Genomic DNA, 288,358 nt, shown 5'->3' on the forward strand with positions numbered 1-288,358 from the left:
GAGTTTATCATCTTAGTTGGGTGTAGTCTCACTGTGGGAAGTGATATTGGGAACATTGGGAACATTGGTTCCAGCTGTTGGAACTTATGTAGGGTGGAGTTTCTCTTACCATCTGCTCATGGGGCCCCCTCATCTATCTTTTTGGCACTCTGGCATCCTGCCTTGACAGATGGCTCTGGCTTAGTATCATAGATAGCTCTAGTATTTCTTTCAACACTCTCAACTCCTAACTTGCACTTAACATTTTTAGCTGACAACTTTCTCTACAATCATCTTAGGTATATTTTATATATATATATATATATATATATATATATGTACTGGAGTTGTGTTAAGAAAAATAGGTCTGGGTCAATAAAGTTGGAAAGCCACCAGTAAAAACCACAATAAGCAACGAGATCATTACAACACAGTGTGATAAATAGTATGCACAGAGAGGGCCCAACCCCACACGGGGAAAGGGGGTCAAGGATTGTTTTCTGAAGGAGGTTTCTTGAGCTGTATTTTAAAGGACAGACAAATTGCAGTAGATGTAGAGACAGATATTCCCAGCAAAGGAAATAGTACAAAGGCTCAACATCCTTGTGACTTAAGTAACAATTATAGTAGTAATAAGATACACGATGTAAGAGGAAGAAGGGACCAGTTCAGGAATCTTCCACTCATCACCATAGCGGGGAGTTTGGATTTTATGCTGAAGTCAGTGGAGAGCCACTGAAGCATGGGGAAGTGACAAAATTTAATTTTGGTTTTTAAATTTTTTTAATGTTTATTTATTTCCTTCCTTCCTTATTATGTAGATTACTGCAGGAGCCCTCTAACTGGCTTCCTTGCATCCATCCACCTACCCCCAGTCTATTCTTAACACAGGAGCCAGGGTGATCTTTTAAAAAAATAAGTCCAAATGCCTCACTCCTGTTTTTTTTTTTTTTTAAGATTTTATTTATTTATTTGAGAGAGAGAGAGAATGAAAGAGAGAGAGAGAGAGAGAGCACGTGAGGGGGGGAGGGTCAGAGGGAGAAGCAGACTCCCCGCTGAGCAGGGAGCCCGATGTGGGACTCGATCCAGGGATTCCAGGATCATGACCTGAGCCGAAGGCAGTCACTTAACGGACTGAGCCACCCAGGCGCCCCCTCACTCCTGTTTTTAAAACCATAGAATGGCTCCCCATTTCACATGGGGTAAAAGCCAAAGTCCTTAGAGATGCTCCATGTAGCCTTGTTCCATGATACCTCTGATCTCTTCTCCTAATACCCTCCCCTTGCTCGCTGTACTTCATCCAGCCAGTCTCTGGAATTCACCAAGCATACCACTTCTGCCTTAGGACATCTGCACGGGCTGTCCACTCTATCTGGAATATTCTTCCTCCCCCCAGTTATCCACCTGGCAAATGCCCTTGTCTCCTTCATGTCTTGGCTCAAATGTCATCTTCTCAATGAGAACATACTTAAAGTTGCACCTTCCCCGTAAAACATTCTTGATCCACCTTACCCTATTCTTTTTCTTTCTATGTAGTATTTTACAATGTCCTATGTAATCTATCTTTACTAATGTACACACAAGTATTCTGCATAATAATAAGCAATCAATTGCTTTGTCTTAAAAATACTATTTTACATTCCATTTTTCTTCTATAATGTCTTTTCATACAAATAATAATGTTACTTTATATCCATCAAGATGGGCCACAGTACTGTGGTTTCAAATAGTGTTTTTGTATCGAATTTCTTTTCTTCCTTTTTTACTTTTTAGATTCCACATATAAGAAAGATCATACATTATTTGTCCTTCTCTGTATTATTTCCCTAAGCATAATGTCTTTGACGTCCATCTATGTTGTCACAAAGCAAGATTTCGTTCCTCTTTTTATGGCTGAATAATATGTGTGTGTGGGTGTGCGTGCGTGTATGACAATTTCCTTATCCATTCACCCATCGATGTACACGTAGGTTGTTGACATATCTTGGCTATTATAAATAATGCTGCAGAGAACATGGGGGAGCAGATATCTTTTCCAGTTAGTGTTTTTGTTTTCTTTGGATAAATACCCAGAAGGGGAACAGCTGGATCATATGGTACTTCTATTATTAATTTTTAAAAGAAACCATACTGTTCTCCATACTGGCTGCACCAGTTTATGTTCCCAGCAACTGTGCACAAGGGTTCTCCACATCCTCCCACCAACACTTGTTATTTCTTGTCTTTTGATAATACCTATTCTGAAAACAAAAATAGCTATTCTGACAGGTGTAAGGTGATATCTCATTGTGGTTCTGAGATTTTATATACATATAAACAAAACCCTTCAGCATCATAATGCTCACCCATATGCTCAAAAGCAGATATCCACAGGACTCCCGCAGGAGAGGTGCAGACAAGTTATTGCCAGAATAAGAGGTGGCAAATGGTGGCATTTAACAAGGGTGTGTCCAGGGGAATATAATTCAGCTTTTTTTGAAGACTCAGAAGAGGTTTGAGAATTATTCAATGCTGCTGTTTTATCTGCATGATATCCATTCCTTGTTGTGTTTTCTCTGTGCACAAGTGCTAAGAAAGGAGATATATGGCCAATAAAATGCAGAACTGGAGAGAATACGGCTTCGAAGTCAATTAAAACGTAAACTACCAAAACAACTTTGAGTTCAAAAACAGAACTTTATTTTTTTAATTTTTATTGTTATGTTAATCACCATACATTACATCATTAGTTTTTGATGTCGTGTTCCATAATAATTCATTGTGCATAACACCCAGTGCTCCACGCAGAACGTGCCCTCTTTATTATCCATCACCAGGCTAACTCATCCCCCCTCAGAACCCTCAGTTTGTTTTTCAGAGTCCATCGTCTCTCATGGTTCGTCTCCCCCTCCGATTTACTCCCCTTCATTCTTCCCTTCCTGCTATCTTCTTCTTTTTTTTTTCTTCACATATATTGCATTTGTTTCAGAGGTACAGATCTGTGATTCAACAGTCTTGCACAATTCACAGCGCTCACCATAGCACATACCCTCCCCAATGTCTGTCACCCAGCCACCCCATCCCTCCCACCCCCCCACCACTCCAGCAACCCTCAGGTTGTTTCCCGAGATTAAGAATTCCTCATATCAGTGAGGTCATATGATACGTGTCTTTCTCTGATTGATTTATTTCACTCAGCATAACACCCTCCAGTTCCATCCACATCATTGCAAATGGCAAGATCTCATTCCTTTTGATGGCTGCATAATATTCCATTGTGTATATATACCACTTCTTTATCCATTCATCTGTTGATGGACATCTTGGCTCTTTCCACATTTTGGCTATTGTAGATATTGCTGCTATAAACATTGGGGTGCACGTACCCCTTTGGATCCCTACATTTGTATATTTGGGGTAAACACCTAGTAGTGCAATTGCTGGATCATATGGTTTTCCAGAGTAGCTGCACCAGCTTGCATTCTGACCAACAGTGTAGGAGGGTTCCCCTTTCTCCACATCCCTGCCAACATCTGTCGTTTCCTGACTTGTTAATTTTAGCCATTCTGACTGCTGTGAGGTGGTATCTCATGGAGGTTTTGATTTGGATTTCCCTGATTCCGAGCGATGTTGAGCACTTTTTCAGGTGTCTGTTGGCCATTTGGATGCCTTCTTTGGAAAAATGTCTGTTCATGTCTTCTGCCCATTTCTTGATTGGATTCTTTGTTCTTTGGGTGGTGAGTTTGATAAGTTATTTATAGATTTTGGATACTAGCCCTTTATCTGATATGTCATTTGCAAATATTTTCTCCCATTCTGTCGGTTGTCTTTGGTTTTGTAGACTGTTTCTTTGGCTGTGCAAACGCTTTTTATCTTGATGAAATCCCAGTAGTTCATTTTTGCCCTGGCTTCCCTTGCCTTTGGCGATGTTTCTAGGAAGAAGTTGCTGTGGCTGAGGTCGAAGAGGTTGCTGCCTGTGTTCTCCTTTAGGATTTTGATGGACTACTTTCTCACGGTTAGGTCTTTCAACAATTTGGAGTCTATTTTTGTGTGTGGTGTAAGGAAATGGTTCAGTTTCATTCTTCTGCATGTGGCTGTCTAATTTTCCCAACACCATTTGTTGACGAGCCTGTCTTTTTTCCATTGGACATTCTTTCCTGCTTTGTCAAAGATGAGTTGACCATAGAGTTGAGGGTCCATTTCTGGGCTCTCTATTCTGTTCCATTGATCTATGTGTCTGTTTTTGTGCCAGTACCATCCTGTCTTGAGGATGACAGCTTTGTAACAGAACTGGAAGTCCAGAATTGTGATGCCACGAGCTTTGCTTTTCTTTTTCAAGATTCCTCTGGCTATTCGGGGTCTCTTCTGGTTCCATACAAATTTTAGGATTATTTGTTCCATTTCTTTGAAAAAAGTGGATGGTATTTTGATGGGGATTGCATTGAATGTGTAGATTGCTCTAGGTAGCACTGACATCTTCACAATGTTTGTTCTTCCAATCCATGAGCATGGAACGTTTTTCCATTTCTTTGTGGCTTCCTCAATTTCTTTCATAAGTATTTGATAGTTTTCTGCGTACAGATCCTTTGCCTCTTTCGTTAAATTTATTCCTAGGTATCTTATGGTTTTGGGTGCAATTGTAAATGGGATTGACTCCTTGATTTGTCTCTCTTCTGTCTTGTTGTTGGTGTATAGGAATGCCACTGATTTCTGTGCATTGATTTTATATCCTGCCACTTTACTGAATTCCTGTATGAGTTCAAGCAGTTTTGGGGTGGAGTCTTTTGTGTTTTCCACATACAGTATCATATCATCTGCAAAGAGTGAGAGTTTGACTTCCTCCTTGCTGATTTGGGTGCCTTTGATTTCTTTTTGTTGTCTGATTGCTGTGGCTAGGACTTCTAATACTAGGTTTAATAGCAGTGGTGATAGTGGACATCGCTGCTGCGTTCCTCACTTTAGGGGGAAAGCTCTGAGCTTTTCCCCATTGAGAATGATATTCGCTGTAGGTTTTTCATAGATGGCTTTTATGATACTTAGGTATGTACCCTCTAGCCATATACTCTGAGGAGTTTTGATCAAGAAAGGATGCTGTACTTTGTCAAATGCTTTTTCTGTATCTATTGAGAGGATCTTATGATTCTTGTTCTTTCTTTTGTTAATGTATTGTATCACGTTGATTGACTTGTGGATGCTGAACCAACCTTGCAGCCCAGGGATAAATCCCACTTGGTCATGGTGAATAATCCTTTTAATGTACTGTTGGATCCTATTGGCTATTTCATTGGTGAGAATTTTTGCATCCATGTTCATCAAGGATATTGGTCTGTAATTCTCCTTTTTGATGGGGTCTTTGGTTTTGGGATCAAGGTAATGCTGGCCTCATAAAATGAGTTTGGAAGTTTTCCTTCCATTTCTATTTTCTGGAACAGTTTCAGGAGAATAGGTATTAATTCTTTTTAAAATGTTTGGTAGAATTCCCCTGGGAAGCCATCTGGCCCTTGGCTTTTGTTTGTTGGAGATTTTTGATGACTGCTTCAATTTCCTTAGTGGTTATAGGTCTGTTCAGGTTTTCTATTTTCCTGGTTCAATTTTGGTAGTTGATACATCTCTAGGAATGCATCCATTTCTTCCAGGTTATCTAATTTGCTGGCATAGAGTTGCTCATAATATGTTCTTATAATTGTTTGTATTTCTTTGGTGTTGGTTGTGATCTCTCCTCTTTCATTCATGATTTTGTTGATTTGGGTCATTTCTCTTTTCGTTTTGATCAGTCTGGCCAGGGGTTTATCAATCTTGTTAATTCTTGCAAAGAACCAGCTCCTAGTTTCGTGGATCTGTTCTACTGTTCTTTTGGTTTCTATGTCATTGATTTCTGCTCTGATCTTTATTATTTCTCTTCTCCTGCTGGGTTTAGGCTTTATTTGCTGTTTTTTCTCCAGCTCCTTTAGGTGTAGGGTTAGGTTGTGTATTTGAGACCTTTCTTGTTTCTTGAGAAAAGCTTGTATTGCTATATACTTTCCTCTTAGGACTGCCTTTGCTGTATCCCAAAGATTTTGAACAGTTGTGTTTTCATTTTCGTTGGTTTCCATGAATTGTTTTAATTCTTCTTTAATTTCCTGGTTGACCCATTCATTCTTTAGTAGGATGCTCTTTAGCCTCCATGTATTTGAGTTCTTTCCGACTTTCCCCTTGTGATTGAGTTCTAATTTCAAAGCATTGTGGTCTGAAAATATGCAGGGAATAATCCCAGTCTTTTGGTACCGGTTGAGACCTGATTTGTGACCTAGGATGTGATCTATTTTAGAGAATGTTCCATGGGCGCTAGAGAAGAATGTGTATTCCATTGCTTTGGGATGGAATGTTCTGAATATGTCTGTGAAGTCCATTTGGTCCAGTGTTTCATTTAAAGTCTTTATTTCCTTGTTGATCTTTTGCTTAGATGATCTGTCCATTTCAGTGAGGGGGGTGTTAAAGTCCCCCACTATTATTGTATTGTTGTCAATGTGTTTCTTTGCTTCTGTTATTAATTGCCTTATATAATTGGCTTCTCCCACGTTAGGGGCATAGATATTTACAATTGTTAGATCTTCTTGTTGGATAGACCCTTTAAGTAGGATATAGTGTCCTTCTTCATCTCCTATTACAGTCTTTGTTTTCAAATATAATTTGTCTGATATAAGGATTGCCACCCCACCTTTCTTTTGGTGTCCATTAGCACGGTAAATGGTTTTCCACCCCCTCACTTTCAATGTGGGGGTGTCTTTGGGTCTAAAATGAGTCTCTTGCAGACAGCATATCGATGGGTCTTGTTTTTTAATCCAATCTGATAGCCTGTCTCTTTTGATTGGGGTATTTAGCCCATTTACATTCAGGGTAACTATTGAAAGATATGAATTTAGTGCCATTGTATTGCCTGTAAGGTGACTGTTACTGTATATTGTCTGTGTTCCTTTCTGGTCTATGCTGCTTTTAGGCTCTCTCTTTGCTTAGAGGACCCCTTTTAATATTTCTTGTAGGGCTGGTTTCATGTTTGCAAATTCCTTTAGTTTTTGTTTGTCCTGGAAGCTTTTTATCTCTCCTTCTATTTTCAATGACAAGCTACCTGGATATAGTATTCCTGGCTGCATATTTTTCTCGTTTAGTGCTCTGAAGATATCATGCCAGTCCTTTCTGGCTTGCCAGGTCTCTGTGGATAGGTCTGTTGCCAATCTAATGTTTCTACCATTTGTAGGTTACATATCTCTTCCCCCGAGCTGCTTTCAAGATTTTCTCTTTGTCTCTGAGACTCGTAAGTTTTACTATTAGATGTCGGGGTGTTGACCTATTTTTATTGATTTTGAGAGGGGTTCTCTGTGCCCCCTCATTTTGATGCCCATTTCCTTCCCCACATTAGTGAAGTTCTCTGCTATTATTTGCTCCAATATACCTTCTGCCCCTCTCTCTCTCTTTCTTCTTCTTCTGGGATCCCAATTATTCTAATGTTTCATCTTATAGTATCGCTTATCTCTCGAATTCTGCCCCCGTGATCCAGTAGTTGTTTATCTCTCTTTTTCTCACCTTCTTTATTTTCCATCATTTGGTCTTCTATATCGCTGATTCTTTCTTCTGACTCATTTATCCTAGCCGTTAATGCCCCCATTTTTGATTGCACCTTGTTAATAGCCTTTTTGATTTTGACTTGGTTAGATTTTAGTTCCTTTATTTCTCCAAGAAGGGTGTCTCTAATAACTTCCATGCTTTTTTGAAGCCCAGCTAGTATCTTTAAAATCATGATTCTGAACTCTTGTTTGTATTTCTTTGGACATCGTACTAATGTCCATATTGAGTAGGTCCCTGGCAGACGGTACTACCTCTTGTTCTTTTTGCTGAGGTGATTTTTTTCGTCTTGTCATTTTGTCCAGAGGAGAACAGATGAATGAGAGAACAGAATGCTAACAGGTTAACAATGTCTCCAGCAAATATACTCTAAACAAATCAGAAAAGACCTGAAACCAGGGGAAAAGAAAGGGAAAGGAAGAAAAAAGAAAGAGAAAAAATAAAAGAAAAAGAAAGAGATAAAAACAAACAAAAACAGAATATGATCAAATATGATCAGGCTAGTGCATAGATCAGTGCCACACACTAGAGTTTGGGTGTATTTTGGTCTGTTAGAAGAAGGTGCCTCCTAAAATTTTAAGGAAAGAAAGACTTACATATGTACAAAATAAGGGTTGATACAATGAAGGGATGGAAGATGACTGTAAAGATGAAAATTATAAAAGATTTTATAAAAGGAATTGATAAGAAGTTGTTTGATAAAAGGAAGAAGATTTAAAAAAAGAAAAAAAAAAACGGGAGAGAATGTGATCAGGCAAGAGACTAGAACAAAGCCATACCCTAGTGATTTAGGGTATATTTTGATCTGTTAGAAGAAACTGTATCTCAAAATTTTAAAGAGAGAACTTATATATATATATATGCGCCAAAAATAAGGGTAACTACTATGAAGGGATAGAGTATGACTCTAAAAATGAAAAATAAAAACAAATTTTTTAAAAAATGGATTGATAAGATGTTGGTTGAAAAAGGGAAAAAGAAAAATTCAAAAAAAACCGTTAAAAAAATTAACTTTGAAAAACTAAAGAATCATGGTAAAAAAGCCATGAATTCTATGTGTTGTATTCCCCTAGCGCTGGAGTTCTGCCATTCTCATTGATCCGTAAACTTGGTCTTGGCTTGCTGGCTGTTCTTGCTGATCTGGGGGAGGGGCCTGTTGCCGTAGTTCCCAAAAGTCTTTGCCGGAGGCGGAATTGCCCTGCCATTGTGTGTCCGGGCTAAGCAATCTGCTCAGGTTTGCTCTCAGGAGCTTTTGTTCCTGCAAGCTCTCGGTACAGCTTTGGAGGACGAGAGTGAAAATGGTGGCCTCCCAATCTCCGCCTGGAGGAGCCGAGAACTCGGGGCCCCGCTCCTCAGTGCGCCCCCAGAGAAAAGCAGTCAATCATTCCCGTCTCCCTGGTCTCCGGCCGCACTCCGTGCTCACCCGGCCTGTGACCGAGCGTTTCTATGTCTGGCACCCGACCCCGTGTGGAGTCTCCAAACCCAGCAGATCCCTGCGGTGCGCTCCCGCGCCGCTCCTCCCGGGGGAGGAAGGGGAGTGTCCCCGAATCTGCCGCTTGTTGGGTCCCTGCTGGAGGAGCAGTGGCCCGACTGGGCCCCGGATCACAGTTTATGGCCACCCTGAGCTGAGAGCCCGCGCCTCGGCTCCGTCTCTGCAGCCGGCTTCCCCGCTCCAATCCCTGGGAACTCTGCCGCACTCAGGCACCCCGGGTCTTTCTGTGACCCCCGGGTCCTGAGACCACACTGTCCCGCGAGGGTTCCACCCCCCGCTTAGCCACTGGAGCGACGTCCCTCCGCGGAGCCGGCTTCTAAAAGGTCCGATTTTGTGCTCCGCGGCTCTAGCACTTGCCAGAAGCGGCCGACGGAGGCCCCCTCCCCCGCCGTCTATCCTCCCGAATATCGCCTCGGATTCACTTCTCCGCACGTCCTACCTTCCAGAAAGCTTTTCTGTTCAGAGTGTTGTTACTCTTCTTATCTTCGATCTCCTGTTGAGTTCGTAGGTGTTCAGAATGGTTTGATCCCTATTCAGCTGAATTCCTGAGACCAGACGAAATCCAGGTCTCCTACTCCTCCGCCATCTTGCTCCGCCCCCCAAAAACAGAACAACTTTAAATAGTTGTTAAACTGGCTCTACTGTGACATGCTTAAATATTTAAAATTCAAAATCCATTTCATAGCATAATTTTTTCAACTGCAAAAGTGATTATGTTATGGTTATGAGGCTCCAGATGAATATAACAGGGTGAGTTATGAAGAAATGAATTGACTTCTTGGGGATTTTTGCTCCCAAGAATCACAAGGAAGAAAGAAAGGAGTGATTTTCCCCAAGACCAGCAAACTTTAGTGTACTAGAATTTGGGGCTCTCCCTCCCAGGGGATGCAATTTCCTTGGTGTTTGTTTATTTGATTGGAGGGCTAATCCAAATAGGTCTGTTCTGGAGGAAGACCTAGGCTAATTGAGATAAGCACCCTAGACTGTCTGTGAGGATAGCTGGATGCACAAACAGCATTTTGGAGGGGTGGGGTGGACTATAGAGAAGGGAGTCAGGCAGATTTGCTAAGACAAGAAGCCAGAGGGTGGGTCTGGACAATGACCATCAGGAGTGACCAAGAACACATAGGTCACAGTCCTCTCCCTATTTCTCCGGGGTCCTGGTGAGACACAGGGGAAAGGAAAAGAACCATTTGCTATTTGGGTGAGGGGAAATTGGCAGATTGAGATCAGATTTTTGTTGATCTTGGCAGGCAGAAGCTCGGAGCCAGATATGATATGACTTACAAAAATAAGGAAATGTGATTGTTTTATATTTTGAGTACTGAGAAGCAATTCTTTCCTCTTACATCTTTTGTTTTTGTTTTCTGTTCTTGAGCAAAATTCCTTCTACGGGTAGAGTAGTTTTCTTTTATTCCCTTCACCTCATTGCCACGCACCTTGGTTTCCCCAGGGTAGCCACAGCAGCTGGATGCCCTTATGCTGGTCTGGTAGTTCCTAAGTCTGTGTCTCCCACAGTGCTGTACACCACCACCTGGTGAGCACCAGAAATGCATCAGCCCCCAGTCTGAGAATCTAGTGTGCCTACTGCCTAAATGGTTCCATGAGTCTTCTTCCTGTCCTTCAAGAATCTTTTTTTTTTTTAAGATTTTTAAAAATTTATTTACTTAGGGGCACCTGGGTGGCTCAGGTCATGGTCCCGGGATCCTGGGATCGAGCCCCTCATCAGGCTCCCTGCTCAGCGGGAAGCCTGCTTCTCCCTCCCCCATCCCCCCTGCTTGTGTTCCCTCTCTCACTGTGTCCCTCTCTGTGTCAAATAAATAAAATCTTTTTTAAAAAAATTATTTATTTGAGAGAGAGAGAGCATGAGCGGGGGCGGGGGGAGAGGGAGAAGCAGACTCCCCGCCGAGCAGGGAGCCTGATGCGGAACTCGATCCCAGGACCCCAGGATCATGACCTGAGCTGAAGGCAGACCCTTAACTGACTGAACCACCCAGGCGCCCAAGAATCGTTGAATTACCATATGACCCAATAATTCCACTCCCGGGCACACAACCCCCGCAAAATGAAAACATGTTTACACAAAAGCATGGATATGAATGTCCACATATAAGACAAACCTGCATAGAGCTAAACACACACACAAACAAATGAATGCATGGAAAAAAACCACAAAATTTGAATAAGGTCTATGCATCGCATTAACGGCCATTTTCACTACCATTTGGTTGCACTACCATACTTAGTTACTCATAATAGCCCCAAAATGAAAATAACTCAAATATCCACGAACTGATAAATGAATAAACAAAATATGTAATATCCATCTAATGGAGTATTTTTCAGTCATAATAAGGAATGAGATACTGATAACATGCTACAACATTGACAAAACCTGAAAACATTATGCTGAGAGAAACCAGACACAAAAGGACATATTTTATGATTACATTTATATGAATTATTTAGAACAGGCAATCCATAGAGATAGAAGCAGATTAGATGTTACCAGGGGCTAGGAGAACAGAAACTGGGAGTGACTACTAACACACTGGGTTTCTTTTTGAGGTGACAGAAATATTCTGGAATGAATTAGATAGTGGCGATGGTTGGGCAATATCGTGAATATCCTAAAAACCACTGAGTTATACACTAAAAAATGGTGAATTTCATGTTATGTGAATTTAAAAGTTTAAGATTCTAAAGCCGAAAGAAAGAAAGAAAGAGAGAGAGAGAGGGAAGACTCCATTAGCCTTGAGCCCCAGCTACCCCCTTCTTGGTGACACAATCTGACAGCTTGCCCTCCAGCTCCAAGGGTCCGCTGTCTACCCCCCCACAGAGGACTGTACACAGTTGAAGACCCCGCCCCCAGCCACTGTCCTTCCTGGCCCCACAGCAAGGTTCTCAACTCCAGCTCTCCTCTGAGTGATGGTTGCTGGCCAAGTTCGCCAGCCCTGTCTGGACATGCTGATTTGGAGCCCCCGAAGGAACTGCCACCTGCAGCACCCCTGAAGTGTAGACACTGTACCTCAGGAATCCAGCCATTCCTTTCAATTTCCTTTGGCCTGAGAAAACGGGTCTTGGACTCCGTTTTCAGAAAGAAGGATACCTTCTTGAAGTGTGTCAACCTCCAAAATTATGTTAAAGTCCTAACCCCCAGTACCTTACTGGATATAATGTCTTTACAGAGGTCATTATGTTAAAATGAGGTTATTTTAGGGTAGGTGAGTCCTAATCCAATACGACTGGTGTCCTTATAAAAAGGAGAAATTCAGACACGGACACACACAGAGAGAGATGATGTGGAGATACACAGGGAGAAGACTACCACGGAACTGGAGAGATGCATCTGCGAGCCCAGGAACCATGAGACTTGCCAGCAGACACCAGAGTCTGGAAGAGGCAAGGAGGGATCTGCCCCGAGAGCCTTCCAAGAGAGCAGGGCGTGGCCAACACTCCTGGCCTCGAGAACTGGGAGAGTCAATTCGTGTTGTGTGAAGCCACCTGGTTTGGGTACTTTGTTACAGCAGCTCTAGGAAACTTATGTGTGTATAAAAGTACAGGGTTGTTGCAGTGTGGACAGCAGAGATTCCTACATTAAAAAAAAAAAAAAAAGAAAGAAACCATCAGTGCTACTCATAAATGGAACAAACCACAGATAGTTTGGACAAATGGACAACCTGAAGGGATCTTGAGGGGATTACGCTGGGAGGAAAAAAAGCCCACATCTAAAGGTTACAAACTGCTGATTCCATTTATAAGCATTCTTCAAGGGACAAAATCCTAGGGATGGAGCATAGATCGGTGGTTGCCAGGGCTTCGAAAGAGGCTGAGAGAGGAAGGTGACTGTGGCTGTAACAGAGAAGGAGGAAGGATCCTTGCCACGGGTCCTGTGCCCTGTCCTCACAGTGTGGTCACAGACGGATCCGTGTGTGACAGACCTGCACTGAGCTAACTACCCCCGTGAATGCATGCATGGAAAACCGACAAAATCTGCTGAAGGCCTGTGGGTCTTCATGAAGGTCAGTTTCCTGGTTGTGATACTATATTAGAGTGATTCCAGATGTTACCACTGGGGGGAACAGACTGCAGCCCAGAGATGCCTTGTCTTGCCTAACTTCAGTCCTATAACCGGGAATTTCTGACTGTGCACCTGGAGCTTTCTCATTACAGACGGGTCTTTAATAACGTCAGGCTTCACTTGAGATCCCGAGAAAGGAAGGAAAAAACAAAAAACCCCACCCGCAAAAGAGCAAGACGGCAGAGAACTCGTCCGAAGAGAGGCACTAAGGCGCGGAGAGGAGTAACTGTCAGGCCCTTCGCCTTCTCCTCCCTCCCGCGCCCCCTTCAAGGGTCTGACATTTTCTTGGGGAAGAAATTCGCGACTGGATTAAGGCAAAGTGCTGTTGCCAGGGGTGCAGCAGGCGTGAGCAGGTGGCACAGGGGGCAGGACTCCCGACCAGCCACAGAGCGGCGACACCTCCGCGGCCACCCGGGCCGGAGGGACCAGTGGCGCACAGGGCCACTCGCCCGCCAGCCGGGCAGAGCACGGACACTTGGGACGTCGAAGTCCGAGTAACAGGCGGAGACAAGCGCAGGGAAGTGACCCGGCGCCGCAGAAGCAGGTGTGAACGCCCACCCGCCGTGCTCACTGGTAAGAGTTTGCTTCCCGATGGTGCCGACTCCCTCTGCGACGGGACACAGGACCAAATGGACTTACTTCTGGGGTCCCCAGGGCCGAGGAGAGAAGAGGAGGGGGAGGACCCCAGGCCTCTGCAGGAGACGGTCAGGGTCCCCGCTCCGCTCAGCCAGCGGCGCTCCGGGGACGCGGGTGGCTGCGCTGGGGGCACGGCGGCGGCCGGGGCTTTTTCGAGAGGAGGGGGTGGGAATGCTGAGTCACGGATCTGTCACTGCTTCTCACCTCTCCCCAGCCCTCCGGGGGCTAAAGCAAAAGCGAAAGCGAATGCGACTCGCGGGACAGCAAGTCCCGGGAGCTGCGCCCGCCACCTCCTCCGGCACTGTCGGGCATCTGCCCGCGCGGCCGGCGGGGCGTCCGGGCCGCTGCGAGCCCAGGGCCCGGCTCGGGCCATGGCCGGGTGGCGGCTGTCTGGCTGCAGGGTCAGCGCCCTCCCCGCGCTACTGTCGCTGCTGCAGCTGCTGCTGACTCTCGGGCCGGCGACGCCGGGTAGGGAGAGGCGTGCGTCCCTGGCGCGGCAGGGGGGCGCGGCGTGACGGGGGGCGGCCGGGGCGCCCCACCTACCGCGGCCGCGACTCGGCGCCCAGGAAAGGGCGCTGCGCCCGCGCTCGGGGACACGTGGAAGCAGCGGTGGGGAGCGCAGCGCCAGGAGCCGACCCACCGCAGCTTGCGGGGTCCCCCAGGGAAGGGAGACGTGTGGCCAGGCTTTGGGTTCCACGTCTTCGCGGTGTCCGAGGCGAAGGGAAGGTGCGGGGTTTGCAGTGGGGGTTCCGGGTGGGAGTTTCCCAGCAGTTGAGAGAAATGCGTGCAGGCGGTTCTGCGAGCCCCACGAGGAAAGCTGTGCAGACGCTGCACCGCGTGCAGTGCCCACAGGGGAAGGAAAGCGACCTGCTCTCTACCCTCAAACCAAAGAGAATAATACGAATGGGTGGCGGCGGGATGGGGTAGAGACTGCGTCTCTGAGGAGAAAAAACGTGTTGGGCAGGTTGCACTCGCGAGGGACCTGGAAACCACTCCAACTTCTTCAGCAGCAGGAAACCGTGGAAGGGCGTGGAAGGGCGCGGGAGTGGTGGGGCTGTCAGGCAAAGGGGGAAGAAATAAAGCCAGTGGTGGCTCGGTGTATTCCAGATGAACGTCGCATAATGTAATCTACGCAGGAAGAACCGAATGAGTGACTCATAGGTTTTCATTCCGGGGAGCTAGAGAGGAGGGAGGAGAAAGGGTAGATGGTCTGGCTTTATCCTTGTGGGCGCTTCTTACAGTCAGGGAGCAATCTGAGGGTCCGAGGAAAGCCAGGAACCCTCTCCCCAGAAAAATGCGTGAATGCACATGCATCTAGTTTCGGGGCCCGGGACCCACTAAAGCCCACTCATAGATTCTCCAAGAGTTAGTTAACCCCATGATCTCTCTCTCTCTCTCTCTCTCTCTCTCTCTCTCTCTCTCTCTCTCTCGTGTGTGTGTGTGTGTGTGTGTGTGTGTGTGTGTGTTTTAAGGCAGGACTCCCAATAGTTTACATCCAGTCGGGCCAATCTATCTACCGAGTACTTGATCAGAGGTACCCATCCACAGTAGCTGCTTGCTGGCTTGGTGTGAACCCTGTAGCTCTGCAGGGTTTCATGAAGTTTTATTTTCTTGAGACTATGGCTTCCCCCCCACCCCATCTGAGAATCTGACTTATGTTGGTGACCTGGTCGTTCCTCTCATCTCCCTAGCCAGTGGGCCCAGTAGCTAGACGACTGGGGCAACTTGACCAGCACAGTGTGAAAGTGAGATGCAGCTTTAGTCAGAGCCCAGCAAGTGCAGAGAACTCTGCAGGCAAGACCTCCAAAGCTCACCGCCCACAGTCTTGTTTTTGACCTCACAAAGGTACTGCTACTATTCTGCAGCTCCTGGTGTTTCTCAGTGTTTCTTGAACAGGTTTAGTGAGAGACAATAGATAATAAACTTCATACATTTAATTACATGATTTGATACGTTTAGAGGTAAATGTATACACTCATGAAACCATCACGATCATGAAGGTAAATATAATCATCACTACCAAAATTTCCTCTTGTCCTGAGTAACGCTTATCTCCCACCCAGCCCTATCCCCCAGGCCACTACCGTGGGATTTCAGTCACTTTTGACTTGCTGTCATTTCTAGAATGTTATATAAATGAAGTCATACAAAATGTACTCTTTCTTGTCTGGCTACTTTCAGTCATAGTAATTGCTCTGAGAATTCTGCCTCCATCTTGTAATCTGTATCAATAGTTCATTCCTTTTTATTGCTGAGAAGTATTTCATTGCATGGGTATCACACCATTTTGTTCATCCAACTCGGTTGTTACTGGACGTCTGGGTTGTTTCTGGTTTGGGGCTGTTACACTTAAAGCTGTTATGAACATTCACATGTCAGTTTTGTGTGGACACAGGCTTCCATTTCTTTTGGGTAGAGACAGTGGGAGCAGAATGGCTGAATCATATGACATGTGTGTGTTTAATTTTTACATTCTCACCAGTGGTGTGTGAGTTCCAATGCCTTCACATCCTTGTCAGCACTTGGTAGGGCCAGTCTTTCTTTTTTTTTCCTTGAAAATTTTTTTCCAGCTTTATTGAGATATAATTGACATATAACATTGTGTAAGCTTAAGGTGTACAACATGATGATTTAGTATATGTACATATTGTGAAATGACTGATTGCCACAATAAGGTTAACACATTCATCACCTCATATATTTACCAATCTGTGTGTGTGTGTGTGTGTGTGTGTGTGTGTGTGTGTGTGTGTGGTTGGTCAATCTCTTTATTTGTACCCATTCTAATAGGTGTGTAATGGACTCTTGTATTTTCTTCTCATAGTTTTTAATTTGCATTTTCCTAATAACCAGTGATGTTGAGCATCTTTTCATGTGCTTATTTGCCATCAAATACTCTTCTTTGCTAAAGCGTCTGGTTCCACCTTTTGCCCTTTTAAAAACTGAGCTGTTGAATTATTGAGTTTCAAGAGTTCTTTATATATTTGGGATACAAGACCTTTATCAGATACAATGTGCAAATATTTTCTCAGAGTCTGTGGCTTGTCTTTTCATTCTCTTAACAGTGTCTGATGAAGAAGAGAAAATTTTAACTTTAAGTTCAGTTTATTTCTTTTATGTATTACGGTTTCAGTGTCATCTCTAAGAAATCTTTGCCTAACTCAAGGTCACAAAGGTTTTCTTCTAGATGTTTTATAGCTTTAAGATTTTACATTTCTGTCTGTGAATCATTTTGAATTAATTTTTTATATAATATAAAGTGTGGATTGAAAGTTCCATGTTGGCTTGGTTTCAGGGTTTTTTGCATATGGATATCCAATTGTCCCAGCACTATTTGTTGAAAAGATGATCTCAGCGGAATTGCTCTTACACCTATTTTGAACATCAGATGTTCATATAAGTGTTGGTCACCGTAGACAAAACATCAGTCCATGAAAACCAATTATATTTCTATCCATTATCAATGAGCAATTGGTTGAAACTTAAAAATATATGCAACTTTTGCAATAGCATCAAAAAGTATGAACCACTTATGGATAAATCTGACAAAAGATGAGAAAGACCTGTACACTAAAAACCACAAACCACTGCTGAGAGAAATTAAAGCAGACCGAAACAAATGGAGACATATACAATGCTCATGGGCTGGACAAATCAGTATTGCTAAGGTAACCATATTCCGCCCCCAAGTCCAAATTCCACAAGCTTTCTTGCAAAAATTAACAAACTGATTCCAAAATTCTCATGGAAATGCATAAGACCCAGTATAGCCAAAACAACTTTGAAAAACAACTTTCTCTAAGTTGGAGAAGTAACATTCTGATTTTAAGAATTTTAAGGTTACAGTAATCAAGACAATGTAGTATTAGGGTAAAGATGACCAGAGGGCTAACAGAAGAGCCTGCACCTAATGTTTTTAAATGAGCTTGGAAGGGAAGTGGATACAAATTATTAAATTTGCTACTTGGTGCTATGATCCTGATCAGAAATTATAGAGAGAAGCCCATTCCTTATCACCAGTGAAACAAATAATATAGTTTCAGATATGTTTCTGCTAGTTTGCCATACTAACAGATGCAGCAAATTGCTGTTATCTGTCCTCAGTCAAAAGGCATTTTAGGAGGGGAAACCCGTCATCTTGGGCAAGAAGTAATTTACTTCTTAAAGATCCTCACAACCTGAAAGGCTGCAGATGATTTGCCAAAGGCAGCTAAAGATGAGGATTTGTTTGAAGATAAATATATCTCACCAACTTGAGTTCTGTTGTACAGGTATTAGCGTGCTTTGGGGTTTTACAACTTTTGTGTCTTTAAACATTTTTAAAACCATTTTTCAGAATTCTGGGCAGTTTTGCCCAAACCTTTCATTTTCTATTTCAGATCAATTTTATCTAGTTATTATTGTTTTGTGCTGCTACTCATAGCAAAAAAAGTCGTAAAAACTTAAATGCACAAAATATGGGATTTATTGAACTCAACCTAGATGTTCAACAGTGGAGGACTGCATAAATTAAATGCAGTTCTTTCAAATAATATGCATCATATTATTCAGTTTTTACTAGAAGATCTAGAAGTAGCTATCACTGAGTAGGGAGACACCATGGGTTGTATGCGTGTGCGCGCGCGTGCGCACGTGTGTGTGTGTGTGTGTAATTGTCTGCCTTTTCTTATTTTTCGGTCATAATTTAAATTGGCTTTGTAAAAAGAAAATAAAACTACAAAAGAAGTAGCTCAAAAAAAGTTATAGAATTTGGGTTTTTTTTTCAGAACCATTTTTATCTAATTACAGCAGATCTTGTTTGGCAATGTTTTCATGACTTTATAAATTTTGCAAATTGGAACCAATTTAGGGTTCTAGAACTATAAAGTCACCATATATAGCATTTGTGCATACATTTTACATTTTATAATATTTTACAATTTGTTTACAGTTTGGTGACTTATTGCTAGAGCTGTGTGTAGGCTGGATATTTAGGTTGTTTCAAAATGTTTGATGTTCTAAAAAGCACACAGTAGGAACAACTGGATGAAAATAAGCTATAGAGAACAAAAAGGGCAAGGGAAAACTCAAAGTCTAAAAAAAGGTGGCAGAAATGCTTCTGGGGATATTCTTTTTCAATCAAATCATCACTTCAACTAACTTGTTTTGGGCTAAAGCACTTTTGCCAAATTGATTTTACTAAATAGTGTGTAACTACATAAATAAATGTATAAAATCCCCTAGTGTATATACTCAGAGTCATATCCCTGCTACTCATTATGCATGGTTGATGTTATTTGAATGTTTTCTACTAGGAAAGACTTGATTTTCTTCTGAGCAGTAGGGAGCCACTGAAGGTCTCTGGGCAGGAGGGACATTACTGGACCAGCATGGTGGAAAGGTTACTCTTGTAAAGAATGTGAAGAGTAAACTGTAGGCAAAAGGGTCTGGAGGCAGGCAGCCAAGCTGGAGACTTTTGCAACAGTTCCTGTAAATGGTGATGAAATCTTGAACTGAGACAGTCTCAATAAGGAAGAGAGGAGGGGGCAGATTTCCTCTTGAGTCTTACAAGCATAGAGTGTATTTCACTCTTTCCCTTTTGTTTGCTCTTCAGCTTACAGCCACTCAACTGTTCCAAGCCCTTATAAAACAATACTTAAAGACCCCAACCAAGATGAATTCATCTACCACACAAAATGGGGGCTGGGAATTTCAGTTAGGGAGCCTGAGAGATAAAGAACAGAATTGATGAGTTAAAGATAATGACCTGGGTAGAGCGCGTATTTACAGTGAATGCCAAAGGAAATGAACGTGTTGGCTTGGTTGGCATTTCAGGTAGAAAAATAATGAAGGAAAGTGGATTGCTGTGATCCCAGAGGCCTTTATGTTTTCGATGCATCAGTGTCACGGTGAGCTTCTTGAAGGGGAAATTACACCTGATACTTCCTACCACACTTAGCATGCTGTAGACATATATATGGTAGAATAAGAGAAAAAAAATATTGAAATGGATTCTGACTCTCCTCAAAGAATGGGAGGGGCATGCTAACACGATACCTTTTGAACTCTGGATATGAGAGTAGGCCAAGGATACTTACTATATTAGACTGTGTAAGGTGATCTGATAAAGAAGTCTGATTCACAAGTTCTGCAAAGCAGAGAAAGGTGTGGCCCTACACACTATTTTGGTGACTTCATTTATGATCACTAGGACTTGTATATGGGTTTGTTTGTTTGTTTTGGCTACTTAAGAGTTTCTAAAATCCCGGAACCTTAGGTTTACAACTATTTACATTATTTCATCCATTCCTCTCTGTATATTCATAAGCCACTAACCCCAGAAGGTACCTATCACATACCAGGCTTAGCACTGTGGGAGTACCAGAGAACTTTGAGATATATTCACCACCTCCAAAGAGCTCACAATACTGTAAATAAGACAACACTTGCTTATGTGGAATATCTAAGGAATAATGTTATGAGAAAATATATAGAGAAGTTATAATTGAAGTGTCAAAAGATGTGATTGGGGTCTCTAGGAAGAAGCGTTATTGATACAAATGTATTATCTCCAGCGTCCTTATGAGAGAGTCCAGCTTTGTGGCGTAAATAATGGGCCATCAGGTGGCTGATAGGGCTGGCTTTAGTACATTGATATCCTTGTGCATTCAAGTATCAATTATTATCTTTCTTTGAGGTCTGTTCACAATCTACTTAGACCACTAGTAGATTTCCTTTTCCAGCAGAATGACAGAGTAGATATTCTGAAAAATCCTCTTGCTACAAAACACCCAGAAATGATGAATAATATAGAGCAAATATCTATTAAAATCTAGACCCAATAAAATACATATCAACTATTTAAAGCAAAAAAATAATCTATTTTGGTGTTTATAATATACGTAGAAGCAAAATGTATGACAACAATAGCACAAAGGCTGTGAGAAGAGAAATGGAAGGACAGTGCTTAAGGTTCTTATACTGTATATGTGAAGCGGTATAATGTCACTTGAAGGTGAACTGAGATGAGGTAAAGACATTTACCATGAGCCCTAAAGCAGCCACCAAAATCATACAATCAAAAGAATTATAGTTAGTAAGCCAACAAAGTGTATAAAATGAAATCATGAAATATACTCAATCTCATGACATGATTATCTCCATAGAAAATCCTACGAATCCACAAAAATGCTCTTAGAATAAGTGAGTTTGGCAAAATTGCAGAATACACAATTAACTTACAAATATCAATATATAAAATACTAGCAACAAGCAGTTAGAAATTGAAAAAATTGGAAAAATTTGAAAAAACACCATTTGTGTTGACATAAAGAAAGGAAATATTTAGGAATACATCTGACAAAAAAAGTACAAAATCAGTAACCAAAAATGATAAAACATTTCTCAGATAAATTACTGAAGATTTGAATAAATTGAGAGAGATACTGTGTTTATGGATATTGAGAAGATTCAATATTATTAAGATGTCACTTCTTCCCCAACTTGATCTGTAGATTTAATGCAATTTCAATCAAACTTTCAACAGGATTTTTTTTTTTTTGGTAGAAACTGATATACTGATTCTAAAATTCAGTAAAGGACCAAACTCAACTTTGGAATTGATTACCAAAGATTTATTAGAAAGCTACCATAACCAAGACAGTGCGGTATTCTGTCAAGATTAACAAGTAGACAAATATATCAATGGAACAGGATAGCAGGTTCAGAAATCAACCCACTCATACTTGGTCCTGGCTCAGGATCCTATACCAATACCACTGGAGGTCCACTACTATGGGATAAGGGGAAAGAAGCTTTTTCCTACACAAAACCTGTAAAGATACAGGGGAGAAGTTGACTGCAAGGAAGTAAGATGCAATATAACTGAAAGCTCCAACCCCGAGAGGCAGACACACAGGGCCTGCCGAAGACTGGCAAAATTAGGACAACAGAAAACTTCTCCTGACTCCAGGCAAGCAAGCACCAAGTAACAAGCACAGCAGTCAACCGCAGAGGGTGTGGTGGGCAAGAGTGTGGAGATTTCCTCTCGGGGTTTAGATACATAGAGAAGGACTGAAAGATGAGGGTGGATTAGGAACACAGAAAAACCCTCTGGCCCTCCAGCACCCACCCTAAGCACAAGATAACACCAGAGGAATCTGGAGCCAGTGGTGTTCTGAAGGCAAACTTAGCACAACAAAATCCAAACCCAATTCAACAACTGACTAGACCGACTCAATTCCCCCACTCTGTCAGTCTAGCCAGAGAAGTTTTCAGGCATAAATAGTATTTTACCTCAGTTCTACACACATAGTCCAGCATTCAGTCAAAAATTATGTGACACACAAAAACACACCACCACCACAATCCCATTATCAAGGGACAAAACAATAAGCAAGATTCAGAGATGACCCCAAAAATCAGAACTATGAGACTGCAAGTTAAAATAAATATCACTAACCTGTTAAAGGCTCTGGTGGAAAGGATGGATGGTATTTCTGAACAAATGGGGAATTTCAGCTGAGAGGTGGAAACCATAAGAAAGTGTCAAATGGAAATGTTAGAAATGAAAAAGAAACCAAACAAACCGTAATAGAGATGAAGAAAGGTTTCCACAGGCTTATCAAAACACTTGGTGCAGCCAAGGAAAGAATCAATAAACTTGATTATAGGTCAGTAGAAATTACTCTAATAGAAACACAAAGAGAAAAAGTGAGAGAGAAAATAATGTGAGACAAAGTATCCAAGAGCTATAGGACAACAGAAAATGGTCTACTATATGTGTAACCAGAATTCCAGAAACAAAAGAGAATGGAGCAGAAGAAATATTTGAAGAGATAATAGTTGAGAATGTCCCCAAATTTATAAAAGATATTAAGTCACAGATCCAGGAAGCTCAGAGGACATCAAACAGGATAAATGTCCACCCCTCTCCCATCCAAAACACCCCCACATCTAAACACATTGTATTCAAACCACTGAAAAGCAAAGATGAAGAAAAACTGTGATAAAGTGGACAAAGATATATTACACACAGAAGAATGAAGATAAGAATTAGAGCAGACTTCTTACCAGAAAGTATTCAAGCCATAAGAAAATGGATCATCTTTAAAATGCTAAAACAAAACAAAACAAAACAAACCTGTCAAGCCAGAATTCTATAATGAGGATAACCAGTTATCTTTCAAAAACTGAAAGCAAAATAAAGACTCTCTGACAAACAAAAAGTGAAAGGATTAATCACCAGCAGACTTAGGCTTTCAGAAACATTTAAAAAAAATTCTTTAGGCAAAAGGAATGTAATCCTAAACAGAAACTTGGATCTCTAAAAAGAAAAGCTCTGGAAATAGTTAAAATGGAAGTAAATAAAATATATTTGTTCTTTTAAATCACTCTAAAAATATTTGACTGTCTAAAGCAAAAATAGCGAAGTATTGTGTTTATAGAATATGTAAAAGTAAAATGTATGACAGCAAAAAAATGGGAGGGAGAAATTATAAGTATGCATTGGTAGAGTTCTTAACTATATGTGAGGTGCTGTAATATTATTTGAAGGTAGCCTTTGATAAAATAAAGATGTATACTGTGTACTTTAGTGAAACCACTAAAAATAATTTAAAGAGGTACATAAAATAAGCCAATGGTGAAGATAAAGTGGGATAATAAATAATAGTCAATCCAAAAACAGTCAGGAAAGAGGAAAAATGAACAATGATCAGATGGAACAAATAGAAAATAGCAAAATGATAGGCTTAAATCCAGCCACATCAATAATTACATTAAATACAAGTGATCTAACCAGACCAATTAAAAAATAGAGATTCTTCAATTAAATTAAAAAAATAAAAAAGCTCCACTATATGCTGACTACAAAATAACAACTCTGAATATACAGGCAAAGATAGGTCCAAAGAAAAAGGATGGGAAAAGATATACTGTGCAAACAATAATCAGAAGAAATCTGGAGTATTTGTATTAATAGCAAACAAAGTGACATCATAAGGAATATTACCAGGGATAAAGAGGGACATTACATAATAAAAGGGTTAATTCACCAAGAAGACATAGAAATCCTAATTGTGTTTGCACCTATACAATGTAGCTTCAAAATCCATAAGGCAAATCTGATAGAATTGAAGGAAGTGAAATACAAATCCAGGATTATAGTTAGAGACTTTAACACTATTCCTTCAGTAATAAAAAAAAAAACTAATAGAGAAAAAAAAAAAAAACCACCAGTAAATATATAGAAGATCAAAACTTTAATCTAAGTGGCATTTACAGAAGACCCCTATGACACATTCTTTTCAAATACATGTGGAATATTCACCAAGAGAGACCATATACTGTGGGCCATAAAGCAAACCTCAACAAATTCCAAATCACTGAAATTACATAGAATATGTAATGGAATTAAATTAGAATGCCTTAACAGAAAAATATCTGGAAAATCCTCAGGTATGTCAAAATTCAACAAAACACTTATAAATAACCTGTGGGAAAATAGAAAATATTTTTAGTTGAAAATGATAATAAAATACATTTAAATAAGTTACAATTTGTGGAACTCAGTTAAAAGATATCTTAGAAAGAAATTAATCATATTAAGTGCTTGTATTAGAAAAGAAGAAAAGTCTCAAGTCAGTGATCTAAGCTTCTACCTGAAGAAACCAGACAACAATGAACAAATTAACCTTAAGCAGAAGGAAGGAAATGATAATGATAAAAGCAGAAATCAATGAAATTGAATGCAGAAAAACAAAAGATAATATCAATTAAACTAAAGGCTGGTTATTTCAACAGATCAATAACAGTGTAAATCGCTAGCCAGACTGATCAAGAAGAAAAATGAATAAACATGAACTACATTGGGAATGAAACATTGTGAAGGAAAAGGAACATCACTGCAGGTTCTACAAATATCAGATGGGTCATAAAGTTTTATTTTGAATAACTTTATGGCTGTAAATATGACAACTTAGGTAAAATGGACAAAGTCATTGAAACTCAAATATGAAAGCCCATTAGGAATAACCTGAGTTGTCTTATATCTTAGAGAGTTAAAGTTGTAGTTTAAAACAACTCCAACAAAAAATTCCAGGCCCAGATGGCTTCACTGTCTAATTCTAAAAAAAAAAAAAAAAATCAACAAAGTCATGCAAATTTGAGCGATGGCTAAATCCTCAACAACAGCAGTGGAATATGGAAGGAAAGTATAACTACCTGCTAATGCAGAATTCTATGCTGCACAAAACTGTCATTTAAGAAAGATAGTGAAATAAAGACTCAAAGGAAGAGAAAATAATAACAGGTAATGGCATTAAAGCATCTCTAAGGTTCTTGTATTGCTGGGGAGAAGGCTGTGGCTATCAGTTAACTTCTCCACGTTATCAAGGATGCATGTTAAAGAGGTAGTATAATCGCCACATAGAGATAGGTCGCTTAACATGGAATGGTAACAATTCTAAAGCACAGCCTCAAAATATATGAGTCAAAAATGATCAGAACTATTATAATATATATATAATTATATATTAACAAGTATACAATCATAATGGAAATTTTTAACATACCTCTCTAAGTATTTGATGAATCAAATGTGCAAATAAATCAGTAAGAATACAAAAGTTGTGAAAACAATTAACAAGCTTGATCAAATTGTCTAACAACTGAATAACACAGATTCATTTCAAACACACAGAGAACATTTATAAAAACTGACTATGTGTTGCCAGGCCATAAAATCAGCCTCGATACATTTCAAATGATAGTTATCATATAGACCAACTTCTCTGACCACAAGGAATACAAGTCAGAAAAAAAAAATAACTAGAAAATTAACTGGGACAAAGCAAAACAAAAGCATGAAACACCATCTTCTGGAAACCTAGAGCAGTGAGTACCTACGTTAGAAAATAAGGAAAGCCACACATTATGAGCTAAGCATCCAACTACAGATATTATTAAAAAATACAATAGGGGTCGTGCCTGAGTGGCTCAGTTAGTAAGCGTCTGCCTTTGTCTCAGGTCATGATCCCAGAGTCCTGGGATCAAATCCTGCACTGGGCTCCTTGCTCAGTGGGAAGTCTGCTTCTCTCTCTCCCTCTGCCCCTCCTCCCCCACACTCGTGCTCTTTCTCTCTCTGTGTCAAATAAATAAATAAAATCTTTTTAAAAAAAGCAGAATAGGTCCAATAGAAGTAGGAGCAAAAAAATAAGGATAAAAACAGATATAAATAATACTGAAAACAGATGTACATTAGAGAGATGCAACAAATCCAAAAGTTGGTTCTTTGAAAAATCTACTAAAATGAACAAACCTCTAGGAGAATTAATCGAGAATAAAAGAGAATGCATAAACAAACAATATTAGGCATGTAAAAGAGGATATAAATAAAACATTTAAAATACTTTCATACTAATAAGTTTGAAAGTATAGATGACAAATCCTTATTTAAAAACAAACAAACAATTTACTGGGATGCCTGGGTGGTTAAGTGTCCAACTCTTGATTTCCACTCAGGTCATGATCAAATCTGCATTGGGCTCCACACCCAGCATGGAGCCTGCTTAAGATTCTCTTTCCCTCTCCCTCTGCCCCCCCCCAAAAATAAACAAACAAACAAAAAACAATTTACCAAAACTAACTCAAGAAGAAATAGCATAGATAAACTTGAAGATTCCCTTTCAAAACAGGAACAAGACAAAGTTTCACACTATAACCCCTCCTCTTCAACAAGAAGTCCCAACCAATATAGCAAGACAAAATAAACAAACATTATATATATTGGAAAAGAACTTTTCAAGCTCTCATTATTCTCAGACATATGATTGTTATTCTATCATAATAATTTGCAGATAAATTATTAAGGATTGAGCTAGATTGCTAAATTAAAAGTCAATATTCAAGAATCAATATTCTTTCTTTGTACCTGCAAAAAGCATTTCGATAATATATATTTTTTAAAAGATGACATTTACAAAGCACACCTTCCTGCCCCAAATTAATTACCTAGGAATAAATCAACAGATACATCACTCCCTTATGTAGAAAATCATAAATCTTTTTGAAAGAAACCTAAATAAGTAGAAAGATAAACAAAAAGAAACCCATACCAAGAACAACTGCAGAGCACCAAAACAGAGACGATCTTAAGTATCCTGAGAGAAAAGACAAATTGCTAATAAATTACTAACAAAGAAACAAGAATTAGACACACAGTGGGCTTTTTAGTAAAACACCAACATTAAAAGCTACAAAGTAGCAAAGTGCTGAGGACAAAAACCATCTGTGTAGAACTGTATACCCAAAGAAACATTTATTCAAAACAGTAGGGTGAAGTAGGATTCTGGGAAGATGGTAGAGTAGGAAGTATCAAGACTCTGTTTACTCACCTAGACAATAGTTGCATTGGCAGAATCTGTCTGATAGAACTATTTTGGAACTCTGGAATATATTGAAAGTTTGCAACTTCCAGGGGAGATTTGGAAGGTAAACCGTGGTCAGTTTCAGCTCCTTACACCCATGGGCCACCTGCAGCCACATGGCAGGCAGCTGTGCGTGTGTTCCTGGAGAAGCCTGCACACAGCTTGCAGGAGCCAGGGTAGGGCAAAAAGGACCCTGTCCTATAAATACCAGGGATCTATGCTGTATTGCTGATGGGTGCTTCTGATCACAGATGTGCTGCCAAAGAGGTGGGAAGCCATTTTGCTGCAACTCTCCCTGTTGCTGCAAGCCCCTCCCAAACCAGTTGAAGTGACTTCCAGGGGAATTTAGAGAGCCAGCACCCTCCCCAGCGCCCCCATTCTTTTTTCCTATCCCCTCCTTTTGGGAGCCAGACATTAAAGACTAAGACATTCATAAACAACTGCATATTCAGGGAAAAATAGAAAGTGACCATGCAAGCTCAGAGAAAAGTTTAGAAAGGACCTGAGAAGACCTTAAGATTACAACTCAGGCTGACCCCTGGCACAGTGACAGCCTGCAACAATCAAAAAAATAAACAAATAAATAACAGCAAACCCTGAGATATGGGCAAAACTGGTTTCCAGAGTTACCACACTATTAGATTCAAATGCTCAGTTTTCAATTAAAAAAAAAATCACAAGTCATAGAAAGAAACAGGAAAGTATGACCCAGTCAAAACAAAGAAAGAAATCAACAGAAATTGTCCCTGAAAAAGACCAGATGGCAGATATACTAGACCTTAAAGACTTAAAACACCTGTCTTAAAGATCCTCAAAGAGCTAAAGGAAGATGTGGAGAAAGTCAAGGAAAATGATGTATGAACAAAATGGAAATATTAATAAAGAAAGGGAAAACCTAACAAGAAACCAAAAACAAATTCTGGAGCTGAAAAGTACAATAACTCAAATGACAATTTCACTAGAGAGATTCAAAGGCAGATTTGAAGAGGTAGAAGAAAGAATTAACAAATATGAAGATGGAAACCACAGAAATGATCAAGTCTGAGAAACAGAAAGAAAAAAACTGAAAAAAGGTAAACAGAGCCTAAGAGGACTATGGGACACCATCAAGAGACCAACATTGTGTGAGTCATAAAAGAAGAAGTAAGACAGATAGGAGCAGAGAGAATATTTGAAGAAATAAAGGTGGTAAATTTCCCAAAATTGATAGAAGACATGAATACAAACCTCCAAGAAACTCAATTAACTTCAAGTGAGATGAACTCAGAGACCTTCACCAAGACACAATAGAATCAAACTTTCAGAAGCCAGAGCCAAAGAGAGAATCTTGAAAGCAGCAAGAGAGAAGCAAATCATCATATACAAGGAATTCCCCAGTAAGATTATCAGTATATTTCTCATCAGAAACTTTGGAGGCCAGAAGGCAGCAGGCCAATATATTCACAGTGCTAAAAGAAAAGAACTGCCAACTGAGAATCCTATATCCAGAAAAACTGTCCTTCAAAAGTCAGGGAGAAATTAGGACATTCTCAGATAAGCAAAAGCTGAGGGAGTCCACTACCACTGAACCTGACCTACAGTATATGCTCAGAGTCCTGAAAGGCAAAACAGAAGGATACTAGCACATAGCTTGAAGCGGAATGGAGAAATAAAAATCTCAATAGAGGTAAATTCATGGGCAATTATTGAAGCTGGTATTACTGAACAATGGTTTGTAACTGTAATTTTTGTTTTCTATATGATTTAAGAGACTAATATATTTAAAGAAAAAAATTAGCATAAAAGGTAACATTAGTGTAAGTTTGGTTTGTAACTCCAAATCTTGTTTTCTACATAATTTAAAAGACTAATGCATTTTGAAGAATTATTAGCTTATGTTTTGGGGCACACAATGTATAAAGATGTGATTTTGTGACAGAGCTATACATGAGCAGAATTTTTATGTCATTGAAGTTAAGTTGGTGTGAATCCAAATTAGAGCATGATAACTTTAGGATGTTAAATGTAATCCCCATGGTAACCACAGATAAAATAGCTATTGAATATACATAGAAGAAATTAAGAAATTTAAACATTTCATGACATCAAACTGACTAAACACACACACAAAAAGATAGTAATGCAGAAAATGAGGGGCAAAAAAAGCTCTAAGGCACGTAGAAAACAAAGAGCAAAATGACAGAAGTAAGTCCCTCCTTATCAGTAATTACTTTAAATGTAAATGGATTAAACTCTTTAATGGAAAAACAGAGACTGGCAAAGACACACACACACACACACACACACACACACACACACACACACATTGATCTGATTATATGCTGTCTATAAGAGACAAACTGAAGATCCTAAGACAAAAATAGATTAAAAGTGAAAAGATGCAAAATAGATATTCCATGAAAATAGTAACCAAAAGAGAGTAGGGATGGCTATACTAACTAATTTCAGACAAAACAGACTTTAAATCAATAAAGTTTAGAGACAAAAAACGACATTATATATATATTTGATATAGCAAGAAGATATAACATTTATAAACATTTATATATCTAATAACTGACCACCAAAATATATATTCTTCTTAATCCATGGGACATTTTCCAGGATGGACCATATGTTAGGCTACACATTAAGTCTCAATAGATTTAAAAAGACATACAAAGTATCTAATCTGATCACAGCAGGATGAAGTTAGAAGTCAATAACAGAAGGAAAACTAGGAAATTACAAAACTGGGGAGAAGAGCAAGATGGCGGAGGAGGAGGAGACCTAAATTTCTCCTGGTCCCAGGAATTCAGCTAGATAGTTAATCAAATCACTCAGAACACCTACAAACTCAATAGGAGAGCGAAGAAAAGAATAGCAGCAACTCCCTGAACAAAAAAGCAACCACTCTCTGGAAGGTAGGAAGTGTGTGCAGAGAAGTGAATCCGAGGCGATATTTGGGAAGATACACGGCAGGGGAGGGGGCCTCCATCAGCCGCTACCGGCAAGTGATAGAGCAGCGGAGCACAAAATCGGAACTTTTAGAAGTCTGCTCCACTGAGGGATGTTGCTCCAATGGCTAAGCGGGGGGTGGAACACTCGATAGGACAGTGTGGTCTCAGGACCCTGGGGGTCACAGGAAGACCGAGGTGCCTGAGTGCAGCAGAGCTCCCAGGTATTGGAGCAGGGAAGCTGGCTGCAGAGACGGAGTCGAGGCATGGGCTCTCAGCTCGGGGTTGTCATAAACCGTGATCTGCAGCACAGTCGGGCCACTGCTCCTCCAGCAGGGACCCAACAAGTGGCAGATCCAGGGAGACTCCCCTTCCTCCCCCAGGAGGAGCAGCTCGGGAGCGCACCACAGGGATCTGCTGGGTTTGGAGACTCCACACAGAGTCGGGTGCCAGAGATAGAAACGCTTGGTCACAGGCCGGGTGAGCACAGAGTGCAGCCAGAAACTGGGGAGATGGGAGTGATTGACTGCTTTTCTCTGGGTGCTCACTGAGGAGTGGGGCTCTGAGTTCTCGGCTCCTCCAGGGCAGAGATTGGGAGGCCGCCATTTTCACTCTGGTCCTCCAAAGCTGCACGGAAAGCTTGCAGGGAACAAAAGCTCCTGGGAGCAAACACAGCAGACCACTTAGCCCGGACTGACAAGGGTGGGGCAATTCTGCCTCCTGCAAAGACATTTGGGAACCATGGCAACAGGCCCCTCCCCCAGAAGATCAGCAAGAACAGCCAGCCAAGACCAAGTTTACCGACCAATGAGAACAGCAGAACCTCAGCGCTAGGGGACTATAGCACATAGAATTCATGGCTTTTTCCCCATGATTCTCTAGTCTTTCAAAGTTAATATTTTTAATTGTCTTTATTTTTCTTTTTCTATTTTTTTTAGTTGAATTTTTCTTCCTTTCTTTTTCAACCAACATCTTATCAATTCCTTTTTTAAAATCTTTTTTAATTTTTCATTTTTAAGTCATAGTCTATCCCTTCATTGTATTTAACCTTTTTTGTATATATATGTTTTTCTTTCTTTAAAATTTTGGCATACAGTTTCTTCTAACAGATCAAAATATACCCTAAATCTAGTGTAGGACGTTGTCCTAGTCTCCCACCTGATCACATTCTCTATTTTTTTTCTATATTTTTTTTCATTCTTTTTTCAACCAACTTCTTATCTTATCAATTCCTTTTTTAAAATCCTTTTTAATTTTCATCTTTACAGTCATATTCTATCCCTTCATATTTACCTTATTTTGTGTATATATATGTTTTAATTTCTTTAAAATATTGGGAGGCAATTTCTTTTAACAGACCAAAATACACCCAAAATCTAGTGTATGGCTCTATTATATTCAGCAGCCTGATCATATTCTTTTTTTTTTTTTCCCTTTCTTCCCCCTCCCCCTGCCAAGTTTTGGATCTCTTCTGATTTGTTTAGTGTATATTTTTCTCGGGGTCGTTGTTACCCTTTTAGCATTTTTTAACATTTTGTTCTCTCATTCATCTATTCTCTTCTGGATAAAATGACAAGACGGAAAAACTCACCTCAAAAAAAAAAAAAAAAAGAACAAGAGGCTGTACCAACTGCTGGGGACCTAATCAATACAGACATTAGTAAGATGTTGGCACTAGAGTTCAGAATGACGAGTATAAAGGTTCTAGCTGGACTTGAAAAAAGTATAGAGGATACTAGAGAATCCCTTTCTGAAGAAATAAAAGAACTAAAATCTAACCAAGTCAAAATCAAAAAGGTTATTAATGAGGTGCAATCAAAAATGGAGGCTCTAACTGCGAGGATAAACGAGGCAGAAGAGAGAATTAGTGATATAGAAGACCAAATGATTGATAATAAAGAAGCTGAGAAAAAAAGAGATAAACTACCGGATCACGAGGGGAGAATTCGAGAGATAAATGATACCATAAAGCAAAACAACATTAGAATAATTGGGATCCCAGAAGAAGAAGAAGAGGGGCGGGGAGAAGGTACACTGGAGTAAATTATAGCACAGAACTTCCCTAATATAGGAAGGAAACAGGCATCAAAATCCAGAAGGAACAGAGAAGCCCCTCAAAATCAATAAAAATAGGTCAACACCCGACATCTAATAGTAAAATTCACAAGTCTCAGAGACAAAGAGAAAATCCTGAAAGCAGCTTGGGACAAGAGGTCTGTAACCTACAACGGTAGAAACATTAGATTGGCAGCAGACCTATCCACAGAGACCTGGCAGGCCAGAAAGGATTGGCATGATATATTCAGAGCACTAAATGAGAAAAATATGCAGCCAAGAATGCTATATCCAGCTAGGCTGTCATGGAAATTGGAGAGATAAAAAGCTTCCAGAATAAACAAAAAGAATTTCTGAACACCAAACCAGCCCTACAAGAAATATTGAAAGGGGTCCTCTAAGCAAAGAAAGAGGCTAAAAGTAACATAGACCAGAAAGGAACAGAGACAAAATACAGTAACAGTCACGTTACAAGGAATACAATGGCACTAAATTCATATCTTTCAATAGTTACCCTGAATGTAAATGGGCTAAATGCCCCAATCAAAAGACACAGGCTATCAGATTGGATTAAAAAACAAGACCCATCGATATGCTGTCTGCAAGAGACTCATTTTAGACGCAAAGACACTTCCAGATTTAAAGTGAGGGGTGGAAAGCCATTTACCATGCTACTGGACACCAAAAGAAAGCTGGGGTGGCAATCCGTATATCAGACAAATTAGATTTTCAACCAAAGACTGTAATAAGAGATGAGGACGGACACTACATCATACTTAAAGGGTCTATCCAACAAGAAGATCTAACACTTTTAAATATCTATGCCCCTAATGTGGGAGCAGCCAATTATATAAGCCAGTTAATAACAAAATCAAAGAAACGCATTGACAACAATACAATAATAGTAGAGGACTCTAACCCCCCTCACTCAAATGGACAGATCATTTAAGCAAAAGATGAACAAGGAAATAAAGACTTTAAACGACATACTGGACCAGATGGACTTCACAGATATATTCAGAACATTCCATCCCAAAGCAACAGAATATACATTCTTTTCTAGTGCACATGGAACATTCTCCAGAATAGGTCACATCCTGGGTCACAAATCAGATCTCAACCGGTACCAAAAGATTGGGATCATTCCCTGCATATTTTCGGACCACAATGCTTTGAAACTAGAACTCAATCACAAAAGGAAAGTTGGAAAGAACTCAAATACATGGAGGCGAAAGAGCATCCTACTAAAGAATGAATGGGTCAACCAGGAAATTAAAGAAGAATTTAAAAAATTCATGGAAACAAATGAAAATGAAAACACAACTGTTCAAAATCCTTGGGATGCAGCAAAGGCAATCCGAAGAGGAAAGTATATAGCTATACAAGCCTTTCTCAAGAAACAAGAAAGGTTTCAAATACACAACCTAATCTACACCTAAAGGAGCTGGAGAAAGAACAGCAAATAAAGCCTAAACCCAGCAGGAGAGAGCAATAATAAAGATCAGAGCAGAAATCAATGAAATAGAAACCAAAAGAATAGTAGAAGAGATCAACAAAACTAGGAGCTGGTTCTTTGAAAGAATAAGATTGATAAGCCCCTGGCCAGACTTATCAAAAAGAAAAGAGAAAGGACCCAAATAAATAAAATCATGAATGAAAGAGGAGAGATCACAATGAACACCAAAGAAATACAAACAATTATAAGAACACATTATGAGAAACTATATGCCGGCAAATTAGACAATCTGAAAAAAATGGATGTATTCCCAGAGACATATAAACTACCAAAACTGAACCAGGAAGAAATAGAAAACCTCAACAGACCCATAACCAGTAAGGAAATTGAAGCCGTAATTACAAATCTCCCAACAAACGAGAGCCCAGGGTCAGATGGCTTCCCAGGGGAATTCTACCAAACATTTAAAGAAGAATTAATACCTATTCTTCAGAAGCTGTTTCAAAGAACAGAAATGGAAGGAAAACTTCCAAACTCATTTTATGAGGCCAGCATTACCTTGATCCCAAAGCCAGACAAAAACCCCATCAAAAAGGAGAACTACAGACCAATATCCCTGATGAACATGGGTGCAAAAATTCTCACCAAAATACTAGCCAATAGGATCCAACAGTACATTAAAAGGATTATTCGCCACGACCAAGTGGGATTTATTCCTGGGCTGCAAGGTTGGTTCAACATCTGCAAATCAATTAATGTGATACAATACATGAATAAAAGAAAGAACAAGAACCATATGATCCTCTCAATAGATGCAGAAAAAGCATTTGACAAAGTACAGCATCCTTTCTTGATTAAAACTCTTCACAGTGAAGGGATAGAGGGTACATACCTCAATATCATAAAAGCCATCCATGAAAAACCCACAGTGAATATCATACTCAATGGGGAAAAGCTGAGCTTTCCCCCTAAGGTCAGGAACACGGCAGGGATGTCCACCATCACCACTGCTGTTCAACATAGTACTAGAAGTCCTAGCCTCAGCAATCAGACAACAAAAAGAAATAAAAAGTATTGGAATTGGCACAGAAGTGAAACTTTCACTTTTTGCAGATGGTATGATACTTTATGTGAAAAACCCAAAAGAGTCCACCCCAAAATTGCTAGAACTCATACAGGAATTCAGTAAAGTGGCAGGATATAAAATCAATGCACAGAAATCAGTTGCATTTCTATACACCAACAACAAGACAGAAGAAAGAGAAATTAAGGAGTCAATCCCATTTACAATTGCACCTAAAACCATAAGTTACCTAGGAATAAATCTAACCAAAGAGGCAAAGGATCTGTACTCAGAAAACCATAGAATACTCATGAAAGAAATTGAGGAAGATACAAAGAAATAGGAAAACGTTCCATGCTCATGGATTGTAAAAATATCTATGCTACATAGAGCAATCTACACATTTAATGCAATCCCTATCAAAATACCATCAATTTTTTTCAAAGAAATGGAACAAATAATCCTAAAATTTGTATGGAACCAGAAAAGACCCCGAATAGCCAGAGGAATCTTGAAAAAGAAAAGCAAAGCTGGTGGCATCACAATTCCGGACTTCCAGCTCTATTACAAAGCTGTCATCATCAAGACAGTATGGTACTGGTACTGGCACAAAAACAGACACATAGATCAATGGAACAGAATAGAGAGCCCAGAAATGGACCCTCAACTCTATGGTCAACTAATCTTCGACAAAGGAGGAATGTCCAATGGAAAAAAGTCTCTTCAACAAATGGTGTTGGGAAAATTGGACAGCCACATGCAGAAGAATGAAACTGGACCATTTCCTTACACCACACACAAAAATAGACTCCAAATGGGTGAAAGACCTAAATGTGAGACAGGAGTCCATCAAAATCCTTGAGAAGAACACAGGCAACAACCTCTTCGACCTCAGCCACAGCAACTTCTTCCTAGAAACATCACCAAAGGCAAGGGAGGCAAGGGCAAAAATGAATTACTGGGACTTCATCAAGATAAAAAGCTTTTGCACAGCAAAGGAAACAGTCAACAAAACCAAAAGACAACCGACAGAATGGGAGAAGATATTTGCAAATGACATATCAGATAAAGGGCTAGTATCCAAAATCTATAAAGAACTTATCAAACTCAACACCCAAAGAACAAAGAATCCAATCAAGAAATGGGCAGAAGACATGAACAGACATTTCTGCAAAGAAGACATCCAAATGGCCAACAGACACATGAAAAAGTGCTCAACATTACTCGGCATCAGGGAAATACAAATCAAAACCTCAATGAGATACCACCTCACACCAGTGAGAATGGCTAAATTAACAAGTCAGGAAATGACAGATGTTGGCAAGAATGCGGAGAAAGGGGAACCCTCCTACACTGTTGGTGGGAATGCAAGCTGGTGCATCCACTCTGGAAAACAGTATGGAGGTTCCTCAAAAAGTTTAAAATAGCAATTGCACTACTGGGTATTTTGCCCAAAGATACAAATGTAGTGATCCGAAGGGGCACATGCACCCCAATGTTTATAGCAGCAATGTCCACAATAGCCAAACTATGGAAAGAGCCTAGATGTCCATCAGCAGATGAATGAATAAAGAAGATGTGATATACACACTCACACACACACACACACACACACACACACACACAATGGAATATTATGCAGCCATCAAAAAATAAAATCTTGCCATCTGCAACGATGTGGATAGAACTAGAGGGTATTATGCTAAGCGAAATAAGTCAATCAGAGAAAGACAAGTATCATATCTTACTGATACGAGGAATTTGAGAACCAAGACAGAGGATCATTGGGGAAGGGAGGGAAAAATGAAACAAGACGAAACCATAGAGGGAGACAAACCATAGGAGACTCTTAATCTCAGGAAACAAACTGAGCTTTGCTGGAGTGGATGGTGGTGGGAGGGATGGGTGGCTGGGTGATGGACACTGGGGAGAGTAAATACAATGTGGGCGCTGTGAATTGTGTAAGACTGAGGAATCACAGACCTGTACCCCTGAAACAAATAATACATTATATGTTAATTTTAAAAAATTTAAAAAAAGAAAAGAAAATTCACAAAATTGTGGAAATTAGACAACACACTTTTAAACAACCAAAGGATCAAAGAAGAAATTATAGGGAAATTAGAAAATACTTAGAGATGAATGAAAATGAAAACATACATAACAAAACTTATGGAATATAGTAAAAGTGGAGCCAAGGGGGAAATTTATAGCTATCCATGCTTACATTAAAAAATAAGAAAGATCTAAAGTCAACAACCTATCTTTATACCTCAGGGCACTAGAAAAAGAACAAATGAAAACCCAAAGTTAGCAAAAGGAAGGAAATAACAAAGATTAGAGCAGAGATAAATGAACTAGAGAATAGAAAAACAAGAAAATCAATGAAACCAAAAGTTGGTTCTTCAAAATGATCAACCAAATTGACTAACTTTTAGCTAGATGAACTAAGAAAAAAAGAGAGATGACAAATTACTAAAATCAGAAATGAAAGTGTGGACATTACTACCAATTCTATAGAACTGAAAAGAATTATAAGAGAGTACTATGGACAACTTTATACAAATAATTGGATAACCTAGATGAAACGAACAAATCCCTAGAGACACAAAACCTACCAAGAAGGTGGAAAAAATTAAAGAGGAGGGAACATTTCCTAACTCAGTCTGAGGCCAGCATTACCCTGATACCAAGGCCAGATAAAGAAACTGTAAGAAAAGAACATTACAGACCAATATCCTCTATGAATACTGATGCAAAAATCCTAAATAAAATATTAGCAAACTGAATTCAGCACCATGTTAAAAGGATCATACACCATGACCAAGTGGGATTTATTCCTGGAATGCAAAGATGGTTCAACCTATGAAAATTGATCACTTTAATACACCCCGTTAACAGAATGAAGGGGGAAAAACACATGAGCATCTCAACTGATGCAGAAAAAGCATCTGAGGAAAATTCAACACCCTTTCATGATAAAAAAAGAAAACACTCAAAATACTAGGAATAGAAGGAAACTTCATCAACATAATAAAAGCCACACATAAAAACCCACAGTGAACATTATATTCGGTGGTGAAAGACTGAAAACTTTTCCTCTAAGATCAGGTACAAGGCAAGGATGCCTGCTTTGACCACGTCTACTCAACATAACACTGAAAGTTCCACAGCAGTTAGGCAAGGAAAAGAAATAAAAGGCACCCAAATTGGAAAGGAAGAAATAATACTACCTCTGTTCATAGATGGTATGATCTTATATGTAGGAAACTTTAAAATTCCACAAAAAACTGTTAGAACTAATACATGAATTCAGTAAAGTAGCAGGATACAAAGTCAACATACAAAAACCAGTTGCATTTCTATACACTAACAGTGAACAATCTGAAAGAAGATTACAAAAACAATTCCATGTTCAATAGCATCAAAAATAATAAAATACTTACTACTAAGCACCCCTAAAAGAAATGAAAGAAGACACAAATAAATGGAAACACAGCCCATGGTCATGGACTGAAAGATTTCATGTTATTAAAATGTCAATACTACCCAAAGTGATCTACAGACTGAATGCAATTCCTATCAAAATCCCAATGATGTCTTTTGCATCCAAAAATTCATATGGAATCACAAGGTACCCCAAATAGCCAAAACAATCTTGAAAAACAAAACTGGAGGACTGACACCTGATTTCAAAACTTACTACAGAGCTACAGTAATCACAACAGTGTGGTATGGGCATCAAGACAGACATACAAATGAATGAAATAGAATAGAAAGCCCAGAAATAAACCACCACATATATGGCAAAATGATTCTTGACAAGGGTGTCAAGACCATTGAACTGAGAAAGGACAGTCTTTTTAACAACAGTGCTGGGGTAACTGGACATCCACATGCAAAATAGTGAAATTGGTACCTTACATAATACCAAATACAAAAATTAACACAAAATGGATAAAAGACCTAAATATAAGACCTAAAAAAAATAAAACTCTTAGAAGAAAACATAGGACTAAAGCTCCAATGCTCCAATCATTTGCAATGATTTCCTGGATATGACACCAAAGGCACAGGAAACAAAAGAAACAAACAGACAAATTGGACTTCGTGAAAATTTTAAAATTTTGTGCACCAAAAGACCCTATCCAGAGAATTAAAATCAAACCACAGAATGGGAGAAAATATCTGCAAATTGTATATCTGATAAAGGATTAACATCCAGAATGTATAGAAAACCCCTAAAACTCAACAACAATCAAAAACAAACAGCCCAATTCAAAAATGGGCAAAGAACTTGAATAGATATTTCCCCAAAGAAGACATAAAAGTGGCGGCAAGTACATGGAAAGATTCTAATCACTAGGGGGATGCAAATCAAAACTGTAATGAGATACATGTCATACCCATTAAGATGAGTACTGTCAACAACAACAAAAACAAGAGAATGTAGAGGAAAGGAGCCTTTGTACACTGTTGGTGGGAGTGCAAACTGGCACAGCCACTGTGGAAAACAGGATGGCAGTTCCTCAAAAAGTTAATAATAGAATTACCCTATGATCCAGCAATCCCATTTCAAACCAGAACGATTTGAAAGTAGAGTCTCAGAGAGGTATCTGTACATCCATGGTCATAGCAGCCTTATTCACAGTAGCTAAAGCACATTATCAGTCCAAGTGTCCATCAACAAATGAATGATGGATAATCAAAATATGGTATATACATAACAATGGAATATTATTCAGCCTTTGAAAGAAAGGAAATTATGTAATATTTGTAGCAATATATGGATTACGCTAAGGACAATATTCTAAAGTGAAATAGGTACAAAAAGACAAATATAGTTGTGTGCAAGATGTCTTTGCAATCCCCCCCCCAAAATGGACTGGTCTTGGAAGTAACTGTACATGTGGTGTTTGGGGTGAGGTAAGGGTTCTTAGATTCTCCCTCCCTTCCAAAGTTTCAGAATAACCCATGGTAGGGGCCTAGGCTGAGAGCTTGGACTCTGTGATCTCACAAGTTCCTCCAGGCCCAAGACAACGATGCTATCAGCATCAAAGAGCAAACTTGGTATAAGGAAGGAAAGGGGTGGGTAAGGAAAAAACCAGTTAAATACACTCATACCAGCTAAATCCAGTCTTTGCCTCTGAGGACTTCTTGTCTCTCCTGTCCTCTGGCGTCATTGATTTGTGGCTGAATGGAGACTGTCCAGTCACCAATGATGTAACATTACCTGAGAGATCCAAAGGTCCATGCTCAATCCAGGCTTCCTCAGAAGGAAGGAACATTTTATCATAGAGCAGAGTCTAGTATTTTTATGGGACTATGTGCTCTGGTCTACTGTTAAATATTTCTAGAGTGGAGTGTTTTATGATCATTCCTCCTCGTTCCACCTCACCCTCCATCTCTAAGTATTTTTCCATCCATGTTAACATACAGCAAAGCACCCCACAAACACAGATTTAAGATTTTGGTGTCATGGAGCTAAACCCATGGTACTACCAAGCTAACTACCCACACCCACAGACACACACACACACACACACACACACACGCACACATGTGCACAGTGGGTGAGTACATTTTTTAGATGGAGGTGGGGGAATTGGGTCCAATTAAAAACTATTAGACTAGAAATTCAGAAGAGCACATCAGGAGGAACCTGTAAAAGAAATCTTCATGGATGATATCAATACCATAGAAAGGTATGAACAAACAGTTGTTAATAACTTCAAGAGAAGCTTTAAATCCACACTAGAAAGTAACTTGACGCTGGGAGACTCTGCACCTGTGAATGCCATATAGTATGGTTCTATGTGGGATGGGGCATGCTTCCCACAACATCACTGGCACCTGGAAGTGGTCAGAAATGCAGATTCTCAGGCCCTGCCCCAGACCTATTGACTCAGGAGCTCTGGGAGGACGGCCCAGCCCTCTGAGTTTTAACAAACCCTCCAGGGGGTTCTACTGTACACTCACATTTAGGAATCGCTGACCTAGAGGGCCCAAGATGAAGATGAAGGCATAAGGAGCAGAGTTGATGCAGCAGAATGAGGACTCAAATATGGCAATGATGAACCCGCACACCAAACTAAAGCTGCAGTCAAAATACCAAATGTGGAGAGAGTGCAAACACTACTTTTAGACCCTGGAAATGGAAGGAGGAACTCTAAATGGTGTGAATTGGGGCAAGGATAGAGGGAAAGGCAGCACTCTGAAAACCACAAGTAGGGAGATAATTCAAGGACATTTTCCTGACTAAACTATAATCTTGGCCTGAGTTGTCAAAGGCTCTTAGGGTTTCCTTCAAGAGCAATCCTCAGTGCCTGGGTGGCTCCATCTTGCTTGTGTGCTCTCTCTGTGTCACATAAAGTCTTAAAAAAAAAAAGCAATCCTCAAAGAAAGGGACCCAAGTGACATTCACCAAGTGGTTTTTGTTTGGTCACTTACTTTATTTTTTAACTTATTCTGATGCAACCTCAAACTTAGAGTAAAACTGCAAAAACAGAAAAGACCTCCGAATACCCTTTACCCAGATTCACCAACTATTTACATTTTGCCCCAGTGCTTTATCATCCCCCATCTCTAACCAAATATATTTATTACACATGTGCTTTTTCCTCTAAAGCATTTGAAAGTAAGTTGGAGCCATTATGCCCCTTTATGCCTAAATACTCAGTATATATTTCCTAAGAATATGTTCTCTAACATACCTTCCTAAAACACAACACTCTCACATAACCACAGAACAATTATAAAAAATCAGGAAATTTAACCTTGACACAATATTATCATCTAATACTCAGGCTGTATTTAAATTCTGTCCGTTATCCCAATAATGGCCTTGTTCACCATTTTCTCCCTAATTCTGGATCTAATCCAGGGCCATATTTGGCATTTCGTTGCCATGTCTCTTTAGCCTCTTTCAGTCTGGAATATTTCCTCTGCCTTTCCTTTTCTTTCTTTCTTTCTTTCTCTTTCTTTCTTTCTCTTTCTTTCTCTTTCTTTCTTTCTTTCTTTCTTTCTTTCTTTCTTTCTTTCTTTCTTTCTTTCTTTTTCTTTCTTTCTTTCCTTCTTCTTTCTTTCTTTTTCTTTCTTTCTTTCTGTCTCTCTCTCTCTCTCTCTCTCTTTCTTTCTGAGAGAGAAGCTGTGTGCCCATGAGTGGGGGAAGGGAGGGGCAGAGGGAGAGGTAGAGAGAAAATCCCAAGCAGGCTCCACACCCAGTGTGCAGCCCGACATGGGGCTTAATCCTGCAACCCATGCCGAAATCAAGAGTCAGACACTTGGTGATTCTGGCAGTCCTTCTTGGACATCCAAACCTAAGATACAGTGTGGCAATCCAGGGACTGCTCTCTAGAGGAAAAGATGGTCAAGACCTGGCAGCGGAGGTCTGGGCCCTAGTCCCCAAAGCTAGGGTTTCTAGATAGAGACAGGCCAACCCACAGGGAGCAGGTGGGAAGGAAGGAGAAAGCTGCCACCAAATGGCCAGTCAAAGCTGACCCCATGGCCAGTCAAAGCTGACCCCAGATCCTGCCCAACCCAAAGAGGCTCAGATTGCTGGAAAGCACAGATACTATTTGGGTAAATCAAACAAGAGTGGCTTATTTGAGGGATACAGAAGGAAACCGGCCCCACTTAGAACACCCAGCTTAAGATCATTAAGACATGACATTTTCTAGGATGGATGGGGATTCATGTTCCAGAAGCCAGAATCCAGAATCTGTCCCCCTCAGACCTAGCACCAAGGTCTAATCTGGGTAGGTGACTGAGCTCACCTCATCCACTTGGGATTTGAACTGTTTACCGTACTCGCAGGTAGCTCAATCATCAGACTTTCAGAACAGAACTGTCTGCTCCTGGTACATTACAAAACTCAGACATGAGAGAGAACTTCACTAGGTGTCATTCCCAAAAGCCATTAGACCAGCTTATCCTGCAGATCTACTGAGCACCTATCTGTAGAAATGCCACAAAAATGAAATGAATGTACATGATGTGGCAGGTCCCAGGACATTGCTTTTAGCCAGGAAGTTTCATACTGAGGAAAATCATGGGCCCTAAGTCTTGCTCAAATCTTTCAGATTCTAATTAAAAGAAGAGGGACATTTTTAACACAGTTGTACAGGTCAGAGAAAACTTGAATCGTTCTAGCTCTGGCTCTTACCTTCTTTTGGTGACATTCGTCTGATAAAAGGTATCACTTTGGCATGCACTTTGTCACACTCAGTCTGCTGGGAGTGACTGGGGCGGGCGAGGAGGTGGGGGGCGGGCGAGGAGGTGGGGGAGCGGGCTGTCTCCCAAAAGGGTGTCCAGAATCCTCCCAGATGACCTTGCAAAACTTCTTGCCTTCAGTTTTTCCCCAAGTTGCCTTCACTTGCTCAGAGAAAGGCAAAAATTCCTAATTCCAGAATCTCCTGCATTTCTCACATTCCTGTAGCAGGCAACATATTACAGCCAAAGCACCGAACACCCGCCACTCAGCAGGATTTATCCCTCTCCTGCCCTAGGCTCAACCAAGATTTCTGAGTTCCTGTGGCAGGGTACTTTAAAATTCTCCCAGGGGCGCCTGGGTGGCTCAGTTGGTTAATCGACTGCCTTCGGCTCAGGTCATGATCCTGGAGTCCCGGGATCGAGTCCCACATCGGGCTTCCTGCTGAGCAGGGAGTCTGCTTCTCCCTCTGAACCTCTTGCCTCTCATGCTCTCTATCTCATTCTCTCTCTCTCTCAAATAAATAAATAAAATCTTTAAAAAAAATAAAATAAAAATAAAATTCTCCCATCCCCTACCTTTCTATTACGCAGCATGTCATATATTTAAAACAGTGTAACATATAGGCACAACTAATATTCTGCCAGTCCTCATCACTGTGGCCTTTCATCTGTGGCCAGTGGTCACCCCTCCCCCAGCCCCAAGTATTTCCAGCAGCTATTCTGATTGGTCAGCACCTGGCTGGCACTGCTTGTTAAATATGAGGGAGAGCGCAAGCAGGGGGGTGGGGGGGAGAGGGAGAGAGAGAAGCAGGCTCCCCGCTGAGCAGGGGGCCCGAGGCGGGTCCTGATCCCAGGACCCCGGGATCCTGACCTGAGCCGAAGGCAGATGCTTAACCAACTGAGCCACCCAGACACCCCTCAAAAGCATTTTTAACAGGTAAAACATCTGCACCACTAAAGATTCAGAAAGTATGAAAAGACAAAAAAAAAAAATGATGAAAGGGCATTCAGTAAAAAGTCTCTCCTAGTGCATCTCTCAGCTGCCTCATCTCCAGCGTTGATAGTCTCTCGCATCCTTTCAGGGATCTTATGTACAGACAGAATATTGTGGATAGGTACCATTTCTTCTTTTTTTATGGATGGTAGCATATAAAACATCTGGTTCTATTCCTTTTCTTCCTAACCTAACAGTGTGTCTTGGAGATCTTTCCAGTTCGGTGCACAAAGAGCTTCCTTCATCTACTGTAAGGAGCTGGGTGGTACTTCTTCGTAGGGTATCTGTATTGTAATTTACTAAATTAGTCTCCTGCTGACCACATACACGGTAATTTATAGGTACTGGCTATTATAACCAATAACTTTGTACATACTCACTCCATAAATATACCAGTGTTATCTGTAAGGTAAATTCTTAGAAGTGAAATTGCTGGGCTAAAGGGCATGTGCATAATAAGCATCATCCTCTGAACACTCTTTCTTGAACAGCTATTGTACAAGGCTCAGAGAACCCAGTGTTGGGCAAGACAGATGTGCCCCCCGCTGCCACCGCTCAAAGTGCAAATGATGAGATACAGCCCTTACATCATCTCATTGTCTTCGGTACAACCAGGAGAGTGGCTGGCCACACAGGGAGATATGGGACCTGGCTGACGGGCCGGGAGGGGAGGGAAGGCTTTCCTGAGAAAGTCATGTTCACGTTAGGAAGGATGGCAGGAGATGGGCTGGGGAGAGCAGTGGGCATGGTGAGTGGCCAGGCGGCGGGGGGACCAAAGGCCAGAGTGGCCGGGGGAAGAGTAGCTGGGGGGCTTGGGGGCAGTCTAGCAGAGCATTGAAGACTTCTTGAGGATTTTAGTTTTTATTCTAAGAGCAGCGGGCAACCAGGAAGGAGTGAAGTCATCCAACGCGCATTTCTGAAGATGACTGGCTGCATTACAGAAATGGATTAAAGGCTTTCAGGGAGAACAGGCAGGGAGACCAATTCAAAGGTTATTGCTGCTTTCAGGCCGGAGAGTGCAGAGGCCAGGCTGGGTGAGGCTAAGGAGATAGAGACGGTGAGAGAGTAATGGGGGGTGAAGGGAAGGGAGAGGGGTTTCCACGGATGACTCCCCAGTCCCTAGCCATGCTGGTTGGTGAGCACTTAAGACAAGGCTCCCGGAAGGCTTCTAAATGATGAGACCCTGAACATTTTCCACATGCTTAGAATCTGGGGTGTATCCTATGGGGCCCCTCGGAAAGCCAGACCCCAGCTACAGAGGCACCCTGGAGAACACCTCTGGACAAGCTGGAATGTGTTCATCTCTCCTGTCCCGTTTTACCTGCCCCCCTGCAGGCATCACGTGCCCTCCTCCCGCGTCGGTCGAACATGCGGACATCCAGGTCAAGAGTTACAAGGTGAGCTCCAGGGAGCGGTACACCTGTACCTCCGGCTTCAAGCGTAAAGCCGGGACATCCAGCCTGACCGAATGCGTGTTCAACAAGACCATGAACGTGGCCCACTGGACAACTCCCAATCTCAAGTGCATCAGTAAGTAGCTGTTCCCGCAAGTCTCTCCACCCCCCTTCCCAAAGCTGTACAGAGTGGAACGGTAGTGCGGGAAGCTGAATGAGCCCATCTCGGGGGGACAAGACATTTGTGTTGAGGTCTAAGGCTAAATAAGCCAATGGGCCTCTAAACAACGCCCCTGGGAGTTGAAAATACATAGGCTTCAGGGTCACAGTTTTGGGTTCCTTGAGCAAGGGTCTTACCATCTTGGAAGTCTTTGTTCCTCATCTAGAAAATGAACCCGATGTCAATGGTGTGGGCTATAGCAGTGTGCCGTGAAACCTGGTCAATATTAGCTGCAGCCATCCCTCACTCTGTTGCATTTTGCTTTATTGTACTTTACAGATAATTATGTTTTTTTTTACAAATTGAAGACTTGTGGCAATCCCGCTTCAAGCGAGTCTACTGTCGCCATTTTTCCAATAGTTATTTGCTCACTTTGTGTCTCTGTGTCACATTTTAGTAATTCTCGCAGCATTTCAAACTTTCTCATATTGGTTATGGGAGCTGGGACCAGTGATCTTTGATATTACTACTGGAATTCTCTTGGGGCACCACAAACTGCACCCATGTAAGACGGTTAACTTAATCAATGGATGTTGTATATGTCTTCTGACCGCTCCATGGACTGGCCATTCCCCTGTCTCTCACCCTCTCCTTGGTCCTCCCTACTCCCTGAAACAGAACAATATTGAAATTAGGCTACTTAACAGCCCTACAATAGCTTCTAAAGGTTCATATGAAAGGAAGAATCACATCTTTCTCTTCAAGTCAAAACTAGGAATGATTAGGTTAGTGAAAAAAGCATGTCAACTCAAGACAGGCCAAAAAATAGGCCTCTTGTGCCAAGTTATGAATACAAAGGAAAAGTCCTTGAAGGAAACTGAAGGTGCTACTCCAGAGAACACACAAAAGGTAAGTAAACAAAACAGACTTATTGGTGATATGGAGAAAGTTTTAGGGGTCCGAATAGAAGGTCAAACCAGCCACAACACTCCCTTAAGCCAAAGCCTCATCCAGAGCATGGCTCTCTCTTCAATTCCATGAAGGCTGGGAGAGGTGAAGAAGCTGCAGAAGAAATGCTTGAGGCGAGCACAGGTTGGTTCATGCGCTTCAAGGAAAGAAGCCGTCTCCATAACATGAGTGCAAAGTGAAGCAGCCAGTTATCCAGAAGATCTGGCTAAGATAATTAATGAAAGCTGCTACACTAAACAACAGATCCTCAATGTAGACAAAACAGCCTTAGTATGGAAGAGCCCATCTAGGACTTTCCCAGCTGGAGAGGAGAAGTCAATGTCTGGCTTCAGAGCTTCAAAGGACAGGCTGACTCTCTTTTTAGGGGCTAATGCAGCTGATGACTTTAAATTGAAGCCAGTGCTCACTGACCATTCTGAAAATCCCAGGAACCTTAAGAATGATGCTAAATCTATTCTGCCTGTGCTCTATAAAGGGAACAACAAAACCTGGAGGACAGCACATCTGCTTACAACATGGTTTACTGAATATTTTAAGCCCACTGTTGAGACCTACTGCTCAAGAAGTTTCCTTTCAAAATATGACTACTCATTGACAATGCACCTGGTCACCCAAGAACTCTGATTGAGATGAAAATGAAACTAATATTGTTTTCATGCCCGCTAAAAAAAATATCCATTCTGCAGTTCCCAGATCAAGGAGTCATTTCCACTTTCAAGTCTTAGTATTTAAGGAATACATCCCATAAGGTTATGGTTGCCAGAGATAGTGATTCTTTTGATGGATCTGAGCAAAGTAAATTAAAAACCTTCTGGAAAGGAGTCACCATTCTAGATGCTTTTAAGAACATTCATGATTCACAGGAAGAGGTCAAAATATACACATTCACAGGAGTTTTGGAGAAGTTGATTCCAGCCCTCACGGATGACTTTGAGGGGCTCAAGACTTCAGTGGAGGAAGTCACTGCAAATGAGGTGGAAACAGCCAGAGAACCAGAATTAGAAGTGGAGCCTGAAGATGGGACTGAATTGCTGCAATCTCATGATCAAACTTGAACAAATGAGGAGTTGCTTCTTATGGATGAGCAAAGGAAGTGGTTTCTGGAGATGGAATCTACTCCTGGTTAAGATGACAACAAAGGTTTTAGGATATTACATAAACTCAGTTGATACAGCAGTGGCGGGGTTTGAGAGAACTGACTCCAATTTTGAAAGAAGCTCTACTGTGGGTAAAATGCTATCAAACAGCACCACCTGCTACAGAGAAATTGTTCATGAAAGGAAGAGTCAGTCACTGTGGCAAACTTCATCAGTGTCTTATTTTAAAGAACTGCCACACCCACCCACCCCTTCAGCAACCACCACCCTCATCAGTCAGCAGCCATCAACATCGAGGCAAGACCCCCCCACCAGCAAAGATTATGACTCACTGAAAGCTCAAATGATGGTTAGCATTTTTCAGCAGTATTTTTAAATTAAGGTATATATATTGATTTTTTTTTTAGACACTACGCTATTGCCCACTTCATAGACTATAGTATAGGGCAAACATAACTTTTCTTTGCACTGAGAAACAAAAGATCCATTTGACTTGCTTTATTGCCACATTTACTTTATTGTGATGGTCTGGAACAGAACCCACAATGTCTCTGACATATGCCTTTAGGATTATGGTAGCAAGAATTTGGCATGCTTGCTTCCCAGAGAGCTTCCCCAATTTTTCCCTAGAAGGCAACCTGTAGGGAAGTCATTAGGGTTCTTTGTTGTTACTCACCCAGAAGGATGGGGGCTACCCAAGGAGCAGAGACTCCCTTAGCTTGGTCACCCATGCCTGGTGTCCAGCCAGCACTCCAGAGTCCATGTGAGGGATGGTTGTCAGAATCTATTTTTTTATGAACCATCCACAACTGGATAACTATGTCAGAAGCCAACAATCTTGGAGTGGAAGTCAATAGTGCTATTTCCAGGAATACTAAGGCCCTTCCTTACTCTAGAAAAATAAAGATTAACTCATGGTTTATTGCATATTTGATACATGTCCAACTGCAAGCTAGAGACTTTCTCATATATATGAAAATTCTCAACTCCTCTCTGGGGAAGTGGACAAAAGGGGTTGTTCTAGAGCAAACTCACTCTGCTGTAGGATTCCTTGAAAAGCCAGACTTTCTCATTGATTTTGTGCACCTGCCCCCTCCCCCTGCGTGACATCATACAGACATCAGAGGCAGGGCAAGGAAGAAGCCTTCTATTTATTGTAAAGGAATCGCTCAGCTGGGGGACATAGTGCCACATGGCCTCAAGTGCAACTGAAGTGCTGAACTAGCTGGGTGACGACAGGTATGAGCAACAACACTATGGCAAAGACACAGAGTGGACATCTTATTCTGTCCAGTCTGGGCACCTGCTGGTACCTGTAATCCAGGGGCAAAAATAAGGGCTTTCCAGCACAGGCAAAGTGACTGTTTCTTCAAAGTGCCAATTCCTTTGGGTGAATGAATCTAAGATGGGGAAAAGTTGTAGGCTCTGAACTGATTGGTGGGGGGTGGGGGTAGAGGAAGCAAGGGGATGAGACCTGGGATCATAGACTTTTAGAACCTAAAGACTGGAGGATCTTTAGGTTTCACGTAGCCCAAAGAATCCTCACCTTTTACCACTAACAACTCCCTCCATTACTTTTCCTAACCTCCTACGCTTGGAATGCTTTCTTTTTTCCTTACAAAACAACTGAATCTACTGAGTAATCATTTGTTTTCCCATGTAAAAGACAGTATTATAAAACTGAGTTGATCTCATTGACATCCGTCTAACTGAAAATAACAAGACATTTGATATGTGTGCAGTCTTTCTGAAAGGCTAGAAAAAGAGTTTGGGTCTGTTTACGTTTGCCTGGGAATTGCAGATTAGGAAACATTGTTGCGTATTTCTCGGGCTTCTAACCTATCCTGGGAAGCCAGATATCTCTATTTTAAATCGATATATTTATTTTTTTATTTCTGCGTGGTTGTGGAGCACTCCAGGTTCCACCCTCAGGCTCATGAATGCCATGTGGTTATCCTCTCTCTAGGAGACCCCTCCCTGACTCACCTAAGGCCATCCTCCACAGAAGCGCCAGCAGGAGTGACCCCAGAGCCAGAGAGCACCTCCCTTTCTGGAAAAGGTAGGGATGTTGGAAACTTTTTAAGGACTCCCATTCCCTGCGACCACGCAGGTCCCTGTGAGCCCTTCAGATTCTTGGACCACCGCTGGAGTTCCACGGCCAACTTAGACAACAGGACACACTTTTTATTAACGTCAACGTTATATTAGCTTCATTTTCTCTTTTAAATCAAAGTGGCTTGATAGCTAGGTTTCGGCTGCACATAATTAATGATGGTTCGAAACCCACTCTTACAATGCCAGATCAGACTTAGCTGTGGACGCACTTCCTCATCAAAACTGGGGAGGATCTGCGGTTTTGCCTGCCTTGCATGTTAGCCCGCCAACACGTCACGGGTGCCCGCGGAAAACAGGACGTTCCTGCTCCAGAGACCAAGGACGTTCTTCCTTCCACGGCACAGTGGGCAGCAGGACCCTCAGCATGTTTGCCTCAATTTCCTCGTCTCTGTGTCCCACAGGGGCAACAGGGAGGGGCCTCCAAGATGCCTGCACATCCAGCAGGCTGCTTCATAGCAGAGGAAGCCTGAGTTAAGAAACTGGAGTCTTTTATAACCTGCTGACCATGTCTGTCCTTTGCTCCAGGGTGAGGCACTGTCCACACCTTCCAAGGCTATAGGAACATCTTTGGAAAGATAGTCCCAAGAAAGGGCTGCCAGTGCCTCTGCCGACAAGACGTGCAGAAACATGAGGGACCCATGCAGAACTGTTCCCCCAACGGGGGGCTGCCGGGTACAGGAGCACTGCACAAAGCTGCCAACGTTATGCATTTCCAGGGTCTTAGCTAATCTTCTATCCCAATTTCCTCAGCACCGTACTGATGTTAAGAAAATTTGAAATCACAGATGCTAATGTCTTGGGACAACGTGCCCTACATCCTAGGAAAGCCTTACTTTACACTTAACTCCTGATTTTTTTGTGTCCCGTTATCCTGTGTGGTGCTTCCCCACCCCCCGCCTCCCCCTTCACGCCCAGGCACAGCCATCCTGCTGTGGTGGGCTGCACTGCTCGGGCTCGCCTCCCCTTGAGCATGGCTTCCTAACCGTGGACACATGTGGGGACCTCCTCCTCCTTTGGCGGTCTGGGGAGCAGCCTGGGAATTAGGGTTCTAGAAGCTCCCCAGGTGATTCTTAGGGAGCCAAGGCTGAGTAGCAATGCTGTGGGGGGTGGGGTGGGGGATGGCAAGGCCAGAGGGAGGTTTCCTCCTAGTTAGTTAGGTAGTTTGTTGGCTACAAACGGGAGGATATGGTTGAGCGCTGACTACATTTAAGTTTGGAGTAATTCCAAAACCCCTTTGACCCAAGTCATATCTGGTGCACCAAGTGATGAGAATAATCAAGGCTGGTCTCTGCCAGCCTTGCCTTCATGCATGGAACACTTGGTCAGGTGAAAGGCGTGGGAGTGTCATCTCTGACGCGGGATGACATGGCCATGGGCACTTGGATGGAGATGCTTTGGGGGAGCGCTGTCTGCAGAGCGCCCGGAGTGCTGGCAGCCCGGATCGTGCGAGATGCTGATAGAGGACGAAGGGGCAGGAGGACGTCTCACAGCATAAGCGGCTGGGACAGCAGCCCCACACGGCGTGGCCAGACAGCCAACGGTGCTGGGGTCACAGAGGCACCATGCTTCACAGTTTGGGGGCAGCCATTTGCCAGGTCGACAGGGACGGTGAGGGCCTGGACACAAGGTGGGCTGCCCTCCCCTTGATCAGCGCAAAACCAGGACCCTTCCTTCAAATATGCTAAGATTCGGTCAGGCTGAACCTCAGGCTTCCCCCCCATTTCAGAAGTCATGGGCAAACACGTAAAAAAATAAATGAAAATCCGCACCCCAGATGTCTCTGGCAAATACAGTTGCACTCAGTTTTTGAGAGCAGCCTCCCATAGCATCCAAGTCTACCCAAATCCATGGCATCTTGAACTCTGCACCATGATAAACAGCTGCAGAGCCTCTGGCATCCTTGAAAGTCCCGTGGCCATTCCAGATGGATGAACAGGTTACCCACATAAGGGATTTTCCCAAAGAGCCACGGAGGAGTGTGCCGGGGGAGGGCTGGGCTACGGTGGGCTTCACTAGAACAAGTACCAAGTCCACTCTCTTCTGGAGCTGAGCAGAGACATGAGTCTAAATATTCATGTCCTCCATATCTTGCACTTTCCTACAGAACCAGCTTTCACTTCCACGTCAGACACCACAGTGGCCACCAAGCCCGATATTGTGCTAGACTCCAGGCCGATGCCATCAAAGCCTCCTGCTACAGGAACCACAGGGCCGATCAGTCAGGAACCCTCCCAAGCCCCACCTCAGACAACAGCAAAGGCCTTGGAACGCACTCCCTCCGCCTCACAGGAGATGCCAGGTTAGCACTGGCTTTGCATACTTTAGGAGAAGTCAGCAACCCGTGGGCTGCTTCTTGGGTGTGGGTGGAGACCTCGAGTGAGCCAACTGCACAGCATTATACCATCTGACCCAAAGCCCAGACAACTCAGTGACCCCCTGCTCGCTGCTCTGTGTCACAGCCTCCCTGCTCTGCCCTCTAACCTCTGTGCTCCACCCTGCTTCAGCCCAGCTGGAAAAGAAAGTCCATCTCCTGGATGGGACAAGGCTCACCGTACAGACCTGCATGGCAGAGGCTTTGCCAATCTGAATAATATCTGCCTCCTCCCAATATGGAGGACAGTGGAAGCCTTCTGCAATCTGGAGTCACAGTCTGTGGGATGGAAAAGCTCTTGGTAATCTGCATCTTCCGTAAAGGCATAGCTGATTCTTTGTGGCGTGTTTTTCTCTACCACAATACCATTGATTCTGCTCCCCCCTGCCCCATGCTGTACCTTTCATCCCCGTGACTTATTCATTCCATCACTGGAAGCCTGGACCTCCCACTCCCCCTTCACCCGTTTTCCCCATCCCCCCCCCACCACACACACATTCCTCCCCTCTGGCTGTCATCAGTTTGTTCTCTGTGTTTAAGGGTTTCTTTTGGCTTTTGTCTGTTTGTTCACTGGTTTCGTTTTTTAGATTCCACATCTAAGTGAAATCATATGGTATTTGTCTTTCTCTGTTTGACTTATTTCACTTAGCATAATACACTCTACGTCCATCCATTGTTATTGAATGGCAAGACTTCATTCTTTTTTATGGCTGAGTAATACTCATATTACATATCTACCACATCACTATCCATTCATCTACTGATGGACACTTGGGCTGCTTCCATATCTTGCCTACTGTAAATAATGCCGCAATAAACATAGGAGTGCATATATCTTTTCAAATTAGTGTTTTTGTTTTCTTTGGGTAAATACCTGGCAGAATTACTGAATCATATAGCTATTTCTATTTTTAATTTTTTTGAGGAACCTCCATACTGTCTTCCAGAGTGGCTGCACCAGCTTGCATGCCCACCAACAGTGCACGAGGTTCCCTTCTCTCCACATCCTCCATAACAATTGATGTTTCTTGTCTTTTTGATTCTACCCATTCTCACAGGGGTAAGATAATCTGTCATTGTGGCTTCACATTTGCCTTTCCCAGTGATGCTGAGCATCCTTTCGTATGCCTGTTGGCCATCTGTGTGTCTTCTTTGAAGAAGCGTCTATCTGGTCCTCTGCCCATTTTTAATTAGATTATTTGCTTGTGTGTGTATGTTGAGTTGTATAAGTTCTTACACACTTTGGATATTAATCCTTATCAGATATGTCACTTGCAAATATCTTCTCCCATTTAGGGGGTTGTCTTTTTGTTTTGTTGATGTTTTCCTTCGCTGTGCAAACAGGGCATATTTGATTCTTAAGCATGGCCCAGCATCTACATAAATTACCCTTGTCCTCTGCTAAAGGGAATTTGGTTTTGCCAGCCATCAATCTCTCAAGGCTTTAGGATGAAAACCAAATTGTCCCAAATTCCTCCTGCTTAATGAGAAACTAGTGCCTGAACTGAGAAACAGCAATAACTGAGCTGCAATCTCTTCTCTGCAGGTACATATTCATACAATTCTGGAGCTGTGACTGGTAAGTTGTTTTGTTTTGTTTTTTTCTTGTCCTCACAGTGTTTATGCCCAGAGCACCTCAGTCGCAGGGGGTGGGACAGTCCTGGTTTATGTGCTGCCCAAGCCTGGCCACCAGCAGCATCCCCTTCTCCGCTCAAGAGTGTCTCGGTTTAGATAGTAAGTTATAGGATTACCCTACTTATGGGATTCTAACATGACTGCTTATCTCACTATTGGTAGCTCCTCCCTGTCAGGCTACTGATGTGGGAACCAGAGAGCTGACGCATCACAAAAGAGCCTCCTTCCCCTAAGGGGGGCTAGACTTGCATGCAGGACTTATGAGAACACCACACGTGTGTACTACTGTCATTGCAATGCTGTTATTCTGCCATAAACTGCATTCATCTTTCACAGGGTTTCAGCATGATGCCCTTCACAGCAAGGCTGCTCAAATGTCTCAATATAAGAGGCTTCTTTTTACAGAAGAAGCACACAACTTTAAGGCTAGGAGAGAAAGTGAATGACCCAGGGAGTGTGAGCGGAATGGAAAAGCGTTCACAAGAATTAAAGAGAGGAAGGGAGGGGAGGAGACAGGAAGAAGAGAGAAGGGAGAGAGAATTGCATTCGTAAGAAAGAATCTAAGACTTTTGTCTGACAAGTTTTCAAGAAGCCAAAAAAAAAAAAAAAAAAACCCACCGTAACTTCGTACAGACAAAAATTATTTCTATTTTTCATTTACAAGTTTTTCTACTGGAGAATGACTCATTTTTGTGGCTATATTTTATCTGCATCAGGTATCATCTAGGGGCGCCCGGGTGGCTTAGTTGGTTAAGTATCCAACTCTTTCAGCTCAGGTTGTGATCTCCGGGCATGAGATTGAGCCCCACGTCACCCCGCATCACCCCACATTGGCTCCATGCTCAGCGGGGCGTCTGCTTCTCTCGCTCTCTCTCTGATCCTCGCCCTACTCCCACTCACTCTCTCTCAAATAAATAATAAATAAATAAAATCTTTTTTTTTAAATGTCATCCAGAAAAAAAAAAAAGTGAGGGGTGCCCGGGTAGCTCAGTCAGTTAAGCATCCAACGCTTTCAGCTCAGGTCATGATTGTGGGATGGAGCCCCTCTCTCCCTCTCCCTCTGCACCGCGTCCTCCCCCACACAGGTGCGTGCGCACGCACTGTCTCTTAAAAAAAAAAAGGCCAACCAAGTGGGTTTGGTCATTTCAGCAGCTAGTTGATTAGAATGGTTTTTAAAATGATTAAAAGGCGTATGAGAAGGCAAGACAATAAAAAAAAAAAAAAGCCCATCTGGAAAGTATTTTCATGGAGAAACTGTGGGATTAATGACAAGGACACTGAAACAAAAATATGTTTACCACTTAAGAGGCAAGCAGTAAATAAAGTAGCTAACCTAATTTTTCTCCTTATGTCACATATTATATTAACCTTTCTACAAAGTTTTACATTTTTTATTCGTTTTTTTAATTGGTAATATTTGCACAGTGTTTAAAAATTACAAATTACAAAAACATATAGAGCAAAAAGCCCCATCTCAGGCTGAAAATCCCCCTGCAGGAAGAGAGCAACTCCTGCTACCAGATTTCTGTGTATCCTTTCAGAGAGTCAACCCATAAATAGCTCACAGAGGATATATGATGCTAAATAGATACTGTATTTTCACTGTTTTGCACCTTGTTCATTTTCACCTAATGGTATCTCTTGGAAATCCTTCCATATCAATACATTAAAACCACTTCATTCTTGAAAACAGCTACAAAAAATCCTACCATATGGATTTGCCAGAATTTATGTAGCCAACCCCCTATTTGGACATGTGACTGTTTACATTCTTGGACTATGTTACAAACAGTGACTAATTGGAAAACCTATCATTTTGCTGTGGGCAAGTATATCTGTAGGAAAAAATCCTATATATAAAATTTGAGGGTCCGTGTTTTCTAAGTAGATTTTCAAACAACTACTTTATTATGGGATATCATCTTATATTTTTCCAGCTCCTGACTTTCACTAGATTAAAATATCAGAAAGTCTCTCCCAAATCCTGCAGTATAATGTAATACACATTAACTCAACACCTGCAATAGGCAAAAATAGCTCCGTGCAAGAAACTGTGGAAACAGATTAAAAAAAAAAAAAAAAAAACTTTAAATCTTTCCTGTTATGTGAGTAAGATTTCCTTCTTCTGGGGGTCTTTAAGATAAACATGTTAGCACCTAACTTACAAGACAGATCAAGTAATTGTTAGCCAAGAAATAAAAAATAAAGACGAGTTCTATTTCATTAGGTGTTATTTAAGTTTTATTGTCTAAGAAGGTGTAAACTGAAATTAAAATCATGCTAGTTTTCTAAGAACATTTAGTGATGGTGCCTGCCAAGTATGTCATATACAGTCCCAGCTACCTGAGACCCAGGAGTTTGCCCCTGTCAGGTACAAGCGGCAGAGACACCAGCTGGCTCCTTGGGCATCCATAGGTGTTAGCATTTCTGCATGAATAAGCAATCGGTTGACGATGTTTGTAAGCAAATATAGATGCTTTACCACAATAATCACTCAGCAAATGTTAATTAACTGAATATTTTCATCAGCCCATTGATAAGTACCAATATCATAATTTTTTAAGTTACATAAATGATTATCACAACTTATAAAAGTTGTTTTTAGTTCAACAGAAAATGGTAAATAGTAGATGCTCAATAAATAGTGAGTGAGCAAATGAGTATGTTAATTTGAAGACTTTAACATTTTAATAAATGTTTAGGAAGTGCAATTCTTCATTTCATTATCTTAAGTATCTACAGGCTCACTTGGCAGGCTTTTTTTTCTTTAAGATTTTATTTATTTACTTTAGAGAGGGAGAGCACAAGCAGGGGGGAGGGACAGACGGCAGAGAATCCCAAGCAGACCCTGTGCTGAGTGCAGGGCCCCACGCAGGGCTCCATCTCATGACCCTGAGATCACAGCCTGAACCGAAACCAAGAGTCACATGCTTAACCAACTGAGCCACCCAGGCGCCCCTTGGTAGCCCTTTTAATCAATGATTTCATTCAGCTCTTCCAATACCCCCTATCTGGTCTTTGACTAGGCTATTCCTGAGGACTCCTGATTGTGAAGTAAAAAGCCAGAATGTCACCTATGACAGTGTTTACATTGCCATGTTCATTTAAGACACAAGGAGGGAGGAGTTAATTCTTCAGACTGTATTACACTTCTCATCTTTCATATCTGAAATCAATTTGCTGCAGTTGATATGCTCAGCCTTTAACAGGAGCTAGCGATTTTATCATTCCTCTGTTTATTCAGTATAGATTGGGTTCTAACTCTGTGCCGGGTTGGTCCTAAGTTGCAATGAAATGCAGATTTCTCATTGAGAAGCAAATGGCACGTCAAATATACTTTAACTTATGGACTGTAGGAATGGTTTAGTTCAATCAGTTAGGTATTTATTGAGTACCTACTCTGAACCCAACACTTACTGTGTGCATAGTGCAGTTAAGAGACAGAAGAGAAACACTGCCCGGGAATAATGATGTTCTTACTTCAAAACTGCCTTCATCAGATGCAGGCACACCAGCACTCAGAAACAGCACTTCCTGGCTGATCTAGTTGGTAGGTACTGCTAAGGAATGGTGTCCCCCTGCCCATGTTCTCAGAGGACCTCTTCATCATCAACATTGAACAGTGACCACTGGTTGCCTCGGCCACCTTCTTCGCTTTAGACCCAACACGCACTGTGGGCTGAAGTCAAGGCAGGGAGCTACTGGCCTTTCTCGGCCTCCTGAGCAATAATCCACCGCCCCCCCCCCCCCCCCGCCCCTGACTCAAATCCTCCTCTGTTCTCCTGTGGTTCACCAAAACTCTCTCTCTTCCTTTTTCTCCAACCCATGCATCCCTCAGGAAACACAAAACGGTGGGGGAACTTGCCAGTTGATTTGTTTACCTAGCATCTTTGTGATTTTGGTTTCAATTTTTTTTACCCAGTTTGCCTGGATATAATGGAGGAAGAGGCCAAGGGTATGAGTTTGTCCCTGGATTCAAAGTGCTCTGTCACATCACTGGCTCAGGGCCCTCCTTTCTCCCTGGAATTGGGAGTCTGCAGGTGTGATTCTCATTCAGAAGAAACAGGAAGAGGCATTATGAAGGCAAAACTACAGCTGAAATCATCTGGCCTTTTCCAATAAATCCCTCTGTGGACAATAAATGCATGCTGAGCTGATGAGTCAATGGAAGAAATAGTTTACCCTAGGGCACACCATCTCTTAGGAAGCATTTCTGGTTCTTAGTCATAATGATGATTAATGTTAAGTCTGAAAACTCAAAACATTTTTCACTAATTTGCCATGCTTCCTTGTTACTTCCTTTGGGACTTTTCTATTCTTGTTTGTATTTACTTAGGCACAGGTAGTTTGGTTTTGACAACTTTACTGTTTCTTCTGATGACAGTACCATTTCAAAAATATCAGGGAAAAAGCAAACTTTTTAAAAAAGAAAATAAAGATTATCTACAAGCCCACCATTACTTAGTACTTTGGTATCTATTCTTCAAGGCTGTCCTGTGCCTATGGACACACACATGGCTTACTGGAGATTATTTTTTGGTTCATTTTTGTCTCAGCCGTTTTTTTTTTTTTCACCTAAGTAATTGGAGGCATCTTTCTGTGTTAATATAGATTCATTTCATAATTTTTAAAAGCTGGATGATAGTCCAATGTATGGGTATACCATAGCTTAATTAATTTTCTATTAATAAGAGATTAACATTTTAAAAATTGTTTTAAATAATACTTCAGTGAATACTCCTGCATGTATTTGCCCATTTCCTTGGAATAAATTCCTAGAAGTGGGACTAGAGAGTCAACGGGGGTGGTCTTCTCTAAAGCTGTTGTTATATGTTGCCGACTGCCCTTGAGAAAAACCGTACTCCGTACCCGGCGGAGAATCTGAGTGTTTCCCCACATCCTTGTATTTCTCTGTTTTTCGATAGAGTTGTATTTTGAAGGCAAAGATAGGAGAAGTATCCTGTACCGGAGGTCGTGTGCTGGTTGTTTAGGCACAGGTCCCAACAGCCGAACAGTCTAGGAGATGTGACTCGTGGTCCACAGTCAGACCGCTGGCCCCCCAGATGTTCATGGTTGTCATCCTTCACGGAGGGCAGGTAGTCTTTTGCAGGGAGATTTCACAGTATGGAGGCAAACTGGCCAACTCTGCCTGGAGCTTATTATTTATTGATGCAAGTGTTTTTAAAATACTTAGGTTCACCGTGCCCTTGGGCTAAGCCCTCTGGCTTCCACATGGAGACCCCACTCTTCCTATCCTGTCTAATAAAGCTCAAATGCCCTACACCTGCTGGCCTCCTACCTGCAAGTGCCCCCACCACTCCAGGCTGTTCCTTTCAACTCACCCCAAACAGGATCTTTCCCTTCTCCCGAGCCACGGCCTTACTCTCCTCTAATCCGCAACACCTTTTACGACACCTCCTTTCTCTCCTTACCACCCTTCCTCTGCCATAAAAAGCTGCCAATAAAAACACAGTAATGATGGGGGCGCCTGGGTGGCTCAGGCAGTTAAGCATCCAACTCGATCTCAGCTCAGGTTTTGATCTCAGGGTCGTGAGCTCAAGCCCCACATTGGGCTCCATGCCCAGCGTGGAGCCTACTCAAAAAAAAAAAAAAAAATGAAGTTGGAAGAAACATGGCACTGCATGCTGTTGTTTCTAAATGGGGATTCTGTGAAGTTGAAGAAAAGGGGGAGGTGGTTCCAAGGACAACTATTTTCTGACTTTGGATTAAGCAGCAGACCAGCCTGGCCAGCTTGTGAACTCTGAGGCCTTTACTTTCCCCTCTCGTCCCATCACCATGTCACCCCAACCAGGAAGGATGGATTAGAAGCTGGGGATGTGGGATGACGTGAAAGCAGATGGTTTGAACTGGTGGTATTGGTGGGCAAAGAATACACTTTCTGCCCAGAAGTAGAGCAGATTGGACTGTGTGGACTTCCGGAAATGTCAGTAACAGTCAGCTGGGGCTGGGAAGGCATCTGGATCTCTCTGCAGGATTGTCAACTGTAAAGAGTTTTCAGGGTCTTAGACATGAACCTGCTGCCAGGACTCTCCGCAGGACAGCTCTGTTCTGTTCTCTTGCAGCGGCCATCGCCACACCTGTCACTGTGCTCGGTGTAGTATGCGTGGTGCTTCTTCTGGTCTGTTACCGAAAATCCAGGTGAGAAGCGCGAGGGAATCACAGAGGACGGGATTCTTCCTTTCCTCCCAGAAAAGAGCTGCATCATTATGATTCTGCTGCCCCCTCAAAGCAAGACCCCCTTTCCTGGCTACTGAGGCGGGCTCTCACGCCCGCTCACTCCTGTACTGGCCAATGGGGAGCTGGCCCTGGGAGGCCCCCCACAGGCCACCAGTAGGAGACACGGAAGCCAGAACCTAATTGGTGACGAGGGGCCGCTCTACCACAAGGAAAGAAAAGAATGAACGCTTTCTTTCCTTTTTAAAAGAAGGAAAGAACCTACCCAATAACCAATGTGATGGGCATGCAGTTGCTGTGATACAGTCATGAATATATTTTCTTGAATATTCTCATTCAAATACAGGGATACTTTCTTATTTATGTGCTCATTCATGTAGGCCTGACTTTTGTATTTCTAGTCACTGAAATTCTTATTTCAGCATTGGGTGACGAGAAAACCGTTTCTGCCACTTGCCGAAATTTCAGTTTTTATTATTTTTCTAATCTTGAGGCATTTTTATAATTTTCATTAAAGCCTCAAATGGCATATTTGCCTTAATTTCATATTTGTATCAATTAGAACCTAGTAACCAGCATTCTATGTTGATATGGCTGTTCTGGATCCTTCCTCAGCAACACAGTGAACAGGAGAAATCAGATTTGTTGAAACAAAACTTCTAGTTGCTAATCATAAAGAATTCTTTTCTAAATATATCAGTATAAGGATGATACCATCCTTTGAGCCTCACTTCGGCAAAATGAATGTTCTATGAAATGCTACTGTGAAGCCGAAACGAAAATGTCATCTAAAAATTCACATCCATCTTTGAAAGCTGTTAATACCATCCCAACCAAAAGAAATGCCATAAATCCCATAGATCGTTTAAAAAGAACATGCTAAGGTTGATGTGTGACTCGAAAGTCTGTCAAAACAATCCCCAAAATGCTAAAATGCTGGCAAAATAAAAAATGACTTTTAAAAGGAATTTCAACGTGTTGTTATAACTAAATTTCCACATGACATGTTGTCTTTGGAGTTACATTCTTCAAAGAGTATAATGACTAACTATATTCATTGACTTAAAAAATGTACACAATTTTTTAAGAAAAAGACATTAAGAATAGGATCTTACAAGAATTTGTAAATTCGGTATATACGGCCAATAGGTATGCCGATAAGATGAAAATATCAATATTTACTGACTATAGTAGAGAAATATTGATAAATGTATCGGTAAGATTTGGTAAACCTGAAAAGCATAACTACTTGGTCATTTGGCAAATCAATTCTTTGCTGTAAACTTATTTTTTACAGATGGGTTCTTAGGTAGATTTGGTCATTCAACAAACTGGCTTTCAGCAAATTATTTTCAGCACATTGGCCTAGAGTCGATTTTCGTTTAGCTCTCACCGCAAGGAGCTCAAAGTGCTTATGTACTTGATAACTGAAATGTGGCTGACATACAATAGCCTGTTAGTGTCAGGTGTGCAGCATACCGATTCGGCATGCTTATGCATTACGAAGTGATCCCACGACAAGGCTAGTTACTACCTGATGCCATACAAAGTTATTACACTATGATCGACCGTATTCCCTGTGCTGTACATTATATCCCCGTGACTTATTTTGTAACTGGAAGTTTGTACCTCTGAATCCCCTTCCCTTATTTCACCTGCCCCCCAGCCCCTCCCCTCTAGCAATCACCAGTTTGTTCTCTGTGTCCACAAGTCTGTTGGTTTTGTTTGTTCATTTTTGTTTTTTAGATCCCACAAATGAGTGAGATCATATGGTGTTTGTCTTTCTCCGTCTGACTTATTTCACTTAGCACTATACCCTCTAGGTCCATGCATGTTGTTGCAAATGGCAAGATCTCATTATTTGTTACGGCTGAGTAATATTCCATTGTGTGTGTGTACACACACACACACACACACACACACACACACACACACACACCTTCTTTATTCATTCATCTGTTGATGAACACTTAGGTTGCTTCCATATCTTGGCTGGTGTAAATAATACTGCAGTGAACTCGGGGTGCAGCTCTCTCTTCAAATTGGCGTTTTTGTTTTCTTTGGATTCAAAGAGTTTACTTTGCAATGTCCCAAAGAGTTGCCTATCCTCAAGAGGTGGATGACATAATCCATGGAAAAAATTGCTGACCCAGATACTCAGGGCCAAAAAACACAGGCCCTTCAATGACAGGGAAACATGTGGAATTAAGATGTTCTGCCTCCCCCACTCTTGGTTACTCAGGAACTGGCTAATATATTTGTTTCTTTAAACACATACCAAGTACCAAGAACTGTTTTAAAAGCTTTCTGAATATTACATCGTTTTTGTCAAGATGATCATGTCTGGCTTTGCCGGGCTCCCAGTTACCCTCTCCTTTTTGTTCCTGCCATCTGAAATACTGCTTTTTTAGCAGAGGATTGGAAAAGAGGGGGTAAGCTGCTCCAACAGCATTGGTCAACCTTTGGTGGATGAGCGGCTTAAAATACCAAAGTAAGATTTAAATACCAGCCGTGAATGGAGGTAAGCTAGGTTTTCCCCATCTGAGTGTTCAACCAGAACTATCTGTTCACTCAAGCTGAGGGCGGCCCGCCCCTCTTTTCAAAAGCTGTGACTGATCTGCTTTACAGGCAAACTTCGCAGACACCCAGTGTTGAAATGGAAAGCATGGAAGAGATGCCAATGACTAGAGGAACCAGCGGCAGAGAGGAGGACGCAGAAAACTACCCACACGACCTGGGACACTCAGGGGGAGACTGAGGGCAGCAGAGACTTGAGCGAAGGTGCCAACCCTGCCCTAGCCAAAGAGGACCTGGAAATGACTCAAGGACCTGGGCACCAGGAAACAGCCCATCAGGATGATAAAACAAACATCTTGCCATCATTTTATCGACAGCACCCAGCCAAGACACCTCCTAGGCTCTGCAGTCTCAGGATGGATGCTCGGGACCTGCCCTGCCCTGCCCGGCCTCAGGTGTAGGGCTGCCTTCCCCAGATCCCAGCAGTTGAAGGTTCCCTGGGAGCGGCTGAAGGCCTCGGCTTTCCTTTTATTTCATTGTGACATTTATTCGGGATAGCTTAGCAGCTTAATTATTCCACCCCTCATCCTGACTTGCAGCTTACAGAGAAAAGAAATACACCTGAGACTCTTAAGACAATTCTGAGTCTCCTGCTGGCTTAAGAGACATCTACAAGGATGACAAGTGTTGCAGCTCCAAACGCTTTCCCTCTGTTGAGGTGCTCTGCAGGCACTGAAAGGGAACAAAGAGGTATCATGCCCCATGAATCCACTTGACTTAAGGATTCACAAAGAAGGAAACTGAACTCAGTGACATTTTCCATGTATATGCATTTCTATTTATACTCCCTATTATATCTACATATTTTATATAACTGTTATTTTGAAATTGTGCCTTGTATAAACAAAATGTCTATTTTCAATATAAAAAAAAATACACTGAAAGAATCACTGAGAAGAAATGCGCCACGAATAAAAAAGAGGAGAAAGAGCGGGAATGCAGAGTCCCAAACAGTTGAGCTTGGCTTTTCTTTCTAAAAGGAGGGAAAAAAAAAAAAAAAACCCTCGCCTAAAGCTAGATCTGATCACAGTTTTGGAGACTCTCTAACAAGATTTCCATGTGTGAAGCAGCAAGTGGCAGGTTATGGCCCAGGTGTGCCTGGCATACCCACTGTCTCTTTCTGCACTTTCTTTTTTTCTTAAATAACATTTATTTCTAAAATCAGGGGCCTCATCCACCTCCTCATTTTATAGAGGAGAAAACTGAGGTTTATAGAAGTTGACTTGCCCAAGGTCACATGGCTCAATTAATGCCGGCTTGGGCTGGGCAACGTTTAGGGCGGGCAATGGGGTAGGAGAGGAGCAGCCCCAACTACAACTCAGCCGTTGACGGCCTCTCGCACAGCCAGGGGTAGTCAGGCCGCCATCACAAGCATTTGGAAAGTGGGACACAGACTCAGCGACCATCCACGTCACCAGCAGCTCACCAAGCGCCATTCCTTGCTAACTTCCTCACGTCATCAATTTAGACGGTTTCATCAAAAGCGAAGGAAGGGTAGGACTTTCCAGTGGCTGGTGCTGGGATTTTAGAGCCATGCTGTTTTCACTCCCTGCAAATTCTCTTTCCCAAAGAGAGGAAACTCATCACTAACACATGAGCGGAGCCATTGTATTTGCTGTGCTTACTCACTTGATTATCCTGAATCTGCCTGATTATCTAAATGTTTTGCTTCTCGCTTCAGCTGTTTGCCCCTACGTTTCTAGAGTTTACCATTAACTGGATCCATTTTGTTCTTTATAAGTTTTAAGAGTTTGACCCTTGTGATTTCAAAAACTAATTTGACAGAAGACACAACTCGGCATGAAAAAAATTGACAGCTGTTCAGTAGAACCAGAATTTTGAAAGGTTTCTATTGGGTGTAAAAGAGTTAAGTCAAAGGGCTACTTCACAGCTTTGTGGTTCCATTTTACCATCATCTTTGGAAAACTAATATGACGACCTCCGGTGGGCCCATTTCAGAGCTGTAGAATCACCTGGCTCTGGTCCATCACAGAATAAGTCTGTGATCTATCAGGCACCAAGTTCAAGGTGGGGAAATCACACGACAAAAATTAGATCTAGCAAAGTAGATCGAGACCCAGAAGCAAGCAGGGTGGGGTGGAGTTGAAGTCTGGAAGGACCCAGGCCGGTGGGGTGGGGGTGGATAAATAAATCAAGTGTTTGTTTTAAAGAAGCAAAGGGGTAAAATGAATTCTCTTAGTAGGTGGTGCAGTCCTAGGGACATGTCTAAGTAAACCTCTATGATGTCAAGACACATCACGGCCCCAGAATTTACCCACCGAGCAGTGATGAACATCTTGAGATTAAGAACTATTTTCATCTTTGAATTTTCAGGGACCGTTGAAGTGCCCTGAAGGTGATTAAGAGACTCTGGATAAGTAAAATAAACGATTCTTAACCAAAATAGAGCAAATTTTTCTGACATATGGTAGCCTGCTCTCAGGCACGGCTCTAAAGGAGGTGATGTTTGGGGGCACTCAGCTACTAGTCTTTCTACATCCAGTCTCCCCATCCTGCCTTGACAATTCCAAGCACTGCCTCGCGTTCTGTCCCCATTTTACACGAAAATAGTACTTGCTGATGCCCAGAGGGTTTGGTTGGGAGGACACGTGGGACCTGGAAGTGAGGAGGAGTGCTCAGAGAGCAATGATAAGCCACAGTGGAAGGGCGGGTGTGAGTTCTACCAGCAAGTGAGTAGTACGTAGCGGTGTGAGGCGCACCTATTCTGCTGCATCACGGCCCCTTCCTAGTCCCTCCCGCCTCCCCCTATCAGGAGGCTGCATGCCAGAGTCCTCCGGAATCACCACTTTCCCCTACCCTACCCAAAAGCCTCTGATTCCTTCAACCTGGGAAGCGTCCTGCCAATTGAGCTGGTAAGACGCTACTTGCTCTAGTTATCTGTTGCTGCAAAACCCACCATGGAAACAGCAGCTTGAAACTGCCATTGTTTATGATCTCTGGGGGCCAACTGGGCTCAGCCAGGTGGCTGTGCTTTATGTGGCGGCAACTAGGCACACTCATGCGGCTGCATTCAGCATGGCTGGGCTGAGCTGGAAGGTCTAAGAAGGCTTCATGGGCTCGTCGGGGGCCTTAGCATGCCTCTGAGCTGGCCTGGGCTTCCTGGCAGCATGGCAGCCTTGGGGAAGCCAGAAGAAACTGCCAGGCCCCTTAAAGGCTAGGGTAGGGACCGCCACACATCACTTCTGTGCATTTTATTGGTCAGAGCAAGTCACCAGGCAGCCAGATTCAAGGGAAGCAGTAACAACAAAAGGAATCAATGGAAACTATCTTTGGAGATTCTCTACCACAATACCTCCCGGGGGCCATCAGAGAAATGGAATTTGTCTTTCAATCTCTGGCATTCAGTAAATGCCAATAAATCCCCGATGTGTGAATGAACAAAATGATCCAAGGGTACCTGCGGGGGACTGAGAAGAGACCATGTTTTAGTTTTTTTTAGTGGAAAAGGATTTGAAAGTTCTTCAACTGGTAAGCCTTTAGCCCACATCTGTCACCTGACTGCAAATATACATAATTCACATTGTTTTCTCCTCTTTTCATTTCCTGTCATCCACAACATCTGCCATGAAGAAAACTGATTGATCTTCATCTTTTTTGTCTTGCTTTTTTCCTTGATCGATAAATAAGACTCTTATTTTCTTCTTTTTAAACCTTCCTCTAGACAGTAGGAAGGGACCAGGGACCAAAGAGACACATTTAAGGGTCTCTCCATGTTTCTAACTGTCCAACTGTCCAATCTGTTTTCTTCACCAAGGAAGGACCTTTTACTAGGAGCCTCAGAATATCAAGAATGTAACAGAGAATCTTGTTTGTTTTCCCACAAGTCTGTGCTCCTTGAAGGCCAGACCAGCTAGATTCAAGCAATAGTAGCCCCAATACCTCACGCTCCCTGGGGTGTATCAGAAATTCTATGTGTGGCTCTTTTCCCAGAATTTATAAATACACAACACCACATTTATGTGGAATTCTGGCTCACTTTTATCGCCCCTAAGAACCTGTCTGTAAATCCACCCATCCCACTTTTGCTATTTTTAGCTCCCCAGGAGGTAGTACTCCTCCCATTTTGGGGACCCAATATTGTGTTGGGGGTGCCTTCCTGCCCACTCACTTAGAGAGGCAGATATCCCTTCTCCTGCTCCCACCAGTGTGTGGGGCCCTGACCCGGGCTCATCAGATACCACAATTAGTTAGCACGCAGAAGCTGTGCTGTGAATATGGAACGAAAGAACACAACAGAATTGATACAGCAGCACCCAGCAATGCTTCAAAACCATCAAACGGTTGTCATACTGTTCCTTGGCTCTGCAGATTTGGGCTTTGGTTCCTCTCCATTTCCCAAACGGAATCCTCCAGCTTCCCATGATTCTATGAGCCCCCAGAATTCTTTCAAAACATTTTCTTTTTCCTTAGAACAGACCCGGTTTTCATTACTTGTCACTGAAAATTTCCTAACTGGTAGGGAACGTGGTGCTAGGAGAGCATATTGCAAATGAGAGAAGTAGGGAAATGGGGACTATCTGTGATGGTTGTCTGCCTTTGAGAGAGGGTAGGAAGTAGTGACAGTCCTGCTAATATTCTGAGATGTGGACCCAGCAGCCCATGGCATGCTGTGAATTAGTTCCCCAAAAGTTATCTGGAATGGCATGCCCACTGTGAAGGCCCAGTTCTGGGAGACTGCATCGCTGCCATCCTAAAATATCATGGGTAAAGAAAGTCAAGGCCATAGATGGGTGACAGTGAATAATTTAGAAAAGAGAGTAACAATCTCAAATCCTTAAGGTCTCAAATCAAGCCACAGATGGAAACCTAGAGACTTCTATAACCAGGCTGAATCTCATCCTTCAGAGAGCAAAGCCAAGAGGGCTGGAAACCCACATTAAGAGTCTGAGTCCTTCTGCCATTGAATACCATTAGCTGAGTTTACAGGCCTGCCAGGTTTCTTAGCTGAGAGGCAGGGCACTGATTGGATAATATTGGAATGAAGATCCAGGGGAAAATGTGCAGGGCTCACAGGGATCCCCACCCCCCCATTTACTCCCCCTTGTCCTCAGAAGCAGCCCCCAGTTTTGTCTGGTCATGCTGCTCCTCACTTCAAGGTAATACCGCTTCCTGGGCTGAGGAGCAATCTTGCAAGAGGAAGCCTGTTCTCCTAGTGACCCACCTCCTGACTCCTGGTCTGCAAGGGAAGAGACCTGGACAGCTCCCACAAAAGCCATCCAGAACCTTGCTCCATGCCGCCTCCCTCACCGCACTTCCCTTTGCCTCCCAGGAACTGCCCTACCATCTTCTCACAGGTCAGGCACATTGCTCACCATCAACTCATTTGTCAGTCCTGTGCTAACCTCTCCACATCCAATCTACCCTTCAAGAGGCAGCTCGATTTTCTACCTTCTCGGGGGAGCCTTCATTAACTACTGAAACATAAAAAATCCCCTGCCTCTGGGCTCCTGTAACATTCATTGTGCACCCTATAAATGTGGCATTTGCTTCTTACTACCTCTGTGCAGTGGAAGGAACACGGGACTTAGAAGACCTGGGCGCCAAGCTTTCTTTCTACCTTGCTGGTCTCGTCAGCTTGGAAGAATCCCTTAGGTTCCATCTTTAAAGGGGTAACACCCATGTATGGTCCTTCTCACCAAGGTGAGGAGCAAAAAGGGATACTCGAAAGTGCTTTGTGACTGGCATGTGTCTCTCCTCTCTCTTTCTCTCTAGACACTAGAGATGCTGAAACTGAAGACCTGGGCCTTATCCTTGAGGTGCTTACAGCCTGGCCAAAAAAAAGACCCATCGAAACAAAGCAAAACAAAGAGCTCACACCACAAGTTTAGTCGATACAAATGCCACAGGGGTCATGAACACAATAATGCTGCAGATGTTTGGGAAAGGAAGAAATCACTAAAAGGCCTAGATGTTTGGGGAGTCTGTTTCGAAGTGATGGAACTTACGATGAAGGATGGGCAAGATCGAAGTAAACAGAAACAGGCAGGGAGGGTTCTACAAGGGGCAAGGACAGAGGCGGGGACACAGACAAGAGAAAGGCAGATGGCAGGCTGTGAGCTGGGGCTCCAGCACGATCGCTCAGTAACCACATGTCCAACAAACCAAAACAAAGGAGACTTCAAGAGCAAAGGTCTCGCGGGGACTGGATCTAGGGTCTTCCCCGCTGCATCCCTGGCTCTACCCAACAGCCCCTTTCTGGTAAAGAACCATCACCACGAACTGAGATGGTTACTTTCCCAGGGCTGTTTCTTCAATCCTCTGGACAAAGGACCAAAAGCACAAAGTACAAAACGAGATCCTTTTATATACTGGAGAATTGGCTACTGGCGGCTACCTACCCCTCCCCTTCCTTCTCAAGTAAGTCCCAACATTTAGGTATTTCTTCTCTTCCACGCAGCCATGCACATCAGAGGAAGTGGACAGCCACAAACTCCAGGAAAGGAAATCCTGCTTATTTGAAGCCAGGCCCTTGCCAGTGATTGGTCTAGGACTGGGCAGGTGACCCAGTTGTGACCATGGAGGTATGACATCGGCTTGGGACGCTTCTGGGAAAGGTGTCCTGGCTCCTAAGAGCCACAGAAGACAGGCTTCTCACTGCCACTGCTGCATCTGGTTGCCCTGCCCAAAACTTCTGCAAATAGCCTGTTGCAGGGAAGTCAGCCGGGGCAAAGGGCAGAGGCAAAAGAACCTGGCTTCTCCACAACAGTGCCAAGCGGCTTATGTTGCCGCCCTACGGTCTGTCCTCCTCTGCACTCCTAGGTAAAATCATAACATTTGTTGTTCAATGCCCTTTAGAGTTTTTGTTTTGGGTTACGGCCCAAAAAGTGATACAAAATCCGATACTGAATTTGGTAAGAGAAAATGGGGATATCCTACCAGACCCTAAAATGGGGAACTGGCTGAGCAGAGGCAGCAGAACAGAGGGCAGGTAGTAAGGTCCCTACTACTCTAGGCCAGGAAGCCAGGGCCCATCTGTTACGTAGTTGTAAAGCAACAGATTAAAACACCCAGATTAGGAAAACACACTATAAGGAAAGTGATGACTTAAAAAGATCCAGAACCATTGAATTGGACATTTAAGAAAGGAAAACAAAACCGAGGTGCTGATATTGTGTTGGCTCCTTCTTGGGCCTTCAGTAAGGCCCTTAAAACATGAGCTTCCATTGAAGGTAGACCAGACGTCCCTTCTGCCTTGAGGTGTAAGTTAGACTGAGGTTCTGGGGCAGCAAGAAGCCCCCGGAAGGGTTTTAAGCAGGAGGCTTAACTCCTTCGTTAACTCCGCCTTCGTTTTAAGATGCCGTGTGCTTCCGCGTGGAGAGAAGGAGAGATGAGCCCGCAGAAGCACAGAGCAACTGCACGATGTGGCCAAAGGCCAGGTGGGACGAGAGCGCCGCTTCAAGAGGAGGATAATGGCGAAAAATGGATGGACTCAAGATTCACGAGAGGTCAGGTCAAAAGGATTTGCACGTTGGTGCCTCTACTGATGTAAAGGAGGGCGCGGGGAGGTACTAGTTGGGGTGGGGTAAGAAATCAAGAGCTGCATTTTGGATGTTTGTGACATGGCTAAAACACTGAATGGAGTAAGCAAGCAGAGGCATTTAGGGTTGAAACTCCTCTCTCTCCATCTATTCTACCTCTTAGTCCAAACCACTAGGAAGAGGAAATATATAAAATCATGGGTGGGGAGGAACATGAGGGACAGCACTACTGCGCTCACTTGGAGAATCTGTAATTAAGTAGCCCAGGGAGGGAGTCCCCTCCAAACGCGCTGAAACCCCTCAAAGCCTAAGGGGAAGGCCTTTACTGAAAGAGATCTCAGAAAGGGGTACATGAGGTCTTTATCTGTCTGGGGCAGGGTCTGGAGGGACTCTTGGTCCACCTCATTTGGGGCCAGCTTTACCGCACCCACTCACTGGCAATGCAAAGCAGTCGGCTTCCAGTCCCCCGGTGTACCCCACATTCCTCAAACCCAGCGGTGCAGGGGGAAGGAGAAGGACTGGTGGCAAAGACCAGGCTGGAGGAAAAGCATGAGACCGCAAGTGGTCTGATCTCGAGGGGCATCCAAGTCCCTTTGCAATCCAGGCAGTGGGCCCAGAGGCAGACCCGGCACCACCATAAGAGCGGAGGATGGCCTGCCACACGTGCCTAGGGACTGGACTTTCGGGGCAGGGGGAGTTTCCCCTCCCCCCGGCCCTTGCACTTGTGTGTTCGGGGCTTAGTAAACTGTGTGTGAATCTAACCTCAGCTCCCTCCCCCAGGCAGCGGGACAGAAAAGTACGTATCCGCTAAAAGCACGGTGTTGAGGTCAAGCCAGTGCTGTCCACTTCCAGGCGTAACCTCCACATCAGCCTCAAACTTTCCACACTCTCTGGGTGACCCGAATGGTGACTTCACTAAAAACACACTAAAACAACTGAGTAAGAGCTACCGAAACTTCCTCCCTAGCCATTTACAGGGGCTTTCCTTTCTATCCCCGATGCCAGCCCCCCCGCCACCCCTCGCCCGTGTCCTCCCTCCATCGGCTCCTCTGCCAGTTCCCACTCAACACGGAGGCATGCTCACGTTTCTTGCACTCTGAAGATGAACTCCCCTCCCCGATGCCATGTCACCCCCCATCCACTGTCTTCCCTATTCCCAGCCTCATTTGAGGCTCATCTATGTGGACGGTGTCCGGTTTTTACTTCCCACTCCTATTCTAAAGGTCTGTCATATAGGTGGAGTTCACACCAATCATGATATGAGAGACCTTACGGGAAAGGCACCCTGTCTGTCTATCTCCCCTCTCCGGGGAGTAAATTGCTTAAAAATCTTTGAGCAGATTGTTTTGGTGTGCATCCTGTATCTCTAGATAAGCTCCTATTGATATCTACTTCCATTTCTCAGTTCCAGGCATGGTAGCCAACTTCCTACTGTGAAAGCTGAAGGTCAAACAACCCCCCCCCCCGCCCCACGTTTCCCTACCTCAGACACACACACTGACATTAGGAAGCCTATGAAAACACACACTGAGCGAGGTAGTAAACTACCTGTCATTACTTTTTCTCTTCTACACAACCTGTTGCTTTAATTTTAGAGAATTCATGATGTCCTTGTTTCCCCGCCCCATCTGCTTCATTTTCTGGTGTTTATCACCAACTCCAGCCTGAACACTGTTACTGTAAGTATCCTCCCAAGGTGTTCAGGAACATGTGGGATGCCTTCCGCTCCCTTCTGCATTGGATAGCTTGTTTCTTAGAGGAGAGTCCTCCTCCTTCTTGGTTTGCTCTTGACTTGATGTAATTCAATCCTCCAATAGCTTCTTGGTAGATAAAATAGTTGTGTCAAAGTGCCTCTATCCTATTGCTCATTTGGTTTGGTTTAGAAGTCTCAGTTGGAAATCATTTGCCCTCAGTTCTGAAGGTACAGCCCCATGGTGCTATTGCTGTGGAGTCTGAAGACATTTGATTTGCAGATGACTTTTTTCTTTCTGGGAGCCTGGAGGACCTTTGTCTCTGGTGTTTCTAAAATTTCACCATAACAAATTCACTGTAGGTCTGTTTTCATCCATTTTGCCGAGCATTTGCTGAGCATGTGAATCTGGAAACTCATATATTTGGCTGTAGGTAATTTCGATGATTTTTTTTTTTTAATTTCCCAATTCTGTTTCTCTTCCTGAAACTTTTATTATCAGATGCTCAACTGCTTAAATTATTTCTGACTACGTATTTCCTCTTTTTCAATCTCTGTTTTGGCTCTACTTTCTGGATACTTTCTCAAACTATCTCTCCAACAATTCTATTGGGTTTTTTCGTACTTTTAATTATGTCCAAACATTCATATATGTGTGTGGATAGATATATTTATCTTGATCCTGTTATTTCATGGGTGCACTGTCTTCTCTTATTCTCTGAATATGCTTAAGAAATTTAGATGGTTTCTTTTCCCTGCATGAACTGTTTCCTCCAAGTTGATTCTGTTTGTTTTAATAGCCAACCTTCATCTTGGAATTTCTCTTCAGATGTTTGGCAATCCTTGGTTTATTACTATGTGAGAGTGAGGCACTAACGTGTTTGAAAATCTGAGGACTTGGGTGGAGTTTGGAGATTGTAAGCTCTTGGCACTGGGTAATCTGGTTGGCCAATTTCCTTGGGAAGCCCTGATGTCACTGTCGGTGTTTCTGCTAAAGCAGGTTATATTCCCCAGCGAAGGAACTGGCTACCTACCATGGAGAGTATGTGTGCCAGCATGTGTGTGTTTTTGTGTGTGTATAAACTTCCTATGTTGAAATTCTAACCCCCAAGGGGATGGTATTAGGAGCTGGGGCCTTCGGGAGGTCATTAGGTCATGATGGTGGAGCCCTCATGAATGGGATTAGTGTCATAAAAGAGACCCCAGAGAGCTCCCTTGCCCTTCCCACCATATGAGGGCACAGTAAGAAGATGGCCGTCTATGAACCAAGAAGCAGGATCTCATCAGACATCGAATCTGCTGACACCCTGATCTTGGACCTCCAGCCTCCAGAACTCTGAGGAATACATGTCTGTTATTCATGAGCCACCCAGGCTGTGGCCTCCTGTGATAGCGGCCCAAGGACAATAAGACAATGGCCTTGTTTTCACTATGGCGCTGCCCTCAGCTACGCCAAGTCTCTTATGTGACATGGTCCACTCGAAACCTCTGGTCTTCTGCTATGGTTGAACATGAAAAGCTGCCCAGAAATCTGATGACTTAAATGATTTTTATTTCTTTTTCTTTTCCCTTTTTTTTTTTTTTAAGTAGGCTCCATGCCCATCGTGGAGCCCAACACAGGGCTCAAACTCACGACCCTGAGATCAAGACCTAAGCCGAGTTCAAGAGTCAGACGCTTAACCAACTGAGCCACTCAGGTGCCCTTTAACTGGTTTGTAAATAAACTTTTTTAAAAAGATTTTTTTATTATTTGAGAGAGAGGGAGCTCACAAGCAGGAGGGAGGGGCAGCGGGAGAGGGAGAAGCAGACTCCCCGCTGAGTAGGGAACCCAATGCGGGGCTTGATCCCAGAATCCTGAGATCATGACCTGAGCCAAAGGCAGATGCTTAACCACCTGAGCCACCAAGGCGCCCCTAAATAAACTTTTAAATAAACTTTTCTACCAATCTTCCTGATTTTTGCTCCACCTTTACACTCTCCTTCTAGAAGAACCTAGTGCCATCAATCCCCACATCTTTTGAGAGTTCTTGGGCTTAGGACTCAGTTTACTCAATGAGCTAAGTCAGTCACCACTCACTTATCTGCTTTCCAACTTCCAAAATTTTATGACTATTACCTCCTTTTTGTTTTCTTTGCCCTTGTAGGTTTATGCCTTTAAAAAAAAAATCATTTTATTGCCACTTAGTATGGTTTCAGAAGACATGTTTAGTCCACCCAATCACCCGGAGTCCCCACCAACATCCGACTGCCCACTGGCTTCTAGCCTCACTGAAACTGTCCATGCTAATGCCACCACGGACTTCGGAGTGTCAGTTAGACGAACACCTTTCCACCTTCACTTGACTTAGGTGCGGACGACCACTTTTGTTTAGGCTCCTTCATCTCTTCCTCAGTAGCAACTCTATCTCCTGGAATCAGTTATCACTCCCTTCACCAAATCCTGTTACTTTCTTTACCCCAGGCCTGGTGTTCCTGGGGCTTCTTACACCTGTGCTCTTTTCATTCTCATTATTCTGCTGGAATAAGCACAAGACCCTTAAACTGAACTACCTTAACTGCCACTTAGATACTCACAACCTTAAAATCTCTATTTCCAGCCCAAAGCAATCTGCTGAAGTGTAGATCCGTTTCCCCAACAACCTCCTGGACAGACCTACTTGGAATTCTCACAAGCACCCCAAATTCAACATGCCAAAAACCGAAGTCATCGTTGTGTTCACAAACCTATTAAATTTCCCACGTTCTGCCTCAGTGGAGGGTGCCCTCATCTACCCTGCAAAAAGCCAGACGACCAGAAGTCCCGCTGAGACCCTGCCACCGTCCATCCGCATCTCAGCTCTGTCAAGGTCCTATTGGTTCTACCTTCTTAATATCAAGAACAAGAATTCTCAAAATGTAGTGTGCAAAAGCATCACTTGTGGGGGCTTGTTAAATACCAACAGCTGGGCCTCAGTGTCACAGTTTGCGATCCAGACTGAGAATCTGTATTACTAACAAGTTCCCAGGTGATGTTGGCGCTGCTCCTCTGGGGACCACACTTTGAGAACCACTCATCTAGTCACCAGCACTCCTCACCGTCCATTTCAGTTCCCCTAGTCCAGCAACACATCCCCTGTGCTGGGATTGTAACAGTTAATTTGCCTGACCTTTGTAAAACGTCCTCCAATCTACAACTGGCATGCTCTTCCTAAAAAAGGTAATCTGAGGTCTTAAAATTTACAATGATTCCTCAGAATTTTTCCAAATCACACTCAGACTCCCTGGCCTGCTGTTCACATCCCTGGACAGCCGGCCTGGCCCCTGCGAGCCTGCTACTACCGTGAGCGCACTAGACTCCAGCCACACAGGCCTCTCTTCTCTACTCCAGCACGTCCCACGGCCTCACACCCCCGGTAGCTGCACTTTCAGTGGCTGGTATGCTGCCATATTTTAAAATCTATCAACGAACATTGTCGGTTGCCCCAATACCATCACCTCATTATCTCCTTAAAAATCTAAAATCTGATAGACGTCTTGAGGATAATTATGTGAAGGAACAAACTAACGCATGGTCTAGGATACGCTGTGATATTTTAACACTTACGTTGCAAGATTAATTTTTATTTTATTTAAAATACCTTCACACACAACAGCATTCATGTTTATATGGGGAGCTGTATCAGAATCTCTACACACATGATAAAATCAGAGAAGGTGGAGACAAATCAGAAATGCTTTCTTTGAAACGAAGAACTAGAGCTAGCTATCAATAGATTGAAGATTCTTAAAGAACTCAAAGAGATCTCCTCTGAGCATCAAATAAGAGAAATTAATAAAAAATTAATGAGCCAAATATTCAGAACTAGCTTGTAACTATTTTCCTTATTTTCCCCATTATTGTGGGTTTAAAAAAAAAAGACTACAGAAAATCTTGCACAAAAAAACATTCCCAACTAAATAAAATCCTGAAAGCCTCTTATTTTAAAGACTCTACTTTTAAAAAGATTTAGTAAAAATCTTTAAAAAGATTTTCATTTTCATGTAGTGTTTACATTTTTGAGTAATGCATTGATTTTTCTCATCTAATCACTCCTATTAAAACGACAACAGATATTTAACACTTGTTTTTTCAATTTATATTTTTACTGCTATGTAAAAATTCTTCTTACACACCCAATATTTAGTTTCACTAATTTTTAAAAAAATTCTTGACACTTGAGAGGCACCTGGGTGGCACAGTCGCTTCGGTGTCTAACTCTTCATTTTGGCCCAGGTCATGATCTCAAGGTTTTGAGACCGAGCCCCTTATTGGGGCCCCACGCTCAGCAGGGAGTCTGCTTCAGATTCTCTCTCCCTTTGCCTCTGCCCGCTCCCCCTCAACGCTCACGCACTCTCCCTCTCAAAAACAAAACAAAACAAAACAAAAAAACCTCAACACTTAACAAATGAAATACCAGTATTAATATTCCTAGATTCCGTTATTTTTTAAAACTAGTACCAAAATGCTAGTGCTGACCTTTTGCTCCGGCAGGACCGTTTCCACACACGTCCTTTTCGTCCCTCCTCCTAGAAAAATTTTCCACCTAGAACAGCCAGCCAACTGCCTGTCCTGCTGCTAACCGCAACTCCAGCATCACTGCCGTAGGGCCACCCTCCGACCTCCCCTGTGGGTAAGGATGCCAGTCCAGCCCCCAGCACCCCTGCGGCCCTCCCTCCGCGCCTGGCTCCCCTCCAGCTACAATCCCATTTGTGGTTCAAATCTCCGGGAGCGGGGCCCACACTGTGATTCCATACGCCCACGTACACAGCACCTGCCACACCACAGGTGCTCCATGACGGTTCAGTGAGTCGATGACTTCTCCAACAAATACGTGGCTTTCCCTCTGGTTGGCAAAATTCGACTTCCAGAAAACACATGAATGAACCCTTGCTTACTACCCCTCCCCCAAATCCCTCTTTTGAAGGACAATGAAAATTGCGACCAACCCAAATTCAAATTCCTTTCACTTGCTCTTTTATTCTGAGTCATCCATTAACCATTAATTAAGGCGAGGCCAGGAATCCTGGCTGAGTGGATGAAACAGCCCCATCCCGCTGCCATTAAAGTCTCCCACGTCTGCCTTCAGGTCCCATTCTGGGAACACTCCTCGATATGCAAACATTAACTTGGCATTCGCCCTTCTAGAGCACCCCTAGCCCCATCCGACAGCACGCTTGCTTTACTCACCGGCCCGCATTCTAAGCTCCACCAGGCTGATGGAGGAGGCTAAGGGGAGGCTGTGACAACGGGAGCTACGAAGCCCGCTCCTGGACGCCGCTTGGTGGGCTCAGAGACTAGATGTGGTGAGCTCTTTGGGCAATGCCGTGCCAACTCCCCCACCTGTCATCTGCATCCCTGAAGTGCTGTATGGCAAAAACGTAAAAATACCAGATCCATGTACATCTAGACGATGTGAGTTTTGTCATCGGTTTCTGTAAGAATTGCTTTATTACATCCACCCAGCATCCCCAGGCAGTGAACCAGGTACCAATCTCCCGTCTCTCCCGAGACCCCTCTCCCCGCCCCCACAGTGGCCAGACAACTCCACTTCTCTGTCAGGTATTTCTGATCCTCCGTTCTACAGGTGGGAAACACAAGAAGTCTGGCTGTTGTCACTCTGTGTTTGTCTTTTCGTGTATTATGTTGCTCCCCTCTTCCAACCATGAACCCCGTGTAATGACAAAGGCACACACTACATGTTATACACATGTGATTCCCACGGCACAAAAACCTCTCATGTTCTGATCTGTCAATTATCACCCAGACATGAAGTCTCATACTCTGCTTGATCATCATGTGAGCAGGGACACAGATGTTGAAAAGAGTGAGTGGGAAAAAGAGAAAGTTGGAGAAAGTTCAAAAACCACAGGGCTGAGGCCAGTGTCACACAGTGGTATGCCAGTGCTACAATGCCTGTTTAATTGAAACCTTGTAATAAAAGTTTAAATACATAAAATGTTTTTTTTATCAAAAGAACATCCCCCGCATCCCCAGCCTGATGCGCATAGAGCAGGGGCAGTGGAAACTGGCTACCTACAGGGAATGGAGAAATGGCAGGTCCAACTCTCGTTGGCTTCGTATTCCTCAAAAAATGCTCTGTGAGTGAATTCAGAGTCTCAGCTGAGTGAGAACCCTACCCCACACTGGCTTTCTTCAAGTAACTCGAGTCCACACAAGGCATTCTATACCGTGGAGAAAGCTCCTCTTGGCTTTCAGAAGACAAGGAAGAGCAGGGCTTCGTGTCTGGGCAGCACTATGTTCTCGATGGTGCGTTCCATGGAGTGCACCTGCTCAGGGGAGGCGGTCAAGAAGGCCAAGGGCCCGATGCGCTGCTCCGCACAGGAGTGGCAGAGGTAGCCACCCTTGTTTTCCTTCCTGTTGCTCTGCAGGGAGGGGGAAGAAAAAGAGGTCAGGGGGACGATCAGACAGCAGGGATTTTCCACCGAGAGACTAAGCCTTATTATTCTGATGTTTTCAGACGTGGGCAAACCTCTGAGGTGACATATCCCACAGCACAGCCATCTAGGGTAGACTCCACTCTATCAAATTCCTTTGGGGCAGAAACCAGAATTTATCAAGGAAAGGGGTGAAGAGCCAAGGAAAACTGAACCGGGCCCTCCAGGGAAAGAGTGGTCCTGTAAGTGTCGGGCCCCAACCCAGTCTCCCAGGCGACGCTCACATATAAGAAGATGCAAACGACTTAATCAAATCCTACAGAAAGCACAACCTGCCGAGACCACATACGTAAGTGATGGGGAGCTTCTTCATGGTTAGCACGGTGTCCACAGGGATGGAATTGTTGCACTGCCCCACACAGCAGCGCACCACTCCGGTCTTCAAGACATTACTGGTCAGCTCTGCTTGCAGGAAGTACTCCTGAGGACAGAGAGAAAGAGGGTAACAGCAACGTCTCCACCACACTCGACTTGGAAACTCCACTAGCGCCGGAGCGGGAAACGCTCTTCGGACATGGCCGAGTCCTTGCAGGAGAAAAGCACTGACTGCCCCAACTGCCCTCGGTTTTTGTGGCTTTTCCCTGCCGATAAGGCCGTCTCCAAGACAGGATGCCTAAAGCAGTTCAGCTGGAATCTTGATAAAATGGCCAGTTTAAAAAAAAAAAAAAAAAAGAGGCAAACACGAAATAATGATATTTCAGGGCTGGTTCTGGATTTTTATCTCACGCTGACCTGTCCCAGAATCATTAAAAATTATTTGTATATTGACCTTTCAAGACAAGTGAGCTGAAACAGGGGCCTTAAGAGATCGGCCCACATCAACCCATCATGTTGCCCCCTCCGAGGCTTGCGGCCGTACGAATGAGCAAATTCCTGGCCTCTTCCAGCCTCAGCCTCCTCGCCCGTAAGAAGCAGACAACACAGGGCCTGATTCATTTGACTGCTGTGAAGAAGAGATCCTCATACAAGCTAAGTGTACGGATGGCCCGGCACACGGGGAACACCAAACCAAATGTTAATGACCTTCCAGACTGGAAAAGCAGTAGGGACAGGGACCAGTGTCTGGTCTGCTGTGCCCTGGAGTTTAACACAGATGTGGCCAATGAGTAGAACCACAAATATCTGCTAATTAAATAATTATGATTTCCTGTTTTCTGAATTACAAGAGCAAAACGTGTATCCAGTATTTGGACTGATGTGGCTTTCTTTCTTGCAGGATCTGTCTGTCTGCTACAGAAAAGAACAGAAGATATATAAACACTCGTGTTCCCACCAATGACTGAGGGACAATGAAACGAGGAAGTCCTTTCAAAATAGAATGACAGGTTTTGCCGAAATCCCCTTTACCCTCCCTCGAGGTAGCCAGTGTTAATTTGGCGTGCACCATTTTTGACCCATCCTAAAAGGGCTTTAAGTTTACACGTATGTCCCTGAAGGCTAGGTATCAACTTACAGGAACGTATTTACATAAATGTTATACTCTGAGTCTGCTTCCTATCTAGTTCATCGAAGTGCTACACAGGGTTTAATCACATCGCTCTTTTCGCATTTGATTCAGCCATTCCCTGAGTGGATACTCAGGTGTTTTCCAAATTATTGCCCACAATGCTGCAACAAACATGCTTGTACATGCTTTCCCACCCACACATGCAAGGGTTTCTGTGTTTACAAACTTTCTGAGCACGATCCACACCAAGAAACCCACTTAGCGTTATAATTCTATACACACCTACATGCATATATAAAAGGCTGAAATACGCAGCAACTTCTTCCTAGAAACATCGCCAAAGGCAAGGGAGGCCAGGGCAAAAATGAACTCTTGGGACTTCATCAAGATAAAAAGCTTTTGCACAGCAAAGAAAACAGTCAACAAAACCAAAAGACAACCGACAGAATGGGAGAAGATATTTGCAAATGACATATCAGATAAAGGGCCAGTATCCAAAACCTATAAAGAACTTCTCAAACTCAACACCCAAAAAACAAATCATCCAATCAAGAAATGGGCAGAAGACATGAACAGACATTTTTCCAAAGAAGACATCCAAATGGCCAACAGACACATGAAAAAGTGCTCAACATCGCTCGGCATCAGGGAAATCCAAATCAAAACCTCAATGAGATACCACCTCACAGCCGTCAGAATGGCTAAAATTAACAAGTCAGGAAACGACAGATGTTGGCGGGGATGCGGAGAAAGGGGAACCCTCCTACACTGTTGGTGGGAATACAAGCTGGTGCAACCCCTCTGGAAAACAGTATGGAGGTTCCTCAAACAGTTGGAAATAGAGCTACCATACGATCCAGCAATTGTACTACTGGGTATTTACCCCAAAGATACAAATGTAGGGATCCGAAGGGGTACGTGCACCCCAATGTTTATAGCAGCAATGTCCACAATAGCCAAACTGTGGAAAGAGCCAAGATGTCCATCAACAGATGAATGGATAAAGAAGAAGTGGTATATATACACAATGGAATATTATGCAGCCATCAAAAGGAATGAGATCTTGCCATTTGCAACGACGTGGATGGAACTGGAGGGTGTTATGCTGAGTGAAATAAGTCAATCAGAGAAAGACATGTATCATATGACCTCACTGATATGAGGAATTCTTAATCTCAGGAAACAACCTGAGGGCTGCTGGAGTGGGGGTGGGGTGGGAGGGATGGGGTGGCTGGGTGATAGACATTGGGGAGGGTATGTGCTATGCTGAGTGCTGTGAATTGTGCAAGACTGTTGAATCACAGATCTGTACCTCTGAAACAAGTAATGCTATATGTTAAGGAAAAAAAAAAAAAGGAAGACAGCAGGAGGGGAAGAATGAAGGGGGAGAAATCGGAGGGGGAGATGAACCATGAGAGACGATGGACTCTGAAAAACAAACTGAGGGTTCTAGAGGGGAAGGGGGTGGGGGGATGGGTTAGCCTGGTGATGGGTATTAAAGAGGGCACGTTCTGCATGGAGCACTGGGTGTTATGCACAAACAATGAATCATGGAACACTGCATCAAAAACTAATGATGTAATGTATGGTGATTAACATTCCAATAAAAAATTTAAAGAAAAAAAAAGCTGAAATAACAGTTTCATAAAACAGTATTTAACCTTACATGCAATGTAGTCTTTCTTCTTTTAGATTTTATTTCTACCTCGCTTTTTAAAAAACTTACCATAGCCCACTAAATTAGTTTCATAAATCATGAATGGACTGCAACCGACACTTGGAAAAGTATTGCTCCAAAGCACCGGTTCTCAAACACTTTGGTCTTGGGACCCCTTGACACTACTAAACATGACAGGCTCCAACATTACAGGCTCCAAAGAAGGTTTGTTTACATGAGTCTTATCTGTTAATAATCACCATATAAGAAATTTAGGCTAAGAAATTAAAAAAAATTTTTTTATTATGTTATGGTAGTCACCATACAGTATATCATTAGTTTTTGATGTAGTGTTCCATGATTCATTGTTTGCATATAACACCCAGTGCTCCATGCAGTACATGCCCTCTTTAATACCCATCACCAGGCTAACCCATGCCCCCACCCCCTCCCCTCTAGAACCCTCGGTTTGTTTCCCAGAGTCCATAGTCTCTCATGGTTCGTCTCCCCTTCTGATTTCCCCCCCTTCAGTTTTCCCTTCCTTCCCCTAATGTCCTCCATGCTACTATTCCTTATGTTCCACATATGAGTGAAACCATATGATAATTGTCTTTCTCTACTTGACTTATTTCACTCAGCATAATCCCCCTCCAGCTCCACCCATGTTGATGCAAAAGTTGGGTATTCATCCTTTCTGATGGCCGAGTAATATTCCATTGTATACATGGACCACATCTTCTTTATCCATTCATCTGTTGAAGGGCATCTCAGCTCCTTCCACAGTTTGGCTATTGTGGACATGGCTGCTATGAACATTGGGGTGCATGTGCCTCTTCTTTTCACTGCATCTGTATCTTTGGGGTAGATACCCATCAGTGCAATTGCTGGGTCATAGGGTAGCTCTATTTTTAACTTACCAAGAAACCTCCATACTGTTTTCAATAGTGGCTGTAACCAACCTGCATTCCCACCAACAGTGTAAGAGAGTTCCCCTTTCTCCACATCCTCGCCAATATTTGTTGTTTTCTGCCTTGTTAATTTTTGCCATTCTAACTGGTGAAAGGTGCTATCTCAATGTGGTTTTGATTTGAATTTCCCTGATGGCTAATGATGATGAACATTTGTTCATGTGTCTGTTAGCCATTTCTATGTCTTCTTTGGAGAAGAGTCTGTTCATGTCTTCTGCCCAGTTTTTGACTTGATTATTTGTTTTTTGGGTGTTGAGTTTGAGAAGTTCTTTATAGATCTTGGATACCAGCCCTTTATCTATAATGTCATTTGCAAAGATCTTCTCCCTATAAAACGGGTGCATCTTGCTTGGGTCATGGTTAATACTTTGGACTCTGTACATTCCTTCAACCACCCCCCAACGGAATGACTGAGAGGAGGAACCCCCCAACAAAGAAAAGAATCAGAGACTATGGCCTCTGCCACAGACCTAACTGGATATGGATATAAGCAAGATGTCAGAAACAGACTTCAGAGTAGCAATTATGAAGTTGATATCTAGGCTTGAGAAAAATATTAGCGACAATACAGAATCTCTAAGGGCAGAAAAGAGATCAGGCCGAACTTAAAAATGGTATGAATGAAATGCAGTCTAAACTGGATACTCCGACTGCCAGGGTAAACAAGGCAGAAGAGCGAATTAGTGATCTAGAAGATAAGATGATTGAAAAGCAGGAAACCGAGGTGGCATGGGAAAAACAGCTTAAAACCCAAGAGGTCAGACTGAGAGAGATTAATGATGCCATGAAACGTTCCAATGTCAGAATTATTGGGATCCCTGAGGGGGTGCGCAGAGAGGTCTAGAAGATATATCTGAGCAAAAAGTAGCTGAGAACTTCCCTAACCTGGGGAGGGAAACAAGCATTCATGTCCAAGAGGCAGACAGGACCCCTCCCAAGAGCAACAAGAACAGATAAACCCCCTGACATATTATAGTACAACTCGCAAATCTTAGAACTAAAATGCTTATTCTTCATAAGAATAACAATTAAACCTATCACATGTTAATGTTTTTATCAAAAACAACTGTATTTTCAGAAAAAACTTAGAAGAGTAGCATTGTTTTACATTTTTGCAAATCTTTTTCATGTCTGGCTTAATGGAAGACAACTGCTTCTGCGTTCAGTCTGTGGTGACAACACATCACGCGGCCTCTGCAAAACTCCCCCGTGCACCTGTCAGAGCCCTGAGAAGGGCGGAAGACTTCCTAGCGCCCTACAAACAGCACAGAGCATGTATGACACTGGCAGCCAAAGGGTTAATGGGACTCATAAACACAGCTGTAACTCTTTACCCAGGCTTGTTTCATTTGCCCTTAAATTTCTCTGAGTTTCCTCCTTCCAGGAGGTAGATCTGAGGCTTGCCCCCGGCAAACTCTTTATTTGCGGCACACTTGATGATACTTGATGTCTCGGTCTTTGCTGTGCATTGGGCAGACAAGCTCTCGTTCGGCTTCAGATCCGGCGAGCCAGCCAGCCAGGCACTCTTGGCTGAGGGCTGGTCGGCGGTGGCCCCCAGCCAGCCGCACATCTGGTGATGAGTCCAAGCAGCTGCCTGGGCTCTCTGCCCTGGAGTCCGTCCCCGGGGCCCCATTCTGCCTGGGTGCGGCCAACATTCGGGGCTTAATTTAAGGAAACAGTTTTGGGGTTTGATTTGGGCAGGCGTCTCCTGGTGAGTACTTCCTATCTGATGGCACGAGAGCTCATTTCTTCTTCCCATTTGGTCTGCCTCTTAGATTTCTTCCTCCTCTTCAGCTGCCTCTTAGCCTCTTAAGAAAAGACTGGCGAGGGAGCAGTATGGTTCAGTCGGTGGAGCTCTGACTTTTAGGGAGGAACTAGAAACTAGGAAGCTTTTTGGTTCAGTCCATGAAGCCCCCCCCCCACCCCCGACTTCTGGGGAGGAACCAATGCTCACAGAGTTACTCCAGGCTTCGTTTGGTTTGTTTGTTGCCGTAGCTTTTGATATCTTTGAATAAAACCAGCCATGTTCTACTTGGAAAATGGGAAATGACACTTTGACTCCCCCACATGCAGCCTTCTGGGCTATTCTCCAAAACCGGGCAAACACTTTTGGCAACACTGCTTGGCCACAATATTCATTAGACTCTGGAGAAAAATGACCAACTAACAAATCCATAAATTATGTAATACCATCTTGCAATTAGGTTTTGTAAAAGGGAGAGATATTTGGAAGTTGGACCTTTAAGATTTTGTTTGCATCTTGTTCATGTCTTTCTGTGTCTATGTGTGTTGTAAATGCGAACAACTTTCTCCACCTCTGCCTTTTTAAAGATTTTATTTATCTATTTGAGACAGAGTGAGCGTGCGAGCATGCATGAGTGTGCATGAGTTGGGGGGGCTGGCAGAGGGAGAGGGAGCAGCAGACTCCCCCACTGAGTGCGGAACCCCACATGGGGCTGGATCCCAGGACCTAGAGATCATGACCTGAGCCAAAGGCAGATGCTTAACCGAATGAACCACCTAGGTGACCCTCTAACTCTGGATGGTACTGCTAAAGGTAATTTATAAAAGAGCTCTAGTTTGTTTAAAGGCAAGCACTTGTAAAAATTGGGCATTCTAAAACTCAGAAAGATAGGGCACCTGGGTGGCTCAGTCGGTTAAGCGTCTGCCTTCGGCTCGGGTCATGATCCCAGGGTCCTGAGATCAAGCCCCAGGTCAGGCTCCCTGCTCAGCGGGGAGCCTGCTTCTCCCTCTACCCCTCCCCCCTGCTCGTGATCTCGCTCTCTCACGCTGTTTTGCAAATAAATAAAATCTAAAAAATAAAATTCAGAAAGAAAGAAACTAACCCAAATGTTTTTTAAGTTCATGTGACCTTGGAAAATCCTTGGAATTAAAGCTAATTTAAGGTTGTTGGTTTACTGGAAATAAGGGAAACAATTCTGTAAATCTGTAGGTTTGTGAGAGGGTCTCTTTGGAAAGGGGTTTTGTGCATGGTCAGGGCTAAGACTATGAAGACTCAGTACGAAAATAGTCTATGAGGGAGTGATCGACGCCTGGGGAAGGGAAGAGCCCGAGATCAGACAGAAGCTGCGCAGTGACTCAGGATCAACAGATACCTCAGCTCATTCTCTGAGGAGTTCCAAAAGTTGGATTACGCTTCAGGGCACCTACACTGGGGCAAAAGTCAGGGTTTGTGACCACGTCGGGGGCACGCCCTTGGTGAGGCAGCTGTCTTCAGTCAAGGCAATCCCGGACGGGACCTGAGAGCTGAGGCCTGTGGGCAGCGTTCCTATAGCTAGGAGTCCTTCATTCCTGATGAAGATTTTCAACTAATGGGAAAACTGCATTCCAACAGATTCTCGCTTAACACCTCGCTGGTTCTCTGTTTGCTCTTTCAGATTTAAGGCTATGATTTACAGAAGTAAAATATCCCTTTGGAAACAAATATGGAACGCCTATCTTTTTCTCCCAACCTGATCCCTCCAGAATTCAGAAACTCTCCGTGACTATTCTTATTTTCATGGCAATGTATTTATTTGCATAAGTTCAGTAAGAATCTGGTCTCCTTATGACAGAACGCAACTGCAAACAATGGTTACATTACCAAGGCTTTGAGAGGAATGTCATATTTGGTCAGGTATGACCAGACAGTTTTAAGGAAGTAAGGGTGACTTTATGGAGCCAATGAAAACCCTTGGAAAAATAGGTCTGGTATCTTGCTTACAGGGTTCCCAGCAGCCTTACCATGGGAGTAAAGAAGGTCACCTCCCAGCAGGTGCAGGAACCTCAAGAAATTCTGGGGACCTCAAAGAGAGGAATTCACCCAAATCTACAGGTATTGCAGGCAAAGTCTGATGGCAAGTATTTAGCTTGCCTTCTTAGCCTCAAGAGGCTGTTAAAAGTTCAATCTGAAATTCCTTGTAAGTTCCAGCAAAGCAAATTTAACAACAACAAAAAAGGCCAATCACTATTCTTGCCATGCTTATGTGAACAATTAGGCCAACTCTGTTAAAACTGGGCTTATTTTACAAACAAATGAGTCTTCATTTGGCTATCATTGAAAATGAGAGTGACTTTAGAAAAACTGTTCCAGTAACACACCTTTGTGGGTGTTAAGATTCTAGTTCTGAATTAAAAGTCTTTGAGGGTCTGTTTGCCTGTTCAACTGGACTAAAGCCTTGCTGGGTGCTCGGCTTCCGTGAAGAGTGGCCCTTAGAAGGAGTTTTAAGCCCCTGTGCTATGTTATTTGGAAGATTCTTTCTACACCTGTCATGACTTAGGAATTCCTGACAGGGCTCATGTTGGGGAGCTGGACACTATCCGGTATGTTCGATCCATCTTTGCTTCCAGCAGGCTGATGTGCCCCACAGCTGTGCTCTTATGCCACCTGAGTCCTGGGCGGGTGGTGCAGGCACCCAGGGGACCAACACCAGCCTCGGTAGGACCACACGAGGTACTGCTGACCACCCCTTCTTCAGTGAAGCTACGGGGAAGAAAGCCGGGGATCCACTGCCCTCGAATTGCAGGATCCACAGGGTCCCTCCACCCTGTCCAGCAAGGACAACCTCCAAAATAACCCCGCTTGCAGCAGCGAGCCTCTGACCGACCTGAAACTACTATTTAGGAGGGCTTGTCTGAAGAAATCAGCTGATAAATACAACCAGCTACCCGGTTACAAGAAGCCTCCCCTAATGCCCTAGATAAACTGAAGTCACATACACTGTAAGAACGAATAACCAAGGTACAAAAATCTTGCTAATGCAGAATGCTGGGTTTCAACCTGGAACTGAGGAGTATTTCTAAACAAGAGCAGGCTTCCATTCCTCTAACCCCAATCTCCGCCCCATTTCAGCAGGAAGTAAGTAGGTGGGTCATCGTCCCAATTCCCTCAAGAATGAGGAATGACCAAAGGACAGTGGGCTTGAAACCCAGAACCAGAGGGCTAGCGGGACGGCCGCACGCAGCAGCGACTTGTACCGGGGCCCTTCCCGTGTGCTTTTCCGTTTCCTCACTCCCTTCCTTCCCCTCTCCCAAGGCTGCCTCTTGAATAAACCCTCTCCTTGCTGCATCCTCACGTCTCAGTCACTGTCTCTGGGGCACATGGGGTAGATGAACCTGGGTGCAGGGACACGCACAGCACCTACTGTGAGGAGTCAGACCTGGTAGTGCCCGGAAGGCCCCCAACCTGAGAACTGGGGCTCGCTCCAACGACACTCCTGAGCAGCGGGGCGCACGTTCTCCCACCGGCACCAGGACGATGCCCACCTCCCATCATTCTTGCCAATACCTGGAAAGGTCAAACTTTTCATTGTTACCAATCTGATTATTTTAGTTTGCATTTCCTAGACTGTGACACAGGTTGGTTTGTTTGTTTGTTTTGTTTTTTAATCTATTCATTCGCCATGAGGGTTCCTTTAACTGTGAACTTCTCATTTCTATCTTCTGCCTACCACTAGGTTGCCTGTTTCTTATAAATCCGCAGTTCTTTATGACCTTGGCCAGTCCTCTGCAGTTACACCAAGCTCCAGGAGGGCAGAGCTCAGGTCTGCTCACGGCTACACTCTCAGAACAGTGCCTAGCACACAGCTGGCAAAACAGGCATCTCAAAGGATGTTTTTTAGAGGTTAACTAAATGTTGGCTATTATTTTATCACACTGAAGATTTACAACTTGATGTAATCAGAAATAACTGTATTTGGACTTCCCATTTTATGTCAAGGTTATTAAAACAACCTTCCTCATCCTAAAGTATTTTTATAACATTTCTAAGACTGTTTTCTTACGTTTATTTTTTCTTTTAAATTTTATTTATTTATTCACGAGAGACAGAGGCAGAGGGAGAAGCAGGCTCCCGGAGCCCGACGCAGGACTCGTCCTGGGATCATGACCTGAGCTGAAGGCAGACGCTTCACCGACTGAGCCACCCAGACGCCCACATTTAGGTCTTTAATCCAGTTGGAATTTATTATGAGGATATAAAGAATTTCACTTGACTTTTTCCATATGGAAAGCCAACTGCCCCAACACTGTTGGCTGACGAGTACATTCCTTCTCTACCCCTCTGTAATCCCTAGCTATTACATGTGAAGCTCCCACACATCCATGGGACTTTCCGGGAACTCCCATCGATCTGTCTCGTATGCTTTCCTTAGCATCTCTTTACACTCAGTCTGAATATCCATCCACGAGTCCCCACACCATGTTCTTCCTTAAATTGGCTAGTCCTGGGCTATTGTTCTTCCATACGAATTTTAGAATCAGTTTATCCAATTCCACCAGGCTCTAAATCCTATTGGCCACTGAACATACTCTTTAGGGAGAACTTCCATTTCCCATCCATAAATAGATCTTTAAGATGCAGAGGGATTCCACTGGGCAAATGAATCACTTCACGGTCTAACAGTTTCTAAAAGCTAAAAAAAACAAAACAGACCTTTAAAATCCCAAACTTCATGGGAAAAATAAGTCTTCCTACATGGACACAGTGAGAGCACAGTGCCCCGGTGGGATGAGACGACTAGCCATCTGGCCCAAGGCGTGATTAAACAGCACGCAGCAGACTCTCCCACTCCCCACCCAAATCTTGCTGGTGGATCCAAAACTGCCTAACAGCTTCCCTCCTAGACTGTAAATTCCACAAGATCATGGAGCATATTACTTGTCTTGTTACCTCTACTCTTTAGCGCTAACTACAATGCTTGGCTCTATAAATCTAGTTTGTCAACAGAGTGAGCAGGTGAATCAATCAAGCCACCTCCACCCTTTCGTGACGTCCTGGGGGTCCACTACACCCACAGGTGTGAAGACAGTAGCTGCTGGGAAACACCATCATCCAGGGATCTGCCAAGGGGCTTACATCGCACCGTCAAGTGCGGCCAGGGGGACCCGTGCAGCCGTGGCAAACACTATCCCAAGGAAGAAAAACAAAACTTACTCCGAAGCTTCATTTGAACCCCCGGCCTTCAGGAACCCAAAGGCACCTGATACCACTACCTCTGCATCCCTTCCTTAAATGTTTCCAGGCTGCTTTGGTGTTAACGCACTGGGTCCTCACTGGCAGTAGGGTCCTCACCCACGACTTCCCAGGAGCAATCCTCTCCTCATCCCCGTTGCACAGATGAGGGCATGAGAGTTGAGAAATGAGGTCACTTATGCAAAAGATCCCAGAGGTAGACCACAGCAGATGTGGGGCTCCAACCCGGGTCTAGGTCCAGAACCTGTGTTCTTACACTACCAAGCAACAGTGAGGCTCCCTCGCTCTCCTGCAACCTGTAGATACAGAGCTCCCTGACAAGGAGGCACATGACAACAGAACTTCACCACGAGTACTGCCGAATGAATGAGTGCATGCATGCCACGACCCCCATGTTCTCTCTCAGATGCCAGTTCTCCCCCCTACCCGTACCCCCCTCCTGGAGTCAAATGTCTCGATGACCAGAAACCGCCTCAGAGGACCCCCAGACTCTCCAATGCACTGATACAGTTGCCCCGTCAGGCCACCCAGACCCTTCTCTGACCCCCTCCTCTCGGTGCAAGTACAACCCTGTGTCAGCTGTCCAGGTCAGGCCACGGAAGCACAGGGTGAGCAGTGACTTGCCCACAAGGTGTTGGGCCGGGAGAACTGAGCTGTGAGCCGAGAGGCAGTCTGATCCGGGGCCTGTGGAATCGGGCCCGGCCCAGCCCCAGACCAGGACGGGGGCCACTTTCATCCAGCGGACAAACACTTCCTGAGCACCAACGATGTGCTAGGCACTGTTCTGAGGATACACCTGTGCCACTTGGATTAAGAATCTCAGATGCTGGGAGGTCGAGAAGCTGTCTGTGAGCAACGAGCGTGACTTCACAACGCTTTATTCAATAACATAATGATTCTCTTCACTTACTCAAAGCTTAAAGAAACAAAGGAACAAAAAGGCTTCTGGGGATTAGCTAGATTTTCTAAGGGGGACAGAGAAAAAGGAGGCTCCCTGACCTACTCTTGGTTATAGAGACCAAAGTGGTTTCTCACTCTAGGTAGCAGGAACCAACGGCTCCCTTTTGTTCTAAAGCCTCAGCATGCAGGGCTCCCCCGTTCATGTGCTTTCATAGTCTCTAAATTATTACCCTAGGCCCCTGCCCCAGAGCCTTCAAAATTCCCACAGCCTTCCTCTCTGAGCATAGGGGGACTTAGCCACTTCCAAAGAGGATGTCTCCAAACAGATTCATAAGTTGTGATAAAAAGCAGAAGTATTTCATCTCACGCAAGGGCTTTTGGACCCAAACATCTGCTCACACAGACGGGCCATGTTTCCGGGGCTCCCTCAGAGCCCTTCTGGGAGCAACAGATGTTTTCGAACCCAGCCTCAGTAAGAGGGAAGTATTTCTCTCAATTCCGTATCCTTTTCTATATGGGGAAAAATTCATGTTCCCCATAAACTGTGTGCAATAACCAACTGATGAGCTTCCGACTAGCTTTAAAAAGCCTTTCCGACTCTCCTATGTAACTGGTAGGGTGGGACTCTCAGGTATACAATCTCTGTGAAGAATTTGGCAGTATCTAGAAAAATCACATATCCATTTATCCTTTACCTAGAAATTGAGATTCTAGAACCTATTCCCCAGGACACACTGGCAAACCAGAAAATGACTCGTGCCTTGTTTTGCCTCTTGGCATTATTCTTTAAGGCAAAAGACTGGAAAGAATCCGGTAGCCATCAGCGAGGGGCCACACCAGTCACAATACTCGGACCCAGTGAATATTCCGCAGCAGTCTCAAGGGATGAGAAAGAACTGTATGAACTATAAACAGTGAGTGATCTCCACGCATATTTCTCAGTGACAAACGGAGGTTCAGAAAGAACACTATCTAGAGAATGTTACCTTTCATGAGAAAGAATAGAAAAATTTATACATATTTGCCGATACTTGCAAAAAGAAATACCAAAGGATAAACCGAATACTAATTTAAAAAAAAAAAGCTATCAATGGTGGAGGGAGAGAATCTGAAGGGGACAAAGACAGAACGAGACTTTTACACTTGTTACAAAGTTCTAACATTGAAAACATAAACGTCTGATACATTCAAAAAAGATAATTAAGTCAAAAAGAAGCAAAGCAATCCTTATAGAGACAGTAAACAGATATATCTTATTGTAATTACATTGGCGGATCTAACCACAGAGGAGAAAGAACTTACTTCAAGAGCCCTCAGGGCCTGATATTCCTACCACACGTCTTTAGTGGAATATAGAGAAACGGAGCTGTTAGGAAATCCTAAATTGCATTCAGTATTCTGTTTACAGGAATACTGGTATTATTTTATAACTGCTATCCACAGTAGAAGAGTGTAAATAAGTAATCAATAAATACTGTCAGGAACCAAGATCTGCACAACCGCATAAAAAAGCAAATCTAGAATGTGGAATATTCTGTAGGACGCCTGACTCCAACACAAGAGCATTAGAAGGAAGGAGTCTTAGACTGCTCTAAATTAAGAAACTTAAAAGACTTCACAACCCTGAATTTTGTTTGGACCCTGAGTTGAACAAAGCAACTCAAAAAAAGGCATTTTTGAGACAATCACAAAAGTATGATTGTGGGTTGGGTAGCAGAAGCCGCATGGAATTGCTATAAATTTTATAAGTTATGATAATGGCACTTGTAATTATGGGGAAAAAAGGTCCATTTTTTTTTTTAGAGATACATACTCCAGTTATATACAGGTATGATTTGTATGTAGTAATTCAATTTATTACTTTCTTGACTTTTAAATACCTCAGAATTTTCCTAAGTTAAAAAAAATCCTATTTAACCCACATTGTGAAGTGGTATTACTGGTCTATAGTACTTCCCGCTACAAGTTACCAATGTGACAACTTGGTTCTGTGATAAATCCAAGCTATTGGGTGCAGTGCAGCACTATTTCTAGGAGAAAACCACACTACCGGTTCTAAAACTACTTACGATCAAAGTTTATACAAAAATCCTGTTATAGGTAGAGATTATTTGCACATACAAATTACTAGAGTTGACCCTTAAACGACTTTGAAATGCCTGGATCTACTTATACACAGACTTCTTAAAAGTATGATGCTGTAAATGTATTTTCTCTTCCTTATGATACTCCTTTCCCTAGCTTACTTTATCCTAAGAATACCACATATAATACAGCTAACGTACAAAATATGTGTTAATTGACTGTTTATGTTTTCGGTGAGGCTTCTGGTCAACAGAGGCTATTAGTTAAGTTTGGGGGGAGTCAAAAGTTACACACAGATTTTCAACTGAGTGGTGTATGGGCGGGGTGGGTGTTGTTCAAGGGTCAACTGTATTTCTTATCTCTACTCAACCCCCTGGGGTACTGGTTCAGAGATTAAGAAAAGCCACACTTATCTCTAAACCATGGGGCCAAATTCAGACCAGTCCCTGTTGCTGTCAATAAAGTTTTACTGGGACACAGCCACACTCATGCATTAATGACTTGCTTGCGGCTGCTCCGTACCCTCACGGCAGAGTCGAGCCGATGCAACAAGAGATCACGTGGCCTGCAAAGCCTAAAATATTTACTGTCTGGCCCTTTCAAGAAAAAGCGTGCAGAGCTCTGCTCTAAGTCCTCTCTGGAAACCGCTGGGCGACCCAGGTGCCAGGAAGGACAGAGCCAAACAAAGGGGCCCTGGCTCTGAGATCTGACACACGAGCCGTCACCCATGGCGTGGCCCAGGTGAAGCAAAGCTGCTTGGAGAAACATGCAGCTCATTTCAAATTCCAGAAACATTCTTATGGCCAGATGGGCCCGTCTGGGAGAAGCTCAGAAGAAAAAAGTGCTACCAACCCACAAGGTAGTCTGTCTTATGCAAGAAGCTTTTGCTGTTGTCACGGGACCTGGAGTGTTGGTCCGTAAAGCTTCCCCCTGGAAGGTTCTCACACCATCTTCCTCAAATATGTGAAGAGAAACCCTGTCTGCTGCCTTGTTTACCATCCGTCTCTGCACCTGGAAGGGGGCCTGGGGGAGGGCAGGCGTTCTCTGGCCGCCATGTCACCTCCAGTGCCTAGAAACAGGTGTGGCACATACTCAAGAAACAGGCACTATTCAGTTCTGACGTCAGGGTTCTGCATCACGGCCACTGAACAACGCCAGGAGTTCCACACCATTTACTAAACAATGATTATTGCCCCACACCGCCGCCCCACCCTGAGGTTCAAAGCTGTTGACGTCACTGCTTAGACTCCACAGCTCCCGATATTCTCACCTGCCTGAAGGAGCATGAAATATAGGGTGCTTCGGCTGCATAAAATCTTTCCTTTCCTCCAGAGAGCAACAGAAGAAAGAGTAACTTTTACAATTAAGTTTTAGGTTTTGGCTTAAGTATTTTTGGTTCAGGGAAAGATGGACCAAGTAGCCACCGGGAGCTCAGATTTCTGTTCCTGTTTCCAAGAGGGCTGAAAAGACTAACAGGCTTACACTGCAACCTGTGAAGGGCAGAAGAGAGCTGGAAATAACAGGGTGGGGAGCCCATGACAAGAGGCCTAGCACCTGAAGAGTCCTTCTCCCTCCCCAGGGACATTTTCCTTGCAAGAAGTCTATTGTTGGCCGCAGCTGCTGGTTCACGAAGAACTAGGGAAGGAGAGGGAGGCAGTGTAGACACAGAAAACATTCTTCCTGGTGTTTCCCCAAGAGTGCTCAGCACAAACCGAGCAAAGGAGAAATTAAGAAACACATGAACAGTGGATATTTTAAAAATTAAAACTGAATCAGGAAAGAACTGAGAAGAGAACCCACATTTCTGTCTCTTTGATTACAACATCTCCTGCACTAGCCATGAGTCCCAAGAGAAGCCCTTTTCTTCCAGCCCAGGATCCTGAACCAAAGGGCCTTCGAAGGCCACAGGTTGATCCCTTATTCACCCACCATTTGCATCGACATGGATGGAATTGGAGGAGGGGATCATGCTGAGTGAAGTAAGTCAAGCAGAGAAAGACAATCATCATCTGGTTTCACTCACATGTGGAACATAAGCAACAGCTCAGAGGACCACAGGGGGAGGGAGAAATCGGAAGGGGGAGAATCACAGAGGGAGACGAACCATGAGAGACCCTGGACCCCAGGAAACTGAGGGTTTCAGAGGGGAAGAGGGTGGGGGGAGGGGGTGGCAGGGGGTTGGGTATTGAGGAGGGCACATGATGTGATGAGCACATATGTATAACACACGTGTGTGCTATACATAACTAACGAATCACTGAACATCAAAACATCAAAAACTAATGATGTACTATACAGTGCCTAACTGAACATATAAAAAAATAAAATAAGAAAACCCCAGTAAACTCTGAATGTTGCCAAATTAGCTTGTGTTACTGGTTCTTCTTACCCCAGCTAAAGTCAAAATGTTCTCCAAGGATTTGGTCATGATGAGACGCTTCTTGGCACGGGTTACTGCAACATACAGTAAATTCCATTCATCCTCAGAAAACGACTCTAAAGAAAGTGAAGGGAAGAAACGCATCAGCTCAGAAGCCTGCTTACGAACTGTGTGTTCTCCTCTACACGTCCACTAGCCCCCACCCCCCACCTCCCCCACCAAGACTTGCTGGCTGTACACACCAACTTCGACTACGAGCACCAACTCCAAAAACAAACAAAAACCTAACAGACCAGGGGCACAAAATGCTGAGTTTTAACCTGTGCCGCTACTGGTAAACCCCAGGAGCCTGTCCACAGGCCACTCAACACCCGTGAGGCTCTCATTCACCCTCCCAGGTCTCTTCACAACAGCTCTGTGGGACTGCCGGGGAAACTGAGGCTCACAGAGGCCAAGCCACTTGGACACACGGGCCAAGGCTGAGCAAGGGCCCAGGAGCCAAACCCAAGGCTACCTGTCTCCAAAGCCCACGTTCTTCCCTTTTCCTGACACTGTCTCTCTCTCTCTCTTTGGAACTGTCTTGGGCTGTCACATGACAAGCAGAGAAGTTAACACACATCCAAGGCTCTACTGCGTCCCTGAAGCCTGTCCCCTGACAGTCACCACACGCCACAATACAATGGTGAGAACGCGGCACCGAGCGGCTCATCCGTGAACACACTGAAAGCTTTAAATGGGCAGATTGTATGCTATGTGAATTAGACCTCGATAAAGCTGTTCTAAGACATAAAAACAAAAAAAATACGCGAACATGCATTGGCCAGCAAGGGAAAAAAAAAAAGGTGGTAGCATTTTACTTTTCTTCCCCAATATGGAGCCACTGTTGGGGCTCCTGTGCCCCACTGTGCTCTAATTTACCTTCAGCAGCACATCTTTTTGTAATGTTACGGATATATTCATCAGAGACCAGTTTTTACCATTTCTATTTCAGCCTGCCAATGTACGCTATGCCCCAAATTCTGAGCCCACGGTTAACAGAACGTTTGTTTGTTTCACAGGGTTTAATTCTAAGATTTAAAACCAAAATAGGGGCGCCTGGGTGGCTCAGTAGGTTGGGCGTCTGCCTTCGGCTCGTGTCATGGTCCCAGGGTCCTGGGATCGAGCCCCGCATCGGGCTCCCTGCTCAGCGGGGAGCCTGCTTCTCCCTCTCCCACTCCCCCTGCTTGTATTCCCTCTCTCGTTGTGTCTCTGTCAAATAAATAAATAAAATCTTTAAAAAAAAAAATAAAAACCCAAAATAACCGCACGGATGCTCAGAAGATAACAACTTGCCTTGAGTATAAATTTATATAAAAGCAAACAAAAGATACAAAGTGCTTACTTTTTTATGATTTCTTGGCCTCTTTAGCAAAAAAGGAGATTTAATTTTAAAAAAACACTTTGGGGATGCCTGGGTGGCTCAGTCGGTTAAATGTCCAACTCTTGATTTCAGCTCCGGTCACGACCTCACGGTCCTGGGATCGAGCCCCGTGTCAGGCGCCATGCTCAGCAGGGAGTCTGCTTGAGATTCTGGCCCTCCGCCACTCCCCCACTCGCACATGCACACAGGTTCCCTGTCTCTCTCTCTCTCTCTCTCTCTCTCTAACAAATGAAATCTTAAAAACAACATTTTGGAGAGCAGGTAAATTGCTTTAAAGCTTTTATGGGGCTGGGCACCCAATATCTGATGGTGACACAGCCCCAGCTGAGGGCTGAAACAGACCCACCCTAAGCACAACCACCCTACCCACAGCCCTGAGACAGGTGGACCTGGAGGACTCGTTTTCCTCAAACACACGGTATAACAATAAAAAAACGAGAACTAGGAGGTGTTTGGTTTTTCTTCTAGAGGCCACAGCACCCAACAGAAAGCAAGGCAAGCAAAGGAAGCACTGCAGGTAGGCGGTGCGCAGACGCTCCTCACCGACTCTGAAGTGGGGCAGCTGCGCAAGGTTGTGCCTGGCACAAGGCACTTTCACAAAATCATCCAACACATGCACGGTGTCAAACTCCAAGCCTTTGGCTTTGTGCACAGTGCCCAAAATGTACTCTGGAATAAAAAGAGAGCGCACAGTTAGATGGGGGCTTGGCAGGGAAAGGCAGGAGAGAGGAAGAGACAAGCGTGCCCTTCCTGCCATGCTCCTAAAACGAACGGCGCTTCCACGACCCTTCCTTACCCGCATGTCATTGGCGGGGGGGGGGGGGGCGGGCAAGAAACGACAGTCAGGAGAAAAGAAAAAGAGAAAGAGAGAGAGAGAGAGAGAGAAAGATGGAAAGATGGGGAAATAGTAAATTCAGCGCGGGCAGGTTAGTACGTCAGAATCATGTTCCAGAGCCCGCGGGGACTTGGCCAGGCCCTGCAGTCTGCAGGCAAAGGGACAGAGCCACGAGAGCACTGAGTTGCTTGCCCAGAGTCGCAGCCAGGGGCAGACCCCACGACAGAAGGGCCCCCTGAGGAAGAGTGGCAGCTCTGCTCCCCTTCCCCCCAGGCTTCCCGGGAGCGCCACAGAGCCCCACCAGGCCCCCCCGGAAATCCCCGCAGGAAGAGGACCGTCCGACCACCCACCTGCTGGGAGGTGAAGAACCCACTGTTCTCCTCACCTGCAAAGTCCAGGTCTTCTATGTGGCACTTCTCTATCCTCTGCACCAGTTCTGGAATCCGGATGTTATACTTCTCAACGACGGCAATCTTGGCTTCCAGCTCCTTGTCCTCGGCTGCAGTCACGTACCTCTTCAAGCCACTGAAGCCTTCTTTGTGCACCCATCTTCTAATAAACTTGTCTTTAATAACGAGGTTCTCTAAGGAGAACACACATTCGGGTTAACACGACAGGGCTCCACTAAGCTCCAGCGGCAGTAGCTCCACATTCCTAGCCAACAGCAGTGAAAGCCTGGGAGATCCGGGTTCTAGTCCCGACTGCATCACTAACCTGCTGTGTGACCCTGGGCAAGTCAGAAAGGACCTGTGCTTTAGCCTCTCCGTCTCCAAACTGAGGCTCAAGGGCCCGACCCTTGACATCCTTACCTACTTCACAGGGATGTGAAATAGTGCAGTGTGGAAAAGAAATACGCTACAGGATGTTAGAAGTGACCATCTGGGGCCCATGCAGCGATTTCGGTGGGTAAAGGTGCCCAGGCAGACAGAAAGATGCTGAGGCAAGACAGCCTAAGGGACCGACAATAGGAAGAAATTCAGCCTCCTAAGAGAAGGGTCTGGAAAGAGCTCTCCGTACCTCTGCACCAGGAGGCCTCGGGCATCCCACTCCTGATGGGAAGAGAGCCACACTAGCTCCACCCTTCTCCAGGAGAAAAATACGAATGCTCATTCAGAGCAAGCCTAGCCTTCTCCCGTCCCTCGTCACTGGAGCGCTTCCGTCCACTGCACCGGCCAGGAGGGTACTCACGTTTCTTCCGTTCTTCCTCCGGCTGAAGAAGGATCCAAATATCAATGATTCTGTCCAATCCAAAGGATTTAATCCCCTGAAAAAGTTTTTTGGTGGGATTTTTGGTTTTTTGCTGTTTTCCGTTTTGTTTTGTTATTGTCGTTGTTTTAACAAAACAAAGTAAAGCAAACGTAGAGATGGGATTTTGAAATGAGATGTTTTCTTGGAAACGATCTCAAATCGCACCCAAAGCACACAGACAGCGGGGAATTTCATCAAGCACAAAAGCACTAGGCTATCACAAAGCCTGAGCACACAGGATTCTCAAATGCTAAGTCCTGGCTGCTACCTCAAACTCTTCCTCTGTTTAAAAGGAAAAGGAGGGGGGAGGGAGGCAAGAACGAGCTGCATGCTGCTTTCTTGTCCAACGGGGGGAACCGAAACCATCTACCTTCCAGGAACAGAAAAATGGCCGCGATGGAGGCTATGAGGGCACCTGAACAGGACGTGCGGAGTCTGAGTCCTTACCACTGTGTCTTTGGAGCACAGAACTACGCTAGAGAATGTCTACAGGTCCAGACTGATGTTCTAGAAGGTTAGCTCCTGCAGAAGGGGACCTGCTTGTGTCAGAATGTAGCCCATTCTACCTAGAAGCGTGTGCTGAGCACTGCCTGGGACCAAGGCGCCACACTCCAAGGATCTGTCCTCATTTGGGGAAGGGACACGTAAACCGTTAACATAAAACAGAGCCCGAAATAAGCCAGCATGTATTATAGCTGGAAAGCAGATGTGATCACGAGTGCGGACACATGCTCCAGACGACACGTGGGCGTGACGGAAGGACCACAACACCTACTGTCTGCCACGTCTGGCGTGGGCCACAGTCCAAGAGTGCTATTTTCTTACAACGATAAAAATGCCCAAATTACACTATAACCACTAGATGAATTACTACAGTCATTAATGAACAATGTGAAAGAAAAGATGCTTAAGTGTTGAGTAAAAAGATGCACACGTTTGTATGTATGCTATAATTGCAATTATGTAGAAATGTGTGTCTATAAAGACAAAGACGTAAATAGCAAAAGGGAAAATTATTATCTGAAATACTGAGATTTAGGGTGATTTTTTTTTCCCACTTAGTTTCCAAAACTTCTGTAACATGGCTATCTAATCTTTATCCATAAAAGAGAGAAAACTCAGCACATCCCCTGATTACGATTCACTGAGTGTATTTATTGAGTGCCCACATAGTAAGCCCTCAGAAAACACTGTTTTTCACAAAAGGAGTGAATGTCTTTTAGTCCTATCGCTTTGTCTTGAAGAGTTAGAAAAGTCATACACGTGTCGTTTCACCCTAACTTCCCCGTGAACCAGGTAAAGGAAAGGCATGATTTTTGTCTTAGAGATGGAGAGAATGAGGCACACGGAAGTTGTGACTTGCCGCAAGCCACACAAAGTTAGTGACAGAACCAGAGCTAGAACCCAGGTGTGCAAACCCTCTATGTGGAGCCCGCTCACGCTTCCCGGCTGTGTTGGCAGCTCCCCTGTTCTTACACTAACGAACACCACACACCACAACACTCGCAGGTAGCCCGTCGGCAGCCTCATTGGCAGGGCCAAAGATGAGAAGGGCGTTCGTGTTCTAAAGAGTGGAAGAAAGGATCCTCAGTCCTTACTGGGTCTTTATAGGAACATCTGGCCTACATCATCAGAACGGCCTGGGCAAAGACTTCAGTCACGGCGCAGATGGGTCCCCAAACCCCAGACACTTGCTTGTGTAATAATCCTAATGACGCCCAATATTTTCACTGGCTAGGCTTGTGTCTGTGCAGGAAGCAGTCAACAGAAATGTACTCTCACCCCAATCAGATGTATCCTTGCAGGGGCTTCTCCTTCGGTCACGCGCACGGCCTCATCAAACACGTTGGCATTGGTCCGGGACAGCAGGGCCACTTGGCCTTTGGCATCACCTCTAATGCCACCTTTTGGGAGAGAGCACAAACTCTGTGGCAAATCCAAATAAACAGGAAAACTAATTTTTGGAACAAATAAATGAAGAGTAACTGAACGCCTTACTCTGATGGTTTCCTCCAACCAAAGTCTTTTTCCTCACTCGCTTGCAGACATCCAAGATAGTCGCTCCCACATACGCTATTTCCACGCCAAATCTGAAACTCTGTGGGAAAACGACAAAACAAACGGAGTCAACAACCCCTCCCTGAAGGAGGTTAGCACATTTCTGTCCCCGTGAGTCCCGGCCTAGCCAAAGCCAACTGTTGATTCCCCACTCGTAAACCTGCTCACAATCAAATGATCACTGACTTGACTTCGAAGCTTTCAGAACTGCAGCTTCCCTCCTGAAACCTTCAGGTTACTATCTTCCTTTACGCCTTGCCCCCAAATCCAAATCTCCCACCACGGGACCTAGACTATTTTTCTCACCACTGCTACCAGCCCAGCTCAGCAACCTGAACCCCATGCCTCACCCACTTGGCCTCTCCCTCCCACGGCCAGATGCGTCTCTATGCCTCTGTCAGATGACTCTTGCCCGCAAGCCTTCATCAGGCCACAACCTTGCTACAAAACAGGAGGAAGGTGATGCGTGTATTCTGAACAGCTCTCACAGCCCGGACAGCCTTGTTTCCTTTCATTCCCCAAGACCAATGGAAAACTTCTCTTTTTAATCAAATCTACCCTTCCTTCCAAATCAACGCAAATGAAAAAGCGTAAATTATACAAAAGACTGAGGGAGGGCCGGGGGGTTTCTCCCCTTGCCTCAGAGACTCCCTCAACATTAATTTAAAACAGCCACCCCACACAGCCAGCCCCAAGCACCTTCACTTCCTGAGCATTCCCTGCACTCCCCGCCTTGGCACAGGGCAAAACGGTCTCCTACCCTTCAAAACATGGCCCCACACCCTACTTCCTTGATCACTGCAGCTGGAAAAACACCAAACTCATGGTACTTACTACCCTTTTCCATGCACTTATGACTTAAAGTAATAAACTATGATGTGCTTTGGTGAACATCAGTAATACTCAGGAAAACACGAGACTTTAGACAAATAGTACTTTGTTGCTACAGGACCATTCTGAGTGAGCCATAACCCAAAACATAAAATAAAATAACCACGAGTCCACACTGATATAAACAGATGATCAAGTAAGTAAGTGGGAGAGAAGATAAAAATCTTCTCTGCAGAGGAATTCTCAATAATTTCTGTAGATACCCCGACAGCCTCCCACAGACAGGTACTGGAAAAGGGAGGCGCGTGACAGCTTTCTCAGAGAGCCGAGGACGCAGGAGTTGTCACGCTCACAGTGGCAGACACAAGTTTTCCAGATTTTTATTTCACTTGAAAGCAAGAATTTCATCTTGGGCAACAAACATTTGTCGGTTGTCTTCCCTGAAGTCACAGCTCACTCCCTTCATTTCTGAGGGAATGCCAAAGGCCCGAGTCTGTCAGCTGCACTTTCAAGCACCAAACAGCAACGACACACAAACACACCCAGCTGAGCTCACAGCTCAATCCCAAGAGTGCCCTTAGTCAGACAGCCAACACACGTCCATACGCAGAAGCGCTTTATTCACACCTGCCACTTGCCCGCACAGAATATTAGAGACACACCAAAGGGCCAGCAGTCCATCCAGTCTGCTGTCACACCAGGACGTTCCGGAGGGAACCGCTTTTGTTTGTTTGACTCTGAGTGCGTCGCAAGAAGAGCACGATGATGGCCGGCACCATCTGGTGCCACCGCCCTGACTCACGAGCAGGCGTCAGCGGTGCAAATGCGAACACAGTGACAACGGCCCACGCAAGTGTTGTGAACACGGTTTTGACTTTGCAGACCCCCCGAGAGCCACAGAGAACCACCACTTAGAAGCAAGGATCTGCTACGTACTGGGCGCCTGGCACAGGGTAACCACGGGAAAGCGAGGGTGGGGAACCACAATGCTTGCTTCTACAGTTCTGGGGACTGGAAGCAGAGAGAGCTCTTACCTGTGTGAGATAGAAGACGTGCGTGTGAGGGACTGTAAACAGAGCATTGACTGCACCGCGGAAGGTATAGATCTGCTGATGTGGGTCCCCTACAAAGATTTTCCCACATGGCTGAGACAGAACTATGTTCATGATAGCTGCAACCAATAAGAGGGACAGTAAGAGAGCTGAAGGAATGCCAACTCACAGAGCAAAAAGAAACCATATTTACGACAGAGATGAAAACGCTTCATGAAACGAAGCCAGGGCATGCTGGACAACAGAGTTGTCTCCCCTGCAGGACACGCAGGCAATGCAAAGAAACAACTGTATAATGGGCAAGAGAAACCATTTCTAAGCCTAGGAATGCAGATTATTTTTAGTCCCGGATAAATGATGGGAGTCTAAAAAAAAACCACATAAGCAAATAAAAAATGAGGCAAATTGTCTTCTCTAACATTGTAACTCAAAGCTCAAAAATGACCCCACAAAGGCACACTATTTTCTATCAGCCACTTGAAAAACACACAACACAAACTGTCCGCTCTAAGTTAACTAGCTTTTCCTACTCAGCATGAGTCTAGGTCCCAATCGCCTGACGACCTATGCTTAGTCAGCATTTTAAGAATAACCGAGGCAAAACATTTACAGAAAAATAAATTTGCCCTGAGTGGGGGGTTGGGGGGCTGGTGAAGGACAACTGCTGAAATCCAAAGTCAAATAATAAAGGATTTCTGCGTGACTACATGACCATTTGCTCCTCTTCTTTATGACAAATAAGAATAATCAAGTTATTTCACATGTATGTCCTCTTACATAATCACGATGTTGTTTCTATGTGTTTGAGACTACTGATGTCCTGAATAGTTTATCACCTGGGGTACAGTCCTGGGCCTCATCCACAAAGATGGCGTCAAAAGAGGCAAGCAAAGGCTTGCTCAGCTGCCAGAGTTTCAAATAGCCTGAAAGAAGGGGGCAGTAAGCGTCAGAACTCACAAGCAGAGCAGTCACATTTAACAGGTATCAGGAGGCGGGAACTGGCATACCATCATGAGTCATTTGGTAAGCCTCTTCTTTGCATTCCCCCAACTTCCGCATGTTGTCCCAGAGTCGGCTGGCTTCAAGGACACCGTTCTAGAAAGCAAGTGATACGGCAAGTCATAGTTTAAGACCCTGGAAAAGGACCTCCTGAAATCACTTTCATTCTCACACACAGAGGTCCGAACGAAGGCACCATCAAAGCACAGTGAGGGGCAGTGCCCCCCTAACCTTCCTCCGGCTCCACGATAGCCTTAGAACAATGCCAAGTGCAGAGAGGAGTAAGAAGCTGGGGCCATCCCAAGCCCAGTGATAAAGCATTGCTCAGAGTACTAGATCTGGGGCGGGTAGGGAGGGGGGAAGAGCACAGGATATGATGAACCAGTTAAGGCTGGATTCATTCTCTAGATTTATGACTGACCACTAAGTCATACAAAGAATGGCCAGTGACTGAAAGGACGAGAAAAATCAGAAAAGAGATTTCTTATCTTTAGATTCTATATCCTGCAGACCCAGTGACAAGCTCCTACAAACCTTGGGTAGAAGGAGCCTCATCGGTTGAATTAAGAGGACCAGTGTGCAGATTAAGTAACATGTCTGAGTCCTCTTCACAGAACACACTACACCTCACGGCTACCACAGGCCTGGGAGTCAGACTTCTTGCTAGCAGTTTTGAAGAAACGCAAGACAAGCAGATCGTGTCGGCTCTTCTCATTTATCCTCGATCCCTGACACTGAAGATATTTAGATACTCACCAGCTTCTCACTCTGTTCAACCATGACTCTCTGTCCTTGGCTGTTCTTACACCAGATAGGCACGTGATCAATAGTCAGCTCTTCGTCAGCCGAGGCAAAGAAGTTTTCTAAAGTCTTACATACTAGCTTGGCCCTTATGAATCCACCTTTCCCTTCAGCGAGGACAGAATTGACCATGAAGGGGGTCAACTTGAAGAGATTCAATTTCTTCTTTAATTGGTACCTGTAATACACATCCCAAATGAACAATATTTGACCGTTAGCACTGCAATGTGGTATTTAAGTGTCTCCCACCACTCCAACCCCCTTCCCTACAGTGACACCACCTGGCCACCTTAAATGTCACAATAGGCTAAGGGTAAACAAAAGCCAGAGAAGTTGAACAAGGTCCATGCAAGATTTGAAATGGCTTCATCCAGCTTTCAGGAATTCTCAGATAATAACCCAGAAGATGAAGTGGCTCACGGCAGATGGCATTACGCCATGGTGTGGACTAGATTCCAAGAGGTCCCTAAGGGGACACTCGAGTTCCCTGAAGCTCTCCCATCCAAGGGAAGGCTAGTTCAGAGGCCCCAGGAGGCCCCGACAAGCGCACGTCAGCTGAGTGTCCCCCCCGACCCCATCCAAGGGAAGCCTATCCGTCAGACTGGTGACAGCCTGCACTCCAGACCAGTCATCTGGACTTCCTGTGCCTCAGTTCCATAGAAATGAGAATGTTCACCTCAGTAAGACACTATTATTTGCAAACAACATATTTTTACAGGTTAAAGTACAAATCACTAAATATCTTTCTATTTCCTGCCTATAAGTGGAGTTGAAAGCATTCCATTTTCTCAGTGTTGCTGTGTCTAAGTTCATATGTAATCATGATAATCACAACGGGAAAACCAGGAATTAGACAATGATGGTGGTAGTGCCAATGCTCACTTCCGCCCGACGTGTCCATAGGCCATGGAATGAAAGGTTTTGCAGATGACATTGCTGGGGAAGACTAGCTCGGCCTGCTTTGCGATGCTCTTGTTGAATGTCACATACAGAAACCTGCTCTCAGACCACTTCTCAGCATACTTGACCAGGGTAGAGGTCTTCCCGGTGCCTGGGGAAGCCAAGAGGAAAGGAGGTGACCCTCTGACCAGGAAAAACTGTTCCAAAGGATGTCCTAATCAGGTCTTATCCATGCTTATCTTGCCTCTTGCTTGAGACCAGACCGTGACAAGTTTTTCAATACTGGTAAGGTGTAGTGAAAAGAGCGGCAGATTCTAAGCCAGATTAACCTGGGCTGGGATCGTGGCTCCTGGTTCTAGCTGCGCAGTGAAGGACGAGCCACTCGACTTCACTGACCATCAGTGTACTCCTCAGCCATGCGTGTGTAATGCTGACCTTGTAGGGTCTGGCAGGATAAAGACAATCATCAGGTACCCAACAGAGGGACTCAGTAAGAGTACCTATTGCTGGCCTAGGCATCAGTAATGCTTCAATGGCAAGAGCATGCAAGTGAGACTCAAGGATGCTTCTGGCCCATTCTGAGCTCTCCAGTGTGCCCTGTCTCTCCACCATTCGTTCGTTCAGTTATCATTCACTTAACAAGTACTTATGAGCACCTACTCCACGCTCAGCTGTATGCTAAGCACTGGGAGTATGTTAAAAAAAAAAAAAAAACCATAAAGCAAGGTTCCTGTACTACAGTCTCATTGGGAAAACAATACCAACACAGTTGAAACAATGAGAGTATAATGACAACGCAGACCAAAAAAAAGAGTATGAAATTGGAAACAAAAAATCTCACCTGTAAAAGAAGAAAAATAGTACCTCTTTCCCTATCTAACAGGGCTACTGTTGTGAAGATTAATGACACGGTGCAGAAGTCTTTATAAAATGTGTGTGTGGGCTATACTTATTAAATAATTGGGCACCAAATAGTTAGTACAGATGATTAGTTACAATAAGAGTTCAGAGATCACATAGGACTTAAATGGCTAAAGAAGCCTCCACCAAGAAGAAACAGCAAAGCTGGGAGTCAGACAGACCATGACAAAGAAGGCAGGCGGGGGGAAGGCATGCTCTGGGAGAGAAACAGACCTAGTTATGAATTCTAAGTCCTCCACTTAATTGCTTTTAACCTGGGGCAAATCATTGTAATTTCTCTGAGCTTCAGATCCTTATCTATAAAACAGAGATAACTAACCAACCTTCCAGAATGTTGTTAGGATTTAGCACAGTGCCAGGCACTGACTGAATGGTTGCTATTGTTTGTTTGTAGGACATTTAGGCAGAAAAGAAGCAGGAAGGAATTCCAGGTAGAAAACAGTATGGGCAAAGGCTCCGACAAGAGGATAACCAAGTACTTTAGGAGACCAAAAGTACAACTAGTTGACTAAAGCAGAATTACAGACGGCATATTTAGGAATGTAGGTTAGAATCCAATGCAGGGAGAGCCTCCCAGACTTTACCCGACAGAAATCAGGGAGCTACGCAAACACGGCCTGCCTCTCTGTGAACAATCAGTGCCGGGGCATATACAATGACAAATGATAGGCTGGGTCAATCCTGGTGGTATCCATCCCACAAACTCATTCCTATGAATTATCTGTCCAACCAGGAGCTCCAGTGTGGATGCTCCCTGGAGTGGTAAAACAAAAACAAAAACAAAAAAAGAAAAAACCAAGCATTCCTTAACTGCTTTTAAAATTATTTCATTGGGACGCCTGGGTGGCTCAGCCGGTTAAGCGTCTGCCTTCGGCTCAGGTCATGATCCCAGGGTCCTGGGATCGAGCCCTGCATCGGGCTCCTCGCTCAGTAGGGAGCCTGCTTCTCCCTCTGCCTGCCACTCCCCCTGCTTCTGCTGGCTCTCTGACAAATAAATAAAAATAAAATATTTTTTAAAAAGTAAATTCATTAATTAATTCAATTAAATTAAATAATTTAACTGCAGTAGTCGGATAATAGACAAAGGTAAAGAAATCCTGGCAGGTAGTAGGGAAGAGGAATGCAGGGATAAGATGCATGAACCTGACTCTAATCCAGGAATGCTGAGCTCCCTTACCTGCAAATGCCATAATCTTTACCACCTGGAGAGGTTCCATCTTATGGCTCAGAATCAGCTGTTGTTCATGTGTAAGTTGGATGGCTGTTTTCTTGCTATAATCATTACAGAAGAGAAATTAGAAAAATAAAAAGAAATTCCAAAGACCAGGAGATGGACTGTCACAAAGCAAACAGGCAGATCGGAGGAACAAAATTAACCAAATGAAAGGCCTCCCCTTGGGGTGGTAAACATGTTCCAAAGCTAGTTAATGATGCTGGTTGCATACTCAGGAAATTTACTGAAAATCGCTAAATTGTACAATTAAAATGGGTGAATTTTATGTAATGTAAATTATACCTCAATGAAATTGTTAAGACAAAACACCTCTCCTCCTTAAGTATAAGAAGGAACCGAGAATAGAAGACAAAACACATACACACACAAACCCCTATATACATACCCTGGCCAAACTGATGGTTCCTCTTTAACTTGTCTGGCCTGAGTACAGGAATTCTCCTGAAGATACAGGCAATAGAAAATGTTGTAGTGAATCCTAATAGGGAAAAAGCAGATTTAGAGATTTTCAAATTAAGTCACAATCTCTATCTTGTTTTCCCTTAGATGTATTTGGACTCCTTACCATTTCTAAAAAGAAAATACCTACCACTATTTTATGGAAAAAAGGAAAGAAGGAAGGAAGGAAGGAAGGAAGGAAAGGAAGAAAGAGAGAGAGAGAGAGAGAAAGAAAGAAAGGAAAGAAGGAAGGAAGGGATTTTAAATATACCTAGAGCTGACCAAAGCCCTCTTGGAAAGCCCAGCTCTGGAAAGGTGCCTGGCTCCTGTACGTAATGGCAAAGGAGAGAGACCAAGACATGCTATTTGGGGAACAAGGCACTAGCTGTGACCCTAAGAGACAAATAATCATAAAAGCACTAAGAACCAGCTGAGGGGCGCCTGGGTGGCTCAGTCGGTGAAGCACCTGCCTTTGGCTCAGGTCATGGTCCCAGGGTCCTGGGATAGAGCACCGCATCAGGCTCCCTGCTCAGTGGGGAGTCTGCTTCTCCCTCTGCCTCTGCCCCTCCCCGATGCTTGTGTGCTAGCGTGCACGTGCACCCTCTCTCTCTCTCTGTCAAACAAATAAATAAAATCTTAAAAAAAAAAAGAACCAGGTGAAAACAAATGTAAATTCCACTCCGAGTAGTGCGATTCTTGTTCGACATCAACCTTTCTTTCTGTCATCTTTCTCAGACTCCTTTGCTCTGCTCCCTGCTTCTTGTAAGGTGATAACTGGTGTAGAAGCGTGAAGAACATTCTATCTTTAAAGGTCCCAAAGGAAGGGTGTTACACAGAGAACAAGATATGACCAAGGACTGGAAAGGAAACAGCCCGCAAGCCACCAAGAGGGGCCCAAGATGACACGGGAACAGTCAGCAGAGGCCCCCAAAATGGGCAAACAGCCTGCTAAAAGCCACTCCAAAGCTCTCTGGGTTCACAATAACCCCAAACTCTTCTCCCTCCATCACCAACTGCCCACATTTAGCGCATTGCTCCCCATCCCCAGAGTGAAAGTGATCTCTGAGCACAAACACCTTTAATAACACAACACTTCAATCTCCAGCCATATTATCTCCAGGTAAAGCATGAAGAAATACATGAACACAACAAAACTCAACATATCCTACCCTCCATTCCTCCTCCCTGTCCTTGTGAACATGGAGAGAATCTGCAGGTTCGTATTTGCGCTTAAGGACGTTATTCACCCTTTGTGTATTTGTCTTGTCCCATGCCTCGATGCCGTGGTGTGGGATACAACATAACTGACATTAAATAAACTGAAGCATAACTCAGAAACACAGCAAATACTCTGACACTTCTGGAGCATGCGAGTTCCATGCCTGAACTCCACCAAGGACGACTGGGCCACAGCTCACATGGCGCCCCCAGCCATGTTCCTCCTAAGGCTCATGGATTCCAGAGAAAGGAAATCCCCTCTGGGCCTTCTGCTTCTCCAGGAAGGGCGGCAGCAGCACACCACCCACCTCCAGGTCGGGGATCAGGGCCCTCTGAGAGCTGCCCTTCACGGCTTGGATTTCATTCTGACCCCTTGCCGTGGCCTACGTCAGCTTCCCTCGTCTGGCTGCTGCCGGCCTCACGGAACCCTGGGCCGGTCTCCCTCTTCTTCACTACAGTCCTGCCACACCGGACCACTTTTCTCTTCTTGTATATACCAAATTCATTCCCGTCTTTGGACCCTGAAATTATCCACACCTTCTGCTAAAAGCTCTCCCCTCAAGTCTTAAAATGTCATTTTAAAACTGACATTCAGGTGTTACTTCAAATGTTACTTCCTCAGAGAGGCTTTTCCCCACCCAGTCTAACGTAGTGTTCCCCACCTCCCCTGCCGGTCACCCAGTTCGTTTTCTTTGTACCAATTTTCACTCACTACAATGTTCTTGTTTAACGCACTTACTTACGCAGTACCTGCCTCCCCTCCCTGGAACACACAGTCCACGAGGACTGGAATAGCGGCTGCCTCATTCACGGGGCGTCCTGAGTGCCCGAAAAACGATCTGACACGCAGCACGTGCTTCAGATCTGCTCTCTCCCAGCTGCCCTGTGCACACCTGCTGGCGAGTGAAACCACGACGGCCACTCCGAACGAAACACCCACGTGCTAGAGACGGGAAGGCAGGAGAGACTCGGCCACAATGCTTACATCTCATCCCAAGAGAGCAACAGAGGAGCCAAATCCTAATGCTTCCTTAGGAAAATAAAGCCACGTAGGAAGAAGGAAAAGGCTCCTTTTAGCGAGGGGACGTCAGGTCAGGCTGCAGCAGCCTTGAGTGTCCGCCTGCCTCAGCGCCGTTTCGCAGCCGGACGGCACGTGCTGTTCGCAGGGCACGTCTGGTTCTCACAGCGCCTTCCCTTTCCCGCCGCGAGCACGGGGCGGGGGCCCTGGGACATCCACGGCTTGCCCAGCGCGGGGCCTTTCTGTCTTCCTCCCACCGCTTTACCGGTTGCTGATGTTGACCCCCTTCTCCCTCATGGCGTAGAGAAGCACAGCGATGCAATACAGGGTCTCAGTGATGTCTGGCATGGTCACGGTGGAGCTGGGCCTCCGGAGGCAGAACAGCAGCTGCTGGATGTCATTCACGCTGCTGGACAGGAGGACGATGGCCGCTACCAAAGCCCACACGTTGACACCCTGTGGAGGGAGGCGGGCCGGGGAGAAAAGACCCAGAACACGACTAATAAAGCCGCATCAGACAGCCAGCAGAAGAGCCAAGTCTCAGACTGCCCGAGCCGAGGGCAAACTTCCCACAGGACTTCTGGAAACACTGCAACCTTTCCTCTCAGCCTGGATTCCTTTCTCCTCATCACTTCTGGATTTGAGTTCTTAGTTTTCTTTCTTAAACAACATTAATAAAGGATCTAACATAGGACCTTGCCTAGAGAGGATACGCCCACCTCCCCACCATTCCTCTCCAGGTCGGTGTGAGCCCTCGGGTCCACAGAGACTCAACAGGTCAGAGCAAGCTCACCGGGCAATGCAGGGAAGACGCAAAAGAAGACAGCGGTCTCTCGGGGACAAAACCAAGACTGACAACTCCCGGGCATTAAGACATCAATCTACTATTTACTTCATGGTATTATTTAAGTTGATTGATATTTTAATTAACTAATGTTACTCAGATGTTTTAATTATCTTTAAACTTCTAATGTTTCAATTAATATTAAATAAATGATTGAAAATTTCTTATTATGGACACAGTATACTCATACTCGAGTAGTATCTAAGAAAATGTTCATGAACGTGGAAATAGTCAAATACTGGAAAAGTATCTTTCTCATTCTTCACTTTACTACAAGTATCCCGGTTATAATTTCAGGGTCCTCTCACTCCACCCATCTGTGAAAGCACTCTCCCCCCACTATCACCAGCCATCACTTCACTAAAGACAGAAAGACGAAAATACATGGCTGGATTTGCAACTCTCTGCAGGTTGCAGAACACAGGCTGAGGGTGCACGTAGCTTCCAAGATAAAATTTAAGAACCCCTGATCTAGATAAGGAGCCACAAGACCGAGTCAGGTACAACTGATGAGTCACTGAACTCTACCTCTGAAACTAATAATATACTGTATGTTAATTAATTTAAATAAAATAAAATTTTAAAATAAATAAATAAAAATAAAAAAAATAAAAGGTCATCTGTCATATCAACACCCAAAGATATGGGAATGGTCAGCATTTTAGTGTCTTTTCATCTTATTATATATAAGCAGTAAATAAATTTTATTTTTTTTACCAAAAAAAAAAAAAGCTAAGTCAGGAAACTGAAGACTATTTCTAGCTTCCCACTGACTCATGAGTGTTTGTAGAAGAACCTTCATTTCTCTGGTTCTGTCAACAACCCAGCGGTTGATAATGCAATGGGTTACCTTGTAAAGAAATTCTTACTAATCAAAGCTTTCAGAGGCCAGATGACCATCCTCTGTTGAAGATTTCCTCCACAGAATGGGAAATTGGATTAAATGCTTTTGAAGATTCCTTCCCAACTGAAGAATCTATAACAATGTGGCCTGTTATTTCCATAATGAGACCAATGACAAGATTAAGGCTTCAAAGCAGAGATTAAAGGAAGATTGTGAGGGGCACCCGAGTGGCGCAGTCGGTTAAGCGTCCGACTCTTTGATTTTGGCTCAGGTCATGACCTCAGGGTTGTGAGATCGAGCCCGGCATTCAGCTCTGCACTGGGCATGGAGCCTGCTTAAGATTCTCTCCCTCTCCCTCCGCCCCCCCCCAACTCCCTCTCTTATAAAAGAAAAGGGGGCGGATTTTGAAAATACATCTAAGTGACTTAATCGCCACTATACTTTCTCGAGAGGAGAAAGGGTGTCTCCTCTGCCTGCAATCCCCCCCCCGCCTCTTCACTTACGGCAGCCGCCACATAGAGATCAGGGAGGTGCTGACGCACGCATGCCTCTGCCTCAGGAAGGAGGAGGTGGTCCCTCAAACTCCACAGCACCCGTCCAGGGTCCACGCTGGGGGAGCATTTAGTCGTGGCCGTATAGCTGTACGACATTCACAGCAGAGTCCGTGAGAAAGGGGATCCTAAGTACTAATACATGGGAAGGGACTTCCGAATAGGTCTTCCTCCCAGTAGAAAAGCCAACTCACCGGATGAGATTCAGCACACATAAGTCTGACTCCTTCTCAATACCATAGTTCAACAGGATGCCATCCACTTTGCTCACAGCTTGCTCTTCATTCATCAGGTATCGATGATACAGCTTTTTCCAAGGAATGAACTGAATAGTTCAAAAAAAAATGCACAATAACATGCAGGCAATGGCCATGAGACAGCAGATTAAGCCACAAACATATGGACAACCTTCTGACACTTGAAAAGCACGTACAGCTCACAATTCAAAAGCTGGGCAAGTAGGGTAGAAACATTACACACATTTTGTCTGGAAACTGGGAGAATTGGGTGTTGGTTTCGGTTCCAACACTAACTTGATATAGAGTCTGGGAAAAACTACTGTGATTTCCCTCGTCAGGACACTAACAACTCCAAGTTTCAATGAAGATCAAATAACATGAGAACTGTGGCTGGGGGCACCTGGGGGGCTCAGTCAGTTAAGCATCACCTTCAGCTCAGGTCATGGTCCCGGGGTCCTGGGATCGAGCCCCGCATCAGGCTCCCTGCTCAGAGGGAAGCCTGCTTCTCCCTCTCCCTCTGCCCCTCCCCACCAGCTCGTGCTCTCCTCTCTCCCTCTCTCTCAAATAAATAAAAATAAGATCTTTTTTAAAAATCAAAAACAACAAAAAAACCCACCAGTGGCTGTACTAATATCAGACAAGAAAAGGCTCTGTATCAAAAACTATTCCAAGAGAAAGGAGATTATATAATGATGAAAGGGCCAATTCACCAAGAAGATATAACAATCATAAAATCAAATGTACCAAATATCAGAGCTCCTCAATGAAGGAAGCAGACAGACAGAACCAAAGAGAGGAACAGACAGCAACATGATAGTCCTAGGAGAGTTCAATACTCCACTTTCAAGAATGAACAGAACAATCAGACAGAAGATCAATAAGGAAGCAGAGGATGTGAACAACAGAAGACCAAGGGGACCTAACAGATAGATACTGAACATTCTACCCAACAACAGCAGCATATACAGTCGTCTCAGGTACATGTGGAACACTCTCCAGGACAGATCACATGCTACGCCACAAAAACAAGATGAACCCGGAGAGGGAGACAAACCATAAGGAACTCTTAAGCATAGGAAACAGACTGAGGGTTACTGGAGGGGAGGGGTGAGGGGATGGGGTAGCTGGGGGATGGGCATGAAGGAGGGCACGCGATGTGATGAGCACTGGGTGTTATTATATAAGATCGATGAATCACTGACCTCTACCTCTGAAACTAATAATACATTGTATGTTAACTGAATTTAAATAAAAATTTTTTAAAGAAGAAAAAAACAGATTTTAAAAGATTAAAGTTATAGAAAGTATCCTTTTTGATCACTATGGAATGAAACTAGAAATCAGTAGCAGAAAGAAATCTGGAAAACCAGGGGCGCCTGGGTGGCTCAGTCATTAAGCGTCTGCCTTCAGCTCAGGTCATGATCCCAGGGTCCTGGGATCGAGCCCCGCATCGGGCTCCCTGCTCGGTGGGGAGCCTGCTTCTCCCTCTGCCCCTCCGCCTGCTTGTGTTCCCCTCTCTCGCTGTGTGTCTCTCTCTGTCAAATAAATTAGAAAATTAAAAAAAAAAAAAGAAATCTGATCTGGAAAACCCGCAAGTATGTGGATATTAAACAACACACTCTTAAAACAACCAATGGGTCAGAAAAGAAATCATAAGAAATTAGAAAATACCTTGAGACAAATGAGAACAAAAATACAGCATACCAAAACTTATGAGATGAAGTGAAAGCCATGCTCAGAGAGAAGTTTATAATTGCAAACACCTGTATTAAAGGAGAAGACCAAAAATCAACAACCTAATTTTATACCTACAGGGACTAGAAAAAAAGCTAGCAGAAGGAAGGAAATAATAAAGACCAGAGATAAATGAAATAGAGAAGAGACAAACAAACAAACAAACAAACAAAAATCAATGAAACTAAGAGTTGGTTTTCTTAAAAGATCAACAAAATTGGGGCGCCTGGGTGGCTCAGTTGGTTAAGCGACTGCCTTCGGCTCAGGTCATGATCCTGGAGTCCCGGGATCGAGTCCCGCATCGGGCTCCCTGCTCAGCGGGGAGTCTGCTTCTCCCTCTGACCCTCTTCCCTCTCATGCTCTCTATCTCTCGTTCTCTCTCTCTCAAATAGATAAAATAAAATCTTTAAAAAAAAAAAAAAAAGATCAACAAAATTGACAACCCTTTCAGTAGACTAAGAAAAAAAGAGGAGATTCAAATAACTGAAATCAGAAATGAAAGAGGGGACATTACAACTGAAACCAGAAATAAAAGGACATGCACAAATTGGACAACCTAGAAGAAAGGACAACCCAAGGCTGACTCATGAAGAGAGAGAAAATCTGAACAGACCAATAATAAGTGACTGAGGGGGTAACCAAAAACCTCCCCGCCCAGAAAAGCCCAGGGCCAGATGGCTTTACTGGAGAACTAACTGAGCATTAATTCCTTCAGAAGAACTAGTATCATTCCTTCTCAAACGCTTCAAAAAAAACTAAAGAGGAGGGAGGACCTCCAAACTTATTCTATGAGGCTGGCATAACCAGAGAAAGCCAGAGAAAGATACTATGAGCAATGAAAAGAAAATGAGAGTTATGGCAGATCACCAGAAATAAATATGTCGCATCCTTGTTGATGAAAAACAGCATCAGTCGACCATTTCAAGACGTAAATATAAGCTGGGGTGGCCTTCCCCAGATCTTCTCAAGCAGAATGGAGAAAACTCACTTATCCCCATCTGTGACTACTCAGTTCACACGGGAGACATCTCAGTTTAGTGGGAAGAAATACTATGACACAAAAGACAGTTCACATCCAAAGGCAGAAGAACAGTTCTCAGAAAGTAGGAGACAAGACCTCAAGCAAAGAATGAAGCAAGAGTGATAAGAAATTTCATCCAAAACCTTTTGTGCTTAGAAGAAAAAGGTACTAAGTCTTCATATGTCTACCTTGCACTCCATCCCTAAATTAATTTTTTTAAAGATTTTATTTATTTGAGAGAGAAAGAGAAAGAGAGAGAGATTGCATGAATGAGGGGAGGAGCAGAGGGAGAAGGAGAGAGAATCCCAAGCAGATTCTGTACTGAGTGCAGAGCCCAATGCAGGGCTCAAACCCATGACCCCGAAACCACAACCTGAGCCAAAACCAAGAGTCCTAGACACCCAACCAGCTGAGCCACCTAGGCGCCCCTCCATCCCTAAATTTCTAAACTTCACTATATTTGAAGGGAGAGTTCATCTTTATTTGTAGGGTTTATCCCCAGTGGCTAGTCTAAGGGATATCATAAGCCAAGCAACACATGCTCCCAGCCGTTGGATTTACCCGTGAACCCACAGCTGGGAGGGAAGAAGTGTAACTGAAGCACCAACAGAAGGGCAGGGCACCAGAGTAGTGACAGGACAGAGTCAGCACTAGAAGTCTCTTCTGAGAGCATGGGCTGCCCACTGTATCAACAGCAAGAGGGACACCAGGGTGATTCCACACAAGACTCATTTATGAATCACCTACTGTATATAAAATATCATGAGGCACAATGGAGACTGCAAAAACAAACAGGACCAGCAGTCTTCCATCCATGAACCAGTAATTTAAAAAGAAGGAAGGGGGACACCTGGTGGCTCAGTCAGTTAAGTGCCCAACTCTTGGTTTTAGCTCAGGTCATGATCTCAGGGTCATGAGATCAAGCCCTGAGACAGCTCCGCGCTCAGCACAGAGTTAGCTTGAGATTCTTTCCCCTTCCCTCTCCCTCCCACTCTGCTCCTCCCCCTGCTTGCTTACACTCTCTCTCTCTCCCTCTCTCTCTCTCTCAAATAAATAAATAAAATCTTTAAAAGGAGGCGGAACATTCTCTAAACTGTAATACAGAAAGTGATAAGCCTCAAACAGAGGTATAAATTGCTACAGAAGCACAAGGAAGAGAAAGTGAGAAATTTCTATTTCACTTTCCTAGGAATACAGTGAAGCCTTGAAGACATGAGATGTCAACAGAGATACGAGGGACCCTTTACATGGCGCGGGGGTGGGGAGGTAGCTGGACCAACCTACAGAGGGGAAGGAATATGCAGACTGGCTGGGATGCACAAAATCACTTGTGGTGGACAGAATACAAGGATATGCTGAGAGGCGGGCAATGAGGCTGTAAACAAACACAAGGACAAACATGGAAAGCCTTAAATGCCTCCAGGGAATTCGGGTATTATTCTGGAGGCAAAGGGAAACTACCATTTCTGAAGAAACAACAGAATCAGAGGTCTGTTTTAAGCGAAGCTAACCTGTGTGCTTTTCGAGAAAGCATCACAGAGCCACAAGCGTTCTACGTACCAGCGGATCACTGATGATCTCTCTCCAAAGGTGGCACACTAGGCTCACATTCCAGCAGAGATCTTCCACGGGGAGGAAGGCGAAGATGTGCCTGAGGACTTCACTGGGCAGGCTGCATATGTGGCTCTGGGGTTCCTGGCAGGGCAAGGTCCCAAGAAGCCCATAATAAGAGTCAGGAATGGGATCAGGACCAATGTCCTCCACTTCCTGGCCAGGTTCTCCAGACTCTGCGGAGCGCCGTGACAGAGAGTCCTCGGCTTCTTGCCTGGCTTCCCTGGGTCTTGCGCACGACAGGGATAAACGATGCCGTGGCGTCTTTTTAGAAACCCCATCCCACTGACTGGTCCCTGTCCCTTGATTTCTGTCATCCTCAAAGGACCGAGACCGCTTCCTTGCAGGCAGAGCAGACCCCGACGAGCCCAGTCTTACTTCTGCATCACCTTCCTGAGGCAGGGCACAATTGCTCTCTGCAGCGAAGATCATTTCCCCCTCCGAGTCCTTAGAGGTGTCCTGGCCCACAGAATTGCTTTTGGCCATGTCATTGATGCACCGCTGCTGGCCGGCTGGGAAGAATTCAGTGTTGTATCTTGGACATCCTGGACCTGGACAGAGAACCCACACACAATGAACAAGACAGGAAGGACCGCCGACCCTCTGCTGATCCAAAGGGGAAAAGCTCATGAGAACAGGGACAAGGGTACAGCTACTGGCCAACTGATTATATGTATGTAGCTTAGTCCAGAAAATACTTGTTTGGCTCTATCACGTCGTCAGACACACACACGGGAAGGGAGGCAGACACCAGTCTCCAGATGGTCTGAGGAGCACGTTCTACCTTACAGTATGTACAAACTGAACACCCGAAGGGACAGACAAAAAGTCAACAACCGCTCACATGAACACACCCACTTACGAGAACTCACTTCTCCTGCGCGTACTCATACGACACAAAATCTAAGTTTGCTTAAGGAGAAAAGAAAATGCTTCAGGTTATCAGGATTCAGGAAAACCCACTCTTTGCCTCCCTTAAAACCCTTTTAATTTATTTTTATCTCCTCCTGTGAAGCTAACACATTAACTGATTTTAAAATAAAAAGAAGGGAGTCAGAATTCCCTTCACGTGATGGGGGTGATACCTAACCTAGGCCACACATTTATTCAATAGGCGTTCATTCAGCACCTATAATTCTGAGACAAAGAGAAAGTGAAACATGGCCTATACACTCCCTGATCTCAGACTGTCATGCACTTAAGGGAGTCCAAATGCTGATTTCATGCATCACCACTGCATTTTTAAGCCCTATCGTAGAACGCCAGTGAAGTATTTAAATGCCTCATCAATATATAACAAAATACATGGTTCCTTCCTGAAGTGGCTGTAGCCGGAACTCTTACTGTGGAAAATGAGAGAGTGGAAGAAGACTAGGATTAGCCTTTAATAGAATTCATAAGATTTAATATTTTTTCTATGTTAGAGGGAAAAAATATAACTGATCCTGGGGCAATCTGATAGAAACCCAGGGCTTAAAGGCAACAGATCTGGGTGAAATCCTGTTATTTTCTAATTGTGGCATTCGATCACACCAACATCCACGAAGAACCCGCTACGTGCTCAGTGCCAGGACTCCACACGGAAATGTACACACGCTGACAAAGTCTCTGTCACTGAACTCACGACACAGAGAAGTTGACTTCTACACACAAAACAAACAAAATATCACCGAGTTTAAAACTGCCTCATACATTGGTTATGGTAGTTCCAAAACGTGACAAACACGTATTATAATAGCTAGATGACTAGGTAGGATTTGAGTTGGATTCTGAAATTAAATATATCAAAGGGAAATAAGGCAATCCGGATTCTCCTGATGGGTATTACTAACAAAAGTAGGAATTCGTTTGGCACCTAGATGGGCGAGAAGAAAACCAAAGTGCCAGAAGTAGAATTTGCATGTAATTAATAATAAATACCAGGCGACGGCAAGTCCGAACTTGCGTCCATAATAGTAACAGGGAAACACTTCATGGCAGGTGCTGAGCGGCAGGACAGAAAACGGAACTCAAGGATATTAACTTGACGCTATATGTTCCAGCCGATCTGGAAGAAATAACACCTGAAGGCAAGGAGAAGGGGCCCTGCAGCAGCAGGGCACGAGGTGACAAAGGGCACAGTCCACCGTGAAAGCACGGCATGGGGGCATTTTGGAGCAAACTAATGGCACAGTGGGCTCAGTGACAGACCACTAGAGAGGAGGAGCAAGACGCTGGCGCACGTCTTCCACCACGCTGTGGTACAGCAAGCTAACGCAACTCGTTCTGCCACGTTTTCCCGGGGCTTTGGCCAACCGCTACCATAGGATGCCATTTTCACGGAAACTCACAAATAATGAAAAACGTGTCAAACTATTGCAACAGGACTACAAGATCACAGCAGCAATATTTACAAATACCAGGAGATAGTCAAAGGTCACACACACTACAGATTTGGAAATGCAAGGTATTTTTGGAAGACATACCCCTAGTCCCTCTTTTTGTTCTGGGTCTAGGATAGAGACCATGGTTCAGGTCTCTGTTGGTCCATCTTTGACCGAAGGGCTGGGTCACAGCCAAGTGACTCCGAGCCAAATGTTGGCAGTCGATGGCCGTAAGGTGCTTCCGTCTCACTGTTTTGTACCAACGGGCAGAAGAAATAGGACACTCGTTAGTTATCACCAACTCTACAAGTGAGCCAGCAGCTTATACTTAATTTTCAGGAATCGAGTGACTGTGGACCACCCCAGCCAGCCCTTTCCTTCTTGCCTATATTCCTATCCACTTTTAGTCATTTCCTAATCTCTTAGTATTTCCTCCTTAGAATTTAAAAATCTTAGGAGAGCCTGGCTGGCTCAGTCAGTAGAGCATATGACTCTCCATCTCAGGGTCGTGAGTTCAAGTCCCAAGCCCCGCACTGGGCATAGAGCCTACTTTACAAACAGAATTTAATAAATTCTTTTATTTATTATACCTTCTGGAAGCCCTGGTCGTGAACTCTTTATTCAAAAAGAAGTTGCCACTAATGTGTAAGTTGAGATCCGACATCTTTTCTTTGACTTCAGCCAGGCCATTTATATTCCCATAATAACCGTAAGTATTTAAGAGCTGGCTACAGCTTTGCAAAAATAAACCCACTCATCATCCCCGGTATACACTAGCTTCTCCAAGTCTCAGAAGCAGAACGCAGTGACTAATGAGACAGTCCCTGTAAATTCCTGGAGGGGACCACCGTGCATGGCTCTCAGCCCCCAGGGCATCTCCATTCTAGCACTGATGTAAGGGGAAGGACTGATGCTCCCAAGCAGAAGAGAATCACACCCACTCTCGAGGATTTTCAGGAGGAAATTTCATACCCTCCCTTAGCAACGCATCGCAGCAGCCACTGTGCCTAGAGTTCTGTCCCAGAGTATTGACACAGGTAGCTCCGGATTAGTCATTGTGCATCAGGTAATTCCTTTTCATATCTAACCAAGACTTTCCTGTTTCTGTGCCTGTTAACACGTGTAAGATCTAGCTACCTCCTTCTGGCATTAAATAGAACGGTTATACTAAACGTTAAACATTTTGAATAGTTACACTTTAAAAAAGAAAGGAGGAGGAGAGGGAGGGCAAGAACAGACACAACACGGTGAGAGTCACCTTTACAGAAGATGGTCAAGAAACAGTAAAACCCACCGCTGTCAGTACCGTGTTTTTACAGGTCCTAAAAATACTCGAGTACATTCCAGTGTCAGATGCCAGAATCTCACTCAACATCTCAGCATGAAAATGTCTAAAACCAAGTCACTGATGGGTATGACGAGCACAATTTACTTTTTTTTTTTTTTTTTTTACCATTAATCCCCCTCGGCCCTTAGCTTCCGCAGAAACAATCCTTCCAAATTTCAGTTCATTCTTTCAAGGCTTAAACAGAAGTTTTAGAACAAAAAAATCTTCATGAATATTTTAAAACTTAAAATAATGATTTCTACATGCAAAAATAGTTGCACAAGCCCCTCTAAAAGGATGCTAGAGCCCTTCTACTATGTGAATTTAGAGGCTAGAGGCAGAGACAGAACCATGAAGCACGGAGCCGTTGATACAAACACGCCCAGAGGGATCAAAGCAGCAAGTGTAGCGAGAGGAAGGGGCACCAGTGTGAGCCCTTGGCCCACCACACAGCAGCTGCCAGACCTCAGGACACTTACCTCTCTAAGACTTGGAGGTGTTACAACGTTTAAATGAGAAAATACACCCACAAACAGTTGTTGAACTATAAAACCCCACACAAATATACCCCTCTGCTTACTCTACTTAACAAAGCTTAGCTATGACTGATTTGCAAAAAACACAGAAATAACTTTCAAATTATAAAGACGCCACCTAATGGTAAGACATGAAGTGCATTAACAGTCCAATCACAACCATGTCTGTATTCCTGGGAATATCTTAAAAAAAAAAAGTAATATAACTTAATTACTTATTATAAACAGAAAATATCCCCTCCAGTTTAATGGTTTTATAACTGATTTTTTCGTTGCTGTTGAATATATTCCTTGACACTAACAACCAAGAGTCTTATTCACACTTAACAGAGGCAAAAAATGAATGTGCACTTTGTCTACATTAAAAAAATAAAATACATTTGAAATTTTCTACATTGAAAAAAAATAAGCCCAACGTCTGATTATTCTTTTTTTATATACAAGGCACGACTTGACCACTTCTGCCTCAAACCCTTCATATTACAAAGTCAACAACTTAATTATTTTCCCCAAATGGGGACTCCAGTCAGACTGGCAAAAAGACAGAAGGTAGAAATACAGTGACCCTTCCAGAACACTGACAAGTCCTGGCCCCTAATTTGGGTGCTCCAAGCACACTTGGTTCAACTTACAGTAGCAGCTGCAGATTTCCAACCAATAAACCCACTAACACTGCAGATCCCAAATATGTGACTGGTCTTTGCTTCTCTGGCTCTTCAAATACCCCCAACTGTTTCAGAGCTGGCAAACAGAACGTCTAGAATTAGAACAGGAGGTAACAGCAAAAAGCTACTAATAGACAATATCTTATTTAACGAAGGTGACGGTCTATTGCCAAACTGGCCTGGAGAGGAAAATCTGTCGTGGATAAAAATCACAAAGGAATAAGATTAACATCAGGGGCGCCTGGGTGGCTCAGTCGTTAAGCGGCTGCCTTCGGCTCAGGTCACGATCCCGGGGTCCTGGGTTCAAGCCCCGCATCGGGCTCCCTGCTCAGCGGGAAGCCTGCTTCTCCCTCTCCCACTCCCCCTGCTTGGGTTCCCCCTCTCGCTGTGTCTTTCTCTGTCAAATAAATAAATAAAATCTCTAAAAAAAAAAAGATTAACATCAAACCACTCAAATCCATACGATCTAGGGCCTTGGGGCCAGTGCAGACCTGCTTAGCTTACTGGGATGAGTCGGGTAACAGAAGACGTCTAACAGACGGTAGAGACACAGAACCAGTTAGAACACTGGGGTCTGTCAAGGGTTTAGATGCCCACTCAAATCTACAATAGACCCTTAAATTCAGCTTTGGCAAACTGTTAAACAAGACAGTAGCTGACAGCAGGTGTGTAGAGAAGAGGTACTGAGACAGACGCCACGCACCTGGGAACTCTTTCTGTAAAAAGTACCTAAGAATGGCTTTATCCCAGCCCTCCCCAGCTCTCCCCAGCCAGCTATCTGTAACGATGTGCCACAATGAAAACATGGGAGGCACTGATAATGACCATCAACTAGTGGGTAATGTCCTAATCACACGCCCAGGCGTCAGTCAGTCAGTCAGCTGCTCCCAGTATTCTGTCTTTTCCACTACTGTACCCTCTGAACTTGGCACAGTACCGGACACATGGCACCCGTTCAGTGAACGCTGAGAGAGGAGAAGGAGAAGACAGCAGGGAGCGTGGTAAGGCCGGGGGGCCCAGGACCCCAAGCTCCAGATCACTAGGAATTTGCTGCAGAACTGCTCTCAGAACTGTTTTCATGGGGAAACTGGCAAGGGCAGACCACATGAGAAAACATCAAGAACACCCAAAAGGAATAGTTTTTGGAAAACTAAGTTACATGGACAGAGTAGGCTCTTATTTACATATTTATTTTGTAAAATACACCAGAATCTTAAATGTTTGTTGAGAAGGTGAAATGCCTGCAGAAATCTTACAAAGGCACAAGAGCAAAAGAAAGACCTAACAGGAGTGAGCAGAATACAGTATTCTGCTTCCAGACAGTTCTGGTCAATTCCCATGGATTCCAGCATGAAGCCATCGCGGAAGGAGCTAAGGGTAAGAGCGGAGGAGTAGGGGCACCCAGGCTGAGCGATCTGGCTTTTGGATATGATCATCTCAAGTGGCGTCACCTGAGCCACCCATGAATGCTGACCCGGGAGGCAGAGTTACCACTTTTATTGGATTTCCGTATCAAAAATTACTTTTCTGACTTCAGCTAGAGGTCAGAAAAACCAGACTGCGTTTTATCTGAGTCTCAGACCTCTGAGAGATGAAGTGCTTCACTCAACTCAACTGGGAGCCAGAGCCCTGTGTCTGTCTACCTCTGGAGTCGCACAAATCACTGAACTGTGGATCAACGTGGGCTACCTTCCAATTGGGAGTCAGAAGATCTCCTCTACTTGGCAGGTGTATTCCACACTTAAAGCCTCAATTCCCTTATCATTAAAAATGGGGACTATAATAACCTGCCACACTGAATTCACAGGACGGCTGAGGTTCAAATGAGACAATACAGATGAAAATACTCTGCGACATCCACATCGAGGCTGACAAAACCTATCGGCTGAAACGTTAGAACTACGTGTCGACCCCACCACGCTCGGTGTCTTCTTAAAGGTGCATGTGTTTTAACAGCATGAATGTTCTTGTGAAATTAAAAAAAAAAAAACAGTACTGCAAAATTCTAGCCACCCTTCTATTCTTATTAACAGACTTCTAAACCAACAGTTCAAACATCATTTTATCAAAATAAAGATGCTCCAATGCTCCCTCCTCCTCCCCTGAGTCACCCAAACCTCGGGCATTCCTCCCCCGTCTAAATGGCAAGCGCGCTGTGCACCGCGTCTTACCGGGCGCCTCTCTCATTGTTAGAGGAGTTGCTCGTGATCCTTCAAGGAGCAAAGTAAAGAGTGCCCCGTGATGAATGTGCACAGTTAAAGGGATGGAGAGAGATCAGAATCACTCGTGGGCTTTGCACGCTGCATGAGGCCCCTGTGCCGTGCATCTCCTCTGTACCCAAGTGGGTGTTTTGTACCCCTCTTAGAGGCTCTACCACAGTGACTAACAGAAATGTGTCATCTCCCTCATGTGTCAGGACAGAAAAAAACAGAGGAAGTAGGAAAGCCATTTTGTCCAACAGAACCCTGCCCGTTACCACACTGCTTCTTCTGTGATGGCTTTCTCAGAGCATGACCTCTCTCTGACCCCCCCTCTTGTGGCCCTCCCTTTCAGGAACCCGCAGCTCAGCAGGCCAGCAGCACCTCAGGTTCCCGCTCTGTGCTGACTTCAGAGTGGTGATTACCTGCACCCAACATCGAATCTCTTCACCTTGACGACAGTCGGTCCTAGCTCCGCCTCCACAGGCCACCCCTCTCTAGGCTGGCCCACTGACCGAGGTCTCCCCTGAGCAACAGCTGTTCTCAATCTCTCCTGAACTGGAAGCCCCTAGAAGGCTGGGAACATGTCTCACCACCTTATTCCTCAAAGCTCTTAATACTTTGCAAGTAACAGACCCTGAACTAGTTGAATGAGACGCACGCCGCTATGATTCCTCGACTCTGTTCTCATCAGTCGGCTTCATTCCAGAATCTTTACTGCAGAACCACTTACAAAACAAGTCACAGAAAGTGAAATGGGCTGCTCTGGGTTGTTTCTCTTCTTCCTCAGCACACAGCGAGTCTACACTTCTCTGTCTTGACCACAGTTAGGATGTCACTCTGACTGAGCTCGAGCCAACGGGATGCAAATAAAAGCAATGGGGCCCCTTGCAGGCCTGGTCCACAAAGCCTCTCAGGCTTGTTCCTCCATCTTCTGCCCCCCTTCCAGTTAACAGGGAACTTGACTCCCTAGCATCCGTAGAGGCCCCATGTTCAAAATAGAAGCACCTCCAGCAGCCTGGGTCCTTGAATTACTGCTTCAAGACGGCCACTCGCCCCCACTCTCCAATACTCACTCTCTCTCTCTCTCTCTCTCTCTCTCTCTCTCTCTCTCTCTCACACACACACACACACACACACACACACACACACACACACACACACACACCTGGAACCACCTTAGATTATCCTGAGATTGAGAAATGAACTTTGTCATTACATGTTTGGATCTATTTGTTACTGTAGCCAAACCCACTCTAACCATCCCAGGATCATTTGAAATTGATACCAAATAATTTTCTTTCTTCCCCTATCATTGCTAATCAGAATTTCTAACAAAAAGTCCTCTGAAACTTACAGGTTACAGACCTAAATGGACAAGATGAAGATAATAAGTATCTACAATTCTATAGTTCCTGGAGGGAAAGACTGTTAAATAACTGCTTAAAAAAAAAAAAAAAAAGAAATCAGGGCGCCTGGGTGGCTCAGTTGGTTAAGCGTCTGCCTTTAGCTCAGGTCATGATCCCAGGGTCCTGGGATCAAGCCCCACAGCAGGCTCCCTGCTCAGCGGGGAGTCTGCTTCTCCCTCTGCCCCTCCCCCTGCTTGTGCTCTCGGTGTGTCAAATAAATAGATAAAATATTAAAAGAGAAAAGAAAGAAAGAAAAAAAGAAAAAAAAGAAAGAAAAGGAAGGAAGGAAGGAAGGAAGGAAGGAAGGAAAGAAAGAAAGAAAGAAAGAAAGAAAGAAAGAAAGAAAGAAAGAAAGAAAGAAAGAAAGAAAAGGAAAAAGAAAAAAGAAAAGAAAAGAAAAGATAATTGTCTAGGACAAAGTACCTGACCGGACAGACTGCTCCTAAAAGAACCACAGAGGGCAGTTTTGCTAACTTACTGAGTCACCTAACCTCCTCTTGTTAGTTCCCCACAAGCCTCCTGCTTTTCTCGGAGGGGCTCAGTGAAGACAGACAAGTAGACACTTTCCATCTTGGGTTTCCTATGGAGGTAGCTGGGTATGCTGCAATATGGCCCATTATGGCAAGGATCCAGGTACTTCACAGGTCAAATTGCAACCTGTGAGACCTAAGGACCCAATTTAACCAGTTAATGTATCATTTCCCAACTTCAGCCCTGCAGGAAGTATTCATTCAAGCCAGGAAGCACTTTGCAGTAATAAAACCACCCTGTGGGTCTCTGAGATACTTGTAACAATTATCTGTAAAACTGTATTTGATATGCCTCGTATGCAAATTACTATCGTGTATTTTACTGTTATATTATCATCAACTGTTTGTGTAGATATTAACATGTCTTCCACTCGGACTGAAAGCTCTGTCATCTGGCGGGAGGCAGGAGCAAGGGACTCCCTCAGCCCAGCACCCAACACATACCACTCCATGTGTAACTGGCGATCAGACAAATGCACCACCGCAGTGCTCCCCGGCTTCCCTCCATGGAAGTTTGGTTCTTCCTTGACTTTGAAACCCGGAAGTTCCTTTTCATATCCTCACTGGAACCTCACCAGATCCTACGACTGGGCCGCACTTTAACCGGGGCTCAGAGGAGGCTTGCTTCAAGTCACAATGCGGTTTGTACGCGACAGCACTTTGCTGTTTGGACTCCCCAGGGGCAGTGTTCTTTCTCCTGTAACATTCCACCTTCCATATCCAGCAGGCTTTAAAGCAGCCTCTGAAAACTTCAGGCTTAATTTCTAGGTCACTTTTTTTCATCATTGTGAAATGTCATAACAGAAGACTTAATAACGAGTGAGTATTTAGAAAACATAACTGTGAAGAAAATAATCACAACTACAGTAAGCTCAATATGGAAAAACTTCAAAATACTGCGTCCCCATTAGCACTGCAAGAAATAAACACAGAAAGATACTGTAGTCCTAGCTCCCTTGACAGGGGTGCCTCCCCTCGCCACAACCTGCTTCTCTAGAAATCCCACAGGCCTGGCTCGCAGGCTTCATCTTCCTCAGATCATCTCACACCCCGTAAACACCTGTTCCTCCTGAAGAGACAGCATTCACTTATTAGAATACACAAGGACGGAGGTGCAGGTTTCTCACAAGGATAAGAAGGAACAGTGAAAAGAAAGGAAGATAAGAAAATGACTGTTACTTACAGCCTAGAGTATATTTTTATATATTTGAAAGGCCTTTCCTTCTGTCAATTCATTCCACAAGCACTTTTAAGTTGTCACTATATCCCAGATTCATTATAAACACTGTGAAGGCTTCCTCTCCGGTGTCGAATGCTAAACGGCGAGCCACAAAACAGAAACGATTTTGCCTGCGCATAAGGCAGCAAGCAAAACAATCACAAATCACCGTACATCAGGCACTATTTGTGCTGCACAAATGCACGCATGCAGTGCTGTGAGACGAGAGTAAAGGGAACACAGTAGGGATGTTGAAAAAGACTTTATGAAGAGTTCAGCCTCAGAAGACGAGTAGGATTCAGTAGGGCAAAAGAAACACTATGTACAAAACACAGAGAAATAGCACAGCATTGGTACAGTGGGAAGTCGAATTTCATTAGAACAAGAGGTTCACAGATGGGGGAGAAGGCTGGAAAAGGAATTTGAAGGCACAGATTGTAAAGGTCCTTAAATAGAGCACTAAAGAAATTGTGGGCTTTACTGTGTAGGCGATTCGGGGGATCATCTAGCTTACCAGCAGGGCCTACGCAGAGTCAGATTCACACTCCACAACAGTCATCCTGGAAGCTGGGTGGAGGATGGGCGGACACAGAGACCGCCGGGAAAATCGACAGAAAGCTACTTCCCTACCCGAGACAAGAGCTGGGAAAGGCCTGAGCAGCAGCAGAAATAGGAGGAGGGGAACAGGAAGACCAACACATCTTCTTCAACAAGACTGAGAAGAACGACGAAAGAGGAGTGACAAAGGTACCTGACATTTCTAGCGGGAACCCAGAAGTCACGTCATCAACCACGTTAAGGAGTAAAAGAGAGACAGTGTTTTTGTTTTTCTTGCTTTTTCCTAGAAGGGAAGATGAAAGTTTCCCCGTTTTGAAAGCAGTTGTTTGTTTTGCTTCGTTTTAAAGTTATCTGTGGGATGCCGGTTTAAGCTCCACGCAGAACTTTGAAATAGGAGACTGGTCCTCAAAAGGCATGTGAGTGACAGTAGAAGCTGTAAGATGTGAGATGCTGCGAGATAAATTTGTCGGAGTAAGTGATTTCCAAGCTAGAAGGGCAAAGACAGAATCCAATTCAGTTTTCAAATAAAATCCGCCTAGGAAGGATAGAGGGACATGAGAAGCAGCAGAGAAAAGATGGCAGCAAAACTGAACTCACAGTTCTATGACCAATACCAACAGCGTTCACACACTCACAGACCACAGAACATGCCAACAATCAGGACACCGATGACCGCAGCTGAATGCTACAGGACCACGAAATACAACGTACAAGAAAGGAGAGAAGACAGCCACGTAGCAAATCCCAATGCCAATACTGACTACAAGAGAAGTAAGACACTAAATAGCAGACCACAAATTCCAAAAGCCTGCAGAAAAGAAATGGGCAGCCCAATTGGGAAATCAGCAAGACCAAAGCACAGTTCCATCTGTCAGCTTACTGTACAGATTCCTCCCCTCTACACCACGCTTTTGCTGTAGAAAATCACAAGGGCCATGGTCAGATGTGTATACATTATCATCTAGTTATCTATAGGGGGATACAGAAGCTACATTCCTAAAGAACACAGGAGAGGATCTGCACTGAGGGCACCAGGTAAGTGACCAATTATCTGGATTTGAAATATTCTTATTGTGGGGCGCCTGGGTGGTTCAGTTGGTTAAGCGACTGCCTTCGGCTCAGGTCATGATCCCGGGGCCCTAGGATCAAGCCCTGCATCAGGCTCCCTGCTCCTCGGGGAGCCTGCTTCTCCCTCTTCTTCTGCCTGCCGCTCCCCCTGCTTGTGCTCTCTGTCAAATAAATAAAATCTTTAAAAAAAAAAAAAAAAAGAACTATTCTTATCGTGCATCCATGTGTCCCCATTTTGTTTTAAAAACAGGGAAACCAGGGGCGCCTGGGTGGCTCAGTCGTTAAGTGTCTGCCTTCAGCTCAGGTCGTGATCCCAGGGTCCTGGGATGGAGCCCCGCATCGGGCTCCCTGCTCAGCGGGAAGCCTGCTTCTCCCTCTCCCACTCCCCCTGCTTGTGTTCCCTCTCTCGCTCTCTCTCTCAAATAAATAAAATCTTTAAAAAATAAAAAAAATAAAAATGGAAACTGGAGACATAACATAAGGCAAGGAAAAGTGGGGTCATTTGTGATTAGGATGGGGCTGGGGGGCACGAGCAGCAAAAAATATAAAGTTACAAGATGCCTAAGCTTCCATTTTCACCAAACCAACAGCCGCAGGAAGAGCAATGTTGGGCATGTTCTAAAACTTGACGCATTTGAAAATACTTTTAAACCTACCCTTTGCTGAAGTGGCAAGATATAATGGAACAATAACTTCAGCAAAGCTGATATTGGACCCAGTTCTGTCTCCAGTGACTACCCATATTACTCAGTAAATTAACCAAATTCAATCTGCTCGTTAGTGAAATGCGCTTGTTTGCACGGGTCCATACCAGAGGTCTCCTTCCATTTTATCTCCCTTAATTCATGTGAGCACAGTGCCAGGCCCCAGCAGGCGCTTACTAGGTGCCACCATCCTTTGTTCCAGAGGACTTCACTACCTCTAGCTCCATGGGGAAATCACTAACTTCTTGAGGCATCAATTTCCCCACCTCTAATACTGCCTCACAGGGCTGTTTGCAAATTAATTAAGGTACTCTGTAAACCATACAGCGCAACGCAGAATGTAAAGCATAAGCGTTTCCAGGCCAGGCAAATAGTAGCAACTTTTGGACTGAAAACACCAGGAGGTTTGAATGACTAGCACCAATAAGACCTGGTTAAGAATTCAGCACCTGCCCTAATCTCTCGCATCACCCCATTCAGCTTGCTTAGATCTCAACGTACCCTCCACCGGACAAGCTCGAGGCCTTCCCACCCACATCACCCTAATTTTCTTAGTACTCAGAGGAGAGGTATTCAGATAAGGAACCTACAAATGAAAGAGTCGCAAGAGGACACAATCAAATGACTCGCCCAAGGTCAAAACACCAGGGTAGAAAAGGAAATGCGGGCTTCTCAGCCACCGAGGCCACGTCCCCCGTGACTCCTTCTGCAACCGACGGGGAACGACCAGCGCCCCCCTTCCCCCGCCGCAGGACGCAGTGTGGGGGCGCCCCTCGCCCTCCTGCGTGCACGCCCCGCCGACCCCTCCAGCCTGGCCGCCCGCGGCGGACCCGAGCTCCTGCACAGCTGCGCTCGTCCCGGGCCCCCACGCCCCCCACGGACCTGCTCCCAGCCCCGCCAGGCCGGACCCCCGCTGAGGACCCCAAGAGGCGAGGTGTCCACACGGCACAGCCCCGCCCGCGCTCCCTGCCACGTCCGCGGCCTCACGCACTATGGCGCTCCAGACCCGGCCTCCCGCCGCCGCCGACGCCGCCGCCGCCGCCGCCGCCGCAGGGCCCGGGCCTCCCGGCCTCCCAGTCCCAGCGTCCCCAGGGCAGCTCCAGCCCGAGCAGGCCGCGGACTTCCTCCGCCAGCTCCGCCCTAGCCGCAGCCCCGGGAAGAGCCCGCCGCCAGGGCTGACGGACTGCCTGAAAGTCCAATCGGAACGGCACACGAAGGGGGCGTGCTGACGGACTGCCCCAGCGACCAATCGGAACGCGCTACACCAGGGGGGCGCGGCTACCGCCAGCGACCCCGCCCCGTCCGTGCTTCCGCTGGGGCCGAGGAGGCGAGAGGAAACTTTCCCAGAGTTCCTCCGAGCGCCCGCGGACCGGAGGAGGGGTCGCGGCCGGGGGGGCGGGGGGGGGGTGCTGAGGTTGGGTGAGGGAGGGGCTGAGGGTGGGGACGCGCGGGGCCCCACCCCCTCCCCGAGGGCCCGCGGCTGCCTGGCGACCGGAAGGCGGCGGCCCCGGCTGGGATCCCGGCCGCTCTCGGGTGCTACCCCGCGCGGGCTCCTCCTCCGCTGCCGCCGTCGCTGCCCAGCTGGCTGCTGTCGGGGCTGGGCGGACCCTGCTGCCCCGTGGAGCGAGCGCTGGCCCGGGGCCGGCTGGGCGGCAGCACCCCTCACACCTGATGTGGCGCCCCCAAATGCAGCCGGTGCGGGCGGCAGCCTGGGACCGAGCCTTGGGCCCGTGAGCACGGCCGGGCCCGCACCCGGAGCGCGCGTCCGCGGCGGCCGGCGAGGCGAGTCGCCCGCTGGAGGACCACCCGCGCATAGAGCAGCGGAGGGCCGGGCGTCCCGGGGGCCGCTGGGGGCAGGGCTGGGGGCCCGCAAGCCCTCTCCTCCCCCACCGGCGCCCGCGGCCATGGCAGCGCCGGGGGACCCGCGGCGGCTCTACCGGCTGGTGCAGGAAGGCCGGCTGTGCGCCCTGCGGGAGGAGCTGCGGGGAGCCGGGCGCGCCAGCTGCCCGGGGCCGGGCGGGGACACCCTCCTGCACTGCGCCGCCCGCCTCGGGCATCGGGACGTGCTGGCCTATCTGGTCGAGACCTGGGACATGGACATCGAGGCCGCCAACCGAGACTACAAGCGACCTCTGCACGAGGCTGCCTCGCAGGGCCACCGGGACTGCGTGCGCTATCTGCTGGGCAGAGGAGCCGCGGTCGACTGCCTGAAGAAAGCCGACTGGTAGGTGGCTGGGGTTCCCGAAAGATCCCCCCCCACACCCCTCCACTTCTCCGCAGAGTTATGGAGTCCCGTGTACTTTTCCGCCTCGACACCACAGCTTCTGAGCCTCCCCCTGGAGGACAGATTACCCTCTGTGAACAGTGGGGTACTCTTACGGGATTAACTGTTCCAGTCCTCTGTTCCAAACCCTTTTCCCTTATGAAACAGTATGCAATAGGATCAAACAGTGAATTGTCTGTACTACCTATAGCTTGAGCCTCGCCTAGCTACATGATTACTTCACCAGTAGCATTGTTTTAATTTGTTATTTTGGAATAGAGCTTCACAGAAGGTTGCAAAGAACTGTTCAGGGAAGCCTCGTGGGCCCTTCCCCCAGACTCCCCCAAAGTTACCATCTTACACAGCTATGTGCAATACCAAGACTAAGAAACTGACACTGCTACTACAGTCCATGTTCTTCATCAGATTTCACCAGTTACACAGACACTTGAGTGTGTGTGGTGCTTTATGGGATTTTATCACATGAATAGCCTCGCGTGAGCGATACTCCAAGGTACCATCACACAAACCAATTGCATTTTGTCAGACAGACATTGTTTCCAGTACTCACTATGTGGTGATGAACATCCTAAGATTCATAACATAATGAAGTTCCTGCCTGCAAGTGATTCCTGATCTGATATAAATATGAACCACAGCAGATAGACTTGTAGTTAAATAAAGTGCATCTTGCCTGCTGGGATGAGGGAGTCAGTATGGTTACGTTTTGAGGGCTGCACTTTGGCTATGACTTAGCACAAGGCCAGTTTTCTTCTGCTGCTGGTAAACTGGTCTAAAGACCATTCCAACAGACATATTACCTCATACATGCCTCAAAACAATTCTGTGGGTAGGGAACTGGCCTCTCCCCAAAAATCCATTAAAGAGGCAAAGTTCATTTGAGTACGTATGTGAGAGGTATAGCTGCAGTGAGAAATTTTTGTCCGTTCTCACCTTTCTGGCTTTCTGCAATACCTTCCCTGCTTTTCCAATCATCCCGCCTGGCTCAAGATTTATTTCCTCTGTGAAGTCCTTCTGGAAGGTTCCAGCCTTCATTTATCTGGGTTTCTCCCTCTTTATTTTCTCATTCACTCTCATTGCTACACCCCCCCCTCAAAAGTGTTGGTAATTAATTAATATCATAGCAATCTTAGAAGATAGATCCTAGATGCGGCCTTCGGGGTCTCCTAGGTATAGTGAGCTCCCGCTGTGTGCCAGACATGGGTCCTAACCCCAGGAATCAGGAGGTGAATAAGACCTGCCCTTGCTTTCCAAGGGTTATGTCTCTCTCGTTTTGCAGATGACAAACCAGAAGCTCATGGAATTGAAATCGCTCATCCGAGATCATTTATGAGAAGAGAGAGGATAGAGCCACCTCCCTTGATTTTAATGTAGTTTATTCCCATAATTGTGGACACAAGTCAGTTCAGAAACTTATTGTAATCACACTGTTCCATTTATGTCACCAGTGTATGCTCCTCATGGGTAGGCACTGTGTCATATGTTCTTTTTTAACCCTTTTTCAGCACAATTTAATTCATAAATGACTACTGATTGAAGTGAATGGGGTAAGTCCAGCAGAGTATCTCTTACACAAATAGTATTCAAGACACGGGCGCCTGGGTGGCTGAGTTGGTTAAGCGTCTGCCTTCGGCTCAGGTCGTGATCCCGGGGTCCTGGGATCGAGCCCCGGGTCGGGCTCCCTGCTCAGCGGGGAGCCTGCTTCTCCCTCTCCCACTCCCCCTGCTTGTGCTCTTTCTCTCAAATAAATAAATAAAATCTTTTTAAAAATACATTATTCAAGACAAACTGTCTGTGGTTTTGATTAACTCTGTCTCAGTTTGGTCCCATAGTCGAAACTTGTCCAGAAGCAGGTTTTCCTCCTCAGTATTCCCCTCCCGCAGGCAGGCACACCTACATCCTAATCCCTTTCCCTCTCTTATTTCTCCCAGTGTCTCATTGCGGGCAGAGAAGTTGCCAGTCAATGCTGTTTTCCTGCTTCCCAGACCCTTGAGTCCTCTAGGTTTTCCATCTCTGCCAAGGGCATGTGCTTTTCTGAAGACCTGGACGCACACTTCTAATGTCTCAGCTGCCCTTCCGTCTGTTTGTCCTGATTGGCCTTAGGACTCCTTTGATGATGGCCTGCACAAGGAAGAATCTGGAGGTGATCCAGGACCTTGTAGAACATGGTGCCAACCCACTTCTAAAGAACAAAGACGGCTGGAATAGTCTCCACATTGCCAGCCGAGAGGGTGACCCTCTGGTCCTCCGGTACTTGCTCACTGTTTGCCCAACGGCCTGGAAGACAGAGAGCAAAATCGGGAGAACTCCTCTGCACACGGCAGGTACGGCTGGGAGCTCTGCAGGGACGCAGGCACGAACGTGCAGCCCGCCCGCCCGGCCCTGCAGAACGCCTGCTAGTTAGGGGCACCCACAGGGCTGGAGGGGTTTGGAAACTAGAGGGCCAGGACTAAGAGCAGCTTTAGGGTATTTCAACATATAGTTTGTCCCTACAGCTAATGGAACTCGGCACATGATCCGTTCTTGTTTCGCGTGTTCGTATCTGTCCTGCCCTCCCCAGTTTGTTGGAAAGCTCATTCTGTTCTTCACTGTCTTTGACCTTGAGCAAGGGACTTAGCCTCTTAAGCAAATTTCCTCATCAGCAACATCATGATGGTAATGGTGCCCATATCACAAGGTAGCTAGAGAGTTTAAGGAACAGGATGTATATAAACCCCCTGGTGCAGTGCTTAACACACCCTGAGCACAGAACAACTGGGTATGGCTATTTTCAGGATCAGGTTTACGTTGTCATTGTTACCCGAAGGAGGAAAAGAGACAATATTTCTGAATATCCTCAGCAATACTTACCACAGTGCTAATCCACTTAAATAAATATAGGAACTTGCAATGAAGGTACCTGGGCCTGAGTGTCTTTGACTTATCTAGTGATCATGTCAATAAAAATGTGGGATACAACTGAGTAATTATCCTTAAATCTGAATTATCTATTCATAGATTATTTTAAATTAGTGAAAAGCAAAAAGTGCTGGGGTGTAAGACAACACAGATATTAAAGACCTCAAGAGTCCGGATCAAGAAATTTAAAAAATGATCTTTAGCCTTCTGGATAGTATATTGAATTAAAATACAGGGCCTTGGGGCACCTGGGTGGCTCAGTCGTTAAGCGTCTGCCTTCGGCTCAGCTCACGATCTCAGGGTCCTGGGATCGAGCCCCACATCGGGCTCCCTGCTCCGCGGGAAGCCTGCTTCTCCCTCTCCCACTTCCCCTGCTTGTGTTCCCTCTCTCGCTGTGTCTCTGCCTGTCAAATAAATAAAATCTTTAAATAAATAAATAAATAAAAATACAGGGCCTTAGTTTCTCAAAACATCGATACCTGTGACGACAGAGTTTAGGAAATACGCATACAATTATTACCACTACAGAGAGCAATTAGGGACCAAGGAATTGTTTACATCTTTACAAGTGAGTAGAAAAACTTTTCTCTGCTATGAATTGTTTGACTAGTTCCCCTAGAAACAATCAGCACCTAACCATTCACAGAAAATACTGGAGAACAGATAGCTGAAATCTTTACTATTGAGTGTCGTTCTCTTTAGTAGGAGAATCACATTCCTGCTTATTTTGTCATGGATCATTATTAATATGTTTTACATTTCCTGGGCAGAAACTGACCGGCCCTAAGGATCTGCAGCACAAAAGTGAGGAGAAAGTTTAAGACTGAGAATTTACCATGGAAGTGCTCAAAAAAACAAGATAATCAAGTGTTGGCCAAGTGCCTGTTAAGTGAAAACATCATCGTTACCACTTACCCAGCTAAATTTTTATTTTTCTAGGATGGTAACAGTGTCCCTGATTTAATGACTACTTCCCGAAAGTCCTAGCTAAAAGGTTGGGGCAGAGAGAGGAGGAAAGAAGAGTTTTATACCTGCACTAAAAAGCTCTGACTCTCAACTCTCTTCTTCCAGCAATGCATGGCTGTTTAGACGCAGTGAAGGTCCTTCTCCAGAGGTAAGAACAAAACAGCAAATGGGGGGAAGGATTCCCTAATTGTGACAGTTAATATCGATGCTATAGGAAAAGCTCAGAAAAATTGCTCAGAAAGAAACTAACGTACCCAAAGAGATGAACAACGGACATAACTCAAAGAATATAAAATAAAAATTGCTAAGTAACATGAGAAAAAAAAAATCACCCATGCATCTGCTCATTCAGCAAGTACTCAAATACTCAGTGCCTCAGCACTCACTTAGCACCATACCACATGCACGGGCTGCAAGAGAAGCCAGCCGACACGGGTCCCCCCCGTGGAGCTCACACACTGGCAGACAAGATTCGCTGTTCACATCCTGTGAGTCCGAGGAGTACAAGGAATCGCAGGATCCCTCCAGGAACATAGGCCAGGAAGACCCACCTTGCCTGGGAGGAAGGAATCTCGGCCCCCGGGATATTCAAGCTACGGTCTGAAGGGGGCTAAGAGTGGGAGGTGGGCCACATTCCAGACAGAGGTAACAGTCCCCGGGAATGCTCAGAGCCAAGAGAAAGCATGGTGCTTTAGTAAACTGAAAGTTCAGTGTGTGCTGCTGCCCCGGGAGTGCCGGGGAGAATAGTGCACGATGAGGAAGGCCGGACCGAGGGAGGACATAGGACGATGTGAGGACTTCAGATTTTATTCTAAGTGTATGCGATGCCATTGAAGGGTTTTAAGCAGTGTGCCGGGTGGACAGTAATGAGAAATTTGCATTTTTCAGAGATCCTCTGGTTGGAAAATAGAGAATGGATTGGGGGGAAGCGGGAGTGGGGGCCGTGAATGTTGGGAGGCCGTTGCAGTTCGACAGGAGAAAAATAATGGTAGCGGGACTAAGACCCTGACTGTAGAGGTGAAGAGAAAGACATGGAGATACTTAAGAAGTGGGATCAATAGATCCAGGTGAAAAATTTGATCAAGGGAATGAGGGAGGAGACATCAAGATGACAGGTTTCTCGCTGAGCAACTGGTGATGGTGCTGGTGCCATTTACCGGGACAGAGAGCCCTGGAGGAGGAGCAGGTTTGCCAGGGAAGATGATAATTTCACTTTTGGACACATTGAGTTGCATGCATCTGTGAGGCACCCAAGCAGAGATGTCGAGTGGCCAGCTACAGACACAGATCTGAAAGCCGCAGGAGGGGTGTGAGCTGAGAGACAAATGTGGGCATCATCAACATAGAAACAATGACTGAATTCATGAGAGTGGAAGGGATTACCAGAGCAGATACTGAATAGTGAGAAGAGACCAGGACTTCATGCAGTGCCATGAGGGAGCACAGGTCCTCCTGTGGATGGAGGAGAGAAGAGGGGCCTCTGTGAGGTCATATGGAAGCTAGAAGCTGCAGTGAAGGAGGGAGAACCGGTGTTCCAAGCAGAGGGGCTCAGCAAATGCAGAGGCAGCAAAGAGCTGGGCAACCGGAGGAGAAGATAATGAGCAAGAAGAGGGTAGGACAGAGAGGCCCCTGAAGGTGAGAACAGAGAAGAGAGGTAGGAACGGAAGGAGGTCGGTCGGGTAGGAGGCAGGACCAAGAAGAACGGACAGGTAGGATCGTAGAGAAGGTAGGTCCGTTTGGAGTCGGGCCTGAGGGGAGGGCCGGGGAGGCGTGGGTCAGCTAACTGAAGAAGGCAGGAATGGAAGGTCACACTGGAGGCTGAATTAAGGAAAAGGACAGGTAGGAACAGAAAGGGTAGGACAGCGGAGTAGGTAGGAGAAGACAAAGGCAGGATTGAGAGGAAGGTAGGACAGTGGGGAAAGCAGGGCGGGGAAGCAGGTGGGGGGGGGGGGAGGGTCAGGAAGGACGCGGCTGGCCCCGAGGAGCCTGGGGACATGAGCAGATGCCACAGTATCCTGACCCCAGGGTCATGAGGATTTAGATTTTTCTCTGCGGTTGGGAGGTAAAGGTGTCAAGCAGGAGTGGCCATACCCAGGGCGGTCCGGTGCCTGTGAGAATGGTTAGCAAGGCAGGAGCCACGGCGGGAGAAGTGGGCCCCGAACTGAGATTTTTGGTAACAGGCTGGTCCTGAGGGGAAGACGATGCCTGGAAACGGGGTGAGGAAGTCCGAGGAGGGGCTGAGTTTGGGAGACAGGGACCGCGCTCCGGTCTCCGCGGTGTGTGCGTGCGTGCGCGTGCGTGCGTGTGTGCGTGCGCGTGCGTGTGTGCGCGTGCCGCAGGGACCGCTGTCTGACCTGCCGCTCTGGGTTCGGGCGGCAGGTGCCACTACGGAGCCGACTGCGCGGACAGCTGTGGCTGCACACCCTTCATGGACGCAGTTCAGTGCGGCCACGTCGATGTGGCCCAGCTGCTGCTCGAACAGCACCAGGTATAGAAACGGGTCCTCCCACGAGTCTCAGACCAGGGAGCGCCTCCGATGTGGGCTCAGTGTCGCGGTCGGCGAGCGGCAGGCAGACGTCCTTGTCTGGGGCCCCTGCGGGGCTCACGTGTGAGATGAGCAGGGAGCAGTGAGAGGAGGAGGGGGATCCAGTAAGCGGCTGGACCACAGGAGTGAGCGCAGGCTGCCCACCGAGGGCGCCGGGGGCCGGAGCGTGGGGTCTGGCCTGTGTTTGGCCAGAGAGGCCCTGGGGATCCGCCAGGAGGTCCCTGCTGCTCACGTGTGGCCTCCCCTCCCTCGCCCGCCAGGCTTGCTGGGCGGCGCGGGACGCCCTGGGCGCACAGGCCATCCACAGGGCGGCCGTCACTGGGCAGGACGAGGCCCTCCGCTTCCTGGTGTCCGAGCTGGGCGCCGACGTGGACGCCAGGGCAGCACCCAGCCGCCTGACGCCACTGCATTTCGCCGCTAAGGTTTGTCTCTCTGGGAAAGCCCTCCCTCCGTGTCATGTCCAGCCTTTCGTTTGCACCCGCTCGTGTTCCGTTTTCAGAAATAATGTCGTTTGCAGCCCTAAGGATCCCCCGTGTGAAGTCCTGCTGCTCTGTCCTTACACTAGATTCCAGAAGGGAACATTTCTGCAGCGGAGGCTCATTGCTTACACGCCCAGTCTCAAGTGTTAGGCCTGTTTTGCGGGTTATCTTCAGCCTCACTGGCCAGCTGCCCCAACTGGCTTTTCCAGCAGCAGCAGGTGTAATTATTTCCCTGTGAACGGCCCTCTCCTGTCCCCCAGGAAGGCAGTGGAGGGACGAGGGTGCCCCGAGCCCGGTGGAGGCCACAGAGAGGATGCGTGGGACTCGCGGCCGTGATTCCCTGTCTCCCTGGGTCCGCGCGGCCTGGCCAGCTGCACAGGAGTCCTGTCAGGTGCTTGTAGTCGAGGAGGACGTGCTGTGACGCGCGCTGTGACAAACGTCCAGGACGGGTCGCGGGCTCCCTGTTTATCTTCGCTCTGAAATTCCAGCAAAGAGCATGTTTGCTGGGAGAGATTCTGGAGGCACATGTTCTGTGTGAATCAGGACGTTTGCTCCCGACAGCAGTAGTCGGTAATTTGGCCTACAGAGTAGATCCTCTGTATTATAATAATGAAATGTCACCAAAATCTGGATTTGACAGCTTACACTCCAACCTGAGAACTGTGTGAGTCTCCCTCTAGATGTGAAAATTCCATTTTAGCAGCTGAGTCTTTTAGAAAAAGTACCTAACATGTTAGTTTGTGTTTAAAGGCTTGTTTATTTCCTCGTCACGGGATAACAAGCGTATTTCAACCCTCAGGAAGGACACGTGAGCACAGTCCGGGTGCTCCTATCCTTGGGTGCCAACATCAATTCCAAAGATAAAAGAAACCGATCAGGTATGGCTTCGAGTCCCTCGCGCCTGGGGAATGACTAGTAATCGATGTAAACAATACACGGACTTTGATGTTAAAAACACTGGTTTTAGACTATTCCTCTAGTAGTAGCTCAGCAACCCTTCTTTGAAACGACATATTTGCAAAGCTCTGGCAATGTCTGTTCCCACGGCAATGGCGGGGCCTGCCACTGGTCCCTGCTGTTCTGACTACTTCGCAGCACGGCACTGTGTGCTCCTGGGAACACTTGCTAAATCCACCATGCTGCTGGCCGCCTCCAGTTAGAGTCTCCCTAGGTCGTCTCTCTTTGGAGTGCATTTGAAAACTGGAATCACTATAATTTTTTTCTAAGATTTATTTAGAGGGAGAGAGAGATTTATTTATGCAGAGGGAGAGAGAGAATTGGAATCGGGCTCCATCCCAGGACCCTGGGACCATGACCTGGGCTGAAGGCAGATGCTTAACCGACTGAGCCACCCAGGTGCCCCGAGAGCTAATTCTTTAGACTCAGGTTAGAATAAGCTCTCCTGTGAACATTCTGTGCACCACGGCCGCCTGGCAAGCCTCTCTCTGATGCTTAGAAGCTCCCTCCGAGGCTGCACAGGACCGTCACTAAGTCCAGGGACACAAGACTTTGTCTGCAGAATGCAGGATCCTAGGGCTCACAGCACCAAGAACCTTGAGTGCTAGTTCTCAAAGGGGAGGATGTGTCCATTTTTCTGTTCATCACGTCATTCTTATTCGTGGCGATATTTTTACTGACACGGAGAATTCACAAAACTTTTAAAATGGTTTCTGTGCCAGTTAAAGTCACCTGTTTGTGAACTTGCTTCGTGGCTTTAGACAAAAATCTCTTATATTCTCTAATTGGTTGATGTTTTTAAAACCATTTCCAACCCCGTCCGGTTAAAAGGGGGGAAATGCTCTGATCCCACAGAGGCAAGGGCACAGACAGGAATCGTGGAAATATAAAGTCTGCGTAGTGGAAGGAGTTTTGTTTTGGGTTGTAGCTGCTCACCAGATGGGCATTGCTGCAGCATCCTGCTTCAAGTCCGTGTTGCTTCTGTCTCCTCGCAGCCCTGCATCTGGCCTGCGCCGGCCAGCACACGGCCTGTGTCGAGCTCCTCCTGCGGTCCGGGCTGAGCGACTCCCCAGACGTCTCGGGCACCCTGGCTCGGCAGCTCGCTCGCAGCGCAGACATCCTTCAGTGCTTTGACCACCACCCCGAGTCCTGAGGGTGCTTCTGAGCAAGGACAGGCACAGTGACCACATCCTGCTGCTGCCGTTATTGGGGTCCCCAGCCAGAGGGCCGTGAGGACGCCGGCTCCTGAGCCCTGTGACCTACACATGGCGTCTTTCCAGGACCTGGATTCTGCTTTTTCTGCCCTTCAAGTGGAATTAGGGGATGTTCATGAAGCCAGTGTCTGGAGCCCTTAGAGAAGCACGTGACCCACGTGAATGTAACCCAGAGTACGTGTTCACGTAAATAGGTCAGATTTTTTATGAGCAATATTATGAGGGATGTTATGACAATGATTTTAACGGTCCAAGAGCCGTAAACATAACCAGCCTGCCACTTCCTTCCTTCCTCGCTTTTTCTTGGTCATTACAATGGTTTCGTAGCCAGGAAGGAGATGCCTACACAGATATCTGAGAGAAAATAATGGAAATATTTGTACATTCTAAGCGCTGCTAGTTAAGCCATAACGCTTTAATCTTGAGGTTATTTTTACTTGATGGTTCTGTGTTGGCTTTCTTCAGATAACAAATACACCTAAAAATGCAGCTAAGATATTTTCCAAACTTTTCTACTGCCTCAGTCAAAGAATGGAGTTTGTTCTTAAAACACCTACCCTATTTCCTGTCCTGATTCCCTGCCCACTGGAGCCTGAGAGTGTTGAAGACTCTTGACATCGTAACTCCAAAAATTCTGTAGCAGTTTAAATAGATTGAAGGGAGCCTGCATCCTCAGACATTTGGATTCTTTTCCTTTTTACTTTTGGGGGGAGGTGATGAAGATCATTTTCTCTGGGTCACAAAGAATAATTAGTCCAGGTCGTTCTTAGGAAATCACACGCATCCGTCACAAGCCATACTTGATCCTCCTGCTGGTCGTGACCCAGTAAGGACATACTGCACATCCGTCCAGCCTGAGCATCGTGCTGGGCCAGGGAAGGAGCGAGACTTTCCAGTTCTTCGTCATCCCAGATGGCACGGGCTGGTTCCTAGTCCAACAGCCAAGACCTGCTGGTATCATCTGTCTCGTGACCTCTAAGTGGCGCCCCGTGTGATCTGCACTGGTTCGAGCTTCAGTTCCTGCTACTTCAGAGATCCCCCCTGTGTCACTGCCCTTTGGGTCTAAAGATGGTCCTGTTACCTGCGGGGGGACAGAAGGGTGGGTATGGCGCCAGCTGCCTTCCCTGTACACACATGCGACGCAGCTTCTGATTGCAGCGGCTCCATGAGGGGTCGGTCCCTGCACATGTCCAGCTGCACATCTGCCCCACAAACCAGTGGTGACTGTGGTGCATGAGGCCGTGCTTTTGCTCCCCGTACATTCCCGACTCCGTTCTGTGGTGTAGACTGTGGCTCCTGAAGCTTCTCGAGGACCAGGGACCACAGTGTGGACGCCAGTGGTGTTAATTGTGGCAAAGGCGGCAGACAGTCCAGGAACAGTCTGCCCCTGGGGTCACCGCGCTAGGAGTGAGTCATGCCCTCACTTCCTAATCATGGGTGCTTGAGTCACCTTCCAGGGAGGCCCCACCAGGCCACCCGATCTAAAACTGCATCCCCTCCTCCAGCATTTCAGGCCTCCTGTCCTTTTTTTGCTTTCTCCTTGTTAGCACGTACCATCCCCTGATACGCCACACATTGTGAGTCCCGTATGTCTCTCGACTGGAGCATGAGCTCCGGGGCAGGACTTTGTCTCCCTTGTTCACTTGCTGTCTGCACGACCCAGACGGTGCCTGACACGAAGCAGGGTTTAAATTATTATGTGGTCGATGAGCAAATGGTAATTCGTGGTTCTTAGACATGTACTGTGTCCTGGACGCAGTGCTGAGTGCCTTACCCACACGGTCTCTCTGCATCCCCCTCATTACGACTCCATGTCGGGCACCATTTCTCTCCCGGGCTTCTGCAGCCAGCCCCCCCCGCCCCAACTCACAGAGGTCAGCCCCTCACTGCTGCACTGCAGGGAAACAGGGCCTTGCCAGCTGACAGATTGAGCAGTGTATGTGTAGCCCTCGTGTTACTGATCCTTTCACTTCAGTCGTGTGACTGTTGGTCCGAATCCCCCCTGCCTTCTAGAAGCCCATTCCCCATCACGGCTGATAACACACGCCTGGGTATTTCTGACTTGTCCCTCTCTGTGTCTGTCGTGAGCACCTGTTCTAGGGCCTGTCCTGAAAAGCTGGTGTGCCCCCCACCCCCCGCTTGTGTCAGCTCGCTCCGCGTGTGCTCCTCGGCCATCTCGTCTGTTCTGGATCCCACCCCCCACAGGGGACGCTGCACCCCTGTCACCTGGCCCATTCTAGGCCATCCCACACTCAGTTTACCCCAAACTGACTTTCTCTGTAAGCTGCTTACATATGTACCCGGTTGGCCGCCACGTTCATGTCCCTGCAGTTCACGGTCTCTCAAGCTGGAAGCTGGGAATCTATGACTCTCGGGTTCAAGCCCTCCAGCCATCATCCAGACCATGGTGGTGTCGGCCTCCAGACTGTGCCCTCTTGCCCCCCAGGCCCGCCCTCCTCGACGCCGTCCCCCGCGCGGCTGTCCCAGAGTTCTCACCAAGGTGACTGGGGCGCTGACCGCTGCCGTGTTTCCCCGCCGACCTCCACAAGGGCTGTTTGGCTGGTCCTGCAAGCGCCCCGACCCACAGTGAGGGTCTGTTCCTAAGACCGACTGCGGCAGAAGCTTCTGGAAGGAGATAGAAAAAGAATTGCAATCTCATTTGAAAATAGCTACAGCCTAACGTATATTACTGGGAAAAAAATATGCAAGAAAATATTCACAAGACAAAATAAAAAGGAGCTCTCAAAACGGAAAAGAAATTACACAAGTCAGGCCAAAAAACGGAGAACTCCATGAAGAGAGCTCAGGATTCGGAGGGGCGGGCGTGGGATGTGATTCCCCCCGCTCGCTGCTGGAGGCCGCCAGCAGGGGGCAGACCTGAGAGCTGGCCGTGGGGTCCCGCCAGCTTTCAAGGCTCGCCAAATGTACAAAACAGTGAAGGAGAAAACAGAAATTGCCTATTTCCTACTACCCAGAAATAACCACCCTGATTTCCTCCTGGCCTTTAAGTGTATATGCTGGAGGTGACGTCGTGCACACAATCTCCCCTAACTTTAGGTCGAAAGCATATCCTAACACTGCAAAACTGCACGCTTTTGATCGCTATCTAATGCTTCTCAGAGTTGCTGTCCATATTTATTTTCTGACATTCTCATTTTCGTTTTGCTGTGTTAAGAGAAGACCTGGGACATCAGTAAAACCCGTGGACTCGACAGTAGGCAAAGGCAGGGGCATCAGAACTGAAAAAGGCTCAGGTCTGATCCCAGGTCAGGGCCTCATGGGACTGGGAGACAGAGGGAACAGGGGCCTGCTGGGTCTGAGTGGGCCTGCCTGCGCTCTTGGAGATGCTGAGTGGTGAAAAGAAAGGAAAGGTAGGAAGACCGTTTAACAGCATAGGTCTTCTCAGAAAGGGTGAGACCCCAGTGTTTCAGGCTCTGATAAGGGCCCAGTTCGGGGGAGAGATGAAGGCTCGTTGGTGGAACCGGGTTCGGTGGGTAGTGCGGAAGGAGGCGGAAGGGAGCCCGAAAGCCCCCGGGGGCAGAACGCCAGGATCAGGATCAGGTGCACATGAGAAGGAAGACAGGATGACGGGGAGGAAGTTTCCGGTGCAGCTGTGTGCGTGTCTCACGTAACACCGGTCTCTGACCGTGCGCGTGTCTCACGTAACACCGGTCTCTGTGTGCGTGTCTCACGTAACACCGGTATCTGACCGTGCGCGTGTCTCACGTAACACCGGTCTCTGTGTGCGTGTCTCACGTAACACCGGTATCTGACCGTGCGCGTGTCTCACGTAACACCGGTCTCTGTGTGCGTGTCTCACGTAACACCGGTCTCTGACCGTGCGCGTGTCTCACGTAACACCGGTCTCTGACCGTGCGCGTGTCTCACGTAACACCGGTCTCTGACCGTGCGCGTGTCTCACGTAACACCGGTCTCTGACCGTGCGCGTGTCTCACGTAACACCGGTCTCTGTGCGCGTGTCTCACGTAACACCGGTCTCTGACCGTGCGCGTGTCTCACGTAACACCGGTCTCTGTGTGCGTGTCTCACGTAACACCGGTCTCTGTGTGCGTGTCTCACGTAACACCGGTCTCTGACCGTGCGCGTGTCTCACGTAACACCGGTCTCTGACCGTGCGCGTGTCTCACGTAACACCGGTCTCTGACCGTGCGCGTGTCTCACGTAACACCGGTCTCTGTGTGCGTGTCTCACGTAACACCGGTCTCTGACCGTGCGCGTGTCTCACGTAACACCGGTCTCTGTGCGCGTGTCTCACGTAACACCGGTCTCTGACCGTGCGCGTGTCTCACGTAACACCGGTCTCTGTGTGCGTGTCTCACGTAACACCGGTCTCTGACCGTGCGCGTGTCTCACGTAACACCGGTCTCTGTGCGCGTGTCTCACGTAACACCGGTCTCTGACCGTGCGCGTGTCTCACGTAACACCGGTCTCTGTGTGCGTGTCTCACGTAACACCGGTCTCTGTGTGCGTGTCTCACGTAACACCGGTCTCTGACCGTGCGCGTGTCTCACGTAACACCGGTCTCTGACCGTGCGCGTGTCTCACGTAACACCGGTCTCTGACCGTGCGCGTGTCTCACGTAACACCGGTCTCTGTGTGCGTGTCTCACGTAACACCGGTCTCTGACCGTGCGCGTGTCTCACGTAACACCGGTCTCTGTGCGCGTGTCTCACGTAACACCGGTATCTGACCGTGCGCGTGTCTCACGTAACACCGGTCTCTGTGCGCGTGTCTCACGTAACACCGGTCTCTGACCGTGCGCGTGTCTCACGTAACACCGGTTTCTGACCGTGTGCGTGTCTCACGTAACACTGGTATTTGGTGGGTGTGGGGTTGGTGGAATGCTTGTGTAAATGTTAACTTACAGTTGGGGGAACTGCTTTCCTGAGCCAGTGAGGGTGTGGAGGACGTCAGCGCCCCCTTAGAGGGTGATGTGGTTCTTACTGGGAAGGGACAAGGCAGAAGTGAGGGCCCAGCTGTGGCGGGAAGGACTTGCTGGGTGTGCATGATGGAGGCCCGTCACAGCCCTTCCAGAGTCTTAGTTCCAATGACCGTCCCTGAGAAGAGCCCTGGGGAGGGACCACGTGATGAGCTGCCCACCTCTGGTGCTCACTCATCTCCTCCTGCTCCGTCTCTGAAGGGCCCCGCGCACTCGAGCGTGAGGGGCGTCCCGGGCACCTGAAGCCACATGTGGAGATGCCTGTCCTACCCCGTCCTGCACAGGGGTTACTGTTCAGGTGTTTTCATGGGGTGGATGCAGCAGAGCTTGGTTTCCAGGACGGGCGAGAATCAAGCTTCCTGGATTCGGATGCTCACCGTGGGACCTGGGAAATTCATCCTGGAATCTCCGAGACTCGTTGTAGCTGCGGAGACAGACCAACACTGGAAACTAGTTACGGATGTGAAGTGTCAGGTGGTGGGGAGTTCTGGGGGGGAAGCAAAGCAGAGAAGGGGCGGGAAGTGTCAGGGGCCGCGTGGGGGGACCTCTGAGCAAAGACTCCAGGAGTGGAGGCTGCAGCTGCACAAGCGTGTGAGGCTGCGTGCCCTCCACGTGCAGGGAGGGTGGGGAGTGACTGTGGCCGGCATCTGGGAGCCGGGCATCCAGGCCCTTTGGGGCCATTGTACTCTGGGCAAGAAGGAGGAAGCCACAGGAAGGTGTGAGCAGCGGAGTGATGAAATCTGCCATGAGTTGGACCAGGCTCATTCAGAATGTCGGGTGGAGGCAAGAACCTGGTGAGGGGACATCACGGTAACTCACATGAGGTGTGACAGTGACATGCACTGGCCCACAGCTCCTGGGTGAGAAGGTGTAGGTTCTGTGTCCAGGGAGATCAGCAGCACTTCCTGGTGACTTAGATGACGAATGGGAGAGAAACAGGGAAGGTCCATTCTTTGGGCCTGAGCAGACGGAAGGGTAGAATCACCAGGTACTGGGCCAAGAAAGACAGAGGGGGGCGGGCTGAGGAGGAAGGTCGGGAGTTTGGGCTTGGATGCTTGTTGGGCACAAACTGCCCGGTCCAGTGGGGAGTTGGACGGGAGACGTGAGGTCTGGGTTTGCACCCCTGACAGGCTTGGGGGTGCTGATGTGGACGCTCCCAGTCTGACCGGCGGTGCGAGAGCCCCCAGCCCCGGGGAAATACAGGAGGATATTGGCTGAGGCTCATCGTCCTGCCTCCCCAGCCATGGGGAACTCCTCGGGTTCAGGTGCAGAGTAGGCACAAAGTTAGATTTCCTCAAGATGGGGTAAGTGGGGGCGCCTGGGCCGCTCAGTCGGTGAAGCATTTGCCTTCGGCTCGGGTCATGACTGGGGGTCCTGGGATCGAGTCCCATGTCGGGCTCCCTGCTCAGCGGGAAGCCTGTTTCTCCCTCTCCTTGCTGCTCCCCTGCTTGTGCTCTCTCCTCTCTCTGACAAATAAATAAATGAAATCTTAAAAACAAAAAAGATGGGGTAAGTGAAGCAAAGGATTATTCAGCACAATATGTAGTACGTGGTTTACGCCTCAAACCTAAGTCAATACCCAGCACCTGCCTGCCCTCGGATTCCTCCTGCCCTCAGAGAGAGGGACCCCCCCCATCCCTGGCTCTGCACGGGCTGGTTAAGAGCCCGCACACCTGCCACACCTTGGCCTAGCTTCTGAGCATCTCCAAACTCATTCCTTCATCTGCAAAATGAGGCGATAAGACGCCGACTTCATGGAGTTGTTGGAAACTTTAACCAAGTCTCCGCGTGTAACACTTAGCCCACGCGAGGCCCACGGTGAACAGGAAACATCTGTGGTCCTCAAAGGCCAGAGGCATCGACGCGAGCTCCCGGAGCAATCCGTCCTTCCAGGCGTCTTCCAGACCCCCATTTCTCCTCCTTGTCCCTGCCCTGCACTTTCTAGCATCAATCATGTGTTTGCCGTGTGTGGGAGCTGCGTGTGTGCTGGTCAAGCCTGCTGAAGTCAGCCCTGGCATATTTCTCGCTCATACACCCCAGAAGCACTGCGCCCAGTGCCTGGCCCATGTCGCACCTTCAAGGAATTATTTGTGGATTTGAAATAAGCTTATACGATGTAACACTCATGCATCTTATTTAATTTTTAATGAGTTTTTATGGTAAGTGTAATAATCCTCCTCCTGGTGAAAAAGAATTCAGACAGTGCAAATAAAAGTCCTCTCTCCAGCCTGTTCACTGACCTGAAGTTACCGCTGTTGGGGGCTTTCCAACCAGAGGCAGACACCGAGGGGTTCTGATTACCTAAGAGGATCCTGTAATACTTACTCTTGTGCAACTTTCGTAACGTACCAACGCATCCTGGACAGTGTTTCTTGTTCGTCCTTGCAGACCTGCTTCTTTCTCACACTGCATCGTTCAGATGCTCCATAATTTGTCCATAGACATTCAGGATGCACCCTGGGTTTTTGAGAATCCTCGTTATAAACAGCGGGACAATGAACACGGATCTCTGTGTCCTTCTGTATGTAACTGGAGAATAAATTCCTAGACGTGGATCAAGGGACGTGTTATAAATGTCATGTGTCGCTGGCTGTAGCAGGTACTTAGAACACCATGCGTTCCAGCCAGCGTAAGTAAGTAGAGATTTACTGCAGGGTGCGGGCTGGTGTGCAGAGTCGTTGCAATGGCTCAAAGACAAGTTTCGGTCAAATGTGGAGCAATGACTTCCAGAGCTGTCCTGCAGACCTGGGCCTCGAGAAAAAGTGCTGCCTTTCTCATCAGGCGAATCCTTGCTGGCTGGGCCGCTGCCCCGCACCTTCCAGCTCCAGAGGCATGCTATCTTGGCTGCAGTCGGGACGTGGAAACGGTCAGGAAGTCTCCGTGGAAAACAATCACTGATGACAGTTCACCCCCAGGAGCGCCGGTTCCTCCTCAAACTCAAGCGATTAGCAGAATCCAACTCACATGGAGAAATCTGGCTCTACTGGAGCCCAGGGTATGTAGTTTATAACTTTCCTGCTTCTGCAATGCATGAAGTCACATACAAAGGGGGTTGGGATGGGCCTTGAGTGCCACATGCCCATTACACTTGTTTTTTATTTTATTTTATTTTATTATGTTAATCACAACACATTACATTATTAGTTTGTGATGTAGTGTTCCATGATTCATTTTGCCAAAATATCTTCCAGAATCTACCATACACGAAAGTGCCAGATTCTAACACACCATCAGCGAAGCTCTGTTACCACACCTGATTTCTACTAACCTGGTTTAATATCTCATTGTTTCAGGTTTGTGTTTCTTTAATTATGGGTCAGATCAAACATTTTTAGATTTGCTTATTGACCTTTTGTATTTTTTATCTGTATTAGTTAGCTATTACCTAGTAACAAACTACCTCAAGGGGCGCCTAGGTGGCTCAGCCAGTTAAGCACCCGACTCTTGATCTCGGCTCAGGTCATGATCTCAGGGTCATGAATTCGAGCCCCACATTGGGCTCCATGGCTTAAAGCAACAACTGTTAATTATTTCTCAAGAATCTGCAGGTGGGGCGCCTGGGTGGCTCAGTCAGTTAAGCATCCAACTCTTGGTTTCGGCTCAGGTCATGAACTCAGGGTCATGAGATCCAGCCCCATGTCGGGCTCTGTGCTGCACTCAGTGGGAGGGTCTGCTTGGAATTCTGTCTCTGCCTCTCTCCACCTCACCTCCTGGCTCGCATGTGCTGTATTTCTCTCTCTCTCAAGTAAAAAAAAAAAAAAAAAAAAAAAAAAAAATCCGCAGGTCATCGGGTGGTTTTGCTGATCCTGGCTGACTCAGCTGCTAGCTGGGCTCACTCGCGTGTCTGGGGTCAGCGGCCAGGTCGCGCCAGCAGGCTGGTGTCGGGTGGATTGGCTCTGCTTTAATATGACTCTTCCTCAGGCGAGCCCAGGCTTATGTTCCTGACAGTGGCCGGGATCCAAGAGAGGAGAGAGGAGGACTCAGTGCTTTTCCCGTGCCTGCTCTATGTGTGCAGACACCCCCGTCGCATTAGCCAAAGCAGGCCCCAGGGCCAGGCGGCCGAGCACAGCGTGAGTGTGAGGCCACCAGCCTGCGCACGATACAGATAGGCTTTGATAGGGGCCATTTATGAAATCAGTCTCTTGCACTATCTTTTGTCTGTTGTTTTGTCTGTCTTGTTGATTTGTAAGAGTCCTTTTTATGTTAGGTAGCTTCACACAAAATTCAGATAGTAACAATAAAATGTGGGCTGTATGTTTATAAGTGAAAGAAGAATGAAACAAGCAACTACATTGCAGAAGTGATGTCTAAACAACTTTTCTCGTGAACACACAAGGAGGTTCGCTGGGTGATTGGCGGAGGGTGCACAGCTGGGATGCGAGGCATTGCTGCTTCCTCAGCAACGTGCGGCCACGTGGGAACAAGCCCAGAGTTCCAGAGCATCCATCTGCGCGGCCTACGGCAGGCACGGGCTTCATTTTTCCCCCGTTTCCTGAAAATCCACAATCAACTATGGTTCAGATGGACATGGAAGGCCTTGGGGCCAATTTCAGCCTCGGGGTTCAGAGCCGCGGGTCTCACAGCCTTCCCTCCCCCGCTGACCTCGCTGACGGAAACCGCTCTGCAAGTAGAGAAAAAACTGCAAACGCAAAGAAAGATGGACGTCTGCACTGTTGGTGTGGATGCTTTGTTTTCACAACCCCCACGTCCCTGACCTGATGCAGGTACACACGCACACACTGGAAAGGGTCATTGGAAATACTTCCACACGTAATTTGCTCCTTCTCAGACCTTCCTTTGTACTCTATTCACACCGCATAGGTTGTCTATACCAGTTAGGATATAAACTCTCCAAGTGAAGCGAAGCCCTAGATTACAGCAGCATGAACACAAGCTTATTTCTCTCCTAGGTAGAGCCTGGGCAAATCCAAGCTCGGGTGAGTCAGGTCAGTTCAGACTCACAGTGTCGGTGACCCAGATCCACCCTCCTGGTGCTTCTGCCATCCCGAGCATGCGGCCCTCATGTCCAGGCCAGCTCACAGCCTGTGAGGGGGCCAAGGATGAAGGGAGGTAATGCACCTTTTTAAAGATGGCTTGTGTGTCATTTCCATTCACGCCCCATGCGCCACAGCTCAGTTACATGAGCACTAGAGCAGAACTGAAGTTGGCGGACAGTTGGGGTCTCTACGCTTGGCAATATTCCTTCTCATAACTGGGACTGTTTGAGTAATGCCTGTCTTTCCTGCAAGACTGTGAAACCCGCAGGGTCAACAACCCAGCCTGTCTTGTGCGCGCCGTGGCATGGGCCCTCTGTAAATACGTGTTCAATGAAGAAATGGTAGGGCGAGTGCTAGACAATCTATCTCCACCCTCAAGAATCTAAAATCTGAAAGAAGAGCAACCCTTGGGGTGTCTGAGTGATGCATTCAGCTAAGCGTCCGACTCTGGACTTTGGCTCAGGACATGATCTCATGTTTGTGGGATGAAGCCCTGCCTTAGGCTCCAGGCTCATCGGGGAGTCGGCTTGAGATTCTCTCTCCCTCTGCCCCTCCCCCCAACTCACACGTGGGTGCACTCTCTCTTCCTCTCAAAATAAATAAATAAATTCTTTTTCTTAAAGATTTTATTTGTGTGTGTGAGAGAGAGAACACTAGTAGGGAGAGTGGCAGGCAGAGGGAGAAGCAGGCTCCCCGCTGAGCAAGGAGCCCGATATAGGGCTCGATCCCAGGACCCTGGGATCATGACCCCGGCTTAAGGCAGACGCTTAACCGACTAAGCCACCCAGACATCCCAATAAATAAATCTTAAAAAAAAAAAAAAAGCAAGCCTTGTTAGATACCCGCACGGTGGGCGTGTGTGTGGCCAGGGCTGCTCAGGGGCTGCACAGGACAGACCGTGGGAGGCTGTTTCCAGGAATCCGCAGCATTCGGGCTGGGACTGGAAGGTGGGAGTAATGTTAATTTGTGGAGGTGACGGGGAAAAGCTTTCTGAGCAGGGTCCACAGCAAGGATGTGATAGAATGAGATTCGGGGTGCCAGGTATGATGCAGTAAATTTGAATTTCAGATAAATGAATTATTGTTCAGTATAAGTATGTCCCAAGTATCGCACAGAACACACTCATACTAAAAATGGTATTTGTTGTTTATTTGAAATACGGATTTAACTGGGCATCTGTGTTTTCATGTGCAGAGTTTGGCAATCCTAAATAAAATGCTAATTCATGTATCAACTTGGCCTCTTTCTTTAAAGGGGGAAAACAATATGTCCTTTATTATACGCGCTGCCGAAGCGAGCCCACAATATGTCCTTTAATTCATTTTGTTGAACTTGATTTGTTAGCTGAACACGGAAAAAAAATGAAGTGAGCTGAATTTGGAGCCCAGCATCCCAACCATCACTGAAATAACCTCAAAATCTCAGGAGCTTAACAGAAAAAAAGGATGTTTCTCCCTGATGGAACGTCTGCCCTCCCCTTCCCCGCCCCGGGGCAGTTTTCCCCTAAGTGGTGGTGCCACCTCCTGGAGTCCTTTGTTTGTGGTCTCACAAACTGGGCAGGGGCAGCCTGACAAGTCACGTGGCTCTTCTGTGGGCGGGCTTGCAAATGGCCCGCATCAATGCTGGCCTCTTTCCAGTAGCAAAACCGGATGGGTGGCTCCAACCCAGACAGGAGGAGGGCCAGGAGACGCCCTTTCCCTGCGTGCCCTGAGCTCGCTGCCGCCAAGCCAAGCGCCAATGGAAGGAACGCGGTTCTGTTCAAATCACAGCCCCGCCTTCCTCCATCCATGAGACTTGGCACCACGTTCCAGAATCTTCTCACTTGTAAAAAGGCCACACAGTACATCCCTTGCAGCGGTGCTGTCCAGGCATGCCGCCCGGGATGCGGGAGGTACTGAGGGAAGAGTTGGTACTGTAGCATTATTACTCTGTTTGCAACCCGTTAACAGTGTCTCTGTGGCTTGCCGCGTGGTGCTGGTTTCCCAATAGCAACACAGAACGGTAGCATCGAAGTTTTTCATATCTTAAATTTTAAATCTAAGAAACCATCCAATCAAGTCGAGGTTCAGTCACGTTGAATAACTCGGCCAAGCTCACACAGCCAAGTGTCTCAAAATCCAGCCGGCGCTGTGCGCTCTCAGTAACCAGGGCGCAGCGCTCACCAATGTCCACGCTGTCCCTCAGGTGTTTCCACGTGAAGGGGTCAGGCTGCATGCGCTCCTTTCTTTAGGCCATTGGGAGACTTGGCTTCTGGTTCCCCCTCAGGTATCAGAGCCGGGTGCTGGCTGGGATCGGCTGGACCGCCAGGCTCCGCTCCCAGCATTCACGCTGCCTGCATGGAATCTGGTGAAGAGCCTGAGAAATGTTCTGACTTTCCCCGCACCTGACCGCGTGGCCTGGCTGAGTCCCCCTCACAGGCCCCACTCACTCTGCCCAGCGATTCAGACGTTAGTCTCCAGCAAGAGTGGGTTGCTAATGACGAGCCATAATGAAACGGCCTGACCACATTTTCCCCCAGCTTTGCTTTTTGTTTTCAACTTTGGTTTCATTTTGCCATGTCCAGGGAACTTAGGAGGCTGAACTTCCAATGACCCAGCGACGGAGCCTGAGATCATGAAACTGAATCTCCCGTGCTCAGCACCTGTACCGCTTGGGTTCATTTATCTTTACAAATAGTTTTCCAAGAGACAAGGCAGCGTGAGCTCAGGAAGAGAGAAGTCATGACCGACAGAAGTTTCCCAGACATCCCAGGTTTGTGACCTGTTGCCGCAGCCTTAGCTGGTTTACGGTGGTGGCCTCGCCCATCTGCCAGTGTCCAAAGATGGGACAGGGGCTGAAATCAAATGTTCTCCCAGCTCTTAGGGATACACAACAATTCCCCCTGTCTTCTTAACCCAAAGATGAGGAGGTGCACTTCACAAGCAGATTGTGTCCTTCAAAATGGTTCACCCATAAAACACCTCAAACCCGTTCTTCTGTACAAGCTCTTGCCAGCGAGTGACAAGATTCCCTTCTCTAGTCTGGATGCATTTTCACAGGGCAAATCACAGTAGAGAATGTCCGCCCTCCCCTCCAGCAGATTGGCAAGTAGTATGTTCAAGGCAATGTGAGAAATGAAACACCTCGTTCTATAGAAAGGCTCAAAAAATACCTTTGACAAAAGTAAGATGAGGTTTATGACTTAGAGCAAATATTTGAAAGGATGTTGCCTGATAGAGAAACGACTATCACGTCCTGTTTGCTCTGTCTCCCAGGAGGGAGGAGCAGGCCTCCCGAAGTGCGTGGCACCCTCTGGGGTGCCCCACATAGATCACACAACTCCAGGCCTCAAAATTGAGGGGCTCCTAGAGCAACCAAAGACTCACTATAGTTAGCTTGAAAAACAAAACAGAACAAAACATTGAGAGCATTTCCCGGGATAACTCTTAATAGAGGTCAGCAGCTAAGTCCAGCTCCCCTTGTGTTATCATTTCCTCTGGAGTTGGTCACTGTTCTTCCTGATGGCCAGGTACAGCTGGACAATGTGCACAACTTCCCCTCCAATAAACAGGAAAAACAGAAGACGGAGAAGGCAGGTTATGGGAAGAAAATCATGACTGCTGTTGAAAATAGCGGGGTGATTTCACTTGTCACTGAGGGAGGAAGGAGGAGCCGTTTGATAGAAGAGCGGCTCATTGCGTCGTGAGAAAGAGCGTTTGAAAAGCTAAATACGGTGCTGGTTTGAAAACAGGTGTGTGCAAGCCTCAGCTTGAACCCAAGTTGCAAAAATTAGACTTTTCAAAATGAAATTACAAAAAAAAAAATTGAGGGTAGCTAAGGATGATTTACATTGTTTTAAAATTGCTAACTCCAAAGTTAATATATGATCGTGTAGGAAAACATAAAAAGGAAGAAATGCCTAAAAATAGGTTTCAAATGTTTATTAAAGTAGAAATATATATACATATAAATAATGCAAGTAATATAAAAACGTGAATGCAGAAGGTGAAATTCCCATTAAGCCTTCTTCCCAGAAACAACCGGAGTTAATGACTTAGTGGACAGTTCTCTAGATTATCTGTATATAACCAAACGCATATGGGGGGAGGGCACTACAAAAAATATGATTGTCCTTTAATACTTTATTTATTTATCAGTACTTTCTTTTTGGAATTCACTTTCTTTTACCCCCTAACAGTGTCTTGGACATACCTCCGTGTTAGTACTTTACAGACATGCTTTATACTTTTTAACTGCTACATAGGATTCCACGGAGTGGGTATAATTGCAGGTGAATATTTTACCCATATTTTACTTAACAACATCATAATCATACTGAAAGTTTTAGGGGATTCGGTGTAATCATGCTCTCATTATACAAATTCACGACTTTCACTTTTTTTGTTTCCCTGCCTGTGCCCATCTGCACACACACATGTGTTTTTTTTTAATGATGAATCTAATTTTATTTATTTATTTTTTTAAGTAGGCTCCACGCCCTTTGTGGGGCTCAAACTCACGACCCTGAGATCAAGGGTCTGATGCTCTATCGACTGAGCCAGGCAGGCCCTGCACACACGTTTGAATCATTGTTCATTGAACCAGGAGCTCTTCTCTGAATCGCTCCTACCAAGGGCTAGGTCCTGCCAGGCGCTAGGAGCAGGCATGGCTGGCCTTGTACAGGAATGACAAGCACATGCCAGGCCAAATTGTCACTTGCGAGACTCTCTAGCTGCTTGGTCATCTATAGCTGAATTTAAGTAGATCTCTTTGTACAAATTATAAATATCTTCCTAAAAATCAAAAGGCACTCATTTTTGTCAGATGCTTTTCTCAAGGGTAGACTCCTTTACGCCTCTCCCGGGTCTGACCTGGTTCGCGTGGGTTTGGGACAGCGTTGAGCTGAGATCTGACCCCACTGCTCTTCTCCGTTTCTCCAGGGGCCAGGCAGGAAGCGGATTGCGATTTCCTGCAGACTTTCCCCGCCGCGGCTGCCCGACAAGAGAGACCACAAACACGTCCTTCCTCCTTTTTTATTTTTTTATTTTTTTTAAAGATTTTATTTATTCATTTGCGAGAGAGACAGAGAGAGCACAAGCAGGGGGAGAGGGAGAGGGAGAAGCAGACTCCCCGCTGAGCAGGGAGCCCGATGCGGGACTCGATCCCAGGACCCTGGGATCATGACCTGAGCCGAAGGCAGTCGCTTAACCATCTGAGCCACCCAGGCGCCCACGTCCTTCCTCCTTGACACTAACTCCACAGATGGAGTCGGGGACCTGGGCTACAAGGAGGGCAAAGTGGAGGCCTGAAATTCCTGGTAGAGGATGGTATTTTACGCTTTTGGGAGAGAACATGTGCCTTACGTTAAGAAATTGCATGGTTTATGTATTTAGAAACCTCAAGAATGGCTGTTAAAAGCTATGTTTTTATTAAAATGCTTACGAAGGGGGCACCTGGGTGGCTTAGCCGTGGGGGCACCTGGGTGGCTTAGTCCTTAAACATCTGCCTTCGGCTCAGGTCATGGTCCCAGGGTCCTGGGATCGAGCCCCGCATCGGGCTCCCTGCTCGGCGGGAAGCCTGCTTCTCCCTCCCCCACTCCTCCTGCTGGTGTTCCCTCTCTCGCCGTCTCTCTGTCAAATAAATAAAATCTTTAAAAATAGTAATAATAAATAAATAATTAAAAAAAGGAATTTATTACAAGGAATTTATTTTTTTTTAAGATTTTATTTATTTATTTTACCAAAAGCTCATGGTTTTGACTTGCATTTCCCCGATGACTCCTGGTGTTGAGCATCCTCTCACGTGCTGCTTGGCCGTTTGTATGTCTTGCTCCGAGAAATGTCTGTTCAAGCCCCTGGCCCATCTTTTCATTGGCTTGTGGTTTTATACTGAGTTGTAAACCCGGAAACCTCTCCTGCTTCCTTCCTCCTCTCCCCGCTCTCTTCCTTTTTGTCCCCTGCCCCCCACTGAAAGGCACTAGACAAGAGGATTGCTCACACCGAGCCCCACTCAATACGTCAGAGTCGAGCGGAGGGAAGAGCACCGAAGGGGCAGCTCCTGTGGGTGGGGCGGGGTCTGGGGGCTTCGGAGGACAGAGCCTTGAAGCGAGTTGTGAAGAGCGTTCCAGCTCGCCTGTGACCTCAGGCGAGCCCTGCTCTCGATTCCGTCCTGCTGCGTCTAAGTCAAGGAAGTGCCGGTGGGTCAGAGTCACCTGTACGTCAGTTCAAGGCGTGACTACCACGATTGAACAGGTGCTAAGTAAACCCATCAACAGCAGCCCCTGGTAAATGTAGACGAGGCAGTCACCGCTGGCAGTTTGGGGTTTATAGAAAGACCCTCCCCCTAAAAAATATATATCCAAATACCTCCCAGCTCTCTACAAATATACCAGTACTACCGTGAAACCTCTTATTTTTAGTCTGTTGGGATGTGATGCCACTTGGGAGGGATAATGTCCCCAAGCACTGGTTTATTAGGGAGGGATCAGTTCCTAGAACATTAAATTTAGAGTTTGAATCCTCTCCCACCGCTAACTAGCTGTTTACCTTGGCCAAATCCCAGTCTTCCAGGAGTCTACCTCCTTATGTATACAATGAACTTAGTAACACCCACTTTATGCAGTGATCACAAGGACTAGGGAACCAGCATATGATAAATACCTGCTAGGGTCTGGCCAGAATAAAACCTCCAAACAGTAGTTTGGGGTTTTGTTTTGTTTTTTAAGATTTTATTTATTTGTCAGAGAGAGAGAGAGCGTGCGCACAAGCAGGGGCAGAGGGAGAAGACTCCCCACCGAGCAGGGAGCCTTGATGCGGGACTCGATCCCAGGACCCTGGGACCATGACCTGAGCTGAAGGCAGACACTTAACCGACTGAGCCACCCAGGCGGCCCTCCAAACAGTACTTTGAATTTGTGTCAGAAGGACTTGGAAAGAATGGAACACAGAATGGGTGGGGATGGTATCAGAGAAGAGAAGCCAGGAGCGGTCTGGGTGGGGCATCGCAATGGGGGCCCCCAAAGCCGGGGAAGAGAGTGGACGCTGCCTCCTGTCCTGCCGAGCCTCCTGTCCAGCAGCGGAGTGATGCCTTCCAGGGAATGCGTGCCCGTAATCCCGGGCTCTGCACATTCCATCAGCTTCTGTCTGATTCTCTGTCAGTCACCAGGGATTTCCAGGCAAGCTGGGGACGAGGCCTCTGGGCCTGAGCCCTTGGCCAAGCTAACAGTGAGGCGCAGAGCAACCCATGGCCCCTTGCCGCCCCCTCCCCCCCGGTTCCCCGACTCTGCAGGGCGCAGCCTAGACCTGAGCGGACGCTGTTGCCCATGACCCCTCGGAACAGAACGAGGTGCTCTGTGAAATGGAAAGAGATGTTCCCGCCTGACAGCTCAGCAGTTCTTCCTAAAGGAAAATGTACTTTGTAACCGCTTCGTCCACACCACAAGGGCAGCTTTGTTGCTGGCCTCCAGGGATGCTGCACGGGGCCGCGGTGACCGGGCAGGGAACACGCAGGCCCTTGATAATAGTCCTTTGTCCTAGCCTCCCCGCGAGAGTAACAAACACCAGGAATGGCTCTAGCAAACACAGCTGAGACGCAGGGTCCAGCCCTGCCTGGAGACCCGATTTTATGGTGAGAAACAGCAGCCTCCGTGCGAAGGAGGAGGAAACAGGAATTCTGGGCCCCTGCGCACAGCCCCTCAGAGGAAACCGACCCCCAGAGCAAGTCCCTTCCCCGGAGAGGCTGTCCTGAGCCACCCTGTGCTGGGTCACCCCTCCTCCCCTGGGCAGCCCCGTCACATGCTTTCTGTAGCTTACGCACCACGTCAGAGGCTGTTTGGGTTCTGACGGGGGTGAATCTCACATTGCAAAATTCACCATTCCAAACTGAACAGCGCAGCGGCATTCCGTGCATGCCCATCACTGTGCAGACACCACCGCTCCCTAGCTCCCAAACATGTTCCTCGGCCCGGGCTAAAACCTGTTTGAGCAGGTGCTCCTTGTTCCACTACCCCCAGGGCCTGCAACCACCCACCTGCTTTCTGCTTTTGTGGATTTACCTATTCTGGAGATGTCATACAAATGGAATCACACAAGATGTGGCCATCTGTGTAGGACGTCTTTCGCTTAGCGTAAAGCCTCAGCACGTATCATCAGTCCTTCTTTCCTTTTCTGGCTGAATATCTCACTGTACGTATAGACCGCGCTTTGTTTATCCATTCATCTACTGATAGACATCTGGGTTGTCAACCTTTGGGCTACTGTGAGTAACGCTGCCAGAAACATGGTGTGCAAACATCTGTTAGAGTCCCTGCTTGCAAGTTCTGGGCTACATACCTGCGAGTGGAGTTGTTGAGTCATAGGGTAATTCCGTGTAACTTTTTGAGGAGCCCTCGAGCTGTTTTCCACAGTGGCCGCACCGTTTCACATCCCTACCGGTGATGTACGAGGCTTCCAATTTCTCCAATCCTCACTAACACCTGCCTTTTTTTTTTTTTTTAAGATGATAGCCATCTAGTGGGTGTGAAGTGGTACCCCGTGGTTCTGCCTTACATTCCCTCATGACTAACCATGTGGAACATCTTTTCATGTGCTTGTTGGCCATCCCTATGTCTCTGGAGGAGGGTCTACTCAAGTTCTTTGCCCATTTTTTAACTGGATCGTCTTTTTGTTACTGAGTTGTTAGCATTCTCACACATCCTGGATGAGTTCATCTGCTTTTTTTTTCCCCCCTAAAGATTTTATTTTTAAGTCTCCAGTAACCTCTACACCCAATGTGTGGCTTGAACTCCAACCCCGAGATCAAGAGTCCCACACTCCACCCCACTGAGCCAGCCGGGCGCCCCGAGTTCAAATGCTATTATGGCTCCTGTTCCTTACATGTCTGCCTCCTATCCCAGGTGGAGGGCTCCCAAGGGCCTGTACCTCCAAAAACAGAAACACCTTGAGTCCCTGAGGCTGGAACACAGTAACATGATTCGTGTGTGCTAAACGGTCTGTGGGATGAACCCCCCATTAGGTGGTCCTCGAACAAAAACTTGGCTCATCCTCAGCAGTTACGTGATTCTCATCTGTGCGCACCGGACTCGGCGCTTTGGGCTCTCCGCTGTGGTGGGAAACAGCCGGATGTACAGTGTGCTGGTTAGATCCATGGTGGCCATAGGTTTTTCCCTGATCACACCCTTTTCCTTTCTTCAGGCAACAGAAGCCCTCCTTCCTGTGGGAGCTGACTCCGTGTGGTTCAGCTGGGGCTGCTGCCCACCCAAGGGCAGGCACAGGCCAGGCCTCCCCCTGGCCACCCGATGGGTGTAATGATGGGCCCGGGACCAGAGCTAGGAAACTACAGAAGCAGCTCTTTCCATGGGGGTGGCTGGCCGGGTCATATGGTGTGGTGGCCATGAGTCCTGTCTAGAGAGAAGGACAGAGCCCCCCACACACCAGAAGGACAGACCCCTCACACACACACCAGAAGGACAGACCCCCCCCACACACACACCAGAAGGACAGACCCCTCACACACACACCAGAAGGACAGACCCCCCCACACACACACCAGAAGGACACACCCCCCCCACACACCAGAAGGACACACTCCCACACACACACCAGTGACATTCTATTAGCCTCTACATCAGCTATGCTGAAAGCCCACAGACTTTTAAATTGTGTGATCCCAAATATTCTCTTCCTGAAGATAGTTGGACTTGGGTTTCTATAATTTGCCACAGAAAGCCTAAAGAGCCTGGATTGGAGTGTCAAACACACCCTTGTTGGAATCCCAGCTTTGCTGTTTACTGGTGGTGTAAATACCTCTTGGTTTCCTCGTCTCTCCGGCGGGGATGGATGTGAAGCCTACCTCATGAGACCGTGGTGGAGTGGACAGAGCTCCTGCAGAGAACCCACGGCATCGGCCTCGCGGAAAGCAGCATGGGAGCTGATGGTGTGGATCTGCGCGGCGTCTCCTGCCCTACACCCCCAGCCCCCTGCTCTCCTCTGTAACCCGCCTCAGCTTCTGTCGCTCCTTCTGTGTCCAGCTCTGAGCTACACCAGACTCCAGGGGGCAGGGCCTGCAAACACTGTGCCCACCGCCCTGCAGTCCTCACTCCGCAGCCACCCAGGACTTCTGGAACCAATGACTTCCCCACTAACTGACTACATGACTTCAGCAAATCGCTTGCTCCCACTGCAGTCCGATCCCCAGCGGCCCCGTCTGTCTGTCTGTAAGGCTGTCGTGCTCAATAACAGAGGATCTGAAATCCAGCTCTTCTCTGGGATGTGGGCTTAGGAACCCCCAGGTAACTGATTAAAACATTGTCCCTGGGGGCATGTGGGGCTGTTTCAGGAAGACATGAGCCTTTGACTCGGTGGCCCTCCCTGAGGCATCATCTAGTCCATTGAGGACCTGAATAGAACAAGAAGGCAGAGGAAGGGTGAATCTGCTCTCTGCCTGGACTGGGACATCCATCTCCTGCTGCCCTCGGACACCGGTGCTCCTGGGGCTTGAGCCTCAGACTCAGACTCAGACTGAGCAACACCACCGGCTCTGCTGGGCCTCCAGCCTGCCGATGGTGCTTCTCGGCCGCCATGTGTGAGCCACTTCCTGTAGTAAATCTTCTCTTATCTGTATCTCTGTGTATCCTGTTGGTTCTGTTGTTTGGAGAATCCTGACAAATAGAATCTGCTTCCTGCTCACATTCTGTTCTCCGGCAATGCACCGGTTACCTGTCCTGCAATATGCACCAGTTACCTGTCCTGCAATATGCACAAGTTACCTGTCCTGCAATATGCACGTTTCTCCGCACTGCCTCCCGAGAGCAATGATCAGTCTCCTCTGAGCTGAGCTGTGCTGCACAATCCCTAAGCTAACTCCCCTTCCTGGGAGTCTCCTGTGGCCTCCCTCACTCTCCACTGGAGGAGTCCCTGCCTTCATAGCGAATCCTTCATCCTTGGAGGGTTGTTTGTCCATTCATCCACCTCCCACACACAATCGCCCTGAGCCCAGTGTGGGCCAGGCACTGGGGGCAGATGTGAGGGAGGCTCCAGAGTAAGTGTCCTCAGATGTAAAAGACCTCAGACCAGGCTAAATGAAAGAAGGTTGAGAGGGACAGCAGGCTAGTGGATGGGGGCAGGGTCCATTTGGACCCTTTTCCTTTTTTTTTTTTAAGATTTTATTTATTTGCGGGGCAGCGGGAGAGCACAAGCAGGGGGAGGGGTTAGTGTGAGAGGGAGAAGCAGACTCCCCACGGAGCAGGGAGCCTGACGTGGGGCTCGATCCCAGGACCCTGGGACCATGGCCAGAGCCGAAGGCAGACACTTCACCGACTGAGCCACCCAGGCGCCCCTGGACCCTTTTCCTTTTATCTGATGACTTCAGCACAAAAACCCAGGAAGTGATTTCCTGGTCCCTCCCTCTCTCTGCAGCTGCACATCCTGGCCTCTGCACTTTGTGGTTAAAGGTGGCTATTGCTCATCTGACCCCACACTGCTTCCGGGCCAAGCAGTGCCGAATGGACTCACTGCACCTTTGGGGCGTGACTTCAAATTAGCCGGAGGGGAAATCTGACTGACTGCCTGGGCCAGGTCCGGGTGCATCAGGTGCAAGCAGTTCTGGAGGGGCGGGGGACAGAGGCAGACCGAGGGAAGGGGAGTTGTGTGCAGGGGTGGGGCAGAGGGCATGCAGAATCCTCGAGGTATCTACTGTCTCCGCAGAGCTTGGGGACTTCTGAGCTGACCGTTGTGGGATGTGGGGATGGCATGAGGGAGGGCTGGGCATCTCTACCTGCTTTGTTAGGGCTCAGGGCTTCTTAATTTGTTTTGTTCCCTTAATGTTACATTTTTCATATTAACCTCAAGGCCTGCTGTCCTGGTGGATTCGCTCTGTTCTGAACGGCTAGAATGGGTTGAAAAGTGTATCTAAATGGGTTTTAGTAAGTTCAGCTAGCTCACCAGCTGAGGCACACCGACCCCGTCCAGGCCCTGTGAGGAATGCAGTTTATACCTCCAGGTGCCTTAAACCATGTGAAGAAACAAAAGGTCAACACTGGTGGGCAGCAAGAGGGCTCATCAGGCCCCCAAGGTCGCAGCCTGCCAGAGCTACCTCATTGCTGGCCCTTGGACGCGATGGCGAGGGCTCAGCTGTAGCAAGTGAGGGTCCCCCATGGCCAATAGTCATCGGTCCACCTGCTCAGCAGCCCGCTCTGCCTCTCAGGCTATTGGGCTATACTCTTCACCTGCACCACACAAATGCCGTCGTTTCCCAAATGCGGCTTCCTCCCTGGTCTGGAGCCGGGGGCCTGACCCACACTGGGCCGATCCGAGCCCCTTCCTACATCTGCCCTTGGTGGGCAGAGACACGATGAAGTCTGGTCTCTCTCTGCGCGAGGCCATTAGGAGGCCAGCGTGGAGCAGGTCTCGGGGGGAACCCGTGATCCCGGACGTTCCTGGGTCTCTGTGCTGCTGCCCCATTAATGGTTCCGTTACATGAGCAGTAAGTTCCCTGCCCCCCTCTGGGATGGCGATGGGGCTGGGGGGGAGGCAGGGGGCTCATTAGGGAGTCTCTCTGTGGAGAGGGTGAGGAGGGAAGCGGTATGGGGCAGAGGAGAAGCCGCACCACCATGCAGCCCCGAGGACGGCCTTGGGAATCCCGAACGCGGTTGGAAACCGTTCACACTATGAAGGAACTTTACACCCTGTGGCCCAACCGTCTCCCTTTTAGACATGAAGGAAACCAAGACCCAGAATGAGTAGGGTTCGTGACATGTAGGTTAGCGCTGTGACTCAGTTTCCTAGGGCTGCCTCAACAAATGACCACCAAACTAGCCCTGTGACCTCTCACGGTTTGGAGGCCAGAGTCTGAAACCAAGGTGTCGGCAGCACCGCGCTCCCTCCTAAGGCTCTAGGGGAAGATCCTCCTGCCCCGTCCAGCTTCCGGGGGGCTCCAGCGTTCACGGGCTTGGGGCTGCGTCCCTCCCATCTCTGCCTCCATGGTCACGTGGCTTCTCCCTCAGCTATTCTCCTGTAAGGACTCTGGTCATCTAGGGTCCACCCTAAATCCAGGATGATCGCATCTCAAAATCCATAATTATACATACAAAGACCTTTTGGCGAATAAGGTCACATTCACAGGTTCCAGGGACATGGGGTTTTTGTGGGGCATCGTTCAGCCCCCTGCATGCTTCTTGGGGGGAAATCCCATGTCCTGCCACGAATGCAGTGCTTTGCCAAAAAGATGCAGGTTACTTTTTATTTGGGTGTTTACACGAGTGTCCCCAAACTGTTTTCCACCTTCTGTCTTCATAAAGTTTTCTAATATTATAATATAATCTAAAAAATAATAGGAATGAGGCTGAATTACAGGATGTCATGGGACTGTTAGAAAGGGTGAGATGTAGATCTGTATGTACAGAGATGAAACAATCTATAGAATCTACCGGGTTTTTTTTAAAGATTTAATTTATATATTTGAGAGAGAGAGAGAGCACGACCGGGGGGCCCTGGAGAGGTAACGGAGCCCCAGAAACCCACTACTGATAGCGCTAGGAGGGCAGGGTGGGGGAGGCGGGCAGCCCACGTGCATCCAGGGGTGGAAACAATTATGTCCTGCCACCTTCCCCTGCCCGTGGTTTGGCAAGGTGTCAAAGGTACCTCGGGAAGAAAGACCTAAGACAGGAGAAAGTAGGCAAGAGAAATTGAGGAGAGGAAGAAGAGAAAGCGCAGGAAAGAGTGGACAGGAGAGACCAGAGGATGTGCTTTCGGAATCCAGAGCATAAGCAGGTGGCAGGGAGCCCGACTCGGGGCTCGAGCCCAGGACCCTGGGATCACAACCCGCGCTGAAGACGGATGCTTCACCGACTGAGCCCCCCAGGCGCCCCTCTGGGTTCTACATTTAAATCTTCACAGCCTAAAGCAAGGCTTCTATAAAACATACAATGTTGGCTGGATTCCACTGGAAGAGAAATTTAATTTAATTCACTGAGAGATGATGGTTACGAGCTGTGTAAACCTTCTCAGCCAGAGATGTCCTCGTCCATGAAATGGGGAGATTAAGGCTTCTAACGTCCTTTCCAGTCTATTCTAGAATCCAGTAGCTCTAAGTGATGTGAAGAAGGGGGTGGAGGTGAACCGGGACCAGCGATTCTCCCCTACAAGAGGGTTGGGAGACCGACCACCTTCTGACAAAGCAAAATTCAAACAGAGCCACAACAATACGCTCCTCTGAACATGTAGGATGGCAAGAATAAATTGTCTGCAGCCCAGGTCTGTGGACTGATGCAGACGGGTGGCTTTCATCCCCCCAGAAGAGGAGGGGTCCTGCTGCTTCCAGACGCTCATCTGAGTAGCCAGGTATCCACCTGTGGCCCTGGAGAACCAGAGGAGTCAGTGAGGTGGGTCCAGACCCACCACCGCCGGATGCCCACGTCAGGCGCCGGCAACAGCAGTGTCCAGTGGGGACGAGGGAGGCTCCCTGTGACCCGGTGTTCTCACCTGCTAGGTGCCGTGTGGATTCCTTTTGATTTTTCAAAATGAAAATGCTCTATTTTATTTTCTTAAAATGAGATTCTATCCCGGAACATTTCTTTAAAACTTTCTGTTCCCGTTTTGTTGTTGTTTAAGTAATTACTATGCCCAACATGGGACTCGAACTCATGACCCTGAAATCAAGAGTCGTATGCTCTAATGATGGAGCCAGCCAGGAGCCCCCTTTTGGTCATTTTTCTTTAAATATACTTTTTTAAAAAAGATTTTATTTATTTATTTGACAGAGAGAGACACAGTGAGAGAGGGAACACAGGCAGGGGGAGGGGCAGAGGGAGAAGCAGGCCTCCCGAGGAGCAGGGAGCCCGATGCGGGGCTCGATCCCAGGACCCCGGGATCATGACCTGAGCCGAACGCAGACACTTAACGACTGAGCCACCCAGGCGCCCCATTTTTTTAAATTTTTTAAAAAGATTTTATTTATTTATTTATTTAGAGAGCATGAGTGGGGGGAGGGGCAGAGGAAGAGGGAAGAGACTCTCAAGCAGACTCCCCACTGAGCGTATAGCCGGACGCGGGGCTCCATGTCACGACCCCAAGATCATGACCGGAGTTGAAACCAAGAGTCGGATGCTCAACCAACTGAGCCCCCCAGGTCACCCTAAAACATACTTTATTTTTAAGAACAAATTTTAGGTTCACAGCAAAATCGAGCCGAAGGTGCAGAGATTTCCCTATGTCCCTGCTTCCCGCATCGTCGGCCTCCTGCCGCGGAATCCCCTTTGCTTGGAGGTGGCATGCTTTTTCTTCCGGGCCTGCCAGAACTGGGGCCCTTCTGACTCCGCTGTCCACAGTCAACCACCCAACCTTTTGCTGGGGGCAGGAGGGGATCCAGGAACCCACTGCTCCTTGTAGGCACCGTCGACCAGCTCTGTTCTTACCCCACTTCCCCGCCTGGCCTTCGAGGCACCTGCCCCCTTAACTCCTGTGGTCTTTTCTGGAGTCCTCTAGCTGGAGTGAGTTTGCTTCTCAGCGCCTTGCCTCTGTGACGGTTCAGCTTCCTCTGGGCTGTTAGGTCGTAGAGTTGAGGGTCCGCTGTCAACCAGCGGCAGACTCCCTTTCTGCTCTCTCTGAATGCAAAGCTTTAGACCCTTTTTCTTCCTTTTGTGCCATTTTAGCAGACCTTGGGGTGGGAACCAAGGTACAGGCGTGTGCTCAATCTACACCATGCTGTGGCTCAAGTTCCATCTTTTACTGTCCTTCGCCCGACCCCCACTCTCTAATGGATGCCGTGGCTATTTGACTCTCACTCCGGCACTCACACAGGAGTGCACTTGGACGGCGTGTAACGTTGTCAAAGTGTGTAACAGTGGGATGGGTTCGAAATCTCCTCTTGTCTCAACTAGTTTCAGCCTCCTCCTCTTTGCTACGTTGAGGTTGCCTCCTTCTGATTGCCGCTGGAGCTTCCTCCCACTCTTGGCTCCCCTGTATTAGAATTGGATGAACATTTTAGTGCTGCTTTTTTTGCCAGAAAATGTCTTTCCAATGTGTCCCCAGGAATAGAGAGCTGGGACGTAGGATTTGCACGTGAGATATAGTTAAGTACGGCCAGATTTCTCTCCAAAATGACTATGGCCATGGAAACTTCTCAGGGACCTTACCAATCTCCACTGTGACTCTCCCAAAGGAGGACATAATGGGCAGCACTTCCCAAACTTACAGGACCATGGGACTCGCCTTGAAGAGAATCTGCCGGGAGATACTGACGGGCTACACACACTGGAAGGTCAGCACGCTGTTTCGGGAGGTGGGCAGAGCTTAAAAGCTATAAACCTTATTTTTAACCTAACGGAGTCATTCTATATAACCTTCACTGCACAGTGAATTCTTATTTGCCAGCTAACATGAGAACTTATTTTCCTGTTATCTGAGAAAAGACAAGATGTTCTTCCTAATACTTTGTTATTTATTTCTGGTAGGAGTCAAGACTAACCTTGGAATTTTTTTTTTTTTTTTTTTTTTTTTTAGGGCCGTGGGCAACTGAGTTTCAGTGGTCAAAACTGACTATTCTAGTAAAATATGAGCATGTGGTCATGAATTGCTGGTAAGAATACCAAGACTACCACTCAGTTCTGATGGGCAGGTAACCCCACACTGGCATAAAGAAGATAATTGATTTAAAAACTTTAGAATTAAAAATGGTTATTAGATGACAAAGGTAAAATAGCTTTGAAATGAAAAAAAGCTAACCCAAAGTAGGACTATACTATCACAACCATTAAATCAATCTGGAGTTAAAATGTGTAAACAGGATCCAATCTACTCAGCTCACTAAGGCCAAATCCAGTGCCTGGCACAGAGGAGACACAATAAATAATTATTGAAGAGATAAATGAAAAAAATCAGGTATTTTTATTTCAAAAGCCTTATAGTGGAAGATTTGGGGTTAAAAATTTAAAGGTATATAGATATCACAAATCTCTCTGGGAAAATCTTCTCCTAAACCATCTATGAATAGAGTCCATATAGAGTCAGACTAGAGCACCTCACTTCTAGGGTGAAGGAAATGTCATGGACACCTACTAGAGTATCTGTTCATGCCTCTTTTCTGGGACCTGGCCACCGCCCCCATGAATGTGAACTCCTGGTAGCCATATTTCTGTCATGCGACTCTATGCCCCGGCTTTAGTTAATTGGATCAAGTTGGACACAAGACCCCAAGCTAGGCCAATCAGATTCTCTGTCTGGAAATCTGATGTCGAATGATGAAAACCTGGAGAGTCTAGTCCAGGGGTTCTCACCCTAGGTGATTTTTGACCCCCCTACCCCACCACTGGGACACTGGCAATGTCTGGAGACATTTTGATTGTCACAGCTGGGGCTGGGGAGAGCTTGGGTATGCTGCTAAACATCCTACAGTGCCCAGGACTGCCCCCAACCCCCTCCACCAAAGAGTGCTCTGGCCTGAAATGTCAGTGTGAGGCTGAGGAACCCTGCCCTATCATGAGCATCTGGATAGATGTGGTGTAACTCAGCTGAACGGGGTGGCCAGCCATCACCCACCCTCCACATCCAAGGGAAGCACTGTCAGCCTGTAGACAGAGAAAATAACGAAGAAGCCATACAGAGAGGCGCTGGGCTTAGAGACAGTTTTCCAATTCCTGACTCCAGTTCCTTCCAGAGACCTGACTACTCTTTTGTTCCTCTATCCTTCTGATAAATCCCCTTTATACTTGAGATAGCCTGACTCGGGTTTTGTTACTTGAAACCAAAGTAACTTAAACTAATACAAGAAACATTTAAGTCAATGATTTTAAAGTGATCTAAGAAACATTAAGGCTTGGGCAGCTTAGAGATTATTCCAGTCGAGGATGGAACAAATAAATCATCATTTCAGTCAAGGGCCATTGCTTTTCCTTGACAGCCAGGCTATTTTCCCACTTACTTCTCTGCAGTTAGAGGCTAGAGTAAGTTGAAGCTTTCTGAAAGGGGAAAGGATCTGGAACGTGCTTGCCCTACACTTATGAAGTTTTTGGAAATTGGGACACCTGACTCACCTGCTTGGCCACAACATCTGAAACCCCACCCAATTCTACCAACTCCTCATCATTATATTTAAAGCACTCCATAGAGCTGCAACTAATTGCACTTGCTAATGATTTCTATTTTGCATATTACTTTGTATTTGTAGGTACATCATCAGTCTTGGTACTGATTTCATTTCTCTATATACAGAAATTCAATAAAAGTTGCGATGTAGGGTAAGCCACTGAGATGGTCTTTGATACTCAGTTTCTTCCTGGAAGTTATATTTTTCTTTATCCAAGTCTTAGGAATATTGTGAATTCATTCCTTATCCATACATAGAATTTCTTAATCATTTAGGAGTTCCTGACCCTTCTGAGAATCTGATGGTGGATCCTCTTTCTGGAAAATACACATGTGCACTGTATTTTGCATACAAATCTGAGGGTTCACAGACCACTTAGAGGCCATCATAATTATCCCCCAGGTTATGAACCCCTGCATTAAATATTTGTTTAGTGTCTAGTATGATCTAGGTGGTAAGGAAAAAAAGATGAAAATGTAGAGTTCTACCCTTGAGAGGAACACAACTCCATAGGACCAGCAAACGGTAAGCACCCAGTTACAACCCAGGTGCCATGTGCCAAGAGAAGGGTCGTAGAGAGTACCTGGTAACCCAGAATAGAGGAATTTAATCCAGAGTGGGAAGTAAGGAAAGATTTGTGGAAGAAGTGACATCTGCACTGAGAATTCTTACAAGCAGAAGAAAGCAAGTTCCATAGAGGGATAGGGGAAGAATGTTCCAGACTGAGGGAAAGGCATGTCTAGAAGGAAAGGAGCATGGCAAGCTCACGGTACAGAAAAATGTTCGGAGCAGCTCTGCTCATCATCTGTCGGCCCTCAGCTCCATCCCTGCTTTTCTCTGGATTGCAGGGGCTGAGTCAGCAAACCACCCTTCCCAGAGCCCTCGGCCAACTGGCTTCTGGTGAGTTCTGCCAATGGAAAGTGCTGGGGGCAGACAGGAGGCGGGAAAAGCCACGTTCCCCTGTTGTTGGTTGTGTCTGCAGTCATGGCATCAGGAGCAGCCAGGAAGAGGACTCCTGGGCTCCAGCAGCCGCAGCGGCAGTCATGACGCTGGGCCGGTCTGACGGCACAGGGACCCTGAAGGCTGGGTAGTGCCATTTTCCCTCTTGCTCCAGAGTTTCAGGCTGTTCCTAACCTCCGGGGAAACTTCTCTGTTTTGCCTCTCCAGCCCTTTCAGGTTTTGAATCCAATTCCCTATAGCATAGTGCCTCTATGTAAAATACCTAGAGTGGCCTATGTTCTTCTGGCTGGACACTGACTAGTGTGGCGATGAATAGGAAACTATGGCGAGGGTGGGGGAGGGTTATGGTGAGGGATGTGTCCACTGGGTAATTGAGGACCAGATCACTGACGCTTATCTTAGGAAATAACCTGTGTTTGGACTTGATCCTAAGAGCAGTGGAAGCCTAGGAAAGATTTAAAAGATGTGGTCAGCTCAGTCACTTTTGATTTTGATGAAGATCACTTGGATTATACTATAGAGAACAAGTTTGAGACACTGAAACCGAGGGCCAATTAAGAAAGCTTTTGCACTCCAGGGCGCCTGGGTGGCTCAGTCGTTGGGCGTCTGCCTTCAGCTCGGGTCGTGGTCCCGGGGTCCTGGGATCGAGCCCCGCATCGGGCTCCCTGCTCGGCGGGAAGCCTGCTTCTCCCTCTCCCACTCCCCCTGCTTGTGTTCCCTCTCTCGCTGTGTCTCTCTCTGTCAAATAAATAAGTAAAGTCTTCGGAAAAAAAAAAAAAAAAGAAAGCTTTTGCACTCATCTAGGAGAGAACTTGATGGTGGTCTGTACTAGTGTAGAGGCAGTGAGGTTGGAGATTCTGGAGGGTTTGGAAGGATTTTTATGAGATGGAATGGCCAGAACATAATGGGGTATTGTGGCAGAGTGAAGATGGCTATACATTCACTGGCAAGTCTTTGCATTGATAAGTGGGCCTAGGGCTCCTCCTTTAGAATCTGGGTGTGTTCTGTAATTGCTCTGACAAGCAGAATATGGCAGAAGGGACACTGTGCCAGTCTGTGGGCCCAGGCCTTAAGAGCCCGGCAGCTTCCATTTCTCGTTTCTTGAACTTAAACTCTTGGAACACAACTACCATACTTTGAGAAGCACAAGCCAAGTGGAGAGGATACACCTACATAACTGATCTTGTTGACAGCCCCAGCTAAGCTCCCAGCTGCCAGCCAGCATCAGCTGCCAGCCATGGGAGTGCACCATGTTGGATGTCCAGTCTAGTCTGGTCTTCAGTCTTCCAGCCCAGCCGTTGACTACAACTGCATTGTAGACCCAAGCAATTCCCACATATCTGAGCCCATTCAACCACAGAACCATTAGAGATAATAATACATTGTTAAGCCACTAAGTTTTGGGGTGGTTTGTTACACAGCAAAGGAAAATAGGAATAGATGTGGAAGGAAAGAAAGAAGACAAGATCAAGGATGATATCTAGAATTCTGGTTTGGACCCAGGGTGGAGCCAGTCTTTACTCAGATGGAGACTGGGAGCAGATGAGCACTTTGTGGGGCTGCGTGGGTGTGGGTAAGCGAATCTATCATAAACTAGGAAATATTTATTTTGGGGATTTAATTAAATTTTTTTCTAGATATCCTAATATGTTTTATCTTCAGCATTAGATTTCCAGATGTTAAACAGATTTATATTTTATAGAACCCTCTTTATAAAACCCTCTAAAATAATAATCTTAGTATCTTCTGCAATAGGAAAAGCTCCCCTTTTCAAAAGCATCAAGAGGAACTGGTACCTATTTCATCACATGTAGTCCTTGTTGATCTAGGGATCAATTTCCAGGTCTCCTATTCATTCATCAAATGTTTACCCATCATGTGCCAGGTACTCGGCATTGTTCTAGAGCCATAATTCTGCACAAGATAGATACTATCCCTGCCCTCATGGACTTTACATTCTGATTGGTAGGCAGACAAAAAACAAGTAAAGAATGTAATTACCAATTTGATAAAAATCGATGAAAGAAATGAGCAGGGGGTGATTAGGGAATAAGAGTTGAGGGGAAACTACCTACACTAGATAACGTGGTCAGGGGAGGTTTTCTTTTCTTTAAGGATTTTATTTTCTTGAGAGAGAGAGTGAACAAGAGAGCGAGCACACCAGCAGGGGCAGAGCGAGAGGGAAAAGCAGGCTCTCTGCAGAGCAGGGAGCCCAACGCAGGGCTCGATCCCAGCACCCTGGGATCATGACCTGAGCTGAAGGAAGGCACTTAATGGACTGAGCCACCCAGGCGCCCCAAGGGAAGGTTTTCATGTCGTAACTTACAGAAGTGGAAAGCGTCAGCTGTGAGAAGAGGTGTAAGAGGGGAAGTGAGGGTTAGTAGCCATGGGACCCACCAGGGTGCAGAGGCCCTTGGTGGTTAAAAGTTTGACCAGATTTTAGGAACTGCAAGACTAGTGTGTTTGGAGTGTAGTGAGCAAGAAGTATACAAGATGAAGTTGGTGAGAGATACAAAGGTTAGGTTCAACAATCCTTTTAGCCCAAAGTAAGGGGTTTGCATTTTATTCTAAATGCAAAAGATGAGCAGCAGCATGAACATGATCCGATTTACATTTTAGGAAGATAATGGTCAGCCCAGACAGAAGGGGAAACTGTTGCAGTGGTTCAGGACAGAAAGATGGCCAGGATGAAGATTCGTTCTGATTTTCTTTTCCTTGGACTCAGTATCTCCCTCCATAAGGAGCAGGTGGGAGCTCAGGGCAAAAGATCAGCAATGATTCCCAAGCACCTGGATATAAATAACACTCACACTGGACTCTTGCTTTGTACAAAGACTTGAAATATCTTTCAGAGGGATGGTATTTTCCACTCCTCTCCACCAATCACCCACTTCCCCCAAACTAAGGTTTCATTCTGTTAGGAACTGAGGCTTCTAATACACAGAATCAATTAGTGGCTTTCAAGCCACTTCACCATAAACAGTATTTGTTGTCTACCAAGTTCCTTGGCAACTAAAATAGGTGATGAAAATCCTAGAGCAGGCACAGAATTTTGGATTAAATCAGTTGTTTTGTTTTTTGGGGGGCTTCCTCAGGGCCACAGGACTTGCACTGCCAACAAAACTGAACTTCAGTGTAAGGGATCAGATTGAAGAGCCTCATTAGCCTTAAATTCAGATCCCTTATCCAATGCCTTGAAGTTTCTCGTTAACTCCATCTGAATATTGATGAAATGCCCTTCACTTAAAACATGGTAACATATTTCAGCAGATATGCTTAAAAGCCTCAACATTTAGAGGTTGATGGCAATACATGAGAAAGGTTCTTTATGTTACTGCTAGTTTTTATGTTTTATTTTTTATTTTACTTTTTTTAAGTAGGCTCCACACCAAATGTGGGCCTTGGACTCATGACCCTGAGATCAAGAGTCGAATGCTCCACCAACTGAGCCAGCCAGGTGCCCCAAAGATTTTTTTTTTTTTTTTAAGTAATCTATGCCCAAGGTGGGGCTCAAACTCATGAGCCCAAGATCAAGAGTCACATGGTCTACTGACTGAGCCAGCCAGGCTCATTATTGCTAGTTTTTAAAAAATGGGTCAACTCAACAACCCTAGATTGTAAATAATTTTTTTCTCCACAAAAAATAAATAAATAAAAATAAAAAATGGGTCAATATTTCAAGTCAGTTCAAAAATACAGGTTAACATTGTAAAAGTAGCCCTAGAGATCCCTTTTCCCTCCAACTACGTGAGGACATAGTGAAAAGACAACTTGAACCAGGAAGCGGGCCCTCACCAGACACATCTTGATCTTGTACTTTGTAGCCTACAGAACTGTGAGAAGTTTCTGTTGTTTCTACGTTTGTGTGCATAAATATATGTGCACATACTTGGAGAGAACAGCAGGACCTTCTTAAAGCCAACAGAAAAGTCAGTCACACCCACTGGTACATAATGGGTTCAGTAGTCAACTTTGCACTTGATTTTTGTCTACTCATAGAAATTCCTTTGGTCACTGAGGTATATAAATCCAATTAAGGTATGTAAATGTAAACTCCCCCCTCATCCCCCCAAGGTCCGTGGTCTGATAGAACACACTTTCTTAAACTCTTTCTGGGGTGAAGAAACATTGTACAACACAGTTACATTATTTCCGGAATCTGAATGATTTAAATATGAGGGAAGTTCTGCCTACCAAGACTCACTTTGACTAGTTCTCCAGCTGTGTTTGAGAGTAACTCTAGAAGGAAATACCAACTCTTTTGTCTGAGTTTGCAGACCCGTCACAGGCTGTAAACACAGGTTGTCCAAGGCTTTAGGGGAAGCGCTCGGTCCAGACTGCCTCTATAGGGTCTCCTCTCTTTGGTTGAGAACACAAGCCTCTCCCTACACCCATCTCTTTACCCAAAGCTGGAGACGCCAGTGGGAATCCTAAAAAGTTGGGGGGCTGGGGAGTGGGCAGTAGAGCAGATGGAAGGCACACAAGGAAATGTTTCTTCCACACTCATGGCCCAACCCTAATCCCACGTGGTCAGCTACAATTTGTACAGCCGGCCCGAGCATTAGCTCTCAGTAGCCGCAGACCCGCTTCCAAATCAAATCTGGCCTTCCTCTTCATTTGTGCTGACAGTTACTTTTTTTTTTTAAAGCTGGGTTTTTTTTCTTCTCATGAATTTTCCTCCAGCCGCACATGGGGCAACGCAGCAAGCACGACACAGGGCGGGAAATAAGATAAAGCCTGTGATCTCTGAACTGCTTTCAAGACGGTGGGGGCTTTTTCATTCAGAAAAAGGAGGCCGGATGGGAGGAAACACAAAGCAAGCTGCCAATGACAGGGGTAGGCGCGGCCGCGCAAGCACGCCGGGCCGAGGCCTGCACAGCGCCCGGGCCGCAGCCGGAGCCAGGCCACTAGGCGGAGCCCGGCGGTGCGAGGGCGGGAGCGCGGGGCCCGACGCGGCCGCGCAGGTCCCCAGCAGACCCCCGCGCCGCCGGCTCCGGCGCACGTGGCCTCCGCGGGCTCAAAGTCCAAGGGCGGCGGGAGGTCTCGGGGCCCTGGGCGTGCCTTGGCTCCCACGCCACTGCGGGAGTAACGAAGCGGACCGCCGCTCTCCGGCCACAGGCGCGCTTGGCCCCCACCGCAGGCCCTCGGGGGCCCGCGCGCGGCCGCCCCCTCCGCCCCCTCCGCCCCCTCCGCCCCCAACCACGGTGGCAGCGGGCCGGGCGGGGAGCCGGAACCGCCAGAGGGACGGCCCGCCCTCCTCTCGCGAGAGGGGGGAGAGGACGAAGGTTGGTTGGGCGGCGGGAACTCAGCCAATGAGAGAGCGGGAAGGGTGTGATCGACGGCCCTCCGAGCGCCGTCGCTAAGCCCCGCCCCGGCTGCGGAGGCCCGGGTCGCCGCCCGCCTTTCCCTGCCCTCCCCGTCTTCCCTCCCCTCCCTGCCCCGCTCTTCTCTTCCCGTCTGAGGTGGCGGCCGGCCTCTCTCCTCTGCAGCTCCGTTTCAGCTCCAGCCCTCGCTCCCCGTTCCCGTCGGGTCCCAACACCGGCCTGAGCTCTTTCCCGGTGGCTCCCGGGTGGCCGTATAGCCGCTGGCCCCTCGAGTCCCCGCGCCTTGCGCTCTCCCTGGGCCTCGGTCCTCGCCGTCCCCCGCCATGAATGAGGAGTACGACGTGATCGTGCTGGGCACCGGCCTGACGGTGAGTCTCCCTGCCCCGCGGCCCGCGGCCCGCGCCGCGGGAGGCCGGGCCCACCCCGCGGGGCCGGGCCGTGCGGGACGGCGTCCCTGCGAGCGCTGGGTGGCGTCGTCGTGGGGGGCCGCAGCGACCGGGCGGGAGACGCGACCCGGGGCGTCGGGGGCCTGCGGCAGTGCCCGGCGGCGAAGGCTGGCGGCCGCCGCGCGGGCTTGGCGGGGGCGGGGCGCGGGCCGGGGCTGCCCCAGACGTGCGAGGACAGACGCGGAGAGGGAGAACCCGGCCCGGCGCGGTGGCCGAATGCAGAGCGACGGGGCAGTAAAAGTGGGTGGGAAACGAGCGGAACGGCCCGCTTGGGGTGTGGGTGCCCCTCCGCCTCCTCTGCGGTTGATGGCCTCTCCCGACTGGAAACGGAAAAGCACCAGGCGGGGTGGGGGAGGGCGGGAGCGCTCGCAGCTGCGTTTCCTACTTCGACTGACTTCAGCCACCGCCGCTCGTCGGTCTCGGCCTAGCAGAGCTGGGCGCGAGATTTTGTGACAAGTCGTTGGATAATCACCGTCTTGTAACTGATGCAGTTCAGTGAACTCAGAGAAAATTAGCTTTTTATCCTCCCCCCCCCCACTTCAGATGAGAAGCATTACACATTCCTTTTAACCACCCTCATCGCACTTACTGAGCCTCTGTAGAATTGGAAATGAGTGTTCTCAAAGCTTGTCTCTCCGATGCTTTCTCTCCTGACCTTTGCCATCTCCTGTGGTTTGGCCCGTCCCCTGCGTCCATTGTCTCTCCTGGGGGCTTTCCCCTAAGAAATGGACCGGTGATGGTTTGCTGGGGGCCGGGTTCTCTCCTACCAGCCAGTCCGACGCAGACATGCGACTGGCTGGGAAGTAGTACCAAATAGATGAGGTCACTTACCTAGAAAACTAGTCATTTTGAATGGGAGGGATTCAGTCGAATTTCTTAGGTGGTGAATTGGCAAAAGGGTTGGATGCCTAAATGAACAGGCCTACCAGCCGCGGGGCTGTTTTTCTTCAGTTAATATTTCTAAAGCGTGTAATTGGGATTCCAAGTTTAGTAGTTTGTGGAGGATTTCGCCCATTGGAACGGCTCGGTTGCTGCCAGTGGGTTTTAAGAGCCAGTTCTGTTTTTTCTATGGTTATTGCTGGTCTTTCAGATTTGCTCTTGATTAGGTCAGTTGGATGTGGACAAATGAGCGCAGATCTGTCCTGCAGGTTTCTACATGCCTGGTACAGAAGCATCACTTTGTGTCAAAGATAGCATGGTCTTACTGGATAACAACCAAGTTAAGATAATGCACTTTATTTTAAGTATTCATTTGGGATAATTTTGACCTTTTGATGAGTGGTAGGTACACAACAGGAAATCAGACCAATTTCTGCCCTCACTTTATAGCTGTGATAATTTCAATCCCTGCGAGCCTTCTTAGATTGCTTTCTGAGATGTTCTTTGGGAATTATATCTATGCAGAGCATTCACATTATTACTTTCATTGAGAGGAGTAGTGATGGTGGGATGATTTGGTAATGGTAAATCAGTACCCTCGTTTCATCGTGACACAAAGACTACTTAACGTTAAGTAAGATCACTAAGTTAAAAACCCTCAAATCAGAATTGACTATTGGAGTGAAGATACAACTTAATTTTCTTAAATTTTGGCTTATAAATGTTTAGTGCCAGAGAGGTAACCTAAAAACAGATATACTCTTATCAGTTATGGGTACAGAATTTTAGGTGATGGCTGTATGTCAAGTACTTTTAGTGTTATTAACTTGTTACTTTTAAAGAAAGTGTAAATAAGTGTCAGAGTTACTCTGTTGCCTAGTGTTGGCACTGTTTTGTATCAGTTCCTTCTAAAATGAAGGTCATGGTGATCCACAAATGTTGATCGTAACTTTAATAAATAAAACATAAAACGTGAAACTTGGAACAAAATCATTCTCCAGGAGAAATGGAATATTTTGTATAATTGAATTTTCTAAGGAATTGAGGATTATCCCTTTAAAGAACCACCACTTTCTGAAAAAAGCCTTTCCAAATGACATCACACCTACTTTAACTAAGGAACATAATTTACTCGATAACTAAGATTTCCCATCATGAGGGTTAATTATTGTGTTAACGCTGTAACATAATGAAGCCATCAAGATAACCTGGTAAGCTTGGGTGCTCCTTATTAAATTAACTCAGACTGCTGGCCTTTGTGAGTTCTTCTGTCTGCTGTCATTTTTTCCCTCCCTTACTTTGCTGTTAGGCTGGTGACTTTTGATTTCAGGGTGAATAGAAAACATCTGACCACCTAATAGGCTATTTTTAATTGACTTTGGGGTTGGCAGTAAATTCTTGAATCTTCTTAGTATATAAGGGTAACTAGTTCCACAGCTATTTGTGGCTCTCAGAGGTATTTGTGTTGTTTTGTTCTACATAATAATTCTGGTAAGGAATTACGAATAGAAATGTGTACTTCAGTGAGATTTAACCAGTATTCTCAGTATTACATGTTTAGAAATTATTTTACATCCCAGACATGATTTTATCCTTTTTCTTTATTAAAAGTTTGTGATTTAAGAGAGTTTATATCTGATTTAAAATTTTTAAATTGCCTTTCAGATTTGCTCCTTGAAAATCCTTGCCGTTGCTATGTTAGAGCTTTGTAGATGAAGGACTTTCTGTCCACTGCAGTAGTGATCATAGAGCCAATATGTACAAATGTCTTACTTTTGGAAGGTATAAATATCTTGTAGACAGTCTGTATTTTAAATCCGTTTCAAGCATACTCGCCCCAAAGGATAGAAGTAAAATCAGACACATTTTAGCATCTAGAAGTAGTAGTGAGATATTTGGTTTGAAAAACCACTAACTAAATGTTTTGGCTCACATCCATAATTGGCAATCCCTTCTATCTTCCTTCCCCTTGTACCTGATTGAAGACTCTTAGTGGAGTAATGGTTTACCCAATTTCAGTTATTTAAACTGTGACCGTTGTAATCAGTTATGGGTAATAAAAAGGTAAACACATCTGTGTATAAACAAATAGCTTCTCATATGGAGGGTGACTCTAATAAGAGTTAATATGAGGAAGTGCTGAGTGCTGTGATAGAGCTGCTCGAGTGGGAATTCAGACAGGGGAAGCAGGAAAACCTTCATAAAGAAGGAGGTATGTAAGCTGGATTTTAAAAATGCTGGTAAGCTTCGAGCAGGACGCATGATTTTCTAGGCAGAGTGAGCAGGATGGATTGGTACTGAGAACAGGATGTATATAAGGAATAGGGAGTTTATTTTGCCTGAAACAGAAGGTATGAAGAGGCGGAATGGGAAATTGGGTTGGAGAGAGGGCCTATCACTAAGAATGTTTAATGTATTAGGCTAAGAAATTTGAACTTATCTTTTAGGCAGTGGGAGAGGATTTTGAGCAGGAAAGACATAATTAGAACCAGTTTCAAGAAAAATGATCTTTTGACAGCATTTAATGAGATGCATTCAAGGGACAGATATTTAAAGGAACGTTCCGCTGAAAACATTATTTTTACTATGTTGTTGCTGACATATAATATTGAGATTAACTGATTTAAAAATATTCTAGTTAATGCATTTTCCCCATAGTTCTAGGTAAGTAGCTTTCAAAAGTCACTTTTCTTTAGTATTAATTTTTAGGTATCTTGTTTTCCTTATCACCTTTTTATGTGCATTTATTTTCTGTTTGGGTTTTTTTGTTGTCATTTATGTTTTGTTTTTCCTTGTTAACAACTTTATTTATTTATTTTTTTAAAGATTTTATTTATTTATTTGACAGAGAGACAGCGAGAGAGGGAACACAAGCAGGGGGAGCAGGAGAGGGAGAAGCAGGCTCCCCACTGAGCAGGGAGCCCGATGCGGGGCTCGATCCCAGGACCCTGGGATCATGACTTGAGCCGAAGGCAGACACTTAACGACTGAGCCACCCAGGCGCCCCTTCCTTGTTAACAACTTTAAAATTCAGTAGGATTAGAGTTCCGGTGGGTGCTTAGTTTGGTCACTTCGAAGATCTATCAGAATATTAATGTACTCTGAAAAAAAAAAAAAGAGTATTAATGTACTCTGGCTCTTTTCTCTTCGAAGCTTGCTCTCTAAGCAGGAAGGGGATGGTCATTAATTTTTCCAAGACACCAGGATACTCTTTAGTACCACTGACCTAGGAAATACTGTTTAGGTTGATCACAGTTCATATATAGGAACACCATGCAGGCCCCTTCGGGACGGTGGAGGTATTTTGGCTTAATGTATTTAGGTACTATCCAATTGCAGTTATTGGATAATTATTGCAATTCTGGTGATACGTGCAGGGTGCTGAAGGGAAGTGAACTTCATACCACTGATAGGGCCCTTCTCTCACCCCTGACCTTTAAACCATTTGATCAGTTACCTCTTTTTATGTAGGAGAACATGAAATGCCAAAGTGGCAGATGCCATTATCATAAAGAACTTGGATTCTGAAGATGGTTTTATAGTTTCAGTTACTATAAAGTAACTTGCGAGTTTGTATTCTTACCCTGCTCAGGGCATTTGTGGATGAATTTGAATTAAATGTGGAGTACTCTCATCTGTTAGATTTAAAACTAGTATGTTAATATTCACTAATACATAGATTTTTCTGGTAAAAGTTATCAGTATTGTTGATATATATGATGGGTGGACCAGGTTTTCTAGTGCAAAAAAAGGAAATTAGAGTATTTTCTCTGGCTTTAATGTGCTTTGCTTGTTATTCTATATTCATTAGATAGGTAGTAGTACTGAATTTTAATTTTGAGTGAATTTTGTAAGATTGAAATTTTAAGATCATTAATGTATGCCCTATGCCCAGATATGATTGACAAATTTTATCAGCGAATTAGTTCATCCCATGCCTTAAAGGAAAATGTAAAGTATTACACTTAGGCTACTATGTATTTTATTCTTTTGGCAATGTAAAAGCAATCTTTTATAGAGGGGCTTAGGAGAATCCATGAACCTGAAGATTTAACTAGCTTTTGTCATATTTGTTCCCAGTGAGGCCTCTAAGAGTTGTTACCAGCTCTTTGGACTTCAATGAATCCTTAAATTATTGAGCCCTTTATTTATCCTCCATCTTTAGTGCTTGCTTTAGAGCCATGGTCCAGTGAGTGGATCATGCTTATTTGCAGGGGAGTGTGAAAAGATATATATAGAAGATATGCAACACTCAGAGTTGCTTGCTGTGATTTTGCTTCCAAAAATTGAGCTCTGGAGACTGCCTTTGTCGGCTAGAAATAGGACTGTTTCATCTTCCTCTGTTTATGTCATAACCTGTTTCTGTGAATATAAATTTTATTTTACTTTCGTGTAATATGTTGAACCATATATGTTAGTGCTTCCTTGGATTTTGTTTTTTGGACAAGTGAATTGCTTTTGATAAGATTAGGGTTGATTTTTGTAGTTGTGAAATGCCTTCAGCTCTCTTTATCAAGACATCATTGAAGTGGAAAGGCAAGCCACAGAATGGAAGGTTTGCAGTGCATAGAACCAGTAAGGCACTTTTATCTATCCAAAATATAAAAGGAACTTTTATATAGCAGTAAGAAAAAGAAACCCATTTTTACAAAGAGCAAATAATTTGAATAGGCACTTATCAAAAGAAGATACCGTAATTATCAGTGAACTATAAAAAAATTTAAAAAGTGCTCAACCGCATTAGTTGTCAGGAAATGCAAATTAAACCACATCCTAACTATAGAATGGCTAAAATTAAAAAGACACAAGTGTTGGGCAAGGATTTGAAACAACGGAACTTTCATACACTGCTGTGACAAAAGTGTAAATTAGTATAACCATTTTGGAAAGTTGTTGGGAGTTATCTGCTGAAGTTGAACATAGTTGTGCTTTCCTTGATATATATCTGACAAATGCATAATAAAAACATGTTGAGAATATTTATAGAGCATTATTTATAAGAGTCAAAACTGGCATCTGTCCAGATGCCCATTAATAGTAGAATGGATAAATAAATTGTCGTATATTTATGTGGCATATTCATTCAACTAAAGCCTCTGCTGCCTTGTTACCCAAACTGTGGTCCTTGGATCAACTGCTTCTGCAACACCTGAGAACTTACTAGAACTGCAGAAGGTTAGGCCTCACGCCGAGTATACCGAATCAAAATCTACAGTTTAGCATGATCCCCAGTTTTTTGTTTTAAGTAGGCTCTAAGCCCAAAGTGGGGCTTGAACTCGCGTGATCCAGTGATCTAGAGTCCCAAGCTCTACTGACTGGGCCAACCACGTATCCCTAGCATGATCCCCAGTTGATTCTTATGCTTATTCAAGTTGGAGCAGCACTGCTTTAGTAATGGTTCTCGAAATTGGTCCTGGACCAGCCTCATTAACATTACCTGGGAACTCATGTGACAGGCAAATTCTCAGCCCCAACCCACTTCTGTGGATGGGAGTCCCACAGCCTGTTTTAACGAGACCTCCATGTGATGCAGATGCAAAGTGAAGTTTGAAAACCTGCTTAGAATTTACATTTCGAACACATTTACAGGTGGTACTGAGTTGGGAAGCACCCTTTGAGATCCATCCACTGCTTGCAGGGTTAGGCAGACCTTCTGTAAAGGTCTGTGTAGGAAATAGGTTACGCAGGCTATACAGTCTCTGTCACAACTACACTTCTACTGTGGTACAGAGAAGACAGGTGTAGACAATCTGTAAATGCATGGGAATGGGTGTTTACCAATAAATCTTTACTTATGAAAATTGTGTGCAGACTGGACTTGGCTCCTGTACTTTGGGGACCCCCTGCTCTGTAGCAGTGGGAATAAGTACATTTTAAGAACACACAAAACATAATTTGGACGAATCTTGTAAACATAATGCTGAACAAAAGGTATATACAAAAAGGATGTACTGCCTGATTCCATTTGCACTCTTAGAAATCATGAGAGGGTGTGGGGTTGTAGTTAGGACTGGAATAGGGCATGAAGTGGCCTGGAGCACTCATAGTGTTTTGTGTCTTGATCTAAATAAGAAATGATGCATCTCCCTAGAATAAAAATTGAACCAGACAGTAGTTAAAAACCTTTAAAAATACTAAAATGAATAGATATATTATGGAGTAAAATTAGAAATACATATGAATTTTCAAAATAAAGGTATCAAAGACTTCTAGGGGAGTGAGATTGTTCTCTGCTACCTAGGGTCTTTGGGATAAATCTGAAAAGCTCTAAGGATTAATGAAGATACATGGAATTTCCCTTTTCTTAAAAAAAAAAAAAAAAGTAAAGCCTTGATCACCAAAACCCTGGTTTAAGAGTTTTGAGTGAATGTGTATCCCATCTCTGTGTTTCTTCTCATTAATTCATTAATCATATTCTTTCTTGATTTTTTTCCCCCCCTCTATCTTGATAGGGTGTATCTTAGTATGAGACTGGACATTTATAATTATTGCCCATTTATTTGTTATCCTGGATGCTTCCTTTAGAGCTCCAGTTCTCAAACTCTTTGGCTTTGGGATCTATTTACACTCTTAAAAATTAAGGATCCTGAAGAGTTTTGTTTATAAGGGTTATATCTATCAATATTTATCATTAGAAATCAACACTGAGAAATTTTAAAAAATATTAATTCACTTAATGATAAACCCATTACATGTTAACATGAATATGTTTTACGAAGTGTAACTATATCTTCCAAAACAAAAGTGAGAAGAGTATCATTGTTTTACATTTTTTAAGAGATTTATTTATTTTTCAAGATTTTATTTATTTTAGAGAGTGGGCATGGGCAAGTGGGCGTGGGTAGAGAGAGGGAGAGTCTTAAGCAGACTCCTTGCTGAGCGTGGACCCTGCCGTGGGGCTCAATCTCACAACATGAGGCAAAACCAAGAGTCTGTTGCTCAACCAGCTGCACCACCCAGGTGCCCCTGTTTTACATTTTCTGCACATCTCTTTAATGTCTGGCTTGAAATATAGCTGGATTCTCATCTGCTGTGGTGTTCAGACTTTTGTGAGATAATGCCCTAGCTGAAGTATATGAAGAAAATCAAGCCTCATACTGATGTGTAGTTGGAATAGGGAGGAGAGCCTTTCACATCGTTGTGGATATTCTTTGATTTATACCAAAACATAAATGGCAGGTTTTTTTAAACGATTAATAACAGTATGAAATCTGTAACTACACCTGCCAAATACCTAAGTCTGAATAAATTGATCAGTTGTTCTTTCAAATAAAAATGATGATCCGTGAAAAAAAGTCGCTGGTTCAGCTTAACAAATCAGTTGTACAAAAGGTTTTCCTTGAGCCAGAGTTACTTTATGTGGACTTTCCATTTTGTTACACAGAGTATTAAAGAGGTGGGCATTCAAGGGTGTACGTTAACAGAGGAAATTTTTAATGCTTCATCAAGGACATTCTTAAGTGAAATTAGCCTTGTTTTTTTGTTTTTTGTTTTTTGTTTTTTTTTAAACTGAGCGCCTGGGTGGTGTACAGTATGATGACTAGCACAGTGTGGAGCTACTGCCCTAATTTTTCTCTACCATTGGTCTTGCACCATCGGTGCTAATGTCAACACAGTGAAAAAATAGTGAATAATGTCTTAGTGTTATGAAAATAGTCTTAACCTTGAGGCCCATGGGGTTCCACAGACCACACTTGGAACCCTAGTCGCTTTAGGGCTTTGTCCTTAAGTTATGTCATATATTGTACATACGTAAGTATTAGTTACTATAAGAGTGTTTAATGAGGGGCTTTTATTTTATTTTTTAAAGATTATTTGAGAGAGAGCACACGCAAGCATGAGTGGTGAGGCGGGGGAGAGAAGCAGACTCCTGGCTGAGCACGGAGCTCGATGTAGGGCTCGATCCCCGGACCCTGAGATCACGACTCAAGCCAAAACCAAGAGTCAGATGCTCAACCGACTGAGCCACCCAGGGGCCCCTAATGAGGGGCTTTAAAAAAAAAAAAGTAGCTGGGGGGAGAATGTGTCTGTTTGAAACATGTGGTAACACTTCACTTCTTTTGAAGATAACTTATGCTTTCCCTGTAGGAATGTATCCTGTCAGGTATAATGTCAGTGAATGGGAAGAAAGTTCTTCACATGGACAGAAACCCATATTACGGAGGAGAAAGTGCATCTATAACACCCCTGGATGACGTAAGCATTGGAGCACTTTTGTGCGCCTTTTCTTCTCTGAAACTCGTACTCGTGCGCCTCAGCCTCACTCCTCAGGGATAGGGTCGGTTTTCCTAGCTAGACTGTGTAGCCTCCCGTTGGCTCAGGGCCGGCTAGTTTTAGGGCTTGCCGATGCATCAGTTGGGGCCTCACTGCCGTCGGCGGCAGTTACCGGTTATCTCCTGAAGGGCAGGGTATGGACTTCTGATGGGGATTTAATACACGCCGAGCACAGTGCCACAGCTTTCCACATGGTCTTACGTGTCCCTCCAGTTACTCAGAGGGATTTTTATCCCCATTTTTCAGATGACAAAGTAGTCTGTGTTATTAAAATCACAGAGAAGGATTGTGAACCTAGGTTGTAAGACTCCAGAGCTTTAGACTCCTTTTACTCTACTCCCCTGCTTCCTGCTTTTTTAAGACTGTGGGCACACGAAGCATTTCCGAAGTGTGTTTTGCTGAATATTTCTCGGTGAGGTTTGTTCAGCATCCGCACACGTGGGTTCGAGCCATACTGCGTGTTTCTGGAGATACACAGTTAACCAGTTACTATCCATCAGGACTGATGAAATAGACTTCATATTTTTATCAGAATTTTTTTTCTGTATTCAGGCCTACAGAAAAGTTGAAAGAATAATACCAGTGGATCAACCTTCCATCTGGATTTAGCAGTTAACATTTTGCAATATTTGCTTTATGTGTTTTTTTGTTACTGGTTTGAATCTTTGAAAGTAAGAGACATCATGATACTTGACCTAAAAATTTCAGCATTCTCTGGCTAAAAATAACATTCTCCAACGTGATCATAATATCCTTCATTATCACATTTAAGGAAATTAACAGTGATATCCAGACCACAGTCAGATTTCCCAGTGATGCCAGGAATGTCATATGTTGTGTGTGGTGGCAGTGTTTTGTTTTTTTTTTTTTTAACTACTTTAAACATTGCTTTTGGTGTTGTTTCTCTTTATTCTTTTAGTCTGCAGAAATCTCCCCGCTTTTTTTTCTTTTGAAAAGTCCAAGCTAGCTTATAATAAAGCATTGTTGTGTAGTTCGTATTGCATCACGTCAGGAGGCATAGAATGTCTGAACTCGAGTTACTTCATATGCCAACTCTGACCCGAGGTAAAGCAATGACCACCAGATCTCTTCATTGTTAATAATCTGTAGAGTGATATGTTGGCATCATTCCTTCCACCCTGCGTACGCTTACTAGTCTTCAGTAAGGTGAGCTGTCTTTTTCCCCCTCCCCAGTGAATATATTCAAGGACTTGGGGATTTTTTCTTAGTAAATATACCAGCTTTGTTTATTCGCTTCCACATTAGCAATAAAATGAATATTCCCAAATTTCAGACCATAAGCTTCTTTTTATCTAGAGCTCCTACTCAACTCACATAAGATATAAATTAGCTGGAACTAACTTTAATTGTCTTTTTTGATTTGAAGAATCCAGAATTTATTTTTGATTCCTTCCATAACTACGGAAACAAAATTAAGCCTTTTTGTTAGCTTTTTATTCAGGAGAGAATGAGTTTAAATGATTTCTACAAATGGTGTATCTGCAGAGCTAGTGTGTCATTGACAAATTGTTTTGTGTTCTTGCTTTTCTGCTAGTAAAAAATACTACCTCTGTAATACTTATTTTAGCATTCATGAGTGGTGTATTTAACTTAGATGTGTATTGGAATTTCTCTAAAAATTTTATCCGATAAAAAATGAAATGCCGTTGTTAGACTTTATCTCATCTGCCGGTGGTCAGTTATGATACCAAAACCCCGTCGTGGAAGAATAGCATAATGACAAGTAAATTTTGTTCCATTATGGGTTGATTTTTGTTTTGGTTTCAGTTATACAAAAGATTTAAAATACCAGGAGCACCACCAGCATCGATGGGGAGAGGAAGAGACTGGAACGTGGACTTAATCCCTAAGTTTCTCATGGCCAATGGTAAAGCATTCTGACACTTTTGGCGGTACATTGAATCCGATTTAAAAGTAGACTCTAGCTCTTGACAGAGAGTGTTCCTCCAGGTATGTGAAAATAGATTTTGTTCATGGCAGCAGTTTGGTGAGTAGACGGTGGGCCGTTAGAGGCACCTGGAGTCAGTCAGAATGGAGGAGGGGGTGACCCCTTCCTGACTAGTTCTGGAGACGTAAGGTTAGGACACGACACAGTGCGTGTGAAAACCGGAAGCGTCTGTGACAGTCTCAGGTAACTGGACCTTTAGAAGCAGTTTTTTTCCTAGTTTGGAGGCTTTTAAAATTATTTTTCACATTTTTCTCATATTTTTAATTAGAGCTAAACTGCTATGATATTAGTGCCTTTTTCTGAAATGACATTAAAAACTAGGTTGTTGGTATGAAGTCTGTTTATGTCCCATGAATTAAAGTATGAGCTGCCCTTTCCTGTTTTGGGGTTTTTTTTTTTTTTTTTTTTTGGTTTTGAGTTTATATTCTATAGTTTCTTTTAGTGGAAAGATCTTATTTGAATTTTCGCTGAAATTTATTTAAGAAGATTTTATTTATTTGAGAGAGAGAGAGAGTACAAGCAGGGGGAGTGGCAGGCAGAGGGAGAAGCAGACTCCCCTCTGAGCAGGGAGCCCAGGACCCTGGGATCATGACTTGAGCCAAAGGCAGATGCTTAACGGACTGAACCACCCAGACACCTTCTCTGAAATTTAAAGTTACCTACCTAAAATTCTTTTGAAATAAATTGTAAGCACTTTTTTTTATCATATGAGTAGTAAAGTTATTTCATTAAAATTAGAAAACACAGATAAGTAGAGAGGAAATAAAATTTATGTAACCAGAATCTCACCATCGATAATCATGGTTAATATTTTGGTGTATAACCTGCCAGGCTGTGTGTGTGTGTGCGCGCGCGTGTGTGTTGAATCTCACCATACGCCCCTAGACACGTAGTGTGGGGAAAGAGACAATGATTTTTTTTAAATTTCATTTTATTATGTTAATCACCATACATTACATCATTAGTTTTTGATAGAGACAATGATTTTTTTAAGGCTTTTATTTTATATTGCCTGATCTGATTCTCACCAGTAGCCTGTGGGACTGACCCTTTCCCAGTACCTTTACTAAGCCTGAGTATTCTTTATTTTAATTTTTTTAAAAAAATTTTATTTCCTTATTAGAGACTGAGAGTGCCTGTGCACAAGCTGGGAGAGGGGCAGAAGGAGAGGAAGAGGGAGAGAGAATCTGAAGTAGACCTCCCTCTCCCCCCGCTGAGCACAGAGCTGCAGTCAAGGCTCGATATCACGACTCTGGGATCATGACCAGAGCCAAAACCAAGACTCAGATGCTTAACCTACTGAGCCACCCAGGCGCCCCATCTTCATTTAAATTTTTGTCACTTTGTCATACCTAAAGGCAAAATAATGGATCGATTATTTATTTTAAGTTGGCTTCACGCTCAACTTGGGGCTTTGAATTCATGACCCCAAGATCAAGAGTTGCATGCTTTCCACATTGAGCCAGCCAGGCGCCCCATGGATTTTTTAAAAGTATCTATTTGTTAGAGAGTGAAATGATTTCTAGATGTTTATTGACTTTCATATTGGCCAGCCTTAGGCTTTGTACGTTTTTCTTTTGAGGTTTTTAAATTTTTCCTTATTGATGTGAAAGAGCTCTATTTTATAAAGACCATGGAATAAGTACTCCTAGTGTATTTGAAGGTATCTTTTCCAATCTGTGATTGGTTTGCATGTAGCTGTGTTGTATTTTTCTTTCGTACATAAGCTTTTACTTTTCATGTAGCTATATAGATTGATTTTTCTTTTTATTGTTTTTGATTTGGAAGGGTATGCTTAAAATTTTACTCTTTACCTCAAGGTTATAAAAATACTAATATTTGCCATTAATGGTTTTATAGTTTAATTTTTTCATTATAAAAATAAATTCACCTATTTTACCTTATAAGTTAATTTATTTGTTATCCTGTTTGAGACTAAATTTCTTTGGTGTATAGACAGATGATATTTTTAATTGTATGCCTGGTTTTATTCTCTATCTGAAATCAATGTTCATTATATTTTTTATTTATTTTTTTGAAGATTTATTTATTTATTTTAGAGAGGGACAGGGGAGAGGGAAAGAGAATCCCAAGCAGGCACCATGCACAGCCTGGAGCCCGGGGCGGGGCTCTGATCTCATGACTCTGAGATCGTGACCTGAGCGGAAATGAAGAGTCGGATGCTCAACTGACTGAGTCACCCAGGCGCCCATGAAATTAATATTCATTTAATTAGTGAAGATTGAATAATATAAACATAACACAAATTCTTGAAAATTTTTGCCTTTTAGTTGCCTCTCTTTATAATAGGAACTTACAGGAAATTCAAACCTATTCGCAGTAGAACTATAATTCTAAACTTCATACCTCTAATAATTATGCATATAGATTTTACAAAACCAAGTTGATGAAGTTATTAATCTTGAAGTTGTAACATTAAAAACATACTTCTAAATATGCTCAGCAATAGGTATGCATTCTGATTGTCCCGTTTAGAACATGGCATTCGAGACTTTTTGGTAGGGGTTGTTGGATGATGTTAGAAAAAACTGGGAAGCCATTATTATAAGCCAACAATAAATGTACTTTTATTTCTGCTGGTTTTTGAAGGTAGTAAGACTTAAGTTATAGTTTGAATTTTGGGACTTTTTTAGGTCAGCTGGTTAAGATGCTGCTTTATACAGAGGTCACTCGCTATCTGGATTTCAAAGTGACTGAAGGGAGCTTTGTCTATAAGGGAGGAAAAATCTACAAGGTTCCTTCCACTGAAGCAGAAGCCCTGGCATCTAGTAAGTAATTTTATTTTATTTTCTCAGAACATTGAGATTTTACAAAGGAAAGGAATCTTAGAGATCACATTTAATGTCCCCTGTCTTGACAGCCATCTGTCCACTCATCCAGTTAACAGTATTTATTGAATGTCTGTTCTGGGCAGTTGAGAGTACATCATTGAAGAGAATGTTCAAAAACCCCTACCTCCGAAGCTCAGAGAGGGTTAAGTGGAACTTGGTGCTGGTGTGGGTCAGCTGATGCTCTTTTCATCCTAATGATAATTCATAAGAGTTACTGTTTTTTTGGGTGTTTCCTGTGTGCTAGGCACTGTGCTGAACACTTCACATTCATTTTGTTATTTGACTTTTGAAACACCTTCACAGGGTAGGGTTTCCATGTTACAGAAGAGGGAACTCAGGCCTGAAATCCCCTAGTTACGTAAGTGGGAAGATTAGTCGAACCTCTGGTAATATTACTCCAGCGCGTGTGTACTTCCATCACTGTACTGAGCTGACCACCTGCGTCTTAGCCAACCTGCCAAAAAAGAAAGAACTTTGTTCTGGTGAAACTAATCTTCTAATTGTTGCTATTGTCATTCTCTGAAATCTGTTTTTAGGAATTCCCAGTGAGTATGGAGTGATTTTATTCTTTTCTCAAAATTATTTCCTCTTTCGGCTCAACCAGAGGTTCCTGATTAACATTTTCTATTCCTACGTCTTTTCAATAGCAAACATCCCTAAAAAAGACGTGTTTGAGTTGTTGCACAGAGCAGTTTGAGAAAGGAGAATTTGGATAGCTAATGGGTGGATGAATTTTCTATAGTAAACGCTCCCGGAGTTTAGGGGAGGGAGCTGTTTGGATTGGGAGAAGTGCCAGTAAATTCTCAGGGATTATTTTGGCTTGAGTGTGGGAAACTTCTCTCACCTAAAAACCTAATTTGAATTACTTTGGCAACTTCTCTAACTCCATTTATTTCCTTCTTGCTATCAGGGGACAAAATGTTGAAAGGTATGACTTACATACAGTAGAATTTACCTGTTTTAGTATGCAGTTGTATGAATTTTTACCAGATCCCTGTCTTCTTGGCAACTGGTTTTCTGTTAACGAATAAGATCTTGAAGTCAGAATGGCAGGCAGGAAAATCCTCGGCAGAATGAACGTGTAAGGAAAGGTGTAGAAGTGGAGAAGTTCAGAAGGACGAACAAGAACAGTTATTTTATAATTTTAATAATAGCTGACATTTTTTGGACATTATGTGTAGGCGTGTATGTACTAAGGCCTTTATGGGTTTTCTCCACCCTTTGCTGCCTCTCTGAGATGTGGGTACTAGCATCTTTAGTTTACAGATGGGAAAACTGAAGTATACAAGTAGAAAAGCAAAGCCCAAAGTAGCAAAGCTCATGACTGATAGAACTGGTCTGAGGCCAGATTTGTTTGACTCTAGAACCCTGTACTCGTAACCTATAATTATATAGTATAAAAATACAGATTTTTTTAAATTTTTTATTGTTATGTTAATCACCATATATTACATAATTTGTTTTGAAAATACAGATTTTTAAAAGCTATTTTAACAACTCTCCTCTACCTTCTAGTTCTTTTTTTTTTAATACTAAACATTTCTAGCTTCCATCCCATAGTTGTTTCTTACATAATATGCCACTCTTTGCCACTTTTCTCTGGGAATTCTGATTTGTCCAGATTATCCAGTGTACAGTACCGTGGGAGCCAGCAGCCAACCTAGACAAAGTACTCCAAGCGTTGTCTGCTCACTCAGTCTCAGTGAGACTAGAACTTTTCTAGGACAGTATATTTCTGTTCACATGGCCTAAGGTTACACTGGCTTTTTTAGGACCTGTACTCACTGTTGGTTCTTGTGGCAGTTCATGTGAAACCTCAAGGTTCCAGTAAATATTTGGTGATTGGTCAAGCGTTATTTTAATCACATCAGAAGTATCTTTGACCCCCTAAAGTCATGTTGAACATGGATATGTCCAGAATTGTTTCGAGAAGTTTTCATGAATGGCTTTGAAATGTGTCCAGCAAATTCTTCTGTCTTAATTTAAATCTCTAGCTTGTTTATTTATTCTCACTCTTAACTGCGTGGAGCCCTGTTTATGTTGCGCACCTTTGCCAGCAGCGAATCACCTTTCCTGGTGCAGAGCTGAGTGACCTCCAGGCCGGGGCGGCCTGCAGCAGCCGGAATTAGGTCAGTTAGGTCCACTGGCAGGTTGTGTACTGGGTACCGTACTTCAGGAGTGTTTTTTGACACTGATTTCCACTCTCACTTTTTTTTTTAATGCTGTGGTCAGATTTTTTTTTTTAAATTGAAGTATGGTTCCCACAATGTTCCATTAGTTTCGGGTGTTCAACATGGTGGTTCATCAAGTCTGTGCCCTGCTCGCTGCCACGTGTAGCTGCCGTCTGTCACTACACAGCGCTGGTACAGCCCTCTGACTATACTCCCTGTGCTGACCTTTCATCCCTGTGACGTATTCGTGCCGGGACTGGAGGCCCGGGCCTCCCTCTCCCCTTCACCCATTCTGCCCAGCCTCCCATCCCTCCACTCCTGACATCCATCAGTTTGTTTTCTGTATTTATGGGTCTGTTTCTGCTTTTTGTAAGTTTGTTTATTCATTTATTGTGTTTTTATAGTCTACTTGTAAGTGAAATCGTATGGTGTTTTTTTTTTCTTATTTCACTTAGCATAATACCCTCTAGGTCCATCCATGTTGTCACAAATGGCAAGATCTCATTGCAGTTTTGATTTGCATTTCCCTGATAAGTGATTTGGGGCATCTTCTCTTGTGTCTGGTTATCCTCAGAAATAGAAAAAGTTCTATTAAGTTGCTCTGCCCATTTTTTCATCAGACTTTTTTTTTTTTTGATATTGGGTTGTATAAGTTAAGTTCTTTATGTATTTTGGATTTAGCCCGTTATCAGATGTATCATATGCAAATATTTTCTCCCATTCCATAGGCTACCTTTTTGTTTCATTGATGGTTTCCTTTCCTGGGCAAAAGCTGTTTATTTTGGTATAGTCCAACATGTAGAAGACAGTTGCTGTGGCCGATGTCAGAGAAATCACTGCCCGTCTTGTCTTCTAGGTGTTTTATGGTTTCCTGTCTACATTTAGATCTTTAATCCACTGTGAGTTTATTTTTGTGTATGGTGTGTGGTGTGCATGTGGCTGCCCAGTGTTCCCAGTGCCATTTGTCGAAGAAACTGTCTTTCCCCCACTGGATGGCCGTGCTTCCTTTGTCGTAGATCAGTTGCTCATGGACGTGAGGCTCTGTCCTGCTGCACTGATCCGTGGGTCTCTCTTTGTGCCAGTACCAGACTGTTTTGATCAGTACAGTTTTGTCATAAGTCTTAAAATCTGGCATGGTGATACCGTTAGCGCTATTCTTTCTCAAGGTTGCTCTGGCTTTTCAGGGTCTTTTGTGGTTTGGCACAAATTTTAGTATTATTCTAGTTCTGTGAAAAATGCTGTTGGTATTTTGATAGGGACCACAATGAATCTTTGGGTAAGTATGGACATTTTAACAGTATTCTTCCCGTTCTCCATGGTCAAATATTGTATCTGTTGAAAGCTTTCATTTTCTTCATGAAACTGCTCTGGATTTTGTAACTTTCAATGTTTTAAATGTCTTGACCTAAGTATTTTTTTTGGTAAATAAACCTCAGTGTGCAAGTGAAGGAAGGAAAGTAAAACAACATTTGAAATGATGTGAAGATACTACTCAGAAAACTGAGTAATTTGGAAAAAGATTTTTTTCTGACTCTTTTATCATATAGTTGAACGTTTTTCTTTCTGTATTGTAAATCCGGTATGTGGATAACTTCTCTTATATTTGCTTGCATCAGACAGTATGTGAATTGAACATGGAGTATGTCGTTACGGGTCATGTACCCTTCTAGGTTCAGGGTAGGGCAGGTTCAGCAGAGGGGGAAAGTAAACAAAAAATGCTTTTTTTTCTCGAGCTTAAATTAGTGGGAGACAGGCTATAAATACGGAAGAGGACATGAGATGGTGATAATGCTGTGAGGAGAGGTGAAGGGACGTGGGGGGCACAGTTTTAAATAGGGCAGTCAGGCATTGTCAGAGGGAAAATTGAACTGTATTATATTGGTGGTCTTATTTTCACTCCTGACAACTAAACGTAAGTTGGTGCTTGTGTGGTCATAGAATATTTTTTTTTAGCCTTGTACTTTCTGTCCCATTTTTTTATTTTTTAATGTTTTAAAAATTATTTTTTCATGCATGCATGCATTCATTCATCCTTTTAAAGTAAGCTTTTAAAGTAAGCTCCATGCCCAATGTGGGCTTGAACTCATGACCCTGAGATCAAGAGTCCCAGGCTCTACCAACTGCACCAGCCAGGTGCCCCCGTCCATTTTTTTTAAAGCTAGGTTGTAAATATAATTTAAACATGTTAAGTGTAGTCAGATATCATTAGTGGCCTCATGATCGTTTTAATTTTCAGTTTTGTTGATTTCAACTATAGTCTCGGGGGAAATAATATTCAAAATATTAAACCATTACACTGTTCACGAGAGTTTGTTGTTTTTAAAGTAGTCACATAGTTTAGGAAAGGGGATAGAGCCAGAACATTTTTTCCCTTTGGTCTTGTCTTCCTAGCAGCTGTATACTCAAGTAGGACTGCTGACCAGTAAGAGAGCTGAGGGTTTATGAAGTAGTTTATACCTGTCTCCCTAGCTTTTTTTTTTAGTATAAAAAGTGGTTAACTGATTATCTAGGACTTTATTAAAGTAAGTGTCCAGCAGCATAATCATCTTTTCTGTGAAATGCTGGAGTGAATGTTAGCACACAGAGAAAGGAGGAGCATTCAGAATTTTAGGCAGTTGGCTGAGTATAGATCAGAGTTGTCAAAAGAAGAACATTCAGGTGGATGCTGTTGTGAATAATAGTTTTTTCATAGTCATATTTGCCTTGTTCCTAATAAGAGACATAATTAAACATATTCCATTTAATTAAGTACTGGTTGTAATTACTTGAGATTGTAGAATTGAAGACTTAATAACTGATCTGTTGTAATTATGTTGGTTTATCAGAAAGCGTAGTGAAGGTGGAAGCCATACTGTGTACAAGCCCCTGTCTTAACGCCGCACACTTCCTTAGAGAAGCCTCAGATCATAATGTGGCACATTTAACCTTGCCTCTCACACTGTCTTTTCCACAGTGTCCTAGTGTGAATGTTTGCTTTTTGACAAATTCTTTAGGCTTAATGGGACTGTTTGAAAAACGTCGCTTCAGAAAATTCCTAGTGTATGTTGCCAACTTTGATGAGAAAGATCCCAGAACTTTTGAGGGCATCGATCCTAAGAAGACTGCAATGCGAGAGGTGTACAAGAAATTTGACTTGGGACAAGATGTCATAGATTTTACTGGCCATGCCCTGGCACTTTACAGAACCGATGAGTAAGTGTTTTGGGTTTTAGATTTATATTTTTCTTGGAACTGTCACCAAATTTCTCAGTTCTCCAGAATGGAAGTTCTAACAAAACAAGTAGATAACCATGTTATATTATGAAAGGTTCCAGCTGTAAATTAGTGTTAGAACCTTTTAGGTAATATGTGAAAGTAGTGAAATAAAATCTTTTTAGAAAAACATTTTAAATATTTATTTTCTAATATTTATTTCCTTTATTTTAGCTATCTAGATCAGCCATGTTGTGAAACCATTAACAGGATTAAGCTTTACAGTGAGTCTCTGGCAAGATACGGCAAAAGCCCATACCTTTACCCACTCTACGGCCTCGGAGAGCTGCCACAGGGATTTGCGAGGTCAGTGCCTGTCACTAACCTGGTCTCCTTCCGTGGGAGTACAGGCCACGGGGCTGGGAATGGTGGGAGGTCTGTGAGCCGTGAGGTGCTTTTCTTTTTATTGAAATAAACTTTATATATGATGAAACCACAGATCTACAGTAAAAAGTTCAGTTTCATAAGTGTACAGACCTGTGTAACCAATGCTGCAATCAAGAGAAGAAATTGTTTAGTCCGGGAAGCCCCCTGTGTCACCTCATGATCACCACCACCCCCCCCCCCCGCAGCTCCATCTGTGACTTCTTTCACCGTAGATTCCTCGTGCATGTTCTGGAAGTTCATATAAAAGGAATAAGACGAAGTGGACTCATTTGTGGCTGGCTTTTGTTTAACGATATGTTTGAGATTCATTTATGTGGCTGCATATACTGTGGTTCATTTTAAAAATATGGAGTGGTTTTCCCTTTGCACATGGACCACAGTTTCCTGTTGCTGGACATCCGGGCGGTTTCCAGGTTGGGCCGCTGGGAGTGCAAGTACTGAACGTCTCTGTGGCCCGGTAAATATGCAGGGCCAGGACCGCTGGTTGCTACGGAGGATAGACGTGTGTGCTCAGGAGACCCCGCCAAGCGGCCCTGCGGGGCGGTGGTGCCGCCTGCCGGCCCTGCTGCGGTCAGGGGGCTGGGGGGTGGTCCCCACTGCTCCGTGGGCTGCTCCCCCCGCCTTGTCGCAGTGCTGTCCGTCTTCCTGATTCTCATCACCCGAGGAGGTGTGACATGCTCTCTCACTCTGGCTTGACCTTGCAAGTCCTGAGAACTCAGGTTGATCACCTTTCCATGAGCTTTTTGGCCATTTGTATGATTTTGTGATGTGATTGTTGATGTCTTTACACGTTTTTAAAGATTGGGTTATCTTTTCTGGTTTGGATTTGTAGGAGATCTTGAATGCTGGTGGCAGGTCTTTTGTCAGATATATGTATTATAGATGTTTTCTCCCAGTGTGTGCCTTGTCTCCTGATCAGTGGAAGTTTTAAATTTTGATAATATATCAAGTTTTTTAGTTATGTTTAGTGCTTTTTGGGTCCTATCTAAGAAAGCTTTGCATGCCTCAAGAGCACAAAGATAGCCTCCAGTGTCTTTTTCTAGAAACTTCAGTTTTGGCTTTGTGTTTAAATTTGCAATTCATTGTGAAATAATGTTTGTGTGTGAGGTGAGGTAGGGCTTGAAGTTCTTTTTTTCTGTGCCCAGATTTAGTTCTTCTGGCACCATTGCTGAAAAGACTTTATTTTCCAGTTGTGTTAGTGCCTTTGTGGCAAATCAGTTGGCCATAGATATGTATCTGTTTTGTTCCATTAGTTTATTTTTCTTATGCCATTACCCTAGCATCTCGAATATTCTGGTTTTGTTTTTTGTTTTTTTTCAAAGATTTCATTTATTTATTTGACAGCGAGAGGGGAACACAAGCAGGGGTAGTGGGAGAGGGAGAAGCAGGCCTCCTGTGGAGCAGGGAGCCCGATGCGGGGCTCGATCCCAGGACCATTACCTGAGCCGAAGGCAGATGCTTCACTGACTGAGCCACCCAGGTGCCCCTTCAGGACTTATTTTTTATTTTTTTTAAAGATTTTATTTATTTATTTGAGAGGGAGAGAATGAGAGATAGAGAGCACGAGAGGGAAGAGGGTCAGAGAGCAGGGAGCCCGATGTGGGACTCGATCCCGGGACTCCAGGATCATGACCTGAGCCGAAGGCAGTCGCTTAACCAACTGTGCCACCCAGGCGCCCCAAGGACTTTTTTTCTTAATTTTTAAGTAATCTCTGCACCCAGCATGGGGTTCAAACTCCAAACCCCCAGATCAGGAGTCAGGTGCTGCACTGACTGAGCCAGTCAGGTTTTATTCTAGTTTTACATTGTGTCTTGAAATCAAGTAATGAAAGACAGCTCCAGTTTTGTTCTTTTTCAAAATTGTTTTGGCTCTTCTAGGTCCTTTGCATTTCTATATCCATATACATTTTAGAACAGCTTGTCAATTTCTAGGACAAAAGCTGGGATTTTGACCGGGATTGAGTGAGTTTACATGTGTAGATCAGTCTGGGGGAGAAGTCTCTCAGTAATAGTTTTCCGTGGAAAACTGTTTCCGTGGAAATAGTTCCGTGGACGTGCTGTTCTCTCCATGGACTTGGGTGTTGTCTTAGTGCCCCGACGCTTTCATTGTACGGCTCCAGCACCAATTCACGTTTATTCACAAGTGTTTTATGTTATTTAGATGTTGCTGTTAATGAAACTGTCTCAACTTTATTGTAAAGTTGTCTGCTGTTGAGCATGGACATTCTTGATTTATTACTAAACGTTTTTTAATAGAGTTTTTGTAGATGGCTTTGTTGGAATGAATTCCTTCTTGGCTTGCTGGGAGTTTTCTTACGAATGGGTGTTGACATTGAATTAATAACGCAGATTTTCTTCTTTATGCTATTGCTATGGTGAACTATAGATTGATTTTTGGATATTAAACTGGCCTTGCATTCCCAGGGTAAACAACACTTATGATGTATTTTCCTTTTATTTTATTGTTGGATGTAATTTGCATGTGCGCGTGTACACACACATGAATTAGAAATCAGGCTACTCAGATGTTCCATTTATTTTCGTCTGTTGTGTTTTACAAGAAATTTGACCATTTCACATAAGTTCTTGAATCTTCTGATAATCAAGTTGTCCATAATATATATATATATATATTTTAAAAGATTTTATTTATTTGAGAGAGAGAGCACATAGGCCCGGGCGGGGGGCAGAGGGAGAAGCAGGCTCCCCACTGAGCAAGGAGCCCGACTGGGACTTGATCCCAGGACCCCTGGATCATAACGACCCCTGAGCCGAAGGCAGACACTTAACTGACTGAGCCACCCAGGCGCCCCATAATATTTTGTTTTATTATCCTTTCAGTGTCTAGGATCTGTAGTGAAGCTCCTACCTTCATTGTTGTGATTGGTCATTCATATTTTCTCTTTTTTTGGTAGGATTTTATCAGTTTTATTAATCTTTTCAAAGTACCAAATTCTTAGTTTTATTTCCTCTGTAGCTTATTTTCTAGTTTATCGATTTTGTTCTTTCTTAATTTCTTCTTCCTACATGGGTTTAGTTTTCTTCTAGGTTTTTTTTTTTTTTTTTAAAGATTTTAATTATCCATTTGACAGAAAGAGGGAACACAAGCAGGGGGAGTGGGAGAGGGAGAAGCGGGCTTCCCGCTGAGCGGGGAGCCCGATGTGGGGCTCGATCCTGGGACTTCAGGATCATGACCTGAGCCGAAGGCAGACGCTTAACGACAGCCACCCAGGCGCCCCTTCTTCTAAGTTTCTAAAGGTGAAACAGCTCATTGATTTTACTTTCTGTCTCTAACATGGGACTTAAACGGTTTAAAATTTCTCTCTAAATATGTATCATTCACTATGGTATCCTGTGTCTTCTGGGTTTTTTTTTTTTTTTCTTCTTTAATCCTTGGGTTTTTTTGAAGGTGTAGTGCTTAATTGCTAAACATTTGGAGATGTTCCTAAATATCCTATTGTTACTGATATTTGATTCCATGATGATCAGAGAACAAACTTGTAAGATTTTAATCTTTGAAATTAAGGCATAATTTATGGTCTAATATTTTATTTTTATTTTTTTTAAAGATTTTTTTATTTTTATTTTTTTTAAAGATTTTATTTATTTGACAGAGAGACAGCGAGAGAGGGAACACAAGCAGGGGGAGGGGCAGGCAGAGGGAGAAGCAGGCTTCCCACGGAGCAGGGAGCCCGATGTGGGGCTCGATCCCAGGACCCTGGGATCATGACCTGAGCCGAAGGCAGACGCTTAATGACTGAGCCACCCAGGCGCCCCTAAAGATTATTTTCGAGAACGCACACGAAGGTGGGGGGAGGGGCAGAGAGGGGTAGAGGGGACTCAGGCAGACTCCCCACTGAGTGTGGAGCCTTCCGCAGGGCTCAGTCTCACAACCCTGAGATCACGACCTGCGCCAAAACCAAGAGTCAGAAACTTAACAGACTGAGCCACCCAGGGGCCCCATAGTTTATGGTCAAATCAAGGGTCTGTTTTAGTGAATGACTGTGCCCTCGCAGAGAACATACATCCTGCATGTGTTGGGTGCAGCGCTCCATAAAGGGAGCTGATAGGGTTGTTCATGTGTGTGTTCGTACAGATTCTTTTTCCAGTTCCGTTACTGAGGGAGCATCTTCCACCAAGAGTGTGGAGTTACCAGTTTCTCAGAAACCCCAGTTTCTCAGTGTGTACTTCCCAATTTAAAGCTCTTTTACCAGGTGATACTCCTTTCTGCTTTCTTTGTTTGATAGTAAGTACCACCTTACCAGCTTGCTTACTCTTTCGTATTTGTTTCCATGCTTTCACTTTCAGATGCTTGCTTTTATATTTAAGTGGGTCTTTTGTAGACAGCATATGGTTGAATTTTGCTTTTTTATCCAGTGTGACAAGCTTGGCCTTTAATGGGAGTATTTAGCTCATACAGATTTAGTATAATTATTGATACGGTTGGGATTAGATCTGTTGTTTTGTTGTTTGTCCCCCCCCCCCCCCGTTTCTCTTCCCCTTCTGTTCCTCCTTTCCCTTTTCGGATTAATCAAATATTTTTTTCGATTCCAGACTAATTCCTCTAGTGGCTTGGCAGCCATGCCTTTCTGTTTTTAATTTTCTAGTGCTCTGCAAATTGTAGTATGCATCCTTTATCGATTTGTTTGGAGTTAATGCGCTAAATACTTTACATATATAAGCAGCACTCTGCAACATTGTCTTTACATTTCTCATTCTCCTTTGTGCTGTTCCTGTTTTACATCTCTGTACTTTAATCAGCTCCACAGTGCAGTGTCCTAATTCTGCACTGAACAATCAGTTCAGTGAACTGAAGAGAACAGAGAAGGAAAAGTAACCATTTTCCCACGGTACCGTGTTAGTTGCTCTTCTTTCTTATAAATCCTTGTTTCCATCTGGTGACATTTCTCTTCAGCTCTCCCGTGGCGTTCTTGTAGTTCTGGATCTGCTGGTGACGGGTTCTGTCAGCTTTGTTTTTAAAGGACTTTTGTTGGCTTGAGATGTTTTCATGCAGCGCTTTCCAGCTGCTGTCCCCTCCCTTGTGTCTGCCTTGTTGCCGAGGACAAGTGAGCCGGCATTTAGTCACAGCCGGCCCCGCGTGCGGAGTGGCTCTTTTTTTTCCCCCCTCTGGCTGCTTTCAAGATTCTCTTTGGTTTTGGGCAGTCTCACTAGGATTTGCCTCAGTGTGGTTTTGCTTGGGCTTCACTGAACTGCTTGGATGTGTAAGTTAATTATTCAGGTCAAATTGGGAATTTTAAAATCATTATCCTCTTCAGAGGTTTCATCCCATTTTCTCTGTCCTCCCTCTGGGACAATTCTGTGCCTGTTGGATGCTGGGTATTATTCCGTAGTCCCTGAGGCTCTTTTCACTTTTTTTTGTCTTTTGGTCTCTCCATGCTTCTATATTGGATAATGCCTATTGATTTGTCTTCAAGTTCATGGACTCCTTTTTCTATTCCCAAAAGGCTCTTAATCCCGTTCAGTGAGTGTTAACTTTTTTTTCTGGTACTGTACTTTCTACATGTAGAACTTCCAGTTTTTAATTTTTTATTTTATTTTTTTTTTAAAGATTTTTTTTTACTTATTTGAGAGAGCACGAGCAGGGGGCGTGGGAGAGGGAGAGGCAGGCTTCCCGCGGAGCAGGGAGCCCGATGCGGACTCCATCCCAGGAGCCTGGGACCATGTCCTGAGCCGAAGGCAGACGCTGAACGACTGAGCCACCCAGGCGCCCCCAGTTTTTTAAATACGGTTTTTTTTTGAGATGGGTTTACTCATTTTGACCCCACTGAATATATTTATAATAATATGTTCTTGAACATCTGTGTTTGAATGAGGATGTCTGTCCTCAAATCTCTCTATAACAGCTGCCTTTAGCCCCCTGCGATTTATAACATTGGTAATCAGGGTACCTGTTTGTATTGATTGCTTTTCCTGAATCTTTACTTTGAATCACATTTCTTGTTTCTTTGCATGCCTAGTAATATTTGAGTGTGTACAGGACACGTTTATTGGTACATTGTAGAGATGCTGGGTTTTTTCTCTGGGGGGTGATTTTTGTTGGAGTCGGCAAATCATTGGCCACTCACCTGGAACTTTTGGAGGTTTGACTTTACCCTTTTACTGGGTGGGGAGGGCGGTTTTTGTTTTTGGCTGAATCTTTAGTCCTGGTCCGGTGAGGTGAGACGCTCCTGGGGCTTCTGGGGAAAGCTCAAGGTGTGTACCAGGCTGTGTAATGCAGCAGTTTCGGACCCGTTTGTCCCTAAGGGCCTCGGCTCTAACCTCTGCTCACCTCCTGGCACCTTTTAGCCGTTGCTTTTTGCTGGATTGCTTGGACTCTCTCTCGGGTACGAGCCCTTCCTGGAGCTCGTTAAGGATTTGAAGAGACTTTATAATTTTGGTGGCTCCCCTTTTTGTAGCACCCCCCCCCCCCCCCCAGGTTTCATCTCCTTTGACAGCCCCAAATTCTGTCCTCTGGCTCCTTGAACCAACAAGACTGCAGGCTGGCTGCTTCTGTTCGAGGGGCTCCTGTTACAAGGGGCTCCTGTTACAAGGACCAGGGAGGTGGTTTCTTCAGGGGGCGGGCCGTGGAAGCCGCACACACAGCTCATTTCGTTCCTTCAGGTCTCTTCTCCGGTGTCTGCTCTTAGTCACTCTGCAGGGCCTCCGGATTAGGTATTTTTATTATTTATTTTTTTTTTTAGTTCAGTTTTATTTATATGCAGGAGAATTAGACCAACATAAACTGTTCGCCCATCACTCGTCCGTGCTTTTTTTGACTTGGTATTCAGAACTGTGAATGTGAGACTTCGTTTCATGGTTTTGACTCTATCATTGGAGCTTTAATGACTTTTAAACTAATGCCTTCTAGAAGGAAATTGAGCAAATATACATTGCCTGTAACTCAAGATCTAAGAAAGACTTTAGTAGTTGACACAATTATAAATATTGTCATCTCAAAAATTTTTTTAGGCTAAGTGCTATTTATGGTGGTACCTACATGCTCAACAAACCCATTGAAGAAATCATTGTGCAGAATGGAAAAGTGATTGGTGTGAAATCTGAAGGAGAGGTAAGTAGCTTTTACAGTTTGAAAATAGTATGTTCTTGTGAAGAAAATGTTGCCTCACGTACCGTGGTTTGGGCATTGATGCTGGATTTCAGATTATATGGTTTGTTTATGGCAAGTTGGTATCCGTAATGACTAAGGACTAGCTAAAGATTCTGTGCTTCATTTAAAAAAAAATCTTACTACTTGTTGATTATTGCTTAAGACCGAGATACACATTATGGATGAAGTCTTAGTGGTGCGTGTTCTGTGTTTACATAGTGTAGGTTGGTGCCTGAATTTTCATTTAAATTTAGCTTTATTTATACCATTTACAATTTATTGGTTGAATTTGGGCTTGGGGAATACTGAGCATTTTACTATTTAATTTGGCTTTTAGCTGTGGAGCTCGCTAGGTGGAGTTCCCAGTAGTGTTTCTCAAATTCGAATTGAATATATGTCTGTGTTAACCTAGTTACCGTGTTTATTCGGAATCAGTAGGTCTGCAGTTCCTTGTGAGCTCTCGGGTGAGGCTGATGCTGTGGGTCTGCCAATCAGCTCATTCGTGTTTATAAAATAACAACTCTTACAGATAGGTAGAACTGCTCAAAAGCTAAGGATAGAAAAATAGTTGGTGCTCCTGATGGCATTCCATGGGTTAGGTCCGTGTAACCTACAGCCGCTGGTTGGCCACCTGAACGAACCGTTATTACTGTAGATCCTCGTATCTGCCTAGTGCTTCTAGCAGAGTGGGTTTTACGGAAGAGGGACAAACGGGGAGGAGTTCATCCGTCCCTCAGAGTCCTTTTCAGTGCAGTGTCCTCTCGTGCCCTCTCATTTTGTTTCCCACGGCTTCTTCCTCCCAGGAGGTCACAGAACATTCACTTCTTCCCGGGCACAGTCACAAAAGATGGCCCTTAAATACAGTATTTCATTTAATCCCAGCAACGACCGTTTGATGTTGGGTACGGCCAGGATTTGAGACCTGCCTGCCCGATGCTAAAATGTGTAACTTCTAAACACTGTGCACCAGGTTCCCAAATATTTGAATAGGACTTAGAATTCATGGGTCTTTTCCAGGAGAATTTGTTGGGATTGTTGGCAAAACTAGTTTTATCTGTAGTTCAGTAATAACTTACAGTTAACCTAATGAAGGTAACAGATGATCTTAAAGGGGCAGTGGCATCAGTAGTCTATCGAAAAACTTTGTGGACAGTGATTGTTATAAATGTGACTTAAATGTTTTGGGACAGGTTGCTCGCTGTAAGCAGCTCATCTGTGATCCCAGCTACGTCAAAGACCGGGTAGAAAAAGTGGGCCAGGTGATCAGAGTTATCTGCATCCTCAGCCACCCCATCAAGAGCACCAATGATGCCAACTCCTGCCAGATCATCATTCCCCAGAACCAGGTCAATCGGAAGTCAGGTGAGTTTTGAAGATCAGCAGATGTTTGTGGAATTTTGTTAAGAGTTTGCTGTGTTTCATCCCAAATTTTTAATTTTGTTTGCTGTTACAGTGAAGAAACTCTAGGTCACCTATGGGAAAGGGGATGTGGCTTTAGCTCAGAGAGACGCTCACCCTCACCTCGGAAGGCACACATCAGTCCCAGAGCCGTGCCTCGCCCTCCTGCTGGTCCTGCGCTTGGGACCTCCATTCTCTCTCTCGTTCTAGGAGGAGGAATGGAGAGGCTGGGCTAGCTGAGTGGTCGCGCTGTCTCCTGGCTCGAACGGTATGGCCTGCAGGGGTTTCATGCTTACTAGGTGACCCACTGTGGTTTTGAGCCAGTGACAGTGCTTTTGTGTCATTATTTGTCAAGTTCACACGCACATTTGCTTTTGGCAGGGTGCTGGAAAACAGCTTTCCGTGGTGAGGGTCAGGACTGACGGCTAAAGCTGTAATTCCTCATCTCTTTGTGTGGAGAGGTCGTTTTCACCCCCCCACCTTTTCCCACCATCCTTTCAGGTCGAAGCCTGCTCTTTTGTTTATTGAAAGTTCAACTTTAAAAGGGATTATCCGCTTTGAAACAGAGCTGTCTGTGTTTATTTGTCTATGTAAGAACCCGGAATCACGGAAGATGAGGACCGTAGCAGAGGGGCGGTCAGGGGCTCCCAAGCAGACCCCGGGGTTGGTGAAGGCCTCAGAAGAGTGAAGGAGCTCAGTAATAACCTTCCCGTTGGGAGACGATGCACTTACTGAGTGGCACGCAGACGGGAGAACCCAGGGCATCGGACGGGTTTCTTAGACTAACGGAAGAACAGCTTATGCGGATGGGCAGCTTTGTTACTGTAATAAATGCGAAACTTGGTACTTAAATCCTTTCTTAGCTGTTGGAAAGCCTTCCTAAATGCTGGGCTGGCAGAGGAAGAGGACTCCGGAGCAGTTAGGTTTGTCCGGTGTCTGGGTAGCGGTCAGAGAGCTGGGAAGGGGCATGTGCCCAAGTCCAGCGGCTCCCGGCTACAGAGGCCCGTAGTCTCCAGCAGGCCAGCAGTCGCTGGACTCGGGCACGCTTTATGGAGGACTTGGGCTGCCTCCATTTAGAACTGAAGCTTAGAAGACTGGGTCTGTTGCCAGCGACTTTAAGTCACACCTCGACGCGATCCGGGTGGAAGGTTCGTGAGCCTGGGCAGTGAGATGACACTCCTCGTTTGCAGATATCTACGTCTGCATGATCTCCTCCGCGCACAACGTGGCCGCACAGGGGAAGTACATCGCCATAGTCAGCACCACTGTGGAGACCAAGGAGCCGGAGAAAGAAATCAGACCAGCTTTGGAGCTTTTGGAACCAATTGAACAGAAGTGAGTGCCGTGTTCATGTAGCTGAGCTCAAATGCAAGACGAGGTCTGACTTTGTGGCGGGGTGAGCGCTGGGAGCCGGCCGTGCGGGCCTCGTGCCCGCCCGCCTCACGCCGCGGGCTTGGAATTGCGGCAAAGCTCTGAGTGTGGCCTTGGGGTCAGCTCACCTGCCGACTTCATTCTTTTCCCTCCAGATTTGTTAGCATCAGTGACCTCCTCGTACCAAAAGACCTGGGAACAGAAAGCCAGGTGAGCGCGGCGGTCCTGGGAGGGCATGGGGCGCAGGCGTCGTCGCGAGACGTCCCGCCTCAAATCTTTGTGATTTCATTCCAGATCTTTATTTCCCGCACATACGATGCTACCACTCACTTTGAGACCACCTGTGACGACATCAAAGACATCTACAAGAGGATGACCGGGTCCGAGTTTGACTTTGAGGAAATGAAGCGCAAGAAGAACGACATCTACGGGGAAGAGTAAACTGCAGTGCGCGCGCTCGTCTCGTTAGGACAGACTTCACTCTGGCCAATGCCGTGTACTGTGTGCAGTCACTGTCGTAAGGCCTGCTTCGCAGCCCCAGCTGAGATTGCAGAGCACTGTCCCAGTAACTACTCCTCCCCTCTCCTATCATGTAGTAACTCGTTTCCGTGGAGCGGCTCTTCAGAACGGGCAGGTCACCACATTCTGTTCAGTGTAACCGATACTGGCTTTTTTTCCCCAGGGAAGGATCAGTTTTAAGAAAATCCTGTGGTCCTGATACGGAGCACCCGATACAGTATTTGTATCTTTTAATTAGTGTCACCTCCGCGGCCGGAGTGGCACCATTCGCGTGCCGTCTCTCCCCTTGGCGTTGAGATTCCAACTGAATATTCCACGACTTGGGACATTTCGTGTGTCCTGTCAGCTGTTAACGACCGTGCCCACGGAACACAGCCACACATTGGGGTTCCGTGGGCCTATAGTTCTAACCCAACTGCAGACCTGAGAGTCATTTTGGAGGAAGCCTGTGTGCGGTGTTCTAACCTGATAAAATTGATGAGAGCAAGGGGGAAAGAAACCTGTGGTAAAGCAGGTAAACGTAGAAGCTTCTTTTGTATCCCAGGTGTGGCTTCTTGACCGGACCACTGCTGCGACGCAGTATTGATTTGACAGAGCCTGCACTTCAGTGATGTCTGTCTCGAATGGCTCCACATGATTTCTGTACTGCAAAATAAAGCCAGACTCTGGAAACCAGGTCCTTCTCGATTGGTGTGTTTGTGTCCTGGTGTTAAGAGCTCGTGCGTGCCGTCCTGGCGCCGGCACAGCGGCTCGCTCCCTCCCGTGCAGCTGACCGATGCCGCGTAGAAGGGTGCGCTCCATCCTTATCTGGACGGATCCACACATCCCTTTCGTCTGGCTTCGCTGTGAGTAGCCCCCACGTGACGTTCTTGACACCTCTCCTGAGGCACAGAGCGACCCTAGTTGAGAAACCACTGCTGTCTACACGGTGAGAGGATCTAAAATCCTAGCAAGCCTTTCCTTCCCCTAGTTCTTCAACTAGTGATGCGGGCAGAGGCGCACGCTGGGCTAGAAATACATAGAATATCAGGAGCTTTTCAGAGTCTTCACTTAAAGTGCATATTGAACACCTGTAATACACGGGTGCCCGGCCAGTGTGGAACGGCGAGGGCGGCCTGGAGGAGTGGACCGTGCGCTACTCCGTGGCTTGGTTACGTGTAGAAGCAGTTCTAGAAAAGCGGCTGTGGACACAGAGCGAGACTTGTGGGTCATGGGAGGGAATCTTCGCGGGGCGGGGGGGGGGGGTCAGACCTGAGGCACGATCTGAGAGAGGAGCAAGCGGCCGGAGTTCAGTCGCTCGTCATTTCCGATTCAGCGCGCCTCATGCAGCCACCGTCCTCTTGTCATGTCACGTGCCTGGGCTTCCAAGCCAGAGACCGTGTCACGTCGGGACTGTTCGGGTAGCAAGTAGAGAGGCACCAGAAGGCTTGTGAAAGCCTGTCCGCCCTGCTCGGCATGCCCGGTTTCGGGAGGCCAAGCACGGGGCAGGGCGGTGGGGCCGGTGACGGACGTGGAAGCAAAGTCATTTCCGTCAGATGGCCTAAAAACTGCCACGACATGCCCACAAATTCAAATTTTGCTATAAAGAAATCCCAGAAAGTTGATTTTTTCAGTTGTCTTTATTAAAAAAAAATGAAACAAATCAGTTACAAAAACTTGTTCCAAATAGATACTGTGTATCTACAAACATTTTTTGCTTGGTTTTGAGTTTAAAGATTACGGTAGAAATTATTTCTAATACCATAAATAAATGATTTTCTTCCTCAGAGGGTTGATTTTGTAGTGCAGTATTTACAAAAACTGAGTAAGTGGAAACTGACAGTTTATAAATCTGTAACACAGAACTTACTGTAGTGTTGCCAGAATAACAGCAAACAAACCACATACAATCCTAGCTTTCACGAGGGTGGTAAAGCCTTTACAACTGAGCATAACATGCACTACAGAACGCTTTTCAGAGAGGAACATGCAAAAACAAAGCTCTCCGTTAAAATACTTATTTTTGCTACAACTAAGTAAACGTGTTTGTAAAAATCTTTTTAACATTGAGCTTAATTAATAGCTTTGAAGGCTCTCTGTATAAAATGAAAATAATTTAAAACAATAATACTGAACACTGCAACCCAAAGCTAGTGGACAGCTGACATCCCACTGTGAATGAAGGCCAAGATTTTATAGCAAAGTGTAAAGAAATGAAGGAAAACTCTCAAGTTGTAGAATATTGATTTTTCAAATACGAGAAAACTGTTTTATCTAAAAAGTTTTCAAAGTAAAAGGAAACTAGGAATTGGTTGTGGTGGCATCGCCGTCTCGGCCAGCTGATCACCTGGATAAACACAAAATTGATAATTTCATCTTAGAACAACCAAGAAATGTTTTAGCAACAGGAGACTGTCGAACGGGGACTTCTATGCATCTTCTGTCCTGGGAACAAGATGAACTGCAGGTGACAACTGGTGTCAGTCAGATGAAATGGGTTACTCTGAAGTAGGTGGATCCTTCAGAAATTCCCACTTGAGCCAAACCAACAGTGATTCCACCCCTAGCACAGATTTAAAATTCACAGCATGATGTAGAAGGTAAAGAATAGAGTTTGCCAACAACTGGTGTCCTCACGGACACAAATACGAATGTCAGTGTCTGTGCTGTCCCGTTCACACAGGAGAGTTCTGGAAAGTGTCCTTACCAATAGCTACTCCTAAACGGAGCTGCTATTTTTGGTATATTTTCAATGAAGTTATTTACATCTGTAACAAGGATGCCACTATTTTCAAAGACTTCTCTGGAGACGGTGGGCTTTTCTGTAAAAAGAAAAAAATAGCTTTTTGGTGAAAAATTTATTGATGTATACTTTTAAAGCATCAGAACCCCTTTTATTTAAAAACACACACACACACACACACACCATTGTAACTTTAATGGAACTGCTTAATCCCACGGATGGGAGGAGAGGTTCCAGAGAGGAAAGGTGTGGAGCTTTGGGAGCAGCCCCCAGGGGGTGGGGCTGGGGATGCTGAACACCAGTGACAACCGGTCCTTGCTTACAGAGTTTTAAAAAGCTGGGTTAGCATTCACCTGAAACACTTAAGTACGTGTAGGCGGTGATTAACAGCAGTGCATCAGGGGACGGCTTGCTAGACCGAACCCACGAGACCCCGTGCCCTGGGCCTTCCGTGTGTTCATGAGACACGGCAGGCAAACACCGGGTGGACATCCGCATAGATCTCCGGCATCTGATGTCTGCCCTTGGACATTTCTAGAGTAGCCAGAACGAAGGATGTGGGTTTACCTGTTAGGAACACCGCAAACCTGGCGTGGATGTGCTGAATTTGCAGGTTTAGCAGACATTTTAAATGTTCTGCTTTTGATGGTGCTCGAGAGTCACACTGGTGATAAGGAAGCAGTTCGATGAGATTTGCACTCTGATAGGATTTCAGTATTAAGTTCTTCTTACGTGCAACTGAATCCACTCTGGAGTAGAGACGGAAATGTGAACCAAATTTAGATTCAGTATCAATTTGCAGGTTTACTTTTCACTGTATCTTAATTTTTAGCTGTTTTATTCCTATACTTCTTGCCTTCACAATACTTAACAGTCTGACCTCTTGTTAAAACATTCAGAACTCCTGAGATGCCTTTTCCCTTCTCTGTTCTTTCCCATGATGCACTTGGCCTTCTAGACGTCACTGTCAGCCCATCCCATTCCCTCAAAACATTACACGCTTGCTGACTCCGTCAATACAGGTTTTTACAAAGTCCAGGCCTCGTTCCAAGCAAGGGGGACATCGACAAGTTCATGTAACAACGCTGCTCGGCCAGGCTTTGGTCATTTCTAGTGGGCCTCTCGTGCTTTATCCTACAGCAAGGCTTCCAAACCCCGTTCTATAGTCCCCACGCTTTTTAATCAGATCAACAGCTTCTTTAAAGGAAATTCCCACTACTACATAATTGTCATTTCTCACCTCCCTTAAAATCTTAAGATTTCTTTTGAGAGAGTGTACACACGTGCACTGGCGCAAGGGGCGGCAGGAGGGAGAAACTTCAGCAGCTCCCGTGCACGGCGCCGACCCCGACGTGGGGCTCAATCTCATGACCCTGAGATCATGACCAGAGCTGAGTTCGAGTTCGACGTTTAACGGACTGAGCCACCCGGGTGCCCCATGACCTCCCTTAGACTCCTGTAACTGCCTCCCTTTCTTCTTCCCACTTCAGTGGAAGAGGTTTAGCCTGGCGGCGTCCCTCCCCCTGCTCTCCCGGCCCTGTCAGCCTCTCTCTCCCGCCTGCTGGAGGAAAGCAAACTGCCCCAGGCCCCCGTGTCTCCAGGGGCGAGCACTGTCCGGGTCACGGGGCTGCGTTTCCTTCCCGGCTTTCCCCTTTGTACACAGATTGATGTGGCTGGCATCACACTGCATGCTTTTATATGTGTGTTCCTTATTTTGTATGTTTTAAAAATTATATGTATGGAATCCATATAATCTGTCATATTTGCCTGGAGATGGCTCTGAGGCTGGTTTTGTAGTTACTGATACAACCACCCACTGCTATAAACCTCTTTGTAGAAACAGCAGTTTTTAAAAGCTAGGGTTTTTTTTTTATAGTTTCAGGTAAATGTCTCCAGAGGCCACAGGGTATGTATGAATGTTCCGGACGAGTCCCCGCTACGCCTGCTCTCGAACAGGAGACTGGCGCCATCTGAAGGGCCTACCCCAGGGCAGCAGCGGCATATGTCTTTGTTCACCCCAAACCCTCTGTGAAATTAACGGGTGCTTGCCACAGTTTTATAGGTGTGCTGTGGGGCCTCGGGGCTTTAATTACTCTGGACCCTGAACCTTTCCTCTAAAGCGCCTGGCCAGCCACCTCCCCAGGAACTCCCACTTGGCTTCTGCCGAGCTCTGCGTCCTCCCACCCGCCCCAGGGAAATCCCTACCGGACCTGACAGCGTCAGCTCCGGGGTCCACTCAGACCTCTTGGCTCACTTTTCCTCCTGCACTAGTTCTAGGTACGGCCTCTCCCGGGGACCTGTGCTCTTGGCCACCTCCCTTTCAAGATCTCGTGCTCAGGCCTACGCTGGTCCTTGGGAGACAGGAGTGCGGTGAGACAGGAGAGAGCAGTCGTATCAGAGGTGAACATTCTGGGCTTGAAGCCCAGCGTCACAACTCCTTGTCTGACCTGGATCAGGTCTGTCGTCCCCATGCTTCAACTTCCACATCATAAAAGTGGGTCTTTACTGTCTGTCTCCTCTGTAGGAGGCGGGGGGGGGGGGGGGAAGGCCTCTTGAGTCTCCTCGCGGCCCCACACCGTGTCCACTGCCCTCCCGGCCTCACCGCAGCTGGGGGCATCCACACACCCCGGGTCCCTCGAGCCAGGGAATCGATTAAAAGAAATACTTCAGAACATCCCAACTGGACGTTGCCTCTTTATAGTCCCCTTGCCTATTTAGAGTCCGCTGTTGAGGGGTAAAACATTCTGGTCTCAATGTTTCCATCCTTGTAACTGTGACAACTTGATACCTGAACAAACGAGTGAATCCGGGTGCGGATACGGGTGCCGCAAACCCACGCCCGTGGTTCATGGTAGTAGAGCCTGAACTTCACTAAGCGGACATTTCGGGACTCCCGCAACTCACTTCCATCGGCCTCGAGTGCTACTCGGAATCTGGTCCTCAAACTCGCGGTGGCGGTTCCAGCCCGCCTGCCTTCCCTGCCTTCCCCTGCCCCGCGCCGGCCGCACAGAACCCCAGAACCGACCCGTGCACCTGCAGCCATGCTCCCCGCGCCCCGAGGCCTCACCTGACGTCCTGTCTTAGCTTTTTGTTTTCCCTGTGGTGAAGCAGCCATTTCCACCTCCCGTTTCTGTTCAGCTTCTCCAGGGTCCTGACCATGTCCTTCAGCTGAGCTACAGACAGAAGAGAAGGTCTAGTCGGAGGCTGGGAACTGTGACCCGTGGGGAGGCAGACACCGGCCGGCGCGCCCTGTCCCCCGCCCGCTGCACACCCAGGCCTGCTGCCCGTCCTGCCCTCCCCCCTCCCCTCCCCCGCCGCCAACACCCATCACGTGCAGGCGACAAGCGGGAAGTCCAGTGGCGACAAGAAAACACTGGTCTAGCTTGCAACTCCTCTCAACTCCAGTCTCCACATAGAACTCACACTTGTGGGGGTTCCCCCCCCTTTTCTGAGCCAGGAGTGGCATCTACAGTGAGCTCTAACGCGACATCAGCGGGGGGAAGTTTCTGCTCATTAGCTCCCGCCCAGTGCTGTTCTAACATCCTTCTCCGTCTAATCACTGCCCAGAGAGAAGGGAATTAGGAGTGTTCAGCACATAATTGAGAAGGCTTTTGAGAGCTATGTTTCTGATTTCTAGAACATCATCGAGAGGGCAGGGGTGATGACAAGAGACACAGAGAAGAGAGGGCTGCTGGGCAAGTGTGGGAGACAAGGAACGGAGAAGCGGGGTGGGTGCTGAAGATAACCAGGTGACACCCGGGAGGCCCAGGGCACGTGCCCTGGGAACGAGAACGACAGCAATCCACGGGAAAACTGCTTAGCCGAGCACGTGGCAAAAACAAAGGCCTCAAAAGGTGGGGGTTGATATTACTTGGAGTTAATTTCTTTTCGACGTAGTAGTATTTGGGTCACTGGGTAAAGAGAAATGGATTTGACTAGATTTCAAAGACAGAACAAGGAAGGAAAACAGAAGACTGACCTAACGTGACGGTTTCCAGGATCTTGTCATCCGAGACCACAAAGCCTCCCGTCTGAAATAGCTCTTGGTAGGTGTACTCGAGCACGTCTTCAGGGCCGTCCACTCCAGCGAAGAGGACACTGGGGAAGTGCTTCAGCTTCAGCAAAGAGGGAATCTAGTGAACACAAAAGGATCCCCGGGAAAGAGAGGTTGGTGGGGTCACTTTTATCCAAGGGTTTCAAGATTCAGGGAAGCTGAAAATACACTTAACCTTGATGACTGGGAATTCTGCAACGCCTATCAAAAGCCCCCCAGCGTTTTGCATGAGGAACACAGACTCCGTTCACCACACACGCTGCAAACTCCTCCGCACTCGTCCGTTACAAAGTGGTCTCTGAACCGCACAGGCTGGAGACCGTGGGCGAGGGAAGAGCACCACTCAGCTGTGGGGGCCCCTAACGTGGCGAAGCAGGCGACAGGCTCACACGGCCGTTCATCTCCGGCTCCGCCCCTGCCCCACGGCAGCCCTGCAGCCCAGCCTGGGCGGCGGGGCAGGCAACTCCTTTTATTCAACAGAAACGGCGAAACAAAGACTCAAGGAAACTTTCACAAGTCCTCTTAAAGCAAGATTTACGACTACTGTCGGCATTAAGAGATGAAGGTTTCGATCTTGGCTGAGGAAATGTCCCCATGCCGCGCCCCCCCCCCCCCCCGTTCGTGGCTCGTACCCCACGACCCCCTCGGGACACCCCCGAAAATGCCCGGGACACCTTTCTTGGTAAGAAACAGAGGGGCAGACGTACTTGATGCAGGTGTGACGCTATATCTTCATTTCTGATGACGACTAGCAGCGTGTCATTCTCTCTGTGAAAGCCTTGACAGAAATGCTGCAGGTCAATTTCCGTATGGCCTCCTTTCCTCAGGACACTCTGGAAGATTTAGAAATAAGCATTACTACAGAAAGGGCGTCTGCCCAGAACGCCTCCCAGTCCACTGAGCACAGCAAGAAGCGCACCCCAGTCCCCGAACTACCCGGACCAGGCACCATCAACGGCAGGCAGTCCTACTTCTGAATGAGCTTTCGCGGCTCACAGTGATGGCTCGGGGCCGTCGCGAACAGCGGGACTTAGAGACTCGTGTGCAAAGGCGAAGCACTTCATAACCGACGCTTTATGTCCAGACAGTGGCCGGCAGCAGACCAACTCACAGACACGGGACTCTCACCTGATCTGAGGCAGTTACCTTGGGGATGCAGATATTCCCTCTAAAAATGCCACCTCCAGTGAAAATGTTTCTAGAGCTTTTGGAGATGATACCTGCGCGTCCCGTGGAGTGTCACGAGAGCTGCGGGACGCGCCCCCGGCGCGGCAGGGAGAGGCGGTCGGCCGGCCCTGCGCTGCCTGCGGGACAGGCCCCCCCGGCACAGGCCCGACCGGCCGCTGCAGTGCGTCACGAGAAGACGTTCCTTCGCTCCGTCCCCCTTCGTGATGTGGACACAGCTTCTGTCTGAAGGGTTTCTGGAGGTTTCCAGCGCACACCTTGATGTTGCTCCTTGCGCCAGCAACACCATGTCTGACCAGTACTTGCTATTTCCTTTGTAAAAGTACAGTGTCCACCTCCCCTGGATCTCAAAACAACTCCAAGCTTATTTCAATTCTTCGCTCAAAATGCACGGCAATGGATCTTCAAAGAAACACCTCCAGAGAAGAACTGTTTTAACAAAGAGCCCACTAAGACATTTAAATATAAATCTTTAGCTCTGACTTAATTTACTAATAAACCACCTGAATGAACACATTTTCTGAGACGTCAACACTGTCGCCACATGCCGTGGGGTCGGGGCTTTTCTGTTGTACACTCTGAATTTCCGCAGGGACGAAGGGAAGGACCTCCCAGAGCTTCCTCGTCTTACAGAGAAACGGGGCCTGACGTCCCATCTCCCCCGAATGCCTCAGGACTCTCCAGGACAGAAAGCTTGTCCGGGGTAGCTTTCTGAGGTTTTGAAAACATTTTGCTCTAGGTTATCTTGATGGTACTTTATTCTGAAGCTGATTTTATACCGTGTTCACCTTCTCACTTGAAGATTAGTTTTATCTTTGCACAAAATTTATTATTTTCTGTCGTAAACAGTGGCCACATGATAAGTAAGGATCATGAGACACAGGTGCGCTCCTGGACGCCGCGCGGTGTCTCCAGGTTCTCCAGCTGCGAGGGACTGAGCGCTGCTACTCCGCTCTCCCTCCTGCACACAAACCCGCATCCCCCGCGCTCCGCCAAGGGTGTGATTGGTGCAGTTGCTTCTGAGAAGATGGAGGCAAACAGAAAGAGGGTATTTTGCTCACTGTGGCTTTGATGCTACTGCATCGACCCCAGACTTATTTCAGTACCACTCAAGGTACGCTATATGTAATCAGCCAAACAAAATTAACTTCAAGGTAAAAAAAAAAAAAAATTAATTTTTAGGTCACTTTTGGAGGCCAAGCACCTAAAAAAATGCTTCATTTTTTCCGACTCCACTGCTTACCAAAGTGGCAATGGAAAGACGATGGTGGCACGGCTAGGGGGCCAGACCTGGCAACCGTTTATGAAAACCTTGGAAAACCAAAGGATCCTTGATGGGGAATAAAAATCTGTTACTGTAAATCATCTAAAATCATATTTAAAGGGTACAAAATAGGAGCCATCAGCGATCTTAGAGAAGAATATGTGTTTGACTCCAGCCTCACACGCCAGCCTGTTAGCCATCACGTTTCCAGTCCATTCCCCACACCGTAAGCCCAAGAGTTTGCTCTCAAACACAAACACGATGTTATTTATCTTTCAGAAGTAGTGTTCAGGGCCTCCCCGCTACCTCAGGCTAGGCCTCAGGCCTCAGGGGGACCTGTCCCCTGTCCACACCTCCAGATGCGCTCCCTGTGCCTCCCACCCCCCCCCCCCACCCCGCTGCGTGCTCCCAGCTGCCCGCCCACCCCGAGGCCTCACACTTGCAGAACTGGCTTCCTCCACCGCCGCTCTGCCACGATGGCGGCCACAAACCTCTTCCCATGTTTACTCTTAGTAATTCAACACTCGTGGTTTTGCCAAGTGACATCACGTGACAGACACTCTGGACTTCCTGGAAGTGCTGACATAGGGAACTCTGGAACAAATCTAGACGAGCACCAAGAACCGACACACGTATTAGTCTAGCTGTGCACACCTTGCACAAGAGGCCAGCATCGCTTCCTTAAGAAAAAGGCCCTGACCTTCCTGACGAGGCCTGCCGCCCTCAAAACAAGGTCCAAACACCCGCGCCGCTACATGGCCTGTCGATTTGACACTGATTTGTGTGCTTTTATGAGTGTTTTGCTTGTCCCATTAGCTGGAAGGATCGCCACGTGACGGAGAGGCACCATTTCCCCTCCCCTTACACGCTGGGACTCTCCAACATATATTAAGGACCTCCTCCTTTGAACCGGCTCCTGCTGGGAGTGTAGAGGGTTGAGGGAGGCGGCGTGTTTGGGGACCAGCTCTGGGTCGGTGCCCCAGGCCGTGAAGAGGGGGCTGGGCGAGGGCTGAGCTGTAGGCCAGGAGTGGGACTTCCTCGGGCTGGCGGAGGCATCTGGGATGATGGGAGCCGGCTTTCTGACACACTGGGGCGACGGGGGGTCGAGGGGTCGGGGGGGGGAGCGCTGCTCCTCTGGCAAAGGACAAGCCTCCTGGTGCCGGACCGGACCTGGGGATGCATGTGCACCCACTCCAGGTTTACAGACATATCCGTAGATGTCCTGGCTCTGCTGCGACGGCCAAGAGGCAGTGACACCCAGTGGCATGGAGTTCAACCAACGCCCAGATACTGACTCCAAGTGCTATTCTTCCCTTAAAGAATCAGTGCTCCTTAGAGAAATGGCAGACTACAAGGCTGGGTCAAGGAATATAGGAGATAAATCTAGAACATGGAGTTGTACCACAAAGGGAGAGATAAGGATCCAAACAGTTATGGGGACTTGTCAGAAGGACTCCCACTGGCTGGGTCTGGAACAATCTGAGCATTACCATAAATAATGAAGGACCAAGACAAATATTGCTGAAATGTCCATACGACCCAAAGCAATCTACACATTTCATTCAATCCCTATCAAAATACCAACCGCATTTTTCACAGAACCACAACAAAGAATCTATGGAAACACAAGAGACCCTGAACAGCCAAAGCAATCTTGAAAAGGAAAAACAAAACCGGAGGCATCACATTTCCAGATTTCAAGTTATATTACAAAACAGTAATGACTAAAACAACACAGTACTGGCACAAAAACAGACACACAGGGGGCGCCTGGGTGGCTCAGTCGTTGGGCGTCTGCCTTCGGCTCGGGTCGCGATCCCAGGGTCCTGGGATCGAGCCCCGCATCGGGCTCCCTGCTCCGCGGAAAGCCTGCTTCTCCCTCTCCCTCTCCCTCTCCCCCTGCTTGTGTTCCCGCTCTCGCTCGCTCTCTGTCAAATAAATAAATAAAATCTTAAAAACAAAAACAAAAACAAAAACAGACACATAGAACAAGGAATAGAACAGAAAACCCGGAAATAAACCCACGACTATATAATCAATCTTCGACAAAACAGAAAAGAATATCTAATGGAAAAAAGACTCTTCAGCAAATGGTTTGGGAAAACTGGACATCCATATGCAGAAGAACAAAACTGCACCACTTTCTTACACCACACACAAAAACAAATTCAAAGTGGATGAAAGACCTAAATGTGAGACCTTTTGAAACCATAAAAATCCTAGCACAGAGCACAGGCAGTAACCTCTTTCACATCGGCCATAACAACTTCTTACTAGACATGTCTCCTGAGGCAAGGGAAACAGAAGCAAACGTGAACTATTGGGACAACATCAAAATAAACAGCTTCTGCACAATGAAGGAAACAATCAACAAAACCAAAAGGCAACCTACTGAATGGGAGAAGATATTTGCAAATAACATCTCTGATAAAGGGTTAGTATCCAAAATATATAAAGAACTCATCAAACTCAATACCCCCAAAAACAAATAATCCAATTACAAAATAGGCCGAAGGTATGAACAGCCATTTCTCCAAAGACACACAGATGGCTAACAGACACATGAAAAGATGCTCAACATCACTGATCATCAGGGAAATGCAAATCAAAACTATAATGAGATACCACCTTGCACCTGTCAGAATGGCTAAACTCAACAACCCAAGAAGAGCGCCTGGCTGGCTCAGTTGGAGGATTGCGCAATTCTTGATCTTGGGGTTGTGAGTTTGAACCCCACATAGGGTGCTGGAGATTAATTAAATAATAAAAAAAAAACCTTTAAAAAACCCCCACAAGAAATAAGTGCTGGCAAGGATGTGGAGAAAAAGGAACCCTGTGCACTGTTGGTGGGAATGCAAGCTGGTGCGGCCACTTTGCAAACAGTATGGCAGTTCCTTAGAAAGTTAAAAATAGAACTACCCTACGATCCAGCAATCCCACTACTGGGTATCTACTCAAAGAATACAAAAACATTAATTCAAAGGGGTATATGTACTCCTACGTTTATTGCAGCATTATCTATAATAAATTACGGAAGCAGCCCAGGCATCCATTGACTGCTGAATGGATAAAGAAGATGTGTGTGTACACATGTATGTACGTACGTGTACACACACACACACACACACGGGAATATTACTCAGCCATAAAAAAGAATGAACTCTTGCCATTTTCAATGACATGGATGGAGCCATGCTGAGTGGAATGTCAGTCAGAGAAGGACAAAGACCATAGGATCTCACTCATATGTGGAGTTGAAGAAACAGAACAAAGGGAAAAAGAGAGAGAGAAAACCCAGGAAACAGACTCTGAACCACACAGAACACACTGCTGGTCACTGGAGGGAAAGGGGAGGGAGGTGGGGGTTCAGGAGTACACTTAGAATGAACAAAAAATGATGAGGGACTGGATGGTAACTCTGAGTAAAATTATATGGAATGGGGGCCCATGGGGTATAAATAAGCGTATGCGGGGGAAGGGAAAGCTCTACCCTGCAGAACACCCACTAATAAACGTACAAGGAAGGATGGAATCGAAGCCCCCCCCCCCCCCCCCGCAAGCAACTATCGTATTAGTAGCGCCTCAGGCAACCGTCAACGGAGAGTCACTCGGGCGGGTGAAAGTCTGACGCAGAACAGGGTATTTTTACATATCCCAGTCTCCCTCCCCACCCATTAATAATTGCAGCACATTTATTAACTTTACACTGGAGGTGGAGGAACCTGGCAGAAACCATCTTCACGGGAAAGAAATTAATACAGAGAGTGGGACAAGTTGACGCGGTGCGCTAAGAGGAGAACATCGCATGTGGGTATTTTCATCTAAAATGCCGAAATCATGAGGAAACAGGAGATGCACATAAACTGAAGGAAACTCACATAACCGGCCTGCATCCTTCAATACTGTCAAGGTTACCAAAAATGACACATGACAGAGGAACTACTCCAGACTGATGGAAATAGACACGACAAGCAGAGGTGACACATGACGCGGGACCAACGATGGGGTCTGGGATTTCCGCAGAACACTTATATGCAGATAAAGTCGGAGCTGTCAGACTCAAAGGCCACTTCCTGTCAGGATTTCTCTCTGAAGCCGTGAACGCTAAACGTACGAGCTCTAAGACAAAGTCAGACAGCGACCGGAACCATGCAAGTTCTAGGGGTAAGCTGGCACTGTACCTTTGTTCTCACAAAGAATGACTGGTCTTCGGTCTCCAGGACGTAGAACAGGAAGGGGCTCTTACAGGCCTCTTGGACCACACTCTTCAGTTTGACGTGCAAACTGGTGCACAGGTCTGTGATCATGTCTTCATAGGAGGCTGCCCGTGGGAAAGAGGAATACAGCTCTCGGGAGGAGGCTTCTCCAGAAGCCATGGTGGACTCTTTCTCTGGGAAAACGACCGGGTTGCTATTCATCATCACCTTGTTGAATTCAGCATACTCATTGAGAATAAGTGAAATATCGTTCCGGGATTCTTTTAAAGTAGTGTTATATTTCAGTTTGTTGAGGTGGAATGAAACAGTCTGATTTCTTTCGGAATTTGCAAGATGATTTCTATTGTGACCACAGCTCTCCTTCCAAAAGGAAGAACTGTCCAAACTGCCGAGCGCGTGGCCTGTCCTGCGCGGGCCCTGCTGCCGGGAGCCTGAGTGCACCACTGTTACCACAAGGGGGCTTCTGCTGCGGGATGCAAGGTGCAGAGCCGGGGACTCGGGCACTGTTGTCAGAGGGAAGGCTCCAGCACCAGTCAGAGGGGGCTCCTTTGGAAAGACATTGGTGGAGGAGGCAGAATGATGAGAATCGCCCTTCTTTACAATTTGTTTTAGCTTATGTGCAAAACGCAGATACTCCAGATCTAAAGTGTTCTGGGTGAGGTCATCTGCCACCTGCCAGGTATTTGTCCAGGAGCTGAGCAAGCCACATTTTGCAGTGAAATTGGGGTGCCTCTTCAGGCTGTGCAAAGTTCTCGTGGTATCTGTGAGCTCTCTAGTTACGGTGAAATTAGCGTAAGTCCTGGGGATGCCACGGAGGTCTTGGATCTGGATATAAGATGGCACACACCTGTCTTCTTTCTTGAATCCAACGAGCCAGTGTCTGGGAGCAATGCCCGTCTCCAGCCCTGGGGCATGGGCAGAGTAGCCCCACTCTTCATTATCACTGTTATTTAGGCTCAGGAAAGAGTCATAATCATCTTTTGAAGCATCTTCTTCTTTCTTGGTTTGACTATACCTCAAAGTGCAGGAACCCTCTACCTCTGATTTGGGATTTCTACAGTCCCAAGAGTCTAGATCGGACTCTCCAGAAAGTGGCTCATAATGGATGTCAGAATTCACACAGACATCCACGTCTCCACCCACGGTCCCCGAGTCCTCCTCGGCTCTAAGCCCCTCACCAGAGCCCTTATTTGCTGTCTGCTCTTCAGAGACTCCACAAACAAGAGGGGCACAAGACTGGGGAATGACGGAAGCACAGGGCTCTCTACTGGTATTTTCACCGGTGATGGCTGTTTCATGGTATGAATCCCCAGGTACACACATGGGGAAAAGCCCAGCGTTCAGCAGATCTTTTGTTTCACACACTGCCCTATCTTGCAGCCCATGAATTGTTTTTTGTTTGCCTTTTGGAGATGTGGTGCTTGACTGGGAGTCAACACTTCCTAGATCTGTGATTTCTTCATGGAATTTGGCCTCAGTGTCACTATTCTTCAGCAAACTGGCCACTATTGAGACTTCCTGTGTCTGGAACCCGGTTTCTGTGTTCGTGGGTCTGGGACAGTGGGGTAAGGCAGCACCATCTGAGGGAAAAGCAAGTCTGGGGATCTTTGAGTGTCCGTGTGTCCGTGTATCAGCTCCACCAACTGAGCCAGAGCTCAAGGACTGAGCTTGCACGTAAACGCCTTCATCCGTCTTCACATCACTGCTAAAGAGATTTTTAATACTTTTAGGGCTGGTCGGCTGTCTTAGTGACACATTCACTGTACCACTTGGAGCAGTTGTAGAAACAAATGTGTCTGCCAAAAACTTATTTTCAGTCATTTTTCTAGGACTAAATGGAGGTTCACCGGTCTCCAAGACAAGAGGACTTAAATTCCTGTTCTGTACGCTAACTGGCTGCAGTGGATTTCCCGATGTCGCCAATTTTTCTAGAGAAGGCTTGATGTCCTCTCCGTGTCTGGCAGCTGGGGCAGGCTGGCCCAGCTCCGTATCACAGCATGGCACCTTTTCTGAGAAAGACAAACCCTCACCCTCACCGTGCTCCCCTGGGACAATTTCCTCAGTTACTTTACCAGGAAGGGTCAAATGGCCATCTTTTCTTTCTGGATGCTTACTTCCTACTAGTGGCATTTCAGCAGAAAGCTGCATTTGCTGGACTCTAGTTAGGTTATCTTGTCCCACTGGATGGATAGGACCAACAAAAGAATTTCCTTTCTCCGTGAAGGCCGAATCTACCGACTCGATCCGGGAGAATCTGGCATTTGTCTCCCGCTGTGTATCGGCCAGTTGTAAACTACACAGAGACAAGGCCTGAGATGGCTGTGCTGCTTCGACCGGATCCTGAGGGTCAGGACTGGAAGCTGGTGACACTTCTTCAATTAAAGAGGCAAAGGGAAAGTCTGAGGTAACGTTCACTTCCTCTGCAATCTCAAGGGCGCAAGTTTCTTTAGAAAGTATTAAGGTAACTGTTTGTAAATTATCACCTTTTCTCTCCTTACTTTCTAACGATTTCTCTGGCACTGTAGGGAATACGGATGTAAAATCAGCAGAATCCACTTCTGGGTTTTCTAGGAGAGTCACCTCTTCTGGCCTGATTATCTCTTCCGTCGCATCCTGAAGTTCCAGATTCGACACGGGGGCCTCCTGCCTCAGCTCTAGTCCCCCCGCAGGCATCTCTTCTCTGGGGCTGGTGGGTGGCGATATTGTGAGAGTGAGGTCAATGTCAGAATCGTCCTCGGAGAACTCCAGGCTGGCCTCCTCTCTACTCACAGAGAGGCTGGTTTGCTTGGTAAAAGCTGAATCAAAGGGTTCAAAATTCCTATGTTCACTCTTTAGAGCACTCCTGTCACTCACTGGTTCCGAGGAGCTACCTGCCGTATCGCCCTTTGGCGGAATGCAGTTATGTGAGGCATTTCTTCCCAAAGTGGTGGAGGCAGATGCCGAGACCACTTCTTCAACCTGGGATGGCTCTATGATTTCTTCCGAAGATATGCCAAGGAGACTCTGAGTCTGCAGGAAAAATTCTTGAGTGAGTTTCATTTCTTCCCTGGGTGATGAATAATTAGAACTTTTAACTAATGACAACGCCTCAGCTACCCTCGAATTATCAGATGGTGATGATAAGCTTGGAGCAGGAATCTCTTTCTGTAGCGAACACGAACACATTTCTTTTGCAAGTGTCTCTTTACTAACTGAGGAGGCACAAAGGTACTTAGTGCCTTTTTGTTTGGACATTGCTGGAGAGGGAACATCCCTAAGGCCTTGTGTTTGTGCCTTTTCAAATGACACAGGATGTCTAAGACTCGGAGCAGGTGACACTTGCTTAATCAACTCCGTATTAAAGGTTGTAGGTTCATCGCTTCTATTTGCAACTTCTGTCTGTATTGGTACATAGGTGTTTTTTCCAAAAGTGAATGTAACTGGTTCCAGATTAATCATCACATACTCTGTATCATCCTTACTCTCCAATGAAGGCTGACATTCTTTGCTCATGGGGCTGCTCTGCTGGATGAGGCCCTGTAAAGCACTAGTTTTTGTTTGCACTGCTGCATGAAAAATATCAACTTTGCTTTCAAGGGTGCTGTACACAGACTTCTGACAAGTCACCGACTGACTGCTGAGCCCATCGTAAGTCTTGCTGAATGTGGTTTGTGTGATAGTATCATTGTGAGTCACTCTTGTGCTATCAAGTGGCTCAAAGGTTTTATCTTCACTAGGAACAGAAGGTCCATTAGTTTGGGTACTTCCAAGATTAGAAGTCTCTAGTTTATCTGATGGGTCTTGTTTGGCTTTACCCCCCATTATCTGAAATGACAAAAAGAAAAATCAAGAGTCAAATAGAGTTTTTTCACATCACTTATGGTGAAGAACAGAGTGGACAAGAATCAATGTCTGTTCTTTTGAATCTTTTAATCTTTAAGAATATCACAGGGTAGAAATCAAGCAAATCCCTCTCTTTTTAGGCAGACTTACAACCCAGCCCAAAATAGGAATTTTTCTTTAAATATACACACAAATGAGAGTTTCAAGCCTTTAACTGCACAGTCTATTTTTTTTTTTTTAATTGACTTTTGGGAAGAAAAGTGGCTAGACCAGTGACAATGCAAAGACCTGAAAATGCAGCCTGTTTGCTAACTAGCATCACCTAATGCAGAAATGCAGTACTAGAGAAAAAAGGACTCAGTTTTAAGTGTTTTTCAGTAAGATTAAAAGATAGTTTTTAAAGCAAAGAATAACTTATTTTAAACACCAGCTTTCAATCAGACCACAAATACACTGTCATCTGGAACTCCCATGAGGAAAGAGTAAATTATGATCTCTTGTAGTATGACTGATGAGCAGTTTTTCGAGGGTGTCAATCTCCATTCTGGAAGGCAGCTATGCTCACCACTATACCACCAACGCGTCAATCTCCATTCCGGTAAAGATCCCTCACTCCTTAGCTATCTTCTTTGCTTGTAACTCTTTCATTATAGTACCTCCTTTTCAAAAGAACAACAGAAAACACAGTGCAGTTTGCATTAATAAGCCGAACCCAAAGGATTGCTTCAAAGCAGGAAGGATATAGGCTAGACACTAGCGGAATACCTCTGGACATTCTGATGACCTCATAAACAGCCTGTTTTAAGGCTGAAGCATGGTCTTGTCCAGAATATGGTAAAATGGACTGACCATCACTGACCATACACCTGTTAATATTTGGAACATTATGGTCACAGATTTCCTGCCACGTCTTGAGGCGATCATACTCAAAGTCAGGACCTGGGTTTCAAATCTGTTAAAAAGACTTCTGTCTTAAACAAAGAAAGACACTGATCCACATAAATGGCAGGGTAGAGGGGAGACTCAAGAGTTTTAAGAGGACATGACTGGCCAGACACAAAGCACAGAAAAGTCTTGATGGTAAGAGTCATTCTGAAAACTTTCCTGTGACCCTTCAATCATGCTGTGGCTGCTAATCTCACCAGGCCTGTGGACTTCGTGAAATGCAAATTGTCATCAACTTCCTATGTTTATATTGATGGATATTTTTTACTACTGGCGAAGTGCAGTATGTTTAACATAAAGTCTGGTACTTAAAAAGAACTTATTTTATTTTTTTCTTATTTAGTTCATTAACCCACAAATTTAAACACATGACTAAGAGCAACATGCCAATGGTTTCTAATGCCTATGGTGCTGGAGTTCTCGTCACATCTATTTGCCCACGTGGGGAAGGCAGCAGGGGATAGTCCATGTGCACACACCTTTAAAGTATGGGCACAGTAGCCAAGGAGATGATGGAAAAAAACTTAAGTATATGCTATAGAAATTAATTTTAATACTCTTTCTACTTCTTAATACTGTTTCACATTTGCAAAAACACCATTCCTAGAATTAGTAATGATGATGGTGATTACAGATTAAAACAAAAAATACTTTATCAGGTAGTAATCAAAGTCTTCTAAACTCTATTCTTTTTTTTTAAATTTTTTAAAGATTTCATTTATTTGAGAGAGAGAATGAGAGACTAAGTGTTTGGTATTATTAATCCTTTACACAGAGAATCCATCTTCCTAAAAGAAACCAATGACATGTTTTGAATGTGATTTTACATATCAAGAAAAAAAAAGAAATTTCTTCAAAAATGTCAGCACATACAGTATTCAGCTTTACTTACCTCATTATTACAAGAATAAATGAAATTCTGGCTTTCTGGGGTAACTGGATGACCCTCTTCTGCAAAAATTTCTTTCTGTTCATTCTGTACCCAGAATTCCAAGCCTCCTGTGGGTGGTGGTTTCATGAAGGGAAGCAAGGAGTTAGTGTCAGGGAAGGACATGTCGGCAGCATGACCTGTGGGAGTTTCACTGGTCTCCAACAGAGGGTCTACAGAACATCTTTCCACACTGGAGGACTCCTCAATTTCACTGAATTCAAAAGATTCTAATGTGCTATTTATAGACACATATTTTGCTGGGTTGCTGTGTTCTACCACTTTTCGGGATGACCGTATGACTTTGTTCTGATTGCTGTAAAACAGAGCTACCCACATATGAAGTAAAAGCTTCACTTCTTCCACGTTATCAGGTAAGTCAGTGTTCCAGGGCCTGAGATTTTAAAGAAAAAACATGCGAAAAAAATCACTGAAATTGGTGATTCTAATCTTAGTTTTAAATGTGCTCATTTTTATATTAAAAATACACAAACTTGAAACAATGAATAAGATAAAAATGAAGTTAATGTAACAAAAAATAACAATGAATCTAATCCCCTCACTTAACAGAGGCAGAAGAGGGAACTGAAAATCAGAGCTTTGAAAAGTAATTTCTTTTAGATCACGAAACCCTTACGCGGTAGAGCCATGACTCGAACAGAGGTCTCCGGGGTCCTGGTCTAGGATTTTTCTTTTACTCCACTCCAACTCTCTCTGGACACAATATACCTATTATGTGAATAATGGCTCCAGCAACCACCCAAATCCTCATTTTTGCCAAGTATGGCCAACTCATTTCTATTTTTGTCTGTTTCTTCTAATAGTCGGGAAAGTCTGAAGATTAAAATATCTCTGGCAGAACTACACTATTTTCAGATTACAGTCCTGGAAAATCTGAAACCACACAGGGAGAAAACATTTCAGGCCATTTGCCCGGCAAAAGTAAAGCAGAGAGTGGCAGTGTGAAGAGTCAGAGGGGCTGCAGAGCTGGGCTTCAGGTAAGCAGGATGAAGGCTATGGAAATGACCGTCCTGAGTAGATGCAAACGTTAGGTCGACACTCCCATTAGTGCAAGCTTGTAACCGGAGCACGGAGAAAAGTCTGACACAATTGAGTCGCTCCTAGGTGAAACACTCCACGAAGAGGAAGCTGAGTGCCATTCCCTACAGTGAGCGCTCGTTGGGAATAGTAATGGTTACCACTTACTAGTATGTGCCAGTCACTGCGCAAAACCCTCCAGTACACAGCAACCTCACTTATAGCTATTACTAACCCATCCTTCAAAGGGTTCCCCACAGACTGCCATGCTCCACTGGCTTCACCTGGAAATCTGTTAGAAATGTAGACTCGGAGGCCCAGAGGCCCACCCCAAAGAGACTTGAGTCACAATCTGCACTTGAATGAAATTTCTAAATAAGCTGTCAGACAGTAAAGATTGAGAAGCACTACCCCAAAGAACAGGAACCTCTTCTAGGTTACAGAAGCTAGTTAAGTGGGAGAACCTACGTTAAAAACCTGGGTCAGCCCATACTCCAAAGCCTGTGCCTTCAGTCCCTCTGCTGTTACTGCCTTTGCCCCTTAAAGATTTACAGAACAACCCCATGTAAACCTGCTCACACAGAACAATCTGACCAGCTTAACAAGCTAGAAGTAATTCTTGAAATGTTTCTTCCGGAATTCAGGCTGTAAAGCATTATTTCTCTACCTCACGATTTTACATTAAGATCTCATTTAAATATTGTAATTCAAAGACCACAAAGGCTTATGTAGGAGCATCTCAAAATGGAAAGCCATTCACAGGGTTAAAGTCAGCTTGCAAAAGGTCTCCATGTGACCACCGACAGGGGCAAAACCAGCCTCATTTTCTTAGTTGTCAGTAAACATGACTGCCTGTTATTATTACTAAGTTACTGGATTCACACACAGGACTTCACTTTGTCCAAAGTCTGGCACAAGGATTCCTTCCCACTGCGCTTATCTCAACACAAAAGTCACGTCCGTTTTCATGGAGTGTCACTCCTACTTACCCATGTAGTGCTCGGATTACAGTTTTCTCCAGCGGGTTGTTGGTATATTTGCTGTCCAAGCTGAACACATACTCTGTGTCACATGTGAAAGTGACCTTAAAGGAGCCGTCACAGCAGAACACAGTATGAGAGCAGTGAAAGTCCTTCAGGCTGGAGGACAGCAATCTGCTCCTGCGCTTGAGCACCAGGTCCTCGGACAGCTTCTGCAGCGGGGACGCGCTCTGCTGGTGCCGGAATGGCATTACTTTCCCCACTGGGGTCCCCGCCTCAGGGCCTTTGGGGCTGTTCTTGGCGAAGGCAGGGCTGGAGGTTCCTCTCTGCTGTAGATGCTTCTTTGAATGTTCCGCAAGGAGCAGGGCATAGGAATGTTCCACGGCAACAAAAGAGCTTTGGCTTGCATCATTACTTTCTAGTGTTTCCTCGGAAAGGGCTGATGCGGCTTCCACGGGGGCCGGACTGACAGGAGCCACGCTCTCCTCCTCTTGGCTGACGGGGGAATCGGGCGCCGGACTACTCTTCTTCTCAGAGGAGGGCTTAGGTAACAGTCCACCTTTTTGATTTTTAACTCCTCTGTGATACTCATGGTCAGATGTACCGCACACAGAATGTTCTTTAGAAAGCAAAACATCATTTTGTGGTGATTCAGAAGCGCAGGGAAAGTTCCTAGGTTCAGATGGTGGTGTGGTAGAAGTAGCAGCACTTAATGCTAGGTCAGCTAGCAAATTGAGGGCTTGGGAGTCACAGTTGACAATGGAGTTTTCAGGTAGATCTTTTTGAGCCACCGAGATATCTTCCGTCTGAGTTGCATTTATGCTAATAACATCCTCTTGACCAACTGATGAGATTTCTGATGGAAGTTGTGAACCAGTTTCTCCTTTTGCTTCAGTATAAAAGAAAAAGACATGTAACATTTGATTTCCATATATTTTAATTCTCTGCTATATTACAACTATGGCTTAGTGAAAATCAATGGTTAAGTCAATATACTCAAGAAGAACCTCTGGACAGGTTACATAGATTATAGATTTAAACTTTACTATCAGTCAGGTTTCTTCCAACTGCCAGTTCTAATATAATGTGTTTACCATGGGAACAAATCTTAAGGAGTGTGCATATTGATTTAAAAAGAAATCACCTTTCAAAAGGCATGTACCGAACTACACACAAGGTATACTGATCAGCTAAAGAAATATACAAAGAGGGGAAAAAAAAACAAGAATAAAAAACAGGAGTCCTGCCCTCAGAGAGCTTACAATCTAGTGAAAACATAAGAATTTCTAAGTTTGAAGTATATATTATAGTATGTTAACACACTTTTAGAAAGCATGTCCCTTAACAAGTGCTTTGTAGAGAAATCACCTAAGTTCAAACTAGACACTTTTAACCTTACTGATGTTTCATTAGAATATGTAATGATACAAATAAAAAAATCAGAAGAGTCATAGATTATTCATTCAGAATCACCAATTTCATCAACTTCTAAAACTCTAAATTCTGTACTGAAAACATTTCCTCTCCATTCTGTCTGCAAGTGCAAATCTCCTTGTCTACCGATAATTCTCCTTTCTGTAGATGATCCAATCCACCCATTTGTCTTTGAGCAGAAAGCGACCTTCTACAGTGGCCTACGTGCATTCTCAGGATGTTAGTCCGGCCTCCTTAGAGGCGGCTATCATGAAGGACAGAGTTCACAACAATACTAGGCAACAATTTCCTGCAGCAAGTGCATGGACAGAAAAGCCAACTGTGTTCTTTATAACAGCAGCAGCAGGTGTGAAATGAATTATTAACCTTCCTGTAAAGGCCAATGACTACTAATACATTTCAAGAGAAAACCCTGGCCTGTGAGGTCATCAAACAGAATGAGAATGTGTGTGTGTGTGGTGGGAAGGGTAAGAGTAATCAACCACTGTCCACTTTTTATTTAAAATAGCAAAATCCAAGGGGATTAGGTAGGTGAAAGTGACCCGAAGCAGAGATATGTCAACAGCCCCACAGATCTACTGGAAACACGAAATCCATTATGTGATCTCTGATGTGTTTATTCACACTAATTTCATTCCATTGTCATTAATATTACGGCTCTTACACAGGGTATCACTTGTGAGTAAAGCCTAATATAAAGAACACTGCACTTAAGAAAAAGGCTTCATTTTAACAGATTATGTGTCTCAGTTAAATCATTTAATTATTGACTTGTTGGAAGTTCTCAATCAGTTAAAAATAGAATACTGATCATCTCTTTTAAAAAATACAAATAAGACAACACCAAATGAAATATATATAAAATGTAGAGTTCAATAAGTAAAAGCTATACTGAAAACCTTAAAAAGGGCAGAAAAGCACTAGTTTCAGTAACAAAAATGAGCCTTCTTAAATTCTTTAAGTATAAGAAATGAAACAGATTAGTATAGGGGACTAAGAAATAAAAGAAAAATTAAGAGATCATTTAAAAGGTGGCAAGCTTAAAATTTTAACTAGGAATGTGGCTGCACAATATATACAGACATTTACAATACAAATCAGCCTATTTCTGAATACATATTTTAGAAACTTTTCATTTTCTGGGAGCACTTTTCTGCCAATACCCAACTGCATTCCTCCCATTAATCCATTAGTCTACAAATATTTGTACCGATTCAGTACAAATAATTCAAATGACACAGCTCAGCACACAAGGCATTTATATGTGTATCTATGCTCATGATGTTTACAAATTCACTGGAAAAGACAGGACCCAGAATCCCAGAAAGCTGATTTTTCAAGACAGGACCAAGACACATCAAATGATTAGAGAAGAGTACGAATTTGATTCTACGGTGTTCTCAAAAACCCAGGAGGAAATGAAGAAACAGAGAGCTGAGTGAAGACGAGAGCATCGGGAGGCAGGACTAGCTGTGCAGAATGTGGAGGGGAAGTGCACAAGAGCAGAAATCGGGCTGATGTGTGCGGGGAAGCACACAGTACGTGGCAGGACAGAGACACGCTGAACGAGAAACAGCAGGAGGGAAACGAGGAGGTGTGGGGTAAGGCCTCCTTAGGAACCGCCCAAGAGACCAGCAGAGTTTGCATTTGGTATGTATGTGTCTCAAAACTGCAACACTGGGTTTTCGAATCACAGGACGAGCTCTTAAAAAATCGTCACTCACTGAAAACAAAACACCCAAAAAAACCCTTCTGTCATAAAACAACATTAAAGAAACTTAGAAAAAAACCACTCTTATCCATAATACCATCAACCCAATAAAGCAGTATTTTCTGAATTCCCACTAACCATGAGGTTTTTTAAAAATCTAAAAATAGGTGAGGGAGAAAGAATCAGGTAGATTAGACAGAAAACTGTAAGAATACAAAGTATCAGGACATTACATCTTTGTTAACAAGAAAAACAACACACATGCAACCGCACAGGCCTCAATATGGAAGATGGAGAGGTCCGAGACTCTTCAGGCTGGAAGAAGCCCCCTCCCCCCCCCCCCACACATGGACGCAAAGTGAGACAGGACGTGGACGTGATGTGAGCTTTGCTTGGGAGGTGAAGTCTGTGGGGATGGTGGGGCTTTCTCTCTAGCAGTTGAAAATACAGAACTAGAGCAGTTGGGCATTTGTTCATGTAACTAAACTTTATTATTCACTGTAGCAAAACTAGGAAAGCAAAACTGCTTTTAAAATTAACCTAATGCCTTCTAAAACCAAACACAGGGTTCTGGACTACTGAGTGTCTTCAATGATCTCTTTCTAACTCCTTTTGGACAAATAAACTTCTAACCTTCTACTTTCTTAACTGATTACGGCCCAGAAAAATATTGCCAGATACTGTCTGTGTGCATTTATTTATAAGGAAGCCTCTCTACACTGACACTCTTGTAGACCATTCACGTTCAGGCTTTCTGCAAACTAAAAAGTAGGGTCTACTTTGTGAAGGTCTGAACCTGCACTTAACAGATTTATTTACAACAGGAAACCCACCTACTTAGTCCTGTTAGTCAAGGAAATAGCAGGAATTGTTGCTAAATTTCAGCTGTTCTTAGATTATTTCAAATATACTATCTTGCGATCTCAATCAGCCTGCATTGTGGTGTTTAAGTCAACAGGAAGAGCATTTCTTACCAGGTTGTGGCTGCTTTCTGATTCTGGGATTCTGATTGCCTTTTACTAGATTTACCCTCTGCTTTTGTGGAGATTTCTTCATGGGTGGCTTAGCCCTTGGAACAGTTTTGACTGGAGATTTCTCTTGTTTCCTTGCCCTTTTAGTATTCGTTGCCAGTGGAGCATCTTTAGAAACGGGAGCTGCTTGTTCTTTCCTATGCAATGTGGTTGTCTGTACAAACTGTGCGGCCGGCATGTCAGCGCCTTCTGTAGAAAACACACCGTTTTAAGGGGCGGGGCTCAAATATTTACCAGTGACAGCTTCTCCTTTGACTTCTTCTGTTTCTTTGCGGGGGGGAGGGGTAACTTTAACAACAGGGAAGAAAATATAAAATTTGGGGTATTTCATCAAAAGATTTTTTTTTTTTAACAAAGCATGAGTTAAAAGGTCTCAGATAAATATAAAAACATGATCTTTCTAAGCGTTGGATATAGCCTGTCAGGTGAAGAAGAATGTCAGAGTAATAACTTTGTAAAAACAAGGCATGACTTAACTAAAGAAAAAACAATTCTCCATAATCTTTCCTGACTGATGAGGCAGGTGAAGGCTGACAATGGTAGTTCACAGCACTGGGGGATGGAGAATGCAAATTATGGAAAAGCAACCCAGCTCCCATGAGGTGATTAGATGACACTGTAATCGCACTGCAGAGAAGAGACTGTATTCATAAAGAGCCATCCTCTGGTTTCACGTGACTATTCCTAAATATACGAGTCTTAATACCACTGGAAAAATCGTCTCTACAGAGCAGAGGAAGGTCTGCTGAAGAAGCCTCCACCTGATGTAATTTTCTACAAGTCTCATACAAAGTGCTCAGCTTTGCTTCTCACATGGAAGCCAACAGCTAGGAGGCAAGTACATAGAAAAAAACCTCATGACTACCCTGCTAATTTAATAGAAAGCGTTTCAACCTTTTAAGAGTTAAAAAAAAAAAAGTTAATAAATGTTCCCTTTGAAAACTTTTACTTTCAGCTGTTTCCACCAAAAAATTTAGTACCAAAGATATCAATAAAAATATCACACGTATTAGTGTTGGCAGATATTATACAATTACGTTATACAGAAAACACTACAGTTGACCCTTGAACAACGTTTGAATGGACTTCTTTTAATAAATCTAAGTACACTACTATAAATGTATTATCTTCCTTTTGATTTTCTTTTTAAAGATTTATTATTTGGGAGAGTGTGCATGCATGTGCATGCTTGAGTGGGGGGATGGGGGGCAGAGGGAAAGGGAGAGAGTTTCTTAAGCAGACTCCGCACTAAGTGCAGAGCCCAACGTGGGGTTTAATCCCACAACCCTGAGATCATGATCTGAGCTGAAATCAAGAGTCAGACACATAACCGACTGCACCATCCAGGCGCCCCCCCTTATGATTTTTTTTTAAGATTTTATTTGAGAGAGAGAGAGAGAGAGAGAGCGCACAAGTGGGGGGGAGGGGCAGAGGAAGGAGAGAGAATCTCCAGCAGACTCCCCGCTGAGTGGGGCTTGATCTCATGACCCTGAGACCACGACCTGAACTGAAATCAAGAGTTGGATGATTAACCGACTGAGCCACCCAGGGGCCACCGCCCCTTATGATCTTCTTATAGCACTTTCTTTTCTTCAGCTTACATAATTGTAAGAATACAGTATATAATATATAAAACATACAGAGTATGTGTCAATCAGTGATTTGTGTTATCAGTAAGCTCCTGGTCAATAGAAGGTTATCAGGAGTTAAGTTTGGGGAGACAAAAGCTATAGAGATTTTTCCACTGTGTGGGGGGTCAGTTGGCGCCCCTGATGCCTGCGTTGTTCAAGGATCAACTGTATTTCTAATTGAGAAAAGGAAACACGATACTAGTTTAATAAACTGTGATGACTACTAGTGAAATGTAGAAAATAGACCAATTTCATCTCATTCTTTTGGGAGTCTGAGAAAGGGGTGTTGTTTTTTTTTGTTTTTTTTTTTTTAAAGCTCTTGCATCTCTTTATGTGGTACACTTCCCTGGGTCTAATTATTTTCCTTCCTACTAAACTATTACAAGTAATAAAGCAACACAGCATTTTGTTTTTTAAGACTTCTCATTCTACTCTATTTTCTAAAATTTTTAGCACAAAAAAGGCAAAATATAAATCAAGCAGGAAAAGTTCAGACTAAATTGAGAAGAGAAAGAAAATAAGACAAGAGGACCAAGAGCTAGGGGAGGCTCCTAGCAGCTGCAAAGGCGGGCAGGAAGACTGGACACAACCCAGGTCCTGGGAGGGAAACAGAAACACAGAACAAGGCGATCCTTCAGGGATCATCTGCATCACTCAATGCCATGTTAAAGTTGTAGGCACAATTCACTGGTAGACTGTAAAATAAATTTAATGAGTTGCAACCAGAATCCTTTCTTAAATGAAACAGAATAGAAAATACTAGATTGTATAGTTAAGGTAAATGTTTTTTGAAATTTTTGTTTCAGTCATGTATATATTTGCATGCACTGGACAATATAACATAAAGCATTTCTTAAAGTGGATGAAATGAAAAACACTTGAGAAACAGTGACAACATGTATGTTGAATTACAGATTATTTAACAGCTTGAAGTAAACTGGTTCATATATAGAAGAAACCAACACGGCTGGCCTGGAATGTATTTGTAAGTAGTTGTATAGTCTGATTCACTGCTTTATACTGCCACACTTTCCATCCTTCTCACACGCATGTGCGTGTGCACACACACATCGCTTTTCTCAAACTATAATAAGCCAGAAATAACTATCTGTTAAGCCACAGGGTGAAGCCTTAATTATCTAGAATCCTGAGGATCTGCATATTCCTGATGTTTTCCTCTTTAGGCACCAACATTTCTAAATTCAAAATATTATGCACACAGTTAGCAAACCTTTTCTGGGACGGGATGCCAGGACATATTTTTAGCTTTGAAGGTCACATGACCTCAGTCACAGCTGCTCACCTCTGCCAGCAAGGTGTGAAGTAGCCAGAGACAACTGGTAAGTGCTTGAGGGACCCTTTGGCCACAGTTGGTTGACCTCTTCTGTAAGGGGTCACGGAGCATATGATTCCCTACCTTTAAGCAAAGTGCACGCCACACAACTAAGGTGACTCTAAGCCAAAATGATGCTGTGTGCGGTGCTGTTTGCCACAGCGCATGTGCCTACGCACTAATGGGCTCCAGACTGATTCCCATTTAATTTACAGGGGGCAACAAGGCCAACTGTAGAACCATTCCAATATACAGGTCTCTAGGCCACTGGACATTGTTTGAACAGGTCTACGGCAGGATCCAGGTGACTATTTTTAAAAACTCTTGATACACACAAAGTTTGGGAAATTTTGCCCCAGACTGCTTTAAGTTTGGAGAGTTCAGGGATTTAGTTCCCTCTTTATACACGTTCACACTATTGATTATCATTTCCTGCTGCTACTGGTGAGCCTGGTTTTAGAAGACCCTCTTCTTCCACCCTTATGTGTCCAAGGATAGCTCAGAAACTGGGTCACCTGAGTCACCATTGCTTAGAATGGAGTGTAAACAAGTGACTGACTGTTGGAAGCACTTTACAAATGAACTACGAGTCTTTGGTGAGCGGGCTTTTGAAGTATCTTACAGTTTTTCCTATTTCTTGATATTCATCTGCTATCTAGATCGGTGTTTCTCAAATTTTAGCACATAGACAAAGCACCCGGAGAGAAACACTGGCATTTCTAGCAAACTTCTACCTGATACTGCCCAGCTCGGGGCACGACAATCAGTACCACAGCTACTACTAATGCTCATTTCATACTCCACAGAAATCGTACTTACCTCTTTTTCTTTTCTGAGGGAACGGTCCTTTAACTAATTTGAGAGTTGCTGGAGAGTCTGAACCCTTGCTTGCTCCGGCAGGATTTCTTTTGGGGAAGGAGCGGCACAAGTTCACCCTTTTACTCTGCATGGCGGGTGGTATGCTTGCCTTTCTCTTAGGCTGAACTCTCAGATTTGATGCTGCGCTTAACGGAACCAGAGCTCCCTGCCTGGCTTTAAACATTTCTTCAGGATTCTTTTCGGTTTCAGTTTCTTTTCTTACTTCTACCTCTGAGTCAAGAAATTCAGGATCTGGAGTCATAACTAAAGAAAATGCAGCGTCACAAATTCCATCTGAGATACAAGGGGACTGAGGACGGTCTGCCAATAAATCTAACGCAGTAGACACTTCCAAAACATACCCACTAGGGTCTGAAAAATAAGACTTCAACTGAGTTAAAGACTGTGAAGGGCACTTTTCTGCTGGAGGAACCAAGTCAAAGCCATCGGACAGTTGGCCAAAGAATGTAGTCTCTTGAATCCCATCTTGGGAAGCGGCAGTCAGTGAAGGGCCTTGGTCTACCTTGTACAGTTCTTGGAAACCATGCTTTACTAATGTGTTTGGACACACTCCTTCTTCAGTAAATGACTTCTTTGCTTCTAGCAGGGCACAATTAAGGGCAGGTAAAATAGGTGTCACCTTCGATGAGATGTCATCTTCACCTTTCAATTCTTTCAGCCCTAAAACATATACACATACATTCAAACTTCAAGTTTTATCTTTTTTTTTTAATTCTACAAAAACATGCAGGAAGAAAATCCTGTAGTTTACAAAACCATGGGATGGTTAAATATGGTAGTGTTTCATATGGGAATCTAACTGGCAATTAATAGAAGACCTATGGGTACCTTTAATGAATATATATATCTCTATTTACATGAAATCACTCACACACACACACACGCAAACCAAAAACGAGTGATTCCAGTGCAATCACTGGGTTAGAATGAGGAAGGCAACTCCACCTCATCTGACCAGGAGCCCAGCATGAGCTCAGGTACCATCGCAGATTTGCTTTCAAGTATTTTCAATGCTCATTTCCTGCTTTTAAAAATCGGTCTTATCTGTACCTTATTTAACTTACTTCAAGTTCTTTTAAAGAAGTTAACAATGCAAACTAAATGACCTGCAGAAAGTAAAACCTTTAAGTAACCCCTAAATCTCATGGTAACTACTGGTGTTAAAATGAAATGAACATTTTTTGGGGGCGCCTGGGTGGCTCAGTTGGTTAAGCGACTGCCTTCAGCTCAGGTCATGACCCTGAAGTCCCAGGATCGAGTCCCACATCGGGCTCCCTGCTCGGCGGGGAGTCTGCTTCTCCCTCTGACCCTCTCCCCTCTCATGTTCTCTCTCTCAAATAAATAAAAATCTTTTAAAAAACTAAATAAACATTTTTTAAAAAGTAAGTAACTAAACCAACTAGTCTTGTGTTCCACTCTCTCTCCTTGGCTCACTCTTTGAATGAAATGCTAATTTTTCAGCAAATCAATAACATAAAGGAAAATAGTAAGAGGGGGAAAAAAGAGAAAAGGTCAGGTCACTGAGAAGTGGGTAATAAAGTCCTAGAAAATGTAAGGCATCAGTAACTCTTAGATAAAAAACCCCACAGATGGGGCGCCTGGGTGGCTCAGTCAGCTAAGCATCTGCTTTCGGCTCAGGTCATGATCCCCGGGTCCTGGGATCAAGCCCCACATCGGACTCCCTGCTCAGCAGGGAGTCTGCTTCTCCCTGCCACTCTGCCTACTTGTGCTCTCTGTCAAATAAATACATAAAATCTTAAAAAAAAAAAACCAAAACACAACCCACAGATGACAACGGCCTCTGGTGTCTACTGAACTGAACTGAGTCATGCCACTCTTTTTAAAGAAAAAGTAACTGCAAAATTAAGAAACACCAAGTTAGTCCTAGCTGAATACACTTGCCCTTGAGCCGGTATTACAAAAAGGAAAAGAGCAAACATGGATAAACAGGAAAATGTGACTAAACATTAAAATAAAAATTCCTTTCTTTGAGCAGTTCATCATTTAAAAAGTAACAAGTGGGATGCCTGAGTGGCTCAGTCGGTTAAGCGTCTGCCTTCAGCTCATGATCCCAGGGTCCTGGGATCGAGTCCTACATCGGGCTCCCTGCTTACTGGGTAGTCTGCCTCTCCCCTCCCCTCCTCCCCCACTCGTGCTTTCTCTCAAATAAATAAAATCTTAAAAAAAAAGTAACAAGTGAAGGAAAAATATAAAGAAGTTCTCATATAACACTAACAGTTCACAATCAAGTTGTATTTCTCTAGACTTCATTATTTCAAGTAGGTAGAAAGGTGGAAACAGAATGATTTGTAATAAATCATTATAAATTTATGAAAAGGAACTTTTAAAGCCTGCTAAGCAAAGTGTGCATTTAAAACCACCACAGTTCTGAACCTCTGAATGCACCCATGTAGAAAATATCTCAAGGATCCAGAGAAGGATGTGAACACGGTAGTGTAACCATCCACTGTTCACTCTGCTAGGAGCCCTGTGCTGTGGGACTGTGAGTGGTGTGGGGACCAGTGTTCCTCATTCGGCTGGAAGTACATTTATTTTTTTTTTTAAGATTTTATTTATTTATTCAAGAGAGAGAGAATGAGAGATAGAGAGCACGAGAGGGAAGAGGGTCAGAGGGAGAAGCAGACTCCCCGCCGAGCAGGGAGCCCGATGTGGGACTCGATCCCGGGACTCCATGATCATGACCTGAGCCGAAGGCAGTCGCTTAACCAACTGAGCCACCCAGGCGCCCTGGAAGTACATTTAAAAATAACGATGAAGTCCAAGCTCTCACAGAAGAGGAAGGCAGTATGGGATCGGGGCTGGAAGGCAGCTCGGGAGTCTGCTATCTGACCGTGGGCTAAGTCAGGTCTCAGTCAGTCTGCTCTGAAGCGGTCCTCACATGCAGACTTGCTGTCAGAGCCACTAAGCCAGCCACCCCGGCACAATGCCGGACACAGCAAATGCTTGAGAAGTGCACACAGCTACTGCCACTGTGTTCTTATAACTGCTAATGTTGTGCTTCGTCCAAAGTGATGCCCGAGACAGTATAGTTCTCTGCTTTGAGTAACTCAATACAATTTTTAAAAATCAACTTTAAAAACTTTTGTATTGGTTGTAGCTTTATAAATACTATATATAATTTTGTGTTTAAAGATATACAGTGTGATTATAAAATCTGAAAGAAATATCCTCATAGGATAAAAAGAAGTAACTCGTTTACATTCATTTATTTGTTCAGCAAACATCTGTGATTTGTTGTTTTTGTTTTGTTTTGTTTTGTTTTTTTAGTACTCTCTACACCCAACACAGCGCTCAAACTCATAACCCTGAGATCAAGAGTCACATGCTCTTCCAAATGAGTCAGCCAGGGCCCCGACATTTGTTATTTTTCAGTTGCCTGGCACCAGTAGGTGATAGGAATACAGTAAAATACAAGAAAAGCAAGCCTTAAATAATTATACAAAGAAATACTGAAATGATACTGCTGATAAGCCCGGAGGTCCCAAGGAGGGAAGGGTGGTGGCCGGAAGCAAAAGCATGATATTAAGTGGACCTGACAGGCAGGAATAACAGGCACCAGGGGTACTTCTCTGATTTCAGTCCTTATCTCCCCTGCCTCAGAGACATTTTAGACTTTGTTTCCTGATCACCCTCCAAAATTTTAATACCACAGATACACCTATTTATACCCTGTAGGAGTTATATTTTTTTGTCCCCATGAGCCAATCCGTGGTCCCATAGGGGCCAACTTCACCTGACGAAGGGGAAGGAGATGAGCAGTCCAGACAGAGGGAGCTGTGTCTGTGAAGGTCCCGAGTCCTATTTGCTGGGTGGATGGTGATGACCGTATCCCCCAGCTACTGCTGTTCACTAGCACGGGGAGTTCCATTCAGGGCGTGCTGAATTTGAGGAACACCTGAGACATCTAAGTGAACATGTCAACAGGCAGCTGAATATGGGCATGTGAAGCTCAGAGGAAAGTCTAGGTCTGCGAAGGAGACAAAGAGGGATCACCCAGGGAGGTTAAAGGAGAGTGATTTCAGAGCAGAAAACAGTTACGAGGGTCAAGTGCTGCTGAGAGGTCAAGATGAAGACTGAAAAATATCCCCCAGACTCCATGAACTGGACGTCACTGTGCCCTTACCTGCTGGAAGGGATGGATGGAATAAATGTAACCCATGTAGACCCGTCTGCCCACCTCCAAAATCTACAGAGAATGAAAATCGTAAGAAAAGTTAGGTTGTTGATCTTATAAAACAAAAGTAAACATACTGAAAAATAGTTTTTCAAAAAAGTTGTCCTTACGTGTTTCTGGTATTAAGGCTGATGATGTAAGTAAGATGAAAAACCCCCGATCTTCTAAGCATTTGATGATTGCCTTAAACATTAAAAAAAATAAAAAAAGTGAAAGAAGATTCAGTCCCTCTCTCCTTCTCCCTCTACCACACTCTGCAATGAATTGTGAGGTTATGAAAAGTATAAATATAAAACAATTCTCGAAATGTTAGTGTTTCTAAGAATCAGGAGAATTTTGTCCCCAGTATCAGAAACTGCAAATTCCTTAGTCCTCAAATAATCTTGGCCCTGTGAGGCCTACATATAAGAACCAGAACATCAAGGTTAGTTTTAGGATAGTGTTCAGCTATGTAACAAATCAATTAGAAAAGACATTTCAGTTTTTCATTAAGATGCTTGACATTTCATTCTGCCTAAGTAGCCAATCTGTCACCATTCAGCCACTACAAATTCAAGGTGACTCAGACCTGGGATTAGCCTCTTAAGCTCCTGTTTACACAAAAAATATCACAGAATCCTGGAACTCAAGACTGGAAGATACCATCCAATAAAATAATCCTTTCTATAGCATCCTAAGAGAAGAAAATAATAGTAAATAACATAATTAGGTCCCGTGGCACAAGAGATGCAGATAAAAATAAATTCCTCCTCTTGTTTCCCTCTATCACAGTCTTCAGGGGAATCTGGAGCTCAAGAAAAAAAAAATCCTGAAATTTTCATGTTTCCAGTAACTCTGGAAATTTTTCCCCAGATAGTGGGGAAGTTATCCAAAAGTTGCCACTGTAAATCATAAAGATAACAGCTTTTCCATTAGTCACCATTTCAAAAGCTTATATATCCATAACAAAGAGAAAATACAATGTTCATATAGTAATTTTTCAGTTAAAAAAGAAACAAACAAAATACACCATTTTTTGGAATAAAGTGAGAAAACATTCTATTTCAAAGATTGATAGGTCGTAAGCCTACAAAAATGGGGAATCAATAAATTATTCAATAACAAAGTATGAAAAAGACTTCCGATGATTACATCCACAGGAACACTCATTCCACACGCTTCTGCGATAGCCCCTGGGCACCCGATAGTTTCTGCTTTTGTTTCCTCCAGTCTTACAAATTCTATGATGGCAGGGACTGTATTTGTATTTATGCTTCTGGCGCACAGTAGGGACTAAAGAAATAATTATTGAATAAATACACCAGTAGTTATATATACCCATAGCTTTGGTACCTAGTAAACTGCAGGTATAATTCTGGCTTCATTTTCTACTACTATAAAAAGTGAAAGTGACAAGAGAGTTAGCCTCTACATCATTCTGCATTTTAGTTTTGTGATACAGATGAAATGTACAAATAAAACAGAAATATATATCTTATTGGTCTCTCAGATTATGTACTGAAAGGGCTAAAGTTCCTATTTTAACCTTTGTGGGAGAAATCATACAATCTTTTACATATCTGCTAGACTTTTCCATTTACACACAGGAAATATAGCCATACATGTCCTTAAGACCCTGTTAAAAAGAAACCTTGGTTGGTACTGTTCTTGAAGGTCAGTGTTCTGGGTACAAGCCCACATATACTTTATTCAAGGGACATCTATTGCTTGTCCTCTATACACCAGGCACGGGCACTAAGGTGTCAAAGATGCTTAAGATATGATAACTGCCCTCAAGGTACTCAATCTCTAGGTGGGGAGACAGATATGTAAAAATTATTCATACAATGATGAGGCAAGAAAAAAAAAGCATGGGAGCTACAGAGTATAATGCTAAGTGAAGTTAAGTCAGTCAGTCAGAGAAAGACAAATACCGTATGATTTCATTCAACATGTGGAATTTCTAAGAAACAAAACAAATAAGCAAAGGCGAAAAAGAGAGAGAGAGAGAGAAAAAACAAGAAATGGACTCTTAATGCTAGAGAACACACTGCTGGGTACCAGAGGGGAGATGGATGGGGGGTAGGGGAAATAGGTGATGGGGATGAAGGAGTGCACCTGTTGTGATGAGCACCGGGTGATGTATGGAAGTGTTGACTCACAGTACTGTACACCTGAAACTAATATAATACTGTATGTTAACCAACTGAAATTAAAATAAAAACTTAAAAAATAAAAAAAAGAAGAAAAAGCACGGACATCAAGGAGGAAGGACCTAATGTGATTTGTGCATCAGGTCTCTGCTACTTTTGATATCATTTGCACTTACAAACAGTCGCTTCATGAATGTTCTGAAAACATTTTTGGACTCTCTTCCTTTTAATTTCCAAAGAGAAAATGGACTATGCTACTGCAAAACAACAGAGCCTACATTCCCCCAGCAGACACTCAACGGCCATCTGCTTAGCATCCACTGCTGCCCAGCCGATTCCCCTGTGCTGAGGAGCACTGCCACAGACTCAGCAGGACTGACCCTGGACCCAGTCCTGGCAGGTGGGCTCAGGATGGCTTGCGCAGGTCAAGGCACCCCATTAGTTACTGGACAAGGGACGTGCAGATGACATACACTGGTCTAATGAAACTGAAGTGAAGGTGAGGAGGGGCCTGCTCTCTCCAGATGCACAAAGGAAGCATGTCGCCCCGAGTGGCAGCCTCAGGACAAAACTAGTGCACAGAGCAGAGTGAGGTGAAACACAAAGTCCTGAGCAAACAGTACTTGAACTGGCCTTATCACCTAGAACTGAAAAAAAGCCTGTTCAGTCCTGTAACTATTTAAGCCATCTTGGGTTTCTGTCACAAGTAACTCCAAGTATCTTAACTGGCTGCCCCTAAGACCCCTTATCTTCACAGCTTGGACATAGGTCCTATTTTCACTTACTGATTTCTTGCTATCTACGATGGGGATAGTCCAGCATGCCACTAATGCGCTCACATGTTTAGATCGCTGTCCCACACTCACACCATCTCCCTTGGGATGTTTAGGTCTCACTCATAAAAAGTCACCCTCTACTCATTCCTCACACTGAGGAACCCTGGTTGACAAAATGGACAGAAGTCTCTGACTGTTACATAATTCTCATTTGTGGCTTACTTTCTATAATATGGAAACAGTAGGAGCACTAGCATTTGATTTTTTTTTTCCTTACATACCTATAGATCAACACAGGTCACTTTTAAAGTATCTCACAAGTGGTCCTTTGATTAACTCAGAAACACTAGGGATCTACTCAATTCCCTTGTCATAAAACAACAACAACAACAACAACAAAGATTTGGGGAAAACTGTCCTCTAATTCTTAAAATTAGGAGTACAAACTGACCAGCGAAATACGAATGTAAACTGAGACACAAAGGAGAATGAAAATATTAGACAATAAATATTAAGAATATGTCACATAATAAAAAAAAAGATAAAAAACATAATACAATTAAATTAAAAAAAGAATATGTCACATATTAAGTAATGAAAATCCTTTCAGCAAACTAAAATAATTCACTCTAGGCACAGTCAACTAATAATGAGATATCAATTTCTTAATTCAAAGAAAAAAATAATAATTATCTTTTAAAAGGTGATTCTTACCAATTGCTTATTTTTAATGTACTCTGTTAGTTTATCTATTTTTTCCCCTTGTTTGTTTGACAGTTCCACCTCATACATCCTGAAGCACATATCTTGGCAACAGACTATGGAGAAAATCAGAAAAACAGAACATTTCTTATTTTAAAATGCTATTATGCTTTTTTATAACCAAGTTTTTCACTCTGTATGTTAAAAAGATGAAAGAACTAGAAATACTCTTTAAAAAATTTAACATTCAATGGTCTTTGTTATAAAACTCCTCAATAAGAAGTTACTGTGTCAAGTATTTGAAACAATGCTTTCACTAATATGGACTCTACTAGAGAATTTAACAAGACAAATATATACTATATAAATAACATAAACATCAATGTTCCATGAATTAATCTAAATGACCAGGAAATTTCCTTCTCGTGTTTTCTGCTTTTTTTCCTTCAGTTAGAAGTACATAAATAAATAAAAACCACCACCACAAAACCTCTGTTCTCTTTCAAAGGCATGGTTATGAGTCTCCAACTATTTGTAAGCAACTCTCTGCTGAACTCCCTCAATGTTCTATAGTAAAGTGAGTCTCTGCCACCTTAGATGAAATTGTCTTTCAGTTTCTAGTTAGCCTCCAAGGAAATAAATCACAGCAACCCTACAACTCTTACAAAGGGCCCTTCTGCGAATCACTTAGGGCAAAACCACAACAGAGCGTGTGAGAGTGTGTGCGTGACAGATGGAAAAAACTGGACAAAGCCCAGGGCGTGCAGTGTATCATTACATCTGAACAGACCTTTTTGCTCCAGGTAATTCTGTTTTCTAAAGGCAGCTTCTGGTAGTCTTTTTTTCAAAGATGACACTTTCATTACATACTTAAAATCTAGTTCACGTGGCCTAAAAAACAAAACAATACCATGCAATTTAATAAACATTTAAACTACAACTTATTTATTTTCTAATACAAATGCAAACAAAAATATCACAAGTCCTGAAATTGATAAAATCTGAATCAAATAATGTGCATATTTATAAATATTATAGATTTTCAAATATATGACCCCACAGACCACAGTCTGCAAATATGTTCAACATTTTCTGAATGCATGTATTTTTGAGATTAGCAAAATATCTAGATGAATGAAAGAATTATGCATACCAGAATGAGAATTTTCTAAAAATTATGCTATGTGAGAGTTGACAACTTTTGACAATAGTGGACTGCATACCATGCAGTGCCACTGAATGAACCACATCCAGACTTTTGTACCACTTCCCCCGACTTCTCCTTGAAAACTCATTTTCAAATACTTGTAGACTTATAAATGCTCCCCTTACCCCTAAATACTTCTCTGTGTGTCCTTAAAAAAGGACATTTCCTTATGCAACCACAAAACAATTAATGAAATCAAGAAATTAATAATGATATGGTTCCATTATTTAACCTACACACCTTATTCAAATTTTGCCAACTGTCTCACTAAGGGGCTTTATAACAAAAGAAAACAAATCTTTTTCTGTTTTACGATCCAATCCAGGATGACACACTGCATTTAGTTATGTCTTTTTAATCACCTTCAATCTAGACAGTTTCTTGGTCTTTAACGACCTTGGTATTTTTGAAGAATACAGAACATGTATTTTGCAGAATGCCACTCAATCTGGGTATATCTGATGTTTCCTGCTGATTAGATTGGCAGGAATACCACACAAGTGACACTGTGTCATTCTCTATGCACCCTATTAGGAAGCACATGATATTTATTCCACTGCTGGTGATGTTAACCATTTAGGTAATGGTTCTAGCCACTTCTCTCCACACTCATTAGTTGTACTCCACAGTGACAATGAACGTTCCCAGCTCTCCCATTTATTTATTTACAGAATTCGTTTTTTGTTTGTTTGTTTGTTTTGAGAGAGAGAGCACACACGTGCAGGGGGTGGAGAGTAGGGGGGAAGGGGCGGAGGGAGAGGAAGAGAATCTTAAGCAGGCTCCATGCCAGCGCAGAGTCCGACTCAGGGCTTGATCTCATGGCCCTGAGATCATGACCTGAGCTGAAGTCAAGAATCGGATGGTCAGCCGACTAAGCCTCCCAGGTACCCCCCCTATTTACAGAATTCTTACTTTATTCTCTGGGTTGTAATAACCCTCAATCCTCCCTCTTAAAACAGGTCAACAGAAAGAAAATGAATTGTGACAGCACACCTATCTTCAGCTTATATTTCAATAAAATAGGTCTATCTTTCAACAGTTTTGGGTGCAAACTAAGTGCAGACTAAATAAAAAGATTTCATGAGATGCCCTTCACAGTGCCCCAAAAACAAATAATACATTATAATGCAAATACGTGTAATAGCTACTCTACTTCATAGTGGTCTAGGAAAATCATGGGAAAATTACAAAATCAGCTCCTGCAACTCTTAATAAAGACTAAATAATAGTATTAAGTACCTATAATCTGCTGCATCTACTACTGAGGCAAATCCAGTTTATTTCTTGGGAAAGTCAAACATCTAGTATCAAGGTCATATTCTCATGAATGGATTTAGACACTAAAATTTCCAAAGTGACTTGTCAAAGATTATAAAACTATTTCAAAGCCAAGGTCAGAATTTAGACCTGAATTTTAAGTTTCCTGTGCTCTGTACATCTACCCCAAAGTACTCTAATAAAAAACCAAGTATGACTGCTTTGCTTCACACAAGTACCAACAAACAAGACCTCAAAATGAGAATTAAAAAAAAAAAAAAAATCAAACAGTAAAGGACACAAACTCAATACTTACAGTTGCTTTGGAACAGCTGTACCATAAGAGGACCAAAGACTTATATCACACAGCAGACAGCCTTGAATAATTAATTTGCCTTGCCATGAAGAGGTGAGAGCTGTAAGAAATGAGTAAGAAAGAAACGGATTATTTATGAGCAAAACATTTACTGAAAAAACATAAAAGAACCAATTAAATAATTTCTTACCATTTTCACTGAGTTCAAATCTAGGGAAAAAGGAAAGGCATGTTTATAAGAGCAAACAGAACAGATCCAGTAAAACAAAGTATGTGCATAATTACTTACATGCTTTTATGAGCTGAAGCTGCCATCCTTTTAGGCTCCCTATACTGAAAAGCTACAATAACATAAGGGCAGATCTGCCTGGGTCGCTCAATAACGGAGCTACCTGAAAGTTCATAGAGGTAATACTGAAAGAAAAGAAATAAGGATTATCAGAGTAGCACCATGGAACGCTTTATCTCAACTCCACCCAGTCCTGACATTTAACAGAGTAGATTCAGAAATGTATCTTGGGAATGATTTATTCCCAGGTGACTATACCTGACTCAGTTCAAATGCGCGAAAATGACTCGTCTTGTGAGAAACCTTGTTAGTATTTGCAGCCACGTGGCAATCATAGCCAGAAGATGGGCTAGTATAGTTAGTGGTATAATTTTCAGACACAAACTTGACTTTTCCCTAGAATAAAAATATTAAGACTAATCAGATGTCTTCAAAAGGCAAAAATCTTACTCTAGGATTCATTTAAAAGTAGCCTAATAAGTAAGGATATGGATGTGTTTCAAATTGTGTTAACAACTATGGTTCTTAGCAAATTATCTTAAGGCCAACAATAGTTTTAATTATCCATGAACCTCTTAACACTGTATTTAAAAATCTGGTATGTCTGGGCATCTTCCTGAGGTAAATGATCACAGCTTCTACCACAACATGAAAGGAGTACATGAATCCCCCCAAATTTAAGAGAATCATTTCTGTAAAAGAAAAATTATACAGCCCACCAACTGGAACAGATTAGCTTAGTCAATGACTGTAACATAAAAGGTGACAAATGGAATCTAAAATTTCACAAGATGAATTTTCAAACTGAAGTATTAAGTTATCAATTGTAATTTTTAGATCAAAGTATTTCTATTATGCCAGGACCCAGTAAATCAGCAAGAAGCAAATAGACAGTAAAGTGCTTAGCCAGACCTGATTACTGAATAGTCGATAGTATTTCTGATTATAGATTTCTCTTCATCAAGGGTTACATGTCTTCCGGGGGGGGGGGGGGGGCGTGAAATATCATACAACGATTTTAAAAGCTGCTGTGAATATAATGACATATGTGGAAAAATACACAGAATATATACCAAAATGAGGTAAGGTTATAGGAAACTAATTTTTATCCTTACAGGAAGAATCTAATTTTTTTGGGGGGGGTGTTAAGGTCCTGCCTCTTCATTCATAGGACCACCAGGGGCATTAATAAAAAGCCAAAGAATATAAATAGTAGTTCTCAGTGAGCAATCACAACCTGTATCTTCTCCCTCTCCAACAGTTTATGATGTCACGCATGGCTGGCTTTTGAGCAGTAAAGCAAGAACTGAGAGCATATAGGTAAAAATTGACCAGCAATATCCACCAGACAGGGGGTTACAAGCCAAGAAACCCAGGGCGAAGCACAATCTGACAGAGGTACAACACAGAATGAGGGTTATGTGAGCCAATGGCCATCTACTGCAGTAGCTCTTCTGCAGGAGGAGGCAGAGGGAGGAGTGGGGATCGCGCGCCAGTGTGATGCTACCTTCCCTCCAGTTCTTGGGGTCAAACCTTAGAATGTGAACAGTTCACACTCAAAAAAACACATCAGTAGTGTTGGTTTATAATCAGAGAACTCAAGATAGTAAGAAAGCTAAAACCGAAGCAAAAAACAACAAAATGAGACTACAGAGTATGTCCTCACAAAGCCCACCAATCTCTAAAGTCAGAATTTTCCTAGGAACTACTTGAACTATTTGAGGGTGTTTTAAGAATTTCTGAGATCAGCAGTTACAGATGCCACATAAAACTGTCAACAGGTCTGGATGTTTTAGGGATAAAGGAAATAAGGCTCTCTTATTTCAACAATTTAAAAAGAAAACGAAAGTTGCTGTCTAATTCCTCTCTCATAACTGTAATCACATTGTTCTTATAGGTTGCTACTTATGTTCTGTTATTTAATGTTTAAAAAGTGGCACTGTGGGCCAGGGCGAGAGGAAGATTTTTACTGATTACTTTCTGTGTTATTTTGAGAGTTGTTTTGTTTTTTAAAGACATAGTCATAGATCATTTATCAAATGAACAAAATCTTTGTCTTTAAAGGAAAGCAAGAACGGCAATAAATTTCTGAATTTATAGCTACCTTCGGTGACTATGATATTTAGCAAATGATCCACAAAGAACATTATCACAGACTGATAACTTTTAGTTTTTAAAAGAAAAATTACAAGAAAGAGCGTTTGGGTTTTACCTTAATTAGGTTAAAAATTACAACATAACCAGACTTCCCATGATACCATGGTCTTGCATGAAGATAGTCTGAGTATTTGGAAATATACACACCTATAAAAGTATAAGATATAGATTAATTCACACTTTAAAAGGATTGTTTACTCACATACATTTCACATGTAGGGCTACCTTTGACAGAACAAGACAACACAAAAGACAAATAAATAAAAGTCAACATTACACTGTTTTGAAACTGCTTACCTTTTAAAAACTATTCAAGATATTCTAAAGGTATGGAAACATTAGAGCTAAGACAAGACAGGATGTATCTGATGGACAACCAATGTTCTAGTTGGGTACAATAACTAGAAAGGGATACAAGTCTCACAATTCTTGGTAAATTCTAAGTTTATTTTTTTTAAGGCAATCATTCAGTGAAAAGGCCTATCTGTAGTAATCCGATTCTCAAGTTATTTTTTGCAAAAAATCTCAGTAAGGACTCTATTTAATAATAAGCACTAAGGTCTGCCACTTGGCAGGTATGTGCTAGGCAGCAGTGGCACCAAAGTAAACAGGACAAGGTCCTGCCTTGAAGCAGCTTATGCTGCTAGTCTGTGCAATCTGTAGTTCAGGCAGGGGTCATGTTTGTTCTATTCACCACTGTAGCCACGCCACAGCCCAGTATATAGTAGGTACTTAACTATTCGTCAGACACATGTATTTGAGGACACAAAGAAATGGAAATAAGCAATTATATTTTCTTAGAAAAGGAGTTCTTTAAACAGAGGAATGAAATTCTCAGAGAACAGAGTGAACACAAGTATGGAAGCATAGAAGATTATAAACTGTGCAGGACGGTGGGCCACACAGCATGGGGAGCAGGGAAGAAAGCACGGGAAGCTGAGGCTGAAGGGGAAGCTTGGAACTGGGTGGTAAAGATCTTTGTAGGACTTCTTCAGGGGAGACCTCACCCTACAGGAGCAGAGACCCACCAAGGGTTTTCAGCAGCAGACTACCACTTACAAGATAGTGGAGTCTCCAGAGGGGAGAGGCTAGAAGCAAGACCAACCAGAAAGCTACTGTCAGAGCTGAGACAGGTCCCCATGTGGCAGCAGCAGGGGAATGGCAAGGGAAGTGCAGATCCCACAGAGATTCCTAAACTGAGGCATCTCTCGAAATACGAGACAATGGAGAGAGCCCTTGAATATCCTGGAAAGAGCAATGAACTTGTGGTAAGAAGCTTGGGTTGCAGCACCAAGTCATTCACTTCCTACTAATAACCACGTGACTGAGGAGCAAGTCACTTGAGGTGGGGGCGGGGACTTGGATACATAGACCACAGGGTCCTCAGGAAGATTTAAAAAGATCTATAAACTTTTAAAACTAAAAGACACTACATTCACAGAACTAAACATTTCTATTTGAGCCCGAAACTATAAAATATATGCGTTCTATTTTAATTAAAATTAATTAATTAAAATTAATTATAACTTACTCTATAAGTTCTATTTTCTTACCCACCCCACTATGTGTTTAAGAAAGTATATTTGTTAAGAATAATGCAGTTTCTACTCCAGCACCTCACCGAAGCCAGCTCTTAAACATCAACAATATAATTAGGAATCAGAATAACGTAGAAAAGGGCCTTATATTTTGGAGATGTAAGCTAAAGTATTTACTTGTAATTTACTTTCAAATTCTTCAACAACAACAACATTTTTTAACCAAATGAAGGGAATAATGCAAAACATGATCTGTTAAACCTAGGGGATGGGTACATTATACCATTCTCTCTTCCTATGTTAGTTATGTTTTACAATGAAGGGGGTGTGAAAAAGAGTAGGAAGAAAAAAAGGTGTTATGTAAAATGTTATCGGGGTTATGAATGTATTCCCTCTCATGGCCTTTAGAAGATGTGAATGTAAGTTTTAAAGCATTTTGTGTTACACAGAGTGACCACATAACCCAGCAATTCCACTGCTGTGTCTATACCTAAGAGAAGGCAAAACACATGTCTCCACAAAAACTTGTACATGAATGCACACAGCAGCATTTCCGTAACAGCCAAGAAGTGCAAACAACAAAAGGTCCCTCAAGTGCTGAAAGAATAAAGAAAATGTGGTAAAACCATACAGCGGGATATTATTCAGCCAAAAGGCAGACAAAGTACTGCTATGAGCTACAACATGGATGAGTCTTGAAAACACTAAACTGAGAAAAGGAGTCACAAAACATCACATAGGATTCTGTTGATGTGGAATGTCTGAAGGAGGCCAACCTGGAGAGGGGAAGAGCAGGTTAGTGGCTGCCTCGGCCGTTGGTGGCAGGGAATGGGGTGTCACTGCTAAATAGGCACAGGACTTCTTTTTGGTGGGATGAAAACAGTCTAGAATGGACTGTGCTAATAGCAGCACTATTCTATGGATACACCAAAAAAAGTTGAACTGTACACTTGAAATGGGTGAATTAGAGGCTGTATAAATTTTATCTCGATAGAACTGTGAAAAAGAAAAGGCCAGCAGGAAGCTAGCCACTCCTGACCTCCACAGTGGTAGCACCTGATAATGCTAAATACCCATCCTCCTCTCCCTCCCCAGCTCTTCCTCCACTGGACTGCCCCCCCCCGCCCCAGGTCCTGCAGCGACCCACAGTCCTGTTCTTTGTCATCTTTTCCTTCAATAATGCCCCATGGAACTTTGGCTTCAACTAACACCTAGTCCTGCCACCTTGAGCCCCCATCTCCAGTTCTGATCCCTTTTTCCAGCTTTTTTTTTTTTTTAAACCATCAGGAGGGTATCTCCTGGTAACACCTAGGAAAACCTCACTATTTCTCAAATTTAATTCATGAAAGTAGTAGCATCCATTTACTGAGAGCTAAGTACTTCATGTAGCCTCACATGATCCTCACAGCAGATCTAAACGATAGTTTTATCTATTTCACAGATGAGGAACTTGAAGCTCAAAGAAATTTAGTGCTAATCCACATTCTTAACCGTAAGATTACCTTTCTCTTTTAACTCCTCAGCTTCCCTACCAATCTCCTCTCCTTCCGTGTCTTTTCGCTATTAACAACATCACTGTAGTGTAACTTACAAGCTTGTATGTGAGTATTTCCTTTCTCTTGCTCCTCACATTCCACAGTTGCCAAGTCTGGCCAGTTCCATCTATTCTCTATTCCTACTGCCATTATGATAGTTTAGAAGACATCCTCATTAGCCCTGGATGATCGCACTTATCGCTTGGTACTGAAAGCTAATTTCAGTATCTCTTCTAGTCCAACTTTTAAGAAAAAGTTTTGATCATGGAACTCCTATTGGAAAATCTTAAGTCTTAGACTCGAAGCTCATTTACATGTTTAAAGCACTGATTCTAAAGATTATTATTTATCACTAATGAAACTGGCTTTTAATGTAAGTATCTTATGAAATGAACTAAACCGCACTTCATCTTGTAAAAGAAGAGACTCCTTTTCTCAGACTTACCTTTCGCTGGGTCACCGAGAGTGGTTCTAGCACTGCTGCCCACACACAGCCCGCGTTGACACACTAACTTTGCCTTTAAATAAAAGACAGTACTTTGCTTATCATGTCAGTCTTAGGAGAGACAATGAAGTAACACTATAATATATAAGCTTTCAGATAAATATATAACCTGTATATGGTGTGTATTTATGGCACAAAGCAAGCTTGTGTAAGGCAATTGTGTTTGGTTAACAGTTCATGAAATTTTATCATTTCTGTTAACAAAAATGTCTTCAGCAAAACCAAATTAAACAAGCTTCCAGATTAAGTCCTCTCTTGAAAATTTTGATTATAGCTTTGGAATCACTAAATTTGAAAATGTCTTATCCTCTAATGCCCTTTTTATATGAATCCATAGTGTATCTTATTTGTAAGTAGATGATTAAGTAAATAAATGAACTCTTCTGGTATTACTATATAATCCTTATGTTATATGCTAATGTTAAGTATTCTTTAAGCAAGCCTACCCTTGTTCTTTAAAAATCACAAATCCAATCAAAATATGAAATTATTTTAAGTTGAATTCTAAATCTCTGGTATTGTTAAAACTGTATCTAGGGAGCCACATACATCTTTGGGAACACGCTCCACACAGTAGCTTCCTTCTCCCACAATTTGGGTACAAGTAACAATACAGAAGCTCCATCTTTAAACACTGGCATGAAATAATTTCAAGTAACTCAATTGCTGAAAGTGTTCACCTTATGCCCAAAACCATGTAACTGAAACTTGAAAAACCTCCACAAGAAACAAAGTATCTATGTGAAGAATGATCCAGAATGAAGAAATACCCATTCACTCCATTAAAAGGCATTACTGATACTTAGGAAACCCGTATTAATCCAATTCTCACCCTGAGGTGCCAAATGTATTTACGAACACTAAAGAGGGCCTGTGAAAAGGTACAGGAATCCAACCTCTTTCAGGACTAGCTGTCACGATCATTCCCACTGCCACCAGACTCAGCAACAAAAAAGACTGGAGAACTGGTAATTTTACAAATCTTAGAGAAGTGAAATACCAATATTTAAGTTTAATGATATCATTAATTTTGTACACTAATGTCACAAAATTAATGTTCTACAACCTAATGCCCTTACCTGATTTTCAGTTTCAAACAGAAGAAACCCATAAGTCTCTTGAAGTTCTTCCTGAGTATAATTACTTGATTTTTTTTCTTGGTAAAAAGTTTTGTACTGTATAAAAGAGAGAATAATCAAATGCTATAAACATACTCTTTTGCCTTGCAAATTAATTTTTAAAAAAATGTATCATCTGAATTCCTCCTGTTAAAGGACTAACAAAATTTATTATTTTACTATTCCCTACAATAGATTCTTATTACCTTCCAAGGATTTCTTATCTCATCTGAAAGTGACAACTGAGAAGAACTAGATAGGCTTTTATACCAAAAATGATGGGTCTATTTCTTTAAAACTAAAATAAAACTAACACACAGACACAGTGTGTACCAAGCACCTCACCTCATTTAAGAAAATGTCATTTTTCACCAAAGTCACTTGACTGTACTGAAAACCATGCTCAGATGCAGAGTCCAAGTAAGAAGTATGAAGAATTGAAACTGCCCTCTGGAAGAGAGAGTCTGAACTCAAGGACACTGTCTCAAAAACTGTAAAACACAAACAAAAATAATGCAACTGTTTAAGATAACCAAAGGATGGGGTTAAAAGCGGCATACTAAATATCACTGGATACTTCACCTATTTCCTTCCTGTAAAACTCAAGACACTTACATTGTATTTTGGCTCCATATCTGTACTATCCTTAAAAGACCTCTCATGTGAAGAACATAATCTACACGGAGGTGAGTTATTGAAGGTGAATTACTTTCAATACAAGAGTAAAATAAACCCTGCCAGATTCCTTGGTCCTTGGGCCTTTTGGTTGAAAGCTGTGTGTTGTAACCACAGATGGGACAAGCAGACCAAATGTGGTAGCATCAAGGCAGTGGTCAGCAATCACTTAGACCAATGTTTCTCATCCTGAAGTTTTTTAAAACTTATGCCACATTTTGATAAACTTCACCCTTCCTGTCTTCTCATCAAATCCCCCCAAGTAAGCCCATTAGGTTCCTTTTTAGGGGCTTACTATTGCACACTCAACAAACACATTAGAAATTGTTCTATATTTGGGGTTTCCTCATGGCCTAGACATGTCTGTTGAACTTTACTTCTTATGGGTTATATTATGAAATCATTTTTTTCATTTCACAAAAATAAAACTTTATTACTTTTAGAAAGTGCTTTTTTCAAACCCCACCCATGTGCTAGCCCAGAAATTCTGACATGACCTTCCCGAGAGAGGCAGGTTTCCTAATCGAGAATTACTGACTTGACCCAATAATTCTCTTGATTGAGGCTTTGTGCCTTTTGTTTTACAAGTTTTTACTTTAGTAAGAACTGTTCCTAACAAATTCTCGTAACATTTCACTATGATTTGGTTACTCCTATTTGTGTCTTCTCTATGTTCTTTAACAAGGTCAAGGCAGGGAGGTAACAAACTACTTACAAATAATAAAGAGAATGGAATAACATACAGAGCACTGGAAGTTTGGGTGATACAGCATAAATAAATATATTAATATGGCTTCCCACTTTTACCAGAACTCTCTGCCAATTACATTAAAGTTCAAAAGCTAAAGGAAAGACAAACATTTTAATTAAAATTAACTTATGAACCACAGTAAAAAACTAAACTATCATAGAAATGAAAACAAACATTTCAGTAAAGTTAATTTGGACTAAACTGTCCTAACACTTCCAATTATCCATTAAAATTACGTTACTAAACTTCCTAGCATCAAAAGTCAAAAGACTTAAGCAGCAAGGAAGGAAAGAAAAGAGAATGAAACATTTAAGAATATCCTGAAGTTCCTACATCTGATCCATATCAGTTGTTTTACTTTTTCTCAGTTTCACTTTTTCCTTCAATATCAGTATATGAATGCTATAAAAAATATGGATATTCTAAAGAGGTTCAAATAGTGAAACAATAGGGATGACAGTTAAAATGATGGCTTTCTTGAGCTACATTACTTTCTTTAGCTACATTCGCCCAAAACAAACTGGGAAGCCTAAGCATGTGTGACTCGGTCTTACAAATAAGCTGCACTGCTAGGCTAAATGCAAGTCAGGATTCCTCTAAAAATCCTCATTTGGGAAACCTTGTGTTTAATATTTGCAAAAAGGCAAAATAATATTTAAAAATCTAAGTAAACTCTAAAGCTCAATATTTGAGAAATAGGTTGCTTACAGTGAAAGAAATAAAAGTTGTCAGAGCTTTGGAAATGCACATTCTATGGTTATGAACTCTTAAATTCCACAAGATGTTAATAAGAAGACACAGGCTTTTAACTTTTCAAAGTACCCAAATACTACATATATCCACATTTTTGAGGGTCAATGCACAATAATAAGCAAAAAACTGAAAAAACAGTGCAAGCTGAAAAGCAAACAAAAATAGCCCATCTTACAGTGTTTGCCAAATACATGTGGTCAGAGAACACTTTATTTACCAATGTGAGGAATACTGCTCTCAATAAAGCTATGAATAGATATAATGGTTTAAAATAAACAGTAGGATGGGGTGCCTGGGTGGCTCAGTTGGTTAAGCGACTGCCTTCGGCTCAGGTCATGATCCTGGAGTCCCGGGATCGAGTCCCGCATCGGGCTCCCCGCTCAGCAGGGAGTCTGCTTCTCCCTCTGACCCTCTTCCCTCTCGTGCTCTCTACCATTCTCTCTCTCAAATAAATAAATAAAATCTTTAAAAAAAAATAAAATAAACAGTAGGAAATGATTTTGTGCTAACAGATTTTTATTCCTAAAACTATTTATAGTTAAAAATGCTTCCCCTTTAGGTCAGCATTCTCCAAAAAGCAATATATTTATATAAGTAACCATTTTACAATTAGCAGAAGGTAAAGCATGTCCAAAGCAAAACAGTTAGAAATCCACAGTAAACCTTGAATCTTTCATGATTTCGTAATAAAATGATGTCAATTATACTCAAGAAAGCACAAGTTTCCTGCTGTATAACAAAGGAGATAGATGACCATTTTATTAAGAAATTATTTGACATTATCTCTTCTTACACAATGTACTCTCATTTAAGAGTTAAACTAGTGTACAAAACAGTATGAGCACTAAATAAATGGATGGCTGCATTTTTGCTGAGTAATACACATGCTTCACTTAAACATTCAAGGTTATCAGAATATTAAGAGAATGAAGAGGGGGCTATTCTACAGAGAAATACTAAAACAACTTAAAAAGTACCTGTCTGTAAAGTGAAAGAGTGTCCCCTAGGGCTTAAGTGACCAATAGAGAGCAAGTGGGGAAAATTCAAGTTCAATCACAATAATTCTAGAAACTGAGTTAATATTCTTTCCTATAGCACCTAGCTTTGGGCATATTTCCCTGCTATTTATGGATTCAGTCTTAAAAGTTAAGTCAAGCTTGACATAAGCTGGATTCTGTTCAACGTGCCCTGAGATAATCTCCCCCTTTCTCAAAATCTATCAGCGATACGGAGTGTCTGCTTTTGGACACTTGTTTCTCTTTTTAACTTCTAATAAATAAGAGGGATTAGAAAATCACAAACTGATCTCTGATGCTCTGGCACACATATCTGTTTTCCATTCTCTAAGCATCTCGTCTGAAAGCAAAGAATGAGATTTAGAACTAATGCCAACACCTTAGGTGCCTCAGTAATTCTAACATAAATTAGCCACTTCTACATCTCCCCGGGACTTTCATGACCACTTTTCTTGTTTGTGCATTATACAATAGCACTCATCAAAGACAGAAACACTCAGAACCCAACAGTATTCACCATTAAAGGCCCTTATTAGTATTTCCTACTGAAGGACTGCAACCTACCTCCGTTAACACTGTGGATGCCTACATATTTGACCTAGTCTAAGTAGGCCCTTTGATAGTTGTTAAAGAGCCCATTCCCTCATCATCTAATCCTAAAATGTATTACCTTTATTTTCAAGACATTAAGGGATTGCCAGTTTCAGATAAATACAACTTTTTTGGATCTAACGAAAACTTAAATGTGCATACCTAATAACCATTCCATTTCTGGGAATCTATTCCTCAGAAATACTAGCACGAGCACACACGAGATATGTACAAGGCTACTCCACACACCGGCATCTATGGGGATAACCTAAATTGCCATCAATAAGGAAACACCTTACAACTACTACATAAAAACCAAGTAAATCTGTATATACTGACATATAAAGATATCTACTCTACTACTGAGTAAATAACATGCATTATATAATGCCATTTTGATAAAAAATATATAAAAAATTATGTGTTTGGAAGTTTACAGAAAAAGATCTAGAAAGATGGGAAACCAAATTGTTAATGGTGTCTAAACCAATGGTTATCGAAGTGGAAGTGGATAAAGGTGAACTTAAACGTTTTAGCTTATATATATTATTACATCTTAGGTTTTTTTCTTACATAAGCATGTACTACTTCTAGTATTTAAAATATCTCAATTCAAAATCAAGTAAAATGAATCATAATTTCAAAGAAGTACAAATAGAGAAATGTGACAATTTCCCTCGAGCCCTTTCTGGTGCAATTCGAAAATTTAATCACCTATTAATTTTGGATTAATGATTCTTTTGGATTAATGAAATTTGTACTCACTGGAAATTGTAAATATTTTTTAAAAAGTCCTTTCATTTAACATGATATAAATTAAAAATTTTCAATTGTACTGTTCTACTTGGATTCATTAGTAATAACTCATAGCATTTAGTTTAATACCCACTCTTTTCTGATAGGAACCCTGGCTCGGTCTTCTCTAAAAGAAAATGTAGCTGGGAGGGTGGTCTTAATTCATTTTCACCAAGTATACCCCCAGAATTCTTGACATAGTCCTGTTCTCTGTTAATGTCATAAATGCTAAAATGAGAAAGAAAAAATTAAATCATAAAGTGAATAGTTCTATTTATGGCATACCTACCATATAAACAAATGTCTACTGAACATCTAATTTACATTAGGTACAATTCTGTAATGTTACCTCCTTTGACAAGTCTCCAGAGCTAAGGCTTAATTGGTTCTATAAGCAGTAAAACATAAAATGAAATGCTTTTCCTTCAATATTTAAGTTCTAAAGAAAATCTGTTCACAGAACTAAGTTATGCTTATAGGAATCACTTTTGCCTCAAGATAAAAAGTAGAGGTTATAGAACCACATTTAATGTTCTACTGGTTGAAAGTAAAATCAAGTAAGAACACAAACAAAATCTGTCCCCACCCCCAAATTAGTATATGACCCAATCATTCTTTTTTTTTTTAAGATTTATTTTAGAGAAAGAGATGGGGGGAGGGGCAAAGTGAGAGGGAGAGAGAATCTCCAGCAGACCCCTGCTGAGTGTGGAGCCTGACATGAGGCTCAATCCCACAACCCCGAGATAACCCAAGCCGAAGGCAAGAGTCAGAGGTTCAACTGAGCCACAGGCGCCCCGCCCCATCCATTCTTTAAAAAAAAAAAAAAACTATTAGTGGTGCCTATTACATATACAGTACCATGCTATGTCCTGGATTCAAGACAAATGAGAAACCATCTCTACAATAAAAGCTTAGACTAGAAGACGACGACAAACCTATACAGAAACCAGTACTATAAATGTGTGGGAGAATCTAGAACACGATGCAGTGGATGCATAATAGGGATTTCCTTAAGACAAGGAAATGTCAAGAAGTTTTAGAGGTATCCATACTTGAAATCTGAGTAGGTATTCAAATAATAAAGGAGCCAAAAGAATGAGCTAGTCTGCATGTTTTCTAGGCAATAGAAACAGTAGGAGCAGAGGTAGAAGCGTTAGACACATAAGGCACCACAAGTAGTTTTATTTGAAGAATTCAATATGCTTCACACAAAATATTAGCATGTCTAGTTTTATAATAGTACACCTTTTTCCAAAAAGGATTTGAGGCAGAACTGTATGGATATCTTCAAAATTCTGTAGAAAAAGTAGCAATATTGGTAACATTCATTCATTAAGGAAATAGGTTATGTCAAGAGGGGAAAATTAAAGAGGGTCTTCTATATTACTATCTCAGTATTTACTTTTTAGAAAGATCTAGGTGTTTGCTTTGATTCACTTTTCTCATGTTCTCTTTGGTTTTGTTTTATACAGTAAAAATCATGGTAAAATAAACACATAACATTTCACATCTAATCTTTATGTCCTTTGCCATGGTACCTAGTCTCCCATGTGCCTCGTAATGTACTGTTTCCGAAATGGTTTAATCTTTTTCTTCCTTTTCTTTTCTGTTCTGCTAGTGCCCATTTCACATCCTCCTGTGGTCTGGCTATCTCTTCCTCAAATTCTTATAATTCTGCTTTGTGGTCTTCATAACTTCTGTGCTTCACTTATTTTTATTTTTTAACACTTTGAGATATAATTCACATAGCATACAATTCACCCATTTGAAGTGTACAATTTGATGGTTTTAGTTTATTCAGACCTGTGCAGCCATCACTACTGTCAATTGTAGGCCACTTCATCACCCCAAGAAGAAACCCTGTACTCCTTGGCCACCACCCTCATCTTCCACTGCTCCCTATCCCCAGGCCTAGGCAACCACTAATTTACTTTCTGTCCGTATAGATTTGCCTATATTGAACCATTTTATGTATATGGAATCATACAAGTGGTACTCTGTGACTGGCTTCTTTCATGCAGCATCATGTTTTCAAGGTTCATCCATATGGTAGCATGTTTACTTCACTCACTTTTCGTTTCATTGGCTCATTTAGGGCCAAATGATATTTTACAGATATACCACATTTTCTTTTATCCAATCATCAACTGATGGACATCTGGGCTCTTTCAACTTTTTGGCTATTATGTATAATAATGCTATGAATGTTCATGTACAAGTTTTTGTGTGGACATTTTTTCATTTCTCCTGAATATATACCTAAGAGAACAACTGGATCATATCATAAATCTATGTTTAACCATTTGGAGAACTGCCACTCTGTTTTCCAAAGTGACTGCACCATTTTACATTCTCATTAGCAGTGCGTGCAAAGTTCTACTTTCTCCACATCATTGCTGACACTTGTTATCTTTCCGATTACAGCCATCCTAGTAGCTATGGAAACGATATATTAATTTACTTGTAAGTTTATGTTGGAATTTTAGGTTACACTTTTCACCTACTTCAAGAGATCCACAAGCTTTTACATAAAGGGCCAGGCAGTAAATTTTTAGGATTGTGAGCCATACAGTCTCTGTCACAAAGACTCAATTCTGCTGATGAAGCATAAAAGCAGCCACAATGTGTAAATGAATGGAAATGACTATGTTCTAATAAAACTTTATTTAGAAAAACAGGCAAGACTATAAGGCAGTAGCTTGCCCACCCCTGATCTACACTGTACCAGTATTTTGGGCTTTTCTTATCATCTGTAGAAAACTGTGGTGCATATCCCCCCACCTTAGCCTTTTCTTACACATTTATATTAGTTAACTACTGCTTAGTAACAAACCATCTCAAAATTCAGTAGCTTATAACCACAATCATTTACTGCTGCTCACATTTCTACAATGTTGGCTGAATTAGGCTTAACTCAGCTGGGGCAGCCCTGACCCACGTGTCTCCCATCTTCCTTCAACCAATGAGTTAGGAAGGCATATTTTTTTCTCATGGAAATGGCAGAGGTGCAGAGAACAAATGGAGAATACCCAAGTCCTCTTAAGGTTTACTAGGCCTGAACTGACATACCATCATTTCTACCTGATATTACTGTCCAAAGCAAGTCATATGGCCAAACTCAAAGTCAAGGGGGAGGGAAAAATACCCTGTCTCTTTAGTGGGAAGAATGCAGTCATGGAAGGAGGGAATAAAGCCCTGGGGTTCATAACGCAATTGATGGTAGTGATGGTTGTACACCTTGTGAATATACTAAAACCCAATGAATTCTATCTCAATATTACAAATATTATGTTAAAAAAAACCAACAAAGAAATGCAATCTACCACAGTATCACTGTAAGGATGCTGTGCATATTCTCTTTGTTTTTCATACTTGAACAAGATGAATTATCCTGAACCAGCAGAAGGGTATAGGGAGGGATCAGAGAAGTTTTTTAGGTTTCTTAATGTAAGAGTTCCCCCTTCTCTGTTCCTGCATCCAAGGATTTTTGAAAAAAATAATATGGTGCCTTTGTTGCCAAACCTCTTGTAACCTGCAAGTGTAATCTGGTTCAGGAGGGCCTATACTTCCAGCTCTGTTTTCCTCTTCAAGACTACTATTACTAAGAGCCACATCCCTTGCTTTCCAAGGTCATATACTCACTTCCAGTGGTATTTTGTTAGCACATTCTAAGATCTCTGGGCCACCCAGGCACTTTCCAATTCCTCCCTGCTTTCCTTAGTGGACATGGTACGGCTGTTCAGTCTTAGCCTGGTATGCAGCAATTCTCTCTTAGGACGGGACTGCTTCTGGACTAAACAGCTGCTGGTGATTTCTCAGCTACGCCCCCTCTGCATAACTCTGCCTTTTCTCACAGAACTGTTGGGGCTTCCCAACAACACTTACATATAATTTCAAGTTGACAGGGTTAATTTTATTCTTGCACTTATTCAAACTGTAGTTTGAGAACTGCACCTCCACCCCCCATTCTTCTTTCTAGAAGTAGAATGATTAAGAACTAATTTGGTTTTTGGTTTTGTTCTCCTGTTTTCTTCTTCAGGACACCAGACAGAAGACCCGTTCAACCAGAAGCTCAACTCTTCCAGTTCTGGGACTTAGACGATGTTTTCCTCCCACTGTATAAGACAAAAGACCTCCTTGACTGGTTCTCCATTTTTTCTTATTTACTCACTCTTATTTTCTAATTCTTGTGGCTGTTTTATTTTGGGGAAGAATTCTTCAGCTTTATTATCCAATCCTTATATATTTTTTTCTGCTCTCACAGAGACCTTTTCTGTTTTCTGAACAATTTCTCTTTTTTAAGAAATAGAACCTCTTCTTTCACAGATGTCATTTCTTTTCTCTTTAAAGGTACCATAGTTGTATTTGGCTCAAGTTTCTTCTGTTACATGCAGTAAATCTGTTTCTACCAAGCTCCTTTTATTTCCTGCGTTTATTCCTGTTGGTTGTTTTTCTGTTTTTTGTTTTTGTTTATTTATTTATTTGAGAGAGAGAGAGAGAGAGAGAGAGAGAGAGAGAGAGAGAGAGAGAGAGAGCACCAGTGGGGGGAGGGGCAGAAGGAGAAGCAAACTCTCCACTGAGCAGGGAGCCCAACTTGGGGCTCAATCCCAGGGCCCGGGGATCATGACCTGAGCCAAAGGCAGAGGCTTAACTGACTGAGCCACCCAGGCACCCCTCCTGTTTGGTTTATGTTAGAGACTTCCACCAAATGGCTGGTGATCCTTGGCTGTCCATTTAGGTTTACATGTGATGCACTTACAGCTAACTGGAAGTGTTGCATAAACAGTGTCTCTTGACCAGCAGCTCTCGCTCTCTCTCTCTCTCTCTCTCTCTCTCTCACGTGATCTGATGGTGATGCAGCTGTTTAATCAGGCGAACTCCCAAAGTCTGTATCTGTTAAATATTTTACCAGAGGTTGATGTTTCCCCAGAAAAGAATCCTTTAATATCTTGTTTAGGGGGAGCGTAAGCTTGACTATTAGTTCTGAGAGTCACACAGAAAGACAGCTCTGGCTTCACTGTTCAGTATGTTGACTTCCACTTAATCCTCATTTTCACGTAGGTGTTTGCTCCGCCTCAGCTGTCTGAGCCTGCCTCCTGAGTGTAATCATCTCCTGCAGGTAAATTTCAGTGCTCTGTCTGAGGAGAAGATAGCTAGGCAGTTGTCTAGGTGCAAGGAGCAGCGAAGGGAATCCAGAGCATCAAAACCACAAAAATCATCACTGAATCGTTCTACTTCTACTCCACCCTATAATCTTGCTTTTAGAAGTACTTGTAACTTCCAAATCCTGAGCTGCTACCAGATTGACTGGTGGGAATCAGCTTGCTTCCTGGCAGCTTACTGCTCTTCAGCCTTCAGCATCCCGTAATCCATAGTCATTATCACTCGACCATCTCCTTTCTAGTTCCCCAAACGTGATTTCCCCTGGCTCCACTTTTCCATTCTTTTTGCCAATTTATATCTTTATTTTTTTACTACCACCTTAGTGGGATTTCCAGAGGGTGTATACAAAGGGACATGTTAAACTAGAAGTGTCTACTTACACTAAGTCTTAATTTCTTCATTTAAAAAATGTGGACTACACCCTTTAACTCTGGTAGCTATGATTACCAGTATTTTTTATTTTAACTTCTATAATTATGAAGACTTCATTTTATTCACCACAGACCTAACTGCATATCAAAGCTTCAATAAATATTTCATTTAAAAAGAATTACCTTTTAGTGCATATGTACTCAATAAGCATGTCCTCAAATACAGAAAAAGTACAATCTCAAGTAGAACTTCAATGATATTTCTCTCAAAGCACTCTGTTCCTTTCTTTCAGAGTACTTGTTATGATTTCTAACTACATATTCATAATTACTTCATTAATGGCTAATTCCCTAATAAACCAAACCCTATGAGGGCAGAAACCATTTCTGTTTTGTTTACCTCTGATTACTCAGCATCCAGCCCAATGCCTGGCATACGGTAAACATGTATTTGGTAACTAAATGAAAGAATAAATAATATTTATGCTATTTAATCTGCTCCAAAACTCAGTAAAAGGAATAAAGCTTCCCAACTTTTTAATAAGGCAGCCAAATGCAGTACCAAAATCTGGCAAAACATGAAAAAGAAATTAAAGACTTATCTCTAGTATGAACACTGATACTAAAATCCTAAACTATGTGCACTGGCAAAGAGAATCTATCAGGATATTATAATACAAGATCAATTCAGATTCATTATAGTATTGTTAAGAATTGGTTCAATAAATAAATAAATCCATAAATTTAACTAACTACATTAATAGGTGAAAGTAAAACAATCACAGAGGGGCAGCTGGGTTGTGGGATAAGGTAGGAAAGCCAAATGTCAGACTGTCAAAACAAGTTACTATATACCAGTTTATATTATGATGCCTTATAATTTGTAAATTTTTGTTGCTGCAGAGTATTTTTAAAATTTATGCATTACTTTTGCCATACTTGATCTAAAAAACAAATTAAGATGCCCCCAAATAAAAGCTGTTTAATAACACAGAAAAATATTCTACCACACCAAAAGAAAGCCGGAGTAGCCATACTTATATCAGACAAACTAGATTTTAAAACTAAGACTGTAACAAGAGCTGAAAAAGGGCATTATATCATAATTAAGAGGTCTATCCATCAAGAGATGTAACAATTGTAAATATTTATGCCCCCAACTTGGGAGCTCCCAAATATATCAATCAATCAATAACAAACATAAAGAAACTCATTGATAATAATACAATAGTAGGGGACTGTAACACCCCACTTACAGTAATGGACAGATCATCTAAGCAGAAAATCAAAAAGGAAACAACAGCTTTGAAACACACTGGGCCAGACGGACTTAACAGATATATTCAGAACATTTCATCCTGAAGCAGCAGAATACACATTCTTCTCAAGTGCACAAGAACTTTCTCCAGAACAGATCACATACTAGGTCACAAATCAGCCCTCAACAAGCACAAAAAGACTGAGATCATACCATGTATACTTTCAGACCACAACTTGAAGTCATCCACAAGAAAAAATTTGGAAAGACCACAGATACATGGAGGTTAAAGAACATCCTACTAAAGAATGAATGGGTTAACCAGGAAATTAAAGAAAAATTAAAAAATACATGGAAGCAAATGAAAATGAAAAGATGACAGTCCAAAACCTTTGAGATGCAGCAAAGGCAGTCCCTAAGAAGGAAATACATTGCAATACAGGCCTACCTCAAGAACCAAGAAAAGTCTCAAGTACACAACCTAACCTTACACCTTAAGAAGCGAGAAAAAGAAGAACAAATAAAGCCTAAAGCCAGCAGAAGAAGGGAAATAATAAAGATTAGAGCAGAAATAAATGATACAGAAACAACAACAACAAAAAATAGAACAGATCAACAAAACCAAGGACTGGTTCTTTGAAAGAATTAATAAAACTGATAACCCCCTAGCCAGACTTACCAAAAGGATAAGGACCCAATTAAATAAATTCACAAATGAAAGGAGAGTTCACAACCAACACCACAGAAATACAATTATAAGAGAGTATTATGAAAAATTATATGCCAACAAACAGGGCGATCTGGAAGAAATGGACAAAGTCCTAGAAACATACAAACTACCAAAACCGACACAGGAAGAAATAGAAAATTTGAACAGACCCATAACCAGCAAAGAAACTGAATAAATCAAAAATTTCCCAATAAACAGAAGTCCAGGGACACATGGCTTCCTGGGAGAATTTTACCAGACATTTAAAGAAGATTTTATACCTCTTCTTCTCAAACTGTTCTAAAAAATAGAAATGGAAGGAAAATTTCTAAACTCATTCTGCAAGGCCAGTAGCATTACCGTGATTCCAAAACCAGACAAAGACCCCATTAAAAAGGAAAATTACAGTCCAGTGTCCCTGACGAACATGGATTCTCAACAAGATACTACCAAATCAAATCCAACAGTACATTAAAAGAATTATTTACCATGATCAAGTGGGATTTATTTCTGGGTTGCAGGGGCAGTTCAATAGTCGCAAATCAATCAGCGTGATACACCACATTAATAAAAGGATAAGAACCCTATGATCCTCTCAATATACGCAGAAAAAGCATTTGACAAAATACAGCATCCATTCTTGATAAAAACCCTCCACAAAGTATAGGTATAGATGGAACATACCTCAACATCATAAAAGCCATATACAAAAGACCCACAGCTAATATCTTCCTCAATGGGAAAAAACAGCTTTTCCTCTACAGTCAGGAACAAGACAAGTATGTCCACTCTCACCTTTACCATTTAACATAATACTGGAAGTCTTAGCCTCAGCAATCAGACAACAAAAAGAAATAAAAGGCATCCAAATCAGCAAAAAAGAGGTCAAACTTTCACTATCTGCAGACAACGTGATACTCTACGTAGAAAACCCAAAGACTCCACCAAAAAATTGTTAGAATACATGAATTAAGCAAAGTCCAGGATATAAAAGCAATGTACAGAAATTTGTTGCTTTTCTATACACCAGTAATAAAGCAGCAGAGAAAGAAATAAAGGAATTGATCCCATTGACAACTGCACCAAAACCAATAAGATACCTAAGAATAAACCTAACCAAAGAGGCAAAAGACCTGTACTCTGAAAACTATAGAACATTTATGAAAGAAACTGAAGAGGACACAAAGAAATGGGAAAAAATTCCATGCTCATGGATTGGAAAAATAAAGACTGTTAAAATGTCTAGACTACCGAAAGCAATCTACACATTTAATGCAATTCCATCAAAATAACAACAGCATTTTTCAGAGCTAGAACAACCAACCCTAAAATTTGTATGGAACCACAAAAGACCCAGACGAGCCAAAGTAATCCTGAAAAAGAAAAGTAAAGCTGGAGGCATCATGATTCTGGACTTTAAGCTATATTACAAAGCTGTCATCATCAAGACAGTATAGCACTGGCACAAAAACAGACACATAGATCAGTAGAACAGAACAGAGAACCCAGAAATGGACCCACAACGATATGGTCAACTGATCCTTGACAAAGCAGGAAGAATATCTAATGGGAAAAAGATGGTCTCTTCAACAAATGGTGTTGGGAAAACTGGACAGCCATACGCAGAAGAATGAAACTGGACCGATTTCTTACACCATACACAAAAAGAAATTCAAAATGGATTAAAGGCCTAAATGTGAGACAGGAAACCATCAAAATCCTAGAGGAGAACACAGACAAGAACATTTTTGACCTCGGCTGGAGCAACTTCTTACTAGACATGTCACTGGAGGCAAGGGAAACAAAAGCAAAAATAAACTACTGGGATTTCATCAAGATAAAAAGCTTCTGCACAGCAAAGGAAACAATCAACAAAACTAAAAGGTGGCCTATGGAATAGGAGAAGATATTTGCAAATGACATATCTGATAAAGGGTTAGTATCCAAAATCTATAAAGAACTTATCGGGGCACCTGGGTGGCTCAGTTGTTGGGCGTCTGCCTCCGGCTGAGGTCATGGTCCCAGGGTTCTGGGATCAAGCCCAGCATCAGGCTCCCTGCTCAGGGGGAAGCCTGCTTCTCCCTCTCCCACTCCCCCTGCTTGTGTTCCCTCTCTTGCTGTGTCTCTCTCTGTCAAATAAATAAACAAAAGAAAAAAAGAAAAAATAATGAGTTTTTTTTATCGTTTATTGATAAAAAAAAATGATAACTCAACACCCAAAAAACAAACAACCCTGTTATGAAATAGGCAGAAGACAGGAATAAACACTTTTCCAAAGCAGCCATCCAGATGGCTAACAGACATAAAAAGATGCTCAACATCACTTATTATCAGGGAAATGCAAATCAAAACCACCATGAGAAGGGCGCCTGGGTGGCTCAGTCGGTTAAGCATCTGCTTTCAGTTCAGGTCATGATCTCAAGGTCCTGGGATCAAACCCCATGTCAGGCTCCCTGTTCAGCAGAGAGTCTGCTTCTTCCTCTCCCTCTCCTCCTCCCGCTTGTGCTCCCTCCCTCCCACTCTCTTAAATATATAAAATCTTAAAAACAAACAAACAAACAAAGAGGTACCACCTCACACCTGTCAGAATGGCTAAAATTAGCAACACAGGAAACAACAGGTGTTGGTGAGAATGTGGAGAAAGGGGAACACTCTTACACTGCTGGTGGGAATACAAATTGGTGCAGCCACTCTGGAAAACAGTATGGAGGTTCCTCAAAAAGTTAAAAATAGAACTACCCTATAATCCAGTAATGTACTGCTAGGTACTTACCCAAAGGATACAAAAAACACAGATCCGAAGGGGCACACCCTATGTTTATAGCAGCATTATCAGCAATAGCCAAATTATGGAAAGAGCCCAAGTGTCCATCGACTGATGAACAGATAAAGAAGTTGTGGTATATTTGTACAATGGAATATTACTCTGCCATCAAAAAATGAAATCTTGCCATTTGCAATGACGTAGATGAAGCTGTTTATATTACGCTAAGTAAAATAAGTCAGAGAGATAAATACCATATGATTTCATTCACATGTGGAATTTAGGAAACAAAACATGAACATATAGGAAGGGGGAAAAGAGGGAGAGGGAAGCAAACCATAAGAGACTCTTAAGGATAAAGAACAAACTGAATTGATGGAGGGAGGTGGGTAGGAGGTGGGTATTAAGGAGGGCACTTATGATGAGCACTGGGTGTTATATATAAGTGATGAATCACTAAGTTCTATTCCTGAAAGCACTGTTATACTATATGTTAACTAACTAGAATTTAAATAAAAATTTTGAAAGAAAAAAAAGATTTTTATAATAACATTAAAAAAATTAGGTAACTTAACTTTATGTGACTTGTACCTCCAACTCAAGACACAGTGCAAATTATTCATTTAATTTAGCTCTTGATATTTAAAAATTGAGAGTTAAAATTATTACATAAAAATATAACAAATCTGTAATACATGGTATATGCAGAAACGTCAAAAAAAAGAAAAAAGAAGAAAAAAAAAAGTCCTACCCAGATGAATGGATAAAGATGTGGTATATATACACAATGGAATATTATGCAGCCATCAAAAGGAATGAGATCTTGCCATTTGCAACGACGTGGATGGAACTGGAGGGTGTTATGCTGAGTGAAATAAGTCAATCAGAGAAAGACATGTATCATATGACCTCACTGATATGAGGAATTCTTAATCTCAGGAAACAAACCGAGGGTTGCTGGAGTGGTGGGGGGGTGGGAGGGTTTGGGTGGCTGGGTGATAGACCTTGGGGAGGGTATGTGCTATGGTGAGCGCTGTGAATTGTGCAAGACTGTTGAATCACAGATCTGTACTTCTGAAACAAATAATGCAACATATGTTAAGAAAAAAGAAAAAGAAGAAGATAGCAGGAGGGGAAGAATGAAGAGGAGTAAGTCCGAGGGGGAGACGAACCATGAGAGACAATGGACTCTGAAAAACAAACTGAGGGTTCTAGAGGGGAGGGGTGGGGGGATGGGTTAGCCTGGTGATGGGTATTAAAGAGGGCACGTTCTGCGTGGAGCACCGGGTGTTATGCACAAACAATGAATCATGAAACACTACATCCAAAACTAATGATGTAATGTATGGTGATTAACATAACAATAAAAAAGTCCTATCATAAATTGTTTAGGGGAAAGAAAGGTAGATCCACAAAAGAGAAACATATGTATCTATATAAAGTCACTAAGAACACACCACAGTTCAAACAATGGTCCTCTTCTGCCTAACACTTATCAAAATATCCAGTATCTTTCTTGTTTATTTGGTTATCCTCCCACCACTAGTTTATTAGCTTAGCAATTACAGAAACTTTGTCCTTTTCCATGCTGTATCCCCAATGCATAGAACAGTGCCTGGTACACAGTTTTCAATAAACATTTATGTAATGAATAAATAAAAAATTGTTTTCCAGATCATTTTTCTATTCACCTTGATCCACCTTCCCCTGACTTAACACTAAGTTCCAGCTACAATGATCTTTCTGATTCAGGCTCTTTCCCCTTTTCAGACCTTTGCACCTGCTGTTATTTCTGACTAGAATGTTCTTTCTCCTATTCTGTCCATGGCTTAGCTCCCACTCTTCCTTTAGTGAAATCTACAAGTTATTCCCTCAGATAAACCTCTGACCACCCCACCTAAAGTAGGTGTTCTCTTTTAAAGCACTCCTTACAACGACATGCAATTATTTTATCAATTTACTTTTTGGGGGGAGCATCTTCCCCACCAGGATGTCAGATCCATAGAGGCACATACTTGTTCACCAAAGTTCCCCAGGGTCCAGCAGAGCTCCTAGCACCACAGGAAATACTCAATACGAAGTTATCTTTAGGTGGGTCAAGTATAGGTATTTTTTATCTTTTCTAACTTTTTGGAAAAAAGGATCTCCCATAGCCCTAAATAGCAGCAAGCTAGTTTTTAAATATGAAGACAAAGCAGAGAAAACAAATGGAAATAACATTTCTCATGAGGCAAAACAATAGAGACCCATGAAACAAAGAATCCCTGTTAAAAAGAGAAAATACTATAGAATAAGATATGATTTTCATAAAATTTTTTAAAAATGTAAAGAAGTTTGCCATGTACAAGAGTTTAAATGTTTTCTAATGCCCAGATAATCATACACAGAAGGAATAAAAACCAAAGGACCTTTGCTATAAGGGCAAAACATGTGTACTCACTGTTTTACATTTCAAAAGGTGACCTATAAATCTGTACACACGGTAGAGTTGTAAGAAGCGATGCCCTCTCTCTAGAAGTTTTGCAAGGGTTTCCTCACTACCGTACTCAGAGAATCCGGTGAGGAGTTAGGAGCACAGGAGTTCGGTAAACCTGTAAGTACCATCCAACCTGTCTTGGTGGCCCCACTGAAGTCTCACTCTCTGAAGTGCTCTGAAGGTTAGACACCTAATCTGTCCCTTCTCCCAGTCTCGTCTGCACCCGGCGCTAAGGAAGACAGCCCGCTGGCCAGGTGGGGCGCCCTGGCAGCAGTGGGGAGCAGAGCTGCGGGTGGCGGCCAGCCCCTCCCTCCTCACCTCATGGTGCATGGGGGAGGGGGCTGCACCTCTGCCCAGCCGGCCCGTCGGCCCCCTCCCGCCAGCGAAGGCCAGTGCGGTGGCCAGGGTTGCGCGGGGCGGCACCTTTTAAAAGTCAACGAGGGCCGCCAACCGCGAGCCGGCGGAGAGCAGGCGCAGACCCCAGAACCCCAGCCACAGAACCCGGTACGGGGTTCGTGGGAGCTGCAACCTGGTTTGAGGGCTGGTGGAACAAGCAGAGTGCCCTTGGTCTTCCCCTTTCTCTGATGTATCCCAATACCCTCCCCCTCAGGTGTTTGTTATTTTACAGTGAGTGCTCCAAGCTTCAATTTCTTCAAGGATCTTGCCCACAGGCTCTCAGTAATGCTGTAATGATGACTGATTGCAAATCCCAGACGTAATCTGAAATCCACGTCTTTTCACTACAATGATCCCCGATTATTCTAAATCAGTGCCCCTATAAAGCTTTACCATTATCATCCATATAAATTCACCAGCTACAGTTTCATGGGGCTCTGTTGTATAATTTACAAAAATAGAAGGTCTACTGAATATGATTTTGAGTGCTCCATAGATTCCCCAGGAGATGCTGATATCAGCACCTGTGGTCAGGATGGGGGTGCTCACCCACTAAGCCAGGCAGCCCTAACAAAACCTACCAAAAATAAAACTTTGGGGGGCCATGAAGTATTTGGCCTGACCCAAGGACATCTTTACTTTTGGCTCATGCTTTAACGAAGTTACTGAAGACATGCACCTGCATTTCCTGAACATATTTGCGTTTGCTAGAGGAAAACCTACTCAGGAGATCCTAGAGAATCATTACCACTATTGTGTTGTACATATAGAAAACATACAGGAAAATCTTAACTCACAAAATTCACTTAAATTCATAAAGAATCATGTAAATTGATTATGAACTATTTAAAATAGCAAACTCACTTTGAGTGTTTAGTATATCCAAAGAGAGAGAAATTGCTTTTTTAAAAAACATTTCTGGAGGATTATATCCATTATGTAAAATGAGATATACCCATGTACTATGACTTTTTCATTTAACTGTGGCATACTTACTTCTGGATTTAATATTCAATTTCTGAAGATTGTTTTAACATCCTCAGAATCCAACCTGACAGTAAAAAGTATTTTTGTATATCAAATAGATGCTTATAATCTTATATCTACCAAATTTTCTCTTGTTATGCTATATAAATTCTTTGGAGGCCATACTTTCCATGTTCAAGTTATGCACCCTTTATTGGAACCATTTCAAAGTTTATATGGTGTCATTAAAGTAACTGGCCTTTTTTTGGCTCTTTATCAAACTGGATTTACTAATTTGTGTTCTACTTTTTTAAAAAGATTTTATTTATTTGAGAGAGAAAGAGGGAGAGAGGGAGCACAAGCTGGGGAAAGGGAGAGGGAAAGGGAGAAGCAGACTCCCCACCAAGTAGGGAGCCTGACATGGGGCTTGATCCCAGGACCCTGAGATCATGACCTGAGCAGAAGGCAGACCCTCAACCAAATGAGCAACCCAGGCACCCCTAATTTGTGCTTTAAATTAAACTATCAGCCTGCAATGAGATGGCTGCCTTAAACTCACTACTATATTTTATTACAACGACACTGTTAAGTAGTTTTGTACCTCTTAAAAGAAAATCCTAAGAATAAATTTTTCTCAGGGACAATTACATTTTAAAACCTGCTTCGGATTATTTTGATTACAGATGATGAAAGAGAAAGTGAGCTAATCCATGCCATAACAAAGGTGACTTTTTTTTTTTTTTTTTTTTTAACCACTCACACCCCTAGAAATATCCCATCCCGAAAGTCCTGGGCAAAAGAACAGGCCTGTTCACTAACAGTGGCTTACAGAGAAGTAGGGGATAACCACAGGGTAAAGCAGGTACTTCAACTGGTCAAATTAATCTGAGAAGTTAGGGTCTTGAATATTCTTCTAACCAGGGAGGGAGCAGATGTACTCAAAGGTTCTAAACAGGGTCTATTTCACCATGCTAAGGAAGGTAGTGAGTCTTTATACAGAATATAAGCAACGGATTTAATTCTGCAATTCTCCTTCTCTTATTAAGGGAAAACAAAGTATGCTCCAGACACATTTCTTATGATAAAAGTAGTGTTAAAAAGAGAAGCCAAACTTAAAACAAAAACAAAAGGCCAATGGAGTTAATCAATAAAAATAAAACCTGTTACTTTTAGAATGAAATAAACTTTTAGCAAATATATTCAAAAAAGAAAAATTAAAAAGCAGAACAAGGGGCGCCTTGGTGGCTCAGTCGTTAAGTGTCTGCCTTCGGCTCAGGTCACAATCCCAGAGTCCTGGGATCGAGCCCCGCATCAGGCTCCCTGCTCTGCGGGAAGCCTGCTTCTCCCTCTCCCACTCCCTCTGCTTGTGTTCCCTCTCTTGCTGCATCTCTCTGTCAAATAAATAAATAAAATCTTAAAAAAAAAAAAGAACAAAAAGGAGACTATAACCACAAATACAGGGAAGACATTCCTAAAATTATAAAACATCATACACAACTTATACCAATTAATTTGAATACTATAAAAATATAAATTGCCAACACTGATCTAAACAGAAGAAACATCTAAATAAACCAATTATGATGAAAAAAACTGAAAGAGCAGTCACAGTCCTACCCCTTCTCCCAAAAGACTAGTTCCAGAGTTTTATTGTCAAATTTCACTTCTCACTTAATCAGATTATCACAAATCCACAAGTTTGGCAATGCAATCTGTTGGTGGAGCTGTGGGAAACAAAGTGAGGGGGAAAGCAAAAAAAAAAAAAAAAAAAAAACAGGAAAAAATACATACTACGTAGATGATAAAAGACTGATTTAAACATTAAGATGGATAGATCAATAGAAATGGAAATTCACAGTTCAAGATTGATGAACAGCTAATAAACACATTTCAAAATACCTCCAGTTTATAGATTTAAGAAGCCAAACAATCCCCAGCAAGATAAAGATACACTGCATTGAAAAAGCACAGAGCGAAAGACAGAGAGAAAGATACCAAAGTAGTCCGAGAAAAAAGAACTGAGACACAGTTGACCTCTTAGTGGCAATGGAAAAAGACAAAGGAATGAGGGATGAGATCTGCAATGTGCTCAACAACTGCCAACCTAAACTGCTATATTTAGCAAAACATCTTCCATAAATGACAGTAAAACAAAGATATTTTCAGGTAAACAAAAATGGAAAGAGTTCATCATCAAGCAATCCTTCAACAACAAAAAAGCCATCCCAAAGGACATGCTTTGAGCAGAAGGAAGATGGCCCTAGTCTGATGTTCTAAAAGATAAAAGCAATAGAGAAAAGTAGTAAAAATGTGGGAAATGTAAATAAGCACTGACTGTAAAACACAACAATAATTCTAAACAGGTCCCCTTCTGTCCAGTAAGAATATTATTTAAAAATATTAAAACATATAACATACAAGTCATGCAGGGACTGAATGAGGTTAAACTTCTAAGGGTCTTTTTTTTTTTTTTAAGATTTTTATTTATTTATTTGTCAGAGAGAGAGAGAGAGAGAGGGAGCACAAGCAGGGGGAGCAGCAGAGGGAGAGGGAGAAGCAGGCTCCTCACTGAGCAAGGAGCCGGATGTGGGACTCGATCCCAGTACCCTGGGATCATGACCTGAGCCGAAAGCAGACACTTAGTGACTGAGCCACCCAGGCGTCCCTCTAAGGGTCTTGTATCATCTAAGAGGAAGGTGAAACTATTGGGTTTTTTGTTTGTTTTAGATTTTGAAAAGTCAAGGATGCATATTTCTAAGAGAATTATAAAAAAGGGGGAAAAAAGCATATTTTCCAAATTAGTACATGGGGAAAATGGAATGATAAAGATATTAAATCAATACTTAAAAAAATAACAGAAGGGGGACGCTTGGGTGGCTCAGTCAGTTAAGCGTCTGCTTTTGGCTCAGGCCATGATCCCAGGGGCCTGGGATCCAGTCCCACATCAGGCTCCTTGCTCAGCAGGGAGCCTGCTACCCCCCTGCCTGCCGCTCCCTCTGTTTGTGCGCTCACGTTCTCTCTGATAAATAAACAAATAAAATCTTAAAAAAAAATTAAAAAACAGAAATTAATAAAAAATAACAGGAGCAAAAAGAAATATAAGATAGCCAGGGGAAACAGAAAGCACAAAATAAGAGTAATTACAGTGAGTGTAAAAAGGCTAAATGTCCCAGCTGAAATGCTTTAAAACTGCATTAAAAAATTCCTACAGATGCTCTTTAAAAGAGACATCTAAAACATACAAGTGCATGAGTCTACAGCTATTTCAAAATAAATGAATTTAAAAAACACAAAAAGAAATGTATTATAAAAATCACAAACCATAACTGATGAACTATAAGCAAGATGAATTAACAATATAGAAGGGAGAAATATTCAATATCAAAACTGAAAAAAAGACAATTACACATGCTTCACACATTAAAGATAGCAAGAGGGCACTGTTAACCATAACTATTAAAAATTCAGACAAAACAGAGATCTAGAAAAATCTAAGCAATATTGACAATTTTTTTTTCAAATCTTGATTAAATCATGTAACCACTAAAAAAGATTAAATCACTAGTAAAAATTTGCCACCAAAAAAAACTCCAGACCTAAGTGGATTCACTGGTAAATTCTCTGCAACTGGTTATCTACATGAGAATAAAGTTAAATTATATCTATGCTCCAAACTACCCATAATTAACAATTCCAAATACACAGACACGAAATGAAAAATCTTTAAAATTAACAACTTCTGTTCATTAAAAAACACCATGGAGAGAGAGAAAAGGTATTTGCAACCCATTTAACTATCAAAAGATTAGTACCCAGAGTGTGTAAAGAAGTCCTACAGTCCAGGAACACCTGGGTGGCTCAGTCGGTTAAACATCTGCCTTAGGCTCAGGTCATAGTCCCAGCGTCCCGCATCAGGCTCCTCGCTCAGCAGGGAGTCTGCTTCTCCCTCTGCCTGCTCTTCCCCCTGCTTGTTCTCTCTCTCTGACAAATAAATAAATAAAATCTTAAAAAAAAAAATCCTACAGTCCAACAACCCAATAAAGAACAAAAATGGACAAAGGATATGAACAGTACAAAGAGAGAAAAAAAGGCCTCTAAACATACGAAAAGATGCTCAAACTCAGTCATAATTATCTGTAAACTGATTTATCAAACTACCAAAGCACACAAGTTGAGCAATGCATACTGTGAGGGGGGCTTTAGGAAAACAGTCACTGCAGTATATTGCAAGTAACCATGCAAAATCCCAAGAAAAAGCAGTTTGGCAATATTTCTCAAAATTTCAAAGGCATTTAACCTTTAACCCAGTAATCAGAGTTCTAGAATTAATAGTACTAGAAATACCTGCTCACATACAAAATGACAACTCTACAAAATTACTCCATGCACCATTATTTTTAACAGCAAAAGACCAGAAACTAATTATCTACTACAGACTAGTTAAATAAACTGGTACAGCCACACAATGAGAAATTGTTTTCCTATGCTGTAGAATAAGCATGCTACCTTTATATTGATTTGTATTTGTATGTATGTATATGTGTGCATATACTGATTCCTGGATATACTGATAAATGGAGAAAAAAACGTAGCATAGCACAAATCAGATTAAGAGGAATATAAAAACAAACACTGGGGAATGAGTTGGATACATACAGGAAAGAAAAGATTTTTCTTTGTATGGTCTTTGCACATTTTTTGTTTAAATAAATTATTCTAGTAATTTTTTTAAGCAACAGGAAGAGTTCAACTTGTATATATAACATTTTTTAAAAATTCATACATATAAATAAAACAAGTACCCAACAGAAAAAGTGGCAAAAACATGACTCAACATTACACAGAAGAAAATAAACGTTTTACTTCTTTTATGTAATCACAGAAATGCAGGTGAAAGCCACATATCATTTCCACCAGACCAGCAAAAAGTAAAAAGCTAAACAATGCCATACATGGAGAGAATGTGAGACAATGAGAGGTTTCATTCAAAATTAGTGGTGTATAAATCACAACTACCATCTGGGAAAAGTTATACATTATCTAATGAAATCGAACATGCACATATCTTCCCAATGGATCCAGCAATTCTACTACTAATATGCCCAAGCAAGAGTATCATATATATGCACTTGAGGATGAACAAGAACATTTTGGTAGCACTAATTATAACAGCCCCGTCTTGGAAATAACAGGATGTTTGTTCATAAAGAATAAAACAGCCAATTATATAATCCAATTATAATATATTCTTAGAGTAGACCATTATACTTCAATGAAAATGAATGAATTATAGCAGTGATTCCCAAAGTGGTGATGGTGCTTAGGTGAGTTTTTATCTCTACTGAAATGTGTCATCATCTGAGAGATCTAGAGAACTCAGAGAATTAATATCTACGGCATGACCAATGTGTGGATGAAAGATCCCTTCAAAATGCAAGATAGACCAATGGGTTCTCACGTCACAGAATTTGAGAAGTTCACTGACATGGCTTCAAATTTTACACTGCAGTTAACCTTTAAAGAAACTGTTAGTTTTGGGCGCCTGGTTGGCTCAGTTGGTTAAGCGACTGCCTTCGGCTCAGGTCATGATCCCAGGGTCCTGGGATCGAGCCCTGCATCGGGCTCCCTGCTCGGCAGGAAGCCCGCTTCTCCCTCTCCCACTCCCCCTGCTTGTGTTCCCTCTCTTGCTGTCTCTCCCTCTGTCAATTAAATAAATAAGTAAAATCTTTAAAAAATAAAAAAAAACTGTTAGTTTTATTTTTCTTTGATATTCATCAAAACCTATCTTAAAAGTTTATAAAAACATTCCTCCCTTTTCTAAATACACAGATGAGTCCGGATTTTCTTCATATACTTTCAACCCAAACAACATATTGCAACACACTGAAGAAGCAGACATGAAACTGAGTCATTAAAGATATTTGTGAAAATGTAAAAACAATGCCCCTTGTCAATAATTTTTTTGGAAAAGTTTTTTCATTAAAATGTTATTTATATTAAGATGTAACACGTTATTTTTTAGAGGTACACCAATAAATGCCATACCTAACATACTTTAATGAATCAGTTTTAGTATCTAATGACATAATTCCCATAAACAAAAGATCTTTAAGGTCCTCAGTAGTTTTTAAAATCATAAAGGGAGTCATGAGACCAGTTTCTGAGATGCTGAACTACAGGCACATGCTTCAACAATGATGAATCTCAGAAACATAATGTTTAAGTAACTCACAGATAAAGCTCAAAAACAGGTGAAAGTAAACAAACGGGTTGATTAAAATATATATATATGTGATAAAACTATACAGAAAGGTAAGGGAATAATTAACACAAAATTCAGGATGACCATGGTGATGGTGGCGGCAATACACTGCTTCTGGGGAGAGGACACAATAAAGCTTCTAAGGTACTTAGATGTCCTTTTAAGCCAGGTACACAGATACACTGAAAACAACAACAACAACATAACAACAACAGTACATATAAATGGTATACTTCACAACAAAAACTTTAATAGAAGAAACAAAGGGACATACCTACTATCCTAGAAGGAAAAACTCAAAAGAATGTCTCTTCTCAAATTAATCTATAAATTCAATGCAATCACAAACAATATCCCAACATGATTTTCTATAGAACTTGGAAAGATGGTTCTAAACATCATCTGGAAGAAAAATGCAAAAAATGCCCAAAGCTTTTTTCAAAAGAAAGTAACAAGATATATTATAAAGGTACAATAATTAAAACGGTGTGGTAATAGGTAAATGGGTCAAAGAAGAGTTCAGAACCCAATTAAAAAAAAAAAAAAGCAAAGGATATGACCCAGCCAAGATTTTTTTTTTTTTATCACCCAGGAGATAAAAATTAAAATGAGAAGTTACTTTCAGTTATTAGAAAAATTAGTAAGATGTTAAAGAAATACTGTTATCATCCAGTGCTGGCTAACAGGCAGATAAAGCATACCGTCTGAGAGTGGATTTTATTAAAGGGTATGATATTTGAGGACAATTTCACAGCATTATTATCCAGCATTCTCATAGAGAATCAACTCTGCAGGAATACTATCATTGTTATAGGAGAAAACTTGAAAATAAATTTCCAGCAAAAATGAAAGACTCATTTGATAAAGATACCATACCTACTTAATCATACTAAGCAGATATCATACTACATTTGTTAAACACTGTCTCAGGCAAGTTTTTAGGCACTTTGGGGATTTTAATTCATTTAAGCAACGATGTTTGGAGTATAATACAGTTCTTTTTAAAGAGAGCTGGTTACATTTGAGTCAATGTCCTGAAAACCTCACATTTTAAACACTGTTCTTGGTCTTCCCTAAAAGAATTATGTACACTCTGTCACTTTTTACTTCTCTCTCGTCTGGGTTATTTACTGCTGTGCTGAACACACTGCATGGCGCTCTCCAGTTCTGGAAGACAGTTTTTCAACAGAAAATATTCTTACACTGTAAAAGAGTATCCGCTTTGTAATAAATCTCCTGAGTAGGCTCACTACCAATCTCGGATCCTATAAATTTACGTATCACACCCTTTTTCCCTTCTAAAGCTTCTTCAGGAAAACACCGTGGGCCCTTTGATCACTAATGTCAGAGTAACATCATACACTCGCTCAACACCTGAGTTTACAATAAATATCCTCTCATAAACCCTGCCACTTCTAACTGCCTTACAGGGAAAACAAAGGTAAGACAGGTGTATTTACATTTCTGGATTTCAAATAGACAAGTACTAAATGAAACTAGAGGATTTTCGAAGCTGTCTTGCTCAAGTTTTGAGGCTAACCTGCCCTGTTCCCCTACAACCTGCGGCTGGGTGCCACCTTCAGATAAACTGCTGGGCTGCATGGACCAACGTAACTACGACACTCCTTGGGCACCACTTGAGCTTTCTGCTACATGACCCTCCCCAGGGATAGACCCTTTCCTTCCAGAACTCCTTTAGAAGAGAGAAGGCCGCGCACCGCCGTGGATTCACGACCGGGAGCCCCGAGGTGCAGACTTCATACAGAAGCCTTTACACGCTACGTGACAGCCAGGCCGACGCACATGAGCAGCGCTGGAAGTACGCATTGTGGCCTGCGTGAGCGTGAAGCTGTGCCCTGACAAGCAACTCAAAGGCAACGCCTCAACAGTTCTGGACGTCCTGCCTCGGGGGGCAAGGATGGGTTCCGAGGCTCTACACGGACGTGTCAAAATCAAGGCGGGGGGGAGCGTTAGCACCGCCGAGAATGGCCACCGGTTAAAACAGGCCGACTCATCCAAACAGCAGCACGGCAAAAACGACTCTGCAAACCACCGCCCCCCTCCCGCCCCTTCACCCGAGAGCACAGCGAACAGGCAAGAGAGCGTTAGTCACGCCCCATCCAAGGAAAGCAGGCAGTGTCCTTCGGAACTTAAGCACCGTTGTGCAGGACAGCAGCGCAGCCCCCAGCAGACGACAACAAAAGCCCGAGCAGCTACGCCGCGCCCTCAGCCTCGGAGGCGGGGGCGGCTCCTTTCCTCCCTCCAGGTGCACAAGCAGTGGCGCCCACCGCGGGGAAGGTTTACCTGTCTCCCGGGCGGCCGCCGCCCCCGAGGATTTGAGGTTACTGTTCAATTTCTTCCTCATGCTTATGGGCGTCCGCTTCTCCCCACATGCACTTCCTCCCTCTCGGTCCCCGCGGCCAAACGTGACAGGTACGTCCGGACCCTAGGAGTCACCCGCCGCGCTCCGCCCTCTCCCGGACCAGGGAGCCCTCGAGGCGCCTTCGCGACTCTTCGCTCCCGGGCTCTCCAGCGGGAGCCCTCGGCGCTGTCTGCACCGACTCTTCAGGGACGCGCAGGACACTCCACGTCGCAGCCTGGGCTTCCTCTCCGCCCTGGTGCCGGCGGCGCCCGCAGCGCCCCCCGGGCAGTGCCCGGCGGCCCCGAGACGCCGGTGCTGGGCACGCGGGCCTGGCGCCCAGGCTCCCAGCCCGCAGGCACCACCGCGCCTGTAAGCCAAAAGTCGTTCTTCTCCCGCAGGGTCATAGGAAGGAACGTTCCGCAAGACGCGCCCCGGCCTGAGAGAACATGTCGATTATCTGAGGTACGGCGGCAGAAAACCGGAAGTAAAACCTCTGGCCTCGGGAAAAGCAGAGGTTGGGGGGCGGGGGGGGAAAGAGAAAGTGAAAACTGAACCGTGGCGAACGGCGGGAGCCAATCACTGAGGAGAAGCCAATGCGCCGGCGCGGAGTGCGGCCGGCGTCCACGCGGCGCTCGTTTCTCTCCTGTGCGCAGGCGCAAGACTGCAGCGCGCCCGGGGATTGGAGGATGGAGTCTGGCTTGCTCAGCTGAGGGCGGGGCGAAGTAAAGCCTGGGTCTCCAGGGGTTCGTGCGTGGCCGGATGCGGAAGACGTGCAGGGGAAGATGTCCGGCTGCCGTGACGTGTCTGCGTTGGTTCTAGCAGCTGGCTCGCTCGGGGCTGTGGTGTTTATCTCCCGTTATATCTCCTGAAGGTGCGGTGGTGACACTTGTCTTGCCCAAAGTGACATTAATAAAATCTTTTTAGTGAATTCTTTAAAAATAAAAGAGTGTTAACCTTAAAAATAGAACTGCCAGTAATGTTACCAGGCTTGCTTATCAACAGAGGAACTGTAGTTCAAGACGTGCAGAGTATACTGATCCACAGGCAAGCCCAAATTAAAGAGGGGCAAAGTGTCCTTTTATAGAACAAAGGAGGAAGTTGGGAGAGGTTGTGAAAATTCACTGGAGGAGAGCCAGAGTCTAGGGTTGTGGTGGCTTCTCATTGGCTGGGTTGTTGCCAGCAAGGAGAAAAATCTTCCTGCCGGGGTATATAAGGTAAGCTTCCAGGACTGGTGCTTACTGAGCACCCTTCATTGCTTCTTGACTCCATTTTGATTTTTTTTTTCCATTTTCATACGTGTATTTAAGTGTTCATTCCCTAGGAAAACACCTCCAGAAATTTACAATCTATGCAGAGAGAGCTAAGGGACCACATATGGCATTAATTCTACAAATGAGAGATTAAGTATTGCATACACTTACCATGAACCGCGCATGTACCACATGCTGGGATTTATTCATTCGGTAGCACCTTTTACTGTTTCCCCTGGCTAGCTACTAAAGTAAGCAGTAGGGTTACAGTTGTGAACAAGCCAGACAAGCCCCCTGCATGTAATAGAACTTACTCTAGAAATGGGTACCAAACACTAACAAGTAAACCACCACAACAATAAAAATAGAATTTCATTTAACAATACAGCTGTAAAAGCAAGCTGGAAATGCTGGAGAATGGGGTTGGAGGATGGAGGCCAGGGGCAAAAGAGACAGAGCTGCCAGATCTCACTGAATAAGGGACATTTGAAGTCAAATCTCAATAGTAAAAGCAGACCAAACCAGTCCTTGGAAGATGTGGAGGAAGAGCTTTCCAAGCAGAAGGCAAAGCAAATGCAAAGTGCCTAGAAGTGAAACTAGGTGTGTTCAAAAACTGAAGAGGGTTGGGTGTAGAAACAACAAAATATTACTTATTTTTGAAGCACGCAAAAGCAAAATGTACAACTCCCTGGTTTATCACAAAGCAAATATTCATGAAATGACTACCATGGTCAAGAAATAGAACATTGCCAAAACTCCAGAAGTGTGTCAACTCCCAATCAGTACCTACCCACTTTCCCTACCCTGATACCTAACCACAAATCTAACTTCCTTGGTAATCTCTCCCTTAACTGTCTTACTAGGTTTGCTGCCTAAACATGCATCCCTAAACTTCACCATTTAGTTTTGCTTGTGGTTTGAATTTCATATAAATTGAATAATTTTGTGCCTAGTTTCTTTGGAGTAACATTGTTAGTGAGACATGTTTTCATGGGTACTTTTTCATTTTCATTGCTGTATATGTAGATGTGACTATAGCACATTTTCTTTATCCATTCTATGTTTTTTGTTTGTTTGTTTTTGTTTTTTAATGTAGGTACCATGCCCAACATGGGCCTTGAACTCATGACCCTGAGATTAAGAGTTGCATGCTCGGGGTGCCTGGGTGGCTCCTTTGGCTAAGTGTCTGCCTTCAGCTCAGGTCATAATCCCAGGGTCCTGAGATCGAGCCCTGTGTCAGGCTCTGCTTGGTGGAGAGTCTGCTTCTCCCTCTGCCCCTCCCCCCTCAAATAAATAAATAAAATCTTAAAAAAAAGAAAAAGAAAAAGAGTTACATGCTCTACTGACTGAGCCAGCCAGGCACTGTCCATTGTACTGTTGATAGACATTTGGATTGTTGCCAGTTCTTGGCTATTACAAAAATTCTGACTGAACATTCTTATTCATGTCTCTTGGTACACATGTGCATCATTTCTATTGGGTGTATACCACACTGGACATGATAATTTGGAATTGTTTCAGCAATGATTTATTCTCTCCCCCTTCTGCTGTTGGCCAAATTTACTTCTCTATTCCATTGATACTGCTCTTGGTTGGTCATGTGAATATTTTTGGCTAATAGAATATTAGCAGACATGATAGGAACAGGAATCTTAAGTATTCATATGTAGATCATTTGACTCTTGAGTTCAGTTGCTGTGCACAAGGAGACCATGTCTCAAATAGCTGTGCCCCTTCAGCCTGGGCCTTCAGAACAAACATATGTGGAAAAGATGTGAATCTAACCTGTGGCATAAACCCACCTTAGATTCACAGAATGTCAGACCTCCTGAAGATTGATGAGCATGAGAATTAATGCTGTTGTCCTAAGCCACTGAATTTGAGGTGGTTTATTATGCAGCATTATTGTGGCAGTAAAAAAGACATAAGTTCAACTTCAATAGATAATGTCAATTTTTTTGCAAATTGGTTTTACCAAGTTACATTCCCACAAGCAACGTACGAGAATTCTAGTTGCCCTACATTTTTGGCAATGCTTTTTTGTTACTCTGGAGAGTATGTTATGGTTTGAATTTGCATGACCTCCAACTTTGTTCTTTTTCATATATGTTTTGGATGTTCTAAGTCTTTTGAATTTTCACATGAATTTTAGAATTAACTTATTTTCTATCTAAAAAATTGCTAGGATTTTGTTTGGGCTTCTGTTGAAAATATATATCAATTTGGGGAGAAATGCCATCTTAATATTCCATCTTCAAATTCATGAACATGATATCTCTACTTAAGTCTTTTAAAATTGCTCTGGGCAATATTTAAAGCTTAAAGTGTACAGGTATTATGCAAATTGTTATATTTATCTCTTTATATTTTTGATGGTATTTGAAAATTCAATTTACAATGGCTTGTTGCTGATACATAGAAATAAAATTGATTTTTCCATATTAGCTTTTTACCAGCAACTTGCTGAACTCACTTATTAGATCTGATAGCTATTAGTGTGTATAGGTATATTCTTTAAGATTTTCTAAGACCAGGGCGCCTGGGTGGCTCAGTTGTTAGGCATCTGCCTTCGGCTCAGGTCATGATCCCAGGGTCCTGGGATCGAGCTCCATGTCGAGCTCTTTGCTCAGTGGGAAGCCCGCTTCTCCCTCTCCCAGTCCCCCTCCTTGTGTTCCCTCTCTCGCTGTGTCTCTCTCTCTGTCAAAATAAATAGAATCATTAAAAAAAAAAAAGATTTTCTAAAACCAACATACTGACTGCAAATAAAAATACTTTGTTTCCAATCTGTATTTTCCTTATTACATTAATACTTCTAATGCAGTGATGAACAGAAGAAGTGAGAACAAACATCTTTATTTATCACTGATCTTAGAGGAAAGGCATTCAGTTTTTGATCATTAAGTATAATGCTGGCTTTTGTGTTTTAGGTCCTTCTTTAGGTTGAGGATTTTCCCTTCTATTCCTAATTTTTGAGAGCTTTTATCACAAATAAGTGCTGAATTTTGTCTGCATCTATTGGAGATTATATAGTTTTATAGTCTATTAATTTGGTGAATTACATTAATTGATTCTCAAATGTTAAGTCAACCTTGAATTCCTGCCAATTTAATCCTTTTTATATATTACTGGACATGAATTGCAGATATTTTGTTAAGAATTTTGGCATTTACATTCATGAGGGATATTGGTCTATAGATTTTACTTTTCTTGTAATATCTTAGTTTTGTTATCATTTAACTCTAGCCTTACAGAATTAGTTGATAAGTGTTCCTTCCTCTTTTAAATTCCATCCAAAATACTTTGATTAAAATTGCTAATATTTCTTGCAAAAAATGTTTAATAGAATTAACCAGTGAAGTCATCAGGGTCTGTGTTGTTTTTTTTTTTATAGAAATGTCTTTAAGTACAATTTTTATTTTACTATTAATATAAGAGTTATTAAGATTATCTATTTCAGGAACACCTGGGTGGCTCAGTTGGTTTGGCGTCTGCCTTTGGCTCAGGTTATGATCCTGGGGTCCTGGGATCAAGTCTGCATTGGGCTCCACACTCAGCAGGACGTCTGCTTCTCCCTCTGGCCCTCTCCCCTGCTCATGCTCTCTCTTTCTCGCTCACATACACTCTCTCACTCAAATAAATAAAACCTTTAAAAAAAAAAAAAGAATATCTATTTCAGAGGAAGATAGCTCTACCAATATGACTGTCATTCCAGGATGACTGTTGGCATACCCAAAGTTATGCCTCCCTAAGAAGGAATAACAGAAGCTTCACACTGTGTGTATGGGGACATAGATATCACTAAAATAATCCAGCAAGTCACTAAACAAATAAGCAAATAATAGTAACAAGACCCAAAGGGAGGAGGAGGAAAGACCAATACACAGAACTGAGGAAACTTACTATCTAAAATATAGCAGTTTTCAGCCAAAAATTATGAGGTGTGAAAAGAAACAGGGAAGTATGACCTAGACACTGAGAAAAAAAAACAAATAGAAACTCCTATGAGATTGACTACTGTTGGATTTAAGAGAGACTTCAAGTAGCCATTATAAATATGTTCAACAAACTAAAGGAAAATTGATAGAAGAGATATGACAATGTCATGTCAGATAGAGAATATCAATAAAGAGAAATTATTTTAAAAGAGCCAAATGTGGAGTTGGGGAAGCATGGGTGACTCAGTTGGTTAAGCGTCTGCCTTCGGCTCAGGTCATGATCCTGAGGACCTGGGATTGAGTCCCACATCGGGCTCCCTGCTCGGCAGGGAGCCTGCTTCTCCCTCTGCCTCTGCTACTCCCCCTGCTTGTGCTCTCTCTCTAACAAATAAATAAATAAAATTTAAAAAAAAGAAAATGTGGAGTTGACAAGTGCAATAACGGAAATAAAAAACAGTAGATGGGCTCAACAACAGATTTGAACTGGAGGAAGAATTAGTAAATTTGAAGATAGATCAATAGACACTATGTAAGCTGAAAAACAGAGAAAAAGAATGGAGAAAAATGTTAAACCTCACAGAAATGTGGGAGAACATCAATATATGTGTGATGGGAGGACCAGTAGAGAGAAAGAAAGAATTAAAAAATATTTGAAGAAACAGTGGTTGAAAACTCCCCACATTTGTAAAACAACAATAATATACACATCCAGGAAGCTCAATGGACTCCAAGTGGGATGAATTCAAAGAGATTTGCAAACGTACACATCATAGTAACAATGCTGAAACTCAAAGACAGGGGCAAAATTTTGAAAGCAGCAGTAGAAAAAGAACTTGCCACTTAAAAGTGACACCCAATAAGATTAAAAGCTTACTTAGCAGCGATCATGGAATCTAGAAGGCAGTGGGATGACATATTCAAAGTGCTCAAGGGAAAAAACTGTCAATCAATAATCATATCCAGTACATCTATCAAAATGAAGGTGAATAAAAGACTGTCTCAGGTTGGGGTGCCTGGGTGGCTCAGTCGGTTAAGTGTCTGCCTTCAGCTCAAGTTATGATCCCGGGGTCCCAGGATAGAGCCCCGCATTGGGCTCCCTGCTCTGCGGGAAGCCTGTTCCTCCCTCTCCCACTCCCCCTACTTGTGTTCCCTCTCTCTCTGTGTCTCTCTCTGTCAAATAAATAAAGTCTTAAAAAAAAAAAGACTGTCCCAGGTAAACAAAAACTGAAATATGTTGTAGGCAGATCTGCCTTACAAAAAATATAAAGAAGTTCTTCAGGCTGAAACCAAGTGACCCCAGATGGTAATATGAATCCATGTGAAAAAACAGAGAACACTGGTAAAGTTAATTATGTAATGTTACAAAAAAGTGTAAGTGCATATTTTCTCCTTTATTCTAATTAATTTTAAAAGCCATGAAATAATATGTATATAATATTGGATTTATTGGGTTTATAACATATAGAAATGTAATATATATACACATATATATACTATTTCTACTGGCAGAAATAATATACTATTTCTGCTAATAAACGCTCGAAGGAGGTAGGTGGGAGCAAAGCTGTATTTGGCTAAGGAAATGACAATGTATAGTAAGGTAATAATTATAACAATAGACTGTTGGGCTTTAACATTAATAACAATATACCACAAAAGAGGGGAGAAAGGATTAGAGCTATATAGGCACAGCTTTTCTACACATCATTGGAATTAAGCTAGTATAAATCTGATCTGATTCTAATAAGATATATATGGCAAACTCTAGAGCAACCATTAAAAAAACAAGTAAAATTAAAGCAATAAAATTATACAATAGAAAATATTCATTTAATGCAAATTAAAGCAGTAAAGGAGGAACAGAAGAACTTATAAGACATGAGACATAGAAAACAAAAAAATAAAATGTGAGACATGTCTAGCTGTATCAATAATAACATAAGAATGGATTAAACAATCCAGTCAAAATGCAGAGATCAGTAAAATGGATTAAAAATGATCCAGCTATAAGCTGTCTGGATGCACTTTGGATTTAAAGATATAAATATTTTGAAAGTAAAAGGATTCAGATATATCATGAAGATAGCATCCATAAGAAAGCTGAAATGGCTGTATTAAGATAATATACTTTAAAACAAAAGTTACTAGAACTAAAGAGGAAAATTTTATAATGATAAAAGGGTCAATCTCTAAGGAAAATATATAAATAGATTTGGACCTAATAACAAAACTATAAAATACATGAAGCCAAAATTGCAGCAATGAAGGGAGAAATATACAATAATAGTTGGAGACCTCAATACTCCACTTTTGATAATGGATAGAATAAATAAAGACAAAAGTAGAAGACTTGAACAACATTACAAGCCAACTAGACCTAATGAACTTTTGTAGAACACTCAACAACAGCATATAAATTCTTCTCAAGTGCATGTGGAACATTCTACAGAATAGACAATGTATTCGGTCATAAAACACTTATTAAATTTAATGTGTTTCTCCGAACACAGTGGAATGAAATTAGCAATCAATAGCCAGAAAAAAAATTAGGAAACTTATAAAAATGTGGAAATTAATACACTCCTAAGTAGCCAATGGATTTAAGAATAAATCAAAAGGGAATTAAAAGACATATTTTGAGTAGAGTGAAAATTAAGACACTAAATGCCAAAACCTATGGGATGCAGTTAAAGAAATACTTAGAGGGAAATTTATACCTGTAAATGCCTATATTAAGAAATAAAATCTCAAATCAATAATCTAACTTCCACCTTAAGAGACTCACAAAAGAAGAGCAAACTAAACCTAAAACAGTAAAATAGAAATAATAAAAATTCTCTCAGAAATTAAGCAAATAGTGTGGGTATAACTTTTTTTACACTGCTCTCAAGTCCCAGGCTATCAAAAGGAAATGGAAAATCTGGTCACATTCACCACTTTTCTGATGTAAAGTTATACACACACATATATTTATAAGTACAAATATATATAATACATGATATACATATTATCATAAATATACTTACAAATATAAATGTATATGTGTGTATAAACTGATATTTGTATTATTCATAGCTCAAAACCTTTAAAAACAGTAGCACTAAAAAAAAACACGGTAGCACTAAAAAAATCATAAAGTAAAAACAGTGAAAATTAGCATTTGCAGAAAGAATAATATTAGATTTTTTTTTTTTTTAAGATTTATTTTAGGGGCACATGTGTGGCTCAGTTGGTTAAATGTCTGCTTTGGCTCAGGTCATGATCCCAGGGTCCTGGGACCGAGTCCTGCATCGGGCTCCCTGCTCAGTGGGAAGTCTGCTTTTCCCTCTCCTTCTGCCCCTCCCCCCCGCTCGTGCTTTCTCTCTCGCTCACTCTTCTGCTTAAATAAAATCTTTTTTAAAAAAAGATTTTAGAGAGAGAAAGCATGTGGGAGTGGGGGAGGAGCAGAGGAGAGGGAGAGAGAGAATCTCAAGCAGACTCCCCACTGAGCACAGAGCCTGCCCTGGGGCTCAATCTCACGACCCTGAGATCATGACCTGAGCTGAAATCAAAAGTCGGATGCTTAACTGACTGAGTCACCCAGATGCCCCTAGATATTCTTTCTTTGGTTACTCTCATTTGGAAATGACTTTGAAAGAAGTTGCTTAATATTACTTACGATTATTTTCCTAACAAGAGTCAGAATTATTTTGTATGCTTTAGAAGGATTTTTGAGAGCTGACTCTGCTTACCTTTTCATCCTCATCATCATACATATATCTATTTTGCTTAGATGTCTGGCTATAGCCTTATTTTGTCCTTTCATTTGGGATAAATTCCTCTGTCTTTTC

At 43.9% G+C, this 288,358-nt stretch overlaps 5 protein-coding genes across 18 annotated transcripts; 3 read left to right on the forward strand and 2 right to left on the reverse strand.

Moving 5' to 3' along the window:
• Positions 1 to 14,035: 14,035 nt before the first annotated feature.
• IL15RA (interleukin 15 receptor subunit alpha) lies at positions 14,036 to 80,270 on the forward strand. 11 transcript variants are annotated; one of them, XR_003611023.2, is made up of 9 exons: positions 14,036 to 14,234; positions 45,223 to 45,417; positions 49,474 to 49,566; positions 51,727 to 51,921; positions 53,540 to 53,572; positions 59,712 to 59,787; positions 68,819 to 68,942; positions 69,716 to 69,866; positions 79,280 to 80,270. XR_003611023.2 is itself a non-coding variant. In XM_088025817.1 (7 exons), exons 1-7 carry the CDS (start codon positions 14,138 to 14,140, stop codon positions 68,898 to 68,900), a joined length of 771 nt encoding a protein of 256 aa, XP_087881943.1. In that variant the 5' UTR covers positions 14,036 to 14,137; the 3' UTR covers positions 68,901 to 69,300. The 11 variants fall into 11 exon arrangements, 8 of the variants coding, with proteins under 8 accessions (XP_087881943.1, XP_027970412.1, XP_027970410.1 ...); XR_003611025.2 differs by lacking the exons at positions 68,819 to 68,942; positions 69,716 to 69,866; positions 79,280 to 80,270 and adding an exon at positions 52,127 to 52,294 and having other exon boundaries at positions 59,712 to 59,752; XR_003611026.2 differs by lacking the exons at positions 59,712 to 59,787; positions 68,819 to 68,942; positions 69,716 to 69,866; positions 79,280 to 80,270 and adding exons at positions 52,127 to 52,294; positions 57,551 to 57,582.
• On the reverse strand, positions 77,505 to 129,995 carry FBH1 (F-box DNA helicase 1). Of its 3 annotated transcripts, none has more exons than XM_028114606.2 (21): positions 129,859 to 129,995; positions 118,756 to 118,902; positions 116,240 to 116,841; positions 111,880 to 112,010; positions 111,638 to 111,773; positions 109,712 to 109,902; positions 107,158 to 107,250; positions 106,716 to 106,810; positions 104,600 to 104,768; positions 103,673 to 103,895; positions 102,925 to 103,012; positions 102,754 to 102,840; positions 101,900 to 102,036; positions 99,975 to 100,074; positions 99,759 to 99,880; positions 97,917 to 97,992; positions 97,114 to 97,311; positions 96,437 to 96,562; positions 94,483 to 94,589; positions 78,353 to 78,484; positions 77,505 to 77,991 (listed from the first exon to the last, which is right to left on the reverse strand). In XM_028114606.2, coding segments are annotated over exons 1-21 (3,132 nt in total). In that variant the 5' UTR covers positions 129,860 to 129,995; the 3' UTR covers positions 77,505 to 77,820. The 3 variants fall into 3 exon arrangements, with proteins under 3 accessions (XP_027970407.1, XP_027970408.1, XP_027970409.1); XM_028114607.2 differs by lacking the exon at positions 129,859 to 129,995 and having other exon boundaries at positions 116,240 to 116,374; positions 116,669 to 116,841; XM_028114608.2 differs by lacking the exon at positions 118,756 to 118,902.
• Positions 129,996 to 130,310: 315 nt separating this feature from the next.
• ANKRD16 (ankyrin repeat domain 16) lies at positions 130,311 to 140,879 on the forward strand. The gene is made up of 7 exons (XM_028114701.2): positions 130,311 to 131,091; positions 133,255 to 133,475; positions 135,121 to 135,163; positions 137,395 to 137,503; positions 137,821 to 137,982; positions 138,839 to 138,917; positions 139,992 to 140,879. Exons 1-7 carry the CDS (start codon positions 130,772 to 130,774, stop codon positions 140,147 to 140,149), a joined length of 1,092 nt encoding a protein of 363 aa, XP_027970502.1. The 5' UTR covers positions 130,311 to 130,771; the 3' UTR covers positions 140,150 to 140,879.
• Positions 140,880 to 174,596: 33,717 nt separating this feature from the next.
• Positions 174,597 to 205,809, forward strand: GDI2 (GDP dissociation inhibitor 2). Its single transcript, XM_028114664.2, has 11 exons — positions 174,597 to 174,876; positions 183,922 to 184,029; positions 185,896 to 185,995; positions 188,731 to 188,865; positions 194,093 to 194,291; positions 194,526 to 194,657; positions 201,708 to 201,807; positions 203,037 to 203,208; positions 204,435 to 204,579; positions 204,771 to 204,825; positions 204,910 to 205,809. Exons 1-11 carry the CDS (start codon positions 174,832 to 174,834, stop codon positions 205,054 to 205,056), a joined length of 1,338 nt encoding a protein of 445 aa, XP_027970465.1. The 5' UTR covers positions 174,597 to 174,831; the 3' UTR covers positions 205,057 to 205,809.
• Positions 205,810 to 206,734: 925 nt separating this feature from the next.
• Positions 206,735 to 279,828, reverse strand: TASOR2 (transcription activation suppressor family member 2). 2 transcript variants are annotated; one of them, XM_028114624.2, is made up of 23 exons: positions 279,286 to 279,828; positions 252,381 to 252,526; positions 251,997 to 252,092; positions 250,858 to 250,930; positions 247,395 to 247,486; positions 245,441 to 245,578; positions 245,183 to 245,307; positions 245,084 to 245,103; positions 244,894 to 244,993; positions 242,904 to 243,004; positions 242,126 to 242,229; positions 238,614 to 238,686; positions 238,453 to 238,515; positions 234,249 to 234,968; positions 230,409 to 230,654; positions 226,299 to 227,178; positions 224,236 to 224,665; positions 218,541 to 222,380; positions 212,618 to 212,743; positions 211,836 to 211,989; positions 210,924 to 211,029; positions 208,424 to 208,605; positions 206,735 to 207,935 (listed from the first exon to the last, which is right to left on the reverse strand). In XM_028114624.2, the coding sequence occupies exons 1-23, from the start codon at positions 279,344 to 279,346 to the stop codon at positions 207,817 to 207,819; spliced, it is 7,995 nt and encodes a 2,664-aa protein (XP_027970425.1). In that variant the 5' UTR covers positions 279,347 to 279,828; the 3' UTR covers positions 206,735 to 207,816. The 2 variants fall into 2 exon arrangements, with proteins under 2 accessions (XP_027970425.1, XP_027970426.1); XM_028114625.2 differs by lacking the exon at positions 230,409 to 230,654.
• Positions 279,829 to 288,358: the final 8,530 nt, after the last annotated feature.

This window comes from Eumetopias jubatus, unplaced genomic scaffold (genome assembly GCF_037043125.1).
Source record: "Eumetopias jubatus isolate StellerSeaLion01/CBP00866 unplaced genomic scaffold, mEumJub1_p1.0 scaffold_8, whole genome shotgun sequence".
NCBI classification, from domain to species: domain Eukaryota; kingdom Metazoa; phylum Chordata; class Mammalia; order Carnivora; family Otariidae; genus Eumetopias; species Eumetopias jubatus.

What these genes read in the sequence shown, in the direction of transcription:
- TASOR2 (XM_028114624.2), bottom strand. Translation starts at nt 279,346, where the DNA reads ATGAGGAAGAAATTGAACAGTAACCTCAAATCCTCGGGGGCGGCGGCC. An exon ending in TCTCGGTGACCCAGCGAAAG is followed by an intron (nt 247,487 to 250,857) that starts GTAAGTCTGAGA and finishes ATACTTTTATAG; the next exon opens with GTGTGTATATTTCCAAATAC. An exon ending in AAGCTAAGACAGGACGTCAG is followed by an intron (nt 208,606 to 210,923) that starts GTGAGGCCTCGG and finishes TCTCTACTCCAG; the next exon opens with AGTGGATTCAGTTGCACGTA.
- ANKRD16 (XM_028114701.2), top strand. Translation starts at nt 130,772, where the DNA reads ATGGCAGCGCCGGGGGACCCGCGGCGGCTCTACCGGCTGGTGCAGGAA. An exon ending in AACTCCTCTGCACACGGCAG is followed by an intron (nt 133,476 to 135,120) that starts GTACGGCTGGGA and finishes CTCTTCTTCCAG; the next exon opens with CAATGCATGGCTGTTTAGAC. An exon ending in TGCTGCTCGAACAGCACCAG is followed by an intron (nt 137,504 to 137,820) that starts GTATAGAAACGG and finishes CTCGCCCGCCAG; the next exon opens with GCTTGCTGGGCGGCGCGGGA.
- IL15RA (XM_028114609.2), top strand. Translation starts at nt 14,138, where the DNA reads ATGGCCGGGTGGCGGCTGTCTGGCTGCAGGGTCAGCGCCCTCCCCGCG. An exon ending in CAATTCTGGAGCTGTGACTG is followed by an intron (nt 53,573 to 59,711) that starts GTAAGTTGTTTT and finishes GTTCTCTTGCAG; the next exon opens with CGGCCATCGCCACACCTGTC. An exon ending in GTCTGTTACCGAAAATCCAG is followed by an intron (nt 59,788 to 62,451) that starts GTGAGAAGCGCG and finishes TCTGCTTTACAG; the next exon opens with GCAAACTTCGCAGACACCCA.
- GDI2 (XM_028114664.2), top strand. Translation starts at nt 174,832, where the DNA reads ATGAATGAGGAGTACGACGTGATCGTGCTGGGCACCGGCCTGACG. An exon ending in GCACTTTACAGAACCGATGA is followed by an intron (nt 194,292 to 194,525) that starts GTAAGTGTTTTG and finishes CCTTTATTTTAG; the next exon opens with CTATCTAGATCAGCCATGTT. An exon ending in ACCTGGGAACAGAAAGCCAG is followed by an intron (nt 204,826 to 204,909) that starts GTGAGCGCGGCG and finishes ATTTCATTCCAG; the next exon opens with ATCTTTATTTCCCGCACATA.
- FBH1 (XM_028114606.2), bottom strand. An exon ending in AACAAAAAGAGGGACTAGGG is followed by an intron (nt 116,842 to 118,755) that starts GTATGTCTTCCA and finishes TTCTCTGTCCAG; the next exon opens with GTCCAGGATGTCCAAGATAC. An exon ending in GCTGCCCCACTTCAGAGTCG is followed by an intron (nt 94,590 to 96,436) that starts GTGAGGAGCGTC and finishes CACTTTCTTTAG; the next exon opens with AGTCGTTTTCTGAGGATGAA.